The sequence below is a fragment of the Camelus ferus genome, chromosome 13 (assembly GCF_009834535.1).
Source record: "Camelus ferus isolate YT-003-E chromosome 13, BCGSAC_Cfer_1.0, whole genome shotgun sequence".
Lineage (NCBI taxonomy): Eukaryota > Metazoa > Chordata > Mammalia > Artiodactyla > Camelidae > Camelus > Camelus ferus.
In genome coordinates this window covers 33,471,946-33,736,973 of record NC_045708.1, presented here as the reverse complement: position 1 = coordinate 33,736,973, position 265,028 = coordinate 33,471,946, and the positions used below count along the sequence as shown (strand labels likewise).

The window sequence follows — 265,028 nt, the reverse complement described above, 5'->3', positions numbered from 1 at the left end:
CTACCTTCTCATATAAGACACCTGGGATGTTTCAGGCATTTTCTACACACTATTTCATTTAACCCCAAGCAAGAAGTTCATAGGTATGAGACAGGATGGAAGGGGGCAGGGCACAGCCGCACAAAGAATGACAATTTAACACCAAAATGGTGGGAGATTCAACTCCCAGTTGGCCTTAAGGATTAAGAGGTTTAACTTCTAGTAGACCTTGAGCTTCATCATATGCTCATTGTAACAGCGTAATAAATAACATGCGTACAGGTGCAATGACAGTCCCAAGGATAACCGCAAAAGGCCAAAGAATGGGCAGTGGCCCAATTCCTGGTAATCTCAGCCCCTTCCCCAGGGCAGTTGGAATGGTCCCACCTATAGGCCTGTGAAGCTACTGAGACCATAAAAACTCACACCACCATGCCTAGTGGCCTTTTTCATTCCCTCCTCTTTGGAGATGGCCCACACTCTGTCTGTGGAGTGTGTACCTACTTTTACTTTAACCTGAGCACCCAGTTCCCACACCTCTTTCCTTGCCTTTCTCTTGCCTTACACTCTATGCAGTGTGTATCTCTCTAAATAAATCTACCTATACTCAATGGTGGCTCGCACTTGAATTCTTTCCTGTGCAAAGCCAAGGACCCAACTTGGTGGAGCACGTTCCAGGGGCTCAGTCGAGACCTGGGACATCGCCCTCCTCATGCCCCACATCCGTTTTCCTGCATCGGGTACTCATTCTTTACACCCATTTTCTAGATAATGAAACTGAGGCTCAGCTTGCCTGTGCTTTCTTACAAGAAAGCTTTTATTGTCTCCTTCAACATGGACCACTGGGAGGGCTTACGTTTATGCCAGGCTACTGAAACTTTGAGTTCTTTTTTGTGAAGCACCTTCAGAGGCAAAGTTCTAGTCCCAGAAGGGAGATTCTGGGTTAGAAAAAGGCCAACTCCACCCCCAAGATTACAGTACAAACTTGAACCTGGAAGCACGATTTTCAGGGTGATAAAGAGAGATCATCCAATTCAATCCCTCCCAGACTGATGGGGTGAGCCACAGGGGCCCAGAGTGTCACAGGAAGGCAGTGGCAGCTCTCAGTTCCCCAGGCCAGGGCTCATGGAGGAATTCTAAGTGATATCCCCATAAGAGGGACAAAGAAACTGTTTGGCTTGGAGGAGAAGCAAACATCTGAGGTATTGTGGAGCAGAAACCACAAGAAGGAGCATATCAGGAAAATGGAATGTCAAGAGCAGGGTTACCATGGAGCCTGGGACAAAGGAGGAAGGATACTGAACTTTGTGATCCATGCTGCGAGCCATAGAGGGGGTGAGGAGAAAGGGTGTTCAGAGGTGAATTTCAAGAAGAACTCCCCTGTCCGTATGTGTGTGTGTGTGTGTGTGTGTGTGTGTGTGTGTGTGTGTGTGTGTGTGTGCGCGCGTGCGTATGGTGGCTCTGAGCTAGTCCAGTGTGGAAGGGACTTGGAGCCTGGGTTGCAATCAGGAAGAGGAAGTCCGAGGGAAGGACCAGCAGGACAGGATGTTGATTATGGTCTTAGAGGAGCTGCATATCTTCTCCTGCCAAAGGCAAGACCCAGCACTCACGGTCTGTTTGTCACATATCCTGTTGTCCATGCCCTGGCTGAAATCTGCCAGCTATCTACACTTCTAGAGCCAAAGATAGGTCACCATGTTGCCAGAATCAGAGACTGGAAAACAGTCAATTCTCAGGTCCTGATCCTATCAGCTACCCCTCAGGGCTACCTTGGCTGTGTGATTCTTGGGAGCCAAGATGTGCCCCCACCCTGAGCTCCCACTGGTTCTGCCCTCAAGGGCACAGTAGAAAAGGTCAATTGTAAAGAAAAGTGTAGTATGCGCAGTAAGGAGATGGAGACAACGAGACTCTGCCTTTATCCAAATGCTTTCCAATATCTCTTCTCCTCCAGAAGGCTTTCCTCCACTTCAGAAACACAAATGAGAGCCAGTCTTCTCGCTTACTCTACAATTCTTCTTGGGTTTGTTCACATTTTCCCTTGCAGCAGTTATCTTGTCTTATCTAGAATGCTTGCCTTAGCATCAAATCTCCCTATTCTGCTACAAGTCGGAGTCTTAGCTTGTCTTTTCTCTCATTTGCAGAGCTGAGCCAGGACAGACAGGACACAAGCACTCAGTGAACCCATGAGCAGGTGGATGAATGAAAGAATGGACACCCCGGAGGGTTCTGCAGGCACCAGGTTTTGCAGGGGTTGACAGAATATTGGCAAGTGTGCACCCACTACACTGCCTTGCTCTTACTCACAGTTCCATAAACCTTCAAGGAAAGCTGCGTGTCAGGGTCCTCTTTGCTTCCCCAGCACCCAGCACACAGTAGGCACTTACTAAATAATTGTGTGTTGAATGGACTTGAAGGGATTGGCTATTATAGTAGGGGATGTGTGGAAAAGAAAGTGAGAAAAGGTTGATTAGCCAATGCAAATTACGTTGGTGCCCTTCTGGACCGTGAATTTGGCACCTCCTGTGGCTGAACCTCAGTGGTTGCTGCCCAGTGGGGAGCCCAGAACTCACCACTGTCCTCAACCTGATGCTCACCTCAATTTCCCAGAGATGTCAGGCAAAGGGAGTGAGTGGTAAGTATGAATTCTTGGATCTTGATTGATTCTTTGATTTAGGTACTGGGGATTGAACCCAAGACCTTGTGCATGCTAAGCACGCACTCTACTACTAAGCTATACCCTCCCCATTTTTTAAACTTTTTATTTTTTAGGGGGTGTAATTATCTATTTATTTGTAAGTGTGAATTCTTGATAGGGGAGAGGAGGGCTCAGATTACATTCAGGGGAAGAGAAGTTGTGTCTAGAATAAAAGTCCTCCATCTTGACTGCACATTGGAATCAACTAGAGAGCTTTAGAAACATTTGATGCCCTGGACACATCCCTGTCCTGTGAGCTTGCCCACATCTGTCTCCCCTGTTCATGTGGCCCTCTTCAAGCAGTTATGGTGAGGATCCTGAGAGCATGGAAATGCTCTGAGCTCTTCAGCCAGCAAACTGGGGTCCCCCTGCTCCAGCAGCATTTATGCCCCATCCCACTTCCTCTCTGCTCACCATTTTTTCCCCAAGGGGAAACTGGCTTTTTTAAAAATGGAACTATAGTCAATTACAATGTGTCAATCTCTGGTGTACACACAATGTTCCAGTCATGCATATACATATATATATTTAGTTTCATGGGTTTTTTTTCCATTAAAGGTTATTGCAAGATATTGAACATAGTTCCCTGTGCTATACAAAAGATACTTTTTTTTAAATCTATTTTTATATATAGTGGCTAACATTTGTAAATCTCAAACTCCCAAATTTATCCCTTCCCATCCCTTTTCCCAGTAACCATAAGACTGTTTACTGTGTCTGTGAGTCTGTTTCTGTTTTGTAGATGAGTTCATAGCACTTTTTTTTTTTAAGATTCCACATATGAAGGATATCATATGGTATTTTTATTTCTCTTTCTGGCTTACTTCGCTTAGAATGACGATCTCTAGGTCCATCCATGTTGCTACAAATGGCATTATTTTATTCTTTTTTAAGGCAGAGTAGTATTCCATTGTATACATATACACAGCTTCTTTATCCAGTCATCTGTCAATGGACATTTAGGTTGCTTCCATGTCTTGGCTGTTGCATACAGTGCTGCTATGAACATTGGGGTGCATGTATATTTTTGAAAAAATGTTCCCTCTGGATATATGCCCAGAAGTGGGATTGCTGGATCATAGGGTAAGTCTATTTTTAGTGTTTTGAAGAATCTCCATACTGTTTTCCATAATGGCTTCACCAAACTACATTCCCACCAACAGTATAGGAGGGTTCTCTTTTCTCCACACCCTCTCCAACATTTATAGTTTGTGGGCTTCTGAATGATGGCCATTCTGACTGTAGTCATTGTAGTTTTAATTTGCATTTCTCTGATAATTAGCTACATTGAGCATTTTTTCACGTGCCTATTGGCCATTCATATGTCTTCATTGGAGAATTGCTTGTTTAGATCTTCTACCCATTTTTGGATTGGGTTGTTTGTTTTTTTCTTATTAAGTTATATGACCTGTTTATATATCCTGGAGATTAAGCCCTTGTCAGTCTCATCTTTTGCAAATATTTTCTCCCATTCTGTAGGTTGTCTTTTTGTTTTGCTTATGGTTTCCTTTGCTGTGCAAAAGCTTATAAGTTTAATTAGGTCCCATTTGTTTATTTTTGCTTTTATATCTATTGCTTGGGTAGACTGCCTTAGGAGAACATTGCTAAGATTTATGTCGGATAATGTTTTGCTTAAGTTTTCTTCAAAGAGGTTTAAAGTGTCTTATCTTATGTTTAAGTCTTCAAGGCATTTTGAGTTTAATTTTGTATATGGTGTGAGGGAGTATTCTAACTTCATTGACTTACATGCAGCTGTCCAGTTCTCCCAACACCATTTGCTGAAGAGACTGTCTTTACTCCATTGTATGTTCTTGCCTCCTTTGTCAAAGATTAATTGACCCAAAGGTTGTGGATTTATTTCTGGGCTCTCTATTCTTTTCCATTGATCCATATGTCTGTTTTTGTACCAATACCATGCTGTTTTGATTACTGTAGCCCTGTAGTATTGTCTGAAGTCTGGGAGGCTTATTCCTCCAGCTTCATTCTTTTTCTTCAGTAATGCTTTGGCAATTCTGGGTCTTTCGTGATTCCATATAAATTTTATCATTATTTATTTTAATCCTGTGAAAAATATGATGGATAATTTAATAGGGATTGCATTAAATCTGTAGATTGCTTTGGGTAAGATGGCCATTTCAACAATATTAATTCTTCCAATCCAAGAACATGGGATATCTTTCCATTTCTTTATGTCATCTTTAATTTCCTTAGTGGATGTTTTGTAGTTCTTCTCAGAAAAGTCTTTCATTTCTTTGGTGAGATTTAGTCCTAAATATTTTATTGTTTTGGGTGTAATTTTAAGAGGGATTGTTTCTTTACTTTCCTTTTCTGATATTTCATTGTTAGTGTAAAGAAGTGTCACTGGTTTCTGTATGTTAATCTTGTATCCTGCAACCTTGGCAAATTCTCTTATTAGCTCTAGTAGTTTTTGTGCGGAGCCTTTAGGGCTTTCTATATATAGTATCATGTCATCTGCATATAATGACAATTTTACCTCTTCTCTTCCAATTTGGATCCCTCTTATTTCTTCTTGTTGTCTAATTGCTATGGCTAGGAATTCCAATACTATATTGAGTAGAAGTGGTGAGAGTGGGCATCCTTATCTTGTTCCAGATTTTAGTAGAAAGGCTATCAGCTTTTCCCCATTACGAATTATGCTGGCTGTAGGTTTGTCATAAATAGCTTTTATTATGTTGAGATATGTTCCCTCTATACTCACTTTGGTAAGAGTTTTTATCATAAATGAGTGTTAAATTTTATCAAATGCTTTTTCTGCATCTATTGAGATGATCATGTGATTTTTGTCTCCTCTCTTGTGATGTGGTGTATCACGTTGATTGATCTGCGTATGTTGAACCATCCTTTTGTCCCTAGGATGAATCCAACTTGATCATGGTGTATAATCTTCTTTATGTGTTGTTGGATTCTGTTTGTTGAGGATTTTTGCATCTATGTTCATCAACAATGTTGGCCTATAGCTTTCTTTTTTGGTAGTGTCTTTGTCTGGCTTTGGTCTTAAGGTGACAGTGGTGTCATAGAATGAGTTTGGGAGTATTCTCTCCTCTTCAGTCTTTTGGAAGAGTTTTAGAAGGATTGGTATGAGCACTTCTTTGTATGTTTGATAGAATTCCCCAGTGAAGCCATCTGGTCCTGGACTTTTGTTTGCAGGGAGGTTTTTTATTGCTGATTCTATTTCACTTCTAGTGATTGGTCTGTTCAAGTGGTCAGTTTCTTCTTGATTCAGTCTTGGTGGGCTGTATGTTTTTAGAAACTTGTCCATTTCTTCTAAGTTGTCCAATTTATTGCCATATAGTTGTTCATAGTATTCTCTTATGATTTTTTTGTACTTCATTGGTGTTGATTGTAATCTCTCCATTTTCATTTCTTATTTTGTTTATGTGTGTGCTCTCTCTTTTCTTCTTGGTGAGCCTGGCCAGAGGTTTGTCAATTTTGTTTACTCTTTCAAAACGCCAGCTCTTGGTTTGATTGATTTTTTTCTATTTTTTTTAAACTGTATTTTATTTTTTTCTTCCCTGACCTTTATTATTTCCTTTCTTCTGCTGATTTTTGGGTTTTTTGTTCTTCTTTTTCTAATTCTTTTATGTGGTAGGTTAGGTTGTTTACTTGAGATTGCTCTTCTTTTTTGAAGGCCTGTCTTGCTATGATCTTCCCTCCTAAGACTGCTTTTCCTGCATCCCATAGATTTTGTGTGGTTGTGCTTTCATTGTCATTTGTCTCAAGATATTTTTTCATTTCTTCTTTGATTTCATCATTGACCCATTGATTTTTTAGTAGCATGATTTTAGTCTCCATGCTGTTGTTTTTTTCTCATTTGTTTTCTGTGGTTGATTTCTAGTTGCATGCCATTGTTGTCAGAGAAGATGCTTGGAATAATTTCTATCCTCTTAAATCTGTTGAGGCTTCTTTTGGGCCCTAGTATGTGGTCTATCCTAGAGAATGTTCCATGTGTACTTGAAAAGAATGTATATTCTGTTTTTTGGGGATGTAATGTCATAAAAATATCAACCAAGTCAACTGTTCTATTGTGTCATTTAGTATCTCCATTGGCTTATTGATTTTCTGTCTGGAAGATTTGTCCAATGATGTTAGTAGGGTGGTCACGTCTCCTACTATTATCATATTCTCAACAATTTCTCCCTTTATGTCTGTTAGTATTTGTTTTATATATTTAGGTGCTTCTATATTGGGTGCATATAAGTTAATAAGTGTAATATCTTTACCTTGTATTGCTCCTTTGATCATTAGATAGTGTCCTTCTTCATCTCTATGGCCTTTGTTTTAAAGACTATTTTGTCTGATATGATAATAGTATCCACCTAATAAGATTGTTTGAAGGATTAAATGAGATAATATGTATAAAGCACCCACCTCCCACATTGAGTGTTCAGTCCATTTAAGCTTAATGTCTTGTAGTTACTTTTGGGTGGTGGTGAGCAATAAAAGGAAAATGGGTAAGACAACCTCTCACCTGGATTATGGGGTTTCTTTGTCTCCCAGACAGCTTGTCCTGCTGAAACAGACTTGCCTCAGAGTAATTCCAGCTGACCTTGGTTGGTGTCCAAGCTTGGGTATGTGCAAGGTAGAGAGAGATGCCTCGAGCTGTAGGATGTGGGCAAGCCAGGGCAGAATCAGGAGGCCTGCCTGCTGGCTATGCTCCATTCAGGCACTAGCAAGGCAAGATTCTACCTCTGAACTGAGGGTCCAGAATCAGGTCCCTGGAATAAATAGTTTGGGCTGTGCTGGGCAGCCTGTTGGTCTGGGAAGCTGAATTCCAGGACAACCTCTGCCATGGACTAGCTGTGTGATCCCAGGTAAGAAGTTTCCCTCTCAGGTCTTCAGTCTGCCTATCTGTTCAACAGGAGAGTTGGACAAGGTCCCAACTCATCTAATACATTCTATTTGAAAGAATCTGGCAGCTGGAAAGAGAGCAGAGTTAGGCCAAAACTATGGGTGAGAGTCTGGAGGCAGCTGGGAGAAAAACAAAACTGGCTTTTTTTTTTCTCTCCTATAACCCCTAACCTTGCCTACCTAATTCCATGCACTCTGTACGCAATGCACTTCCTCCAGGAAGCCCTCCTGGAGCCCATCACCACCCACTACTGTGCTTGGCTGTTTGTGATTCCTTTCTTGCACTTAGAATGTTGCATTTAAGTATGTTTTTTCACAAGTCTCCCTACTCTCATCCTCCATCCCTCCCCTTCCTCAAAGGCAGAGATTCATCCAATTCACTTCTCTGATGGTCTGTGGCTCAGCACAGAACCTGGTGACCAATCATGCTGGTGTGCCCAGGACTGAGAGCTTTCCCAAGGAATGGAAATTTCCATGATAAAGTCAAGAAACTCTTGGGCACACCACAGTGGTTTGTCACTGTTGCTCCACAGTTGGATAGATAAGTGCTTATTGACTTAAATTAAAGGGGTAAGGAGAAAGGTACAGAAAATTTATCAGCAATAGGGGTGATCCATTTCTATGAATTTTAATCGCACAGAGATAGGGGCCAGAAGTTGGTTGGTCTTAATAATATGCCAAGTCTTCAACAAACACAGTCAGAACTGCAGACTTTGGAAAGATTTTCTTGAGCATAATCTCCATTGATTCTCACAAAACCAGTGTTTTATGGTGGGAATCACACAGGTGCCTTCTCATTAAAGAAGGAAACTTAATATCCATCCCACTAGTCACTGAGGTAGAGAGATAATGCATGGAGAAATATACCAAATCCATGGATGAGAAAACAATATCACAAAATGGCACTTCTTCATAAAGCAATCTGTAACTCCAATTTCAAACAAATCCCAAAAGGAATTTTCATAGTACTTAATGCTGAAGTTCTTATGGAAGAATAAAGGGCTAAGTATAGCCAGAGGAATTTGAAAAAGAATAAGAGTAGATTTACCCCCATAGGATATCAAGAACTTTAAAGCTACTGTAATATTTTTTTTTAAATATGGTACTGATACAATGGAACAGAAAGACAAAGAATGATACTGAAATATCATCTATGACAAAAGCAGCATTACGGATCAGTAGGGATAAATGAAATACTCAGTAGATGGTGTTGTGACTACTGACTGTCCCCATGGAAATGGGAAAATTAGACCTTTATCTTACGTCTTACCAAAAAAATCCAAATAGATCAAAGACCTGAGCATTAAATCTTTTGAAACTCTTTAAAACTCTTAGAAGAATATCGAATCATAAGGGTTTTATAAATAGTAAATTTGGCCGCATTAAAATTTGAAATTTGGGCATAATAAAAGATATAATAAGCTAATTTAAAAGACAAATCACAGACTGAATCAGATATTTATGAAACATGTAACTGGCAAAAAAAATTAGTTTCCCAAACATATAAATATCTAAAAATAACAAGTAAAAGACAAACATCGCAATAGGAAAATGGACAAAAGCTACGAAAAGGCATGTCACAGAAGAAGAAACATCCATGGCCAAAAGCATGGGGACAGTGTTTAACCTAACTAGAAATCAGGGAAATGAAAACTTAATCTACAGTGAGGTTCCATTTCAGCCAACAAATTAGCAAAAATCTTCAAGTTTGATAATACCATATATCAGTTAGGATGTGGAGAAATGGAAACCCTCATATATTTATAGGAAGAGTATAAATTTGAGAGCAATGTGACAATGCTTGGCAAAGTTGCAGAAGTGCAAACCTCACCACCGAGCAATTTCCACAGCTGTACCCAGAGACCACACAAGAATGTTCCTTGTAGTTCTGCTTATAATTGTTAAAAAAAAGAAAAGGAAAGACATCCCAGTTTTCCCTAGTAGGAAAATGGATATGTAAACTGAGTAATTCACAAAATGCACACCATACAGAGTTAAAATGAATCAACCAGGTCTACATATATAGATAAAGCTCAAAAACAGAGCTGGGGGTGGGGAGGACATTGCCAAGGCAGGTAGCCATTTATGTAAAATTTTAAAACACAGAAGGCAATACTGTATATCACACACATATCATGTTAAAAAGTATAAAACATGTATGGAAGCTTGCTTAAATTTCCGGTTAGACTCTGTGGAGAGAGGGAGAGAAGAGGGATGATCAGGGTAAAATTTTAGCCACATCTGGCATTTAATTGCTCTTAAAAGAGAGAGAAGCATCAGAAGCAATTATGGCAAAATATTCACATCTGTTAAATCTGGGAGGCAGGTTCATAGGTTTCTGCTATATTATTGTTTCTATTTTCAGTGTGTTTGAAATCTTGTCTCATGATTTAAAAGTTAAATTTAAAACATCTCCTCGGTAGGAGTGATGTACACGCTAGCTCGGTGGAGGGGACTGGGGTTGTGTGGCAGCAGCCTCAGACAGAACACGGTGTGGTGACACGTGTCAGTAGCAGCCATGGCAGTGCAGTGAGGAGGTCGTCTTTTGAGCCTCTGGTGGTAGTAATGGTGTCCTCTTGGTTCCAGGCGGACCAGTGTGAGCTAAACATAACCAGAAGTAGTCTTTTGACCTGAGCAAGCTCGTGGAGATTTCCTGAGATGGTCACAGAAGCAGAAACCCCAGGGAGGAGCAAAAGGCATTCCCAGGGACTGAGGAGATGGGAAATTCAGCCATTTCCCTGGAATATTAAAAAGGAATGTAAAGAAATAGTGCCGCTTCCATTTTGTATTCAGAACGGAAGTTGCTTGAAGATCCCATTCCCGGCTTCAGGGCCTCAGACTGAGAAGCACTGAGTTCTGGGTGGTTCTGACTGAGATGACCCAGTGGGTCCTGGCAGAGCTGGGAGTAGAGCTCAGAGTCCTGACTCCCAGCTGACCCACTGCTGCTGGCTCAGCCAATGCCCAGCATCCCATAGTCCCCAGCATCATGGAAGGTTCCAGTTTGGCAGTGAGATGGGATTGTTGCCTACAGTTATCAGGAACAGTGCTGAGGAATGAAGACAGCTCTCTCTGCCATGAAGTCCCTGACAGTCCTTCAGAATCTGAGATCCCTCCATGAAATTTGCTCTGTCTTCAGGAACACACAAGAAAACCTCCCCGTCCTTACCCCCGGCTCTTTGGCCACTGGTCAATTTATCAGCTTCCAGCCATTAGAACTACAGAGCTCAGAGCTGGGAACCTCTGAGGTAAGTCCTTCAGTGTATGGATGAGTCCTAGAGAAGGGAGGGGAAAGAGCTCTGAAAGAGCTGGAAAGACAACCTCAGCCTCTAGACTTGTGTCATCTCTGAGACTGAAAGTCTCTGACAGAGCCGGAAGCCCCAAGGGAGAATTCCCAGGGAAGGGAGAAGTCTGGCTAGTCAGGGGATAGGGTCCAGGGTCAGGAAAGAGTTCGCTGGCCAATGTCCCTGGCAACTGGGATAGCCAGAGGGTCCTGGGCTCTGTGGCCCAGAAGGTGGGGGTCCTAGAGACCAACTCCAGGACCTTCTCTAACCTGGGTCCAGAAGGGAAAAGTAAGCCTTCAGCTTCAACAAAGCAATGGCGAGGCAAGGACAGTGCAAAGGTGAGGACAGGGCCTGAACCAGCAAGCGTTCACATGGCCGACTCCACAAGCTGCTAAGAGGCTGTCACAGCAGAGAGTCTGGTAGGAATGCTCACAGTGGCTAGCCACTCCCTTGGCTTTATCTTTTTTTCCAGCACTAACTACATCACCCTGATGTGACGGCAGAGATGCACTTTGTATAGAGTTCCCCAGAGAGAACTCGTCTACGGCTTCTAAGTCTGGAATGCAGCCCTCCGGGAACTGCCAATCCAGCTCCTGCTCCCCCAACCAAGCTTCACTCTCTGTCTGCATCCTCCTTCCCATGCACCTGCCACCAACCTCCCTGAGGTCTCCCAGGGCACTCTGCTCCCCCTTGTCTTCAGACATTCACACGTGCTCTTCCCTCGGGCAAAAATCCTCTTTCCCCTCTCTCTGCTAAATCTTAATCATCTTTCAGCTTAAACATCACTGCCCCCAGGAATCCTTCTATGAACTTCTGCACAAAGTTGGGTGTAGCCATTCTATATATGTCCACGGGGCCTTCCACTTGTTTCTCCTAACTCTCAGCACATTTTCACTTGCCTGTTCATTGTGTGTCTTCCCAAGTGGAATTTAAGCTTCACAAAGGGAGGAACCATGAACTGCCTTCTCCCACTGGTATCTCCCCTCACTTAGTCAATAGTAGTTGAATGGAAGAGGCAACGAAGGAGAGAACTGAGTCCAGAGCCACCAAGAAATCTACCAGGATGAGAAGTAGCCTCTCTATGAAGTCAATGGTATCCAGTCCAAATTAGAGCCCCTCTTCTGGACAGAGAAGATGGAAGGAAGTCAGGGAAGATCTTTTGCCTTCATCCCTCTGCTTTGTGAAGCCATTGCTCTTACCATCCTTCACTCGGGACCTGTTCCACCCAGTTCTTCCTGATGCAAACATCACCTCAAAGCCCCTCACCCCTCTCAGACCTTATTAGCCTTCTTGAGCCCACTCTGCTCCATCCCACTGTTACCTCTGTAAATGGACCTTGCTCACTCCATCAGGACTGTGCTCTGGGGCCCACTCTTCCTTGGCCTGCTCCCCTCATGCTCATCTTTCCTGATTCCTCCATCTTCGCATTTTGGTTTCTATGCCTCTTTGATGGGCCATTATTTGGATTTAGCATCACTTCCAGGACACAACTTGAAGACTCTGACTTCCAATTCCACTTGCAACAGCTCAGGTGTAAGGGCAGCTGCCCCCACCTCAGGCCATCTGCCTCTACCAGGAATTTAATTAATTCTAAGTGTGACAAATGAAAAGGAAATTTACATCTCAGCACATCATACTGAGTCTGCAGAACAGCAGAGACAAAGGACACTCACCAATAAAGGAAGAAAATTAGATCAATGATTGCCTTATCAACAGCAAAAAATGAAACCAGAAGATAGAATAGTATCTTCAAAGTCTAAGACAAAATAACTATCAACCTAAATTTGTATACACAGAGAAATTATCTTTCAACAATGAGGAGGAAATAAAGACATTTTCAGACAAACAAAAGCTGAAAGTTTGTCACCCACAGACTTTAACTGAAGAAAAGTCTAAGGAATATACTTCAAAACTAAGGAAAGTAGATCCTGGAAGTGAAGGTCTGAGTTGAAATAGAGAGTAGAGAAAGGGGCAAATACACGCATGACTGTAAACAAACATTGACTGTATAAAACAACAGTAATAATATCTGTGGGATGTTAAATATATATATAGAGAGAGAGAGAGGCTGACAGTAACAATTTATAGGCAAAAGGAAGGGAAGATGAGCGTTAAAGTGCCCAAGGGTCCTTGAATTATTCAGGAGGGCATAAGTATTCATTTTACTCTAACTTTAAACTTTGAAATGCAAAGTACGCATGTTAGAATTTCTAGGTAGCCATTTAAGAATATAATATGTAAAACAGAATGAGAGAAAATGTTCAATCAATCCAAAAGAAAGCAAGAAAAGAGAGAATGAGAAATACAGAGAAGAAGGGGGAAGCTGCCTTTTATGGAAATAGAAAATAGCACAAAATAAAATGGAAGGAAGATGATATGACTCCATGGGGGAAGGCAGGGGGAGGGGGCAATGTTGCATCTGCTGAGACAGGGGAGAGTAGGGAAGTCTTACAGGTGCACACTGAGTGCACTCCCAGTGACCAGTGCCCGGGACGACCATGCCCCAGAAGCAATTTGGGTGTCTTAGCCCATCCCCAGCCCTCCCCCTATAATCTCCAAGAGTCTCCCACCAATATGTCCCCCAGAAATACAATTTAAGTAAAAGCAAAGCACTTGTTAGGGAAATGCAGAAATCAAGTGCTCTAGGTGTTTCCCACTCCACTCCCCAAACATACCACCCATTCCAACCAGGGTTCTTGTGACGATTAGATGTTAAGATTTAATTTGCGCATGCGTAGAAAGAAGGGACTCCCCATATGTTAGCAGAAAGCTTTCACTGGATTTCTCCTGAGCCACAAAGCAGGGCTGAGCCAATTGTAGGGACTCATAAAAAATATGACAGGCTTTTTATCAGGCCCAATGAGGGGGATAAAAACTCTTCAACATGTAGCACTGCCTGGAGACAGGGAAAAGACAAGCGGGCAGGAACCCAGTTACAGAACCCCTACCTTGGAAGACCTGGTCACATAACCAGCCCCAGCCAGGCAGGTACCTCTGAGCTATGAGACGGTGAGCTCCCTATTACTGGAAGTGAGCAAGCAGGCCTGGGGTTTAGTCAATGGGGGAAAGGAAGAGGGGCTGAATCAGTGTCCTCAGAAACTCCTTCCTCTCTAGCTCAGGGAACAGACCCCAGTCCTGCCAAAGTGGCCCGATGGTAGCCCAGCCTCCAGCAAGGACAACCAAGGATCGCTGGGGCAAGTGCAGGTCAGGCAAGGGACCAAGTTACCTGGCTCAGGTTACAGTTAATACCATCCTGCAGGTCCTACCCCTGCCCTGCGGCAGCTCAGGCAATTAAACAGTACTTAACCTTAGGACAGTTTTCAAAACCTCCAAGAGAGCTCGCTAAGTACCATTGTCTCCAGCCCTGCCCTGGGAACGGCTCCCTTCAAGTGGTCAGCAAACACTGCCTGACCCTCAGCCCTGCTGATGGGGGCTGAGAGGGTTTAGAAAAAGGGCAATGCTTAGAGAAAGAGCTGGTGGATGGAGTGCAGAGGGGATGGGGGCATTGATGGCCCAGGCCAGAGTCACATCAGGGGAACAACTCTGGACCAGAAATCAGAATGCAATTGATGGAGGAGTGAGTGGAAGGGAAAGAACATAGACAGTGAGGGTCCACAATAAACTTCTGAGCCTGACTTTAAAGAGGGTAAGCTGTTGGGGAGACTTGAGTGTTATTTAATGCTGAAGGAAAGATGCTGGTGGAGAACGCAGGACAGATGGGGGAATAAGAGATGATCCAGCTCCCAAGCAGGCAGGAGACCTAAGGACTCCGGGGCAGCATGGACTATCCCCAGGGGGTGAAGGGCATGAGACTGAGGTGGGGTGAAGGCTGGGTTCTAAGGGGACCTAGGAGGTGGCTGGATACTTCTCAGAGCCGGGAGAGCCAGGTTTCAGGCAGGGAGGCTGCCCTGAGGAAAAGGGAAGCGTAGGAAATGGTGGGCAGCCAGAAGGTCAGGAGCAGAGGAGAGACACAGACAGAGCAGGAGCTGAAGGAGGGCAGACCCACCCTGAGCAGGGTGAGCAGAGCTTGTGAGCACAGTGCTGTGACCGGGGAGGGTGGGCTCTGAGGACCTGCCCACAGGCTCGAGCTGGCTCCTCCCCAGGGGCAGCTCCTCACCCTTCAAAGCCCAGCTTGGGGACCTTCTCCTGTCCACCTCCACCCCTTCCCTCCTGAGAGCCCCCACAGGTCTCTCTTGACAATTGCAATCCCTGAAATAATGCCTGAATCACCAAGTTCTTTAGACACGTTCATTTTTTTTTCATTTAACACCCCATCTGCAGGAATTATCATCCTCCTTTTACCAAAGGGGACACTGAAGCTCAGAAAGGTAAAGATACTTGCCCAAGACAACTCAGCCAGGACTTGCTCAAGTCAGTATGACCACAAAGCCCATCCTTTCCATTTTGCCACTGCGTGAGAACAGACCCTGCATCACCAGCAGACCCCGCGTGGTACTTGAGAATATTTATTGAGAAGACAGCTCCAGATAGATCATCTGGTCTGACCCTTTCATTTTATAGAGGAGGAGAAGGGACTCACCAGGATCACACAGCAAATCGGGACTGGTGCTGGGTTAGGACACAGGTTTTCTGACTTTGAAACCAGAGCAAGGCCTGCAGAACCCAGTGTGAGGTCTGGTTCCCCTCTCTGGGGCCACATCCTCCCTTGTAGCTGCCTGATTATTTACCCACAAATCCTATTATATACTATGTGCCCTGAAACTTAAGATCTGGGGCCTGGGAACCCTGCCCATGCCACCTTCCTGCTTCTGCTGCCAAAGGAGTTCACCAGGAAACAACTCAGCCCCCTACCTGGGCAGGTCTAGGTGGGGGCTGAGCATACAGGCCAAGGGATGGGCTGGGGCTAACTTTGGGACAGTAGAGAAGACGCAGATCAGAAACATTTATGGTAAAGGGCCTGGATATGATTTGGGGAGGCAGCTACAAAGCCAAGACCTAAAGGATGAGTAAGAGGTAGCCAGACAGAGACAGGGATGGGAAGGGTATTTTAGGCGTAGGGAACTTCAAGAGCAAAGGCCTGGAGGCAGAAGAGTAAAGAGGATATTCACAGATTGCAAGTTCAGGGTCACTGTACTGAAGGTGCCATGAGATGCAGAGTTCGATGGAGAGGAAGTAAATAGGGTGCAGGGCTGAGCCAGGCCAGGAATCCTTCCCATACAAGGAAGGGAATGGCACTGAGGACCTCAAGGAGGGATAGTGGAATGAGGAAATTCCAAGAGAGAGAGCAGAGAGGAAACTATTTGAATCATGGCACTGCCCTGTCTAGAAGCTGCTTATGAGATTATACCTCTTATCCCCAGATGGAAGCCAAGTATTTTGCCACCCAGGCCTGGCACAAGTTGATTCCTGCAGGTCACCCTGGTGTCCCTTCCCCACATGCACCCTGAAGCTCCCTCCTCACCTCCTGCTCACCATGCCCAGACGAGCATCTCTGCTTGTGCTGTTAACCCACTTGGAATGCTTTTGCTAGCTCAAATGCCACTTCCTCCAGGAAGTCTTCCATGTCCCACCCTTGTAACTCATCTCTCACTACTCTCTGTCTCAAGATCCCCAGTGTTGGCCTCCACTATTGCTCTGGTGACACAGTTTTATAATTATATAACAGGAAGGGGGAAAGTGTTACTTTAAAAAATCACCTGTAGTCTGATCAATTGGCTTAAACAGAAGGTAGAATTGTTCTTAGGAAAAGAATGTTCTCTTGTTTGGAGAAATATCATAAGAAGTAAATTTTAATGAAGCTCCCCTGGCCACAGGTTAGATGTGAGCTAAAGGGAAAAAGAGATTCTAAAACACTGTGTAGGATGTTTACTTCCTGGTACTCTGCTGTCTCTATGTGCTGCTCTCCCCATCCCTTTCCCAGTGCCCACCCAGGAAGCTAGGCCTGAAGTTCTTTGTAATAGAACAAAATTCTTTTTTTTTAATTGAAATATAGTTGACTTACAATATTGTGTTAGTTTCCGGTGTACAGCATAGTGATTCAGTCATACATAAATATATTCATTTTCATTATAGGTTATTACAAGATATTGAATATTGTTCCCTATGCTATACAGTAGAACTTTGTTGCTTATCTATTTTGTATACAGTAATTTGTGTCTGCTAATCCCAAACTCCTAATTTATCCTTCCCCCACTGGTAACCATAAATTTGTTTCCTATGTCTGTGAGTCTATTTCTATTTTGTAAGTAAGTTCATTTGTATCATTTTTTAGATTCCACATATAGGTGATATCATATGTTTGTCTTTCTCTTTCTTACTTCACTCAGTGTAATAATCTCTAGGTCCATCCATGTTGCTGCAAATGGTATTTCATTCTTTTTTATTGCTGAGTAGTCATTGTGTGTGTATGTATATATATATATACACCTCATTTTTTTAATCCATTCATCTGTCAGTGGACATTTAGGTTGCTTCCTTGTCTTGGCTATTGTAAGTGGTGCTGCTATGAACATCAGGGTACATGTGTCTTTTAGAATTAGAATTTTCTGCAGATATACGCCCAGAAGCAGGTTTGCTGGATCATGTAGTAACTACAATAGTATGAAATTCTTGATTTGGGGATTCAAAAGCCAAGACATGGAGTTGCAAAACCCCAGGCTTTCTAACTTCAAAAGCCTAAGCCCTGAAGGATTTGGACATAAGTAATAGATTTACAGGAATACATGGCCAATCAGGGCCACCTTCCCACAGCTGAGACCACAACCAAACTGAATGTGGGCGGCAGGGAGAGAGAGGCAGGAGTGAAGAAGAGATGAGACACTAGTGATTCCCTGAGAAAGTCCTTGTGTTACATATGTGGGAACTCGGTGAGCAAAAAGAAGACAGGTCAAGCCCAGGGAAGCAGCAAAGCGCAGGTGGCTCTGGAAAGGTGCTGAGGGAGGGGCTGTATGGTGCTTCAAGGCTGATGGGTCTTAACAGCCTCACAGCCCAGAGCAGATGAATGTTCTGTACATCCAGGGTGGGTTCAGGGGCAGCTGGGAGGGAGCTGGACCTGGAGAGTCCTTGTGGTTGGACATGAGAAAAGACACAGTGGCCACCCTTGCAAATTAACAATAAGGGTAAGACAGAACCGTGTCCACTCAGGGCATGCGCCCGGGAACAGACAGGCCACATCCCAGGCTCACCTACTGTTGCCACGACTCCTAGAACTTGACACACACCTGGCAGAGGAGTGAGGAGACCCGGAAGTGACTGAGATATGTTCCTGCCACCTGCAGGAAAGGCACTGGAAAAAGAAATTAAGTTTAAATGTGGAGAAATAATCTTTCATTTCTTGCAGCCCTCTACTCATGGACTAAGACTCTAATGCGTGGATGGCTCTGCATATGAAAACAAGAATTAATGAAAATAAAGAGGGAGAGGAGGATTGAGGGTGGAGGGAGAAAGAGAGACCCAAGATGATGGCAGAAAGCCTTGACCCAGGGTGGACAGGACCAGCAAAAATCCCCCATGGAATGGAGAGCTTGTGAATTTTCCCTAAAGGGAGGCTAATACCGAAAATTCAAGTTCTCATTTGCCCTGGTCGTTGCTGCAGCTCCCTTCTGCAACCCCAAATCTTCAGGGTCATCCACTGCACACTTCAGCCTTGCATGAGTGATGCTCAGAGAGGATGAAGGAGGAGGGGCAATGGTGTATGTGGACCCAAGCGGCAAAGAAAGAAGATAGTACTGCCAGGATAGAGTGGTGGCAGTCAGACAGTGACAGGGGCTGGAGTCCCCTTAAAGGCTTCCTTGCTCACATTCTACTCACATGTCATCTGGAACCTCTGCTGAGGCTGTGGACCAGAACACCTGCACATGCCTCTCCATGTGGTCTGGGCTTCCTCACAGCATGGTGGCTGCGTTCCAAAAGCAAATATCCAGATAGAGAGCCTGACAGAAGCTCTATCATCTTGTACAACCTAGTCTGAGGAATCAAGCATCATCACCTTCACCTGTTTATATTTATGAGCTGCAGATCACGGTGGTCAGCCCGTAGTCAAGAGGAAGGGAATTAGACTCCTCCTCTCAGTTGGAAGAATTTGTAGCTGAGTTTAAGACCACCACAAAGTGAGGGTATAGCTCACTGGTAGATTGCATGCTTAGCATGCACCAGGTCCCAGGTTTAATCCCCAGTACCTCCATTAAAATAAATAAATAAACAAATTTAATTACCACTCCCCTACCACCACCACCCCCCAAAAAAAAGACCACCAGAAAGACCAAGAAATCACTGGGAGAAACACAAGCCCCTGAGAATCTCTGAAAATATTGATTGTGACTCATGCTGGTTTTCCCCCATCTGGAAATGCACCCCAGATGATTCTATTTGAGTAGCAAAGGGTGGCGTGACCCCAGAGGCTAGAGGATTCTGGGAAACCCATGGCAGTGCTACCAGTTTGCTTGGCTCCCCCCAGTAGACAGTAATCTCATTACCCTGCTGCCCTGGGCGTTGGACTGCATTGGTGAGTGAATAACCCAGAATAGCCGAAACTATTCAGGGTTTCTGTTTTCATAAAATGCATGTGCTTGCTTAGAACTTGACAACTGTGTAAAGTTTGTGGCACTCACTGCAAGCATTGCTACCAGAGACGACTTTTGCAGACTTGGGAATGAGTATCTGGAATTGACTTTGGGGCTGCCCAGGACTCCCAGGACACAACCAGAGGTGGGTGATAGTTCCTCCAGTGATCAAAACTCATGCACTAAACCAGACAGTTAAAATCATCACAGAGGGGTTGAAAAAATGAAACCCTCCACAACATGGTTAGTGTCTAATAATAGATTAAGCAGACCATCTGTATTGCAAACATGTCTGGGAGTGGGAGAGGACAAGATCAGGATAGAAAATGTGGATCAGGTTCTACCAAAAGAAGACAAGGGAGAAAAAAAGCCTCTGAGGACCTTCCCTGGGGAGGATCCTGGGGCTCCTGACATTAAATCATTCATCCTCTTCCCTGCAGCAAGTGGAATTATTTGAAGAGGAGGAATTAATTCTGCTTAATCAGTGCTGCCCCTTCACTGAAAAGATAAAAGCTCTAGAATATCAAGGTATAACTCACCCTCTCCAACTTCATTCTCTCCTATCTCCAACTCCACCTGCTCCCTCTCCCTCTCTCCTAATAAAAGACAAGGGATGAGTAACGCCAGAAGGCAACAGGGGAGGCCAGGTGCTGCATAGAGATTTTATAGACAGTGGGCAGACTTTCAGAGAGGGAAGTGGTTGGGGGAGAAGGGTGGAGGGAATGTGCCTCAAAGCTTGCGCCAGGGCAGGTCTCCAGGACAGGATCTCCCTCTGGCCTTGGCGGGATGTGGTGGGGATGCTCCCTAACTGTGGGAGGATGTCCGGAGGAGGGGAGAGCCTGACTAGCTGAGACACTGAGGCCAGCTCTCTCTTCACAAAACTTTGCACAGTTTTTCCATAACTTCAGAGGAGATTGGAACAGCGGGAGCCTGAAGCCATGGGCCTGAGCAGTGAAGCCATCCAAGGTCAAGTTCATGCATTCAGCAAACACTCACAAAGCTACTATTATGTCCTAGGCCCAGTACTGAGGGCCAGGGACACAGAGCCATCTCAGACATGGAGGAGCTCACAGAAGAGAGGTAGAGAAAGACATAGAACAAATTAGGGCAGACATGTTTTCTGTGCTGGAATCATAGGGAGAGGAGAGGAGGAGGAATTGGTTCCAGCTGGGGTTGAAAAAGAAGTCCAGCCTTCCCAGAACGGGGGTCACTAGAACTGAGTCTGTAAAGACAAGCAAGCATTCTCTAGCAGAGGAAGTAATGTGAATGGCCCAGGCCCCAGAAGCAGGGGACAGCCAGTCAGTTGTTGGATAACACTGGGGCGCTGGGCATGAGGCTGGGGCAGACAGAGGGAAGAGGCTGAAGAGGCAGGTCAGACCCAGATCGTGCCCAGCCTTGCATGGTGGGCGGAGGAGTTGGGGCTTTACCCTAGAGGCCATGGGGAGTGCTGAAGGTTTGAAGGGAACTGAGGCAATGCCAGCAAGGCCTCTCTGGCTATGATGTGGGGATTAATGCAGGGAGGTGGGAAGTCCTGGAGGGTCGGAGAGCAGTAAGAAGAGCGGACCAGAGACGGCAGAGGCTTCTACCAGGAGGGCAGTGGCCATTGAGGACCACCTGGATGTAACACCAGCAGCAGCAAGACCAGGACAACAGCAAGACCAGAGGCCAGAGGTCCAGTCCAGTCCAGTGTCCCAGACTCTAGTCCCAAGCTCCTGTTCCCTGTCCCAGCTTTGGATGGAAAAGAAGTATTAGAGGCAGCTTCAGAAAGAAAAGAGACAGAGGAAGACATCATGGGAGACTTTGGGCAGTGACAGAGTCGGGAGGGATATGGTAGGGAGCAGGATGAGATCCTCTGCTCCCGGGGCCACCCAAGAAGTAGGATGTCTGGGAGGAGGAGGGTGTCTGCGAGGGAGGAGGACCCTGCCTTGACTTTACTCAACAAGTTTGTTCAACAGACATTTGTCCTGGGCTTGCGGAGGGAGACACACCAATCATTTGGAACCAGCAGACCTGGTTCATATCCCAGGTATACATCTTACCAATTCCATGGCAGCAGGCAAGTGACAATTTCTGAGCCAGTTTCTCCATCCAGAAAATGAAGACGGTCATCCCTTCTACACAGTTGTTTTAAGGATTAGAAATAGTATCTATAATAACAATAGTGGTACATAGTAGGTGTTCAGTAAATAGCGGTCATTATTATTTGCCTAGCACTCTGCTGAGGCTCTGACAGTTCAAAGTGAAGGTGAACCCAAACCAGTCCTGGGCTTTAGAAAGTTCTGTGTTTCAGTGCTTCCCTCTGCTGGCCGAAAGGGCAGATTCCACTGAGGAGAGAATCACAGGAAGCTAAGGCCAGAGCTCCCCATCTCCCCACCCAGAGTAGAAATCCCCCAACATTGAACATTCCCCGCTGGGAGGGCACCAGCCTCCCTCCAGAAGCAGCAGTTGTGAAGCAGCATAAAGACCGCCAGCCACTTATCAGCAGTGTGAAGTTGGCTGCATCAGTTCGCCTCTCTGAGCCTGTTTCCTTGGCTATAAAATGGGGGGATTATCCCTCCCATGTTTCATTGTTGTGACTTTTAGAAGAAGAGATTATATCTGTGTAAAGTCTGTGGACAGATAGAATCTGAGCTACCCCACAAATTTTAATGATGAAGCACTTTCTGATGTCCCTTCCTGACTGTGCTGGGCGCTAGGGACCCCAGAAAGATGTAAAAAGCTGGATCTACCCTTGAGGACCTCCAGTCTAATGGGACAGACAGCCATGCTTCAGGCAGGTATTGATGGGGTGGGATGGGGACTGTGTGTGTCTGGAGGAGTCAAGGAAATCCCTGCTGTTCTGTGAGCCCATTCCAAGGACCCAGTTGTTCAGCCCTGAAAAGGCAGAGGATAAAGCCAAGCCCAGGATGACCTGTAGGTCTCCAATCACTGCATCTCTTGGCATAATCCTTTTTTCTGCTCCTCAAGCCCCTCTCCCCCAAAGCAATGAACAGGGAAATGTGGTAGGAGGACATCAGAGTCAACTGGCTAAAACTACGGCTGTTTCTCTGAGTAGAAACCCACCCTGTATAAAGATAAGGCTCTCAAGATCTTGCTACACTTCCCTCTCCCTGAAATTCCTGGACAAACCCTGAGGGAGTTGTCCTCACCTCCAAAGCTTTGTTTTGATGTCACCTCGCTAATCTTGTGAGATCACCATAGGTGATTTATCCTGGTTTCCACAACCTGTAGAAATTTCTGAGGACATACATATTGACAAAGAATCACAGGGACAGGGAGAGGTTCAGACAGACAGACAGGGACAAACTGTCACTGAAACATCTATTTGGCTCTTCCTTAGAATTTAGCTTCAGGAGAAAAAAAAAATTTGAAAGACAAGGAAGCACAAGGGCTGGGAGAATACAAAAGATAAATTTCAGCCCTAATAAGTGAAAAAGACTTTCAGACATAAATGGTTGGAAAAGGAGAAATAAAGCTGTCATTATGTACAGATAGTATGATTGTCCACATAAAATGAAACAAAACAAAAATCCACAAATTATTAGGAAAGCAAGGCAATTGGACATAAGGGAAATATACAAAGGACATTGCACTTCTACACATCATCAGCAAATGGTTGCCATAGAAAATATGATATTTAAAAGATTTTATCTATAATAGCAACAAAACTACAAAGCACTTAGGCGTAATTGTAACTAAAAATTAAGTAAGATCAATATGCAAATAATTATACTTTACTGAGAGATACTTCCCCAACCAAATGATCAAATCTATGTCACCAGTAATTACACAAATGATATTGTGTACCCTCAGATGTGCTACACTGAGGTGAGCATCTCGGTGATATAGTATTCCTGCCAAAAATGTTTAAACTGAAACTAATCTTGAAGAAACAATCATCCAACAATTGCTGGTGGGAGTGTATATTGGCACAACCATTTCAAATCTAAGTTGAAGGATATTTTTGCAAAACAACTAGCCTGTACTTTTAAAAATATCATAAAAGACAAAAATTCATACGGGTCAGCGACAGGCTGGAAACTGTTCTAGATTAAAGGAGAGAAGAGACAAGGCAATTAAATATGGTATGAGATCTTTGATTGGATCCTGAGTTTTTAAAATCAGCTATGAAGGACGTTAAGGGAACAACTGGAGAATTTTTAATAAGAACTTTATATTAGAAAATAATAATACATTGGTGTTAAATTTCCTGTGTACTTGGGAGTTATATTCAGAAATATTTGGGAGTACAACTTCATAATTTGAAAGGCACTGTCAAATTGTTCAGAATAAAAGGACATATTAATACTTCTATAAATATAGAGAGCTATAGGTAAACAAGCTCATACTGTATAGCACAGGGAACTATATTCGATAGCTTGTAGTAGCTTATGGTGAAAAAGAATATGAAAATGAATAAATGTATATTCACGTATGACTGAAGCATTATGCTGTACACCAAAAATTGGCACAACATTGTAAACTGACTATACTTCAACTTAAAAAAGTAAATAAATAAATAAAGCTAAAGCAAATGTTACAAGGGTATATGGGTGTTTCTTTACTATTTTTGTGGTTATTCTATACATCCCTGAAATTGTTCCAAAATTAAAAGTTGGGGGAGAAATCTTACTGAAAAATATAAAAGAAGATCTAAATAAATAGAGACAATATCTATCCCATGTCTCTAAATAGAAATACTTAATATGGTTAATTTTAGATTCAATGCAACCCCAGTCAGAATCCCCATAGAATTTTTAATTAAACCTGACAAGTTGATTGTAAATTAATATGGAAGTAGAAGGAGCCAAGAATATCCTATGTATTTCTGAAGAAGAAAAGAGAGGAAGGACTTGCCTACCAGTTATCAGAATGTATTATGAAATCGTGGTAATTGACAGTGTGATGGTACAAACTGGCCAAGAAGAATTAGAATAGACTATCCCCAAACTGACCTATTATGCATATGACAGAAATGAAAAATGTGAAATTGGACCTATACTTTGCCCCATATACAAAAAATCTGTTCAAAGTGGACTTAGGACCAAAAAAATGAAAAATATAAACCTTTAAAGTATTTGGTATAAAATACAGGTTGATATCTTTCTAAATTTGACTGGGAAATAATTTTGTAAACAATTTACCAAAAAAAGAGCTAACTCTAAAAGAAAAGGAGTAATAACTTGAACAATATTAAAATAATTATTTCTGTTCATTAAAAGACTTTTTTACAAAGATAAGCCTTAGTTTACAAACTGTGGGGGAAAAAAACATTTGCAACAGATAACCAGCAAAGGGTTTATATCAAGAACCGATAAAATATCTCAAATCATTCAGAGTAAGAAAAACAATGGAAAAATGAACTAAACTCACAGTTAGGAATTTCACAGAAAAGGAAACCATGTCTTTAATAAACATTTGCTCAATCTCATTAGTAATCAGGTAAAATAAAGACTACAATGAAGTCTCAGTTGCCCCCATTCAATTTACAAAGATTAAGAAGTCTAACAATAACAAGTGTTAGAGAGAATGTTGGTCAACTATTCTACTATACATTTGTGGGAATGTAAATTGACACAACCATTTTGAAAAGCAATTTAACATTACCTTATAAATTTAAATTCTCAGATACTCTACAACCCAGAAATTCCACTTCAAGATATGTAAGAGTATGTGTAAGCATGAGTATGTACAAGGACAGATGCACCAGGATACATGTGCAATAATATTTTTAGCAATACTGTTTGTAATAGCAAAATGGAAACAATATCATTATTATCCACTGATTGGAAAATGGAATAATAAACTGTGATATATTTGCATAAAAGAACATTTTCTATATAGCAGCAAAATTGAATGAACTATAGCCCATATTAGAATTTAGATGAATATTTATAATATTTATATTGAAAGAAAAAAGTGAGCTTCCAAAGACTGCATATAGCATGATACTCTTTTTGTAAATTTCAAAAACAACTAAAACTTTAAAAAAAAGTATGTGTTGTGTGTGTGTGTTGAAAATCAAAGAAATGACAAATACAATTTCAGGATGGTGTCTACCTGGGGATAGGGAAAGGGGGTGGACACTTAAATATAATTATTGTTTATGTTGCTTCTTGGGTTGGATTGTGTGTTCATGTGTGTGTGTTCGTGTGGAGGGGGAGTGAGGGAGGGAGGAGGGATAGGGAGAGGTAAAGGAAAGAGAAAGAAAGGGAGAAAGGAAGGGAAAAGGGAAGGAAGAAAGAAAAGAGGTCTGTGTAAGGACTAATGATGACAGTGTCATGAGCCAAGATTACAGATAAGCCAATTTGTGCAACTGGTGTCAATTAAGAAGGAGAGGAGGAAGAGGAGGAGGAGAAGGAGACACCTCTGCAACCTGAAGATCTGGGGAGGTTTTCTGAAATCAGGTATCCCTAAGCTAAACATTGAAGAGCACGTAGGATTTATCCAGATGAAGGAGGCATAAAAGGGCTCTTCAGGAAAAGTTAATATGCAAAGACAAAAGGCCAGAAATTTGGGCCTACATGCTGCTAAGGATAACTACAGGGGAAAATGGGAACTAAGCCAGTATGAGAAATAAGACTAAGGAACTGTGTGGGTCCAACAACCTCAACCATAGGGGTGGGGTGGGATGTAGGAAAGTGACTGGGTCAGGGCCCTCTGTCCCCTAGATATGAAACCTTTCTCAATCTGTCTAGCCAGCAAGACTCTATGAAAGTAGCTATGACCTGGGAGATCTGAACAGAGGTGGAGCCAGACACACAGCCTCAAAAACATCTTTTAACAGAACCCAAGGCTCTGAACCTCTGGCCATAAGTGGTTGATTCTGTGCCAGCCCTGAGAGCTGAAGTGGGAACACAGATAAGTGCCTTCAAGAGGTGGAGAGAGGAACTTACAAATCAGCACCACGGACAGAGGCATCAGCATTTCATTTCTTCTCAGGGTTCACCTCAAGCCAGGAAGACTCCGCTGGAATCGTTGGCAGATAAATCCCTGGAGACTTTGACACTCCAGGTTTGAGGAGCCCAAGGACAGGGAAATCTCAGATCAGGACACCATCAGCCCTGATCTAGCCTGACTGGATGACCTCATGACTGTTCTTGCCTCCTCCCTGGTCTTCCTGCCTGCAGTCTCAACCCACCCTAACCTCTGCTTCATCCCCTCAGTGCCATCAAAGCAATCTTTCCACATCTTGAATTTGACCATGACTCTATCTTTTTAGAAACCCTTCAGTGAGCCCACTATCTTGGCATTCAAAGTCTTTCATGACTCCCCCGCCCATATATCTGACATTATCCATCTCCTCTGTTCCTACACACCTCTGCTCCTAACAAAATTTTCCCTCTTTCTTCTCTAATGATCCCCTCTATCCCCCCAAGCTCTAAATACTGGAGGATCCACAGGATTACGTCCTTGGAATTCTTCTATTTCTACTAATCCCATTAGTAATCTCATCCAGTCCCATAGCTTCAAATATATCTCTAACCTAGACCTCTACCCTGGACTTCAGATCCACATCTTTACCTACTTGATAGCTCCATTTGGATATCTAATAGATATCTCAAACTTGCCATACCACTAACAAAATTGTTGGGAGGCAGGGATAGTGAATAATATCCTCTGGACTGAGAAGGAATTTTAAGACAAAAAAAAATGCAGTAGACAATTCCATAAAAGGCAATAATGATGTTTATTGTGGGTAACTTACATATTCAGGTAGGATCGGGCAGACTACAACCCAGAGACATTCATAGCTGCATTCCACACTGTGCCTAAAAGGGTACAGGGGGATTTAAATGAGACAAAGCTAAAAATAGAATCTGACTACCAAGTGAGAAGCAAGTCAGCACCAAAGAGAACTGAGTTTTTTTCCTCTCCTCTCGGGGTCTCATGACCATTCACCATCTGTATCAGCAAAAGGCATTCTTCTAGTTTTCATACGAGATGAAGGCAAGGATAAAAGTTGGTAGAGAACTTACCTGGTTTGGGTGCATTTCTTGTGAGCAGGCTAAATAAAGCTCAGTCATGCAGGAAAGGGAGAGGGTACAACTGTGGACCTAAGATGGAGCTGACAAAATGGAGTCAGTGTGGTTCAGGCACACAAAACACTTAATCTCATCCTTCTACCAGCTTCCCCATCTCAGTAATTGGCCGCTCTGTCATCCAGTTGCTCAGGCCTTAACTTCTCTCTTTCTTTCCTTCATTTCCCATATCCAATTCATCAGGAGATTCAGTCAGCTCTTAGATTCAAAATGTGTCCATAAACCAACCACTTCTTACCACCTCCACCTTGGTCCAAATCGCCATCACCTCTGTATTGTTGCAGTGGCCTCAAAACTGACATCCTGCTTCTGCCCTTGACCCTTTGATTCTATTCTGAACATGGCAGCCAGGGTGATCCTGTTAAAACATATAATTCCTCTTATCAAAATCCTCTAATAGCTTAACTCAGGATAAAATCCATATTCTCTTTGCATCAATCATTCTGCTGCAGCCATACTGGTATCCTCACTTTTCCTCAAATGTGCAAATGTGCTCACACCTTGGGGCAAGTCCTAGAATCAAACAGTGTAAATCTTCCAACTCTGTTCTTCTTTTTCAAAAATTTTTTACTATTCTAGGTTCTTTGCATTTTCATATGTATTTTAGGATCAGCTTGTCTGATCCTAATCTTTTATCCAAATTTTTATCCAAATAATAAAAAAGTCTGCTCGCTTTTTTCTTAAGGCTGCATTGAATCTATAGATCAATTTAGGGATAATTGATATCATAACAATATTGTCTTCCAATCCATGAACATGGTACATGTCTTCATTTATTTAGGTCTTTGGTCTTTCAGCAATATTTTATAGTTTCAGTGCACTGATTTTACACATTACTTGTTAAACTTAACTATAAATATTCCATGTTTTTAAGTCATTGTAAACAGTGCTTTCTAAATTTTATTTTCCACTTGTTTATTCTCAGTATATAAAAATTCAACTGGTTTTTGTACATTGACCTTTTATCTTGTGACTTTACTAAATTAATATACTAGTTCTAATAGCTCTTTTGTAAATTCCTTAGGACTTTTTATTTATGTGATCATGCCATTTGATCTGCATATAAAAACAATTTACTTCTTCATATCTATGTGCCTTTTTTTTTGGGGGGGGGGGGCTATGGCAGTGACTAGGACCTCAGTATAATGTTGAATAGAAATCTTTGTCTTGTTCCTAATCTAAGAACAAATGTATTCTATCCTTCAGCATTAAGTGTGCTATTAACATAGAATTTTCACAGATGCTCTTTGTCATGTTGTACTCTTAATTTTCTTAGCGCTTTTCTTATGAATAGATGGTGAATGTTACCAGTGCTTTTATTTTTGCATGTGTTATGATAAATATGTTGTTTTCCTCCTTTATTTTATAATATGATGATTTTCAAATTTTAAAACAATCCTGCATTTCTAAGATAAACACTGCATTTCTAAGGCCATGATATATGCTTTTTATATGTAGCTGGTTAAAATTTGGTAACATTTGTTAAATATTTTTGCATCTATTTTCATAAGAGAGAATGACTAATTTTCTTTGTAATGTCTTTGTTTGGTATTAATATCTATTAGGATAATGTTCATCTCAAAAAATAAGTTGGAGAAACAAAGACAAAGATAACAAAGATAAGTTGGAGAGATTTCCCTCTCCTCATATTTTTTAATGAGTTAATGTTGAATTAGTATTATTTCTTCCTTAAGTGTTTAATAAAACTCACCAGTAAAGCTATTTAGTCCTGGATTTCCTTCTCTTTAATTATTTCTTGGGAGGAGTGGGGAGAGATTTTAATTATAAATTTAATTTATTTAATAGATATAGGGTTATTCAAGACATCATTTTTTTCTTGAGTAAGCATTGGCAGTTTGTACTTTTCAAGGGATTTGTTCTTTTCATGTAAGTTGTCGAGTTTATTGGCATAAAGTTTTTCAAAATATTACCTTATTATCCTTTTCACATCTAAAGGATATGTAGTGATGTTCCTTCTTCTATTTCTGATATTGATAATTTGTATCTTCTCTCTTTTCTCTTGATCAGTCAAACTAGAGAGGTATTAATTTTATTAATATTTTCAGAGAACCAGGCTTTGGTTTAATTTTTTTCTAATTGTTTGTTATTTACTTAACTGATTTCCACTCATATCTTTATTATTTCCTTCCTTTTGCAGTTGAAAAACACTGGTTTGAACTGCCTGGGTCTACTTATACGTGGATACTTCTCAGCAGCGAATACCATGGAACTATACAGTTCATGGTTGGTTGAATCTGTGGATGCAGAGAAACCGTGGATTTGGAAGGGCCAGTATTAGTTATTCACAGGTTGACCCTCACATTGTTCAAGGGTCAACTGTGTTTGTTTTTAACTTAATTTGCTCTTTTTTCCTATTATGTTAAGGTAAATATTTATAATTACTTTTTAACCTTTGGTTTTCTTCCAACACAGGAATTTAAAATTACAGATTTCCTTTTAAGTAATTCTAGCCACTACTCTCAAATTGTGATGTCCTTTGTTCTCTTTTTTCTGTCTTCTTTTGGATAGAGTTTTTCTGTTGTTTATTTATTTGCTTGTTTTACTATTTTATATCCACCATTAGCTTATTATTAGTTGTGCATCTTTTATTCTTATTGGTTTCTCTAGGGTTCAAAACATGCATCTGTAACTTAACCACAATCTGCCTTCAAACAATATTATACCACTTCACATATATTGAAGGAAATAATAACATGCTTCCATTTCTTCTTCCTATCTTTTGTTGTCATATGTTTTACTTCTACATACATTATAAACACCACAGTATCTTATCATTACTTTGCATTAAATAGTTCATTTAAATTCTTTTTAACTGAGATGAAAGGACTCTGTATTTAACATTCCCAGTGCCTGTCGTTCCTTTGTATATGTCCAAATTTTCACCTGGTATCACTTTCGTTCAGCTTAAAAGTTTACCTTTAGCATTTCTTTTAGTGCAAAACAGTTTGTGTAAATTCCCCCCAGCTTTTGTTTGTCTGAAAATGTCTTTTCTTCCTTTGATTTTGAAGAGTATTTTAACTGCTGTATAATTCTAGTTTGATACCTCTCTCTTTCTTTCTCCCTCTCTCATTCAGCTCTTTAAAAAGTTTATTCCATTTTCTCTGGGCTTGCATTGTTCTTAGTGAGAAATCAATAATAATTCTTATTTTTATTCCCCTCTGTATAATACATAGCTTCTGTTCCATCTGCCGTGAATATTTTCTATTTATTTAGTAAATTTGTTACCATGTGCTTTGGTATTTTTTAATGTGTTTATTGTGCTAGGATTTGTTGAGCTTCATGGATCTGTTGTTTATAGTCTTCAAGTTTGGGAAAGAGAGGCTATTATTTTTTCAAATATTTTTCCACCCCTATCCTTTCTGGGACCCCAGTTACAAACATGTTAGATCACTTGTAGTGTTCCACAGGTAATGAGACTCTATTCATTTTTTTATTTTTTAAAGTCTTTTCTTTCTGTGCTACAGTTTGACTATTTTCTATTACTATGTTTTCAAATTCACTGGTGTCTTCTTCAGTATCTAATCTGCTATGAAGATATACAACATACTCTTTAGTTCAGATATTGTATTTTTAGACTCTTGAAGTTGCATTTGGCAACTTTGACTTCTTTCCTCATTATGTTCATGTTTCCATTTAAATCTCTTAATGTGTATTTAGAATAGCTGCTTTAAAGTCTATGTCTGCTAATTCCATCACCTCTATCATTTCTGGGCCTATTTCTATGGAATAATGTTTCTTCTGGTAAGAGATGATATTTTCCTGATTCTTTTCATGTCTATTCTTTTACTTGTTTTGTTTGTTTTATTAGGGGGAGGTAATTAGGTTTATTTGTTTATTTGTGTTTGGAGGAGGTGCTGGGGATTGAATCCAGGACCTTGTGCGTGCTAAGCATGCGCTCTACCACTTGAGCTATACCCTCCCCCGCATGTCTAATCTTTTTATTGGATGTTGGACATTGTGACTGATTCACTGTTGATAGTCTGAATTTTGTTTCCTCCCTTTAAAGAATGTTGAAGTTTGTTTTGTTTGGGCAGGTAATTAAGTTACTTGTGGACCAGTTCTATCATCTTTTAAGCTTTATTAAGGTAGCTCTAGAGTAGCTTTTACACTTTAATGCTACTACTGTGACCCTTTTGAGGTCTCTATTGAATGTTCCCAGTGTTCAGCAAGTTCTCTCCACTCTAGTCAGCTGGAATGTGAATGTCTCCCAGCCCAGTCTGAATTCTGGAAAGTACAACTCTCCAGTAGTTATTTGCCCAACTCATGGAGTTTCATCCTGTGCATGCACAACTTTGATTTTAGACAAGGACTCAAGGGAGACCCTTGTACAGATATCTTGAGCTCTTTTGTGAGTAGCTATCTCCTCTCTGGTACTCTTTCTCTGCAAATTCTAAGTGTCAGCCTGTCCAAACACCAATATCCTTCTCCTCAGCACAAAAAATACCGCTGTGTTCTGCCTGGGTTTCCTCTCCATGCTCTGCCAGAAAATGCCTTCAGGCATAAAACTTGGGGTAATCATTGGGCTCACCTTATTTGTATTCCTTCTCTCAGGGACCATAGTTTTATGATAACTGTTGTCTAATGTCTGAAAAGTTGTATCATATATTTGTCCAGTTTTCAAGTTATTTATGCAGGAGAGAAAGTCCAATAAAATGTACCCAATCAGGTTCAGAAGCTAAAATTTCTCTCCCTTGGGTCTTTTTCAAATTTCACTTCAAAAGTTGTAATCTCTCCAACAATACTCTCTGTCCTCCTTTCCTGCTTCATTTTTCTCCTTAGTACTCATCATCCAACACTATATATATTTACCATCTTTCTTATGAATTGTTTCCCTTCATTAGAATGTAAGTTCCATGCAGACAAGGATTTCTGTGTATTTTGTTCCCCATTACAGCTCTAGCACAAAGATTTGGGCTTGGAATACATGAAATGCTCAATAAATATATGATGGATGGATGGATGAAAGCTTAACTCCTTTCACAGTCTTTCCTTAATGCCATCCCTACCCTTTCTGCATCTTGTATCATGGTACTGATCACATTTTTATTGTTCATGTGTCTGTTTCCTTCTGTCTCTCTCTCTCTCTCTCTCTCTCTCACACACACACACACACACACACACACACACACACACACACACACACACGTAAGGAGTTCTTAAATAGCAGTAGTGTGATTTTGTCTCTATCTGTGTGTCCCATTCTCCCTACACAGGGCTGGACACAGGAGAATTACCATTTGTATTGAATGGAAATTGTCCTCATCCAAGAGCTGCAATTCTCCAAGACACCAGCAGAGGGCAGCATGAGGCCATGTATGTCTTTATTGTCTTCCTAGTGCCAGTCTTCTCAGGTAAGTAGGGACTGGAGCTGGAGCTGCAGTCTCAGCCTGACTTAGACACACAGAGCTGGTGCTATTCCCTCAGTAAAGGACTCAGGAGGGTCCAGGCAGCCTCCCCTGGTTCGTTCTCTCTCTCTCTCTCTTTCTCACACACACACACACACACACACACACACACACACACAAACACGGCCCTTCTTCAGTTACAAGAGCCCTCCCTTCACGATCCCATCACCTTCTCTCCTAGCCTGTGCTGTTTTAAGTTCCCTGCTCTAAATAGGATTTCTCAGAAGGTCTGTTTCCTGGCCTCCCTGTCCACCCAAAACACTTGGCAGTTCCCCTGAAGCCCTTTAATGCCCACCATTTAAAGTTAATCCTTACTACAGGCACTGCCAAAAGGTGTGCATTGTTAGTTCCAATTTACAAATAAGGAAACAGACTCAGAGAGGGAACAGAACTCACCTGAGATCATACAGCTTAGTGGGTGAAAAAGCTGACTCAAACCCAGACTGTACTGGTCCAGGGCTCCTTCTGGTCCATCTGCAATCCCCTCTCCAGCTCAAGCCCCTGGGGAAACAGGAAGTAGCAGGGACAGGTGGGCTGGAGGCCATAGTGCAGGTTCTTTCCTCCCAGGATTATTGTTCTCATCCTAAAATAAACCCACTCACTCCACACTTGCTTCTTCTTCTTCTTCTTCTTCTTCTTTTTTTTTTTTTTTCTCAATATAAACCCTGGGGACCACTGTCTGCTTCCAGGGAACTCTTTCAGGGCAGAGCCTGGATGTTATTGGTAGATTCCAGGGTCATACACAGGAACTTGCACGTGGTAGGGGCTCCCTTAGGGCAGGATTGTTGTATGGATGGATGGATGAATGGATAGGGTCACCAAGATGAAGAAAAATGCCTGGAAACTCTTTAGAGTCTCCTCTGCTCTTCCAATAATTTAATTCAGCAAACAGTCCCTAAGGTTCCTCCAGCACTGGACCCTGTTCTGGGTGCTAAGACACTTGTCAATAGATGGGGAAACTGAGGCTACCGCACAGTCAAGGGACAAAAGCTTGCAGCAACTCAGAGGAGGCTATGCCTGGAATAGAAGAATCCCAGTGGGGGCAGCCCTCACTCCTGCCCACAATAATGCTGGGAACCAGTGCTGCTTCCTGCTGCCTGGGACCCACTGGGAGAGAAACCATTGTTTAGCTTGGAGCTTGGCCCCTTTCCTACCACCCCCTCCCATTGTCTTTAGGCTTCTCATCAAGGTACAGGATGCAGCTGCCAGCACAGCAGCCAGAAGAATGGGGAAGGGGCTGGGGGAAGCAGATGAGGCCATCCCAGGAGAGGTAAGACACCTCCTCAGCTGATGGTTCTCTTCTCAGATGAGCTGCAGACAAAGGCCCCAGGCAGCAGACTCCACTCACATGGCTTGGGCACCAGTACAGAACTCAGGCTTCAGAGGTTCAGATCCAGATTCAAGCCCCAATATCTGCCACTGATGGGCTGTGTGTCCGTGGGCAAGCCTACTGCAATCTCTGAACATCAATTTCCTTCTCAGTTAGAGCAGAGATAAGATGCTTGCCTAGCAATGATTAGTTTATTGCAGTGATGATTAACACAAAAATGCCTAATGTCTAAATATTTTTTATCCCCATTTTACAGGCAGGACAGTTGAAGTACCAGGGCTGCCAGGTGACTTACTCAAGGTCATACCACATTTCAGGCAAGTTTTGAACAGGTAATAGGGCTACAGACACAGAGTCATAATAGAAACATCCCCAAATGAAAAGATGGGTCACAACCTTCAGGAGTCCTAGAGTGAGAGGGCACTGTGGGCTTCTCAGTGCAGGAGCCCTCAGTCCGAGAGGGTTGGCTTAATCTCTGGCCTTGAGGGTCCTAGGTCCAAGGGAGGAAGCCAGAGAGGTACCAAGAATTCCTGAGAGAAGAGAAACATCTGGCCAGCAGTTTTCAAAGGATGACTCAGCATCTCATAGGCTGTTTACTTAACACAGGAAAGGGTGTTATCTACAGATCAGTAGACAAACAGGCAGACAGAGGGATCAAATGACAGATCCAGCAGAAATATCCCCTTAGCTGTCAATTCCACTCCTCCAACCCCCCAACCCATGATCCGTCTGCTGACAGTCCTGGGGGAAGTCTCCACCTGCAGAGAGGTCAAAGTCTGGTTGATCAGACATTATTACAACTGGGTGATGCATCCTTGGTCCTGCTTCAATCTCCTGGGTTTCCTCAGCCCCTAATCCCTTGGTGAGCATGCAGCCTCTATAACACAGAAGGGCGGTGAGAACGGCCATCCTGGGCCAGGCTCCCGTCTTGTCTGAGGCTTCTCAGGACCACAGGATGTGTTTGTGAAAAGATTCCTGAAGTCAAGACCTTTTCCTATTCATCCCAGACCTTCGGTGGGGGTTCTAGTGCAGGGTTGTCCAATAAAACTTTCTATAATGATGGACATGTTCTGTTCTGTCCTGCCCAATAGGCACTGGCCCCATATGGTTATGGCCAGTAAGACTGGAGAACTAACTTAAACTTTTAATTTGATTTTAATTAAACTAAATGTAAATTTAAATTGCCATATGTGGCTAGTGGCTACCATATTGGGTAGCACAGCTCTAGAAACAAAAGGAGACAAAAACCAAAGTAAGTGCATCATGTTTAGGGCTTCAGAAGCACTTTCCCAAGCATCTTCTCATTTGTCTGTCCTGTGAAATAGATGTTAATACTCATTTTGCAGAGGGGAAAACTGAAGCTCAGAGAATTTAAATAGTTTTCATGCTCACAAAGCTAGTAAATATTAGAAACATGATTTAATCTCAGATTTCTTGATTCCAAAACTCCACTCATTCTTCTATATAACTCTGCCCACTTATGTGTGCAATGTATATAATCATTTATCTCTGGGCTAGTCACATGAAAATAAATAAGAGATGGGCCCAGACTTTGGGTGGGTATCCCTATCTATACAAAGACAGCATGGTTGCCACAATAAGAATGTGGGTATAGTTCAAAGCACTTTGCTTTAAATACCATCTACATCTGCTGACTCTCAGATGTCTATTTCAGGCCTCAACCTCTACTCAGAACTCCAAACAGATATAACCAGACAGCCCATTTAAATATTGAATTGGCTTCTCAAGCTTACCCCGAACCTGGGGTCTTCCCCATCTCAGTGTCAACAATTCCTTTTCTCCCGGCTGTTCCACACTAAGAACCTGGAGTCATCTATTATTCCTCTTTTTTTTTTTTTTTTTGCACTCCTTCTATGTAAACCATCAGCAAATATTGTTAGCTCTATCTTCAAGAAGTATCCAGAATGCTCACCATCCCCACTACTGCCATCATCTTTATTCGTCCCTCACTCTCCCCCAATTCTCTTTTCCACACGGTAGCCAGAGTGATCTTTTAAAAATCTAAGCCAGAGCTTAAAGCACCAATGGTTTCTGAGTCCACACAGTGGTCTGTAGGCCCTACAAGATCTGGGCCCTGAGGCTCGTCTGACCTGGTTTCCTACCCTCTGCTCTTGCTCGTCAGGTCCAGCCACACCAGGTCTTCTGAGTCACTCCTTCCTCGTAGCCATTGCACAACTCGTGCCCTCGCTGCCTCCCAGTCTCTAATCAAAGGTCCCCTTGTCACAGAGGCACTCCTTGTTCCCTTATCATGTTTCATTTTTCCTCATAATATTTATCACCTCCTGACATTTAATATATTGTTGCTCTCCTCCCACTCGAGTATAAGCTGCAGGAATAGGGTTGGCAGATGAAACACTGGACACCCAGTTAAATTTGAAATTCAGATTAAAAAGGATTAACTTTTCACTATGAAGATGTCTCAGATGCTGCATGGGATATACTTACCCAAAAAAAATCCTTCTTTATCTGAAATTCAAACTTTACTAGGTGTCTTGTATTTTTATTTGCTAAATCTGGCAACCCTACACAGGGAGGCGGGGACAATGATTATTTTGTTCATTGCATTTTCAGCGGTAGAACTGCTCCTGACAAGTAGTAAGTTCTCAGTAAATATTTATCGAATGAATGAACGAATAGATCATTAATCTATAACATGCCTAAATCTTTAATAAGCATTTTGCGAGTCAGAGGGTTGCGAGTCAGAGGCTGGATAAGTCCATTTCACAACTGGGGGCCCGGGCGGCTGATGAACTTCCCAAGCAGGACAAGTAGCTGGGAACTTTGCCTGGCCCATCCCTACTTCGGCAACAAAACTCGCCCCGTCTTGGGTGAGCGACTCTTCCCAGGGAGCCCTCCAGAGGGCGGGGCCTCCTCAACGGGCAGGCGGGACCCCGTCCTCGCTGAAGCCTGGGTCCTTTAACGCCCCGCCTCCCCTGGCGCCCGGGTGTGACGTCACCCGAGTGCGGCCAATGGGGGCGCGTCTTACTGACAGGCGGTGCCGGCAGCCGCTGCCAAAGGGGAAGTGAGCTGGGGCTGGAGCGATGGCCCGGGTCTGGAGTCCGCGGCAGCCGCCGCCGCCGCCGCCGCCGCCAGCAAGTCCGGAGCAGCCGCGGCCGCAGCTGGAGCGGGGGCCAGAGTCGCGGCTGGAGTGGACGCGGCGCGTGTGAGTTGCCGAGAGTCGCCCGTGGCAGAACACCTCAAACTCTGGGCCGGAGCGCTTCAGGTGGGCTGAGCCGCTGTCGCCCCTCCTCGCCGCGCCCCCAGGCCCAGACAGCAGGGCTGGGGTCTCCCCTGGCGCGGGACTGGCTCCTCTCAGGCCGAGCCCTCCGAGCAGGGCTCTGGGTCTTCCTCGGTATCTGGCTCCCTTCAAACTCAGGCCAGAGGCCGGAGGCCGGTGATCATCTCGACCCGGGCATTTCCTGTGTAGGGGTTGTAGCGTCTGGGAGACCCCTCCTGCTGCCGAATTCCCAGCTAAGGCACTCTCCCACTGTCTCGCTCTGTACCTCCTCATCTCCTCACATTCAAGAACAAGTTTCTTTTCCTTCTCCATTGGAAATCCTGCCCCGGAAGTCCAAAACACCCATCTGGGTGTCCTTCCCCAACCTCTGGAGCACCCTCAGAAATATTTTATACTTACCAGGGCTGAGAATCTCTCATTCTTGCTTTGGGAGACAAAGGCTGCCCCCACAACCCCTACACTCAACTAACTGACACCTCATGCCCAGAGCATTATCCATTTGGATCACCAGCTCCCTGGCCAACTTTATGTGACTTCCCCTACCCATCTGAGTTCCAGTTTCCTCTGGGCTCCAGTCTCCAAACCCCAGCGAATCTGGTCAGTCCCACCCCTGGGTGGGAGTGACCAGAGGGGCTCCGGCCCAGTATTCCCCACCCTGGAAGGCAGCTCCAAGGCAGCGAGAGAACTGGGTGTTGGGTACGAACCTGGCAGCTCAGGAGTGGGTGCTCCACTCACCCCACACAAGAAGATGAAAAAGCGCAAAGAGCTCAATGCATTGATCGGCTTGGCTGGGGACAGCCGGAGAAAGAAGCCCAAGAAAGGCTCAGGCCACCGCCTGCTTCGCACTGAGCCTCCGGACTCAGACTCTGAGTCCAGCTCCGAGGAGGAAGAGGAATTCGGTGTAACTGGAAGTCGCTCTCGCTTTGTCAAGTGAGTAATGCAGTACTGAGGGGTGAGATGGAGAAAAGGCACCTCCTTGCACTACCAAGGGGAGATGAAGGGGAAGGATAAGGAAGTTCTCAGGAGGAAAAAAAGCTTATGGACCTTGAAAGGCACAGAAGGAGAAAATATGTGAGAGATAGGATTGAGCTCAGGTTCTGAACGAAAGATAAGTTGGAGATCTGTCTCTAAGTGTACAAAGAAGAGCCCTTAGTCTAGGATGAAAGTGTGGACTGAAGGAATGTGCCAAGAGACCAGAGAGACCAAGGTGGGAGTAGCAAAGAAGCTAAGAATAGGGACATAGGAACAGAGAAACTTCGGGACTAGGCCTTTTTTTAAGGGTAGGAGAGACAGGAACCTTAAGACTGCAAATTATTTTTTGTACTCTTCATGACTCTGAATCTTGGTGATGGAGGAATATGGTGAGGGACACACTGTAGAAAGAATGAGCCTTGAGAGTAGTGGAGGATGGGGGACAAAAAGAAGAGGCAACTTTTCCCAAACCATTTTTAGATGGTGCAGCCACTAGACAAATCCAGTAGTGAGCACGAGGGCATTGGAAATCAGCGATTAGGGTGGGAAAGGGCTGGAGGCAACTTTGAAAGTGCCCTTAGACTGTCTCAGGGAGCACACTGAAAGAAAAGAGTATTCTGCCAAGGATGTGGAAGCAAGAGCTAAGCAGAAGGTTGGGATTCTAAAAGATATTGAATCTTTTGTCTGAGGTTGGTTTGTTTGCTTGTTAAGAATATCCTTTTATTTTGTTAAAGGAAGAGTTTTGTTTCTAGTGAGCTTTGCCAGATGAGGTAGTTCAGGGAAATCCTAGGTCTGGGTTGTGAAGATCTAATGAAGTGGAAGAGTTAACTGGAATAGTTACCCTGTTGGGTTAGTTTAGACCTTGAGTGCTGGTTGAAGTTTGGTGTGAAATCTAACCCTTTTCTATGTTTCCTTACTTCTGAGCCAATAAACTAGGGTGCACCAGGTGTCCACTTAAACCTACCATTCTAATTTTTTCATTCCATTTGTAGTAAAACTTGCTCAAAAGTTTATAAAGTTTCAGTAAACTAAAACAGGGTCCTTTAAGAAAGAGAAATAGATAAATGAATTACAGTACAGTGATGGAATAGCAGAGAAGCTCGGTCTTTACACTTTGCTAACCTGAGCTTGTTTCCAAAGACTGGGATTGATGATGATGGCCCTGAGCTACAGTGACCACAGGTGCTTCCTCTAGCTCACAGGAACTCCCTCTGTTTCACTTGAAGTTTGTAACCTTTGTCCCCAGTAGATGAACTCTTCATAGGTCATATTATTTAGTCATTTTCAACCTGCTGTTCAGATTTAAGTTCCTTGGTAAATTAACTTAGGGAAGATAATTGTGTGGTGACACGCAATGAATGCTGTTTCAAACAAAGCTGTATTCATAATCACCTTTGTACTCTGATTGAATTTGTTCTTATGATCAGGGGAGACTATTTACGATGCTGCAAGATCTGTTATCCCCTCTGTGCTTTTGTCATCCTTGCCGCCTGTGTCGTGGCCTGCGTTGGTTTGGTGTGGATGCAAGTTGCTCTGAAGGAGGATCTGGATGCCCTCAAGGAAAAATTTAGAACAAGTAAGTGGTCATCCTTTTCGGAGTATAATTTTGGACTCTTTTCCAAGTTCTAGGGCAAAGTGAACCACACTGAATTAAGAGTTTTGCCCACTCTGATGAAGCAGTTATATATTCCTTTCAGCATTTTTATACTCTTTCTTACCTGTCAGCTTGAATGCAGTAACAGTTACTGGTTTTTAAAGACACAAAGAAAAAACAGTGCTTACGCACCATGAGAACAGAGAGCATCTGAAATAATGGCATTGTAGTCAGTGCTTAGAGTGCAGAAGGGAAGGGCTAAGGTCTGGGAGTCTAGAACCTCGGTTAACCTCCACCTGTTGCCACTGTATATTTCTTAACCATAGACTGGCAATAGCAGCACTGGGCTGTTTCCTTCCTCCTCACAGAATCATTTAAGAAAGAATGTGGGAGTGTCTTTAGACAGTTTCCTCCTTAAGAAAAACCTATAGAAACATAGGACTGATAACAATAGCCAGCCTGTACGGAGTGCTTACTGTGTGCCAAGTCACAAATAAATATTTGTCTCACGAGTGAGTTTTTGAGTTCGAGACTTTTTTTTAAGTTGAGAGTTTTGTGTATTCTAAATTGTCAAGTTGTATTTTACACATCCAAAGTACTTTTCTGAAAGGTGTGTTTGCATAGTAGCTTCAACCAGTTTTAACCTAAAGATCTTTCTTTAGCAGCACTGGGATCCTTAGTTCTAGGTTTCAAGGGTTAATTTTCTAAGGTAAGGAACTAGTTGCAAGTTAATGACAAATACCCTAACTGCAGCAGCATGAACATACCAGGAAGCTGACCGCCAGGCTTTCTCAAGGTCATAAAGAAATCCGGCCCCAGAAGTAGAATTCGAGTTGTTTCCTTACTTCCTATCTTAAGCCTTAGGAGATCACAACATCGAGCTTTCCTGCACCCCAGCTTCTCTTGTTGCTTGCAGTTATTTAAGTTCCAAACCCGACCTAGGGACAGCTAAGCCTTCATTAATATGTTAATGATGTTCTGAGTGTTGTTGCTTAAAAAAAAAAAAATATTGAGATACTAACTTTGGTTTTCTTCTGATCTTCTGATTCAGGGAATGGTAGTGGGTAGGCCACAGTTCTCTGCCAGGATCACCCTGACCTGTATGTTTTATCAGCTGGTGGGATCAGAGTACAGTGTTAAGAATAAATGAGATTTGTACTCTATTTATTTTTCTTCCTTAATGAGTTGTCCTTAACCGTATTGCAAGGTGTTTTTAAGGCCAGTGTTTTCTTAGTAAGTAGTAATCCTAACTTGGGAATGAGGTTTTGAGAAGCACTGTTGAACTATAAATAACCACTGACAACACCTTCTGTGTCATCTTCTCTCTGTAACTAATTGGGCCTCCTGTGTTTGTGCTACAGCTTGTTTGTTTGGGTCACATATAGCAATTATTTATTTATACATTTCAAAACGCTGCTCAGATCTGCCTTCCAGGGATCCATTTCTCTGACTGCTCTGTGCCTGTGTTTTCAGGACACCAGTGTAATTTATACCTTAGCTGAGCTTTTCATTTTTAGGAAATTTCTTTGTTTAGAAATACATATTTGAAGTATATACATGTAATAGACCTGGCAGTCAGTCAGTCAACAAATATTTATTGAACACTTGTTAATAACAATCCCTGGAAATAGTATATTCAGGAGATGCCAGGAGTTGTACCCTGGACCGTGAGACCTGCTTTCTACCACTGAGCAGCCTTCCCCTCAGGGACTCTGACTTCATTTGTCAGCCAGCTGGACGAGGCAGCTTCAGAGTTGTCAGCCCAGCTGCTCTGTGGGCTTTGGTTTGCTACAGTAGAAACGTCAGCACCTGTAATCTGTAATGTCTAAAGCACAACATGCTGAGGAGGCTTAGAGGTTGGGGCCTGGAGCGTATGTCAGTCAGTAGACTGAACCATTATGGCCACTTAGCAAGAGTTTTTTTTGTGAAAACCGTTCTCTTGGCTAAATGAGGTTAATCTTGTTAAACTTAAATAAACTTTCTTTGAATTATGTTTCTACTTTAAATATATTTCAATAAGTTTATTTTTATTTCTTGTTTTTTCAAGAGGAGAGTGGAAATAAGACTACCTGCTGGCCTGGCTGAAATACCCTTTTGAAAAGTTCAGAGCCCCTTGTTCTTTATCTCAATAAATTTTCCAAGACACTTGTGAGGAAAGGAGGCAGGATTGCTGAAATATCTGAAACAGAAAGCAAGGCAGATAGACTTAGTATTTTCTCCTGGTGGCCAAGGAGGAACTTGATTCTTAAACTAAAAGTACTGGCTGGTCTTGAAACTCTTCACTCAGTATTCTTTTTCCAGAACCAGGTACTTCAAAAGACCTCCACAGTCATTCTAAGGAAGATTCTATTCCCATCTATCCCTCTCTATCACTCAAGGCTAGAGTGAGGGAAAAGGATTTGTTAGGAAAGGACAGTATTGATAAGTCAGACACCTCCTTTTCTGGTCACCGAGGCAGAGCAGCAGTTAAGTCATTTAGTACAGAACTTAAAAATGGTCTTGTGCTAATGAGGGCAGAGGATATAAGCATCTGTGACAGCTGACTTGTACTAGGAAGTATACTGGTTGTAGAAACAGAAGATTTGACTGTTGAATCCTGACTTGCTCATTACTAGCTATAAAACAAAGACAGGTCACTTATTCTTTCTGAGCTTTCTTTTCCCATCCATAAAACATGTATGTAGGGGTGGGTAACGTCTCAGTGGTAGACCACACGCTTAGCATGCTTGAGGTCCTAGCTTCAATCCCCAGTGCCTCTATTAAAAACAAAAAACAAAAACATGTATATATTTGTGCTACTACCACAATGTCTATCACAGGGTATAGTAATTCTGGGGCAACGCCTCACTCCCCACCATACTGAGAGCTTCAGGGTCTTTTGTTTGTACTAGTGCAAAGTACAGGGCTGGGCACACAGGGGCTCAATACAAGGTAAGTAAGTACATGAAAGTTTATTGCAAACTATAAATACATATAAAATATGACTGTGAGCATTATATATTTTATCTGAAAAGTATGTGCAGAAATCTCTATTTCCTGATCTTGAAGATTAGGAAAAGAGCTAAGTAAGTTCTTTTGAGTATTACTACACTAAATTTTAAATGAGCTGCTTTCCATGAGTTGAAAGAACATGAATTAGTAATCATAAGTTGTTTGTTTACTACACTGCCTTCCATTTATTTAATCAGAGTCCCTTTGCTTTTCTCTTCTAAAAAATCACAGATCAGGTAATGAATATAATGTCTTCTTGGCTCATACAGTCCTCAGGATCCAGACTTTTTTCAGGGCTTGTCAGATTTGTATGTTTATTAGTTAATAATTTTAATCCAACTTATCTATATGTTTGTCTTACTTCCTCTTCTAGTTACTTCTTATAGATTGCAGGAAAGAGAGACTCTCCCTCCTCCCACCCCACCTTAGGATGTTTGACCATCTGAGAATGGCAGGCATGCATAGAATAAGTTTTTCTTTATAACCTAACTGAGTATGTGTACAAAATTCAGTGAAATGCTAAGTACTACATTAATTTAGACTGGCTAGTAAAATATTCTTACTACCAGAGATAGATGAATTCTTGCAAACTGTGTGTAAATCAAATGTTACATTAAAAGCACTTAGCAAAGTCTACTATTTATTAAAAAAAAATCCTTGGCACATATTTTGGAAATGTGAATAATATATCTAATTTCTTTTAATAATTCTGAATTTTCAGATAGTGAGTTTGCTTACAGTGAGGATACCCCCCCCCCAGTTTTTATGAGGATCTTTTTGTTGTTGAATTTGTTTATTGTTGAGTTTTCTTTGTTTACCTTAATAGGATAACATTAACTCCACTCCATACCCTACAATGATTTCACTGGACAAGCAGTTGAGTGCTTCGGTGTACCTGGGACTGCTGGGCCCTGGGAATACATGACCAAATAAGACTTGGTCCTTGTCCTCAGGCAGCTGTCTGTCAGTCTGCGGAGGAGACAAACAAGTAGATAATTGCAACACAGATGTGTTATATGCTTGGCAGGATTTGGAGTGGTAAAGAGGTAATGGTGGTCCAAGTTTGGGGCCAGCTGTTTGTGCTGAATCTTGAAAGGAATTAACTAGGATAAGGCAACAGAAATGAAGAAGGGGCAAGCCAAGGGCACCTAGGCAGGAAAAAATAGTGTGTGCAAAGTCACTGAGGCTTAAAGAGGTTGGTGTGTCAGGAAAATCAGCTTAACTAGGAAGTAGTTTGAAGTGGTAGCTAAAGTGATGAGAAATACTGTTGGGAGGTAAGCAAAGGCCAGATGTATTCAGTCAGTAATACTGAGTGCCTGAAATGTGCCAGGTGTATTCTAATGCTGACCATACAGAAACGAACAGAAAAAGTCTTGGAGCTTATATTTTAGTAATTGTTTTATATCTGTCCTTTATGCAAGTTTTTGGTTTTAAAGAAGCATGTACTAGCTATCAGGCAGTCTGTGGCTTTAAAAGGAAGATGCAGGTTTTATTCTGTAGGACCAGCCATTATCAATATTTTATTTTCCATGAAAAGGAAAAAATATTCTGTGAAGAAAGAAAAGAAAGCACTCTTTCAGGCCTCTGCCTTCAGACTGGCAAATCTCTAAACCATCCAGGAGATGTTTCCCAAAAGAAAGGCCAAATAATACCCCATATTACGTGTAACATTTTCCTTTATCTTATTATTTCACTTTGAGCTTTTGGGTTGATTTAAGATTTAAGAAAACACTATTTGCTATTTATGAAAAAGATTTAAAATCTTAATTCTCATAGAAGTTCTTGAAAGGTGGTAAGAACCTGTCTTGCATTTGACCAATTTAAGATAGGAAAAAAAAGATTTCAACATTTAGAGATATAATTTACGATGTCACCTTGAGCATTAATGGAGTAAGCTTTATAAATCTTCATTGAACAATCCCAAATCTCCTGAATTGAGCTGGTCAGTACTTAACCACTTATTTATCATTTATTGTATGCCTGGCCAGCTGTGTGTAGTGCTTTGCAGCCATTTTTCACTAAAAATATACTTTGTGGGGAGGGTATATCTCAGTGGTAGAGTGCATGCTTAGCATGCACGAGGTCCTTCATTCAATCCCCAGTACCTCCATTTAAAATAAAAATTAAAATTAATAAATAAATAAACTTAATAATCTCCCCCCATTAAAGAAAAAGAAAATATACTTCACAGGAAGGTGAGAATTATCTCTGTATTACCAATGAGGAAACTGAGCTCAAAGAATTTGAGTAATTTGCTCAAGATCACAGTAAGTTACAGAGTTGAAATTCAAATCCAACTCTTCCTGCTGATGTTGTGTGTTATCATTTTCAGCCACCTGACTTTTAAAAGCTATATTGCCAGTAATAAAATAACCCCAGTTAAAATGGAGCTTTAGTGTTAAAGATCAACATTTACATAAATAAAAGAACAATAAAGTTGATAGGTATGAATTCTGTCAATATCCTCCCAGAATTATCTATTATTAATCTATCTTCTTTCCTGCTGTATGCTAATTTTTGCATCTTGGAGCCAGGAGAGAACTTAATGGCTATTGATGATTGTTCTTATTTTTGCTTTTAGTGGAATCTAATCAGAAAAGTTCATTCCAAGAAATTCCCAAACTTAATGAAGAACTACTCAGCAAACAAAAACAACTTGAGAAGATTGAATCTGGAGAGCTGGGCTTGAACAAAGTCTGGATAAACATCACGGAAATGAATAAGCAGGTAGCAAAAGTGTGATTTTTATTTCTGTGTAAGCTATAAATGTTTCATTTGGTTTAGTATACATCTGTAAATATAATGAACTCTCTTCAAATTGTTTTACTTTTTGATACAGTGTTTTGCATACTATGACCCAACACATTAAAGTCAGGTAATAGTTAGGCATTTACCAAATATTAAAATGTTAACCTGTTCTGCAAAAGAACAGAGTTTTACTAAGTAGAGCAGTTTAGAGGAAGTTAGACATTTTTGAGTCAGCTTTTTCTAAGGAGCAGTGTAGGTATTAAATTTAAAAGCAGTATCATCTAACCCCTGAGAGAATTGGATAGCTTATTTATTAGTTAATGAGAGCTTATTTTGTTTAATAGAGTTTACAAACTTAGAGACGCAGCCTTGGGGTGTAGTGCTACCTGCTATACTAAAACAAAGCTGGAAACTATCAGCAGCTAATGAAGATTATTCTAGAATGGCATAGGAAGAAGTGGCAGAGGTAGTTAAATACCTTGACCAGAAAAGCAGGCCTAGAGCCAAAACCTTCCAGTCCCTAAATTGGCCATATCTCACATTGATTCCAAAAGAGAGACTTTGCCAGAGGAAAAGAGAATATTCTAACAGTGTTGATGGAGTATCTCGTATGTATAAGGTGCTACAGTTGCCACTTGATAACTATAGCCCCATGTCCTCAGTTTCAGTGGTTTAGTTAAGAAAGACATGTGCATTGAAAAGAAAATTCAAGTACCAAGTGAATGGTACACCCACACAGTGCCTAAAAATAGATGTCACCCCTGTTGTGGCTAAGAGGATATTCTGTTCTTCAAAGTGGAGTCACAGATTCAGAGTCAGCTAGTGGCAGGGAGCTAGCAATGTGCTAGGATAAAGTGCTTGCCAGTGTTTTTGAAGCTACCCTCTCCTTTCAGCTGTAGTTTTGGGAGTAGGGGCAGTTCAGTACTTACAGAGGTCAATGGCCTGGAGCAGTGGCTTTCAGATTTTTGTCTGGAACCTACAGTAAAAAATGTTTTACATCATTACCTGGTAAACACATACATACGTGTATGTAACTGAAATAAAAGATTCTGAGAACAATCACTTGCCCTTAATATTATGCTGCTTTATGATTTTTTTTATTCATTTCTCTTTCATTTTTAAAAATTATTCATGAAATAATCGATGGGTTGCAACACCTAGTATTTACTAGTTATCATTTATCCTTAGACCCTCAGTTATAAGAGGAAAGCAGGTACTCCTTTTTTACAAGAAGAATAAAGTAAATTGTGGCCTTGCTTGTTTTCACAAAGCTGTTGAGCCGTTTGGCCAGAGTCCATCAAGTGAAAGTAAACCACTCATGAAGTACTGAGAGATAGTTAGCATCTCTCTGGGGCAAACTGTGGATTCTTTCTAGTAACCAGTCATGGAGTTTACCATTGAGGCATCAATTATGGAAGGTTATATATTGTATTCTGAGCTTTGAGCATGATGATGGTGATGACAGGCACTTAAGATAATGGCCACTCATTCAGTGCTTTCCTTATGCAGGCCTCTGTCAGATATACTGAGGATGAGATCTCCTTTTTTTATAGCTCTATGCAGTATGAGGTGCTGTCTCCATTTTACAGATAAGAAAACTGAGGCTCAGAGAGGTAAAGTAGTTTGCCAAAGGTCACACAGCTGTGTGTTAGTGCTAATAAAATATTCAGGTTGTAGGAGCCTGTTTTTTTTTCCCGTTTTCCATTCTACCTTCTGTCTTTGTGTCTTCTAAAGGATGCAATAGGTGCTTAGTAGATAAAGCTGAAAGGATGTGAAGGCAAGTCCCTACCAGGGCTCATAGTCATTCATCACTGTTGATTGTTTTAATAACTTTTTTACTTACTATTTAAAGAACTCTTAATTTTAAACCCAAAGCAACATATCAGACTTTATAGTATAAAATGGTCTAATAAGCAAATGGTCTACAGTAGCTATTTTTAATTTCGCTAATGAAAAGTCAGGTAATATGCATGGAAGTCATGACTCATCTTTTGGCTGGAGTGTGGGTTTTTTTGGGGTTTTTTTCCTTAATGGTTTGTATGTAATTTAACTTTTTAGACTGTTTGAGTTGCAATGTGTGACTTTTAGAGATAAGTTCTATAATGTGTGAATCCAATGTGATGTTCCAGAATGTGTCTAACAGAGACCAGAGCAGTCCCAGATAGCAATAATGGGAGAATGCCCCTTGTCTCTCTATTTTGGTTACACATGTAGCTTTGCTGTAGTTTTCCATAGATTTTGGCATTATTCCACTCGAGAGGAATGTTGAAAGGTCTGTAGTTCATGGGACTGTAGCTGAGTCCTGATTACCAGTGTGTGGTCTAGCTCTTATAAGTGAGTAAGAAGTCCTAGGTGTTGTTTGGTAATTGGAGAGTTAATGGTCAGCTCTCCAGAGCATACTCTTTCGGTGAGGGAGCTGATACCCTTGGCCTAGAGTGTTCAGGGCACGGGGAGAAATGGAACATCACCTCACCTTACATTGCATTGGCTTTCAGCTGCTTCTCTGGTTTTAGGTGAAACGGTAGCTGCCAGCCAGCCACACTGGCCATTTGTGAGGCCATTACCATTTTTAAGATACTATTCCTGACTAGCATCAAGTTCTGCCAGAGTCTCAGGATAATGCAGTACCTGGGAGAATAGTTTCTACCAGATCGTTCCACCCAGAACACAGCTTTTTATTCCTTTAAGATCTGACCAGTTGTCAGTGTTCCCTCAGGTGGAAAATCATATACTTGCTTATCAAGTTGGTGTAGAGTCAGTTGTGTACGTGCTTTGGGGCACTGAGTAAAACACACCTGGAAGATCCCTTCTGAGTACTTTATGATTGAGCATGTTAAGATTGTCTTGGAAGGCCCAGAGAAGAAAGGCAGCCAAGGAAGTCTGTCACACCCCTTCCAAAGTTTTGTGATTTCTTTTTCCTTTATGTATATTTCTTTCCCATCTATTTTTGGGGGGTGTGGGGATTAGGTTTATTTATTTATTTTATTTATTTTTTAATGGAGGTACTTGGGATTCAACCCAGTACCTCATGCATGCTAAGCGCGCACTCTACCACTGAGCTATGCTCTCCACCCCCTCCCATTTTTGTCTTTAAAATTTCATGAGTAGTATGTGAATGTATTCTTATATGAGATTTAAATAGTTAAATATAGAACTTTCATGAAGATACCCCTTCACCCCCATCTCTGTACGTGCTCCATCACACACAAACATACACATACACACACACATTCTCTGTCCCCTTAGTTGTTCGCTGTCAGTAGTCTGGGCTGCATTCTTCCATCCCCTTTATATTCACTTACAAAATCATAATAGCTTTTAATATGAATTAGTTTATAGGTTTGTGTGTGTGTGTGTGTGTGCGTGTGCACCTGCATGTGAGTGTAATTAAATGGAGTCACTAGGTATATATTGGTCTACAACTTTGTTCATTCAGTAGATCTATATCCTTAGTGATAGACATTTACATTGTCTCTAGCATCTTGCTATTACAAGAAAGCAGTGAGTAGTCTTGTATGCACATCTTTATGCACATGAGCAAATCATCTTTTTTAATTTTTTTCTTCCAGTTTTATTGAGATAATATACAGCACTGTATAAATTTAAAGTGTACAGCATAATAATTTTGACTTACATACATCATGAAATGATTATCACAATACATTTAGTGAGTATCCATCATTTCATATAGATATAAAATTAAAGAAATAGAAAAAATTTTTTTTTCTTGTGATGAGAACACTTAGGATTTATTCCCTCTTAACAACTTTCATATATAACATATAGCAGTGTTATTTTTATCATATTGTGCATTACATCCCTAGTACTTATTTATCTTATAATGAGAAGTTTGTACCTTTTGACTTATTTTCCTCCAGTTCCCCCTCTGCTTCCCACCTCAACCTTTGGTAACCATAAATCTAATCTCATAAGTTTGTTTGTTTGTTTTTGATGTATAATTGACCTATAGCACTTATTTCCTGTTACACAACATAGCAGTTTGATATTTCTATACATTTCAAAATGATCACCCCAGTAAGTCTCCTTACTTATGTAACCATACAAAGACATAACGTTAGTTATTGACTGTATTCCCCACATTGTACATTTCATGTCCCCTAACTCATTTATTTTGCAACTAGAAGTTTGTACCTTTTAATCTCCCTCACTTAGTTCTTTCCTTCCTTCATCTGCCTCCCCTTTGGCAACCACCTGTCTGTCCTCTATCTGTAACTCTGTTTCTATTTTGTTACGTTTATTCATTTGTTTTTTAGATTCTACACGTAAATGACATCATACAGTATTTCTCTTTCTCTGTCTGACTTAGCATAATACCCTCTGGATCCATTCTTTCTTATGGCTGAAAAATATCCCATCATGTATATGTGTACATATATATATGCACCACATCTTCTTTATCCATTCATCTATTGATGAGCACTAAGATTGCTTCCATATCTTTTCTATTGTAAATAATGCTACAATGAATGTAGGGGTGAGTATATCTTTTTAATTAGTGTTTTCATTTTCTTAAGATAAATACCCAGGAATGGAATTACTGAATTGTATGGTAGTTCTATTTTTTATTTTTTTGAGGAGTCTCCATACTGCTTTCCATAGCAGCTGCACCAGTTTACATTTCCAGCAACAGTGCACAAGGTTTCCCTTTTCTCCACATCCTCACCAGCACTTATTTGCTGTCTTCGATGATAGCCATTCTGACAGGTGTGAGGCGATAGCTCATTGCACTTTTAATTTGTATTTCCCTGATGATTAGTGATGTTGAACATCTTTTCAAAGTACCCGTCTTTGTTATAAAAAAAAAAAAGTCTGTTCAGATCCTCTGCCCATTTTTTAATTGAGTTGTTTATTTTTGAGATTTTGAGTTGTATGAGCTCTTTGCATATTTTGGATACTAACCCCTTATCAGATATATCATTTGCAAATATCTTCTTCTATTCAATAGGATCCCTTTTCATTTTGTTGATAGTTTCCTTCACTGTGTAAAAGCATTTCAGTTTGATGAAGTCCCATTTGTTTATTTTTGCTTTTGTTTCTCTTGCCTAAAGGAGACATGTCCAAAAAAATATTACTAAGACCAGTGTCAAAGAGCTTACCACCTGTGTTTTCTTGTAGAATTTTTATGGTTTTTTTATGGTCTTACATTTAAGTCTTTAATCCATTTTGAATTTATTTTTGTGCACAGTGTAAGAGAGTAGTCCAGTTTGATTCTTTTGCATGTAGTTGTCCAGTTTTCCCAGCACCATTTATTGAACAGACTGTCTTTTCCCCATTGTATATTCTTGCCTCCTTTGTCATAGCTTAATTGCCCAAATAAGTGTGGGTTCATTTCTGAGCTCTCTATTCTGTTCCATTGATATATGTGTCTGTTTTTGTACCAGTCCCGTGCTGTTTTGATTACTGTAGCTTTGTAGTGTGGTTTGAAATCAGGGACCTTAATACCTATAGTTTTGTTCTTTCTCAAGATTGTTTTGGCTATTTGGCTATTTTGTGTTTCCCTACAAATTTTAGAATTATTTGGTCTCGTTCTGTGAAAAATGCCATTGGTATTTTAATATGGATTGCATTGAATCTGTAGATTGCCTTGGGTAGTATGGTTGTTTCAACAATATTAATTCTTCCAATTTCCATCTGTGCTGTCTTCAATTTCTTTCATCAATGTCTTACAGTTTTCTGAGTACAGATCTTTTACCTCCTTAGTTAGATTTATTAGGTGTTTTAATCTTTTTAATTGAGCAAGTAATCTTTAGGATAGATTTCTAGACATGAAATTGCCAAATTAAAGAGTATAAACATTTCAAATTTTGACAGATTCTCTTAGATAACCATCTAACAAGTCTTCTCCAATTTACATTTCCATTAACAATGCATGAGAATGCCTGCTTTCTTGTGTGCTCTTCTAACCTCAATATTATTTTTTTTTTAAGGCATGGGTTAAAACCTTCTTGATGTAATTGCTACTCTTGAGAGGTTTACAGTTTGTTGGGAGTATCTCTGGGGCTGAGGTTTCTCAGTCATTTGATTTTTAAGTGGATAGAGTTGAAATGTTGATTAGTCTGAATATTTTTGAGCATTTATGGAGAATTGCATGTTTACGTGCTTATTAAATTTCATTATTAAAGAGCTAACACTTATTTGGTATTTTGTTTGTATCAGGTACTGTGCTTAGAGCTCTAGGTATGTATATCATTTAATCCTCATAGTCTGTATTAGTTATCTGTTGCTGTGTTACACTTGTCCCAAAACTTAATTTTAATGACTTAAAACAGCAAACACTTATTATCTCACAGTTTCTCTGGGTCAGAAATTTAGAAGTAGCTTAGATGAGTTGTTCTGGCTAGGATCTCTCTAAGGTTGCAACTAAGATATAGGCCAAGGCTGCATCATCTGAAGGCTTGAGTGGGACTGGAGGATCCTTACTCACATGGCTATTGACCGGAGGTCTCAGTTTGCCCCAACATAGGTTTCTCCATGGGGCTGCTTGAGTGTTTTCACAACATGGCAGCTGGCATGCCCAGAGTGAGTGGTCCAAGAGAGAACAGAAAGGAAGACATGGTGCTTTTTTATGATGTGGTTTCCAAAGTTGCCCATTGTCACTTGCACTTTATTCTGTGGACTAAAAGTGAGTCACTAAGCACAGGCCACACTAAGGGAAACAATTAATTTTCAAAATTTCTTGAAAGAAGGACTGTCGAAGAATTTGTGGACATATTTTTAAACCATCACACAGCCCTACAAGATGGTGGTGGTTATACCATTCTACCAGTGAGGAAAATGAGTTCACTACTTATATAGCCTTATTGCCTACATCCCAGCCCCTACCATCCTCTCCGCTTGGGCTAGCCTTCTCAGTGTCCCTCCCAGATACAGTGTTCATTCTTAGCTCATTCATTCTTAGTTCATTCATTCATTCCTTTGGTAAATACTTACCGAATGCCTGTCTTTGCGCCAGGCTTATGGAAAATAAACCAGACATGATCTTTGATGACATGGAGCAGACAGTTAGTGGAAGAGAGAAACCTTAATCAGAAATCAAACACATAAATAAATCATTGTCACTTTGAAAAATACTATGAAGGAAAAGTATTCCTGGGCCTATTCTTGCTGTTGTTCCCTGCCTATTCCCCGATGCCCCGCTTACCCTTCTAACCTAGAAAGAGTACCTGATTTATTTCTATATATAAAACTCTTACTTCTCTACCAGAGTCTAATTTGAGTCCTACTTCAATGAAGCCTGTCTATTTCAACCTGCACCAATAACTCTTTCTCAGAATTTTATTCAGTGTCACATTTAGTACTAGTTTCTTTAATGTTAACTATCTGCTTTTACCCCTCCACCTACCTCCCTCCTTCCTTCCTCTGTCTCTCCCTCCTCCTCCTTCACTTCCCCTCTCCCTCCCCTTTTCCTTTTTTAACTCTCATATTATGCTCCTGTCCCCAGACCTTCTGTCTATTCTTCAAATATGCCAAGCTCTTCCCCACACTGGGACCTTTGCCCTAGCAGTTCCCTCTGCCCTGAAGTGTACTTCTTTTGATCTGTCTGGTTGATTCCTTATTATTTAGATCTCAGTTTAAATTTCATCTCCTTTTCAAGGCCTTCTCTGACAGTCCAGTCTAAAGTAACTACCCAGTCACTCATCAAATTGCCTTATTTTAATTTTCTTCTAGTGCCTCCTATTTTTTTTCTCACATAAAATTGTCTGTCTCTTTGCACTAAAATGTAAGTACCAAAAGATCACTAACATCTGTACTGTTCACCACTGATGTAAACTTGGGCTCAGTAAATATTTGTTGTAGGAATGAATGAATGGCTGACTGTATAAAAGAAAATGGTCTGACTCCCCTGAACACAGCCCCCATAGAAGGAGAGGTCGAAGAGTTCCCGGGCTCCTCACTGCACTCCCTTGTTCAGAGCACGTGCCACTCACTCCAGGAGCTGTTTAAATTCTATGCATAGTACCCATTACTATCTAATACTTTTCTTCTTTGTTTTTCTCTCCACTTCCTGCTGTCATGGAAGCTCCATGAAAGCAAAATCTCACAGTCCTGTTTGCCAGTTTCTCCACAGTGCAGGCCACAGAGAAGGTGCCAAACACTTGTTGAAGAAAAGAATAGGGTATCGGCTTTACTTCATCTTATATCCGTCTGATGCCTTCCCCAGGGTTAGGTGTGTAACAAGTGCCCAGAAACTTTCGTGGTTACCCTATGAGGCCACTCTGAATATAACTGCTATTGGTAGATCTGTGTCCTCATCCTCATCCCATCCTTGGGGTGGGAAAGGAGTGTGGAACTAAGTTTGCAGCCACATTGTAGGTTGTTAGAATATGATCTCTGCAGCCTGAAATTGAGTATTATACAGGTTCCCCCAGTCCCCATTCAAGAGAGAAGTCCAGCTATTTAGAATTCTACCCCTAAAGAGCAGAAGGGAAGATACATTTTATTTTGATTCAATTCCTATTTTAATACGTTCAGTATATCAGTCAGCCAGCAAGTCAGTAGGTATTTATTGAGCCCCTTCAGGGTACAAAGTAGTGCTTTGGTTGAGCTACTGAGTTTGAAATATTAATCACATTGTTAAACCAAAACTAAATCCCCAAGTAGTTGAAAGTGCCATTCAGGTTGTCAGGGTTCAGTTCCTGTCGACTGTATTTTGTGATGATGGGCTTTTACTTTGTAATATATGTTCCCACTTGGGTAGGAACAGAAGTTCAGTAAATAACTGAGGTGGTATTTTTTACCAAAATGAAATCTTTCAGAGTTCCTTGATCATTAGCTCTCTTCCTGTTCAGTTGTTGAAGGATTGTATTGTAATCACTGCATCTTTTGGGTCATTTAAGATTTGGGGATCTTGTTGCTGCCAGGAGTGGGGTAAAGAATAATACCTGCCTTTCCCTCTTTGGCACTGCTGTTTAAATTGGGCAGGGAAAGGAGGGGTGTTAGTGCCACCTTCCAGATCTCAGGTCTATCCAGGGGACTCTGTGGCGTTCTTCTGGGCCTGGGAACTGACAGGGTGGAATGCCTGGGTCACAGGATCACACGACATCCAAATGTGCCTCAGCGTCATCACCACCTGTAGAGTGTGTGAAGGAAGCATCACTACAAATGCCGTTTTCATTGTTTGTTACTCTTTGCCTTTCAGATTTCTCTGCTGACTTCTGCAGTAAACCACCTCAAAGCCAATGTCAAGTCAGCTGCAGACCTAATTAGCCTGCCTGCCACTGTAGAGGGACTTCAGAAGGTACGTGCTGTGCACTGCGATTAACTTACTGTAATTCTAGCTTCTCACAAATTTTCTCTGAAAGCCTGGCATTTGAAATCAGCTGCTCCAGGACGATAGTCATAGAGCATATTACTGTTCTAAAGAGTTCAGAACTCTCTTTTGGTCTGGTTAGTTTTGCCTTTAATTTGCAGCAGGTGACTTTAGCTGTGGTTTACATAGGTTCACACCTTTTTATTTGTCTCTCCAAGTCTGAGAATTGCTCTGGTAGGACCCTTATGTTAACATATGTGGGTTTGCTCTTCATTACTTGCCTTCTCAGTTCATCATCGACTGTGTCTTTATGAGAGCAAACCAACTGTACATGACAGTTGCTCAGATTGCTATTATTTTCCATGGTTGAGAAAGAGGATTTTTGTTTGTTTGTTTTTACTTGTTTGGTTTGTTCTTTTAACAAAAGATAATTTGGGGAAATGCAAAAATTAGAAATTCAGGCTATGGTAAGTGTTGGCAAGGATGTGGAGCAAAGGAAACTGTCACACACTCCTGCTGAGAGTATAAATTGGTGAAAAACATTTTGGAAAACAATATATATTACTTTATAAAGGTAAGGGATACATCCTCTAAGCTGTTCACTTGTAGGTATTTACCTTAGACTGTAGAGCCTAGGCAAACAATAATTTGAAATTTCTGTTTACTTGATCCCTAGGATTCAAACCTAGAGCAGAAGACAGTGACCACCTAGATGAAAAATATTGAGGAATCTTCAGAGCTGGTGGGGGAGAGTTTATAGGGGATGGGAGGAGAAGAGGGTGCCTAATGGAAACACAAGCAGCATCATCCCATGCAGCAGGAAGTAGAAGAAGGGATTCTGGGAACCCCAAACACTGGGTATCAAATCTGGGATCTTTGACTTTTAAAAGTTAGTGTGTGATGAGTTTGATTTGATTATACTGCCAGGCTCTATAAACATATAAATTGTTTCCACAAAGGAGTGAGAAATTCCTAAGCCAGAAACAAAACTTGCTATTTTATAGCCACACCACCTGTGTGTGCTCAGTCTCAACAGTCTGCTGTTTGTCCAATATGATCATCCGCTTACAACTTTAAAAAAAAATTCTTTTTGCTGTTGTTCCCAAGGGCCAAATGAGTAAAAGGTAGGCATCTGTAACTTTTAATACAGAAGCAACTCTGGCAGGCTTGCATTTGAAAAAGAAGTTGGTTTATTCTTACATTCATTAATTCAGTAAACATTTGTGGAGCTTCCAGTATGTGCCAGGCACTCTGCAGTTGGATTTTCAGGGTTTTGCTCTAGAGTTCACATGGCTCTGTCAGCTGCTTTCTTTCAAAAAAAAAAAATCTTAAACAAGAGCTTACTATCTTCTTGCATCCTGATGGGCTCATACATCCAGCCAGTGAGGATTCTCTAACAGTAGATATCTGTGACTGTTTGTATCTTCTGTAACAACAGAGCTTGCAGAGATAACATCCCAGCTTAGAGACTTCTACCCAATGTGTCCTCTCTTTGCAAATCTGTGCGTTTATAATGTCAGTCACTACTTTCATTACAAGTGGCTCAGTTTTGAAGTGATAGGTCATCTCAGATACCTATTTTCGGTGTATCTCATGTACTTTTTTTTTTAATGTTGAAAATATTTCCTGATCTCTTAGATTATTGGCTATCAGTATAATAAAGAACACCCTTGGTTAAAAATACTAATGAGACACTATAAAATTATCATTATAGCTTATGAAAGACCAAAACCCACCAAATAGTAACACTTTTTTGGATATTCCCTTAAGACAGGCCTTTCTTAAAAGATAGTTTCTGAATTATATTCCTAAATCCCCAATCCACGTGGGCTACTTAGGCCTAACGAAAGCAAGTAAGCTATTACCCATACCTCATCTACTCAGCAGTTCTGATGGGTTTGTGAAGCAGGAGAATACATGCTGCCAAATGGAATTTTCCCTTCTTCTCTACTGTGCTGGGTTTCCCAAAACCAAAAATGCTTCCACACACTTTTACTCAAAAGTCATCATTTGCTCCTGACACAGTCCACAGTGTTAGCTCCAGCCATCTGCCTACAGGGCTTGCTAGAGGCAGTTTGTGGGAGAACTTTATCTGTGGGTCCCAGATTTATAAACTAGTAGTTTTTTTTCAGGAGAGACTTGGTTTTCCTCTGTGTGTGTGTGTGTGTATGTAGTTTCCTGTTAATTGTGTCAGTATAAGCTACATTGAATTCATAGTTAGAGGATATTTGAAGTAATCCTTCATCAGGTCAGTGTTTAATGTAAAATAAGATCACAATTATGTACCATTGCACTCCCACTAGAATGGCTAACATTGAAAAAACTGAGGATAGCAGTATTGATGAGAAGATAGAGTAACTGGAACTCTCATACACTGCTAGTGGAGATATGAAGTGATATAACCATTTTAGAACCCAGTTTGGTAGTTTTTAAAGTTAAGCATACATCTACCATATGATCAGCCATTTACCTCTTAGGTGTTGTGATGACAAGAAAGCATTTGATGAAGAGAAATGAAAGCATGTACCCTCATAAAGGCTTATACATGAATATTCATAGCAGCTTTATTTGTAATAATCAAATGCTGAAAGCAACCTAAATGCCCATCAACAGGTCAAGAGATAAACTGTGATATGTCCATACAATGGACATGCTGCACGTGCAACATTGCTGAGTAGTAGCTACAACATGAATAAATCTCAGAATAATTATGCTGAGTGGAAGAAACCATGGCAAAAAATTTATATATATACATCCTCACTGGTTCTATTTATATGAAATTCTAGAAAATGCAAACTGATATATATGTAGTGATATATAGTGACAGAAAGTATATCAGTGCTTGCCTGGGAACAGAGAGGGAAGAATTACAAAGTGGTCAGGAGGAAACTTGAGGGTGATGGATGTTTATTATCATGATTGTGGTAATGGATTCACAGGTATGTATATGTCAAAACTTATCAAGTTACATGTTTTAAATGTGTGCAGTTTATTGTATATCAGTTATTTCTTAATAAAGCTGTTAAAAATTTTTTAAAAAGGATAAAGCCCTGACCCTACTACATGTTTCTGTTCAGAGTGTAGCTTCCATTGGCAATACTTTAAACAGCGTCCATCTTGCTGTGGAGGCAATACAGAAAACTGTGGACGAACACAAGAAAACCATGGAGTTACTGCAAAGTGATGTGGTAAGGAAATCTACAAATGCTACAGAAAGTCAGCATACTTCTCCCTACCCTTTTCTGTGTAATCATGTGATGTCAACTTTTCGCTTATCTAAACAGATCCTACTATGCACCTTTTAAAAAGATACAGTAAAGCAGTGTGTATTGATTTTTCTATAGTCTGGAAACTGGAGTAGATAGGATTAAAAGCTGTCTTTTGCAAACGTACTGGAAGAGATACAGTGATGACACCATCCTGAGAGTGAAATGGGTAGGAAGGAAAATGAAAAAGAAGGAAAGGGGTGTGGGGAAGTGTCTTCGTTACTTACTGCTACATAACAAATCACCCCAGAACTTAGTGGCTTAAAACTACAGTTTATTATTTCTCACTGTTCTGTGGATTAGGAATTTGGGCATTCTGTGGAATGATTAGAGGCCAAGCAACGAGGAGCTCTAGAGGATGCAAGACCATCTTGGATGTTCCAGCTTTAGCCAGTCTCCCAGTCGAATGCAGTTGTATGCGTGTGTGACGTCAGCCTGCGGCATGTGGAACAGGAGAACACCCCATCCCGACTGAGCCCAGTCAGCCCACAGAGTCATGAGAAACAATAAATTGTTGCTTTCAGCCACTGAGTTTTGGGATGATTTGTTATGCAGCAACAGATTTCTGAGACAGAAGCAAACCCCTGCAGTGCTCAGGAATTGTTTTCAGTCGTCTCTTAATGCTGTGCAAATGTAAGCTGTCTGTAGTCATTCAGAGGCCTTAATTAATCTCCTAATGTGTACTCAGCTCCATGGAAGATTTATGAAGGGTGAAAAAGGATGGCACAGCTCTCACTGTCTTGCTGAGGAGATAAGTTACATGTACATGAAATCAGGACTATTCAAAGTACACAAAAGTTCCCTAGCTTCTCCACTAATTTCTAGATCTGCCCCACATGCTCTTTTCAAGCTATGGAGTTTCCAGTTTAAACTGGGCAGTTTGTACCATGTAAGAGGGCTAGAGAGAGGGTTTTTCATTTTCTTCAGAACAAGTACGCCTAACTTTTATTTAGCGGGGCTGACCCAGAGGAAAAGGCATTGATCTAGGTATCCAGACACCCTGGATTCCAATTCCAGCTCTACCACTAAGTAACTGTGTGGTCCATAATAATAAAGATGAATCTAACTCAATAATTCTTTTATTATCATTATATCATCATCATTGTTATCACTGTTTTAATATCTTGAGGATTTTCTCAGAGTAATTATTTTCTAAAATACTTTTTGCTAATTCAAAAATTCATACTTTATAGAACCATGGGGGGTTTTTTTCTTTTTTTTCCTCCTCCTTCTTTTCTCCTTATTGTTACCTTTTGTTTCTTATAAAAGCAGGGCTGACCTGACCTGTCTAGGCTTTCAAATTTCAAGGAAAATAATTTATTTTCATCAATTACATATTCTATTATCATTAAATCCGTCTCTTTTAAACTTCCATGGTTGCCAATGGTAATCCTCCTACTGGCACACTTTATACTGAATAGGTCATAGTTAGGGGCTCTGAAAGATTAAGCCATATAGAGGTTTTCCACTGGAGGGAAAAAGTGTATGTAAGCACGTTATACTTTATTCTCTGCAAAGAGAGACTTGAGCAGTGGGAAGGGAATGGAAGAGGAAAGGCAACCCTGAGACATAAATCCTGGCACGTGCTGTACAAAATGAAAAACTAATCACGTGCATGGTGGTTGTGCTCAATGCCCAAAGCCAGTGGTTCCATAACCAGCTCTTCTTTGAATGTACAAATCTGTTTAGTCTTGGGGAAATGATGACACTATGTTCAGACTGAATTGGTCCTAGAAGGGACAGTGATTCTGTAGTTTCTCTGGGAGTACAGGTAACAGGGAGAGGAGGGCTGGTTTCTAGGGAGTACATTCCACTCAGAGACTAAGGATCTCAGTTCTCTGATGTAGTCTGGGTGCTGCTGGTCCAGTCTAGGCTTCAGACTGGGCATCCCCAAAATTATCTGGTACCCTCGGGCCTAGCACAGGACTGGTTACACTGTAGGCTCCTGGAAAATAATTGTTGATTAATCAGTGGATGCCCCCTACAAGAAGCTGGAATGTTCTGGGACCATCCCAATTGGTTAAGTAGACCTAGTTATTACTTATTACCTATACTAACCTCTATTCCTGTTGACAGAATCAGCATGCCTTGAAGGAGATCAGTGGAAGCAGCGAGATCATTCCATCACCTTCGGCTACATCCGAACTTGACAATAAAAGCCACAGTGAGAATTTTAAACAGGTACTTTTACTTCTGGCTTAACTCCCTGTGACCACAGTGGACTCTGGAGGTGGCCTGAGCAGTGTGGGCCCAGTGTTGTGGTGCCTCAGCAGACACCATGTGCATATATTTGCCTGCCTGAGAGCTGAGCAGAGAGGAGTGTGTATGGCTCTGTCAGGGACCCAAGACTGCCCTGTCTCTCCTTTGGCACTCTGCCTTCTCTCCCTGCATGATGGTCAGTACAATCTGTTCCTTTTCACAGCTTGAGAGGCTTAGAATGACCAGATTATCCTGAAACTATCTATGAAAAATAGCAATCTGGGCAAGGTAAAGATGGATGGACAGCAGATTAATTCAGAGTGATGGCTATTTTGAGCCACAGTAAATACTAAGAACATTAGAAAGCATATCCTTGAAAATCAAGATTTTTTAAAGACTAAAGCCAAGAGGAGGAAAAAGGATTTTGAGTTCAGAAACACATTAAAGGGAATAAAAGAAATCTTCACTAAGAATTCCTGTCCTTAGTTTAATGCCCTTTAAAATCTATAATCATCATTCCTTTTTAAGTAGCAATCAGTTCTAGAGGATGTCAATAAAAATAATTGAATCTTGTACTGAATGATGCACTACTTGTTATGGTTTTGCTACATGAGCCGATTCAGTAATTGGTATTGTTCCTAAGGTAGTTTTGTTCTGATAAATTAGGTTAATGAGCATTTCAGTTAATAACCCAGCGAGCTTTCCCACCAGCTGGTGAGGTAAACATCGGAAAATCAATTCTCAAGCTCTCAGCTCTCTGGGACCAGAGAGTGAATCATGGTGGTCATCTCTTCCCTCTTTCCCCCTCCTGTCTAACTGAGGTCAGACAATTCCAGAGGGAGTAAACTGGGAGCAATTCACAGTAGAGGGACAAAGCAGAGTCGGGAGATCGATGGTCTAAAGCAGGAAAAGGAGTTTACTTCAGTAACTTGACATAATAATGGTTGTTCAGTGCTGCTGGCCTGTTTGTCCAGTACATGTCTTTAGCCGGATTCCACAGCTTGATTTATTTCCACTCCAGGATATCCAGTATACCTCCACAACTTTTTAGAGGAAGTAAACAGTGCCCTGGTGGGGTACCAGAGACAGAATGACCTTAAACTCGAGGGGATGAATGAGACAGTCAGTAATCTTACCCAGAGAGTCAACTTGATAGAAAGAGATCTGGTTGTTCTGAGCAAGGTAGACAAGTGAGCAAACCTGTCCTTCAGCTTGGTAAGCCTCTTCACATCCTCTGTGACATGTTCTGTGTTGCAGCGTGTTTTGTCTGTACATGGATGACATTCCGCAATTCCTTCTGAGACACTGCCTTCTGGCGTATTTGAGAGGTTACGTATTTGTATGGTGCTTAATCCTCAACTCCTTTAATCCTTACACTAGCTCTGTGATGTGCATGGCACGGGCAATGTCAGTCCTGATTTGGAAGGGAGATGTAGAGAGGTTCGTTTGCTTGCCAAGGCCTCACCACAAGTTGTTGGCAGAGATGACAAGCCTCCTTTTATGTTACCAGTGACTCATCCAGTAGGGGAGCTCTGGCACATATTTCCAAGTGAGGTCTTCTTGATCTTGCCTTTTTTAAGTTATTAAGGGTGAGGGTAATGACAATGACAATAACTAGAGAGTCTTTTGTCATTTTTTTAAGCCCAAACTAGACTTTCAGATTTATTCCCTTTCATCTGCATTTGAGGGGGAGTCCCCTTGCAGATTATCTCAAGAAAGCTATTTAAAATAGATCAGGTCAAAAAATTGACACAACATTATAAACTGACTATACTTCAATTTTAAAAACTTAATTAATTTAAAAATAAAATAAAGCAGATCAGGGCAGACCAGCTCCTCACCTTAAGAGATCATTGAGTCCTTCTTCTCATTTTACATGGAGGAACCTGAATGACATCCTAAATCACCGATGCCAACGGACAGTAGGTTTACTGGTTTTCACGTTATCTCGAATAAAATGTGGTGGTTATTTATTTTTTTTTAGTCACCTTTTATGTATACATTGTGCTAGGATCCTTATGGATTATTTTTTAATAGCTAGAAGCTATTAAAAGATGTCACGCATCAAAGACACGGGCATATATAGAAATGGAAACCAAATACAGGAAATTGTCCCATAAATCAAGCAACTGCCAAAGCTGGAAGCAAGCCCATGCATAAAGTCAAGCTCTGGCACAAAGACAGCAGTGTTTGAACTGGCTCAGTTGAACAGTCTTGGCAAGTTGCCTGGACTTGGCTTTGAGGGTGAAGTAAGAAGTCCTGTCCCTCCTCCTACTTTACAGGGGCATGTAATTTACTGCTAAGCTGTGAAGATTAAAGGCGCCCTATTTTTAAAAGTCCCTTTGAACTTAGCTAAACTAAGTACAGTAGAAGCGAGGAATTTTGGATGATTTGATGAGAATTAGGCTTGAAGTTTGGTTTTCAAGGCTTATTGTGAAAACATACCAGCCCCCAAACTCCCCATACTGTCCCTCCCATTCCCACTTTTATTTTTACTCCAGAAGAGGAAATTGTTAATAGTACCATCTATCCTACTGTTCCTTCCAACAGCATCATACCCAGCCTGGTTCTGCTTCTGGGTAAAAGTTCTCTCGCCTTTTATACTTTAGCGTTTTACAGTATCTGTTGGAAACAACCAGAAGCACCAGTTTCAGCTTTGTCTCTCTGGGGCCTCTCTCCCTCTCTCCTCTCATTCTCCTGCTGGTATTTCTGTTGAAAGTGTTGAGACCCTTTAAATAAGTTTGGCCAATTTGCTTAAAAAGTGCTAGATGTTGTTTAAGTGTTGATGTTTGCCTTTAATCCTCTCTTGTTTTGTTCATTTTACCCTTTAAGATGAATGATAGAGCTGCCACTTTGAAAAGGGAGTCTTTGCATCAAGTGACCAACAGAACAGATTCAGTAAAATCCCAGAGCGTAAAGGTAAATAATAGGAGGCTTACTCTGGAGTAAGTGCTTCTGCTTCTTTCTCAAAGGATACACTCCAGTCTTTTTTGCTGAAACTGTAAGACAATGTAATTAGTGTATTAGTGAATAAGTAAATACCTTATCAAGCACCTGCCCTGTGCCCAGTGCGCAGGATAGACACGTGACACCTATTCTGGTGGAGTTCAAAGTCCATCAGTCAGAAAATCATTAATACGTAATTTTTAGTTTTTTTTAATTTTTTAATTTTAGTTTTAATTTTTAATTTTAGTTGAAGAGATAATCACGAGCATGATAGGTGCTACAGAGGAAAGGTATAGGGCATAACAGAGCATTGATAGAGAACAGGAAGGCTTCCCTAAGGAAGTGACTTTTAAGCTAAAACAGAAAGTTATCTGTGCTCACGATGGGGAACAGAGGCATAGATAACCTAAAAATGGTGTCTAAACTAAAAATTATTTCTTATTTTTAAGATTGTGGTCTCCTGGGGGATGGAGGGGAGATTGCAGTCTCAATACATACACAGTGCCTTTCAACTTCAGCCAGTTCCCTTCACCTTATACCTCCCCGTTTTTTGTTCTTCCCAGATACATTGTTACAGGAACACAAGCAATCTGTGATACTCTTTGATATCCCAGGAAAGAAAGTTTGCAGCATTTTCTGTGACTAGAGTGTTGTTTAATATTATAAGACCAGGAAAAGCCAGGAAGATTGTGACTCAGTGACTAAAGTATTTCAGACGCACATTGCATCTGAGTTCCAGGATATGAGGTTCACAGGAAATGAACTTGGAAATGAACCATAGTACAGGCAGTTTTCAGTGTAGTGCTTTCCATCTGTATTTGTTCTTCCTTAACAGTTTTGTGTTGTCTAGATAAAAGTCACATATACAATATTTTAATGCTTTATAAGCTAGGCTTTTGTTGAGTTTTCTAACTGCTTCTGCAAAAAAAAAAAAATTTAACTTCACTTAGAGAATGGCAGGAAAAATTTAAGATCCAGATAAAAATGTTGAGCACAAAAAAAGCAACAGGTGGTTACTGTTGGAAAATAGTAGTGATTTCAGCAACAGTTCAGATTTTGACAGTAAATATCAGCATAAAATAGAGCTAGTACACATTTTTACCTGAATTTTTTGGCATTACTTTCAGACACTTTGTGTTTCTAACTGTTATCCCAGTGTATTAGTCCCTTTGTCCTTCCTCATCTAAGCATCCTAACCAAATGTAATTTCTCCTTGTCGTAAATTATTCAAGCATTTAGTACCTAGTTTTAGCTGTTTTAGCTCCCTAAATAAACTGTGTGGTCTACTGTACAGTAACTGTTAGGGTAGAATAAGGATAGAAGAGAAATGAGTAAATACATATTGACTAAAAGAGACATGTAGTGGTCAGTATTCTAATGAAACATAGAATCAGGGTCTTTCACACTAGCCTAAGCAGTTAGATACTGACCTCACTGAAACCAGACTTTTCTCTTTGTATAATTAATTGTATTTTTTTATATGCCACTAGATTATCCTCGGAATGAGGAAGGTATGGGGGGAAATTTTTTTTAAGATATAAGTAAGGCCTTGAATTGGAAATATATCGTTCCTTCATGTTCCTAACAATTCCTGCCACCAGTTGAATCATTACCATGGTGGGGTACAAAGGAAGATCAGGAGAACACTTGTGGTTTGGTCGCTTTTTTTTTTTTTTTTAAGGTGGTAAGAGCATAAAACTCTGCCTAAAGTGATCTCATCACAAGGGGTGCAGTAAGATATTCAGGGAAATTATTCAGTTGCTGTGAAATAGTTCCTAGGAAACAATTTCCTACTCATTTAGGAAATGAGTGTCACATCGGCACCTGAGAAAGCGTACATTTCCTTTACTGCTAACACATGCACGCCTTCCCCGTCAGCCGACTGCACACAGAGAATCAGATCATCTGCCACATAATGTTCCCTTAATGGTCTGGGCTCAAATCCAGCCAGACCCTCATTGACACTGAGCACTGAAGATTCTCCAGTCATTGTTGATTCGTCCCTTCATTGCTCTTAGAGGCGGCCTGCTGGGGGTCAAGCACTACAGGCTGAACAGGCTCTGGGAGTGTCATGGAGAATCAGATGTGTCTTCCTTCCACCTTCAACCATTTGTGATCTTTGTTTTGGGCAGAAAGAAGATAGTTCAGATTCTCAAGTATCCAAGCTCAGAGAGAAACTGCAGCTGATCAGTGCGCTCACAAACAAACCTGAGAGCAGCAGGCCTCCGGAGACTGCTGGTGAAGGTGAGATACTCAGGGTTGGCTTTTGAATATTTCACGCAGGCTTGGGCAGCTTGCCTCCCGCACAAGGAGCGGGGAAAGGTGTTACAGCAAGACTGATCGAACTGAGTGAATGATGCCTGAGCGCACCGAGATGAAGCTGCTGCACTTTGCTTTCATTTAGAAAAAGCCCATTTTGCACATGATTTGTACTCCAGTCTATTAAGGGAAGAATGGGTAATGTTTAGCTGGAAATAGACTTTTCCATGCTGTCTGCATCCAATTATAGGCAAAAATGTTACTGTCATAGTGTATATTAAACCAGCCCTAAATGTCAGTTAGGGGAGTCTTCATTTCTGTAAGTGCATAAAATTTACTTAAAAATAAGTATTAGTCCTTCTGAAAAACTATTAACAAATAATGATGGGATCATTGGGTTGGAGGAGCCCTTGGCTTTAGGTAGGGACGTACCTAGTTAATAGTAGCAGATGCATCAACCTCTATGGTATAAGCTCTATCCAGGGCACTGGATTATGTTGGTTTGGACCCCTACCCACCCACAAGTATTTTTCATTTTGGGGAAAGCAGTGCAACTTCTCTTATTCTCTTTTAAGTGAGAGGTAAACTACAATGGGAGGCCTTGTCCTAACATTGTGCTACATAATGGTATAGCAGTACACGCTCTGCACCTGCTGGTCTGATGGCACATGCCCCCAGATGGGGCTTATAGCACGGCTCCTAGGATGCCAGATATCCAATGCTTTTGTCACTTGCAGCTAAAACTCTTAAACATGCATAATGCTAACTTATACTATAAGAGCATCCACTGAGACCACAAACCTGAATGTTACATAGTACTGATTGATTTTTCACTTACCCACAGAACATCTCAATCCATGCCTTTAACTTCACATAGTCACTGTGTTACTTAATTCTCAGCTATTTCTCTTACGTACATAATAAAATTGCCCTAAAAGATGACCTTCAATACTGGTTTAATTTGGTGTCAGATTAGGAAATACTAAAACCGTATATTGTTTCTTACAGAGCAAGTACAGAATTTCACATCAAAGCCATCAGCATTGCCAAAATTCTCACGCTCTCTTGGAGGCCAGACTGAGAGAGCTGCCCAGCTAAGACCTATCTCCCTACCAGGAATTTCTAACATCAAAGGTAAACTTTATATTATGGAATAATACGAGAAATGCTCAAAGTTACAGCTTTCTAATTTTTTTAACTTGTGTAAGATAAAGAATTATATCTTAACATTGATTGAGCACTCCTATGGGCCAAATGCCTGATATGCAGTATACCATATAATCCTGGTAACAGTCCTGGAAACATAAATATTCATGTATTATACCCATTTTACTGATAGGAAAACTGCCTAAGTCCACACAGCAATTAGTGACTGAGGCAGAATTCATACCAAGGCAGTCTGACACCGAAGTCTGCACTCTTATCCATTGCACTGTATTATCTCTCTGAATGTGTGTGTGTTTTTGTTTGGTAGGGGGAGGTAATTAGGTTGATTTATTATTTATTTATTCTTAGAGGAGGCACCAGGGATTGAACCCAGAACCTCATGCATGCTAAACATGCACTCTACCACTTGAACTATACCCTCCCCCTCTAAATGTTTTTTAGTCTTCAGCCAGTAAGTGCATAGATAGACCTACTATAAGCAGTGAGAATACAGTATAAGATACAGTCTCACTTTCCTTATGGCTGTAACAGTCTAGTGGAGAAGACAAGCAAACACAATACTATGAGATTAGCAAAATAAAGTAGGAGTTGACCCTCTTGTCAGAGCCCTCCAAAATAAGGGGTCCTTTGGCTGAAAAACAGCAAGATAAACATTAGCAGAAAGGATATGATTCACAAAAAAAAAGTGTTTGCCTTGCTTCCAACGGTGTGTGTTCCAGTTCTCATTGTGATATTTAGTCTCCTGATTTTACATTTGCTAACTGCCAGAAAAATCACCCATTCCTGTCATCCTACCTTTGCCTGGCTCTTCACCTCAGTTTAGATACCTTTCCACCAAGAAACATTGTCTTACCCTCCAGTACTAGATTAGATTCCTCCTGTGTATGCACTCAAACTATCTTGTGTTTGCATCTGTTTAGCACATGTCACTCGGTTGCAATTTCCTGGGGAGATACAAAATTTAACTTCACTCCCAGCCCCAGCCTAGTGCCTAGCATACATGAATATTTGTTAAGTGAATGCGTTATATGCAGGCTACAATTAATGATTAAAGCATAGAAGACTTAAATTTGTATTGCCATTTAAATCCAATTACTTTTTCCCCCCATCCCCAATTTTTTTTCTTTCTGTTTTCTGGGGAGATAGGGGAGTGTTAAGTGTTTATTGGCACACAAGTTGCCTCCTCCTGCTCTTTGTTATTACATCAAGAATTGATGAGAATAAATGAACTGTTAGAGCAAATAAAGAAATAGCCATCTTAACATTTATACTTTAATCTCTAACATAGGCCTTACACACTTTTGATTGACTACATTTTTTAAATGACTTGAGGCAGCAATGAGATTTTTATTTGAATATTGCTACAAGTGCATAGCACATTCTATAAACCCATACCCCATATACACACACAAAAACATTTTCCAGCTAGCCATTTGGTGGCAGGCATTGGGAACAACTGTCTCACTGCTTTTCTGGCTTTCAGAGAGCTTTTCAGGCTTTCCTTAGCTGCATTGCTGGGGCTCTCTCGGGACTGAGAGTAGGGACTGTTCAAAAGCTTGTCTGCAAAACTGCTTGATGGACTGAATCTTGCACTGTGACTGTTTCCCCTCCCTGATTCAGGTCATTTCCATTCTTCCTAAGTACCAAACAGCAGGAAGCCTATTGAATCTAGATGTGGAGTTGAATGAGTGAAAAAAGGAAAGGAATTTAGGAAGATCCTTTAGCTTCATTGACTGTCCTCTGGTATTAGAGACTGAATCTACTAGGTCACTCAGTCAATCAAGCCTTTTTTAAATGTTACATAGATAATTGGCCCTCCTAGGTGTTCATTATGGGGCCCTCTCTTAGCTGGGGATGGGATGGGGCACAGAGAGAGAACAGTCACACCCGATTATCCCCTATCCCCATCCCTGACAACCACTTATCTCTCAACCACTATCTCTTTAGATTTGCCTATTCTGGGTATTTCATATAAATGGAACCAAACAATACATAGCCTTTTGTATGCTTCTTTCTTTCAATATGCTCCTTTCATTTGGCATGATGTTTTCAAGGTTTATCCATGTTGTAGCATGTAGCAATATTTCATTCCTTTTTATGACTGAATAGTATTCCATTGTGTGGATATACTACATGTTATTATCCATTCATTAGTTGATAGACATTTGGGTTTGTTTCCAGTTTTTGGCCATTAGGAACAATGAAGCTCTGAACATTTGTATACAAGTTTTTGTGTTGACACATGTTTCCATTTCTCTTGAGCATATACTAGGAATGAAATTGCTGGGTCATTAATTGTTCAACCAACAACCTGCCATAGTCTGTTTTAGAGGCTCAGCTACTATCAGTTCATTCTTTAGGCCTCTGCAGTCCTTTTCACCCTTTCAACATAAGAATAAAATCTGGAAAATCTGAAAGGAAGGCCCTGGACAGAGAATAAGCCAGTCCATTCGTTTATCCTGTGATTATCTGTCACTGCTTCCATTTTGGGAGGGTAGTGTCCTACAGTATTCTTCTCATTCTTAAAAGATCAAGAACTTGTCTTTCTGATTTAGTGAGATCGTAAACTTTACTTTTTGGAAGAAGAGTCTGTGAAGTAGCTTTTCTTTTAATGCTTCAAATTCAGTTGAGACTACTTTTTTTTTTAATTGAAATATGATTGATTTAGAATGTTAGTTTCTGGTGTATAGCATAGTGATGCAGTTATATATATGTGTGTGTATGTGTATTTTTTTTTCATTATAGGTTATTACAAGATATTGAATATAGTTCCCTTTGCTGTACAGTAGGACTTTATTTATCTGTTTTATATACAGTAATTTGTGTCTGCTAATCCCAAACTCCTGATTTATCTCCCTCCTTCCCCCTCGGCTTTAGTAACCATAGTTTCTTTTCTGTGTCTATGGGTCTGTTTCTGTTTTGTAAATAAGTTTATTTGTATCATTTTTAAGATTCCGCATATAAGTGATATCATATGATATTTGTCTTCACTTAGTTTGATCATCTCTAGGTCCATCCATGTTGCTGTGAATGACATTTCCTTTTTATGGCTGAATAGTATTCTATTGTATGTGTACCATAACTTCTTTATCCAGTCATTTGTCAGTGGACATTTAAGTTTGCTTCTATGTCTTGGCTGTTCTAAATACTGCTGCTGTGAACACTGAGGTGCATGTATATTTTCGGATTAGAGTCTTCTCCAGATATATGCCTAGGATTGGGATTGCTGGATCATATAGTAACTCTTATTTTTAGTTTTTTAAGGAATCTCCATACTGTTTTCCATAGTGGCTGCACCAGATTATATTCCCACCAACAATGTAAGAAGGTCCCTTTTTTCCACACCCTCTCCAGCATTTATCATTTGTGGACATTTTAATGATGGCTATTCTGACTGGTGTGAGGTGATACCTCATTGTAGTTTTGATTTGCATTTCTCTGAAAATTAGCAATATTGAGCATCCTTTCCTGTACCTGTTGGCTATATGTGTGTCTTCTTTGGAGAAATGTCTGTTTAGGCCTTCTGCCCATTTTTTGAATGGGTTGTTTGGTTTTTTGTTATTAAGTTTTATGAGCTGTTGATATATTCTGGAAGTTAAGCCCTTGTCAGTCACATCGTTTGCAGATATTTTCTCCCAGTCTGTAGGTTGTCTTTTCATTTTGTTTATGGTTTCATTTGCTGTGCAAAGGTTTGTAAGTTTGATTGGGTTCCTTTTTGTTTGTTTGTTTCTTTTTGCTTTTATTTCTATTGCCTTGGGAGACTGACCTAGGAAAACATTGCTGCCATTTGTGCCAGAGAATGTTTTGCCTATGTTCTCTTCTAGGAGATTTATGATGTTCTGTCTTATGTTTAAGTCTTTAAGCCATTTTGAATTCAATTTTGTGTATGGTATGAGGGAGTGTTCTAATTTCATTGATTTACATGTGGTCCAGGTTTCCCAACACAGCTTGTCGGAGAGACTGTCTTTTCTCCATTGTATCTCTTGCCTCTTTTGTTGAAGATTAATTGACCATAGGTGTGTGGGCTCTCTGTTCTGTTCCATTGATCCATATGTCTGCTTTTGTGCCAGTACCTCACTGTTTGATTATTGTAGCTCTGCAGTATTGTCGGAAGTCGGGGAGAGTTATGCCCGGATCCAGTGTGGTTCTTTTTCCTCAGTATTGCTTTGGCAATTCTGGGTCTTCTGTGATTTCATATAAATTTTAGGATTATTTCTTCTAATTATGTGAAAAACGTGAGACTACTTTTTAAATTGTTAACTAAATTTAGCTCTACATAGACATATACATTTTTTATAACTCCTTTTTAACAGATCTTCAGGATTTATTCCACCAGACTGGCCAGGACGTGGATGGGAAGCTGACCTACCAGGAAATCTGGAACTCCTTAGGTTCTGCTGTGCCAGATCCAGAGCGTCTGAGAGAGTTTGATTCTGATGGAGATGGAAGATACTCATTCCTGGAGCTAAGAGTAGCTTTAGGTGTCTAGCCTCATCAGGCTTACTTTAGAAATGGATATATACCTTGGACTACCTAATATCTACTTACCTAACAGAAACAACCCTTTTACCTACCCATCAGTCCTCCAGTCCTCCAAACTACTGTAGCAGACACATTGCCACCTTTTGACTTGTTTGAAAAAGCTATATAATAGTTATTTTTTTAAAAAAGAAGACCATTTTACTTATAATGTAATATTCAGAAATCTATGATTCCCTGAAACCAGTAAGATCTTAATTTTAAAATTGCCAGGAAAAAAAGTCAAGCCCTCTTTTTTTCTCTTTCCTTTTTTTGAGGGGAGGAGACCTTAGCTTTTTAAAACTGGAAAATGTGTATATAGAGAGAATAAGCCACCTTTTATATTTCACATAAATTTGCCTTAAATTAGCTGCACTTTATACAGACTCAGAAAATGTCTTTTCTTTAACAGATAGACCTTTTCTGTTTGTAAATACTTAAAGAGCTGCGCATAGTTTGTGGGAAGTAGGAAGAATGGTTTGAAACAGGATGTGAACAAATGACTTGTTATTAAAAATTGCTAATCTGATCTGATAGCAGCTGAAGCTATGTCCACATCTCCTTAAGACATCTTCTTTAGGTGCTGCCGTGGGGTTTGGCCTGGTGCTGGGGGAACAGACTTGGGACGTAGACACTGTGGAGACAGTGCTCCCTCCAGGCTCAGGAAGTAAGATTTGGACTCTTTGTTCCTGTCCTCTCAGCTCATCCCAACCTGTGAACCAGAGAAGTCTTGTTGAGGATTTTCTTGTTTTTAATCCTCTTTCAGGGTTTATGAGCATAAAAAGGTATCCAGTGGGAGCTACATTTTCCCCTCTAAGTGAACTAGATTATCTTCCCCCACCCACCCACTCAGGTCTACCTTTAAGTTGTAACTGACTTCCACCTCTGATACTGTCTCCATTCTGAACGGCAGGGCTGAAGTTCCTTGGCCGCTGTCTCAGCCTGGCTACCCAGGAGCTTTAGAGGAGAGCTGTGCCTCTCATTTTGATCCAGGAAATTTCTTAAGATTTTACCTAGGGGCTAAGCAAGAACCTAACGGGGCTAAGGCCAAAAGGATGTGAAACAAAACACCTGAAATCATATTAGGTTTCCTTACAATTATATTTCAGAAGTAGCTAGCGGCTCTCTGTCCAGAGGATGGCAAACATCAGGCAGGCCCGGAGCAGGGGGCTTCATGTGGTGGCAGCAAGTTTTTTTCAAATCTGATACAAGCAAGTGCAATACTTCTCCCTTTTAAGTACTTCTGAGGGCCTAGTACTAAAGGTCCCTGGACTAGAAGGAATTATTCCTCCATGTCACCTGTGTGTGTGTTGTGTTGATCTTAGAAGCAATCTTCAGGCAACACAAAAGGAAAACTCTCTGCAAAACTTAACTGGTCTGTAGGCCAAGTCAGGGAGAAACTCAAGAAGCTTTCAGGGCATAGACTTTAATAGAGCTTGCTTCCATTTTAACTTTGTCCAAGTTGCCCTGTTAGCCATGGATGCAGTTGAGCACCCTTAAATATTTAAGGGCTGAGTTTTTTCTTTATATGTTGTTTAGCTTGGTATTGACTAACCTTGATTTTTTTCTAGAAATATTAAAATTTAGTTAAAGCGGGATGAAGTCTCTCCCCATGAATGTGTCTGCTTACCTCATTATGGCTCATGCTTCTCTCTCCCTCTCGAACATTTCCTTTACCTATCCGAGCTATTTTACTTTCTTGGAAAGGTTTAAATATAGTACAAAATTAGCCTGGCACTTTAGGTAACTTGAAGATGACTTAGATGACTTACTCTTCTGGCTGCCTTTCATGCCCCCCTCCCTTTTTTTAATATATATGCCCTTGCAGATTTTGTAACAACCAAATAAAATTCTAGCAATAAATTGAATTATACTGCTATATTTGTATATACTGTACCGTAAATAGTATGACTACCTGGAAGGTATTTTTTTGAGAACCGATTTATATGAAATATACTTGAGGGTAATGTAGCTTGTCCTTTTTCGTTTCAAATTCTTATTCATAGGCAGATACTTTGAGGGCACCTTAACTCTTTGTATGTACTCTTCTTTTGCATCTGATGGCTATACATGGAGAAGACAGTTGTGTTTTGTCATTTATCCTCTGTTACTCCCACCTCAAGCTTGTCTGCCTGCCGCCATCCCTGGACCAGGTGGATAGTACCATCCTCTCTCCTACCAAATTTGGCAGAGGTGTTCCTCTGCACTCGCAGACCTGTGTGACCCTCTCACACCACCGGGGACAGTGCCATGTCTCTCAGGAGAAACTGGGACATCTTAAACTTCCTTGTCCTAAGTTGAGCACACTCGTGGCTTAAAAAAAGAATTCCCATAAACCTATTATTTGGTATGAATTTGGGGTTTTTACTTAAAAATTGTCTTAACTTACCCAGCCTGTGATTTGTGTTGATCTATAATCAAGCCTCACCTGCCACATCTCAGCCCCGAGAGGAAGGCTGGGTAGTGGTGGTGAGTTTGATATTGGTTTTTGTTTCAGATGCTTTTACCTTCACCTTTTCAGCCTGGCAGCTCCTACTGCTGCTTTCCTAAGTTACTGAAATCACTGCTTCTTGGCCCTCTTTTTCTTCTGCTTTCTATCTGGTATAATGTTCACCTTGAAAGCCTCCCTTTGTAAATCAGAGAGGCAAGAAGGTATCACAGGAAGAGAAGAACCGAAAGGAAGAGAGAGCTTGGCTTAGGGATGACTGTAGTGCTGTCTTTAGGGCAGGGGCCTGGCACTTAGGATTGTGTCTGATACAGCAAAGCTGAAGATTGGACACCCTTCACCTGCTGCCGGCTACTTTCCCTCCCACTGCCGTGCCCTCTTTACGTTGCTGGATGCCACCCCATCTGCCCCGCCCCACTCCGCTGGTCTTGGCCTTGCCGGTCACAGTTGAAGATTTTGACTGTGATGGGCTCATACTTACAATGGCCTGCTGTTGAGTTGTTTTTAGTGACAGCTTTTGTTTGCTACACACCTCATTGACTTGCTTACCAGCACCAGCTAGATGTGGCCCCTTCTTTCATATCCAAACCAGAACACATTTGGGTGTTCCTGAGACTTTATAGAGCGTGTATTGTTTGTTATACGAACCTAACCTACCTTGTTGTTTTCTCATATTAAGAAATGTAAATCTACTTTGCTTTAGTGGAGCTATTTTGGTAATGTTTAAGCAATTTTGGTTCTGTTTAGGGAGTGAATTCAAGGTTTCCTTAACTTGATTTGGGCTTTGCTTATTTCACATCAGTAATATAACCATTTTAATTTATCTAAATAAAACATTTCTTTTTTCTCCCACTGCGTCTATTATTAAAGATTTCTTCCCCCACAGCCCCTATTACTTAAGAAAAAAAAATCTGCTTTGATCCCTATTTTTATGGACTCCTTCCTTCTTTTGAACACAAAGCCTAACAGATGGTGGACATAAAGTCATGCTGAAGAATTTGCCTGAAGAACTGCTGAATTCGGCCTGAAGAAGTGAAGTCTTCTCCTTTGACTCCTGCAGGATGGGAAGGGGCAAGATGAGGGAAGAGTAAGCGCCTGCCTCTGTATCAACCAGAAAAGTTCACATATGTCTATTTTTAATTTTGAGATTCAGTATAAGAGCATGTTTACAGGAAATGTTCCAATGTCTTTTAAAAAGAAAGAGAAAGAAAGAAACAAACAAACTTGAAATCCATTGCAAGATAAGGGTCATATAGGAAGGGATTGGAGCTTTTTTCACACACACAAAAAAAAAATTACATATTAGCTCTGCATGGTTGCTAGATTCTGAGATTACACGCACGCACGCACACAATCTGGGTAGCCTTTCCCCACAGGAAAGACTACATAAAGCTTTGCTCATTTACAAATGTGGTAAGGTGATTTCCTCATTTCCAAATGAAAGGGAAATTTTTGTATCCAGCAGAGCTGGGTTTTCTTACATTAAACTGGGACCAAATAGCCAGTATTATCTTTGTCTCTCCTTTAGGATAGTTTCCAGAAGGTACAAAAATAATATTTCCATACTGTGGATCTTAACTTTTGGAGGGGCCGTGAATCTCTTTGAGAAAGTTTAAAGAAAAAATAAACTATGGTTACATTTGTATGATTAATTAGGGGGTTCACGGACCAGCCCTTCCCCCAAGCCAATCCATGAACTAAATTAAGTGCATCCTACACACACTATAAATCATTTTCTAAATGTTTTCAAACAAGACATCATTAGGGAAGGGACACCATGGTGTACTGTGGGAAGGGCAGGAACTTTGCTGCCAGGCAGACAAATTTGAGAACTTGCTCTGCAGCATGAAAACAACATAGCAAATGCCCTCAGAAACTCTCTTCATCTATAAGAAGAGGGTCATGATATCCATTTGGCACAGTTCTTGTGTTAGAAATAATGGAGAGACAACTACATAACGCGGTACATCACAGACGTTAACAAAGAATGCAATTTGAGCAGCAGTGCAGTGTGGCTCACGGATTTCACACCAACTTGTTTTGCCCACAACATGGCCACTACGAATCACCACTCATGCATCCTTAGTGGCTATCACTCTTGTCACAACTGTGCTTAACGTCCCATAGAATGGCAGTGCCTTTGGGTACCTAGCCCAGGGTCTGGCACACGTTTTTGGTCTTAAATAGTGGATAGAGGGATGTTGAGCCCATCAGAAGTACTTGTTCAGTGTGTCTCCCCACAGCCAACCCACAGTTCCCATTGGTGTTGGTGAGACTCGGTGACCTGCAGCTTGCCCCCATCAGACACTATCCTCCTAACCATAAGTGAAACACAAGGGAGCCTTGGACTTTTTTAATCTTTTATTATGTGACATCCAGATGGGCCCTGGCCTCTTTGTCAATACCACCTTCCTGAGGTCAGCTCCGTTTCCTGCTCTGCCCCCCGATACCTCCAGCTCCCATCCTCAGTGAGAGGAGGCTACAATTCTGAAGTAAACGACCTGGTATTTAAGCAGTGGTCTCCCTGGGCCAGCATGGGGAGAGACTGGAAGTGGATGTTCCTTTCAGGACAGGTGGCCAAAGGGTAGGAGACCGAGTGGTTGAGTATCGGGGGTAGGTTACACAGGGAGAGGGCAAAGGGCACCTCCTGAAAGGTGGGAATTGGGAGTGGGGAGCAGCTGGCCTGGGTCTGTGGCATTGGGGAAGTTAGGGGCTGCTGTGGGACCAGCTGCACTTCAGGTAGTGAGGGGATGGGGGCCTCCACCTTGGGGCTACTGTCTTGGGCAGCATGGTTCCTGTTCTCAGGGGTGTCCAACTCCCACGGATGGTCTGGATTCTGAGCGTCAGTCCCAGTCTTGGTGGCAGCAGGGGGAGGGCCCGTGTTGATGGCCGCGTCCATGCCATAGTGCCGTCGCTTGTTAATCCAGTACAGCAGCGGGCTGTAGGTGAACGTAGCAGCTCTCATCACCTCCACCCACTCCTGGGCACGCTCTTCCCGCCGCAGGTTCTTCCTCCAATGCAGGAAGAGAATGCAGCTGCCGGCTACCAAAGAACACAGCCCCAGGAATCCAAAGTACAGTGACACCCACGCTAAGGAAGGCAAGGAGAAAGAAGAAAGAAGAAAGCAAGCTGGCTGATAGCTCTAGCTTGGGACCTGTGCTCTTTCTCATTCCCCTCCTAACCCGTTCATCAATCGTTCCATCCACTTAGCCACTCTCTCCATTCCTTCCTTTTCTACTCATTGACTAGCCTCACCATTCTTTTATTCAGTCAAAGCAGGATTTCCAGGGAGCTTAAGAGGCCACCTCTAGCCCTTCACAGAAAGGAAAGCTAGGTCCAGAGAGGCACGACCTGCCCAGGCTTAGTCAAGCCTCTGGCTCCCAACCCTGGACGTATCCAATCCATCAGACTGAGAAGCCTCTCTAAAGGCAAAGACCATCGAGAAAGTAAGTTTACCAGTTGACCAGTGTCCCACCCCATTCCACCACACTTCTGGCTGTTCACTATGATGGTCCTGGGGGATTCATAGTACCCACCTTGGGTGAGCAGAGAGACATGGCCTCTGCCCTCAAGAAATCCGTAGTTTTCGAGAGGAACCCATGCCCTAAGTCTTAGCACTCCTCCATGCAGGCAGCCATCACGCCATCCGTGCAAAAGATCTTCCCTGCGTGTCTGCCCTCAAGCCTAAGAGCACAAAGCAAGGGGTGGGGATTAGGGGGGCATTTACCATCAGAGAGGCTGAGGTCCTCCTGTTGGGAATCCATAAAGTCAAGCCTTGGTACCCGGCCAATGGCTCTGGGGAGAGGAAGCTCACCTACCCATCTGTCTGGCCAATAGGAGTCCCCAGAATGCCCAGTCCCCATTGTTCCCTAAAGGCAGGTCACTGAGTTCTGAGCACTGAGCATCCAGGGGAAGCACTTGGGAAGGTTAATGGAAAGAAGGGACTCCATCAGTGGTATCTCCTGAGCACAGTGCATCTCTGCTGCTTCTACCAGGGACTGACTCACCCTCTGAACTGTCAGCCCCCTACCCCTGACCCACAGAGCAGCCCCCAGTAAAGGGCTTCTCATGTCACTTGGCTTTAAGGGACAGTTAATGGATACCTGTCCCCGTTGGGGACTGGGGTAGGGAGCACCTCAAGTCATCTATGACCAAGTTATCAGGAGTCAACCCACTCAAGGGAACTATGTGGTCAATGCCTCCTTCCTTGGCTCTTACAATCTCTCTTCTGTTTCGTTACCTTCCTTCAACCAGTGTTAGCAAGTGCTTCCCAGGCATCAGGCCCTACGGGAGCTCCCCACCATCTGGCCCTACATCTCTTTCCAGCCTCACCTTCCTCCCCATCCTTCACACACCTTTCCCATCTGACCAGGCCAGATTCCCTTACAGACCCTGCTTATTCACATCTCTGCGCTTTTGCTCACATTGTTCTGCCACCTAGGAGTGCCTCCCCAACTGTTCCCCGCACTGAACACGTGCTTATCCTTCAAGGCTCAGCTCAGCCCCCTCTACTCTGTGACAAACAGTTGTTTCAGCTGGCTTCCCAGAATCACACCATCTCCAGTTGGAAGGCACTTGTCTAGTCGAAATCCTGTCAGATGCTTGAGCCCTCGAGGTGGCTCTCCCTTAACCAGCACTAATCCCCGGAGACTCGCTCACACCTCCCAAGGCAGCTTGCTCCGTTTATGGGCAGCTCAGTTAGAAAGCCCTTCCCTAATTAAGCCCAAATCAGCCTCCCTGTAGGTTGTACCACTAGGGCTAACTCAGCTTGTTGGCATCATTTACTTACTTCCCTCTTTAAGCCCCCAGCATGTGGCTCAGGGCATTGTTTAGCACAGATTTCTCTCCAATTGCACTTACGCTGGGCTCTCCTCACTGGGTCTGCCTCACTGCCTCCTGCTTTTCAGTCTCCTTTGCTAGTTTCTCCTCTTCCCTGACCTCTAAATGTCAGGTGCCCTACGGCTCAGTCCTTGGCCCCTATCTACTTTCCATCCCTCAGTGATCTCACCCAGACTCGTGGCTTCAAATATGTACACTGACAACTGTCAGCTTTACCTACAGCCCAGACTGTTCCTCAGAACTTGAGGCTCATACACCCACAAAGCCTGGTTGATGCCCCTCCTTGCCAGTCTATTAAGTTATCTCGAACTACCACATCCAAAACCAAACTGATCATCCATCTTCCAAAACCTATTCCAGCCTTTTCCTCCTCTCTGTACATGGCAACTCTCCTGCCACCTGTTCAGGCCAAAAAGCTGACAGTCATCCTTGACGCCCTTCATTCTCTCACTCCCACATTTACTCCATCAGCACAACCTTTAGGCTTTGCTTTCAAAACATTCCCAGAATCTGACCACTTTTCCATCATTGCCATTTTAGTCCAAGTACCACCGTCTCTCACTTGGTCTCCCTGTAGAGTGACCAAGCATGCCCGTTTGCCTGGGACTGAGGGGGTTTCCAGGACACAGGACTTTCGATGCTAAAACCAGGAAAGTCCCACATGAACCAGGACAAATTAATCACCCTTGGGAGAATTTCCATCCTTGTTCCCCATGTCCTATCTTCCACCAGCAGTCAGAATGAGTCTTTTTTAAAGTGGCACTTCTCTAAATTGACTATACTTCAACTATATATATACACACACACAGAGTACGCACATACATACATACATACATACATACATACATACATACATAGTGGCACTTCTCTACTCAAAACCTACAGGGACTCCCCATCTCACTCAGATTTAAAACCGAAGTCCTTCATTGTGCTATATACCAGAGATTGACACATTGTAATTGACTGTACTTCAATTTAAAATTTTTAAAAATAAAAAGTAAAACCAAAGTCCTTAACCAAAGCTTCCAAAGACGTGAGCCATCTAACTCCCCTCCCCATGCCTTCTTGGCACAATAACTTCCTTCCTGTTCCACAAGCAGGGCAAGCAATATCCCTCTGTCTGGAAGGCTCTTCCCCCAGATATCCATACACACCATTTCCTTCAGGTCTCTACTCAAGTGTCCCCTTCTCTCTGTGTTTCTTAGCTCACTTTATTTTCTGCACAACATGTTATCAAACCTAACATTTTATATGTGTATATATATATATTTATATATAAATATATATATATTATATAAATATATATATTTCTTTATTTGTGTTTCACCCCACTAGTGTAAGTGCCATGAATTAATGTAAACAAGGAAATAAATATCTAAGAAGTTCAGATAGTCACAGCTGCTATGAAGAAAATAAAATAAGGTAGTTAGATAAAGAATATAGAGGGAGGGGGCATGCATCAAGAAAAGTACCTTTGGGGAGGGTATAGCTCAGTGGTAGAGTGCATGTTTAGCATGAATGAGGTCCTGGATTTAGTCCCCAACACCTCCCTAAGAAAGGAAGAAAAGGGAGGGAGGGAGAGAGAAAGAGGAAGAAAGGAGGGAAAGAAGAAAGGGAAGGAAGGAAGGAAGGAAGGAAGGAAGGAAGGAAGGAAGGAAGGAAGGAAGGAAGGAGGGAGGGAGGGAGGGAAGGAAGGAAAGAAGAAAGGAAAAGTCCCTTTGAGGTGCTGACTTGTGAACTGAGCCCTAAATGATGAGCAGACAGTGTGCAAAGGAATCAGCCAGTACAATGATGCTAAGGCAGATACAGGCTGGCATACTTAAAAGACTTACTAGTCTTAGAGCTCACCACACTACTCCCAGCACAGGGCCTAAGGCCATCTCCCTAACTGTAGGTTGGACTGAGCAGAGTTGAAGGCTCTGTCCTTGCCTCTGAGAGGTCCATCATTCAAGAGGAGTTTCTATCAGGTAAGACCCAGATAGGAAGACTTTCATGAAGGCAGACTGATCAGTGCCATCACAGAGAGCCTGCTCCAGGGTGGCCCTGTGCTGGGAGCAGATGAGGTACAGATGTTGACGTCACTGTCCTTGACCCCAGGAGCTCACTCACACCTGGCTCGGAGGGTGAAGAAGATGGTAGCATCGGGTGGAGAGGGAGAGAGAGCATTCCAGGTGCTTTATCCCAAACAAAGACTTGTCAAGGACTAATCCAGGTGTCTCTTTGGAGAGAAGAGTAGTTCAGTTTGGCTGGAATTCAAGGTGGATGTCAGGAAGCAGAGGAAAACAAAGCTTCGAAGACAGCTGGCATCTTGAAAAGAATTCAGCCCTTGGACAAGTCTCTTAATGACTCTCAGCCTCAGTTTCCTCTTCTCTAACATGAGGATAAAAACCGGCCTCACATGGAATGAAGCAGATGCTGTCCTGTAAGTTAAAAAGGGTCAGGAAAGAGAAGCTGCTGCTGTAGAGTACAGCTGATGAAGCCTGCTGAAGGACTATTACTTGAGCGAGTGCTTAGAGAATTTAAAAGGAAGCAAACTCGGTGAGGACGAGCAGGACCAGGCAACTTTCAGGAGGAGACCAGGCGCACAGAGGCCGCTGGTCCAGGGCTGGGGAGCGTGAATGCGGGCAGGCTCCGGGAGCAGGCAGGCGGGGGCGCTAGAGCCGCAGAGCACGCGGGGCGGGAGCCGGGGGCGGGGCGGGAGCGGCGAGCCCCTGCTCGGCACCTCGCCCTTCCCCGGAGCCCGGAACCTTGGGCGCACGGAACCTCGCTGCTACAGCGCGGGCGCGGCGGACCCGGAGGGCGATGGAGCGTGCGCGCGAGCCACCGGCCGAGGCCGACTCGCCCGGGGAGGGGGAGGGGGAGGCGGGGGCGGCCATGGCTGCGGTGGTGGCTGCAGCGGGTGGCGCGGGCCCCGCCGTCCTACAGGTGGCCGGCCTCTACCGGGGCCTGTGCGCGGTGCGCAGCCGCGCCCTGGGCCTGGGGCTCGTGTCACCTGCGCAGCTGCGCGTGTTCCCGGTGCGCCGCGGCTCTGGCCGGCCCACGGGGGGCGCCGACGACATTGGGGTTGGGGCCGAGCTCGAGGCCAACCCCTTCTACGACCGCTACCGCGACAAGATTCAGCAGCTGCGCAGGTGCGGGCCCAGCCGGTGGCGGCGGGCGGGGAGGAGGGGCGGTGCGCGGCCCGCGCTTCTGGTGTATCTGCATCTGGCGCTTTCACTCCTTCCAGCAGCCCTCTCAGAGGACCACTGTTTCTGTCCCCATTCTACAGATGGGTATCTAGGCTCAGAGAGGCATGGTCACCTGCCTAAGATCACACAGCTAGTGTGAGAGCCAGGAGTCTCTGCGAAGCTTCAGTTTTTCTTTCTGCTTTAGTTTTCAAAACGCTGAGGTCGACTCTTACGGCAGCCCTTAAGAGGCAGGCAGCTCAGAGAGACCTGTTCTCATTATGGAAATAGGAAAATGAAGCCTTCCAGAGAAAGGACTTGACTTGCTTAAGGTCACATATTGAGTCAGCTGAGGCCTGTCCTGGAACTCGGGTTCCCAGGCTCCTAGGAAAGGAGATTGGGGTGGGAGCAGGGCATCAAAGGTTAATAGTGTCACGGTTGGCTCGCAATTGAACCCTATTATTAAGATGAGGAAACTGAGGATCAGAGAGCATAAGAGACCTGCCAAAGATCACATCGCTGGTTGGGATTTGTCTGACTTGGAATCCAGGATTCCTGACACTACCCTTCACCTTCCAGAGGGAGGGACTTGGAGATTAGAGGGGGTTGAGGTGGGTATTGGGGGCCTTATTTGATCTGAAGAGTTTAAGTGGGAAGAGCTGAAGGAGTTAAAACGGGAAAATTAAAGGGAGAGAATCAGGCAGGGTGGGCAGGCAGTTGTCTTATGAAAGGAAACCTAAGACTGAGGGCTGTAACTTCTTGGGGTTCTATCCCATCTCTACTGCCACAGCCTTAATTTACTCCATCATCTTCACCTAGACTATTGCAATCATTCTCTAACTAGTCTTCCTCACTTCCAGTCTTGGACCTCTCCATCCCCAATCCATCTCACTACTAGTATAGTGATCTTTCTTCGAAAGAATGATAAACTAAATGAATATTTTTGCTCTCCTTATGACAGCATTCAGTTATACTCAAGTATTTGTCATCTTAAAAACCTTTTCTTGACCTACCTTCTCCTCCAGCCTTTTCTCATTGACCCCTTTCATAGACAAGCATCTCAGAAGAGTGGTCCACTCATACTCTGAATACTTCCCAGCTCCTGTTCATTCTTACTCACGAGCAAATGAAAGACTGGTTTCATTTTCCTCCCCAACTAGATCATTTCTGTCAACGTTTACACATACTCCTTCTCCTGAAAAGTGGCTTTCCAAGGCACCCCAGACCTCTGGGTGATGTCCACATCCTTAGTGTTGCATACAAGGCCCTCATGCTCTAGTCCCTGCCAGTCTCCCTTGCTTTATCTAATATCAAAACTTTCTTTGAGTTCTGTGGTCTAGCATGAAGGAATAAAGGACTGATATTGGAGGATGATGTTCCAGGTAAGAGGAGCAACAGCATAAACAGAGGTACAGAGGCATGAAATCATCTCAGCCATTTGGGAATATTTGAGCAGATTTTCACCATAATACCTGTAGCACTCTAATGTACTTGTTTGCATGTCTTTCTGTCCCACCAGATGATAAGCTCCTTGAAGTAGGGACATTTTTCTGATTTATTTCTGTATCCCCTGAGCCCAGCAAGTTAACCAACAGCTAAGAGATAACAAGTAAATTTTGTTGAATGAGTGAAAAGGACAGAGGAAGGGATAAGTCCTAGAGGAAGCTGAATGAGATGGGAGGGAAAACTGTGTGGCTACAAAAAAGAAAACAGGAGGCAGAAGAAAAGGGAGAGATGAAATGAAAGCAGGACCAAAAAAAAAGGGTCAGTAGAACCTAGGCCAAGTTAAGGGAAGAGGCAAGACAGAGCCTGGCCATGGGGCCCAGGACCAAACAAGACAGGATATCATGAGATGTTTTAAAAGGAATTACAGTCCTGTCTGGTGAGTGATGGGGCACACTCACTGAAACCTGGGCTCTTGGAGCACTAGCCACAAGCTCAGTGTGAGCCAACAGCAGGACAAGGCTGTGTGCCCTGCTGCCCCATTACAGTCCAGTATCTGAGTTTTTGCCTCACACACTGCACTGGTGAGTTGGGAGGATTTGATCTAGCTTTAGGCCCACTGTATCCAGACTGTGCACAAACAAGGTAGTCCACAGTAAGGAAAGGTTTACAAATCACATATGTGAAGAAGGACCAAAAAAACTGAGGAAATTTAACCTAGAGAAGAGAAACTCAGGAGGTGACGTAAGTGCAGTTTTCAGATACTCTAATAAAAAGAATTAGACATTTTCTCTTGTTCCTTGAGGGGTGAAAGATACAGATAGAGAGACTTAGACTTGAAACATTTTAATAATAAAAGATGTCCAAGGTGGGAGTACACGGGATTCTGCTGCCTAGGCCACCCTTGCTGTCTGCGTCTGCTCATGTGGCAGGCCCAGGAGCCGTCGTTGCTGCTGGCAGCACTAACCTTGGTCCTGGACTTGGTCCTGGTACTTAGAGCCCTGGCCAAGGAGGCGCTACACCCTGCCAAGTGGGATGCAATTCTTCATCAAGGAGCTGCCCCACAATGGAGGGGAGGAAGATCTGCCCAAGTACGTGGCAGTGAAGTAAGTAGTGTTTGATGTCACCTCTAGAAAGGAGTTGTATGGCAAAGGAGTGCCCTACCCTGCCTTGACCAGGAAGGACTCCATGAGAGGGTTGACCAAGATGGTCTTGGATCCTGCAGAGCTCACCCATGACACTATAGGTCTCATGGCCCAGGAGCTGGAGTCCCTGGATGATGTCTTCACCAAAGTGTAGCAGCCAAATACTGTCAGCTACACAGCCTGGAGCAATCTTAACAGGTGGCAGCCCCAACCTGGACTTCAGGCCTGAAGACCCACCCCCATTTTGACATAAAGAGTAAATTCTGGTGTTGCATCTGCAGGAGCAAGTTCTTTGGAAGGAGGGCCAGGAAGAACTCAGGTGCTAAATCTTCTGCAAAATAGGCTGCCTGAAGCCTCTGAATCGCCCCGATCTGAATGAACAGATTTACCCTGGTCAGGGAGGGAGGGGAGATGTCTTCGAACTAGATGTGTTCCAGTACAAGCTTGACACCCAGGATTCCTGCCTAAGGAGGTGACCCAGCAAGATGACTAGAGTGCCCTTCCCATTTTAAGGATTCAATTTCCAAGTACCCAGAATCGAAGTACCTGAGGGACCAAGCCCTGTGTCATCCTAGGGAATATCCTGCAGGAGAAGAATGTTACACAGGCCCCTTGAAGATTAACAATATTTGAATAAGTGGATTTCTTGTTCTGCTTTCTTGGTTTGTATGCCTGTCCTCAGGCCTAAATGAAGACAAATCCTTCAGCCTCTGAATGCCTGTGTCCTCTCTCTGTGGAAGTAAAACATGGTACTTTGTTATTTCAACATCCAAAATGGCCCTGGTGGCTTAACCTTTGGTTTACGTTTGCTCAGGTCTGATCCAGCTGCTTTTGAGTCCCGACTAGAAAAGCGCAGTGAGTTTCGGAAGCAGCCTGTGGGGCACTCCAAGCAAGGTGATTTTATCAAATGTGTGGAACAGAAGGTAAGACCCCCTTTTTGTGCTGTTGGCTCACCAGTGATCTGCATCTCCACCCCTGACCCTTATCCAGGGAGTAGGCTCATTGAGGGGTCAGCTGGATAAACTGAACATGGACTGTCTCTACTCAGCTCAGTCTCTACCCATAAATGGTATTCTGCTCTTCCTGGCAAGGTACTGTGGTCATGGTGGGGATATAAGGGGATGAAAAGGGTAGTCTCTGCTCCCAGGGGTACAGTCGAGTGGTCAAGGCAAGGCACACATGACAGTGGGCGGTAGGAGCCAGGGAGCAAAAAGTGCTTAATACATATTAGCGCTTATTCTCCTTAAGCAAGAATCAGCTGGGGAAAGGCACGTTGCAAACTGTACAGTCAGCCCTCCCTATCTGCAGAATCCGCATCCACAGATTCTGCATCTGGATTCAGCCAACCTCGGATAGAAAATTTTCAGGGAATAAAAACTCTAGAAATTTCCAAAAAGCAAAATTTGAGTTTGCCACTGGCAGGCACCTATTTACATAGCATTTATTGTACTTACAACTATTTACATAGCATTTACATCATATTAGGTATCATAAATAATCTAGAAATGATTTAAAGTGTCTGGAAAGATGTACATAGGTTATATGCAAACACCACACCATTTTATATAAGGGACTTAAGCATCCAGATTCTGGTATAGTCAGGGGTCCTAGAACCAATGCCTCACTGATACCAAGGGACAACTGTATAGGAAAATTAATCTAATGCAGTGCCTCTCAAACTGTTTGACCATGACCCACATTAAGAAATATCTTTTATATTATAATTCATTACACACATTCGTATATGATTATAACTGAAACAAAATTTTTACAGAACAATGCTTACTTTTACTACATGCAGTGCAGTCTTATTATTTTCATTTTTTAAAAGACTTTGGTCACAATCCACTAAATTGATTTCACAACCTGTGAGTTCACCTATATGTGAAATCACGATGATTACATAAGCAGCAAATGCTAACTGGTACAGGGATGTTGTGTTGGTAATTATAAAAACTCCCAAACTGTAAGCGGTGTTGTTGTCCTGGACCCTCATGAGATTACACAATGTACAGTCTCCTCTCAAGTTATATAGTAGTTGTATTTCTGAAAAATTTAGTATTTATTAAAACTGTTTTTAAAAGGAGGAAGAAAGAAAGCAAGGCAAAACAGAATTGGATTCTAGGCCCAATTATAATGAGCTTTTTCCCCTACAAGGATGTCTAGCTAGACATTAAAAAGTTGTACAGGATGAGGGAAAATTCTTCACTGTGTAGAATTCATCTACAAAATTTCAGCTCATTTGGTACCACTGGCCCTCCCATAACTTCTAGTGTAACCATCCAGTCAATTGTTGTGATAACAAAAAACAAACAAGTCCCCACAGATTTCCACAGCATCTGTACTAGAGCAGTAAAGTATCCATTTAAATATTTTATTAATTACTCTTGAGACTTTTGGCACATAGTTTCAACTATAATTTTAAATATTTTTCAGTTGTTCTAAAAGCCCACTTTTTTTTTTACATTTCAACATCTCTGAAGTTGTTTTCAAATTGATGTGATATCAAAGTATTGTGTTATCATTTAATTGGCATCACCTTCCAATACATAAAATAATGGTGCTTCTTAAGATCGTGATATCTTAGGTAAAATGCAATAAAGCTTATACTTGAAGCTTAAATTTTTTTATTTCTGTAAGTAAAAACGGAAATGAAGAATGGATAGGAGAGACATTGTGGAAAAAGAATACACTGGGCTTAGTGACTGACATGTTGAAGGCAGTGCAAATGGAGGGCTTTGCTTGTTTTGTTCTTTTTTCACATAGCACCTGAAGGTGAATGTATAAAAATGAAGTCAGTTCTTTTGAGGGGCCGTTTTCTTATGAAACGAAGACTGCGTTAGGATTTTGCCAATGTATAGGGATGTAACCAAAAAGACCAGGGTATATCCAGTAGGTTTTTCTATACCAGGCTTTTGTCTAATTTGTGGGTACTGGTTCTATGGACATCATTTATGAAAGGTTTGGATTCATTAAAGCATAGAGTAATGAAAAACAGAGCTTTATGCAGAAAGTGTTTTTCAGCTTCAGAATCCCAGCTATAGATTGTTGTCTCTGCAAGGCATAGTTGTGAGCTGAGAAACTGAAAATGGAAGACTCAGAACAGCCCATCCCTACTGTCAGAAATAACTTAAAATAAGACTTCCTGGCCATGGCCTTTATCTGAGAGTGGGCTAGGAGAGAAAATATTCACTTTTAGTTGTTCTTGGCCTGTTCTGAGAGGGAGTCTAATTTGAGGAAGGGAATATCAAGACTGAGTACTAGAAAAGACCCAATAGTCTGTTGAGGATGCCTGCCTTCAGAAGTGCTGCCACGGATAAGAAGCAGCTTGGGAAATACATCCTTCCATTTCTTACCTCCTCTGTGGCTCACTGGGGAGCAAAGCACAGAAATCTAAGCAGGCTCATTCTGGGAAGGAACCCATCCACAGTGACAGGGATGGAAAGGACTCTCGGTACTAGTAGATGGGGGTTACTCATAAGGAACTCCTTTCTCATCTCTGTATTTCAGAACCAGTCAAAGAAAAGTTGTCTCACAAACAATAACTTGTAAAACAGTGTGTACATTTGCTGTATTGAGTGGAGAGAATTGAGTTTTTAAGTGCAGCATCACTAAATGAGATATTGAGCACTTCACCTAGCTGGGTGGTCTTTTGCTTAAGAATTCAAGTAGAGATTAATATCCTGTGCCATCATGTATTTCAGACAGACACATTGGGGAAACAGCCTATGAGCAGAGGATTCACTAAGGACAAGGTAGGTTTCTAATTAAATATCCAAGTCTGAAGTCATATGGAACAAGAGGCTGCAAATTTGAACATATTTACTGTGACTCAGTGATTTTGTGACTGTGGAAATGGGAAATAGTTCTATGAATTTTTGTTATGACTTTGTTTTGTTTTTGTTATGACTTTGATATGACTCTTAGCATGTGTGAGTCCTGGGGGTGCTAGAGAAGATGTGCAGGAAAGGTAGTGATACCCTTCCTTTCTGTAGGACATAATTTTAAAAAATCAAATAAAAACATGTTTACTCTGTCATTTAATTTGCAAATGAGCCACTCACTCCTGGTAGAATAGCAGTTAAAGGTAACAACCAGACTGTCTCCTCTTACCAGCTACAAAGTGTTGCAGTGCTCATTTCTGAGCCTGAAGCATTTGGAATGTACCTGTAGGTACTCCCTGGAAAAAGAACTGTGAAAACCTGCCTGGGCTTGAGGGCTGCCTTCTCTGCGCATGCGGGTTTTCTTGTACTCATTCTCCATTTATTGAAGATCTGCTTTACTGTCCTGCAGGTTGCCTCCAGCAACACTTACAGATAGAGTTAAGCTGTTTTATTTTTTTTAATTACGGTTGTTAATTGCCTTTTATTTTCTCTTTCAGACTCTCAGTTCAATCTTTAACATTGAGAAGGTAAAAGACAAAACTGCAGAAGAAATAAAACAGGTAGTGAATGAAAATGAGTTGGTATACTTTATGAAAATAATGTATGCTCCGTGAACCAAATCTGAGAGTAGAAAGAAGCATACATTTCCTGACATCTCTTTCTAGCCAAAATGAAAGGCAGTCATTGAAAGCAAAAGTGGTGTATTACATGAAAGATAGTGCATAAGAAAACTTGTTCTTCGGGGACTCACTCCTGTATATCTAATCAACTTAATTTCCCCTTTCTTTGTCATTCCTCTTGTCCACATCTTTATTTAAAATTATCACTACTCTATACCTGGATGACTGTACTACCTTTCTAAATAGGTTTCCTTGCTCTCATTTCCCCCCTCCCAATCTCCCTATCATATTCTACCCAGTTGAATCTTCCTAAAGTTCTGCTTCGCATAGTGTGTTTGTTAGGAACACAGAGTCTAGTACCAAACTGCCAGTTTTAAGTCCTAGCTCTGTCTCCTTAGCTGAATGACTTTGATAAGTTAGTTGACCTCTCTGGGCCTCAGTTTCCCTATCTGTAAAGTGGATATAACAATAGTACTTACCTCATGGAGTTATTTGGGGGAATTGAACAAGTTCATATTTGTTAAGTACTTGTAACAGTGCCTGGCACAGAGTAAGTGCTATATTTATGTTTTTAAATAAATGAATAAAAATAAATACTTCGTTAGTAGCATGCTGTTAAATGTTTTGTGACTTCCATATTCCTTTGCCTGACATTCAGAGTCTTCCATTATTATAGGACATTCTGTAGGAAGCTTCCTGGACACCTTCCTTCCAAGCACTTATGATCTTGTTTGGTTATTCTGTATATCTTGATTTACATTGCCATTTACATTTTCACATCTGATCCTTTTCTCTCTAATTAGACTATAATAAGCTATTTATTGATATTCCTTATAGTTCCATGAATTGTATTTTTGTTATATTGAGAGAATCAAAATAACAATAAAGATAGTGTACTGTGTGTCAGGTACTGTGCTTAATGCTTTATGTGCATTATTTCATTATATTCTCATAACCCCCTTGTAAAGTTGGTGCTATTATTCCTAATTTACACTGAGGAAACTGTAACCTAGAGGTTAAGTAACTCAGTGGTCGAGCTAGGACTCAAAACCATGTTTGTTTGACTCTGCATCACATTCCCTTACATGAAGTTGTGCCAATTGCTGTGGGTTTCCTTTGGGTGCTGTGTCATTCATTTCACATTTATTGAATTTATTTATTACATTTGTTGAACACCTATTAAATGTCAGCCTCTGTGCCAGACATAGAAATAAATGAGAGAATCTCTTACTCTCAGGGAGTTTTAGCCTAGTGGAAAGACAGACACAAATCAAAAAGAGAATAGCGCAGAGGTCTAACTTCTGTTAATAGAGGCTTAATGCAAAGTCTCAAGGAGACCTCAAACTACATTTGGGAAGAAATGCCTATAGACAGTGGACACCAAGTATGTGCTTTAGGGGAAAGAGAAGTTAGGCCTAGGAGACTTGATCATCATATGACAAATGTCATTTAGACCTATATTTTTATACACAAATTTGTGTTCATTAAATAGTTTTTAAACAAATATATGTATGTTTATGTGTGACTGAAGCATTATGCTGTACACCAGAAATTAACACAGCATTGTAAACTGACTATATTTCAATAAAAAATATATATATATAAAATAGTTTTGTGTAACCAAGGTCAGCTATGTTAGGAAAAAAAATCTATCAGTCTCATAAATTTCAGTATTGATATACTAATATAAATTGAATAAAAACAAGCAGGGTGTGCTCTCCTTAAAATGAGGAGAGTATTTGACATGTTAAAAAAAAAAGGGCAGAGCAACCTTAGGCTGCATTGATAAAGTGATTTGCCCAGGTCCTAGGAAGTAATAGTCATTTTGTGCTTTGTGTTGGTGAGATCCCACTTTGATTAGTATCTTCCCATTTTAACGGGAATGTTGACAGTAGAGCAGCTCTAAAGGAGGGTGACCCATTCTTCAACACCAGCTCACTCAGGTGTCACCTTGGCAATGATGCCTTCCCCACCTTCTGTGCCTCTGCTAATGCTGTCATTCTCTGCTTAGAGTGTGTCTCTTCTCTTCTGTCCTACCTGTTTATCTTCCCAGACTCCCCGTTCACCTGGCTAACTCCTCATCATTCTTTAGGATACAGCTTAAAGCTTCCCTTCCTATGGTGCTTGTTCCCTAACATGAGTTTAGTGCCTCTTTGTTGCCCTCAGAGCACCTTGGCTCTGGTTTGCATTGTAATTCTGTTGTGCTAAGCACAAACATTATTGTAACTAGTTTCCACAATAATCCTATGAGGTTGATATTATTGTTATTTTATTGATGATTATATTGATGTTACTGCACTCTGTAATTTGCCGAAAGTAGCATAGCCAGCAAAAGATAGGAGCTGGGATTTGCATCCAGATCTGCCTGACTTCAGACCCTGGGTTCTGAGTGACTGATGTCCTGACTCTGAGAAAGCCCACAGCTGGCTGGGCAGTATGGGTTTTGGGAGAGAAGAGAGAAAATATGAAAAAAAGAGCTTGTCTGTTATACACAAGGCACATCTTAGGAGAAATGATTAACAATTTCCTAAAATCCATTTCTCTGACAGGAATTTGTTATTAAGAGTTACAGTTTAATCATCTAGAAGAGTAGATGATATTAAATCTCTTTTGTAATCATGTACTAGTAATAAAAACATTATGTTGGGTTTTTCTCCCTTTTGTCAAATGGCATATTACTCTGAGCAATGAAAGCTGTCACCACTTCTTGGTGCAGGTTGAAAAGATTACCCACATGTCACGACACCCTCTCTTTTTTGTACAGATCTGGCAGCAGTATTTTGCAGCAAAAGATACAGTCTACGCAGTTATTCCTGTAAGTAGTTTGGAGGGGAAAATCAAAGTGTTATAGCATGAAGGTCAGGGCTCTAACCTTAGCAGGCAGTTGCCTTTACTTTCCCTATGTTTATTGCCTCTCGAGAACTTACATTTATAGCTCTGAGGTTTTTTATTATGCCCTGAGCACCAAAGATTGGAAGCTCCATATGGTATATTTATGGTTCTTGTTTTTCCTCTTTCTGGTTTAGAAATGTCTCTTTGAGTCAAGTCTCTGACAAGGGAGCATGGTACAAGTTTATGTTGCTGAGCAATCCCAAATGTCTTTTATTTCTTTTTGGTATTTTCCAGCCAGGCTGTTGTAATTGAGGACAGGGCCTCTGGCCTAGCTTTCTTCCCTTTTTGTCTATAAGTGACCTATACCTGAGCTGACTTGGAGCCTTCTCCTAGTCTTTTTCTGGCATTTCCCCTTAGCAAGAGGCATTGTCTTGTTTTTTTCTCTTCTCAAAAGTGCTGTCTTGGAGATAGTCACAGGCCACTGCTTGACCATTAAGATTTGTGACTGGGAAGGAATGCTGCTGACTTCTTCTGGTTTAATGTCCTGCTGACTTCTACCAGAAGAACACATTTGGTGTAATGGGTTATCAGCTGGTTATTTTAATTGTTCTTCTCTGAAGAGGAAATAGCTTAGGTTAAGTTCATATCAAGTACACAAATATATACTGAACTTACATGTGTAAGTTTAAGGAGGAAAACTTATAGATGGAAAAATAAAGCCAGGCCTTTTGGTTGTTGTGAGAGCATTGCTATCTTTTTTTTCCCCCTCCCTCTTATAAATATATACTTTTGCCTTTCATGAGTTCAACAGCCAAACGTATCATGATATTTTAGATCTCTAATGCTGACTCATTGTTTGAACAGGCCTTCTTAGCTCTCCCTTGGACAGACTTAATGACCTGATGTCTCTGACACTTGGCAGAGTCCCCTAAAATGTTTGGAACATTTGGAGTATCCATTCTTCACACGTAATTCTGATATTGAATAGGAAATCCTCTCTGTCATAAGAGAGATTTATAAATGATGGAACTTGAGATTGTTTTAGTTGTATTTTAGTTCAGTCTTTGTGAATTTAAATGTGATTGTGGCCTCTTATGTTTTCTTGTTTTTGAATTTTTTTCTTTTCTAACCTACAGAAAGAGAAGTTTGACTTGATCTGGAACCGGGCTCAGTCTTGTCCAACAGTAAGTTTCTGGTGACCATATGAGGATTGCTTATTAGTAGTGCCAAACAAGGATGTTTTGCAACCACCTTTTCATACTCCATAGTATCTTACCATGTTATAATGCTCTGTTATTTAACAAAGATGCTCACATGTTGATTGTACTAATAAATGAGATTTTCAGCCTTATGAAATTATGTGGGTTTGGCCCATTAAGTCTCTGGCTTTTTTGTTCTCTGAAACATCTCAGCCCTTTCTGATGTTGATCCTAATCTATCAGTATAAGTGAATATTAGAGAGAATACCTGAGACCTTAATCTTTTCAACCTCCTTTAAGTTTCTGTTTAATTGGCAGTTTCTTTTCAGTTTGGGCCCTGCTTTCTGGATTATATATGCCTAAAAGGAGTTACGAAGTTTTTGCTGAAGTAATGGGCTGCCAGAGACCTAAGAGAAAGGGAATAGGTGAGGTGGATCAGCTAACTTGGTGTCTGTAATAATTTCTGGGATTCTCAGAAGTTTTTTTGAAACATTGCTGAGAGAATATTAAAAACATCTAAGTAAATGGAGAGATATACCATGTTCATGGATTAGATGACTCAATATTACTGTCATTTCTCTCTGAATTGATCTCTAGATAAAATGTAATCCCAATCAGGCTTTTGTTTGTTTTGTTTTGTTTTGAGAAATTGACAAACTGAAAAATTTATTTAGATAAAATTTATTTGGACCTAGAATAACAAAACACTTTTTAAAAAGAAAAACAAAGTTAGAGGACTTACATTATATGATGACTGTGATTTCATAAAGCTACATTAATGAAGACAGTATGGTAATAGCATAAAGCTAGACAAATAGATCAATGGAACAGAATATAGAATTCAGAAATAAACCAACATATGCCTGGTCAATTGTTTTTCAACAGAGGTGCCAAAGTAATTAAATGGGGAAAGGATAATCTTTTCAACAAATGTTCAACAAATCATGGAAACAGTTTGGATATCCATATACAAAAAAAGAATCTCTACTCTTACCTCACACTGTATCCAAAAATTAACTCATGATAGATCAAAGATGTAAATGTAACTTCTAGAAAAAATGATCTTAGATTGAATCTTAGTGATCTTGGTTTGGCAAAGATTTCTTAAGTATGTCACCAAAAGCACAAACTATAAAAGAAAAAAAAATTAGATTTCATCAAAATTAAAATTTTCTATTTGTATGCCCGTGTTCATAGCAGCAGTAGTCACAGTAGCCAAAAGGTAGAAGCAACCCAAGTGTCTGCTGATAGGTAAGTAGATAAACAAAATGTGCTACTTACATGCAATAGAATATTATTCAGCCATATAAAGGAACGAAGTTCTGACATTCAGCATTCATGAACCTTAAAGACATTATGCTAAGTGAAATAAACCAGTCACAAAAGGACAAATACTGTATAATTCCACTTATATGAGGTATCTAGAGTAGTCAAATTCATAGACAAACTCATAGACAGAAAGTAGAACAGTGGTTGCCAGGGAATGCGGGGAAGGTGGGGTGGGGAGTTACTGTTTAATGATTGTGGAGTTTCAGTTTGGAAAGATGAAAAAAGTTCCAGAGATGAATGGTGTTAATGGTTTCACAACAGTATGAATGTACTTAATGCCACTGAACTGTGCATTAAAAAATGGTTAATTTACTGTAATGTTTTATATATTTTACCACAATAAAAAATTCTTAATTTCTACTTTTCAAAAGACATTGCTATGAAAATGGAAAGATAAGCCACACACTAGGAGAAAATATTTGCAAGACATATATTAACAAGTGACTTGTATCTAGAATATTCTAAAAACTGTTACAACTTATTACGAGGACAAGCAACTAAATTAAAAAATGAAGCAAAAGATTCAAACAGTTCATCAATGAAGTGGAATGGAAGATAAGCACCTGAAAAGATGTTCAACATCTTAGTCATAAATGGGAATACAAATTAAAACTACAGTAAGATACCACTTAAATGACTAAAGTTAAAAAGACTGACCATACCAAGTGTTAGTAAGGGTACAGAGCAACTGGAACTCTCATATACTGCTGGTAATAATGTAAAAGGTACAGCCACTTTAGAAAAGAGTCTAGCAGTTTCTTTAAAAGTTAATCTTAAAAAAAAGAAAAGGTTAATCTACCTCCCATACTGCCCAGCCATTCTACTCCTGGTTATTTTCCCAAGAGAACAGAAAGCATATATTCGTACAGTAACTGGTACACAAATGTTCATAGTAGCTTTTTTTGTAATAACCAAATACTGAAAAAATCCAAATCTGTCACAGGTGGATAAATAAATAAATTGTGTGTGTGTGTGTGTGTGTGTACATATATATATATAACGGAATAAGATTCAACAATAAGGAGGAATGAACTATTGATATATGCACCAACATAGAAAGATCACAAAACAATTATGCTGAGTGAAAGAAGCCAAACCAAAAATTATAGATTCTGTGGTTCCCTTTATACAAAACTCTAGAAAATGCAGACTGATCGGTAGTGACAGAAACCAAATCAGTGGTTGCTTAGGAACAACTGGGGAGAGAAAGGTAAGAATTACAAAAGGATTTTTGGAGAAACTTTTGGAGATAATAGATCTGTTCATTATGCTGATTTTGGCAGTGGTTCACAGTATACATAATTAAAACCATTCTAATTATACACTTTAAATAAATGTAACTTGTTGTTTTTCAAATATACTTCAATAAAGCTTTTTTACATTTTTCCCCATTAGGTTGACACCAAGGTTATCTCATCTAATAATAATAAAACAGAGCCTGAGTGGTTGGCAGTAAGGAGACGATTCCATGACTAATGCATATTGGGCTGATTATACTTTGTTTTGTTCTGGCACCATTCTATTCTCCAGCACTGCTCCCCACCTCATCTTGAGCATGAAACTAATTATAAACTAAGAGCCTTGCTTCAGAATCAACCTCAGATGATAAAACATGAATTGATTATAATAATTGTAACAAAAATTAATGTAGCAGCATTAGAAAGTTTAGAAATTGAAAAAGACCCAAAAGTTTATCTATAGAAGAATCAATAAAATTGTGGTAAATTTCTAGAGTCGAATTCCATAGGACAGTGAAAACAATGAATTAAGAGTTATATTTATCAACATGAATAAATCTCAGAAATATGATGTGAAGTTAAAAAAGTGAGTTGCAAAAGTATACATACAGTTTGATAAGATTTAAGTTTTTAAACATGGAAACAGTACTGTTACTTGTTTATGGATATATACCTATACATTATAAAACTCTGAAAGGGAATGACAGACACCAAATGCAGGTTAGCTGTTACTCTGAAATGAATTAGAATGGGTTTACAGAGAGAGTTTCAACTGAATGTCTGATGCTTTATTTCTTAGGTGGTTTGGGAAGTGTATGAGTATTTGTTATCACATATGAATTTCATAATTTAAAAAAGTTTTAAAAACCAAACACTGAAGAAATGGTGTGAATGACACAGGTGATTGGACATAGAGCAAATGATTTTATTTGTTCATCTGTCTCCTTTTGTATTTGTTTCCCACAGTTTCTGTGTGCACTACCAAGAAGGGAAGGTTATGAGTTTTTTGTCGGACAGTGGACAGGTACTGAACTCCACTTCACTGCACTTATAAATATTCAGGTAGGTGGCTTGTGCCCATCCCCTAGATGAAAGAGGCCTACTCCTTTGTGGGACTATGAGCCCTTGCTGAGGCTTGAGGACACAGAATAAGTACTAACTCCCAGCAATATTTGCTGTAGCATTGATTGATTGTCATACTTTGTACATTGGGCTAGCTTTTTAGGCCCTACTCAATACCTAGAAATTAGAAAGACCCCAAAACATGTTCTCTAACTATTTCTGGCTCTCTCCTCACTCTTCTCTAGACATCTATAGCAAAGCATTTGAAGCTTTTAAAATAAAAATATTTTAAATAATGGGGGGTAGGATATAACTTAAGTGGTAGAATGCATGCTGGTCCTGGGTTCAATCCCCAGTACCTCCATTTAAAAAAAAAACCTAATAATAAATAAATAGACCTAATGACCTCCCCCCTCCAAAAAAAATAATTCATTTTAAATGAGGTCATCATTAGGATTGACATACTATATTTGGAGGCCAAATCTGACAAAAGCAGGAATGTATTATAACGGCTTTGAAGTTGGGGTAAAGGGAGCACAAAATAGAATGAGGATTTGCTCATGACTATCCCTTATGATTGCATCCAAAAATTATATGATTCGTTTAAGAAAAAAAAAAAGAACAAGAATAAGGGGGTAGCTTTCACTTTACTACTATAATTCAATAACCATTTATTGGGCATATACTATAATAACCAACATTTGATGTACTTACTATGTGCCAAATGTTTTATATACATTATGTCATTTAATCCTCACACATATCTCGAGATAGTTACTAATATTATTTCTGTTTACACACAAGAAGTGGGGTTAGAGAAGTTAGTTCACACTGCTGATAAGTGGTAGAGCTGGGTTTCATTGATTCCAGGTTATTGACTCCGAAGTCTCTGAACTTAACCATTATGCTCTTGTGTTGGAAACTGTGTTAGGGCTTGGGGATCTATGAGACAAGGTCCCTGCCCTCATGAAGCTCATATACAAGTATAGTAAAAAGATCCAGAAACATAATTATGATCAAAATGATGGTATATTTGAAGTATGTTCGGCAGAACTGAGAGGCTGAACTACTAAGAGTACCCTAGCAATAGTTAGGTATTGATAATTAAAAGGACTTCTGCTGAAATTTTAAAGATGAAACCCAGAACTCTGTTGAATGTATAGTTGTTTCCTCGTACACTATGTGAGGGCTTTAGCTTTGAACCCAGTCTCTCTTCCTAGTCTGGACTGAGGTCTAGTAACCACTGCCCTGTCCATTCTTCATGAAATTATGATGTTCCCATTCTTCTTTCCCCACTACCTCCCACTCAGATTATATTTTAAAACTGAACATTACAAATCTGGCCCATGTGCAAACTCTCCAGCTGTTTGCTACAGCTTAAAAGAGCTCAGTCTTCAGAGCCAGCCAAGGGGAGTAGATTTCAACTGTGAAATGCACTAGTCCATAAAAGTGGCAATTACACAGGCATATTGCTTTCTTTAGAACTTGATTTGGTAGCTACTTGTGCCGTTTTGTTTTTAAATATATGGCCGTGATGAAGGATTCACTGCCTACTGTAAACATTTTCTGGGAAAAAAGCCAAACCTTTTTCAATTGAAGACACAAATAACACTGTGCAAACTGTCAGTTTCGCTGTGCCTTGGCAGACCTGAGCACCCCCACATACAAGTCCTCCAACTCACTAGCCACCCAAGGGGCTGTTAAGAGGCAGAATTTCTTCCAGACTCTCTATTGCTCTGAAATTGCAGTTTTGTTGTGGTGGTACCTTATTGAGCCTTGATAAGTGTTCCTTCTTTCAGACCCGAGGGGAAGCTGCAGCCAGCCAGCTGGTTTTATATCATTACCCTGAACTTAAGGAAGAAAAGGGCATAGTGCTGATGACAGCAGAAATGGATTCCACATTTCTGGTAAGAATCAACTTTTACCTTTTTGGAATTACCTGATGGCCCTGAAAGTATTATTCTTCTGCCAAAACTCACGAGAGGTGTAATTCCAGAGACCTACATTATTTACCTGTTTCTTATTTAAGCTGATAATAATCTTGTCTTGCTCAAGCTCTTCCAAATTGAAATTAGTACAAGTTCTCATTTATTTATTCACAGTTTGAAAGTCCAAAACTCTGACAGCAAAGTTTTTTCGTAATTCCTTTGGTCACAAAACCTTATCTGATTTGAACTTATTTGATAGCTAAATCTTCACTTAAACTGATGTGAGGCTGCTTATAGTCCTTACTAATCCTCCTTGGTGTGAAATATTGATGTATTTTACTAGAGAAGTATTAATGTATTTGATTATGGGGAGTTATATAATAAGCTTGTATGGTATCTGCACTTACTACCTTTCTAAAATCCAACAAATGACTCCAAGACACATCTGACCCTAGGGGTTTCAGTGAAGAGACCGTGGACAAGTAAATGGTTTCTTAGGGAAGAGTTCAAAGTCTAGAATAGTTCTTAATCTTTTATCTTCCACCACACTATTCACATGTACAGCATTCATCATACATAGTGATTTTCATTCTTCCTTTTCCCATTTCCTGGAATAGAGCTTTGACCATATGCCCCCTGGTAATGATGTCCATTGTGTTTGTTCTCTGCTTATGCAGGGCCAGGAGCAGTTTTATGATTACCATTCAGCCCGTTTGTCTAGTTTTCGCTCATTCAGTGTCATTTATCTGGCAGGGTTTAAGTTCAGGATGTCCTCAAGATAGTGGGCACTTTAGTGCCTCTCCCTCCTGAGGTTTTTTTATCACAACACCTACTTATTTTTCCTCTCTCTCTCTTACCAGCTACATACAAAGAAGGGATAAGTGATGGTACTCAGCTAGTATCTCATACTAGCAGTAAGCCCCCAAACCTAGGACTTGATTGAGACTCTACTTCCCTGTCTATTATTCCTATAAATGTTCAGTCCCATTTCTCGCATTCTTCCTTTTACCCATCACATTCAACTGGAAGTCACCCAAAGTTCTCTCCAGAAGAACGGAGTTGCCATTAACTGAGACAGACAAGACTGCAGGAGGAATAGGTTTGGAAGGAAGATCAGGAGCTCAATTTTGTGCACATTAAATCTGAGATGCCTATTAGATATCCAAGGAAAGTTAGGTTTATGAGCCTGGAGTTCAGGGGAGAGGTCCCAGCTGAAGAGATAAATATGGGAATTGTCAGCATACAGATTGTTATTTAAAGCCATGAGACCGAATGAAATGACCAAGGGAGTTAATAAAGATAGAAAAGAGAAGAGGTCTAAGAACTGAGCCCTGGAGAGATGAGGAATCATTAGCAAAGAAGATTAAAAAGGAAGAGTCAGTGAGGTAGGAGGAAAACTAAGATGTTAGGATGCCCTGGAAGCTAAGATAAAATGTTTCAAGGAATAGGAGTGTTCAACTAACCAAATCTCGCTTGCTGATCGGGTAAATGATATGAGGACTGAGAATTTACTAGAGTTCACAACATGGAAGTCATTTGGGGACCTTTAGGGGAGTTTCAAAGGAGTGGTAGGATAAATGTATGATTGGTGCACATTTAAGAGAGGATGGGAAGAGAAATTAGAAAGAGTAAGCATAAACACATCTTTCAAGGGATGTTTCTGTGAAGGGAAAGAGAATTGGTATAAGAAGTGGGGTTAAGAATGTTTTGTTTTAAATGAGAGAAACAACATGATACTATATCTATGCCAGTGGAAAGATCCAGGAGCAGGAGTTTAGCAGGGTAAAGCAGGGAGGGGAATGTTCCAGACAATGGGAATAGAATGCGTAATTGCCAGGAGGCATAAAATGAATTGGGGTATTACAGTTTGCTGTCACTTGTATATTAAAAAAGAATGTTTGGTGTGTTGTATTTAGAGGATTGGCTTTATCCTGAAAGCACAAAAGGATCATTAGAGGGTTTTGAATGGGGATTGACCCATAAAGAATTGGATTTTGAGACCATTAATCTTAATTATTTGCTTCCTAAATATTTTTTCAGTGCGACCATTTAGAACAGTTTCAACAGTCTGGGCAAGAGGTAGTAAAGACCTAAACTAGAGCAGTGGTAGGAGGGATGGAGGAGAATGACCTCAGAAATACATATGGAATAAAATGGCCAAGACTTGGTAATTTGATTTTAGCTATGAAGATTGAAAAGAGGGAGGAATCAGGTTTGTTAATATACCTCCTTGCTGAGCAACATAGGGAATTATTAATGTTTTTCTTCTTGGGTCTTGAAAGGGAAAGAGATGATGTGTCATGTTGAGAGTTAAGAGAATAAAAGTCAGGAGGCGAATAAGTGGGCGGAAGTGGGGGGTGCAGGGGAGCTTTCCATAACCCTCCATGAGAGACACTGGCACATATCTCCATGTCTTAACTCTCCACCCACCATTCTAGTGCTCTTCAAACCAGTGGTCAGAGCCCTTTATCCAAATAAAATCTTGTTACATAAATCCCTAGGACATAACAGCTGAGAGAAAGGTGAGGGGACCTGCGGCACCTCCACAGAGCCCCTGGGACTCTGCAGTTTGTTCTAGAATGAACACAAGTGAAATTACCCTTACCTCCACCATCCTAAGCCACAAATAAAAGTTGACTGTCAGAGGCTGTATGGTTCAGGGCCTCAGAGAGTGGGGATACCTGCCTCAGATGACACCCTTGCTTTAGAAACAGTTTGTTCTTGAGGAATGTCTGAATATAAGGAAGGTAAAATTGATGAAGTAGAGTTATCAACCTTGATCGATCTTAATTATTTTGCCCCACCAGAAATAGTATAAAGGTGAAGTGGAGGAAGTACCAGCCTGGGAGTCCAGAGTTCGGGTCCTGTCTCCGCCACTTGTTAGTCACGTGACCTTGGGCCCATCCCTGACCCCTCTGCTCTAGTTTTCCTGGTCCAGCAAATGAGGACTGGGTGATCTCTGAGGCCCCTTCCAGCTCTAAAATTCTATTAATTCAAAATATCCAGCATTTTGGAAAATGGCTTTTGATTGAAGATCCAGTCTCAGAGGTTAGTCCCTGCTTGTGAGAAATGACCTGAAAGGCCCATGGGAGAGAATGGAGGTGAAGCAGCCTGTGGTATTTATAAACCTGTATTCATCACTCTGTAGCTAGACATAGCACACTTTTTTGACAGTTTTAGTAGGAATTTTCCATTACTTTTTGGGGTTGGGTTTTGGCTGTGTGAACGTCGTAATTGTGAATAAAGTGCCTCTGATCAGCTAGACCTAGAGAATGTACAGGAAACAAAAGTAAGAGTTTTTGAGGTAATTCTTTTGTAAGGTTTCAAGAGTGTAGCCTGTGTTCTGACCCCACTTCTGTTACGTAGAGTGGTCTGGTCTGCTACTAGGCTTTGGAGATGGTGGCCCCTGGGTCTTTGCTGGTGGATTAGTTAGAAATGACTGTATAGCAGATTACTACTCCAAAACTTAGTGGCTTAAAACAACAAGTATTTATTACTTCACAGTTTCTATGTGTCAGGAGTTCAGGAGCAGCACAGCTGGGTGCTTCTGCCTCAGAGTCTGTCATGAAGTTGCTGTCAAGATGTTAGCTAGGGCTCCCGTTGTTTGAAGATTGATTGGGCTTGACCATCCACCTCTGGCCCCACTCGCATGGCTGTTGGCAGGAGGCCTCATTCCCTTGCCACACAGGCTTCTCTGTAGGCTGCTTGAATGTCCTCATGACATGGCAGCTGACTTTCCCCACAGCAAGTGAGTCAAGAGAGATAGCAGGACAGAAGCTGCAATGTCTTCTGTGATGAACCAGCAGAAGTCATTTTCATCATTCCACCATAGTCCATTTGTTAGAAGCAAGTCACTAAGTGTAGCCAACACTCAAGAAAAGAGAGACAAGGCTCCATCCCAGGGAAGAAAGAGTGTCACAGAATTTGTGGACAAATTGTAAAACTACTCGGCTGGCTTTGGCACTAGTTTTCTTACTGAGGTGGTATCAGGAACAGGTGTTTTTGGGGAGTATGTCTGGTTAGTCAAAAACTTAGTCACAAACTGGTTCTTGGAGCTGGGTAACTATTGCTCTTTTTTTCCCCTTGAGATGTACTTAACAGTTACTAAGGAACAGGATGAAGAGGGAAATTTTTAACCTATGCATTAATTTGTTAGCAAACATTCACCAGATTTCACTATGTGCAGGGATGTAAAACAAGCACATACTTTGAGGAATTCATACAAGGGAAGATAGACAGAAAAGAAAAAGAGGGAAAAAAGGATAGATACAATACAGTATGATACATACTATGTTATAGGAAGCATAGGGCAACTTGGGTACGCAGAGAAGGGGCACCTCACCTAGACTTGGGATGTCAGGGAGTCAGAGAATCTCTGGAAGCAGTGACTCCTGGGTGAGGGCTCCCACCCGCCACAGGACTCAGACACAGAGCTTTGTGGCCCTGGGCCGGAAAGGACCTCACTGTTCTTTTTACCTTTCAGAATGTTGTTGAGGCACGGTGCATTGCCAACCAAGTCCAGCTCTTCTATGCCACTGATCGGAAAGAGACCTATGGGTTAGTGGAGACCTTTAACTTCAGACCAAATGAGTTCAAATATATGTCTGTCATCGCGGAATTGGAGCAAAGCGGACTTGGAGCAGAACTGAAATGTGCTCAAAACCAGGATAAGACTTAAGCTGCACAGTTGGCTTACAGAGTCTTCTCAGCCCTGGACAGTCCTGAGCCCACCCACCCCTTGAACTCTCAGGAGCTCAGCATCTATAGTGAGCAGTCTCTAGTGAGCTGCCCTGTGTGCTTATTGCAAGAAGTAACATGGAGTTGAGCCCTATTACTTGATATTCAGGAACGAAGGTACCCAAACATTCTGATAATTATCTCCCAGCATCCTTTTTAGGTGTTTGAGGTCATAAGCAGAGACCACCAAGGATCCGCAAGGTGGTTGACTTGATTTTACACAGTGTGATAGTACATTTGTATTCTGGCCATTTTGACTGCATAGCTCCCAAGTGATTGGTTCCTCATCTTTATAAACTGTGACGGGATAAGAAGCTTAAAGGCCTGCTGTAGTTAGATGTGGGCGTTACATACTCGTTCCATTTGGCTGGCCAAAGTTATAACCCAGATAGCCTGTTTAAACTCTGGAACAACCAGGTATTGCGATCAGGATTAAGGCTTCATCCAGATGCGCCCAGACTTGCCTTCAGTGTAGTTTGGAGCATTAGTAGATTTCGGGTATAGTTAAACACATGTGTACAGTGCCTGCATGTTTTTAAACCATAGTTTGTGGCACCTGCTTCTCTAACTCTGCCTGTTGCAAGCTGTATATCTAGAGGTGCTGAATCAGTGCAGTGTAAATAAATCAACACTTTTGTAAAGAGAGGATCAATCCAGATTTGCATTTTTTTTTAAACTCTAAACCATGCCAGTATTATAGAAAAAGTGGGTGCAAGCAAATGTTCCCATATTGGGTGTGGGGAAAATGTAGCAATAAAATAGTGTCTGACTTACACTCTTTGTTATACTAAATAGTGAAGTCTAAGCTCTGTGCTGTCCATAGTGTCAGTGCTGTGGGCTGATGTCATCAAAATTCATCTGCAGTTTCTTGAAATGCCAAAAATAAGAACGAAGCTCTCCAGTGCTGGAAACTCAGATTTGGTTTGTCACGTCTCTGCGACTCCAGGCTGAGTGATAGAAGAGGGCGGTGGTTACACACCAGCCTTCTGAACTTGAGGCCCAGAGCCCCCCAGTGTTGTTGTAGACCACCTTTACTGTAACGCCTTCCCTTTTCTCCATCTGCTTGCTCCCCTTTGCACTCCTGCCTATGACCTGGCGAATGACACTAAGTACGGTGAGTGGAATCTAACCAGGATTTGTGGTTTGTGTGTGTGTTTTCATTATTACAGGAAACCTTTTATAGATTGGGCTTGGCAGATTCTTTCAACGGCATTGAACTTCCCATTATTTTCTGAGCTGTGTCTGTTTTGTTGTACTTCTGAGTCTGTGTAGAGAGAGACAGATAGTGTTTGTTTAAACTGGAAAAGTTGCTGGTCTTCCACAATTTCTCTAAAGATTGGGCTGTTTCCTAAGGCAGACTCATGCCCCTGGTCCTGATGGCTCATTTTTTTAAGAAACTTGAGTCTGGGTGTTTTGAGGCCCAGGAATCTTTGACATCAGGTAGAGTTACTTTCGTGGATATGTTTGCTTTCCCCTCCAGATGGACCCAGTCTTTAGCCATAGTACATTTCATAACACCTACACCAGCAGATGAGAATATGATAGGTAAGGAAATCAGAACTGGCTCCTCATTTTATTGTTCCTCTCAGGTTTGCTCTAAATCCCCACCAGCCAGAGAAGGATGTGTTCATGAACAGTCACACTGGACATGATCAGAGTACTATCTGGCTGTTCTTTATATTTACTTAGCAAGATCTGGCAAAGAAAAAAAGAAAATTTAACATCAGTCCCCTGGCGCAACAACGTGTCATAGAAAGTGGACAGGCTGTAGAGATCAGTGAATCTGGGTTCAGTGTTGGAATTCATTAGCTCTATAATGTTAAACAGATTATTTAAACTCTCTAATTCTGTTTCTTCATCTATAAAATGAGGAATGTATCTACCTCATAGGATTGTTATGAGAATTAAATCAGCTTATATATAGACTATGTTAGAGCTTAGTAAATGTCAGCTCCCTTCCTCTTCTCTACTTCCCCTGCCGCTAACTTAAAGGCCAGCACAGATAAGCATTTCAGATGTGCAGATCATTTTTCCTTCCAGTTTAAGAGCAAACCTTATCTCACAGGTTCTCTAACTTTCAGTTGCAGTAGAATTACCAAGAGCACTTGAAAATGCAGACTCCCAGGTCTCAAACCACAGCCTACTGAATCATAATCTTTGCAGAAGATGCTGGGAACCTACATTTTAATATGTGCTCCAGATGATTCTGATGTAGGTAATTAGCCCGCCACACTTTAAGAACCAATGCCTTATCTATTCTTCACCAAACTTAGCTGCTAGCCAGGTCTCTTCCCTGTGGACATTAACCATAAAGCACCTTCCTGTGCTCTTTGCCTCCCATAGTGGTCCCCTCTACATACTCTACATTCTACTTATTTATTTCTGTATCTTTTGTCCCCACTAAACTGTGAGCTCCTTGAGGGCCAGGGTTTATCTCCATTCCCAGCACCAAGGAACACAGCTAGAATATAGAAGATACTCAGTTTTTTTTGTTGAATAAATAAATGACATGGATTTTAGCCAAAACATTATCTTGTTGTATGTGTGTCTATCTTTAAATAGTTTAAATTTAAGAGACTCTCTTAACACGCACATAGATTGAAAACTTACTGAGTAGGAATATTTGCAAACCAAGATAGCAAGTTAAACACAAATTATCTGTATCTCAGCCAATCTACACTTTCTGGTGGGCTGTCTGCTCAGTGCAATTCAACAGCCACTCACAGAGCACCTGCTCTACAGCTGCCAAGTTAGGTGCTGACATAGGAAGATGAGTAGGATGATCCCTGCACTCAAGCTCTGTTCCAGCCACCACCTGTGTCTCTGGCCGCTGGTTCTGTGCCTCACATCTAGCGCCTGCTCATAGTTTGCCTTGCCTTTGCATTTGGGAAGCAGGAGCCACATGCTGTGTTTTTTGCAGTCTCTGCAGTACTGACCTGTTGTTCAGTCTTGGAGGAGAGGTACAAATGCCCACTCCCCCAGTCATCTGACTTAGAATTGATTGAGCATTCATAATATTTATCTAGGTCCTATTATATGCCAAGCACACTTACGGGGAACTGAGGAATACAGCAATGAAGAGGACAAATAAGGCCCCTGTTCTCATGGTACTTTTAGTCTGGTGGAGAAGACAAATAATAAATCAGTAAGATTCTTTCAAATAATGGTAGTTTTATGAAAGTTTTAAAATGTTATTGTGGGGGAGGGGATAGTTCAGTGGTAGAGCACATGCTTAGCATACATGAGGTCCCGGGTTCAATCCCCAGTACCTCCATTAAAATAAATAAATAAACCTAATTATCTCCTCCCCCCACCAAGAAAAAAGCAAAACAACAAAAAAAATTTAATTAAAAAAAATGTGATAGAACATGAAGAGGAGGCAGTAACTTAATGGTCAGGAGCACCACCTCTGCAGAGGTGACAGCTGATGCTTGAGCTGGGGGAAAGTATCAGGTAGAACAGCGAGTGCTGAGGCCTTGAGGCAGGGCCAGGCTTAAGCATGCTCATTTCTGGGCACAGATTTAAAGGCTCAGTCATGTCCTTGAGGAGCTCACAGTTCAGCGAGGCGAGACACTGACTTGACTGCTAATTATAATCCAAGGCCTCTCAGAAGAGGGACAAGGAGGGTTAGAGAACACTACGAGCTGCTGTGGGGAATGCAGATCTTGCCAGAAGCACCTATGGTTTAATAGGGAGTAAAAGGAAGACAACTTGAAAGTCTCAAAGAATATGTGTTCCATGCAAGAGTCAGGCAGCCCTGTGAGTTCATAGTTGGTCTCAAAATATACACACATTAACAACAGCACTAACATTTATTACTGGGGACTTTCCGTGTGCCAGGCACTGTGCTAAGCCCTTGGATTGTCTCAGTCCTTCCAACAACCCAGTGAGGTAAGCAGGAAGCTGCTGGTTGGAGAGATGTGCGCTGCTCTTGCGCCCCTCCCCTCCCCTCCCCCATCCCCAGCGCAGAATAGAGGGAAACTTGGCAACCACCCCTAACCTCAGCCAACCCAGGCCTTAAGAAGTCATGGGTAGCTCTAGAACCAGCCCTTGCGCTGAGAAACACGTGTGCTAACTTTCCTGCCAACAACTGAAGGACAAAATGCACTCACTATACGTTTCTGATCCCTCCAAACTTTCTTTCAAAAGACATCACGTTCTACCTGAAGGAGGACTTTCTTGTGCTCTGTTGTATACCACATGGAGCGCTTTGGTCTTGGCAGTTCTCTTAATGTGGCAGGTGGGTGGCAGCACTTTTTTCCCTGTCCTGCTAAAGGAGAAACTCGGTGCATGAAAAGGCGGGAGATAACTTGAAGGTCACTGCATCAGGAACTGAGCCAGGAATAGGAGGTGACGGTCCATGCTCCAGACTTAATGGTACTTGTAACATCCACTGAGCAAGCTCATTCCTCACATTCACAGGGCTCCTGCGCTCTCTGGGCCTCAGGAACTGGAAGAGCGAGAAGAAAAATTGGTTCATACCGCTTATGATTCCTCCCAAGCTGCCCAGAGCTTTCAGAACAAAGTCCCTCTGGATCATCTCACAAGAGCTTTAGGAACTGGTTGCTGGTGACTTCTCCAGGCTCATCTCTTGCTAGGCCCCTCCCACTCCCTTAGCACCAATCAACCTGGATGACTGGCAGTTCCCCAAATACACTGAGCTTGCTCTTCTTGCCTCTGTTCTGATCTTTGCCTGCCTCAAATGTGCATTCCCCCTTCATCAAGTTAATTCTTATTTGTCTTTCAAAGTCCCACTGAAGCATCTCTACCAGAACCTTCCCTGACATCCCCATCTATGCCGTCCCCGCCCATCATGTGCCCTGTCTTGTGCCTCCCCAGCATTTTGTGCTCTGCCTCCAAAAGGCTGTCTCTCCCATAGATGGGACACTCCTCAGAGACACAGTTCATATCTCACTGGACATTGTATCCCCAGCGTCCAGCATGAAGCCCAGCACAAAGATAAGATACCGCTGAATGTTGAATAAATTCCTCCTGGATGACTGCTCAACTCAAACCACCTGTGTCCACAAACATCCCTTGGACAGTGAGACCCAGCCCTGACAAACATGCTGTGATTATGGTCCAGCCCCAGGCAGCAGCCATCTTGCTTGCTTTTATTGCAGAGGCTGCATGTGAAAATAAAGCCAAGGGGCCATCCCCTTGCAAGAGGAGACAGCTGGTCCAGGGTTTGTCAGAAAGAAGTGAGACAGTGAACAGACTTGTGGAGCAAGGCAATTATTTTAAAGTACCAGCCTGGCATATTCAAGCTCCTGTCTTGGCTTACCAAGTTTTAGGGTTAAAAAGAATGGGGGTGGGAGTCAGGGGGAGGTTATAGCTCAGTGGTAGACCACATGCTTAGAATGCATGAGGTCCTGGGTTCAATCCCCAGTACCTCCTCTAAAAAAAGACCAAAAAACAAACAAACAAACAAAAAACCCTAGACACTGTCTAGTCACTAGTTTTCAACTGTGCTTCAAGACATCCCAACAGTTCCTTAGAGGTGGGGAGCCTGGGAGCCTAGTCTTTGTCCCCAGTTCAACCAGAGAAGCAGTGTTTTATTTACTGGGCTTCCCATAATCTGTCATTTGAAGAAGCAGTTTCCAAGAAAGACTGAGAAAACTCTGGTTTAATTTAACCTCCCACCCACCTCAGCAGCCCTGGCCACAGCATCTCCAAGACATTAGGCCACTGTTTGAAAACTTCTGGGAGCCCTCTACCCTGCTGGCTGACCTGTGCCCTGCAGAGACAGCCCTGTGTGATTGCGTGATCCCCACCCTGCACTGAAATCCAACCACCTCTCCCTCCCCTTCCTGGGCTTTGCTTGGCCCGTCATAGCTGGAGCCTCCGAAAATAGTTTTGTTCATTTTTCTGCCTCATAGCTTCTCCTGCTGATGTGTGAAGTTAGCTCTCAATGTGCCTTAGAGTCTTTTCAGCAGATAAAACAATCTTCTGTCTTTCTTTATATGAACCAGCACCCCCACCTGCTTCTGGACAAACTCAGCAGTGTCCACCTCATGGTTGGGGTCTGGATTTGAGCCCCAGATGGCCTTGTGGGATGACCAGAGTGGATTTAGGACAGCAGTCCTTTGGGAGTTGGCCTGGCCCACCCAGCAGTCTCCTCTCCACATTGCCACTTATCACTTATCATATTGACTTATCACTCGGTGATAAGGTCACCTTACCGACGCCACCTTGTCCTTTCTTCACCCTTGTTCCCTACTCCCATCCTCAGCTCTCTTCACAATCTGCTGTTAAACATGGCTTTTCCTACTGGAAAAAGTAAGCAACTCTTGACTTTTGGGTCTCTACACATATTTCATTTCATCTGGCTGATCTGAGCCCAGTATTGCCATCACATCTTGACTTGAATCTTGACTCTGTTGCCCAGAACCCATGTCCCTCCCAAAAGATGTGATACTCAGTTTTCCTCAGTCTTTTTCTACATCTGCCATGGCAGTGGTATCCCCTCAAGCATTTCACTTACTCGCTCTGACCTCCACTCCCTCCTCCCACCCAAAATCCTTGCCTTGGTTTGAAACATCACTACAGGGTCGTTTGACTTTTGGTCCACTATGATCCCCAGATCCTTTTTGTTGTGATTGTTATTATTCGTACATTCGTGATTTGGCATGAATCCCCACCCTGCATTTTTATTTCTTCAGCCCACATTTATTTTCCCGTTTTGGCCTTGCCTCCAGTCAGCTGAGATCTTGTATTTTGGCACGGATTTTGCAGGGGAAGGGAGGAAGCAGAGAGGTGTTTTCCTGAGCTCACTTGGTGCTTGACTCCCACCCGACTCAGAGATGTTTGCTTCCACTACCTAAGTCTCTTCTATTTGATCTTTTTCAACGATACTGAGGAACATTACTCCCATTTTACAAATGAGGACACTGGAAGTCAGCATCGTAGATGTTAAGAGTAAGGGCTAAATTAGAATCTTATCTCTGGGGAGAGGGTATAGCTCAGTGGTAGAACACATGTTTAGAATGTATGAGGTCCTGGGTTCAACCCCCAGCACCTGCATTAAAAAAATAAATAAATAAGTAAACCTAATTACCCCCCCCCAAAAGAGTAAATAATGATAGTAATTTTTTAAAAAATAGGATCTCACCTCTGCCTTTGGACAAGTTACTCAATTTCTCTGAGCCTTTGTGTTCTCACCTGTAAATTAAAAAAAAAATAGTCCTAGCTCAAAAGTCTAGAAAAAGATTAAATGATATATATAGAGTACTTAGCACTGGACTTCACATAACAAAAGTGAAGAATAGTAGTGTAAAAGTGTAGATGAAGTGCTTCACCTTTTCAAGGCACACGTCTCCTATATAGAGGAGGTGGGACCTTCTGCTTCTGGAATGTAAATCCTCTAGAACACAAGTTTCTGTGGTGCTATTTTTCCTGCACGATGTTGCCATTGTCAGAAATTCTCTTCCCAAAATTTAAAGAGGCTTGAGCTCTAGTAATCATGCCAGAGAGCATGATGCCAGGAGTTCAAGATTCTCAAGGCTGGATTCACAAGCTGCGGGAGTAGGAGCAAGGAGGGGAAGGCTGGGTTAAGCCCAAACCAGAGTGTACAGGTTGGAGTGACCACCATTTCTCTCTCTTTAGTCACCAGCTGGGTAGACCCAGTGCCCACACCTGGGCAAAGGAAGGGAGGAATGAAGGCAGGACCCAGAGCCTGGGAATTGACGTCCAGGTCAGGAGCCAATAGCGCTTGAAGTTCTAGGCCAAGGTGCAGGGCCTGCCAGATTATCTATGGATGGCTTAGCAGACCAAGTTACTCCTTATTACAAACCTCTACTTTTTAATTCCTTGTCAACTCACTAGACATAACAGTTTAGAGCTTAAATAGATGAAAGCCTGTAATTTACCCACCTGGCTGGGCATCGGAAGCACCTGAAGAACTTGCCAAAGATGTTAATTCTCAGGCCCCACCACTGACATATGGATATTTTTGGTCTGGGTGGAGTCGGGGAAACTTTTTTTTAAATCTCTAAGTAATTCTGAGGCTCAGCCTGGTCTGGGAACCCCTGCAATAAATTAGTGATTTTATAGCCGAGGGAAAAGGCACCAGACCAGGTGAAGTGACTTCCCCTGCATCATACAGAGTATTGGTAGCTGCATTCCTTCCATCTCTTTGTTCCAAATTTTCTCTGCACTTTGGTCCCAGGCAACACAACTAGAAAATATCTGAAAAATAAGGATTTGATTATTGTCTGCTTCTAGCGAAGATTTCTGGGAAGAGGCTAGCTGTTCCTAGCATGCTTTGGGTGTGGATCTTGAGAGAAAACAGAGGAAAGCAGAGGCCTTCTGAGACTCTTGAAGTCCAGATGGTTTCCTCATTTGATTGTGAGAGCTGAGAATTCCCCAGGAACACGACCCCTGGAGCCAAATGCTGGATTATCTGTTGCACTGGATGATTGTGCCTGGCCCCTGCAGCTGCACTGAGAACTGTGGGCTGCCTGTGGTAGGCTGAAGCTCTCCATCTATCGTGTGTACATTGGCTCTTGCCTGTGATAAGGGAGCAGAGAGGGCTGATGTATGGAGAGCTGGGCAGGCAGCAATGATGGAGAATGGATGGGAACTTGGCTGCAAAGCTCGGCTGGGAGACTCACACCCCATTGGAGCTGGGATTGATTGTCTAGAACTGTCTTGCCCTTCTCAGTTTGTCTCAGAGCCAACAGCCTGCACTGTGTCCTCTGAGTGCCCCCATGGAGATGAAATCGCTATGAAGGTCAGGAGAGCTCTGGGGACCTCAGTGGTGGCCTTCCTCCCAGAGGCAGGCGACCCTCCAATCTAGAAATCAAGTGATCCTCAGGTAGCCTTCTGTTTTCTGAATCCCTTCTCTTTGTTCTTGGTCTCCTTCCATCTCCTTCCCCTTTTCTACTTGCGGCTCACACTAAATCTTTTTTGGGTGCTATCTGTGTAGCCTATGACCTGTCCCAGCAGATTCTGTGAGGGTATCAAAAGAGTACACAAGAAATCTAAGGTGGTATCAAGGTTACCGAGGATGGTGGATGATCTTAATGCTGTTAATTGCTTTAACATGGATCCAGGTACAAATGTCTATGTTCACCTACTTTCCCAGGAGAACATTTTTAGGAAAGTGTCCAGCCCCCTTTCACATTTGTTCTCCTTTCCCTAATTACTGGGTCATCTGTTAAGCACTCAGGCAGTGTAGGGCAAGCAGGGGACCGTGAGTGGAGCTGGGAGGCCTGGGTTTGAGCCCCAACTCTGCCACTTTCAGGCTGTGCCTCTTGGCCAAGCCGTTTTGCCTTTTGCTGCCAGTACTCACCTCCCAGGTGTGCTGCAGGACTCAAAAATGTCCAGAGTGGTGAATGCACTTTATAAACCAGAAAATTCCTTACAAATGTCCATTGTTGCTATAGTGTTCCATGGGAGAAGGCAAAATATAAGAACCCACTTTCCAGGGTTTACAATCCAAAGGGGAGACAGAATCTCACGGGCTTAACCAAGGAGTCCATCTGCAAAGCACTAAGAACTGTCTGTGCCAAGGGCTCCCCCCGGAGAGTTGGTTCCAGGCAGGCAGCCGGTGTTATGGGGGAAGAATTCCTGGCAGGGAAGAGCACACACCCTTAGTTCCCTTAGCCTTGGGCGATGCTATGCTCCTAGAGCTGCTTCTTGGAAAAGGCCCCAGTGCACCCATGACCAACTGGATAACAACTGAGGGAAGTCACGGGTTGTACGTGCCATGGAATTCAGACTCCACGGTTGCAATATGGGTCTCCACCAAGAAGTAGTTCCCACCCACTGGCTGAATTGCTGCTTCCTGGCTGTGGGGGACACAATTTTCCTACCTCCAGGAAAAGAAGCCAAGATGGCACCTAGGGGTTCTCCCAGACAGAACTGCAGGGAAGAGTTTGGGTGTCATGCTAACATGTCCAGTGCTTTCTTCCCCCTTAGGGGAATTGTCTTTCTCTCTTTCCTGCCCCTCTATCCCTCCCTCTTGAGGGGAAAGACAACTTAATAGCCACAGAGAGACAAACGTCCCTCCCTTCCAGGGTTGAGGAGGGGAAGAAGTGAGAAAATGCATCTCCGTGCTTCTCAAGGTACAGAGAACCTTCACTGAATGGCTTTTATCATCATTTTTTTATCTTCAGGCTGATACCTTTTGCTCCTTGTGCTTCAGTTCTCCCATGTGCTCTGTGGAAATTAGACTAAGTGATAGCCAAGCACCTCTCCCCTTTAAGAGCCCCTGTCTCTGACCTTCTGCTTGCTAATGATCTTCTGCAGCCTCAGTCTTATGAGCTATGAAGTGGGACACATGGGCCTGGATCTCAGAGGACTGAGGCTTTGTCATCACCCACAAAGAAAGGACAAGGTCTATACCTGGTCCCAATACAGTGCCTGCCACCTAATAAGCCCTCAGTAAGTACTTATTGAATAAATGAAAGAATGAACAAATGAATGAGACAGACGTACTGTTTCTACCCCACCATGCTGTCTCTGTAAGATGTTAAAACTATACTAATTTACCACTATTATTACCAGAATATATCACCCTAGCTCCTCTTGGAGGTCCCCCCTTTTTACCCCACCCCGTAAGTAATACAGGGGACAGGAAGAGATTATCTTAGTTCACCCAGGCTGCTCTAACAGAATCCCATAGACTGGGTGGCTTATAAACAAGAGACATTTATTCTTCACAGTGCTGTTGGCTGGGATGTCCAAGATGAAAACATCCAGAGATTCAGTGTCTGGTGAGGATCTGCTTCCTGGGTCATAAACAGCTGTCATCTCACTGTGTCCTCACATGGTGGAAGGGGCAAGGGAGGTCTCTGGGGTCTCTTTTACATGGGCACTAATCCCATTCATGAGGGCTCCACCCTCATGACCTTATTACCTTCCAAAGGCCCCATCTCCAAATACCATCACATTGGGGTTAGGTTTCAACATATGAATTTGGGGGGTTGCAAGCATTCAGTCCACAGCAGAGGTTCTCAGACCTTAGTCTTCTGTATAAACATCATTGGGGAGCTTGCTAAGTGGCAGATTCGTGAGACCGCCCCAGAGACACTGAAACAAAATCTCTATGAGAAGAGGCCCAGAAATCTGCCCTTAGTGTGATTCCTTTTTTAAACACTTTATTGTTGAAATGTTCAAACATAGAGCCAAGAGTATAATGAACCCAAGTGCCTATGACTCCACATTAAAAAATTTCAACACATGACAATCTGGTTTCATTTATACCCCCACCCACTTTCCCTCCAAATCCTGGACATCATATTGTTTCATCCATACATACTTCTGTTTATATTTCTAAAAGACAAGTACTTTTTAAAAAATTCCTAAAATAAATAACAGTAATTCCTTAATATTATCAAAAGTGTAGTCATATTCACATTTTCCCAAATGCCTCATAACTTTTCTTTTTACAGTTGGCTTGTTCAAATTAGTATCCAAATAAGATCCATACCTTGCAATTGGGTATGTCTTTTGTACCATTTTTACAACAAAATCCCTGTGTCCCCTTCACTCAGCTTCCTCCAGTGATAACATCTTACACAATCATAGTAGAATTGTCAAAACCAGGAAACTGGCATTAGTACAAGTGTGTTAAAATCACAGACTATTTCAATTTCACCAGTTTTTATATGTACTCATTTTTCATTTTTTTTCCTTTTGTATATAAATCTATGAAATTTTTCACATGTATAGATAGGTGTGTGGAACCCCAGTCAGGATACAGAACTGTCACCCAGAGAAAGTCCTTCATGCTAGATTGTTATGGTCACCCCGACTCTAACTCCTGGAAACTGCTGATCTGTTCTCCATCAATATGTCATTTTGAGAATTTGTATAAATTAAATCATGTAGCATGTTACCTTCTAAGATTGAATGTTTTCACTCAGCATAATGCCCTTGAAATCCTTCCAAGCTGTTACAAGTATCACTAGTTGGTTTGTTTTTATTGCTGAGCAGTATGCCATATTAAGTCACTTTTAATTAATAGGTTTCCCCTCATCTCTTGTTTTCTTGCTATTTATTTGAGAATCTGTCCCATAGAATTTTCCTTATTCTAGACTTTGATGATTTCATCCCCATAGTGTCATTTCACCTGTTGCTCTATTCCCAGTCCTTCCTGTAACTGACAGTTAGAATTCTAGGCCTAGTCAGAATCAGATGGTTCTCTGTAAGGAACCCTCATCCCCACTGGCACCTCTGAGGTAGGTGTAACTGAACACATTTGGAGAAAGGATGCTGTGGAGGAAGGAGGAGAGCGCCATGGGGACTAGGGTAGTCTGAGGAAGCTCTCGTGTAGGAGAGGGGCTTTGAGCGGGGATGGTGCTCAAGGCAGGCGGCCAGAGGCTGAATGTGAGGCAGGCACCACAGTGGCAGAGGAAGGGGTAGGGTTGGACAGAACTTCTCTTGCAGGCCTCATGGTGGGTTCCGCAGAAGGCTGAGCCTGGGACATTGATGAGCTGGGAACTAACCCAAGTGGTTGCAGGATGTGCTTGTGGGGGAGCGGACCATGTCGAGGTCAGGCCAGCAGGGCTGTGGAATTGTCCCAGGGCCCTTATGCATCCCAGACCTCCACCACAGCCTCTAGGGGTCTCCTTCCCAAGATGGAGGACCTGAAATCCGGAGAGGTGAGGCCAATGCCTCCAACTCAAGGGGTGGATAAGGAACGGGAGGGAGGAGGACTTCGGAGTTGAGGTTCTTGGGGTCAAGAGGGCCCTCCTGCTCTTCAAAGGGATTAAAACTCCCCTGAAGCCCGCAGCACAGGGGGCTGCGCCACTTTGCTTGCACACTTCCCTCCAGAGAAGTGAGTATACCACCCAGGCTACAGGGTCAGAGGGTTCTGATGTGCCAAGTGTCTCCCCATGTTGTCCTGGGTCCCTGTCCCTTGCCCTCCAGGGCCACAGAAACAAATATAATCCCTCGTCTACACAAAAGCCTGCAGGGTACTTGAAAGCAGCACCCTAGAAGCCTACTGTTTACGGGGACTGTCACCTCTGATCCCCACAACTCTTTCAGGAGGTGGATATTATTATTGTTGTTGTTGTTGTTCCTATATTCCAGAAGGGGAAATAGATTCAGAGAGGTCACCCAGAATTTTAATGTACATGCTTCTCAACCTTGTCTTCCCGATCACATTCCCTTCAACCCTGTCTTCTTCAAGCTAAATGAAGTCCAACCTCAATTCCTCTTACTGCCATGAGGGTGCTCGTTGCTTCTTCCTCAATGTGCCAGGATGGAATGCCCAAGATGGGCCCTGCCTCTGGGTAGGGAAGGGAAGAAGCTGAAATAGAAACCATTTCTTAGCAGAATGAGAAGGTGGGCCACACAGGGCTACAGGAGCAAGCAGATGCTTGGTGGGGTGAGCTGGGGGTACTGCAGCTCATTCTGGGAGGATTGTGGGAATGGGAGGCCTTTCCTGGCATGGGAGGGGCTGGGGAGTCCCCAGGGAGAGGTCACTCTGTATCAGTGGAGTCACTGAGTACAGACAGACCCACAGAGGCAGGAGCAGGAAGCTGGTCCTGATAAGGCACTTGGAATAACATGGCTGGAAGATGCTTTTGTGGTCCAGATGGAGAAACTTGAGGCAGAGAGGGGCAGAGGCTTTCCCAGAGACACACAGCAGGGCGGGAGCCCAGGTCTAGACAGCACTGTATTGCCATTTGGCTTTCCCATCAAGGAGCCTGGCCTGTGCAGTGAAGCAGGGTACACATCCCCAACTAGGTCCTCAATAACTCCTGCCAAGCTTCAGAGACAGGGCCTTATGTGAGCACTGAACATATTCAGGAAATAGTTTCAGGGAACAGTGCCTGACCCATGTAGATATACAGGGCTGTGGTGTCACAGCATGCCATCAGAGAGGGCAGGACTAACCCAAGGTCACATAGCAAATACATGGTAAAGCCAGGACCTTGTTCTCCAAGTTCTGGGTCTTCTCAGCCTCAGCAGAGCCTCCTGGAAGAACACCGTCTCTCTAGCCCAGACTGAAAGCCACAGGAAGGGGGTACAGGTGTCTGAGGGATCTGGGCTATCTCTGGCTTCTCCCACCCCTTCCACCTGCCTCCCATCCCACATGCCAGCCTGTCGGCTTGTATTGAGGCAGACACCTGGGGGCCCTGTGGATGAGCTAGGAATTTCTTAAGTTCCTTCAAAATGGACCATCTATAGTTCCCACAGTGTAAGATTCTGTGCTTTTCACTCTTCACTCTTCACCAAGCAAATTCCTGCCTGTCTTATAAAACCCAGCTCAGAGGGACAGCAAATGACCATGTACAAAGCCACAGAGGGAGACACATCACATTCCAAAGAATCTTACAGACCATGATCTGTGACCACAATGAAATATAATTAGAAGTCAACAAGAAAAATATAAACCTCCCATACGTTGAGAAACTAAAGAGCACACTTCTAAATCATCCACGAGTTAAAGAGGAAATGACAGTGAACTTATGAAATATTTAGAACTGAATGATAAGGAAAGCACGAGCAGTTTCTATTTCCTTTGTGAAGTCAAAGTCCCTGGGCCCTCGTGCCGAGTATCTTCCATTGCCCTTCAGATACACCCTCTTGCCTCCTCCTCCAGCTCTAGGCCCCAGAGCTGCATCAAGCTCCCTTGTCCTTAGCTTCCATCCAGTAGGATTTGGCCAATGGGAAAACCTGGCCAGAAATCAGAGGGAGGGATTGAGGCCTCTTTTTACCCCTGCCCCGTCGCGGTATGATTGCTGTGGGCTGGGTATGCCCCTCCAGGAGCTTAGGCTACAGCTCTGGTCAGGAGTGCCATTTTCAAAGCTCCCACTTTGACCCTTGCCTCCTAGCACCCCTCCAGCCTAGGCCAGACGGCAAAGGGCTGCTATTCCTTTGGTGATGCACTATCCCTGTGGTTTCCCTACACCCCAACTGCTCCTCTAAATACTGCCTTCTTTAAACTCTTCTCAAAGTGCCCACTTTGGGTATTCCATGTGTCTCCTGCAGATAACCCCACTCTTACAAAGTGCTCACTGTCAGCCCATAACCGTGTTCTTACATCCGGATGACTGAGCTCTGACCTTGTGTCATCTCTGTGTGTTGTCCCTCCCCCACTGACCTGTCAGCACCTGAGGTCAGCGACTGGGTCAGCTCCATCACCTGACCCCTGCTCTCAGTGCACAGTCATGCTCAATAAAGGATATTGATCAGGATATCAAACAAATATCTAGAAGGACAAGATTTGAATTCCTTCTGCATACACTAGAGCATGCAAATATTTGCTTATAGAGGATTTAGGGCAGAGTTAAGACTCAGACATCAAAAAAGAGAGAGCTTTAGACTAGGGCAAAAACAGGTGTTCAACAAAAGAATGAATCCTCAGTTTTGTGGACTGGGAGTTTTAAGGACCCAGTGTAGTCTCACATCATCCAGTAAGAGAAGATCCAGACATGAGGGGAGCCCAGCGGGGCATCTGAGCCACATAAACTCCTGTCTCCTGCCTCCAGCTCTCCCCTACCCTGCCTGCTCACCTCCCATACCCTCCCGGGTGACTTCTGCAGCCCATCTGTCTGCTTCAGTCCTCCTACCCGAGAAGGCCTCCCTCCAGTCTTTCCTCTCATCCCAGGACAGAGCAGCCAACTGATCCCTGGGCTTGGGCCCACCGTGTGCATTGCTGCGAGAATCTGCCTGCCCTCAGAGAGGGACCCAAGTAGAAAAGTAGGGAAAGCAGATCAGGTCTTGAAGTGTTTGGATTTGGTTGGAAGAAAAGAAGTTTTTCCAAACTGGGAACAGCTGGAAAAAAGGTCTGGTGGGGGGAAATGGGGTGGCTTCGGACAGAGTGAGGAGAATCTGCCTGGCCTAAGCCAAGCCCCCAGCCCTGGTCAGGGAGGTGAAAGTCTGCTATTTGAGCAGAACAGTCCTTTGGGGCCAATCTTTTCAGTGCTGGGGTGAAGGGCTCAGCTCAAGATTTCTGATGCATACATGCATTCATTCACTCACTCAGCAATGGGTATTGCCATGCCTGCTATATGCCAGGCATTATGCCAGGAGCTGAGGGTATGGGAGTGGACAGGCCAGATCTGATCCTTACTGCGCTCAGGGACAAGTGAGACACAGATGATTCTAGGAGGGCAAGGAAACTACCATTATCTAGCACCTCCTTTGTTTCGGCTCCAGACAGAAGCAGGGCTTGTCCCCATTTTACAGTCGAGGAAACTGAGGCTGCCTCCTGAGAAGGCCAGCTGCTCAGTTAGTTCCTTTGCCGGCGGAAGCTGGGAGCACTGTATGGACTTTCCGGAAAGGCGGGGGTATTGGGAGGGGGGTCCCCTTTCCACGCCCCTTTCCCCCGCCCCTTTCCCCGCCCCGTGGCTGCAGCGTGGCTGGGCCGGGAGGGCCGGGGCGGAGTCGGCGTCGCCTTAGGGGCGGGAGGGCGACCGAGGGCCCAGCAGGGCAGGCAGGCTGACGGGCGAGAGGGCCGGTAGAAGGAGGCGACCACGCGATGGGGATGTGACCTGCGGCCAGACGAGGACTCGCGCTGACCCACCCGGCGGACCCCGTGAGTGAGCGCCGCGGCCCCCGCGGCCCCTGCGCTCACGGCCCAGGCTCGCTTCCACTTTCATTTCGTCAGCTGTCCTGGCGTGGCACCGTCCGGGGGCGACCTGCGCCCGGAGGCAGGCTGGCCACACTCTTTGGTCTGGGGTCCGGGACTAGGAGCTAGAAAGTCGGGGATGGGTTGGGGGCGCTTTGGTTGAGGAGGGCGTGTCTTCGGAGGCGGAAATTTCAGGCCGCTCCTCTGGGTCCTACGACCGGTCTATCCTGTAAGTTGGGCTGGGAAGAGAGGGGCATCGGGGACCCAGGGGGAGGCCGAGGGGTCGGCGTGGGTGGCTGAGCACCGCTGGGAAAAGCTGAGAGTCCTCGCCTCTACTTTTCTCTTGGTTCTCTGCCCTCAGCCGTCCCGCCCACCCCACCCATCCCACCACGCACACACATCGCACAACTCTAGGCTGGATTCTCCGTTCAAACTGGGGCCAGTCCCTGGCTGAGGTCCTGGGCCAGGCTTAGGGGAGTGGCAGGTGTGACCCTGGCAGGGGGCTGAGGGTCAGAGGCAGGCAGGGCCACTCTGGTCTTCATTTGGGAAATCCAGATGCCCACCCTGGGGGCCAGCCATCAATGGCCACTTCAGGAATAAAAGGACACCCAGATGGAAACAGGAGCTAAGAGAGGGAATGGCCATGGTTCAGGGAGGGGACTGAAATACTGTGAGAGATAGAAACTCAGAGCATGGGAGTGGGAAGTGAAGACACGAGTGGCATGGATAGAAGAGCACCTATCTGTCCCCCACCCCAAGCTTTCATTTTCCTGGGGAAGGACCCAAGCCTTGAAATTCTACAGCAAGAAGGTGGGACTCTGGCTCACTGGTCAGGACAGGCAAGTTGCTGTGGGGTGAGGGGGAGGCTCAGTGTGCAGAGGGAACAGGATTTAGGTCCATCTAGTTGGTGGGAAGATGCTTCCTCTTTCCCTCCATTTCCCTTTTTCCCCTTATCTCCACCAGACCAGCAATCAGCCAGGGCAGGAAAATGGTCCTTTACTCGTTGTCACGCCCCTCCTTATCCCAGTGTCCAGTTCTGCCACTGGAGATCCCCTGCCTATGACTTGCTACGTGAACACAGGCTCCTGAAGTCTCCTTACTGAGCCTCAGTTTCCCCATCTGTAAAAGAAATGGGTTGGGCCAGTTGATTTCTCAGAGTTGTTTCAATCCTACGATTCTTGATTCAGAGCTTTCCTTAAAGCCTGAGCATTGACTATGTGCCAGACCCTGACCTAGGCTGGGGGGTGGGGCAGGTGGGGGACAGCAGTGGCCAAAGAGCAGCCTCCACCCAAGGACAAAGAGGTCTGGGTTCAGTAGAGAGGGCTGTGGGAGGAGGTAGCATTCAACCTGATCATGTGTAGTCAGGCCAAGGGCCGGTGTAAGAAAATACACAGGGGCAAGAGAATGAGGGGCGTGTTTAGGGGGTCAGGAAGAAGGCCAGGGTGGTAGGTTTAGGGAAGTGGAGCAGGAAAGCTAGGGTGAGGTGTTGAATACCAGGGTGAGGGTCTGCTGGTAGCTGTTGGTAAGGGGGTCTGTGCAAAGGTAGAGATCCCAGGGACCCTACAGAATTGCAGTGTCAGTGATTCCGGAAGCACCTGCCCCAAGCAGAGTTTAGCATGCAGGAGGCAAGTGAAGTGTGGAACTCTTCTCTTGGATCAGGAAGCTCAGGTCTCACACTGGGGACTTGTTTGGACAAGAAGTCGAGGGGCTGGGGATGTATGAGGTGACCCGCCATATCTTTGAGGTTTTTTTCTCAGGAGGACAAGGTCCTGCTGGGAGGCCTGCCTCTACTCTCCAAACTTCTCTCATTTTGCTTAACTTCACCCTCCTGGCCTGCATGTTATATGTACAAGGAAGAACCCTTGTTCCAGACTTCTCCTCCACTAGCTTGACTTGTTGTCTGACATGACTATCCACATGTGCTGTGCCTTTGGTTACAACACCCAGTTGTCACCTTGTTCCCACCCTCCATTCCCCAAACCTGTCCCAGTGTTACTAGAGATGTGAGAAAGGAAAATACCCCAGTGTCAGCTCTGAGGTCAAGGCCAGGCTTTGTGTCTGTATTTAAGTCTCAGTAAGGGTTAGAGTCCAGGGCTCAAATGGACCAGGGTCATGACCGTGTCAGAGTTCACCCTAGAGCCAAAGCTCAGTGCTCAGTCTGGGGTCAGGGGCAGTACTTGGCTAAATTCCAGTGGGTACCTGGGTCTGTATTTCCCAAGAGCTCACATACTCACAGGGGGAATTAGATGACTACCCTGGAAGTCCCAAAAACTTGGCCTATAAGTGACCCAGGAAGTTGCATGGGCCAAATCCATGCCTGCTCCAGGGGTCACCCAGCGGCCATGGATGAGACTAGAACCCAGGTCTCCTGCCTCTAAGCCTGGGGCTCTTATCACTGTCCCCAAAGTCTGTTCTGAATCTGAGATCCTTCAGTTATGAGAGGCAAAGCAAATTCTTCTGAATTCTGGATGGGCCCAGCTGGGTGATGTGACTGCATTTTCCCATCTCCCAGTGCCAGGCACATAGAGGTGTTCTAAGAATATCTACTGAATATCAGGTGCATTGGGAGGGGCCAGTAGCTTGTTCAGGTTTGGTGTTTGGGTTTGGGTTTTAGGCTGGAGGAGGCTGGCTTGGAAGGCAGGATCTCTAGTCATTGCTGGAGGAAGTGGTGCCGTTCTAGACCTGCCATCCTCTCCCTCTCCTCCAGCGCCTGTAGCCACACTCAGAGGTCACCCAGCTGACCATATGAGGGCTCTTTCCCTTTTCAGAGTAATACAAGGAAAGGACATTTTTGGTAGAAAAGTCCCTCCTGCTCCCTGGGAATCCCCTGTGGCCGGATGGACTACGGGATATCCCAGAGGAAGCCACAGGCAGGGGGGCCCTTCCCTTCCCCCAGCACAATGCAGCCAGGCTCTCCCACGCTGCACCAGCTGGCCCATGGGACTCCCCCCAGAGGTCACCTCGTCCAGACCCTAGCCTCCTGGCAGGCCTACAGGAAGTCTCTGCCCCCTCCCTTAATGGTCCACAGCATGTCTGAGGAGCACTTGCTTGGAGCCCAGGCCCAGCCCTCTCTGAGACACAATGAAAGTGGAAAGGAAACAAAACAAGATGGAAGGGCTCTGGAGCTCGGCAGGGGGAGCTATGGCAGCCTGGAAATGGGGCCAGGCACTGGGCAGAGGGTGAGGAGGATTTAGCTTCCAGGCGGAGGCTGCAGAGGTTGGCCAAAAGCTGACAGGTGAGAGGGAAAAGATGTGCTGGGAAGTGAGGCTACTTGGTAAGGAGCTGACCACTGTGCTCCCCCATGCCCTTGGCCCTGGCAGGGCATCTGCAGGTCCTGCCCCCAGACATCTGGCGCTGAACCCTGGCTGGCCATGGCGCTATGCCTGAAGCAGGTGTTCGCCAAGGACAAGACGTTCAGGCCGCGGAAGCGCTTCGAGCCGGGCACACAGCGCTTTGAGCTGTACAAGAAGGCGCAGGCTTCGCTCAAGTCGGGCCTGGACCTGCGCAGTGTGGTCAGGCTGCCGCCGGGCGAGAACATTGATGACTGGATCGCCGTGCATGTGGTGGACTTCTTCAACCGCATCAACCTCATCTACGGCACCATGGCCGAGCGCTGCAGCGAGAGCAGCTGCCCGGTCATGGCCGGAGGGCCCCGCTACGAGTACCGCTGGCAGGACGAGCGCCAGTACCGGCGGCCGGCCAAGCTCTCGGCGCCACGCTACATGGCGTTGCTCATGGACTGGATTGAGGGCCTCATCAACGACGAGGAGGTCTTTCCCACCCGCGTGGGTGAGTGCCGCCTGGCGGGCAGGGCGGGCCTGGCCGCTGAGGGAGGGGGCCAGCTGAGCCCATTGCACCGGTGAGGCGTTTGGTATGATACAGGAGTGTTGTAGAAGAGGAAACGGAGGCTCAGAGGGATTAAGTGCTCAAAATCAGGCATCTTGAGCAAGCACTGCCTGAATCCCAGTTTGGGACCTCTTTTTGTCTGAAGCTTGAATGTCCCTCTAGAGACCACTCTGGCAAGAGCAGGGTTCTGATTCTCAGAACCTTATAGAACGAGTGCATCAAGGTGCTGCTAGCAGATCACCCTCCTTGGGCTGATCTGACTTGCAGTCTCCTGGGAGTCCCCTCTGACTCCTTGCCCCAGGAAAGGGAAGGGGGTAAGGATTGGGGGGCTGGATGGTATTTCTACCTCAAGCGGCCCAGAAGGCAGAATTTTCCCTTGTCAGGCACAAGCCATGGGCCTTTTCTTACCTCAGCTGGGCAGCCTGGGCAGGTGTGGAAGGGAGGTGAGTGATGTCACCCTGGCCCTGCTTCCCCACCCAAGGGCAGTGAGAAGGGATGTCAGCTCAGGTGCTGAGCTGAGCAGGCTGTTCATCACAGCAGCCTCACCCACCTGGCCTTCTGTTCCTCTGTATTAAGACTATGGGAATCAGAGATGGGTGGGGCAGGGTGGTCAGGCCCAAAGAAGAGAAGTCTGAATGCTGAGGGCTTTGAGTCACAATTCTTTGCCCACACCCCTCCCCAGCTGGTACATTTCCTGCACTCTCATGCCCAACATGGGTATCTTCATTTCACATGGGAGGAAACTGAGGCCAAGAGAGGGACGGTACACTGAATCAGGAGGGACTCAGAACCGCAGCTCAGGTCTCTTGGGGCCCGTAGCCCCAAGTCTAAATGGGCAGGACAAGTCTCAGGGACCCCAGCTGGGCCTGGAAGGGCTCACCAGGAGACAGGTCTCAGCCCCACCCAAGAGCAGTGAGGAAGGAGAAGTGTGCAAGCGTGCAAGCCAATGTGGGCCTGATCTGGGTTCTTGTTCCCTTCTAGACTTAACCCCCAAGCCTGGTGAGGTCCCAGGTGTCTGTGTCTTAATCCTGGTTGGCTCTGCCACAGCAGAGAAGAGGGTGTAGCCACCAAGATCTCCACCGTGAGCGTGGAGGACTATGCAGAAATTGTGCCTTTTTCACAGGTCCTGGACCTTCTCTCTGGCAGGATATGTGGTATTTATCTCTGAGGGGTGCTGCAGTGTGATGCAAAGAGGGTTTGAATCCTGCCTCCAGTCTGCACTAATTAATAGTTATGTGGCCTTGGACAAGTGGTTCTGCCTTTATGCACCTCCATTTTATCATATCTAGACTGGCTGTCCTACCCGTTACCACACCAGGCCAAAGGTGCAAGGGACCCAGCACAGGGCCTGGCTCACAGATGGAACGTTCTTGTAAGTGTTACTGACTCTTTGAAGGACAGAGATACCTGAACTAGTTTTTTTTTTTTTTTTAATTGAAGTATCATCAGTTACAATGTGTCAGTTTTTGGTGTACAGCACAATGTCCCAGTCATGCATATACATACATATATACGTTTTCATATGAACTAGTTCTTGAAGAGTTAGTAATTCTCAAGATTAGGGTCTGGAGCCTACTGTGTGAATGTTGCGAAGGGGAAGGAGTCAGGCGGGGCTGGAGAGGGAGGTCAGAATTAGGTCCTGAAAGGCCTTGAACAGGTGCCATGATGGGAAGTTAGGATTCAGTCTTGAAGGCCCATATTTTTAAAATGGACCCCAGAGGTTGACAAACTCCCCTTGGAATTGCATCCAAGGGTGTGGTATGAGAGCACCTGCAGATGCACATATTCCTGGGGAGAGTTTTGGTATAACTTCCATTATAGTCTATGAAACAACAAGTTTGCAGAGTCCTGTCCAGGGTGGTGGGAAAATCTGGAAGAGGATTTGTATTTCAGTAGAGGAGAGACACAGTGAGATTTGTGCTTTATTAAAAAGGGAAGTATGGGAGAAAGCGAACTACGATCTCGGGGAAAGTACTAGGGAAGAGGCCATCCTGGGTACAGGCTGCCTGTGTGTGGGAGGCCAGGGTTGGGCAGAATTTCACCACCAGGATGCTGATGCCCCACTTCTGCCCATCCCACCCCCTAGGAGTTCCCTTCCCCAAGAACTTCCAGCAGGTCTGCACCAAGATCCTGACCCGCCTCTTCCGCGTCTTTGTACACGTCTACATCCACCACTTCGACAGCATCCTCAGCATGGGGGCCGAGGCACATGTCAACACCTGCTACAAGCACTTCTACTACTTCATCCGCGAGTTCAGCCTGGTGGACCAGCGGGAGCTGGAACCACTGGTGAGGCCAAGCCCCTACTGCCCTTCCCGAGCAGGGCTAGCCTCTGTGACTTTTCAGATCCAAAGGCTACGTGCTTTAAGAAAATCCAGTACCCAAGAGGATATATTAGGGAGCTGCAATCCATTTAACAATGGATTCTATACTTGAATAGCATATTCATCCAAGTGTCAGTTTACAAACCCAGATCTGCAACCTGGAGTTCAGGTAGGGGACAGGAAGGGACCAAACTCAGGCAGAAGAATAGCCATGTCCTGTGGTTTGGGAAGGGGCTGCCTGGAAGGTTGAGCTCTGACTGACCCATCCCAACCTTGTGTTTCTGCAGAGGGAGATGACAGAGCGGATCTGTCACTGAGCCCAGGCCTGGACTTGTTGCCCATGAGATGGACCATCTGAACAGAGTGGCCAGGGGAGGAGACCCTCAGGAGTCTGGTAGCAGAGGAACCTGAAGGCGTGGGACCCTTCCACAGACCCAAAGCCCCTGGACTTCTGGTTCTCAGGAGTCTGCCCACACGTCCCCCTGACTGCTTGTGAGTGGGGAAGGGGAGAGTGTAAAGGTGGGCAGACAGGAGGAAAGAAGGAGCTAAACCCCTGGCGTGAAGTCTAGAGGGTTTCTGCTCTGATACTTGACCCTTCCACGGTGGTTCCCAAGCCTGTTTGGGGAATGTGGATGTGGCTGAGGTGGTGGCCAGAAAGGTACAAGAGTGTGAGCCACCTGTGTGTGAGTGGACACAGATGATGTGTGTGTATCTGTGGCTATGCGTGTGATTTTGACCATGGGGTGTGTCTGTGAGAGCTAGCTGCCTTAGACCCTTCCTGGCACATACTAGGCCCTCCATAAATATTAGGTAAGTTGATAGATGGAAGGAAGTAGGGATTAGGGCCATCAGATCATGACCACTGTAGGAGTGATGACAAGTCAGTGTCCCCATTTGGTGTGTCTGACCATGAGTGTAAGTGCACAGAATGTGGTTGTAGATGTAGCTCCATGTTTGAACCTTCCAGGCTACCGTCTTCCATCAGCATGAGTTCTGGGGAGTAGGGGGAGGTAGGAAGGGGGACTCTGCCCTGAGTACCTTAAGCCCTGGCCCATCTCAGGCACAGGTTCTGATTTGCTCAGCCAGAGATGCCCATGAACTGTCATTTCACTCATCCGTCTGCCTCCAGGAAGGCCTGGTTAAAGACAGTCTCCTGGGTATTGGGGGTGATCTCTCATGTCCACAAAGGTCCCCAGTCCTTAAATCAGTAATCATATACTCCAGTCTAGCTCCCTTAATCTCCAGATGTAGTTGCGAGAATCTGAAGCCCAGCACAAGATAATCCTCCAACCCATGGAGCTAGTGAACTTGCATTGGGAAACTCTGGAGCCTTGTCTCCCATCTGGGGCATTGAGGACCACATAGCTACTGAATGGACTCTTCCAGGCTTAGAGAGCCCCTGTCCTGCAACTACCTGCCTCCCTCCCAACCATCCCTAAGACATTCCAGCTGGTTGGATCTCAGAGAAGATCTATCCGCAGAGAAACTGGAATGTTGATTCAGGGCTCCATTACTCAGCGCCTGCATGCCCAGCCCTGTGCCCAGACCCATAGGTGGGGAAACTGAGGCAGGGACAGGGCTCTCCCCTCCCAGAGGCTCCATGCTGGGAGATCAGGATGGAGAGCCAGAAGGGACCTGAGGATCATCCAGTCTCACTCACAGAATCATTCATGTGCCTAGAAGGAAAGTGAAGCTAGGAGGAGAGGGAAGAGAGACTGTTCAGCGCCTCCCAGCAAGGCTTTTGTGGAGGTGGAGTAGAAACCAAGGGGTTCTGACTCCCACCCGCAGCCTGTGGATTACTGCACAGGGAGATGAGAGGCACGTGGACAGAGGGGTTGACTGCCCTTCTCCCGGATACAGCTGTTCCTGCTTTCAACAAGGATTTCTAGCTTCATGCCAGAGTGCCCACCACCCCCTCAGGTCTGCTGGGGTTGTCTGCTGAGCCAAGCTTCCAAAATCATGCCCCTCTCCATGGCCCAGCAGCTGCCAGCTCTCTGGGGAAGCAGATGGGGCTCCTGGGGCCAGCCAGCTGGACCTGGGACAGCTGCCTCCAGAGAAGCTCCCAGAAGAAACACTGGCCTGACAGCTTTGCCAGAAGCTCTGACATGAAGGGGGGTCATAGCTTCCCCCAAGGAGGACTGCGGATTGGAAAATGGATTCTAGACTATGGCCAGTGCCGACCATTGAGGTGGGTGGGATGGGGGGTGGGGGTGGGGGGAATCTATTTTTGTGAAACAGAGGGAAATTTTATTGTTGTTATTTTTGGTAAAATAAAGGAGGCAAACTAAAAGCCCTGGTGGGAATCTGTGGTCTGGGTGCCACATGTGTCTTAGGCAGGCTGTGGAAGGAACTGGGCCAAAGTGGGGCAGGGAGGCTTTTGTCTTGAGATCCTGGGCCATGTGGAGGGGCTGGCTGGTGTGGTCATGTCTGGCCCAGCTCTACGGGGTGGAGACACCAAGGTTTTCCCAGGGCTCTAAGAACTCAAGACCCAGAATTCCTGGGCTAGGCTAGGACCCTCGGAGTGGGGAGGGCTGGTGCTGAGTGGGGAAATCAGTCTCTTGGGAGAGTCTTTCCTTGTTCTAGCTCAGGTCACCTGGCACTAGCTATTCTCACCCCACCCCCTTAATCTGGGTGCTTTATTGAGGCTAATGGGTTAAAGTCCAGGGCAGAAATAAGAGTCCTAACCCTAATCATAGCAGAGGAAGCCCTTCTCAAAAGTAGGCCATTTGTTGGGTGCTGGCTAGAGCTCCAAGTTGGGGTGGCAGGACATGGGGCTGTCTCCTGAGCTCATTCCCCAGGAGAAGCTGGTGGCTCCGAGCTCAGGTCTTGCTGTCATTCCACTGCCCCTTACCCTCTAGCTGCCCAGACAAGAGCTGAAAAATAGCTTGATTCTTAAGAGTTAGGAAAGGCCCACCAAGAGCTCTTCCTTCTACCTGGCTTTGTGTAGCTGCTCTTCTGGGAGATAGAGACCAGGGTTCCAGTCCCAGCCCAGCTGCCATGGTACCCTGGCAGGCCCCTTTCCCCTCTAGACCCCCATCTACTTCATGACCAGGTGTGGGAGTGAGGGACTCATTGATCTCTAAGCTCCTTCATTATTCACAGTCTGTGGATCATTCACAATAATAATAATTAATACTCTCTGTTAGGTACAGCTCTAAATGCTTGACATTTAATAGCTTGTTGAATCACATTTGTCTTTGGTGAGCTGCCTGGCTTCCTTCCTGGCACCCAGTCTCCCTCCTTTCACTGCTTTAGGATCTGTAGGACCCTCCACTCTGCTGCCTCTTCTTCTGGCTTATCAGAGGAGGCCCCAGTCCAGAATCCTAAAAGGTGGTTCTACTTGCACATTTCCTATGACAGGTCAGTCACTACCTCCTCAATTACTGGACATCTCAGAAACTGAAGGCTCTGGGTTCATACAGAATATGCCATGTGAGGGTAGATTTATCTCAGAACTGTGTGGCCAAGGCCTGCATCTCACATGGGAATGTCTGAATACATCAGGAAGCCCTCACAAAACTGCTTTGAGAAATTCAGAGAGGGATGCTTGGAGAAGACTAAACAGAGAAAGGAGGAGATAGAAGAGAGAGCCGAGGCCTCAGTGACACAGAGAAAAGAGACCTCCACAGGGCAAAACTTGGCAGGAGAGGATTCTGGGAGAGGCAATGTATTGAGGGTAGAGGGATAATTTCGTTGAGCAGCCAGGATGCAAAAGGCTTTGTTTTCCTGCTGGTTCAAGATCCATAAAAATATTTGGAGCAGGGAACAGGGAAGCAAGCCATTCTCCCCACCTTGGGACAGAGCATTCACCTGAGTAAAGGATGCCCCACTACCCTCGGCCCCCATGAACACTGCAGCCTCTTTGAGGTTTCCCGCTGCCACTCCCTAGAAGCTGTGGGAAGTGTGTGCTGAAGGGAGTCACAGGGATGGTTAAAGCTCCATCTGATCTGGGGAGACTTTCCTTAAGCCCTTCCTCCTCTGAGATCCCCCAGAGCCTTCATCTCTGGTTGCCATGTGGGGGAAATAGCCATGTTGAGAACCTAGGTTGGAACATAGGCCTGAGTGACTCAGAATCATCTGGCTATTGGACATTCAGGGAACAGAGATGAGAACAGGCCAGCATGGCCTCTGAGCTGAAGCTTGGATGGACCTGAAAGGTGATGGTGGGAGAGGTCAACATGTACAGGGGCCTTCAAGTTAGAATGAAGAGATTCTGGAATGACTGAATACAGACGCTTGGGAGAAGCTTCCCCCCCCCCCCCCACGCTCTTCAGCTTTCATCCAGATTGGGAAATCTAGCAAATCCCTGAAATGTCCCCCAATGTTCCAAACCTCCTTCCATCATACAGATGAGAAAACTGAGCCCAGAAGGGGAAAGGGAACAAACGTTTGTCAGGTGCCTGATGCGAAGGGAGTTCAAGAGGCTCTTTAATTAGCATTGCTCACCAGACCCTCACAGCAACCCTGACACAGGCAGGGAAGGGATGTTTACTTCCATTTCACAACGGAGGAAGCACACTCAGAGTCAGGACCTGTCTTAACCCCAAGTCAGCACTCTCATTCCCTCATCATACTTGCAGCCTGGGGGAGGGACTGGCGGCTGGTTGAAACGTTAATTTATTTGCAGTTGATTTTCTCCAAGAAATGAACTTTTACGTTTTTTATTTTGAACTACTGGGGGTAATGCTTTACTCAGGAAGAAATTCTCATGGTGAAAGTACAGCTAAATCTTTTAAGAAGTTTTACAGAATTAGTTCTCGTTTTAAAAGAGACTGGCGGCATTTCCCCATACAGAAAGGGGATTTTTAAAAAATTCCTTCCTGGGATGGACTCTCGGTAAATAAAATTACACCTGCCCTGCTCGGCCTCCCCTACCCGGCGCTTCCCGACCTGCATTCCTAAAATACATGCGTCGGAAGGCGCTGAGCCCCGCCCCCTACTCCGGCAACCGCCCCTCCCCCTCTCCTACCACGCCTGCGCAAAACTTAGCTCGTCTCCACCCTCTCCCTGGGTTATCCATAGGACGCAGGCGCAGCCCCGCCCCCTCACGCCCCTCTTAGGTCGGGCCCGCCCCTCGAGCCTAGTACCGCCTCTTCCGCGTTCTCGGTGGAGCGATCTGCAGGTAGGGGTGCGCGCGACCAGCCCCGCGGGGAGTCAACTGAGGAGAAGACCGGACAGCGAGGTACCCCTGCCAGTGAAATGGGGCGGGGGGACCTGTGAATGAATCGCGTGCCCGGGACAAAGCAGTTAGGGCCTTCAGAACGGCCCGAGGTCACGACCCGTTTCTGCTGTGGGGGGTGGACAGCCAAAGCGGACGCTTCTTTAGGGCTCTTCTTAGGGCTCGGTCTGAGACCTAGCAGGGCGCCGTCTCTGATGAGCTGTGGGCGCAGCATGCGTGTCCGGTCCGGGCTTAGCCAGTGCCTGGGGTCGGGGCTTGGTTTGTGACAGGTGTCGGAGGTCGGAACTCAGCCTGGGGCCAATTTTCGAGACTCAGTCTCTATCAGGCTGTATGGCTGGACTCAGGCAGTCCAACATCATGAATAGTTTTTCATGTGAGGAATATATCATTTCTGTATACTACCCTGTTTTAAAGTTAACTATTTTCACTGAAAAGTTACTGACATATGCGGGTTGCTGTACAGTGGGGAGAGAAAATTGTATCAGGTGTGGTCTCTCTCCTTAGGGAGTTTCCAGGCTGCCTGTCAGATGGGCAGTAGCAGATCAGAGGCCAGCAAGGGGAACAGGATAGAAGTGTTGGAAGTGCTTGACTTTGGGTCAGGCAGTCTTGGGTTCAGATCTCACCTCTGCCACGTCCTAGCTGTGTGTCCTTGGGCAAGTCATTTCTCCTCTCATAGCTTCAATTTCTCCTATATAAAAAGGGCATAGGATGGTCATTGTGAAGGTTGAATAGGATTACATGAGTCACCTAGTATGGCACCTGTCATGAAATGGGTGCTGAATACTTGATGTGTGAAACAGGTGTGATTTCTAAGAATTAAGTCATTTTGGATTGCGGTACTTTAGAGAGGCCCTGGGAGAAGAGCTAAGGTGACCTAGGTCTTGAAGCTTCAGTGGGATTTATAGGTGGAACTGACCTTGCAGGCTGGGTCAGTGCTTATTGACCATTGCCCATGTGCCCAGCATGGTTCGTGCATATCGGTTCACGGGATCCTCAGCCATTGACCAAGTGCTTTCAGCCCCTCTAAATAGGGCTTGGCTGGAAGTGATGTAAAGAGGAGGATCTAGGGTTGGTTTTTTATGTGGAGCTGGGCCAGCTGGTGCCCCTCCCCAACTTCTCCCACATCAGCTCTTCCCTTTCTGTGATCCGTAGGGTTAATTGTGTTCTCGACTTTGGGAAGCCTGTTATGCTAGCTGATTTTGATGGTTAGAGGGCCTGGCAAAGGAACACCTCTTAAACTCAGATTGCATGAAAGTGAACCATGGCAGAGAGAAGCACTGTGAACAGGAGCTGTTGGATTCCAGCACATGCTTATAAAACACGTGTAGTCTCCTGTTACATGATCCCATAGTAATCTAGTAATTTGATTTCTCTTGCATCCTTTTCATGGGTGCCCATGTGATCTTCCTGAGATGTATTGTATTATCTCTGCTCAGAAGCCTTGGTGGGCCTCATTGTCTATTACATAGAGTTTGAACTCCTCAACCTCATGGGCCGGTCCCTCTATAATCTAGTCTTCTGCCCTGTTTCCCTTTGTTCTCCCAAACCTGCACCCTGTGCCCCAGGCAAAATAACCTAGCTTTTTTTCCCTTCAGACACTCCCTTTGTTCCCCATGTTCCTTTGCCTATATTCCCTCTTCCTAGAGTTCCGCCTCCTCATCTTTCAAGGCCTGTGTCTCATGTGACCTGTTAGTGAAACTTCTCTGATTGCCCTGCTGGATTAATTGCCCCCCTTCCATCTTCTGTAACAGAGGCTGCACCTCGAATGTAGCTCTGATCACAGTCTGCCTTGGGATATGTCACCCCATGTGTACTCTTGAGTACATTGGTGGAAAGGGACCGTGTTGTTTCATCCCTCCTCTGCCTGGCACATAGTAGGCCTCTGCAGTGTTTGTGGTTGAATGAGTCAGTCTCATTTTTTATTTACTCGCTTTAGTCTTTGTTTTATGAGCTTTCAGGTTCAGAGTGGGCCTGTGTGTTCTTCCTTTTCTTTGTGCCTAAGGAGAACCCTAGTTTAGATCTGCGATGCTCTAATTACAGACATCAAAGGCAAGAAAGTGCAGGAATTCTGCACAAGGCAGGATTCTTTGTTGCTACTATTGTTTTCAGACTCTTGTCTTGCCTTTGCTGTGAGTTTTGTTGGAAGGAGGTAGTGCTCTGTTCAGGAACCTGCACTGAATGTGATATAGTTCACAGGGGAAAGTGCACAGGTGGTTTACTAATCAGTTGTCCTGCCCTTGGCCTTGGCCTTGGCCTTTGCCTTGGCCTCTCTCCTCTGGGAACCAGCAGCTACAATTTTTCCTTGCCAATAGCTTCAGCATCTGGAACAGAAGACTCTGTTGATCATAGAAAAATATACCCAGTTGAAGGTAAAAGGGGCTTGGGAACCATCTGGTTCTACTTCTTCAATTTTACAGATGGGGGAAGGCCTGCAGAGGGGAAAGGACTTGATCAAGATTGGACAAGACATCAGTCAGTGGTGGAGATAGTACTAGAAGTGAAAAGTCTTGATTCTTTTTCCAGGCTAGTACATTGTTAATATAATATCTAACATGTATTGAGCACGCACTTTGTGGCAGATACTGTTTTAAGTGCTTTGTATGTAACATCTCAAAACTCTATTTTGTAGACTTGGGAACTGAGGCAGCTAGAAATCATTCAGATCTACTTTTGGATTCCACAACTCTGCTTTTTTATATGATTTTAATGGCTGTCATCTCCTAACCAGTGGAGTGGAACAATTCTCCAAAGAGCTTACTTCCAGATAACCCTACCTCTATGAATGAGAGATGTCCTGCCGGCCATGTCTGCCTGCATCCTGAAGAGATACCTCGAGAGGAATCAGAGTGTGTTGAAAGAATGGATGAAGGAATGAAGCAAACCAATCTATTAGTGGCCCTTAGTTTAGGAATACTAGTATACTTTAAAAATTGCATATTTATCAAGTCAGGCAATAAAAGCAGAGTTTTAGAATAAACTCAGTCCAGGATCTTTCTGTAAAGATCCCCAGTCAATGGTGGCAAAGATTCAATTCAATACACACATATTGAGCTCTTGCTATGTACAAGACCCTGGTATTGAGAAATACACACAGAGGAGAACAGCACATTTCCTGCCCACCTATAAGTAATTGTCTTCTCAGAGCCTTCTCCCTCCAGTGTAGTTGGGAAGATAGATAAGTACATAAATAACTGAAATCAGACTGACTATAGTAAATGTAGTAAAGAATGTAAACAAAGTAGGAGTTTGGGAAGAGGAGAAATCAATCCCAACATGACCAAAGAGGGTCTAGGAAGGATTCCTGAAGGTGGAAGATTTATGCTGGGCCTTGGAGGAAGTGAGAAGGAGCCATTTGAGCGGGGGTCTGGAGAGAGATAAAGAGAGAGAGAGAGAGAGAGAGAGAGAGAGAGAGAGAGAGAGAGTGAGTGTGTGTGTGTGTTGCAGGAGAGGAATGGAGATGGTGAGGAAGGGAAATAAGCTGAAATGGTGGATTGTGGCCAAAATGGAGAGAGGGGTATGGGAAGAAAAACACTGACATTTATCCAGTCTCTACTCTGCTTTGTGGCTAACAGTATGTTAGATGCATTACACACTAATTTATTTAATCCTCACAATCCTGTAATATGGAGATATTTAGACCCAATTTAAAGATGAAGAAACCAGACCTCAGAATGATTAAAGTGATTTACCCAAGATCAGGTAACTAGTGAGTGACAGAGCTTGGTCCAGACCTGTGAGTGTTAGATTCAGAGACCCATGTTCTTTTCCTTATGCTGCAAGGCTCCAAAGGCCAGCATTAGGGATATATTTACTCTGGCTACAGAATGGAGGCTAGTCTGGAGCAAAGAGTGTCTGAGAATGGGGTCATCAACGAGGAAGCTGTTGGAATAGTACAGTCCAGGCTTAAACTGTGGACTACTGATCTTGTATGGAAGCTACCTGGTCTAAGACTGCTTGATTGGTTTAATATATGAGCATTTTGGCAGCTCCTGTAGTACCATTAAACAGTGCGTTGCCATCTTAAGTAACAGAATCTTAGAATCAGTCTACAGAGGCTGCTGGCACCCTGATAGTTCAGGCACAGACTCTGATGTGAGATTAGCAATTCATTATAACAGTATCTGGGGAGGAAGCCTATTTGGCACATACTGTTCCTTCATTTTCTCACCCTCACATTCAACAAGAATCTATAATGGAGGAAAGAGGACTACACTTGCAGTCAAGAGGCTGGCATTCAAGTCCTTGTTCTGTTCGTCATAATCCATGAGTCTTTGACCTTAGCTTCATTCTTTGGAATATGGGAGTGTTTTTGGTTCACGTCTGAGGTCTCTTCTCTTGCTAATGTCTTGTGTTGCTTTACTCTTCCTGGCTGGGGGCAGTATAAGGAAATAGCTGAGAATATGAACCTGGACTCAGAAAGTATAGGGTTTAAATTGCAGCCTCTCATCCTTCTTAAAAGGAGACAGTAGTTAGGTGTAGACTCTAGAGTTGAACTGCGTGGTTTTGAGTCCTGGCTCTGTCACTTGCTAGCTGTGTGACTTGGGCAAATTATTTTACCTTCCTGGGTCTTAATTTCTTCACCTGTGAAATAGGGATACAGATATTACCTACCTTTTGAGATTGTTATAAGGATTAAGATAGCTTATGTTAAACACTTAGCACAATGCTTAGCACATAGTAAGTGCTCAATGAGTGGTAGCTTTAATAGTAATAATATGAACAATTATTATCAATATCCAGTTAGGTATTGTTTTTGTGGAATGTATATTTCTTAGGGCCATTTTCCCTACTGTCTTATTCTAACATTGTTGCCTTCTTTTTCTTTCCACTGTCCCATCAGGAAAATTTGAAATACAGCCATACCTCGTTTTATTGCACTTTCCAGATGTTGTGTTTCTTACACATTAAAAATTTTTTGGCAACCCAGTGTTGTCAGACGATGGCTAGCATTTTTTAGCAATAAAAAATTTTTAAATAAAGTATGTACTTTTTTTTAGACATAATGCTATTGCATACGTACCAGACTACTGTATAGTGTAGGCATAACTTTTATATGCACTGAGAAACCAAAAAATTTGTGTGACTTGCTTTATTACGATATTCACTTTATTGCCATAATCTGGAACTGAACCCGCAATATCGCCAAAGTATGCCTGTACTAGATTGTTCCATCACTGGATTGCTAAGTGTGATATGACAGAGTGTGCCCGCAGGAAGAGGGGGCAATGAAAAGTCAGTGGCTCATTAGAAAATCTTACCCAACTTGTATTTTCACCCACCTGTTCTCCACAACAAACAGGAACAGGGCAGCATATTCATTTCCTTTTGCACAGCCTTCGACAAAAGTGCTCATCAAAACCCTTCCAATTCACTTGCCAAAAAGTACAGTAACAGTATCTCTGGAAAAGTGGTGCCTAACTTGGTTCTTCTTTCTCTCCAGCTTAAGCCGCTCTGGCCTTAACGTAAGCCACTTTTTCTTGTTCCATTTTCCATGAATATGGAAAAGTTCCTTCTGATTATAAAGGGAGGGTGAGAGCAAGACTTTCTCATGAAACCTTTTGTATACCTAAAGCCAGAATTGAGTTAGGTCTCCTCTTCTCTTCTCCAGGCTAAACAGCCTTGGTTTCTTTTACTTCGCTCTTAAAACCTATTTTCCGTTGCTTGGATCACATTGGTCGTGCTTCTTTTCTTTCTCTTAGGTCTTTCTGCTTCTTGGCAGTGACCCAGACTGTGCTTAGTCAGCTAATAAAGAGTCCAACTAAAACAGTTTAAGGGCAGAATAACTTCAGCTATTTCCATTCACTCATGAATATTTATTAAGTGTTTGGCCCATGTCAGACACTGTGCTAGGTGTAGGGGACCCAGAGGTAGATCAGACAGAGTGTCTGCCCTGTCCCTAGCTCACAGTCTAGGGGGAGATATATAATAAAATGTTTCAGGTGCTGGGATTGAATTATGCACACATGTGGGAAGCTGGAGATTGTTCAGGGCAGTTATGTAGAAACTATCCATTTCACCTCGGTTGTAGGTCAGGACTTCTGTAGAGGAGGGTAAGATATAATGCAGGAGGGGTGCCCTGGGCAGGAGTGCAGAAGCCCTGAGTGACAGCATATGAGCTTGGTTATTCCAGAGACAGTGGATATCCAGCAGAGGTGTTGGAGCAAGGAAGTGCCAGGCTCAAATCTGGCCTTTTGGACCAAAGAGAGAGGTGTCACAAGCTTCTCTCTCCCCCACTGATGGCTTCTGTCTTAAAAGTGGTATGATGGACCCCTTCTTTTTATACTTGGTTTTTTGCTCTAAAACTTCTGTAGAGAGACTAATTCTTGAGCTCTGGAAAAATTCCATTTCCTATACAGCAGGAAATTCATGAATAATTGTGAGGGAGTTGGGTGCCTGGGTGATATAAGACCTAAGTGACAGGCTAGTCTGTGTAGACTTGGTCTGGCCACATTCACCCTTTCCCATTCCTCTACCAGGAGGTGGTATACGAATGAGGAGAACATTCCAGGGCTCATCTGGGTATTAGGTAAGGAATGCTGAGAAGATACAGGCAGTGTGAGAGTCAGAAGTTCTTTCTGAGGAGGAGGAGGAGGAGAGGCCCAGCGGAATTTGGAATGGCGTTGGAAGGAATCAGGGCCAACCAGGCACTTAGAATTCTGGGGCCTGTCTGAAAACCTCCAAATTCTATCTCTCTGCCTTTGTTCTTTGCTCTCAGTCTTTTCCCTCCTGTTGCTCAGTTGTGGTTTACAGAGTAGCTGGATTGCTTTCCAGGGCCACAGCTGATCTGGGGAAGCCATATCCCAAGCTAGAATAATAATTACAATTTATTGAGTGCCTACTTATCTAAGCCAGACATTGTACCATGAACTTGGTTTGCATTAGCTCATCTAGTTCTCACAAAATCCCTGTGATGTAGGTGTTATTGCTCCCATTTTATAGATCATGACAGTGAAGCACAGAGAGGTTAAGTATTATGTCCAGTGCTACCCCATTGGTACATGGTAAGGCCAGACTCTGAATCTAGGCCCTAATGGCTCAAAAGCTCATGTACTTTCTACCTCTCCAGCCCTGGAGTGGCCCCAAGCAGCAGAATAACACAGAGTCCATAGAGGAATTCTGAAGGTTGTTTTTTGCTGTAGGCCTCCTAGAGGTAGAAATGAACAGAGAGGGTGTGTATGTGTTTGTGCACACGTGCACATGTAGAGGAATGGAGCTGGTGAGGAGAGGAAATAAGCGGGGTTGGCTCTAGGGCCTGCAGGCCATATCTGGCTCACCACCTGTTTTTGTATGGACTGCAAGCCAAGAATACTTTTTACATTTTTAAATGGCTGGGGGAAAAGTTCAATAGAAAATTAATATTTTGTGACATGAAAATTATATGAAATTAAAATTTCAGCCTCCAGGAATTAAGGTTTTTTTTTTAAATATAGTCACAATCACTCATTTATGTATCATCTCTGGCTGCTTTCACTCTGCAAAGGCAATATATTGAGTAGTTGTGACAGAGACCATATGACACACAAAAGTCTAAAATATTGACTGTCTGGCCCTTTACAGGAAAAAATTAGCCACCCCCTACTATAGGCAGCAAGAAGGGACCAAGGAGTTTCAACCTGTAGCAAGACTGAAGACAAGGAGTTAAAAGTCAGGGTGTTCAGGGTTGTCCCTGGAAGCACCATGGCCATAGGAGAAGGAGTGTAACTGGAGCTTCTTTGGGCCCTGGAGATGGTTCCACTGGGCCATAAAGGTTTGTTTGAGAATGAAAAGCACAATAGGAAGGATTATTCTATGTGTTAACATTCTCTGTTGAACAATAAAGAAATATTTTGTGGGTGAGTAATTCATTCACATATTTACTGGAGCCCCCTCTTTTTGGTGCTGGAAGTGCAAAGTTGAATAAGATTTGTCCTTGCCCTTGAGGAGTGTATGGCCTCATGGGAGAGCCACATGTGCATGTGTACTGCCAGCTCTGAGTATTATAATGGTAGATGTGGTTTCAATTAAAATGCTGGACAAAGGAGAAAAAAGAGTCAGGGACTATTCCTGTAATTTGTGGGACTGCTTTCAGTAATTTATGATGGGCCTGGAAGGATGAATAGGTGTTATTTTTCAAGGAGCTACATACCAGGCTGAGGGAAAAGCCTGACAGTGGGAATATTTGGAGCTTATGGGGTTGGAGGAAAAAGAGACATTAGAAATGATTTAAAGATTCTGTGGCTGGGTGACTGGCAGGATGATATAATCTGATGGAGAAGAAGAGAAAGGAGAAAGAAGGGGGTAGATAGGGATTGGGGCAAGTCCAGTTTGGGACATGTGATTTGAGGAAATGGTGAAACACATCCGGCTTCCAGTCAGAAAGCCATTTTAGAAATTTTGGCACGAGAGCCCAGAATTCAGATTTAAACTGCATTTTCAGAGCTTTTCCATTGGGATAAGGGGAAGTACATACTCATTTCGTAGAGACATTGGCGAATCAACTTTGACATGTGATAACTAGAACCATGAGATTAAAAATAGCAGTAAACATACAGAAAATGAAGCCATCAAGCGAAAAACTAGCAGTAGTTAAGCATTTGGCATAAAACCTTGTTCCTGTTCATGCCACCTGCTGCTCTCAGCATCTGCTTTACCTTTCTGACTCTGCTGCCTCCTGCCTGTGAGACTTGGAACGCACCACTAAGAGATGGAGCCAGAGCTCATTCATCTCTAAAAAACACGGACAACAGAGAAGTGGCAGCTTTTACCTTCCACGTGAGGCTCTTCAGTGAACAGAGGTGTCCATATCTGTCATCCAGGTCCAGTTATGCCTTTTTGGGTCTGGAATCCCACAACAGAAGCATAGTCTGAAACCTTTTACTCAGACCCTTGTTAAATCTTCAAATGGTTTGTGTCAGCATTTGAAATGCTCCAATGTCTGAATTTAAAGACTGGGGAAACCTGTGATTGCCTCTTCTTACTGGTGTGACATGTAGATTTGAGAAACATAGGTTGATCTTTATCTTCTCTGGTCATTTTTTTTTTTTTTTGAGTCAGCATTTTTACATCCTTTCTCTTTCTGCTTTCCCAAGGTTTTCATGCCAGGTATGATGAAGCAGAGGCCATTGGAGAGCTGAAAAATGTCTGCTACGTACAGAGGCCGCTGAAGCACTTCCTGTAGCTGAAGACCGCAGCCCCCTGGCAGGAGCATTATTGCATTTGGAATTTCAGGTTTACAGAGGATTCACTTTGCAAAGTTGGGCAGACCTATAGGTACGACTGGCTGCACATTTCACTGAACCTTTTAGATTGCGTCAGGTTGAAATTGCAGGTTCCCACGCTATCCGAAAATAGAAAGCCTTCTTAAGCTGAAGTGGTGTAAAGCAATTACCTTAGGACCCATCTTACTAATGGATGCACAAAGTAAGTGGAGATCAAGCACAGATGCTCACAGTCACAGTTCAAAGCCCTGGCAGCTTGACGCTGAGTGTAGTTCCTCTCACTGCTCGGGCGTGGCTGCCTCTAGAATGTTTGCTGCAAAGCAAATGCTGCACCCTATTTCACTGCCTGCCCTTTTTCATAAAAATGAAAATCTTCATATTTCTTGAAAACAGGTTCATACTAACATAGGTCTTTTGTAAAAGCAAAGTTGTATAAAATGAACTTTCCAAAAATGAGGGAGACCTGTATCTGATATTTCCAGAGGAAGGGGCAGGTGGGAGAATCTAATATTCAGTTGGGCAGCTAGGATTAGCTGGGCTGCCTGGCAGTTACTGGGTAGGAAGGAGCACATTTCTACCAGAATAAATGGCAGAGAGGGTCGTAAGGAACACCGTGCAGTAAGTAAAACATACTTACTCCCTTTTATTTAAAATATAAAGGTAAAACTATATCATAACAAAACAAAATCAAATACAGGGGAAGTATAAGAAGTGAAATTCTGTACCCACCCCAATTTCGTTCTCCCAAAGTAACTGTTGTTAATAGTGGCTTGAGATGTATCTTTTCAAGTTTTTCATTTGTTTTTTTGTTTTTGTTTAGTATATGTGACATATATGAGGACATCTTGAAGTGTTCTGTATGACACACTAACCTGAGGTTTCATCACGCCTGGCAGGGTATAAACAATGCCTCGTTTGTAGATTGCTTCGGATGAGGACTGGGTGGGAATGATCTGTGATTTTTCATACCTTGCTGCTTTATCACCTTCCTTCATCTGACGCTTCCCAGTGGCACAGACTTTCCCTGCTCTCCAACCCAACCAGCTTCCCTTCCTGAATTCTCCCCCTTCTTTGATGGTACTGCTTCTCTTCTGGTTACCTGACTTTGGTTAATAAACATACAGTGAGATCCCTCTCTGTGCCTGGCTCCATACGAGGCAGTTGGGATAGAGAGAAACTAGACCTCGTGCCTTCCTTCCACGAGGATAGTGGTCTTTGGCTCCTCCATCATCTCCAGTCATTTCGCAAGACCAGGACCAGCTTTACCTCTGTGGCTTCATTCCTTCTCTCCGTAACACCCCTCGCCTCTTTCTGTTCCTTTCTATCCCTGCCTCAGTGACACGCCTTCCTTTCTTCCTCCCCATTGTTGCCACAGCCTCACTTCCCTCCAGTCCCTCTCCTGCCTCCAGTTTGTTCTGTCATCACAGCTAGTTTGATGGCCCTAAAGCACAGCTCCAGTCCTGCCCAGTCCCTCCCCATTGCCTGGCACAGTGGTTCTCTGCAGACCCTGGGAGCCCTTGAAACCCTTTCAGGGTATCTTCAAGGTCAAAATTATTTTCATAATAGTGCCAAGATGCTGTTTGTCATTGCAAAGCAACAGTGGGCAAAACTGCTGGTGCCTTCACGTGAATCCAGGGAGTGGCACTAAACTGGGCTAGTCGTTGTGTTCTTCATCATGTGATTGCAGTTTTTTTTTTTTTTAAATGCCATTTTCACTTAAAAGTATCCCGGATGAAGCAATAAAAATTACTAATTTAATCTCAACCCTTGAGTACGTATTGTTTTAATATTCTGCATGGCACTGTGGAAATGTTTGTAAAGCCCTTCTGCTGCACACAAAGGACCACGCTTGTCTCGAGGAAAAGCACCTGTGAGATTGTTTAACATGAATGCTGAACTAGCCACTATTTTCATTTTTCCCTGAAAAAGTGACTGACTGACGGTGAGCTGGAAAGTAGACAGGCACCAAATGTTGGAGGGCCTTGTAGGCCATAATAATAAGCTTGGGTGAAGTAACTTCAGCCTGCCTTTTTCAGCTGTTTATACTATCCTGCTCACACAAATCCTGTCCTTTACTCCTGCCTGCTATTTCTTTCTTTTTCTTTTTCTTTTTAATTGAGGTACAGTTGACATACAATATTATATTAGTTTCAGATGTACAACATAATGATTTGATGTTTGTGAGATGATCATCACAGTAAGTCTCCTTAACATCCATCACCATACATAGTTACAGAATTTGTGTGCGTGATGAGAACTTTTAAGATCTACCCTCTTAGCAACTTTCAAATATACAACACAGTATTATTAACTCCAGTTGCCATGCCGTACACTACATCCCATGACTTATTTTATAACTTTTGACCCCTTTCACCCCCTATTTCTCCCACCCCAGCACCTGCCACCACTGGCAATCACCAGTCTGTTCTCTATCTATGAGCTTTTTTTTCCCTTAAGATTCTACATGTAAGTGAAATCCTGTGGATCGATCATACAATATTTGTCTTTCTCTGACTTATTTCACTGATCCTAATACCCTCAGGGACCATTCATGTTGTTGCAAATGGCAAGATGTAATTCTTTTTTATGTCTGATTAATATTCCATTTGTGTGTGTGTGTGTGTGTGTGTGTGTGTGTATCTCACATTCTTTATCTGCTCATCCATCAGTGGATACTTGGATTATTTCTGTATCTTTGCTATTATAAATAATGTTGCAGTGGACATGGGAGAGCAGATATCTTTTGGGGTTAATGTTTTCATTTTCTTCAGAAAAATACCCAGATGTAGAATTACTGGATCAGATGGTAATTCTGTTTTCATGCTTGCTGTTTCTTAAGCACACACTTCCTTTACCCGCTCCACCTTTCCTCTTCTCATTCCTTCCACCAGGAGATGCAGCGGCAACTCTGAAGGCTGCTTATGGTCCCAGGATCATAAAAGGGGAAAAAGATGGGCCTGAATCTAGAACTTTTGCCTCTGGAAATATTACCATCCCAGCCCTGTTTGAGGCCTGTTGTGAATCACCACCCCGCTGGCACCTTAGCAGGCCTCATACTGCTTTCACTGTGGCTGAGTGAGACACTGCAATCTATAGAATGCCGCCCAGCCCCACTACACACTAGACTCTGGGGCAGACCTGTGAAATACGTTAGCCCCTTGGAGTCACACTCACAGACTGTCCGTTGATCAGGACGAGCTGATTTCACAGGTGGCTCCTTTCATCCATCATGCATTAAATTTGACTAGCTTCTGTCCTTTCCTTGACCTTGTCACCTCCATAGTAATGATGCCATCAGAAACAAAATCAGCCATCTCATAGGTCAGGCTACTAATGTAGCCTTGTACCTGATACGAAAACTGCCATGAAATAACGTGGTTGGCCTGGCAGGTAGCTCATCCTACGTAACAGTCCAGAACACAAAATACAGAGCCATCTCAGAGCCAAGAGGAGAAACTTCTGATAAATTAGATTTTGGATTAGTATAATAATGGTAATGTGGTAGTAATTCCCTTGTATTTACATACGCTGGAGCAGTGCTGCTCAGTCCTTCTGACATCATAGCACACAGAGAAAATGACATTGTTCAGCCTGATGAGAGGATTGGTATCTCACAGAACATCAGTGGGGAAGCTCTGTGCTAGGGTTTCCAAATTAAAAAGCATTCTTACAGGTGCCTGGCTAACTCTGACTGGCTGTCCCCTTCTGCCTGTCAGCATGAATGTTTAAATATACTGTGATGGTTAAAAGCTTGAATTCTGAGCCAGACTGTCTAGATTTAAATCCCAGCTCTGCCACTAAACTAGCTATGTGATCATGGGCAAATTACTTAATCTCCTTGTACCCAATTTCTTCATCTGTAAAATGTGGACAGTAATTATACTTACCTCATACAGTTGTGAAGATTAAATAAGTTAGGCTATGTAAAATGTGGCATTTGCAAAATGCTTAGAACATTGCCTGGCATGCGGTCAGCACCGTGTAAGTGAGTATGTACCAGAACCCCTAAGGACTACTGCTTCAGGGAAGTGAATGTCCTGGGCCAGTCTCCCCAGGTCCCTCCTCACTTTCTCCTCCTCTGCCTCAGATTTCTTAGTCTTGGTCTCTTCCTTAGGAGTGTCCATCCCCCTCTCTTTCATTTCCTCAGTCTCCTTTCATTTTCTCGGTTCTCCATTTGTTGGGTTGCTCAGTCAGCCGCTGACTGAGAAGGCAGCTGAACTGGTAACTATCCTCATCAGCTTACCATCACTACTCTTCCTTCTCTAGAAAGCACTAGTGACCGAGGGAACAAACTCTCACGGGCTGGAAAGTGAATCACCAACCTTGAAAAGAACTCGAGGATGGTTGGGAGAGGAGCATGAACTAAGTTTGCCAAGCTGAGTTAGCCAGCAAAGTCATGTTCCTGGGGAAGAATGATCATCATTGATATCACATACCAGACGTAGGAGCTGGTACATTCTCTATAGGCTTTACTGAAAGAAGGAGAACAGACCTGGTGCCTCTGAGGGTAATGTGGCTCATGCGACTTCATGGGGAAATGGCCTAGTTCTTTGAGAAGGCAGGCTTTGGGGTCACCTTGTGGGGTAAACAGTGGATCAGTACTTGCATGTCAGGAATACCTGTGGCTGTTGTAGTCCCACCAGGAGAGGCCCCTCGGCCCCGCCTCATCTTCTCTGCAAGTCCTCCGGGCCCTCTCCCCAGGCAGGAGCCAGGTCGTGGCTGGATCTGTGTCTTTAACTCCTACTGCACTTCCAGCACAATCAATACCTGTTGACTAACAGGTTTTACAAAGAAAGGAGAACATGCTTCCCTACCCTTATTTGAATGGAGGAAACAGGATAAACTTATGCCTAGGAATGGAAACACATGTATTGATGATGATGATGACACTGTGGTGAGGAGACTGCACAGATCTGCCCCTGCTCACTCCTTCGCTGAGTGAGACACTGCGATCTGTGTAATGCCGCCCAGCCCCACTACACACTGGACTCTGGGGCAGACCTGTGAAATGCGTTCACTTATGCCAAGCCTACAAGCCTTCCCCGTCAGCCGTGAGCTTCCTCTCCGGGTCCACCTCTGCTGATACACAAGTGGCGGGCCCCCAAGCCTTGCCCAAGAGGCAGGCAAGAGCTGGAGGCAGTGGACGTGCTGGGAGTCTCCATGCCAGCTGGGGTCTATCTGAAAACATGAAAGAAGTGCCCCCTCCCTCCTCTGAAATAGCAGACACATGGCCCAGTCCTGTGTCAAAGACCTGGCTTCTTGCTAAAAAGTTAAGAACCTTTTGGGTCCTAGGGCTTTTTTGAGAGGGAGTTTATCAGGAAATTTATAGGCTGAATAGTTTTACTGTACGTTGCCTGCAGGGCAAAAGTGTCCACATTTCTTTCAGTGTGTGCACTTGGTATTTAGAGGGCCTGGGTGACAGGCCTGCAGCTAACACCGAGCATGCGCGTCCTTTCATAGCATTTTGTTTCAGTGCATGTTTTCTGATGCCTGATACATGCCTGACATGCGCCATAACTTACAGGAGATGCAGAGGTGGCTGGACAACAGTCCTGGCCTTTAGGACACTGGGGAGAGCTCAAGGCCAAATGAAACCAGTGCTCTAGTACAGCTGCTGGCAGGGCGCTTGGAGCACCAGCTTCTAGTTCTGTACAGCAACACCACATAGATTTGCATAGATTCCCGAAGTGTTTGCACAAACCTTAACTCATTCTAAGGCGAGAGGTCTGGGGTACTTTTGAGATGGACCCTGATGCCTGAAAGCAGTTCTTAGGCTGAGGGAAGGAGGTGAGCCAAGGACAAGCTTGACTGTGGAGACTTGCTCCCTGAGGAAGCCTTTATCAAATGATTGCACGTCTAATAAGCGAAGGTCTCACAGACCCTGCTAGTGGACAGTCGGTGATGAAATAGAGTGTAAGGACAGGCTACAGACAGAGAGCTCTCAACCCGTTGGTAAGATTATTACACATCTCCATCCCCCTACCCCATGTAAACAAGGATGTTAAGCATGTTTTTTTCACGTCACTGTCTTCCTACATTTTTTCTTCCTAGTTTCAAAAACAACTCTCCTACAACAAGTTTGATTTCCAAGGAAAGTGCTAACCATTTGTCCCTTCTGGCGCGCCCTCTTCCCTTGAAATCCATGCAGAATAGACCAGGTACTCCATCTTTTTGTGTGCGAAGCCATAAAATCTAATGCTGTGTGTGTAGCAGTGCTCAGAGGTCTGCCGCTTCCACAAGAGGCTCCCTCGGCCTTGTTGCGGTGAAGACCGAGTATAAATTGCAGCTAACAGGGCTTTTGAGCTCAAGTCGTAAGTGTGTCTGAGCATCCCCCGTGAACGGTACGCTGCTGGCTCTCCTGCTGCTCCTCTCCATTGCTGCCTTTGGGCTGTTTTGCTTGTCCTTTGGCCCTCCTTCAGAGTGTGGGCAGGGGAAGGGAAAAGAGAAGTGAATCCCAAATCCATCCACTCTGCACTTGGCCCGCAGTGCCCACGAGAAGACAGATGTGGCAGGGTTGCCACTGAACTGCACACAAGGGCAGAGCTAGAGGGAAAGTGGTCCCTCCTTCTCAGCCTGCTGTCCCAATGGCCAGTACCCTCTTCCTGGGCTCCTGAAGATGAGTGGCCCTGTGTTTTATCTCTGTAGAATTTCTTACTGTGTGGGGCGGCTTTTTTCCTTTTAATTTCCCTTGGTGAAGTTGGACCCTTGGGTGTTGATGTTGAAGTTCAATCTTTGAATTCATAGTGTGTTGCAGTCCCCAGATATGTCTTGTGCTTGAAGCTGTTGGCTACAGTAATATCTTGAGATCCTCTGTGTTTTCCTTTTATCCACGTGTTTATCTGTTTTCTGAAGTGTAAATGAAAGTCTGCTGTCATCAGATCCTAAAAATGGAAGGAAGCAGGCACCTCAATTGAGCTGTCAGACACTTGGCTGTTTAGCCAGGCTTTCTGGACTGTGGTGTCGAAACGTGCCATTGTTCTGTGTGCTTTCTCCTAATGGCTGTGTGTACTTGCTTCTGAGAACAGCGTACAGTAGACACACCAGCTCTAATCAATCTTCCTGAGCAGACTTGCCATTTCTCTGATCGTGTTCAGCCAAGGTCCTTGGAGAAGAGAGAGGGCCTTTCCCCTCAGCGGGCAAAGAGCCAGCTTCCATTTCCAAATCTCTCAGAAAAAAAAAATCCAGCAACCTGGAGCCAGTGTTTATTGAAGGTTGGTCTAAAAGTATCTCACATCGTATGCCCCATCAGCGCTCGAGCGCCTCTATTTTAGAAGGATGTAAAGGTTTAATCACCCTGGTGGGGATTTAGACCCAGAGACTTCAGAGAAATCTTATTATTTCTAACTGCAGGCAAAGAGTATTAAGGCTCCTCTCTGGATCAAGGGCATGACATGTTCTGTGAGTAATTTATCTTTAACAGGGGAAGGCCCTTACCAGAGTGTCTTAGAAACAGAACTATGATTGGGCGCTGGTTCATTATTCCTCCTTTTCTCTTTCCCCCTCTCAGTCTCCTGCTTATTATTTCTGTCCCTACCCTTCCTGCCCAATCTGCTCAATGTCTGAATGTCTGCCTCACAAATCCTCCCTTTAACATGGGGAGCCAGGTGCTTGCCAGCGAGAGATAATAATGTTTTTGCAGTAAATGACCACAGCCGGCAGCCTGGGGTAGGCCCGTTAACTACAGGCTTCCGAATAGACCCTACCTGCATCCTCTCAAACAAGGAGCTGCAGAAGGAGAGTATGCTCTGGGACTTACAGGCACTTAAGTCTGTGCCCTTGGACATGAAGTAATTTAGGACCATCCTCTTTAGGAACCAAACCCACTTCCTGCCCTGTTGTACCTTCACAGAGGCAATCTCCACTAAAGGCCTTTTGAATCACTATGAACGCCCACAGGGACGTTACTGAGCATGTGATCTCATTTGCATGGACATCCCCACCACCACCATGTCCCAGATCCCCCACCACCACTGCTGTACCAGACCCACCTCCCATCTTGCTTAGCTCCCTGGGTCCAGCCTTTCTGGTGCTGAGGCTGGAGGATGTCACAGGTGGGATTCTGTGAATGGATTCATTCTTCTGTTTGGGGACTACAGTTTGATGGCAGATCTAAATCCATGTGCTAATGAGCTTGGTTACAGCAGGCTTCTGCTATCCTCTTTTAATCTAGCCCGTCTGTCTGAGTTCCTTTCCACAGTTAATGACCTCCTATAATGGTTTTGCCTTTAGTTTTGCCTCCTGGGTCAAAACAGATCAATAGTCCTCACAGATATTTAAAAACCATCAGTATAAAACTCCTGGGTATCCCCCCACCTTTTTTCCTTCTGGGTGAGCTTATAGCTTGATCCGTACAGTGATATTTCCCTCACGTCTCCTCTTTTCTCCCAGAGATGGGCAGCAGTGAACCCGTTACCATTGCAGAAAGTGACAAGCGGAAGAAGAAGAAGCGGAGGGCCCGGGCCACTGACTCCCTACCAGGGAAGTTTGAAGGTTGGTACCCTCTTAGGTCTCTTAGCTCCAGTCTGTGGCTCCCCAGGCATGGGAGGAGCATCCTGGTGGCCCATGGGTGTAGGTCATATGATGCATCATCTTAGAACCACCTTCCTAGTTATCTGTGTGACGTACATGAGAAATAGGGGTGAGAGAATTTATAGAAGAGAGAGAGCATGCAGAGATGGGAAAACCCTCAGATGTTGCACAGGCCTCCTCTGAATGGTCTGAGCACTTCATCAGGGGACAGAAAGACCAACCTTCAGAGTCACACATGAAGCAAGATCACCTGGTGTGTTTCAGCCCCTTTTCAGTTGTGATCTTTCCCTCAGCTGTTCCTGGAGGGGCTACTGAGGGGTAGAACAACCATGTAAGAGGAAGAGAGAATACCAAGGGCCATGGCTGCAAATGAAACTTAAATCTTCTGTAGGCAGAGAACTGACTCCTGGAGACTGCAGCGACTTACGCTGTATGAGTTTGGCTCCACCTTAAGACTGCATGTTGTGTTCAGGGGTTATGATGTTGGGTTATCAAACATTTTGAACCCTCTGTGTGAGGCACCAGCTCAGTGCTGGTCCTGTTATCACTGGGCACGTGATGGGATGAAGTGACTCCCTGGACACTTCTGCGAAGGACTGCAAGGATCAGTAGCTACTCCTAGGAGTGACTGAGCCTCCATCTTTTTGTTTCTTTCACTGTGAGACCTGAAATAGCTTCCGCTTACTGCCCCCCTTTCCAACATTGCAGGCACACTAGTGAATTGACTATTTTGTAGAGTGGTCCTAATAAAAAGCCCTTTGTGAGTCAGGGATATTGAACCTCCAGCCACCAACCTGTCCTGACATGTGCAAAGGCCAGTACCTAAGTGTTCATTGTGAAAGAAGCATGTCATTTAAAATACTTAAAAACAACAGCATGCTTTCTAAAAAGCAACTGTGAGACCAAACTATGATGGAACCAAGAAGTTGCTTAGTGTAGGGTTTTGTCTGTTTGTCTGTCTTTAACTCAAATAGTAGATGTGTGTGTATGGCAGCAGGGGTCGGGAGAAGGGGAAGGGACAAAAGTCCCAAGGTTTTTAGAATAGTTTCCAAGTCAGCAAGTCTTTCTCTTTCAATGAACATGAGAGTATTTCCTGTTATTGAAGGATGGCTTGTGAAATTATAGGACATCTCATTACTAAAAGTGATAAAGTCTAATTTCATGGTTAAAAAGTGTTCTGTTCAGTCTGTGGGTTTAAACACTAGGCTGCCTTGAGAGGGAAAAACCGAAGGCCAAGGGAGGCAGCAGCCATGGTGGAGCAGTGGCTTCCTCTGGAAGCGAGTTACAGAGTTTGTGCTGTTTGTGAGCTTGGGGATGTCACATAAATGATCTTTCAACCCAGGCCCTGTTGCTATGTTAGAACCCCTCTGACTCAGCACCCCAAAAACCTCAAGGCATCCATTTGCATCCTACTTCTGTGTCCTGTTTCCTGTGGGTGACTTCTAGAAACCTCTCAGAATCCTCCAGTGACTTCTACTGTGTGACTTCCACTGTGTGTGGTATAAAATAAAACAATGCTTATTCCCCTTTGTATCATCAGTGCCTGGCACACAGCTGGGCACATAGTAGGGGCTCGACAAATGAGTAAACGAATGAATGGTGTTCATTCATATCACACCCCCTCTGTGAGGATTCCCCAGATTCCCTGAATAGATTTAACCTTTCTCTCCCCCCGGCTCCTTTTCACTTGTCCCTCTCTGATAGTACTTACCACTCCCTGGTTTATTCTGGGGTCACTTGTGTACAAGTTTGTCTTCCCCACTGGATTGTGACTCTCAAAGTGTGGGGACTATGCTTTATTCCTTACTGTGTCCCTACTATGAGTCTAATATGCCACCTGGCACATAGTAGGTGCTTGGGAAGAATGCAGTCAAATTGAACCCTTTCACCAACCTCATCTCTAAAAAGGAACAGGATCCTTCAGCGTGGCTTGGTTGTTGTGAAGCTGGGTCCCAGGCAGCTGGAAGCACTAACAGCTTCCCTCTCGTCACTGAGTGCCTCGGAGTGGTCATGCACCCATACCGCCAGGCCGGGGAAGCCAAGTGACAGGGCTCTTTTTTCCATCTTATCTTACAAAGGGGTGACATCTCATTTTCCCTCTAACCTATTTCACCTCCAGATATGTACAAGCTGACCTCTGAACTGCTTGGAGAGGGAGCCTATGCCAAAGTTCAAGGTGCTGTGAGCCTGCAGAGCGGCAAGGAGTATGCTGTCAAAGTGAGTGTCTCCCCTGGATGCCAGGCTTTACTTTGCAGATAGTCAGTCCTCGCTTGTCCTAAACCAGGTAAATTGTATATTCCGCAGTATGGTGGCTCAATAAGAATGGAAGCTGTAGTCACTGGATTTTAGTTTATGTTTCTCTACTTACGTGCTGTGTAACATTGGACAAATTACTTAACCTCTCTCTCCTTCAGTTTCCTCATCTATATAATGAGTGTAATAATAGAACCTATATAATATTGTTGTGAGGATTAAGTAAGTTAATATATGTAAAGTGCTTAAAACAATGTCTCTAATGAGTGAAGTTAACTTCGGGGAACAGTCAGATCTGGAATTAGAAGGCCTATCTGAGTCTCCGTTTTGACAAACTACTACTGTTTGACTTGGGACAAGTGACTGAACCTCTTTGAACCTCAGTTCCCACATCTCTAGAATGAAGGTAATAACCCCTGCCCTTCCTGTCTCATGGAATCGTTATGAAGATGAAGATAAAAATGAACTGGTAGAAGCAGAAGCACTTTACAGATGACAAAGTGCTACGCAAGTGATGTACAGTAGCTGGAAATGAGGATGGGCACTCAGCTTTGGGGCAGGAGAGGTGGCTTCCAGCTGCATGACCTTGGAGTGGTTCACTTCGCCCCTCTGTGCTTCCATTTGCTGACTCTTCATGGAAGAAGAGATGGATCTAGAGCAGTGCTTCTCAAAGTATGGTCCCTGCCCCAGCAGTGCTGATGCAGGCCTAGGACCTTGTTAGAGGTACAGATCACCCGGCCCTATCTCAGAGCTGCTGAATCAGAAACTAGAGGTCAGCACTTGCAACATAAAGAAGACTTGCCCGCAGGCTCTACTCTGTAAATTTGAACAAGCTGTCCAGGTGATTCTGGTACCCACCAAAGTTTTCAAATCATCTACCTGAGCCACCAGGTCTAAGCACTGCCTCATCTGAGCAAACTCAGCCAAACTGGCTCCTGAAAGAATTGTTTCTTCTTTTAACTACCTGGTCATAGTCCCAGCTGGATTTATAAAGGAGAACACTTCTGCTAAGCCACGTTCCTTTTTGCTGGGGTGCTGCTTCATATGGTAGCAAGAGCACCAGCTTGATTCCTTTTTGGAAACAGGTTAATAAAAATTATAAGTAATTTTTTAAAATAATGCCTCAGTGTGGTAAAAACCACAAATGTAAATCAACATTCAAAGGTTTGAATGCATTTATGGATGACAGACAGATTTCTTCAAAGTTGCCTCTCCTCCAGGCTCCGTTATCTTTGGTCAAACTCTGGACCCTGGCTTGGCAATTCTTTGGTTTCAGCAGCTCTGCCCATGTCTCTTGTCACTCTTGTCTCTCCTGTTCTTTGAAAACTCCCTAGAGATGGGCTACTTCCCTAGACTGGCCCCACAATACTTGGTTTTATTAGGACTTTCTCTACAAGCAACCGATTGATGAATCCTAGAGTCTCAGGGTGGGTATGGAGTTTCAGGGTGATCTGGTCCTGAACCTCCTCTGTAACTCCTTACTTAGTTTTCCATGTTCTGCCCCACCCCCAATCTCTGGTAGCAGGAGCTCATTTCCTCCTCTGAGAAAAATTTGCCATTGCTGGATAGTTGCCAGCTAGAAAGTTCTGCCTGACTTTGATCTGACCTACTTGGTGAACGAACAAGTTGAATAACTTCTGTGCCCCAGCATCGCACTTCTCTGCTCAGAAAATAGGTCCAGTGGTTACTAATAGATGTGGACTTATTTGGAAAGTTACACTTGGTTGTGGATGTTTGTGCTGCTGGATATTGGAGAAGTCTGAAATGTTCTTCGCAGCAGTCCTGGAATGGAGGAACCAGATGTCTTCCCACTCTGCACATGGGACTGTAAGGCAGAGACAGCTCTGCAGGAGATGTGCTCACAGGCTCTGCTTGCAACAGTCTGGGCTCTGGATGGGTCTATAGAGATGTTCAGAGTCAGCCAGTCCCTGCACAAACCACCTGCTCATCAGTTGGCTCACCATTCCTTCAGTCAGTACTCACCAGCATCTCCAGCGATAGGAAGCAGCCCACACCATCATAGGAGAGACAAAGCCTCTAGGTTCTCCAAGAAAAGCTGCGTAGGCTATAAGCAAGTAGAGGATAGTGAGGGCTTTGGAGGCAGCTCTGGGCTTGAATTTCAGCCCTGCCACTTATCAGAGCTGTGGGCAAAATGTTTTACTTCTGCCTGTCTTTCAGAATTGTGTTATAAGGATTGACTGAGATTATGTAACTCAATGACTTAATACAGTGCCCGCCAGAGGGTAAGTTCTCAGGAGAATTGCAGAAGTGGCATCTGAGCTGGGCCTGGGAGCTTTGGCTCCTCTTCACTGTACCCTTTATTGCCCTTGCTCCTCCGCCAACACTAGAAGATCCATCAGTAGAGCTGGTAAATTCTTACCCTTAAGGCAAAGAGAGATGCCTTCAGGTAGGAGCTGGGTAGAGCTAGCTCTTTGTCTTGCTGGCTGCCTCAGTTTCCTCAGGGCAGCCGGGCAGCAGCCTCATGGGCTCTGGTGGTAATGTACTTGGCCAGAGCCCATCTGGCTGGAAAGCCCTTGGGCCAGTCTGTTGCTTTGCTGACTGACGGAGCCACAGTCCCTGTGTCCCCAAGGCCTGCTCCACCCTGTGCTTGAAACTGGATTTGGTCTGATTTTGGCCTTGTGCTCTCCCAGAGGGCACCTGCTGAGGAGTGTTTTGACCAGGTAGGTGTATATGACAGATTTTATTTTTCACACAGATCATCGAAAAACAAGCAGGGCACAGTCGAAGTAGGGTATTTCGAGAGGTGGAGACGCTCTATCAGTGTCAAGGAAACAAGTGAGTATGGTGTTGGGTTACTCACTGCTTCTCTGGGGGGATGCTTGGCCACAGAAAAGGTTATTTCGTACCATCTCCTGACCCCAGCAGTCAGATCGCACTCGGCTACCCCAACGGCATATAATTCCTTATATCTTTCAATGTTGAAGAGAGAGAGAGAGAGACGAGAAGCAGCTGCAGAAGCAAGGAAGCTAGCTTCGGTTTAGGCTGAAATACTGAAATAGCAGGAATTCAGGCAAGTGAGCAATCTGAATCAGGGCCTGCTTGGGAAAAAGTGGGGGTTTAGTTCTTTCAAGTGCCTGTGGAAAGCAGGCTGACTGAGTGTTGCCTAGTAGAAATCTGTAGGACCTGCTCTAGTTAATAGACGAGGATGATGAGAACTATTAAGACTGCACCCTTTTCTGTCCCTGGCATCATTACGTACGTGCAGCTACTGCTAAGGGTCCTGAAACCTTGTTTAACACTCTTTGCTTGATAACTGGGCCAAGGTGGTCTCTAGCCTGGTCTTAGTCTGCTCACCACCAGCTCCAAATGAGTGGCTCTCCCAATGTGGCTTTAAATCAGGGTCACCTCTAAGACTTCGCTTCCCCCACCCTCCCTCCACAGCAGGGTCAGCAGGGAGCCAGTGGCTGATATTGATGGCTTTGTCATTAAGCTTGGAGGATGGGGGCTGCTGTTGATTTAACTCCAGGCACTGCCTCTACAATCTTCTCTCAAATTAGGCCATTTTGACCATCTTATTTGGACGCCTTCTCGATAGTAAAAGCCTAGTGTCTCCCAAAGTGGTCAGCATTTTTTTATGAGGGACAGATTTTTATTTTCAGCCCTGCAGGTTCTGAGTTCAGCATTACAGAGTCTACTTGGTTTATTTCGTTCTTTAAAAGAAAAAAAGCCCCCAACTCCTCCAATATCCAGGCTGGTGGCTTCCCTACTGAGTTACAAGACGACCTTGTTGGCAGAGCACAGTAATGCTCAGGCAGACAGAGAGTGCTCACCGGGGAAGGCCACAAGTGCTACGGTGGCCGGGAACGCGGCCGTTTCATTAAGCAGCGCTTAGCAGTTAGGGTCTAGCGGTGCCCACGTTAGGCCCCAAGTCTATTTGACAGATGTTTCCATTTTCTCCAGGCAATGTAAATACTGCCCCGTGATTTATGGGCAAGAGGGAGGGCAAGTAATTATTTGCTGCTTGCCTCCAGGACACACACCTACTATTCAGTGTTATTAGCCGCAATTGCTTCCAGTCGGCTGCAGATTTTATTCAGTTTAATGTGACCGGGACCTTTTTTTATAACTCTACCTAGCGGGTTTTAGGGATGGGGTTTGACAGCACAGACTTGGTGAAAACACCAGAGACTAAACATTATGGAAAGATAAGGTGACCTGAATCTTGCTAACACCTTTGGCTGCTTCTCAAACATGGGTCTTTAATAAGCATTCCGATTTCAAGTTGATTTCTGCCCTTTTACAGGGCACTGGGTTTTTTTTTTTTTTTCTCATTGTATATTTGTAAGTAGGCTTCAATATATAATACCATTTTCCCTTTCTTCCTATTTTTCCCTATTTAAGGAACATTTTGGAGCTGATTGAGTTCTTTGAAGATGACACAAGATTTTACTTGGTCTTTGAGAAACTACAAGGAGGTACTTACTGTTGAGTATGTGTTTGGACTTCCGATTATGACCCAGGGTGGTGATCATCCATCATGAATCCCAGAGACTTCTAAAATGAGTCAAGCTAATAAAAAGGATGAAGGACTTAAAACTGCCCTTGATTTGGGAGAAGGAAGGCCGCAGGGAAGGATGATAATTAGCATTTTGCAGAGCTTAGAATGTCACCTGTGTGGGCATTCTATAAATGCCTTCTCATTATAATAGGACTCATATACAGATACATTTAGTCATCAATTTATCAATCCATTGTTTTGACACATTTGCTGTTAAATGAAATTAATTATGAGATGGAAGTTCTTGCATACATTGTGAAGTCCAGAAAGGCTCAGCAGAGGAGAGGAGGGTCCCATTGCTTAGGACACAGACCAGGATAGAGAGGAGGGATACAAGGGGCCATCCTTCAGATGGAAGATGCCGTTCTTGACCATCTCCACTACTGCCATTACCCACACACAACCACCGGTATAAGTATTTAAGTTGCTTTTCTGACACGCAGAAGCCTTTTCCCTCCCCATCACTCACCCAATCCTAGGACACATTTGCAAGGTGAAGGTTAGGGATGATGTCTGGAGCTGAGTGGAGGGCTACACGGAGGGGCTTGGGATTTAAAGGAGCTCCATCACTTACCAGCTGTGAGACCTTGAGCAAGCCACATAACCTTTCCAAACAGTATTCTCATCTGTAAATAGGGATAATGACAGCACCCACCTCATTGGAACGCTGTGCAAGATTAAATGAGATAATTCATATTGAAATGCTCAGCTCAGTGCCCAGTAGGCACTAGGGGTTCAATAGATGTCAGCTGTTAATGTTATTAAAACAAGTGGGTGTGCTGGGGGCTGTCTTAGAAGTGTCTCAGAAGTGCTTAGAATGTTATTCTCCACCTTCCCTTTTAACAAGTTTGGAAACAAGAGACTCGCTATAGTAGAGCAAGCCTGAGACCAAGCCAGGAGCCAGTTTTCTCAGAATGTTCCACAGCACGTTGGGATCCTTTGATTGTTTAATCTGGCAAGTGAAATATTTTTCATCCCCTCCCCATGCCAAAAACCAGAGATAATAAGCAAACGTGCCATTTTTAGGACACAGAGATGACACCTTTGGCTCAGAAATACTGGCTTCCAATGGTGAGCACAGACCACATGGAGCCAAGCCATATGTTCATGCCTGTGTCTGCCCTGCCCCACCCAATGACACCAGCACTGTGAGTTATATGTCTAAGATGCTTGATGCAGCTGAAATTATCTGTAACCACATCGCTCAGAGTGCAGGCCAGATTCAGCAGGTGAAGGGAGCGTTTAGTTGGCTCAAGGCAACCCATCCCTCCAGCAGTCGGACCACAAGTCCTGCTGAGGGGACGCCTGCACAGGCTCTGAGGCCAGGCTTACGGGGTTGAACTCCTGATGATACCACCACATACTACTGGTATGTGATCTTGACTTAACCATTCTTGGCTTCAGGTTCCCCATCTATAACTACACAATGGGGATAACTATATTTGGTACATTTTGTACAGCTGCAGTGAGGATAAAATAGTCTGTTTAAAGAGTATCACATAATGCTTGGTATGTAGTAACTGCTCAATAAATGTTAACCATTGCCAACAAAATGTTGATAATAATAACAACAGTAACAATAATAAACGGGAAAGTTCAGGGGGGAAAGCAGTTTTTTCCCTTTTTCTAGACCTTTCCATATCCAGTGAAGGTGTGGCATTTCCATTTGAAAGCATGTGCTCTTGTTTGGATCTGAGATCAGAGGCAGAGGAAGAAAAGTTTCTACAGAGAGGCCCCCATTCCATGTGGACTCACTTTTAGTTCTTTTTGATTTCAGAAGCTAAATCTGCCTCAGTGGCATTTATATTTTTCGGTCACTTAAATAGTTGTTCTCTCTCCATTCTGTGCTCATCACAGACAGGGACAGAAGATAGCCATCCAATGTTGTTTAGTCCAGTTTTGTGCTGGTACCTGCTCTGTGCCAGGTACCACACTTGGTGCTGGACATTTAGTGAGGAATAAGCCTATGTTCCCATCCCAAACTTGTGAAAACTTGGCCTGTGAAAAGTTATACTTACTAGAGCCTGAAAAGGCATCCCTCTGTATCCCCTCCCACCAGGCTCCATCCTGGCTCACATCCAGAAGCAGAAGCACTTCAACGAGCGAGAAGCCAGCCGAGTGGTGCGGGATGTTGCCGCCGCCCTTGATTTTCTGCACACCAAAGGTGAGCTGGGCCCTTGCCTTGGTGGGTGGGTTGGGCTGGTCGCCTCTGAGGACAAGGGAGATGGGCAGGCCAGGTAGAAGGCTGGTCCAGGAGCTTGGTGCAGCTGGCAGGCCACCTAGGAGGGTGAAGCGGCAGGCCAGGATGGCTCCTAGGCTTCTCAGATGGACGGTGGGTAGATGTGGGGTTATTAAGCAGGATAGGGAGACGAGAAAGAACAAGGTGGAAAAATAAATAAATTTCATGTTGAACAAGGTATGTGTGAGTGGTGTGTATGTGGATGTTCTTTTCCTTTCCTGATTCCAAAATTCATGCATAGTATGACCTAGATTCTAGAGTAAATATTTGGGTGTTATTCAGACTAATTTTTAAAAATATATTACCTGTATCTCTCTTTTTCAAATCTGGCATATATGTAGTTTGGGGGGAGAGTATAGCTCAGTGGTAGATTACGTGCTTAGCATGCACGAGGTCCTGAGTTCAATCCCCAACACCTCCATTAAATAAACAAACAAACCTAATTACCTCCCCCCCAAAATAGTATATATGTAGGTTTATAACTTGTTCACAATAAATGGAAAATGCATTTTTCTATTACCATGGTAAGTTTGAGGTATCTGTTGAACATCATGATGGTAAATAGCTATTGTTTGAATTACACCTCAGTTTACAATCCCTTACCTAGAACTTTTGTAGTAAATTAAATCTTTTTGCAAATTAAATGTTTTTGCATTTCTATAATTATGTTTGACTATTACACACATTTTAAAAATTTGCCTAACAGCATTGCCATGGCAAAAATAAATTCTGGCTTCAACTTTTTACCAACTATGTGCTCCCTCAGTAGTAACACCTGCCTCCTAGAGCTACGGTGAGAATGAAGAGAGACGAATAACATCATGCAGGGGCTAACACTTATATAGCACCTGTTATGTGCCAGGCACTGTTCCAGGCCTTTTGCATGTATTAATTCGCTTACATAATTGCATGTCTCTTATGTATGTGTTGTATACATATAACACAGTGGGGCATAGTGCCTGGCACAGTTCTCCAGTAATGTTATTTTCTCCACGCTCCTCCCCGACCAGGCAGAAGGCATTTTTACTCCTCATATTAATCCCCTTTAAGTAAAGCATCCTGCCTGGTGGGGTGGAGGCGGAGCTCATGCTTTGAGGCTTACCTCTGCTCCCTTCAGTTTTGTGGACGTTGGCCGGCCAGGCATGCTGCTCACGCATCCCACTCTGTGCCAGGGATCCCATGCAGACTGGTGAGGTGTGCACGGGAGGGGACGTTCACCGAACTGCTGGCTTCCTCCTGTGGCTGAGGAGAGCGCTCCATGCTGACGGCGCCCACGCTGGGGACATGATTTGCACATGGGATGAAAATTCCTAGAAGGAGGTGTCTGTACCTTGCACAGCGTGATGAATAGCAGTAGTTCTGTTTCTGAAAGCTGGGATGCATGTAGGTAACACCTGCCTGACAGAGATTTACAACTGTTCCCCAAGCTGCCTCTGTAGAGTGCAAAACTGGGTCATGTTTTTTACAAGATGCATACCTTGGAGTGGGGTAAAGGCGGTTTTATTTTTTATTTATTTAATTTTTTTTTTTACAAGAACGCACTACAGGGAACAGAGGCTGGAGGTGTCTTAGGAGTTCTGAAGTGCTGGTTAACATCTCGCTGGCCAGCTGCCCATGTGACTAGAAGTTGGAGGGGATGAAAAACGATTTGCAGCTGAACTTGGCTGTTTTCTAAATAACTTCACACTGGAAAGATGAATTGAGCAAGAATGGGTCAGCCTGAAACAAGTTCCATACTTTTAAATACTGGACACACTGCCGCTCAGCCTCTGGGAAATGACCTGGAGCAGCTCACAATGGCTGGTTGTGCTCACCGAGGCAGGCCCATTATTATGGCCCAGCTCTCAGCTCTCAGACCGGGGCACAACGGGGCCATCGGCACCTATTTGGAGAGTGAGGCTCCACGTGTGGCTCGTGATCCTTCAGTGGGAGCACTTGCTGTAATGGAAAATATCTTTCACTTTTAGTGCAGCAAGCTGCAGCCCGGCTCAATTTGTGCAGCCCGGACCAAGCCGCTCTGGGTTCTCATTCAATTAGGTGACTGATGAAGTTGCTCAGCCTGCTGGCGCTCAGGTTCTTCCTCCCTCATGAATAGCCTCCAGCGGGCCGGCCTCTGCCTCCTGCCAGGGAGTTGGAGGACTGTCCAAGAAGCTGAAGCCAATCAGCCAGCAAGCGATAGTGAAGCAGATTCTGCTTTTCCCTGTTAGCCCGCGAATCCCCTGCTGCTTTCCGGTCCTTCCAAACAGTGGCTGTTTAGCTTTTGCTCAGCCTTCCAGCCCTTCTGTCTCTGTGCCGCCGTACACTCTGCAGGAGGATAGCGGAAAGGGACGTTCCTGTGTCCGCTGCTTGAGCACCGCGGTCGAGTTGGTTCTTCGTCCCTGTTTGAAGGTGGTTTGCCCCCAGGTGCCTTCTTGGCCAGGTCAGCAGCTTTTAATGCCCCGCAGAGTAAGGTGCTGTCTGCAGTCTCCTTCAAGGAGGTCTGGCCAAAATCCAGGAGAGGTTTCTCTTGAGAACAGCACCCTAGGGCCACGGCAGTCCTTGCTGTGCTTCTGGCAGGACTGTCTTGGACACAGAGCACAGGTGAGAAGGGAGTTGGACAAGCTTTGGGAGATTTGTTAACTAACACTTGACCCTCTGAACATTCAGGGAGTCCCACTGAAGGAGTCCTTTTTTTCTTTTCTTTTTTTTAATTGACCACACAAGAAGAAATGAGGTAGAGCAGTCTCAGCCCCCTGAGATGCTCTTAAACAAGGCACTGATTATTTCTGCATTGCTGTTCCAAGCACAGCCATTTGCAGAGCTCTTTGCTCTGCTTCATATCAGGCTTATTCCTAGTTGTCAGTGCAGTGCTGAAAGGGAGGCTGGCTGGGATGCATTTGGCCCTGCTTATCCCAACCAGATTTCTACAGCTCCTGCTTCAAAAGGACTTGCAGAATCAACTGTGCTTTTGGTTTGTGTCTCTGGTTACTTCTGCCTCCTGCAGCTCGTTGATTTTTTAATGTACCATAATTGGGAATTAATCTGTGAACAACAGCATTTGGAAAAAATTAATTGTGTATGGAATGTTTGGTAATTATGTGCATATGTTAACCATTACTTTGCTCTTTGTCATTTCAGGCATCGCTCACCGTGATCTGAAGCCAGAAAATATATTGTGTGAATCTCCAGAAAAGGTATGTGGGGCCTGATTTGGGATGTCACAGTTGAAGCCACCCTTAGACTTTCTCTGTAGATCATTAGCAGCTCTCTCAGCCTCAGGTACCAAGTTGAACTGATTATTATAGACACGTGGGTATGTTATACCTAATGTGTAGTGTTTTTACATCCCAAGTAGGGCTTAATCCTGGGCCCTTTCTTGTTCTTTATCAGCAGTGTGATTGGCTTAAGCCTGAGAGTTTGTAAAATATATGAAACCTACACAAAAGCAGTGTTTTTTAGTCCGGTGCACCTACCTTTAGAGCAGTAGATGTGCGTCAGAAACAATAACTCAGTCTTATGTGAAGCAGATCTCTGCCTATAAAAGATGTTTGTGTTGTGGTATATATGCCAGTTGGCACCCACCACTAGAAGTACCAATTAGGAAGCAAGTTCTTGGAAAGGGTTTCTGCTTCCATTTTTATTTCCAAAGGCGCCCATTAAAAAGAAAACGTTTATACTTGGTGTTGAACATATACAACCTATTTTAAACTTTATTCTAACTCAGTCTACTAGTAAGTGGAAGTGTTTGCATTTCCATAAGCATGTGTGAATTTGACAGACTCTTTGTTAGGCGAGGTTTAGGCCCTGGTGGTTTTGATGGCCCACAGTCATAGCTGCATGTGTGTACATGTGCATATGCATGACACACGTGTCTTGGTCTGGATTAGGGGATAAGGAGTGGCTGGGAGCGAACATTTGAGTCAGCCTGCTACTTACAGCCCTTTTGTGGGGAATACTAATGTAGTTGCTCAAATAAGACCTTGTGACTTCCTGTCAGTGGCTCTGGCATAGAAGCTTTTAATTTATCATCATCATCATTCTGGTTATTAGTAATCATTATGGTTAACATTTCTTGAGCACTTATTTACTATTTATAAAAGTCTCATGAGGTAGATACTACTATTATCTTCATTTGATGGATGAGGATACTGAAGCTTAGATAAAGAAACTGGCCCAAAGTCACTCAGCTGATAAGTAAGTAGAGATTAAAACCAAGGTAGTCTGACCTCAGAGTCCACTGGTGCAATGAACCACTCTGTCGTAGTGCGTCTGGTTTACAGTGTACTTTCATGTCTTTTGTTTCATTTGATCTTCATGGCACAGGTTTGTTGCCACTTTTTATGGTTGAAAAACTAAAATTAAGAGAGACTGAGCGTCAAAGGACATTATCAAGAAAGATGAAGGAAAAAATAAACCCACAGAAATGAGAGAAAATATTTGCAAATCATATCTTATAAGGGTTAATACCCCAAATATATAAAGAACTTCTAAAACTTAAAATCAGAAAGACAACTTAATTAAAAAATGGGAAAAGGACTTGAATAGACATTTCTTCCAAAGAAGTATACAGATGGCCAGTAAGAACATGAAAAGATACTCAACATCCTTCATCATCAGGGGATCAAAACCACAATGAGATACCACGTCACACCAACTAGGATGGTTATAATTTAAAAAATAGAAAATAAAAAGTGTTGATGAGGATGTGGAAAAATTATAACTCTTGCACATCGCTGGTGGGAATATAGAATGGTACAGCCACTATGAAAAATAGTTTGGCAGCGCCTCAAAAAGCTAAACACAGCATCACCATAGCATTCAGCAGTTCCACACCTGTGAATATATGCAAAAGAGTTGAAAATAGAGACTTAATACCAATGTTCATAGCAGCGCTAGTACCAGTAGCCAAAGCTGGAAACAACCCAAGTGTCCATCAACAGATGAATGGGTGAACAAAATGTGATATATCCATATAGTGGAATACTGTTCAGCCATAAAACAGAATGAAGTTCTGACTCGTGCTACGACATGGATGAACCTTGAAACCAGTGTGCTGAATGAAATAAGCCAGACACAAAAGGACAAAGTTTGTGTGATTCCACTTATATAAAATACCTGGAATAGGTAAATCCATAGAGCCAGAAAGTAGATTAGATGTTACTGAGGCTGGGGAGGTGGGAATGGGAAGTTACTGCTTAATGGGTGCTGAGTTTCTGAGATGATGTAACGGTTTTGGAAACAGAAACTAGTAATTGTTGCACAAAAGTGTGTATGTAATCGATGCTACTGAATTGTACACTTAAAAACGGTTAAAATGGCATACTTATATATATTTTACCACCAAAAAATGGGGAGCTAAGTGAAAAAAGAAGGAAGAGTGTAAGGGAGAGAAAAGGGAGGGAGGAAAGAGCTCCCCCAGCAGGTAAGGGCCTGAGCGGGGACTCGCCAAACCAGCACTTCGAGTCGCGCTCTGTGCTGCTTCGACCACGTGCGGGTCGTCCCCACGCATGCGCACAGCGGCCCCCTGGCTGGCTCCAGAGGTGGCGCGTGCTGTCTGCGGTCTCAGGTGCAGCATCCAGCTCTTGTGGGCGGGGCAGCTATGTTGATGCCGCCTAGAGTGGCCAGCCATCCCGGTCTGCTCCGGCCTGAGGGGTTTCTGGAAAACAAGACTTTCGGCGCTTAACCCACAAAGGCCCAAACAGGCAAAAACAAGCCAGTCACCCTGAGCCACCTGAGGTGGCCAAGGGCTTTGCGCAAAACTCCTTTGCGCTCCCCTGAATGGGCTCCAAGGAGTCTTTCGGGAATACATACTAACTTCTCTAACTTCTGAGTTGCAACATCCACCATTGGCAAGAGTTCCATAGGCTTGCTCCTTGTTTTATACCAAGTTCACAACAGTCTGACACCATGTAGCGCACACATTTTCTCCTAGTTGGGAAATAAGGAAAGAGCATGGACAAGAGGACACCTTGGGATGAATCTTCAGGTGACTTCTAGTTGACTCAAAGAGAGGAAACATGACCTCCAGATAAAGCTGGGCTTCGGTGTGGCCACCACTTGACTAGGCATATAGTCACCCTGTCCCCTCATGTGCTTTGGTTGCTCCTGTTTGTAACCTTTGCTTCCTGCTTTCCTTTTCAGGTGTCTCCGGTGAAAATCTGTGACTTTGACTTGGGCAGTGGGGTGAAATTGAACAACTCCTGCTCACCCATAACCACACCAGAGCTGACCACTCCAGTAAGTATGGCTGGGCACCTGTGCCCCCTCCAGACCTCCTGTCTCCAAAGCTCTGGAGACCAGAACAGAGGGCTAAGGAAGGAAAACCGAGTGTATCTACCCCACTTCCTGCTGCCTAAGTTGCTGTATGTCCTCACTTCTTGTCTTGATAACCACACCCCTGCTTAACTGCTAATGAAAACAAATTGTATCTATAAGAACAGGCCAAGCCCTGACTCCTGGCCCAGGTGGAGACAGACACTACTCCCAGGCCCACACTTTCACATATGAGCGTGTGGACAGCGCCCATTACCACTGGGGAGTCAGGGCGCATCCACCTTGTGGTGGAGGATGGACTGTGTGGTCTCTGTGGCAAGAACTAAGAGGTCCAGGCTCTCTACGTGGGAGCGCCTGGCTAAGTTACCCTGTGCTTCTCTCACTTCCCATTTCTTGCCCAGATGGTGCTGCTGGGAGCTATTTCTTCCTAAGACATCTCTTATACATACTGGATATACTATAATTATTATAATTCTTTTGAGATTTACATGCTTCATAAGTGAGTTTTCCTAATAACCTTTTTTTAAGACATGCATTTAAATATGCCCATATCTCATTCTAAGCAATATTATTAGAAATGTTTCTGTATTTCTGTATTAGCTTCTCCTATACTGAGCTACCTTGTTCTCAAAGTCATTAACTCTCATTGCCAAATAACAAAGAAAATGTCCTTTCTCCACTCACCATCCTTCTATGAAGTTAGTTATGTGTGTTGGGGGAGGTTTGTCTCTTGGTGAGCCTGAAATAATGAAGAGGGTAGCAAAAAGAATTTGTTTTGTTTTTATCAGCAGTTTTCTATCCAAGGATGGGAGGAAGGAATCCTGGATTCTTGCCCTGGGTTTGCCCCTGATGTACTTGGACAGATCGCTGTCCCGTTCTCATCCTTGGTTTTCCCAACCATAAAGGGGAGAAGTGGGGAGACTGGCTTTGTTCTAAGAGCTCTCCTAGCTTTGATAGTCTCTTAATTCTAAATTGTTATACTTCCATGCTCTAAGCTAGCAGGGAAGCTTGGCAGGACCTCACTTTGAGAAATCCTTGCTTTATGGAATTAGATCTTCCTCCCAGAGCTGCGTTTCTGGTGCACTGAGTGGCCATTTACAGAGAGCCAAGGCAGGGAGAGATTCCTGGAGTTCTTGACCAAGGGTCTCCACCTACTGGAGAGGGACCTGAGAAGATAAGAAGAGAATCCTGGAACTGGTCACGTGGATCACGGGGAATGATAAGACTTGGTTTACAGATGTCCAGTGGCCCAGGTTTTCTAAGTGCGTTGGGGGCATCAGGCAAGCTCCCTGGCTGGCGTTCCTGACAGCTTCTTGCTCTGCAGCTCCATCCTCTTGCTTGTGTCTCATCTGCTCTTTGCCATCCCCATTTCCTGTAACTAATCCTCTCTCTTCTTTGCTGTTTCCCCCTCCCAACCCTGGCCCCCACAGTGTGGCTCTGCAGAATACATGGCCCCTGAGGTTGTGGAGGTCTTCACGGATGAGGCCACTTTTTATGACAAGCGCTGTGACCTGTGGAGCCTGGGCGTGGTCCTCTACATCATGCTGAGTGGCTACCCACCCTTCGTGGGTCACTGCGGGGCCGACTGTGGCTGGGACCGGGGAGAGGTCTGCACGGTGTGCCAGGTGAGCAGAGGGCCTGCTGAGAGGGGGTCAGAAAGTTGTGGGAGACCACGCAGGACTGGGCTTGGTGATTGAGCCTGATCTGGAAGGTAGTGTAGCATGCCCCTTCCTGCTCTGTCCAAGGGCAGCCACCGGGTGAGATAGTGATGATCAGGCGCTCAGCCCAGCGAGGAGTTCAGGGGAGGATTGTTAGATAAGATCATCTCTGAGCTGAGTGATCATCCAGGGGAGGAGTCTTGCCCCAGGGGAGGAGAGGCAAGAAATACAAGTAGAAGGAACAGCACAAGCAAAGACAGGGAGGTTAGAAACAGCTGCATCTGATGAGGGAGGAAGAGGACAGATGAGGATGATGGTGGTGGGAGATGAGCCCGGTCATGTTGGGCCCTGGATCCTACTCGTCGCCCACCTGGCCCTCCAAGTAGCAGTGCCATCCCAACCCGCCCAGGGCCTTCTGTGCGGTTGGATGATTTAGGGGAGAGTAGTGGTTGGGGAAGGGGCACTGGTCTGGGAAATACCTAGGCCACCAGCTGCAGCTGAGGTCGATTGGGCCCAGGTGATTTGAGCATGACAGGCACCCCTGCCCATCCCCTGGCTGGTGTGGCCTCAGGAGGAATCATCTTTACCTAGAACAAGCTCTTTGAGAGCATCCAGGAAGGCAAGTATGAGTTTCCTGACAAGGACTGGGCACACATCTCCAATGAGGCCAAAGACCTCATCTCCAAGCTCCTGGTTCGAGACGCGAAGCAGAGACTGAGTGCCGCCCAAGTTCTGCAGCACCCATGGGTGCAGGGGGTAAGTGCCCGGGGGTGGGGGTGCCCTCTTCAGGCCTGCAGCATGGCCATGAGGAAGCTCTCACACCCTGGTGGCTGACCTCAGCTGGAGGGAGCCATGTAGCAGCTTCAGTCCCCATGCACGTAGAGTGAACTGACTCCTGACCTAACCCCTCACTGAGCCCCTTACCGATACCACTGACGTGGCTCTAACCTTAGCCACAAACCAAGCCCCTAGGTGACGCACACCTCTCTGGAATGGACAGAGGCCTCTGGGAGATTCACACCATGCATCCCACTATTGGCAGAGGCACACAGCCCAGGGAGCAGCCCAGATAGAGGCACCATCCCCTCATATAGAAATGTCATTACTGAGAGCACACAGAAGAAAGGCCTTGCCACCTGCTTGCCGTGTGGCTGCACTGCAGGCACATAGGTCCTGCTCGTAGTGCTGAGGTCTGGGTGCAGCCTGCCTGAAAGGCAAATAGTGATGTTTTCCCCAAAAGAAGGATCCAAGTCTTCACTTGAAAACATTTTTAACTGTCCTCCTCGATTAGTCACAATACCCGACCTCTGTCCCTTCAAGGAGTCTGCCAGACCTCCTGTGATTTACTGTGTCTCCTTAGTCTACTAGGCCCTAGCCAGCCTCAGTGGCCCTGACAGTGGAAGGAAGCAAGCGTTGCTGGCCCCAGTTATAGGTGGGGACCCAGTCCGAGGGTCTCTGAATGGCTCATTCCCAGCTACCTGAGAGTTGTCTTTACTGAGCACCTACCACATGCCAGACACCAGCAGTAGTGGAAGGAGTGAGACCCAGTCCATCTTTGTGTTCTGATGGGGGAAGGAGACAAAGAAGTAAATGACAGGGTAGTGTAACAAATGCTTCTCAAAAGTGCTCAGGGCACCAAAGGACAAGGACCCACCTCTGCCTGGGACAGGGGCTGGGGGTTGGCAGGGAAGGGGGAATGTCTCACAGAGGACATGACCCTAGAGCTGGGTCTTGGAGGGTGATTAGGACTCCACCAGGAAGGGAGGGCTCTCCATGCAGAGGCAGCTGGGGGGGTGCTGTACCTTGCTTGCTCTCTCCTTGGAAGGTCTGGCCCCGCAGGCAGGCGTGGCCTGTCCCTGTGCTGGGCCAGAGCCTGCAGTAACCTGCCCACTCTGTGGCTTGGGTCGGGGCAGCTCTTGGAAGAGGGAGCAGCGCTTACCCACACATCTGTCCTTCCCATTCTAGCAAGCTCCAGAAAGGGGACTCCCCACGCCGCAAGTCCTCCAGAGGTAAATGCTCCTGTCACACCCGATGCCCATCCTTACTTGGCCTTGACTTTCCCCATTCTCTCAGACACAGCGGGGCTGAGGTGAGGGACAGGGAGCTCACCTCTAGGCTCAGGTGTCCAGTTCCTGAAGGGGCTCCTGGCCTCCTCCCCCTCCCCACTCCTCTTCCTCTCCTCCCTCTATAGTAGGTCTAGCTCCCTCTCCTCTCTTTTTCCACATGGATGGCTTCCCCTGCCCTCCAGCATCTTTAAGATCCCACCTCATACCGTTTGCAGGAGAAAAACCTGTTTTGCAGACCCACATGAATCCTAACTGGAAATCACTACTTACAACCCAAACCAAGGTTTCCTTCTACTACTGGCAGTTGGTGAAAATAGCGGGAATCTGGGGCCCTGTAAGGCAGCAGGACCAAGGGTCATGTACAGTACTAGACAGACAGTAATAATGGCCACTGTATAGGAAGCACGTACCACCCACCAGGTCTGGTGCTAAGGGCTTTACATATGTTATATCCATAAGCTTTATAATAAACTTATAGATGAGAAAACTGAGGAATAGAAAGATCAAGTTAACTTACTCAAGGCTACACAGTAGCCTTGGGAGTTGGACTTGGAACCCAGGTTTGCCTGACTCTTGTGCCTTTTAACACTGAATCATGTTCCTAGTGAGCACTGCCCTATTCCCAAAGGGCCAGGGCTAAAGCCTTGTGGAAAACCCTCTGGAATCCTACCTCCTGGCAAGTTTCTAGGAGTTACACAGTTGAGCCCAGTTTGGGTTCCTCTCTTATTCTCTGGAGCTGCATCCAGATGCCTTGAGGCTCCAAACCTCAGGTCCACCTTCAAAGACTGATTCAGCAAACCCATGGTGCCCGTTGCATGCTGGCCTTGAGCTGGGTCCTGGGGACACAGACATAAAGGCACAGCCCCTGGATCCCCTGCCCTGACCAGGGAGAGGGATGGACATGGGTGAGTTTCAATGTGCCGTGGCCCTTCCTCTGGTAGAGCTGTGTGCAGAGCCCTGGGAGCTCAGAGGAGGGGGCTCTGAATAGAAAGGAGCATTTGTCTCAACTACTAAGTCCAGAGGCTATCCTTGAAGCTCAAAGCCTTTCCAGCCCCAGTAAAGTCATATTCCAAATCCATGCAAGAACTTCTTCAGAGCATCCTGGGCTGGCGCAGAAAAATCCAGTAGGAGCGTAGAACCACAGCAACGGGGTAGGGGGGTTGTTGAGCTGGCTGGTAGACCCCACTGAGCCCTGTCTCCCTCTCTTCTGTGCTCCCCACCACCAATCCCTGCAGAAACAGCAGCACAATGGACCTGACACTCTTCGCAGCCGAGGCAATCGCCCTGAACCGCCAGCTGTCTCAGCATGAGGAGAATGAACTGGTCAAGGAGTCGGAGGCGCTGGCTGAGGGCCTCTGCTCTGTGAAGCTTTCCCCTCCCTCCAAGTCACGCCTGGCCCGCCGGAGGGCGCTGACCCAGGCAGACCGCAGTGGAGCCGTGGAATCCTGCCCGACACCCACAGCACTCTGACCGGCTCCAGGCCCCAGGCCTACCCAGGCCTCACCCTGCTAGAAACCTGTGAGGGGCCTGCTCTGCTGCTCCATCCAGGCCTTTTCATCCACAAAGGCTCTAAGGTCCCATCTAGCCCTCCTCCCCATTTCCCCAGAGTCCTCAAGGAAAAAGCTTTTTCCAAAGGGGGTGTCTTTGAAAAGGAAAGCAATCACTTGTCACTTTGCATAATCGCCTGCGGCAGGGACATCTCTTTGCTGGGCTCCTGCCCACCTGCTCACCCGCCTGCCTGCGGATCCAGGATCCAGCCCACTCTCACAGGCAGGCAGCGGTGGCGGCTAGGGCTGTGGCCTTCAGGGAACCAGTCTTGAGAAGCGTCAGATGACAGAGGCTCTTCCCTCTCTGTGCGCTGTCACCCCCGCTGGCAGTGCTTCCACCTTCCTCTGTCCTCCGGATGTCCTCCCCCTTGGCTGAGTGAAGCCATCCCCCTCAATTCAGGGAAGGGCAGGGAGCCTTCTGCATTCAGGAAGCCAGATCAGTCTTCCAGTTGGTAGCACGGAAAAGCACGTAATCTTTCTTTGCCATGACCAAAATGTGTCCCTCATTTATCATCCTCTTCTTTCTTTGGGATTGCTGCAGAAGTCAGTATTATTTTGTTTTTTAATATGTTTATTTTTTCAACCATGCTCTTCCAGCAAAGGTGGGACTTTATAAACTCCCACTGGGAGCCGATGGACTTTCCAGAGCTCTTATGGCTCACTCTTCTGAGTATCTATGCATTTTAAAGGTGTTAATCAGCTATTTCCTATTACTCTAACTGGTTTTAAGCTGTTCAGATGATGACTGACTTAGAGACTGGGTGTCTGCCGCTTCCTCCGTCGGGCCTGGTGTGGAGGACGGCACAGATCTGGGGCAGTGAGAAGGAGCTCTGTGCCTGATGTGGAGCTGGACTAGGGGCTGGCCGGCCTCCCTGGTCTGAGCCGTGTGGTGCTTACTGCCGGGGAGCATGAAGGCACATCCAGCATCAGACAAGCTGAGCTGCTTAGTTACCTAAGAAAATCAATTTGCATATGTCAGACGTTTATACAATGTAAGGATGGTATTATACATTGCGCTTATTTTAATAAAACTATTTTAAATTCTCGCGGCCTTCCTGGTGCTCCTTTCTTCACCTGCAGGCCTGAGGAGGAGATGGGCCTTCTGGAGAAGGGCTGAGTCCAGCTTGGAAGGGAAGGGGTGTTGCCTCTTGTCAAGACCTCTAACTATTAGTACCTCATTGGATCTATAACACCAAGTGAAGGAGAGATCATTGCTCCTCTTTTTTAGGTGAGGAAGTGAAGTTCATCAAACATTTGTCAATCTCCTCTTCTGTGCCAGGACCTGGAGATAAGTAAGAAAGCCTCTGCCTTCTAGGATCTCCCCATCAAGGGGAAGAGGCCGTGTCCACAACTATCACACGAGGCGGCTTCAAAAGCACTTTAACACGTGTGCCCTGGACCCAGCCCAGTCCTCCCACCCAAGCAGAACAGAGTCCCCTCTGTCTGAAGCAGCACTAAGCCTTTCTTGAGGCTCCGTTGTGTGCCCGGGACTATGCTTTTCCAGCCAGAGTTGGCAACAAAGAAACATAGTGTCTCGCATCCACAGCCCTCGTGTTTCACCAAGCAGAGGGCTTTTGAGAGCTTTGCCCCAGTAATCCTCAGAACCAGACTCAGAGGGCTGCGTGGGGAGGGCCTTTATCAATTCCCAAGGAGGTGGAAGAGGGAGGTCTGAGTGTCAGGGCAGTAGACTGGGTGCTACTGGTTTCTCCCTGGGATATCAGAGAGCCGAGATGGGATCAGGGGCTTTTGGCTGTGGGGGCGGGTCATGGGCCTGGGCCAGCCATCCTGCCCCACGAATCCTCCCTGTTGATGAGGACGTACTTCCTGTTGACAGTCTTCCCTTTGCAGTAACCCTTACCATCCTCACACCCCTTCTTCACCTCCCCAGAGTAGGAGGGGCTGGAAAAACAGGGCTGCAGAATCTGAGCCCTTTGGCCCAAAGTCTCTCTGTCCCTGGGGACTTGGAACCAAGGTGGGAGTTTTGTCTCTGGACTCCAGCCCCACCCTAGTCAGTCCTGCAGGTTGTCCCAGCAGGGATGTGACTTACAGGGGCCTCCTGGACCAAGCACTCCCTCTGCCTACCCCGTCAGGTCCACCTGGCAAGACCTCTCTCATTCTCCACGGCTCTGCTTAAACAATGCTATGCCTACTTTGGTTTTGCTGGCATTACTGTGCACTTACTAAACTTTCTGAGAAGTTTACAGGCATTATCTCATTTAATTCTCACAGCAGTCAGTTAAGGTAAGGTACTGTTTTACCCCACTTAACATAAAAAAACCAAGCAGAGAAAGTCGGGGGGAAAATAGCTTGCCCACAGCTCTACAGCTAGGAGGACAGAACCGGAGCTCTTCCCAGAGACAGCTGACATCCAGAGCTATGTTGCCTGCGTTCAAATCCCAGCTCTGCCACTTACTGGCCTTGGGCCTTGGGTAAGTTATTTAACCTCTGAGGGTCTCAGTTTCTTACACCAGAAACTAGAGAGACTAGTGCTTACCTCAGGGTGCTGTTGTGAAAGTTACAAATCAATAAATGCGAAGTGTTTAGAGCACTATGTAGTAAGTGCTGACTAAATATTAGCTGTGATGGCTGGGGTTATTTTTATTGTTGTCTCCTGGGGCAGAATTGCTCAACTGGGCCCCCGTGGTGGAGGTGAGGAAACTCCTCCCTTGGCTTGTGTGGGTGGAGATGGGTCTGGGCTTTCTACACGGGCCTGGCCTCTGGCCCTTTGTGGGATCCTCCTGCTGACAGGCGGCTCTGCCCCTCTGGGCTGGGGTCCCTGTCCCCAAGGGAAGGGCCAGGTTGGGGGCCAGGGGCCCCAAGTTCTAGTCCTTCCTCTGCCACTGTTCAGTAGGTGAGCTTGGGAAGTCCCTTGCCCTTTCTGAGGACCAGGCCATGTGCCTGGCTCTACTGGGCAGAGGTGGATATAGCAGACATGCTGGAGGCGGCTCCGGGACCTGGGGCTGTGGCAGTTAGTACCTCAGCTCTAGGGCTCATGCTTGAGCCCTTAGGAGAGGGCTGATCCCAGCCAGCGGGAATGTCCCTGTCAAGGGGACACTGAGGACTGTCTGAGCTCTGTCTGGGGGCCTGGGCAGAGGGATTGAGTCTTTCTTCCTCTGGGTGTCCACCTGCCTGAGCTCTGAGGGCTCCTCCTCCCTCCTGGCCAACTGCCCCTCACTGGATCCAGCTCCGCCAACAGCAGTGCCCTGGTCCCATGCCAACTGCTCCAGCTGCTGAGGTCTGGAGGGGAGCAGCGAGAAGCATGGTCCCCCACGGCTGGCACTCTTGTTGCCATGGTAGCAGTTGCCTTGGAAGCCACTTCCCCGACTTCAGCTTCCGAACAGTCTGGGAAAGCTGCCCATCCCTCAGGGGATCAGTGAATTAATCACCCTCTTTTCCAGGGTCCTCACCCCTCAAGGAAAATAAACAGAACTAAACCAAGCTGAGGCCTTTCACCCACTCTTCCTCCCGCACCATGCCACCCTTGGACTTGGTGCTTCCAGGAAGGAAAGAACATAGGCAGGCACCCTCCAGCCCTGGCCCCCACAATGAGACAGAGATTTTGTGACAGAATTCAGTGGTGACCCATGGCCCAGCCACACTGGGTCTAGGGACCTGGAGGACCCAGGCTTCAGCGAGGAAGGCTCTGATGCTTGTGGGGTAGGGAAAGGTGGGGTGGTCGAGCTCTAGAGCCCTGGGTTCCCATCTCATTTACCTGTTAGAGCTGGTGCATCATCCAAGGACAAGCCTGCACTTTATTTTTCAGAGATGACATGACTGATATTGAGGAAAGAATTGGCAAGTCTCCGTAATCAACAGAGGAGCAGGCGTCACAAGTTTCCAGTAGCCTTTAGTGACACTCCTGTCATGAAGGAAAGACACAGGCCTTAATTGATTCTTCAGAACACAGTGTCTCCCCCTGATGGTGGGGTTGCCAGTTCCTCCCACTTCAAGTAAGACTGCTAGAGTACTTCCCAGCTGAGCAGGGACTCTGGACACTGGGTTCCATTCAGGGCTCTGGGGCAGTCATCCCACTTCCCATGCTCGGTTTCCCCATCTGTTCTGGAAAGGAGCTGGGAAGTTCTGTGGTTCTATGAATTTGTAACTGATCATAGCTTAATGTGTCTCTCCTCCACATTTTCTGCTGTGCCTTTGTGCCCTGAGGGATTTACAATGTCAAAGAAAAACTCTAATTTAGAATTTGTCTCCAATTTTTAGAGGGCAGTGTGTTCTGGAATCTGAAACTCATGATGCACAGGCACCCCTGACTCCAGCCCCAGCCATCCCCATCCCCATTCACCAGGTGAGCGAAGTGAGGCCCACAGTGCGAGGTTCTCACCTCAGAGACGTGGCCGAGAGCCTCCATCTTGCTGATGGGGTGGGAGTGCCCTCAGCCTTACAGCAGGAGAGGAGCAGGCACAGGACCTGCCCTAGCCAGAGGATGCAGACACTTACTGGGGGCCAGGGGCACTGAGGAGGGTGTTCCAATTCCCAAAGCTTGCCGTCTCAGGAACACATTTTCATGGACAATTATTTTGATGGCTCCTTCTAAAACTAGTCAGTGGGGGATCAATTATGTGTGACAGTGAGACGGACGGTCATTTGATGCCTAATTAGAGGAATAATCAGACCTCATCCTTCGGAAAGGCACAGAGGATGCTGGCAGTGGTGGCCGTGGCTGGGGATGCCCACCTCAGGGCCTTCCTCTTAGGGGGCCCATCGGTGCTCTGCAGTCATCCTTCCTCTCTCCACACCTTTGAGTTCACACCTGTCCCCACCCAGGCCTCACTCCAGCTTCCTGGCAGTGCCTTCGTCCAGCTGAAGTTCAGTCAGGTGACCCTGGCCTTCCCAGGCCCCCGGCCCCACCCAAGGAAAGCCTCTCATGAGAGACAGAGGTCCCGTGGTACCTACAGCCCTCCTCTTTGCCAACCTGAGGTGGTTATGCAGGCCCTCCCTGAGCTCTGTCTTGTGTGGAACTCACTCCCTGAACCTGACTGAGCAGCTCATCTCCAGGGGAGACAGAACAGGGACAGGCAGCAGCACTCTGGTGTGGGGACATGGCCGCTCAGGTGCCATTAGGAACTGCAGAGTTAGAGCTGCCTGACCAGGGTCCTGCAAGATGAGGGCTCAACAGATGGCCGGGGCCAGGCACACACACCGCAGAAGGGCCGCGGACTAGAAGAGGGGGGTAGGCACAGCGGGCAGCCATGGGGGCAGGTAGAGTCAGAAGGCCTCGGGCCTGGCTGTGTCAGACAGCAGACGTAGAGGGAGAGGCAGGAGATCCGCGGAGAGGTCCAGTGGAGCTGGTGATGGGGTGCTGGGAACTGTGCTGACCCATACAAGGCAGAGAAGGCAACGAGTGACAGGGGCTGGGACTGTGGTGCGGGATGGGGCTGGGCTGGGCTGGGCTGGGTTACCACTGCCCAGCCTTGAGTTGGTGGAGCCTGTAAGTAGGTCACATGGGCTGGGCAGAGCTCAGACCGGAGGTCAGGAGGTGCCAGCCATGTCCCAGCCTCCTGGGCCCAGCTGCTGACACCCAGGCCCTGCCAATTCCTCTTCCCAACTCTAGCCCCCTACCTGTAAGTGTTTTCTCCTACCCCTGCCCACCCCCACCACTGCTATTCCCTTTTAGCCTCCCACCAGGGGTCCCAGGGTTGCGAGAAGGGCTCACCTCTCAGTGCACTGGCAGCTAAAAGGGGGGTGGGTACCAAGCCTACCTGAGAAGAAGAGGATCACCTGAGATCATCCTCAAACTAGGACCCCTCGGTCCTGCCTGGGAACCCAGAGGTTGATGGGACAGGGAGAGGGGGAGAGAGAGGCAGGTTAGAGAGGGGACTTAGAAGGACACCTCCCCCCTCCTCCTCCTGTCCCAGTCGCTCTTCCTGTCTCTTGAGCCTCGTCCAAGTCTCCGTCCATGCCTCTGCCTCCGTGTCCTCAAGCAGAGGTCCCAGGTGCACCTCCGACTGAAGGAACAGCAGAGTGGGTCCTGAGCACATGGCCAGGGAGGCTCCTCACACCTCTGGCTGCCAAACCCCATGTGAAGCCGCCAGTTCATCCTGCCCACCCCACTGCAGGACCAACAGTGGAACCTGGGCTGACGGCCCTAGTGGGCCTCTGGGACCCAGGCAGCAGCTCACATTGCAACCTCATGAATAACTCAGTACCTCCCGCTGCCTACATCTCTAAGGAAGCTGTGTCCTCTGGACCAACCTCCCCCATTGCTTTAAACTTTAATAGGCTAAGGCTCAGTGGCAGCAGAGCAGGCTCCAAGGAGCTGGGGCAAGATGTCCCGGGCAGGGGAGCTCGGGCTGAGAGGAGGCTGGCAGGGTTGGACCCCAGGAGGGCAGGCCCAGCTCTCCAGAACTCTGGCAGCCAAGGCAGGATGTGGCCAGGCAGGAGTCCCAAGAGTGGCTCCCAGCTTCAGGGGCCTTTAGGGGAGGAAGAGTAAGCTGCGGTGACTTGGCAGGGATCCTAGGTCAAGGTAGGGCAGGGGGCCCCTAAGACAGCTCTGGGATAGGGTTGCAGATAAATCCCAGGGTTACCAGCCTGGGATCTTACTGCCCAGAAACTCCCTCACCGCAGGTGGAGCTCCAACAAGGAGACATCCAAGAGGACAGAGACCTTCAGGGCTTTTCTGGAGACAGGCTCCGCTGGCTGGAGTCAGTGCCTGGGGAGACCTGCATGGACATACCCATCAACAGCAGAGACTTCCACTGCCTGCAGCTGGCCTGTGTGGCCCTCAGCCTGGTGGCCGGCAGCATCATCATTGGTGTCTCCGTGTCCAAAGCTGCAGCTGCCATGGGTGGTATCTTTATTGGCGCCGCCAGTCTGGGTGAGCAGCTGCTGGGCTTGGAGAGGGAGTCAGGGCCGTGGTCTGGTGAATAAGAAAAAGAGGGAAGAGCTGGGTCAACAGGAATTGATTGAGGGGATGGAAGCTGGAGATGTGAGCAAGGCAGCCATCGGGGTACAGCAAGCAAGAGACAGCTTGTAGTGAGAGTCCTGCACTGACTGCAGGGGTGAGGGGTTGTGGAGGAGGGAGATGGCAACCACTCCTCTTGGGCTACTCCAGCTCTGCCTCTCAGAGGCAGTCCCAAGCCCTGGGCTCTTGGGTTAGTGATGAGACTCATAAGCCTGTTGGGGCCAAATTGATGGGGAGGCAGGTAGAGGAGGACAGAGTTCCCTGTGGGGCCCTCCTTGAACCAAGACAGGATCCAGCTCAGACAAGGGGTTTCCTTTTCTTTCCCTGCATGTCTCAGCAGCAGATCTGTCTAGGCATCTGTCCATCTGTCTTTCAGGGCCAGTCCCACTGATATCCCCACAGTGGTGCTGAGTACCATCCCTCACCCCACTCCACCACCCCGGGCCACAAGCAGAACCAGAAGCACAAGGCTGGTGGGCTCTGGGCATCTACCTGTGAACTGAGGCCAAGGGCCACAGACCCCTGGGAGTGAGCAGGGCAGGACCTGCTCTTCTAGGTGAAAAGGAACATGCTAAGGAGCTCCCTAGACCTGACCTGGGGGCCCTAGGGGATGGTGGGGCAATGGAGAGTTGATTGGGGGTGTCAGTGGGCCTGTTTCCAGCCAGCTGAGAAGGAAGAAAGTCAACCTGCTCATCACCCGGGCAGGGTGGAGCCAGGAGCCTGGGCCTTCACAGCCTATGGCCCTTTCCCCAAAGGCACTGCTCCCGCCCCTTCCTGGGGCTGGGTGTGAGGTAACTGCCCCATGCACACACCCACAGCCCCAACCCTGCCCACTCATGCTCCTCCTGTGCACACCCAGGCTCACGCAGCTGAAACTAAACAGGCCCCCTCCCCATCACAGAACCCCTCTGGGTCTCTCTTCTCAGGGCTCCTCATCTTGGCCTACCCCTTCCTGAAAGGCTTGGTTCAACCTGGACCACATCCTACCTACAACAGGTGAGTCCTCTCTCCAGACCCCAGCACATCCCTCTGCCAAGGACTGTGTGAGACACTGTGTTTAAGTCTGAGGCCCACTGTGCAGTGCTGCCCAGCCCACGTCTGTGACTGGTCCTGGCTGTGTGCTAGAGTTGCTGGGTGTTGGGGTGGGGGGGGTGAAGGCATTGCCATGACTGCAGTACAGCAGATTCCAGCCTGCCACAAAAGTGCCTGAACCAACTCAGAGCACCTGAACTCCCATCTCCCCTGACAGATTCCCCATCTCCCTCAAAGGTTCCGAGATCTCCAGATAACCCAACTTCATCCCTGAACCCCCATAAAGACCCTCTACTTCCCCTAAGACCTTAGAACCCTTGTATAACTCCCACCTCATCTCAGCTCCCCACATCGATGCTCCTATTTCCATCAATCCTGTGGGGCTACATATCCCTAGTTCTCCCCAAGACCCCCACTTCCTTGAAAAATCTGCCATCTTCTCCTTCATCCCTCCCTCCTCAAATCAGCCCAGATCATACGGGAGACTTAAAGGAACTGCACTGGAGCAAAGACAGCATCAGGGATGGAGATTAGACAACAGGAAGGACTTCCTTTCCCAAAGCTGGACTTGGTTTGAGAATGACTTGGTAACCAGGGACCTTGGGGTGGTCTCATCCTACAGGGAGCCTGAGAATCCATCCCCAGCCAGGGCCAGACCATGGGGAGGGAATATCCAGCACCAACAGCAATAAAGAGGGTAAGTTCCAGACATTCCCAGGTCCATCTTCCATCTTCCTTCTGGGTGAGCAGCTCTGTGGGACCCAGAAACAGCCTTGGGGGATATGCAGAAGGGACTCCCCCAGTCACAGGGAGGCAGCAGAGCTGGGTAGTTCTTCCATGAGCTTAGTCAAAGCCCTTTGTGCTCCCAGATGAGCTGTTCCTCCTGTCCGCAGGATCCCTCTGCTGGGCCCGGCACAGACACTGGGAGCGCACAGCACTGCCCCTGCCCTCGGTCCTACACTGAGTTCTTTCCTCACTCTCCTCTCCCACTGTGGAATCCACCTCTCAGAGCTGGTGCCTGAAATTGGGCATCTCCCTCCTCCTCCATCCCACACGCTAGAAAATTCCAGAGCAAGAGTTTCTCAAAGATGGTCCCAAGTCCCCGGTGTCTGTGCCAGAGGTAGGATGCCTGATACTCAGCAAAAGATCCCATTATTCCAGACAATGTTCCAAGCACTTTATATATGTTAGTTTGTTCCATTCTCAGAACAACCCTGTGAGGCAGGGACTATAATTAGCCCCACTTTATATATGGGACAACTGAGGCACAAGAAGATTAAGTAACACAGCTAGGAAATAGTGGGGCCAGAATCCAGGCCTTCAGCCCGAGCCCTGCCTCTAACCCCACACCACGCTGCTGTCCTCTTGAAGGGCCATTTTGACCAGCCATGCCTCTTTCAACTGGGCTGGAACTGCCCCCCGAGACGCTCTCTCCCATTCTATCCCGCTCTGCCCCCGGGTCCTTCTGAGTGGCTCTTACCCAGGATCTGTCTACTCAGGCAGCCCTGTCCTGGTCTCTCCCCCAGGAGCCCGCAGCAGCCTGTCCACCGTGAGCCGAACCCTGGAGAAGCTGAAACCAGGGAGCCGGGGGGCTGGCGAGGGCTGAGATGGGGCTGAGGGGCTGCCCCCTGCCCTGGCCTCTCTTCCCACCCGCCACTCCAATCTCAGAGCCCTCCTGGGTCCAAACCGGAGATGAACCAGGCCCGGAGATGCCAGACCTGCATTCACCAAGGTCATTGGTAACATATTCCATATGGCGGGGTAGGGCCTGGAACGAGATGTTTCTGGTTTCAGGCCCTTGACCTGGATTTCCTCTCTGGACTGCAGCTCAATTTCCTTCCCTTTTTGATCAACTGACTGGACTCTGGAATTTGGGGCCCAGTGATACTTCAGTACCTTGCTCCAGCTTCACCAGGGAAGTGAACCCCAGGCCCACAGGAACCACACACAGGGTCTGAGCCCCTCAGTCCTCAAGGTCTGGCCCTGGACCTCAAGAGCTCACTGGCTGGACAGAGGGGCTGGGCCAGATCCTTTTCTGAACATCGAAAGCCCCAGGCAACTTCTCACGGACAGGCCATGAACAAGAGCAAATCAGACAGGGGCAGAACCGAGACAAACAAAATGGTCACTGCCACGACAGGAGCCCAGATGAGACTCAGGTCTGAAGGCTTCCAGGAGGAGGTGGCTCTGAGCTGAGCCCTGCACTGAGGCTCAGGGCTTGACTCCACTCTTCAAGGCTTTTCAGGATCTGACTCCAGACAAAAATCTCCAGGCTTCTTCTCCCCACCCCCTCACTGCTCCTGAACAAACTAAACACGTTCCAACCTCCAAGCCTTGGCTTGTGCTCTCCTGGATGCCCCCTCCCCACTCCTCTCTATCAAAACCCCCACCTTTAAAGGCCCTTTTACCTACAACACCCTCCTCGTCTTCTTCCACCAGCCTCTCTCAACACTCTCCAAGCATGTTGAAGTCTTCTTTTTCCCAAAACAATTATTGATCCTGTTTAAACCTACTGTATATCACCCTTTTCCAGTTACGATCAGGGCACACAATAAGTGCTCAATAAATGTTAATGGCTTAAATTTAATGAAAAAACAATTCCCTAGGCTTTCCCTGGAAAGCCCCTTCAAGGTCCCACATACGTACAGGGTTTGGAGCAAGGCAGCAAGCAGCTGTGGAGGCAGGTGGAGTGTGTGTGGCTGCGCAGGAAACACTGCTCCCCCCTCTACCCTGCTCCTCATACATCTGAGCCCACAGTGAAGCAGAGCTGCTTGACCTCTACGGCAACATCTACTCTATGTGCCCTCTGGCCTGGTTCGGTGAGCAGAAGACAAACTAAGAAGAGTCTCATTCTTCAAAGGTCAGTGCGGAAGACACCTCTTCTTGGAAGCCTCCCCTGACTTCACTGTGTTCCCATAGCCCCAGGGCTTCCCTCCATCACAAATGACATCACTCTTGAGTGGCTTCTGTCTGTTTCCTCCTCGCAAGAAGAGGGCCAGAGGGCTAGGCACACAGAAGGTACTCACTGGATATTGGAAAACCAAACCAAAAGTGGGAGAGTCAATCCCATGGTACAGATAGGAAAGCTGAGGCTCTGCCTCAGCTCAAAGGACTCATTGAGTCTTGCAGTGAGAGGTTGTGGAGCCAGACCTTGCATCCAGGCCTCCTCTCTCTCCCTATCCAAGGCTCTACCCTCTGCCACCCTCCGCACAGGCCACAGGGACCAACTCCCTGACCACAGTGGGACAGACCTCCATGAAGGGAATCAGCTTGACAAATGCCGATGGGTTGGGGAGTCTTTGTTTCCTCCAGCCCTGGGAAAGACAGCTTCCCCCTCCTTGCATTTCCCTCCTCTCCACCTCCCTCCTGCCTGCTCCCTGCACCTTCTCCTTTCCCTCAACATCACCATCAACAATAACGTGGGACAAGACAGGTCATTGGACCAGCTCCTTCAGCAGTCTGTTCAGTTCTGTACAATAGCCCTGTTCTGACCTCAGCTGCAGTGTGCCTGGCCAGCCTCAGGCTGGGTGGGGAGTGCTTGGTTCAGGCAGCCCCCTGAAAGTCATATCCCCACTGGGCCAACCTGGCAGGCTGACCAGGCTGGAACTGGAGCCTGGGGATAAGACACATCCTGGTTCTTCCCTCCGGGGGCTGGGCAAGAGACTGTGGAGACTTGAGCCTCGAGCCTCAGTTTCTTCATCTGTAGATGGAGGATGAGTGGTCTCTCCCAGGGCCACTGTCAGGATGAAGGTTGCCTGGCACGTGGTTCACATCTGGGAAGGTTTATGAATGGTCAAGTGAATGAATGAAGAAGGAGGTTGGAGGAGATGCTCCTCCAGCTGAACTCCTTCAGGTCCTGGAAAGTCAGCACCTCAGACTCCCACCTGCTCCTCTCCACCACAGTCCAGCCTGGAGGTGAGCCACATGTCCAGCGCTCCCTCCCCACATTCCACCCACAAATAAACCCTTGCAAGTCCCACCAAATCCCACCAGGAGCTGTATAAGGGGCTCATGGCCACACCTCTTTCGAAGGTACAGGATTGGTGAAGGGTGATTGGAGAAAGGGTGCTGGAAACAAGCCCAGTCCCTGGAAAATTTTTCCTGCCCCCACAGCTCTGCCCATCCCTCCAGGGTGGGGAATCCGCTAGAGACTAAGGGCAGAGCCAGTGCGACTAACCCCGCACACCCCGCCCCAACTCAAGAGCGAGTGGCAATGTATCCATCCCGGACTCACGAAGTCCAGCCTGGAGAGCGTGTGGGCGGCTGGGAGTTCATTGCCAGGTGCTTGAAAAGCGCGAAATCTAGAGGCGCGGAGGGGAGAAGGGCGGTGCGGAGCCAGAACCAGAGAGAAGAGATTTGGAAACGCCTCTCCTCCTGGGGTCAAAGAAGAGCCGAGGGGCCGCAACGACGCTGGGAGTGGCGCCCCGAACCGGCGCAGCTAGCCGCAGTCCCCTCCTGGGGGCTGCTCCCTTGCACCCCCGCGCCCCCGCCCACCCGCCAAGCCTGGGATCTCCAAGCCACCACCTGGGTGAGTGAGGGGGACCAGCGGCCGCCCCGCCTCCCCACCCAGCCCCGCCGGCTGCCAGGGTCTCCAGGGATCCTGCTCCCACTGGGGGCAGGACGGGCAGAGAAGTGTCCGCTGGACCGGCTCAGGCAAGCGCAAGCTCAGGCAAGCGCAAGCTACACGAGAGGAGGAGGCTGGAGGAGGGCAAGGGGATGAAACCAGAGGGGAGAGAATGGGGAGGGTAGCTTTAAGATGGGAGGAGATACTCCATCCAGCCCTAAACCCCAGAGGAACGGAGTAGTGCCCAGACAACAGGTCCGGAGCCTGTAGCCTTAAGCATAGTTCTCTGAAAAGAGATGAGAACCACAGAGAGGGGACACACAGCATGGAGCACGGAGAGGCTGCCTTGGGCCCCTCTGCTCTACTCTGATCCCTCCCCTTTCTTTAACTCAGTAAGAATGTGCCCTAGACTCCACCTCCAGTCCCCACCAGCTGCCCATCACACCATCCCAAGGCCCAAGGTGAGGAGGGAATCAGAGAGAAGTGGGCACAGAGCGACTTCAAAACCAAGAGGCAGATGCAGGCAGGAAGGCCAGAGACCCGTCGGCGGCCCCTCTGACCTGAACCATTGGGTTAGCCAATATTCCCTGGGCACCTGGGGAGACTCAGGCAACAAGCAGGGTGGTCCTGGTCCTCAGGGTAGACCAGTGGGGGAATGCAGACCTGGACACAGGAGTTACCAATCACCGAGGGAAAAGGAAGGCTTCCTGAACGAAGTGACATGCCAGCTGCGCTCTGACGGTTGAGCCAAGAGTAGTCAGGTGAAGGTAAAGGTAACAGGAGCAGCATGGTCACCCGACCACACCTGGTGAGTTCAGCTCCACTCTAGCAAACTGGAGAGCTCAGGAGAGGTTTCAGTAGGGAGAGCTGGAGGAGGGGAGTGGACTGGGGTAGCAGTGAGACTAGAGAAGAGGGGGTGGGTTCTAGAGACAGCAGGAGGGAAGAATCTGCAGGGCCTGGTGACTGGAAATGTGGGGAGGAAAGCCTGAGGGAGGAGGAGGAGCAAGGATGGAGCCCCGGTGTCTGGCTGGAAGTCTGGGCTCTGTGGGAGAAGATGAAGTTTAAGGAGCCTGTTTCTAAGAGGAAGAGAATGTTTCCCAGTGGAGGGTTCAGTGGGGCCAAAGTTGTGGAGAGGTCAGGTTCACTAAGGACTGGACGGTCTTCATGGAATTTAGCAAGAGGAGGCGGCTGGTGGCCTTGGAGCGAGCAGAGGAGCAGAGTCGGAGTGTGGTGCAGAATCCGGATGGGAGTGGATTGACCTTTGAAGAGGAGGTAAAGTAGGGAGTGTAGATAGCGCTCTCAAGAAGTGGGGAGGTTAAATGGACGCAGGTGTGAGGGAGATGAGGGTTTGTTTTGTTGTAAGGAGAGGCTTGAGTGCCTCCAGGAAGAGGTGCAGGCACAGTGATGGGGGTGATGAGCACTGACTAGGAAGGGGGAGGTGGTCCAGGAGCACTGAGCAACCGAGTCACACCAGAGACAGGGATGCACAGATGGCCCGTGCTGCCCAGCTGGTGATTTTCTTTTCACCTACGAGGCTTAGCGGTTTGGGCGCAAACATGGAGGAGGCAGAAAGCTGGACTAATGCAAGGTTGAGGAATTGCTGGGAGCTTTGGCAGAAGAACAAAGGGACAAGTTGCAAGAGGGTAAGTGAAGTAAGGCAGTGCGGGTTCCCAGGTGGAGGCGGTAAGAAGCAAAGGCAAGAGGTTCATGGAGAAAACGTAAAGTTCCAGGATTGCGTTAGGTCAGAGAACAGTTACAGAGAGAGGCACTGTGGAGCTGTGGTGATGGCACAGATTGAGAAGACACACAGCCCAGGTTTGAATCCTAGCTCTACCACCTGTTATCACCATGTCCGTGACCTTGGGCAAGTGATTCAACCTCTCTGAGCCCCCGTGTCCCCATCCAAAAATTAGAGATGGCAATAGTATCTACCTATAGGGTTATAGGGCTTAAGTTTGGGGGGGGGTTTTGCTTGTTTTTTTTTTTTGGAGGGGGTAATTAGGTTTATTTTTTTTTTAAATGGAGGTACTAGGGATTGAACTCAGGACCCCGTGCATGCTAAGCATGCACGCTACCACTGAGCTATACCCTCCCCCCTTAAATGAGGTTATAACATAAAGAGCTTAGGACAGTGTTTGGCACATAGCAGGTGCTGTACAAGTGTTTCTCTAGTGGTAGCAATGGGATTTAGTCAAGAGTAGAATGTCTGGGTTTCTCAAAGGTGGAATAGTTCAGGGTGATGACAAGGGTGATGAGGTACTTGGGGTGACGAGGAAGAGAGTATCTGGTGTGGAATGGAGGAATTGGGCACTGGAGGTGAGGAGTCGAGGAGCTAGGAGCGCACAGGGTGGGGCAGTTGTGCAGAGGATGCTGAAGTCTCTCAGGGGACTTGGACTGGAGGAGAAACAGCCCATCCCAAATCCTTGGAAGGAGGCGGGCAGGAAGGGCAGTTCTGCTGCAGCCAGTCTGCAGTCCACCTCCACACTCCCAGGCAAAGAGAAGTCTCCAGAGGTACCTCCGCGGAGCAGCAGCTTCTTTCCAACAGATAGGCAGGCAACTGAGAGTGTGTCCGGCTGCCTAGCTGCATGTTAGCCTGTGTCTACAACTCTCAGCATGTAATGCATCTGTGTTTGTGTTTCCGGGTATGTCTGGTCACTGAGTGCACATGGGTGATGTGTTGTGCACATGCACTCAGGGATGAGGGTCATGGGGCCCAGGTGTCAGATGCAGGAGCTGCGAAGCCACAGCTCCAGACTGCATTCTCTTCATTCTCTTGTTACCAGCCTGGGGAATCCGTGTGAGCGCGTGTGGGGGTGGGGAGGATTTGTGGGATTGGCTAGGTTTGGGGTATTAGCAGCTCTTTGGGGCTCCCAGGAGGCAGCATTCAGTTGGTAGAGAGCTTCCAGGGTAGTGAATAAGCCAGCAATGAGTAATGGTGATGTGGGAGGTTCCCTGAGGATGGGGGTTTAGCTGGGGGAGGGGGAGGCCAGGAGAGGAGGCTGACTTTCTTGGACTGAAGGGGAATAGAACGGCTGAGGTTCAACAGAGGGGTTCACAGTGGGGTAAAGAGCTCAGACTGAGCAAATGAGGCACTCAGTCTCACATGGAGGACACGGAACCAGTGCCTGATGTTTGAAGCGAAGCCCCAGCCCCTCACCCAGAGGCTGTTGGGCCCTTGGAACAAGAACCTGGGGCCAGGTGGCCTGGCAGCAGCCCCTGGTCAAGCAACTGCTCTTGAAAAACACAGACATCCCAGATCCAGGGACTGGGCTAGGGCAGGCTGAACCGAAGGGGCTTCAGACAGAAATCCCCTCTCTAGGAGCTCTGTCTCCACCTACTGAGGGCCACCCTCCTTAGACCCCAAGCGTATTGATGATTAGCTGGATAGTAATAATCAATAACTAATTTTTTAAATAATCAACATCTCTATACCTTCCAGTAAGCAGAAATTCTGGTGTAGCAGAAATAACACAGCTTTTCAATCCAACAGAACTAGTTCAAATCCCAGCTTTACCTGTTATAACTACGTAAACCAGGGCACCATCTTCATCTCTCCAAGACTGTTTGCTCACTGTGAACTGGACTGCAACAGCTCACGGGGTCATAGTAAAGATTAAATGTGTCAGTGCAGGGAAAGTGAGTGCCCCTCCGCCCAAACCAGAACACACACACACACACCAAGCAGCAGGGCAGGGTGGGGGTAATAACTTAATTCCAGCCCACAGCCAAGAACAGCCATATTACAGATAAATGTGCCACTTTTTGAGATCTTTTGATATACTGGCAGTAATTTCTGAAATCGGTTTCCACGTCCACCTTTACAAACCACGGGCAGCAGGATGACAGATTCGGAGATGCTAACCTGGTTAAACCATTCCCTTTACATTCAGACAACTGAGGCCCAGAGAGGGGCCCCTGCCGTTCCAAGTTGCCCAGCCAGACCAACGTCAAGAACCCAGGTCATCTAAGGCCCCGCCCCTAGTGGCCATCTCTGCCCCAAACTGCTTATGGCCTGGACTCCCAAATAGAGACCACAAGATCCCCTGGCCGAGGCAGGGCAGGGGAGAGACTGGCTGCATGACCAGGGTCATGGGCAGCTGAATGGCAGTGGTCAGAGCCCTGGCTGTGTGGGGAAAGGCCTGGTTCTGGTTAGGCTTGGCCACAGACTCCCTCCATGACCTTCCTCACTCCAAGCCTCAGTTTTCCCCATCTGGAGATGAAGAAACTGAACGAGGTGACCTCTAAGGCTCATGGAGTGCTCACTGAAGAGAAAGTGCAAATCCTAAAACACAAGATTCAGAGCAAAGACCTTCCCTCCTGCTCAGGCAATGGGGTTGAGGATCAGGCTTGGATAAAGTAGAAAGTGTTTGAAAAATTTGGGATAGCAATCTCAGAGGGTCCTGCTTCCGAAATTAAATACTCCATCCTGGAAGTGACAAATGTCACAACTCACTGGCCAAAAGTAGTCACACAGCCCCACCTAATGACAAATTGGCTAGCAAGTGCAATCATAACCTGTGTTCAGAAGAGGGGAGCAGCAAAAAGATTTAGTGGACAGCACCAATGGCACCCACTGCGGAGCAAGCCAAAGTACCCACAACAAAACAGCACCCAACAGCCCCAGCTAGGGGGCCACAGTCCTCAGATGGGACTGGTGGTACAGACTGAATTGCAACAGCTGAACGACCTCAACACCTCACCTCTGCGCACCCCTCATCCCAATTAACCAGGGTGGAGATAACTTCAGAAATAAGGCATCTGCCCTTAGCCTATTCCCTGCCTAGGGTGGAGACTCCGGGAGTAGTCTGTCTTCCAGAGTCAGCTCTGCCTCCCAGAAGCAGATAAAAATCATTTGTTGGCAATTAGGCCCTTGGAAACTTACCCCTGGACAGGTATTTGCTTTAGTTGAACTGAGTGTGCCAAGCCAAGGAAGGAGCAAAGTGAGTTTACCTTCCTTAAGAGACACAAAACACACCCTGTCCTCTGCTGTTGATATTTGAGCAGTGTAAGTGCTAATTACAGGAGCTTACCTACAGGGCCTTGGAGGACAGTCTGTGCCCTGGGCTTCAGTCATTCACCAAGCACTTAGCAAACCTAAACTGTACTGGGTTGAGAGCTCAGGGTTTGGGGTCAGCACACGAGGTTTCAAATCCTGGCACCACAACTGCCAGTCAGTGGTCTTGGGAGACTTGAAGTTTTCTGTGCCTCAATATCCTCATCTATAAAATGGGGATATAACAGTAATACATAATCTCCTATTGTGAAAATTAAATTAGATGGTATTGCAAAGTGCTCAGCATAACAGAATTTAGCAGCCTGAAAGTGCTAATTTCAGATTCTCATCCAGACTTGTTTCCAGCTATGATAGACTAGCTTGTATCAGACCAACTCACTCATTGAGGATAACTAAAAAGGCTGGATTAAACGTTTAAGAAATCTGTTTAAAGGCACTGGAGAGCTACCAAGGCAGTAAGAATTCAGTGGGCCAAGATCTTGGAGAGAAGAGAAGTAACATGTGATTTCACTTTTTCCCTTAAGGCATTTTCCAGTTTGTAGGGGTTAGTGGCCAGGGAAGTCAAAATAGGAATTTAGGGCTTAAAAGGGGGACAGGCCCTGTTGAACACCTCTAGCTTTTTTGGGGAGCCCACAGGGCTGTCCTCTGGTAGTACTGGTTAACCACAGATATAGACCAGACTCAGGAAACCTGAAATACAGCTCCCAGTCAATGCAGTCCCAGAATGGTTTAAGGCAGCCTGTCCCTTGTTTAGCTGCCTGTCAGAAGCAAAAATAAATTTTCTCTGAAGGAAGATAACATCATTCAGAGCCTCATGCTATCTCTACAGTGTTGGGCATTTAATAAAAAATTATCTGGCTTTCCAGAAGATAAGACTTAATGACCCAAAACCAAGAGCAATAAAACAGACAATAGAAACAAGAGAGCCAGATGTTGGAGTTTTCAAACATGGGGTTAAAACGGTTTAATGTGTTCAAGAAAAAAACATAAAGGGAGTTTTTCAGTAGAAAACTGGAATCTATGAAAAAGAATCAATTGGCAATTCTAGAACTGAAAAGTTATAACTGAAATTAAAAACTGAATAGATGGGTTTTACAGAAGAGAAGACGCAGGTGAAGAGATTAGTAACCTGGATGACAGATTAGTAGAAAAATAACCAGACAGAACCAGATAGAGGGGAGAAAAAGGCTAGAAAATACAGAACAGAGTGTAAGAGACATGTGGGATGATGTCAAATGGTTGAACACGTATGCAATTTGGGTCCCAGAAGGAGAAGAGAAAGAGAATGGGGGAAAAAAATAATGGCTGAAAATTTTCAAAAACCAGGGGTGGAAATCAAGCCACAGATTATAGAAGCACCAAGAAAGAGAAATACAAAGAAAATCTCACCTTGGCACATCATAGTAAAACTGCTGAAATCCAAAGATAGTCTTCTCTATATGCGAAAAGAAAGGAGAGCCTTGGACCCTCCAGCCACCAGGGCCTCCTCCATCCTTGTCCAATATCAGCTTTCAAGAGTCCTCTGTGAGGTGAGGTGAAGGGGCAGAGTCCATCCCCTCTATCAGGGCTCCCTCCATCAGCCTCTCTGTCCCTTCTCGCTGGCCATCTAAAACCTCAGGAGCTCCTCACTCACTCCAGGGCCTCATCTGACATTCGGGAAAGTTAACGTCATTGCTATGCTTACCAGAGCCCAGAGTAGGGATGCTCAGGCCAGGCAGCAGGTCATGAGGTCCTGGTCCCAGATGTTGGGTAAATTACTAGATCTCTCTGAGCTTCAGTTTCTTCTTCTGGACAAGCTGGGGATAGACCAAATGATTTCTAGGGCCTTTACCACTCAGGGGAGGAAGCTGTCTAAATCCCAAGAGCTTCCACCTGCCCTCTAATTAGGAGTACTGATAATGATTATCACTTAATGAGCACCTAGGCACCGTGCTGAGCTCTTTACAGCTATTTACTCAATTAGCCCAAGAAGACTTCCTGGAGGAGAGGAGGTGGAAGGCCTGTGTGTGTCTGGAGGACAAGAGAAAGTAGGGAGGAAGGGAGGATGGCAAGATCCTAGAGGCAGAAACAGGGGCTGGCCAAGATGACGTGACCTCTGACCTCTGCACTCCCAGGCACTGAACATAGCCACAAAACTACTGTGGGGCTGGAAGCCCAGATGGCCTTCCGACGTCTCCCTTTCTCTCTGTACCCACAGGACGACTGTAACGTGTGGGCTGGTCCGGGCGGCAGCAGGAGGGAGCTTGATGAGTGCGGGGCGACCCCAGGTCGATGCCGACCCCGGAGAAGAGCCAGGGACCCCCGGCACGGGCGCCGGCAGGCCGCGCTCAGGCCCGGCTGCCCGGCCCTCCAGCTCAGGCGCTGTTGTGCGCCTGCGGTCTGTGCGTGCTGTTGGCGGGCGTGAACGTGACGCTGGTGGGCGCCTTCGCCTCCTTCCTGCCCGGGCACAACGCGCCGCTCTTAGTGGGGCCGGCGCTGCTGGTGCTGGCGCTCGGCTTCTTCGCCGCCTGCTGCGCGTGTAGCCGCCGCGGCCCCGCGCCCAGTTCGCGCTCGGCGGCGGCCGCGGGTCCCGGCCGGGGCGGCGCCGGGCGGGTGGCGCTGGAGTTGGAGAGCAGCGAGCGCACCGCGCAGGACACCACGGCCGTGCAGCTCAGCCCCGCCGCCTCGGCCGCGTCCTCCGGCCGCTCCAGTCCCGGCCCCGGCCCCTTTGCTCTGGACGCCCCCGCGCCTGCGGCCGTCTACGCGCCACGCACCGACGGGGTCCGGCTCGACCTGCCCCGGGAGCGCGTCGCCCCCTAGCGGACCGGGTTCCCGGCCGCCCCGTCTTACCTGTTCCGGTTCCCTCCCATCAGTGCCATTTAAGAACAAGAGAGGGAAGAGTATAAAAAGACAAGAAAAAGAACTTTTCATACGGGTCCGGTGCTGCGCACAGGAGGCCTCGTCTGTCCCATCTCTGGAACTTCCAGGGGTGGGGTGGGGATGTGGTGAGGGTGTCCAGGCACACCCCCTAAAGGAGGGACTAGTGCCTTGACTCTTCACGTGGGGTCTGCTGGACCCTAGTTTACCTCACTCCCCAGACTTAATGAAACTGGGCTCCTGGACCGTCCCTCCTGACCACCACCACCACCCATGGCATTTGGCACTGTGAGCAGAGCAACTAAGAGAGGGCTAACTCTCAGCAAGGCCGGTGCCCCCGGAGGAGGAGGAAGAGAGGGAGGTGAAGAACGTCATTCTAGGCTGTCTCCTGCCCCTGCCTGTTGTGAAAGGCTGCCAGGTCCCCTTCTACCCCTCCCAACCCTCCTTGTCTCAACCCCAACATGACCTTTTGGGATTAATGGGGGGAGGGATCTGATTTGAGCCTGGATCATCCCTAAGGCAGAGCTGGGTTGAGCACACTCCGCCCTTTCTGCCTGACTAGAGCAGGGGGAGCTGAGCTGGGCCCCCACAGGAAGGAGTGGCAAGCAGTCTCCTCTGGCCCTGAAGGTCTCCTGTGTGAACTTCCCTGTGCATTCCCACTGTGCCTCGCACCTCAATAAAGCAACTTTGGAGTCAAGCTGTCTGCCATCCTTCAGTGCAGGAGGAGGGAGGGACTGACTATGGGGGCTCTGACCAGACACCCTGGATTCTGGGGTCCTCCCAGCCCATGGCCCAGTGCTTCATCATCCCAGCACCAGCCGCCAAGGACCTTTTTTTTAAACTAATTAATTCAACAAGTAAGTACTGAGCCCTCCTATGTACCCAGCCCTGGAAATACAGTAGGGCAGAGAAGTGTGTGACTGTGAACAAAACACTGTCTGAGACAGTGGGTGCTTCTGAATGCCTGTGGGAACAGGGTGTCAGATGGGGGGCTGGATGAATACACTAGTGTGAATGTGGGTGAGATTGCTTGGCTTCGTGTATAAGATGGGGAGTGTAGGAGTATTTTGGGTGACGCTGCCATCACACATGCGTGTGGGGGAGAGTGTGTGTGTGTGTGTTGGTGGTTGAGGGCTGGGTCACCCGGTAGGAATGGTGAGGAGAGAAGGGCTTTCCCAGGTCTTGCAAAGCCTACACTTTTCTTCTGGCCTGGCTGGGCTTGCAGAGTCTGGGCTCAACCTGTCTTCTGTCCAGGTGGGCAAGGGTGTTTGATAGAGGAATGGGGGCTGTCTTGCAAGAAGAAACAAGGGGGCTAGGGGGAAGACACTGCAACCTGGGGCCAGCCCCTCCTCTCACTGCAGGGACACAGGCAGGCAGTGCCCAATGATGGTGGCACACACTGGCCCACCATCCCTGGCTGGCTATGACTCCCTGCCCACCAGCCCTTGGCTTCAGCAGCCTCCCTTCTTCTTTTCAGGCTGGGCTCTGCTGCTCTTCTGCCCCAGCCCAGACACTTCCCACCAGTGCTGGGGCTCTGCCTCCCTTGCTCTGACCCCCTTTCAGCCTCTGCCTCTCCTGCTGTCTCTCCTCCCACTGACCTCCCTCTCTGTGGGTACTTAGCAGGTCATCTCTATTAATTAGCATAAGTCAATGGCCCTAACCTTTGAAGCATCTAGCCCTAGGAGCTGACAATCACTTCTCAGAGAACTTCCGCAGCCCCACCTGTGTGTGTGTGTGTGTGTGTGTGTGTGTGTGTGTGTGTACACCACCTCCTCAGGCTCCAGGCCCGTCTCTTCTGGTTCACTGGTCTGCAGCCTCAGACACCACCTGCTGCCTTTGTAGAGCAGAAGGTGAGAGGGAGCCACTGTCGATGCCACCTTGGGGTGTGGTCCGGACCACCCTTCTCCCACCAGCATCTTAGGAAGAGGCACCCCAGGTTCTAGCCCTGAAATGCCAGGCCCAGCCCTAACTCCTCTTCCACCTGCTGGCAGAGGCCTGAAATTGCACCATCTTCTACAGGAAGACTTCAGATCCTGTCAGGGAGCCTGGCTGCCAGGGAGGATGAGTGAGCATGTGAGAGTTCAAGGCCATGAGCCACAGATGGAAAGTGTGAGTGAAGGGAATGGGAGCAGTGTGGCAGTGGAGGGGGTGTGTTGGGCATAGCTCCTTGGAGTTTTCTTCCCATTGCCAACCCCAGCTGATGGTCATCATTTGTCCCATGTGTCCCCTCCCTCTCCCCGGGCACACCAGGAGATATTTCTATACCCCAGGGCCCACTTTCCAATCAGCCCCATATACCTCCAGGCCTGCACACAGAGGGACTCCTCCCCCACAGTCCTTCAGGTGCCTCTAGGGCAGTCTGTCCGCTGAGAAGGCGGCAAGGCCCCAGAGCAGCCCCACTCTCCTCACACAAGGGGCTGGAGGGTTGCCTGTCCCCACACCTCTGCAGACCCCATCCAAGCAGATTCCAGACCCTAAGCACAGATCTGGGGCTTCAGGAAGACAGGTTTCTGTGGAAGGTAAGGACACAATTCTGACAGCACAGAGGCTGCAAGCTCCCTGACCTTGAGGAATCTGAGTGGGAACCAGCGGTCCCACAGAGACACTGCTGAGGGGTCCTGGGATGAGGGCTAAACCCTCCCTCTCTCACTCCTGGCCCTGAGGCTCAGAACTGAGGCACCAGGGTCTGTCCTCAGAGGTCCAGGGGCTGCAGTGGAGGACACATAGCCAGTCCTTTGAAAAGGAGGGGTGCTGGGTAGGGCCTGGGGGAGCTCAGGGGTGGCACAGTGAGCCCTGCCTCCCAGAGGGAACCACCGATGGTCTGGCCAAGGGAGCCCACTATGGGGCCGGGAACTCGGATCCCTTCCTTCTCTTCCCACTGGAAGAAAGGAGGCCAGCCACCTAGGACCTTTTTTTTTTTTTAACTAATTCAACAAGTAAGTACTGAGCCCTCCTATGTACCCAGCCCTGGGAATACAGTAGCAAACAAGCTCTGGGGGAACTTACGTTCTACTTGGGGGAGAATTAAAGAATTAAATAGGTAAGCAAACAGGACAAAAAGTATTAGCTAGTGGATAGTGCTATGCAGAAAATCACAGTAGGCAGGTGCGACAGAGGGACTTGGATGGCTGAGGAGGTCTTCTCTGAGAGGTGACATTTAAGCTGAACTCTAACTGACAAGAGTCAGTCACGCAAAGGTCTAGAGCAAGAACATCTCAAACTCATGAAACAGCCAGTGCAAAAGTCCTAAGTGAGAATGAACTTGGCCTTCGTGTGTCAGGCCAAGAAAGAAGGGCTATAGAGACAGGGGTGGGAAATGAAGTGGGAGAGGGCAGGGAGGGGATGTATCGCTCAGCTCACGTAAAGCTTGGTAAGCCAGGGCGAGGAGTTGGAATTTTATTCTTCATGAGATGGGATCCACTGGAGGGTTTTAAGCAGGGAAGTGACACGATCTGATTTATGATTGTACAGCTCGCTCTGCCTACAGTGTGAAAAATAGTGTTGAGGGACATGAGGGAAAAGAGGGGCGGGGTTAAGGGGTCATGGCAGTGAGAAGTGCTTAGGGCTGGGACTGGAGTGGTGGCTGTGAGCTGGACAGATTCTACACCCATTTTTGAGGCCTCCCTGTTGGGGGAGTTTAAGGGAATGAAAGAGAGGAATGTGGGAGGAAGTTCTAGAATGTTGGTTTGAGCAGCTGGGCGTGTGGTGGAGGAAAAGCAAGGGCTGTGGTCAGATGAAAGTTCTGTTCACCCGGTGGAGCTGTCCTGTCGGCACTGGAGCCGCAGCCCTGAGTTCTGGAGGGAGAGCACTGGGGAGGCAGATTTAGAAGCCACTGACCTATGGGTGGCGGTTAAGCCATGAGTCCAAGTGAGGCGTATGAGGAGAGATGAAGACAGAGAACCAGGACCCAGAATAGTCTAACCTCTGAATCTAGGGGAGAGAAGGGACCCAGAGTTGCCTGGTTCTGAATCTTGCCCAACCTTCTGCTGATGCCAGTGCCGTTCTGATGAGGTCGGTGGACTTGGAGGTGGGGATCAGGGAGAAGTGAGTGGAACAGGAGATTCAAGAGGTCGGGACTTCCAGCTTATTCAGTGCTATGCTCTCAGTGCCTACCTGGCACAAGGTAGGTGCCCAATAAATAGCTACTGAATGACTGAATGAGTAAAAGGTGTGAATTTTATCACACAGCTAATATTCCAGGTCTCCCACAGTAGGAATTATCAAGATGTCTGATTCTGGACAGGAAGGGAGAAAAGCTCCTTATGTGTGTGGGTGTTTCCCTGGCCAATTCCTGTTTTCTAATGTGTGAGAAGGTAGGGTAGATGGGCATTGATGGATTCGCCTGATGGCCAGGCTCCCCAAAGTAGAAAGTGGCCAGATAGATAGGCTGACTAAGGAAATCGGCATTGCTAGGGAGTGCCACCAGAGGGCACCCTGGGCACATGACAGGGGACAGAAGCGACTCAGACCACAGACTGCACAACTTTGCCTTTTCCTCTTCTGAGGGTCCAGAGCCTGAGGAATGGGAAGTGGGGATCGAGTGTACATAGAGGGGGTGAGTGTTAAAGTCACCCAAATTTACCAAGTGACCCAACCCGGGAACCTGAGCTTATCACAGAAGGAAGCCTGATGCTGGACACAGACTTAGCCTTTATCAAGGTCACAGGTAAGTCCTGGTTCTGGTCACAAACTGAGCCCTCACCCCTGTCCATACTGAGTCCTGACCGAGCTTGATCCTGACCACATTCTGAGCCTTGACCCTGCCTGGTCCATAAGCTGAACCCGGATCTTGATTTTAGACTGAGTTCTGGCTGGAACTCTGACCTGGGCACAGACTAAGCCTTGATCATGGACAAACATTAAGCCCTTATTCTCATCACAGACTGAGCCCTGACCCTGATCCATGCACTGTGCCCTGATTCTAATAACAGGCTGAGCCTGACCCTGGTCCCAGAGCCCTGAATCTGGTCTCACCTGAACTCTGACCCTGATCCCTACATTAAACGCTGAACCTGGACTGAGACTGAGCATTCGTCATGGTCACAGGCTGAGCCTTGATCCCTGAGACTTGCTCCCAAACACCCCATTGACTTAAGGACCTTCCAGATGAGGTTCTCAGGCCAGGCTTCACCTCCAGAAGGAAGTAACTTCTGGATCTCTGAATGTTGCATCCCTGAGAGGCTCGACAGAGAAAGGCTGGCTCTAGGCTGTCCGGAACACGACTGAGGAAGGACAGCTGGGCCTTCCCCAGATATCCCTAGAGCTCCAGGTGGGGCGTTCCCAGCCTGCCTGTGCGTCTGGAAGCCTGCAGCCTCGGTGCCTCTTCCATCTGCACTCCTGACTGTGGAAACATGAGTAAGTCCCTTCTGCTGTGCTTCACCCCATTATCCTTCAGGGAAAATCTGGGGAGAAGGTGACTAGGCCAGGACTGAGGGCCCCGTGTCCCTACCCTGTGCCCTGGCAGGAAAAGAAGCCTTGACTCTGGCCGGTCATGACAAATAGGCAAGAAAAAGGGTCATGGCCAAGGTGGCACTGGCCAGGCCTCAGCCTCAGGTAGGCAGCGGCGGGTGAGACAAGAGCTTGGAGGCGTTAAGTAGGAGTCCCAGAGGTCCCGGTGCATTCCAGGGGTCTGGTGTACGCGAGGGGAGGGAGGTCTGCACGGGACCACGCGGCCCCTCCCCAGGGCACACTGCCCAGGTCGGGGCTGGCCCCAGGGTCTTGCCCCTGCGGGGCCAAGCCGGCCTCTGCCAGGCCCTCTGCCTGGCTCACCTTGGATGGCACTGGGGCGGGGGTGGGGGCCGAGCCCGGCGGGAGCCCTGGCGGGGGAGGGGGCGGCTCGAGTCAAAAAACGCTGACGCCGAAGACAATGAGCTCTCCGAGGCTGAGGCAACTCATTTCGTCCCGGCCACGCTTTATTAAATTCTCATAAACCTGTCAGAGGGGACAGGGCTCGCTTCAGTTTACCTCATTAGCCCGACACAATGACAGTGGGAGGGGGCAGGGGGAGGGGGCGGCCAGGGGAGGCCCTCGCTCAGCGCTGAGAACCGAGCCAGCCGGGAAGATAATTGAATTAAGTGGCTTTTGTTAATGGTTTTTAAGACTCCGAAGTGTAAATAACATTTAGGGGCTTCCTTTTAATGGGACTGGGATTTTAGAGATCAGGGGAGCTTAGGGGAGGCCCAGGCCCAGTCCCTGCCCCACCGCCCCACCGCCCCACCGCCCCACCGCCCCACCTCAGGGGAGCTCCGGAGGGGAGAAGCTCCGGGAAGCGGTGAAGTTAGGTGGGAGGAGCGAGGGGAGGGGCCAAAGAAGGTGAGACAACTTCCTGGTGGGTCTTTGAACAGAGACCGGGAGAGAGGGGGTATGGGGCCAAGCGAGGCCGGGGTTGACTCTGGGGACCTGTCCAGACAGACGGTGCTGCTGTTGGACAAAATGGCCAGGGGTAGCTCTAGGGTGTCACTGAGGCAATGGGTTGTGGGTGTCAGGGGACCTGGCCTGCTGCGGAGCCAGTGTTCACTCCTCAACGAGAGGTCAGTGGGACTAGGAGGTTATGGCTGTATTGCTTATTGAATTGCCAGTGGGTGAGGGCCCCTGGGAGACTGTGAACCAGGCCCTTCACAGGACATGTGGGAAGGTGGGGGTGGTGGGTGGACTTGACCCCAGGCTTCCTGAAGGAGCCTGGACTTGAATTGAGCTATGAGAGAACCTGCAGATAGGGGTGGGGAGCTCACTTCTCTAGGGGCACAAGGCCTGGGGAGCTGCATGCAAGGAAACAAGGCCATGGACAAGCTGCTTCGGAATTCATCCCTTGGTTTTCCTCAGTTACAGCTTCTCCCTCCCTGTAGACATGACCAGGTCTGGGAGCTGGCGGGCTGGGGCTGGAGGTGAAGGGCTCAGGGCTAAGTCCCAAGGGGCTGGAGGTGTGGTGGGGCGGGGCTGGCCCTGGGCCAGCCGACAAAGGGTTAAGGCGTTAATCGCCCTGCATGCGACAAAGGGAAGTGAGTTTTCTGATCCAGAAAGGATCAGTCCCTGGGACGCCCCATCAGGCCCTTCAGCGTGAAATTACACCCCAGCGGGGGTGCTCCCCTCCCCCACCACAACCCGCCTAGTCCTGGCATAGGATTAGGGCCTGGAGTCATCAGTTTAATAGACCACCACCTCCCCTCCCTACCCCTTCACCCTAAGAGCCTTGACTCCTGCCTCCAGGCCTGCGCTAACCTTTTTCCTTGCCAGCGGTCCACCTGGCTGTGGATCTGATCTGTCGGGTCCTCTCTGGCCTCATTCTCAGTCTGCTCATTCCATTTGTCTCCTCTACTGCACCCTGACCCCACTCCTTATTTCAGTTTCTTCCTAACCTTTAATCAGCGCCCCAAACATATTTGTTTCGGTGCTTATCAATTTATGATTTGTCTCCCCACTAGCACTGAGTGCCCTGGGAGCAGGGACTGTCTCATTCAGCACTGCATCTCCAGCTCCTGGCCTGTGTCTAGCACATAGATGGTGTTCAATAGACATTAGTTGACTGAGGCCCCTCCCATCTACCTCACAAAGACTCAGGGGTGGTCCCTAAAGTCTAGACACTAGTTAGTACTCAAGACCGAGAGGAGGGAGCTGAAGCGCGTGCCAAGACAGGGCCTTGTTCTCAGGAAGAGACAGGGGCCCGGGCTGCAGCCTAGGCCTCAGGCCCAGCCTCACCTCTAAAGGAAAAGGGCGAGCCCCTGAATGGCCAGAGGGTGCTCACTCATCCTTGGGCACCATCCCTGGAGACCCCTTCACCCCACTTCCTTGCAGCTGCTGGGCCTTGGCTACACAAGCACCTCCAAGCTCCATCTGCGCCCACAGCTGGGCATGTAGTCCAGCATGGGAAGAGATCCTGGATAGAACAACTGAGGAAACCAAAGAGTGAATCACACAGAAGGGAAAACTCAGCAGGCCATTCAGAAACAAAGGCAGGCGCCTGTGTAGACTCTAGACCCCCCTCTAACCTCTACACAAGAAACAGAGGCCCAAAAAAGGGCTTGCCTAAGGCCACACAGTGAGGCCAGACAGGAACTGGGCTCCCAAGGACCCAGGCAGAGCCTGTCCCTCACGCTGCTCCTCCCGTTCTGTTTGACAAGTGCAGTCTTGGTTCCAAACCAGCTCTGAGCCCAGCTCTGTCGTGCTAAGTCCTGCTCAGCGGGTTCCATCTGGGTGTGGATAAGGACTGTACCTGGTAGCCCAGAGGGGTCAAGAGAGAGAGGGCTTCCCTGGACTCCCGGCCCAGAGTGATCAGGCAAGGCTCTCTGGAGAGGGTGCATGTGGGTGGATTCTGCATAGTGAAAAGACTTTCCCTAGAAGGATAGATGGCGGGAAAGGGCACAGTGAGTATATGAGGTACCACACGGTCCACTTTGGTTGGATGTCCTAGAGCAGCGAATAGATGTGTTCTGCATGCCCCACCCTCAACCCCCAGGCCAGGACTGATGAGAAGGAGGCAGGTTTCAGCCCAAATGAGGAAGAACTTCCCACAGTCAGACCTGAAGCAGGCTGCCCTGCAAGGTAATGAGCTCCCCGTCCCTGCAAATTTGTGAGCAGGGGCTGGGTGTTAGTGACTCCTGCCTGAGTGAGGACTGAGCTGGAGGACCCCTGAGGATGTCTGTTCTGAGAAACCATAGCAGGACTCCCCAGACCCACAAGCCTGACCCTCCAGTAGACAACCCCCACCCAGCCCTTGTCCATTTGCTTGGCCTTGGCAGGATCCTGGTGGCTGGAATGGGGGAGAGGGGGATGAGAAGGCAGATAGAAAGACTCCTTTTGCAGTTCCTGCTACTCAGGGTGCTGCCTGTACACCTGTAGCTTCTACCCAGTCCAGTCTGAGAGGCTTAATTCCAAGCCTGACTTAAACATAGGGACTGAGGCCCAGAGAGGGACTTCTCCCATATCCCACAGTTGGAGAGGCAGGCTGGGGCTTGCTAGCCAAACGGTCTTTCTCCAGGTGGCTTATCAAGAGCAGACTAAAGGCAAGTCTGAATGAGGCAAGCCTTTCAGGCGTCGTGTCAGCCTGGTCTCCAGAGGGGCTTTGTATACTGGGGAGGGACCCCAGGGCCAAGGATACCCTGCACCTTCTAAAAGAACCAAGATTCCCTTTCATCTTTCCCATGTTGTCAAGCATCCACGTCAGCCTAACCTGCATTCTTCCTGAGGCGCTGGGGCTCCTCCTGTTTCCTGGAGTTCTCTCCTCCGGGGAAATCTTAAGGTAAAAAGAAAAGAGTTCCCGCCCTCCTGGCTGCCCAGCACCTTTGCATGGAGGCAGGGGAATGGATGGAGTGACCTCGGCAGGACCCAGGCTTCCAGGCCTGCAGCTTGCTCATGTGGGAATGGCAACAAAGAGCAGCTTTGTGAGCACATGCTCACACTCACACACACCCGCACACGCCCCACACAAGCTCTTTCCAAGAATGGTTCTTCAAGCCTGGTTGCCAAGATAAAGGAGCCACTGGGCGGTCAGCCCCTAGGAGGAAATACTGCTCCTGTGGCCTTTGTTGTTCAAAGGGCTTTGTGAAATCTCCAGACTCCTCTTGGAAAGGAGCCCAGGCTGGGGTGGCAGTTTCCCCACAGCTGGGGACGTGGGTGAGGATGGCATGGCCTCCCCAGCCTGGCACAGGAAGGAGCACCCCAGGGGGCCTGGCTTGCAATTATTAGCAGCCGTGGCAGCAGTTTAATCCTTCACTTCCAATATTAGCTCACTTGATTCCCACAAGCCTGGGGGTAGGCAGAGATCTTCCCATTTTACAGATGAGAAAACAGAGGTTCACAGAAGCCTAACCACTCATTAAATGGCCTCACAGTAAGTTAATGCTAGAAATGAAACTAACTTGGTACCAGTCACAGACTTAACTCAGCCTTACCCTAAATTGAGCTCTGCACTGGCCCCATTTTGAGCCCCAACTCTGAGAGCTAATTGAGCTGTGATTTTCCTTAGACTGAGCCCCAAATGATCCCTGATCCCAGCCTCACACAAAGCTTTGACCCCGGCCCCATTCTGAGCTCCAAATCTGGCCCCTAACCAGCGTGCCCCAGGCTGATCCCTGACTCTACCCTCAGACTTATCCCTGCCCCTGTTCCGGACCGATCCCTGATCCTTGCCTCAGACTGCCTCTCCTGTTAGCTGTAAGCCCAGGAGGTCAGAGACCTGTGCTCCTCGTGCTGCTACTGCACACTTATGTACGTGTGATTATTTGAGTAATCTCTGTTTTACCCTCTAGACCACATATAGGGCCAGGGAGCCTAAGTTTAGTTTTGTTCGCCAGCACTTATAATAGTGCAATTATAGCAATAATTACAAGCCTTTATTGAGTATTTACTAACTGCCAGCCTTTATGCTAAGTGTTTTACAGATGTTATCTCATTTAAGCCTCACAAAGAACCCTGAAGTCGGTGTTATCATTAGCCCATTTTACAGGTAAGGACACTGAGCCCCAAGATCAGACTGGGAGGGGGTGTGTAGAAGTATAGCATGCTCTTAATAGTGCCCTCCACCCAGCACACTCAGCTTCCTGTGGAGGGATGGAGGGGGGACGGGGAAGGCACAGCTGTAAGAGGAAGCAGAGGCATTTGGGCATGTGGGAGAAGTTGAAGGCTTTCTGGGGACCCTGAGTTTCTGAAGCCATAGAAGGGCCGGGTGAGTCAGACCCAGGGAGATTGTGATGGGGAAGTGGGAGCAGCTATGTAAGTGGCAGAGTCCAGGGCAAAATGAAGGTGCAGGGTCCTTGGTTTAAAAATTAAGGATATTGAGATGTAGACATCAGAAGAATCGAGGGCTTGAGCCAAGGGGCCTGTGTGACTACACAGTTCACACACCTAAGAAGGTGTCCCCAAGAGGGAAGAAGGTGTGTGAGGATGGAGGTATGTATGGGTCAGGGGACATGGCTGTTAAAGTGGCAGCTCAGGCAGGGTCTGACTCTTGTGTGGGTATTTGGCCAGTGTCTTCGGCCGACACAGGGCAGCAGTCTTGGGCAGCCAGGCCCCCAGATGGCAGTGTGGCTAGGAGGCCTATGTGTAGAGGGAGTTGGAGTCATATCCCAGTGTTGTGGGGGCAGTGCTGTCTGGAGCATAAGCCAGGAAGAATGCACGTGTGGGGGTGGGGCAAGTGCGGAGCCTCCAGGTGACAGGCTGTGTGTCTGAGGGCTTGTATGGGGGCGTGTTCACATGAGTAGGAGAGACAGACAGACAGACACCCTGAGATTGTGTGGGGCAATGCAAAAGTTAGCATGTCCTGTGTGTATCACAGAAAGGGTATGTGTGTGTGTGGTTGTGAGTGGAGGATATGTGTGTCCTTGGGAGTGTGTGTGTGGGACTGGGCTAATAATGTATGCAGAGCCCCACCTGCCCCCCCGGGTGCTGGCCCTGTCCCTGTTGTGAGGGCCTCCCAGGTGGCGATGACCCTAGCTTGCCCCTGCCCAGCCCCCAGGCCTTGGAGAGACCAGGTCCCCTGTCAGAGACATTCCTGCCAGCCATAGTATGGGCAGAGCCACAGAGTGGCCTCCTAGGCTGCTGGGGTGATTCTGGGCCAGTGGTGTCAGGTTCCTGGTGCCGGGCCCTCCTTCTGCAGCCCTCTGAGGGCCTTTGTTGGAAGTTCAGACAAACTTGTCAGGGGGGCGGGCAGGAGGCCGCCTCCTAATCGGCTTTCCCAGAAGGGAGAGGAGAATGAGAGATGGAGGGGGGCTCCAGCCCCCGCAGCTCTGTGGGAAAGGGGGGAGGGGCGGGCCCACGCTAAAGGGGTCCATTCCCCAGGACCTTCTCTAATGGTGCCCCTTCCACAGGGCCCCCGAGGAACCAGACCCCTGGACTGAAGGAAAACAGGGGCCAAGGTCTAGGGAAAGGAAGGTTCAGGGAGCTGCTTCAGGGAGTACCCCTTACCTTTCTCATATCACCCACCTCGGGCTGTCTGAGCACCCACTGCTTGCCAGGCACAGGCCCTCAGCCCCTCGGCCTCCTCCAGACCCTTCTCTTTATCTCACCCTAGCCTCCCAGGAAGCCAGCTGGACTTGGCTAATGATTTCCAGTCAACAGAAGGAGACTGAGGACCAGAGAGGGGCAGTTATTTGCCCACAGTCAACAGCAAGCTGAGAGCAGCTTGTCCCAGCTCCATAACAGACTCTTCTGTGCTTTGTTAATGGGTCAGTGTTTCCCTGAGGTCCCAATCTCAGGATCCCCTGTGTGATCTCACTTAGTGACGTGGCTTCATTCTCCATGTCTCTGTTGACAGCCACCAAGGTGGAGCACATGGATTCTGAGGTTAGCCAGTTTCATACGTTGGTTGGTCCATTACTAGCTGTGCGATCATAGGCAAGTTATTTAACTTCTCTGTGCCTCAATTTCCTTATCTGTTAAATGGGGATAATAATAGGGCCTATCACATAGCGTTATATGGGGATTAAGTGACTTAATATCTGTGAGGTGCCAGGCACAGAGGAAATGCTATGTAATTACTTATTAAATAAATGAAAATCTAAGCCGCCCAGGCAGACCCTTCTCTTGCATCTCAATCCAGGACATCCCAACATCTTCCCCTGAATAATTTGAAGGCATCTCAAAGACCAGCCTGAACTCTGTCTCACTCCCCTTACACCCCAGCCCAAGGGTCCCAATCCACCATGTGGCCAGGCCAGAGACTTGGGTGCACCTTGACTTCTCCCAAGCCTCCAGTCACCAAAGTTATTCTACTTCCTACGTCTCTCATCAGTCTGACCTCTTCCTCCACTCTTCCTCCCCAAATCCACATGGATGCCACCCTCCTCTCACCAGGACATGACAATGGCCTCCTCTCTGGTCTCCCTGCCTCCTAGGGAACCACCAAGCAGCAAAGGTATTGGGAGGGGCGGGACTTACTAAAATGCACATGTGATCACCCCACTCCTCCACCGGAAATAGCTCCCAATGCCCCCGACAGCCCTTGGGCTTGAGTCCAAATTCCCAGCTTCCTTTTCCCTGCTCAGCCCCTGACACTACCCCACACTGTTCTCAGGCCCTGGCCAGACAGGTGCTTGCTCCCCCAGGGCCTGTGGCTCACTGGCCGACTGGCCAGTCCTGCAGCTCTGTGTGTGCTGTGCCCCCCAGGACACCCTTCTCTCTTACCCTCCTGGTGAACACTGGACCTGTGGGACTCAGCTCAAGTCTCCCTCCCAAGGGGCTGTCCTGACCTCCCCAGGCTGAGCTAGGGACCCCTCTTCTGTACTCCCACAGTTCTCTATTTTTTGAACACCAACGCACCCTGTTTTGTACTGCTTTGTTTTCTTCACTTGTTTCTGTGTACCTAGCACCCAGCACAGAGCCAGGCATACAGCAGGTGCTCAGTAAGTGCTGAGTGGATGAGTGATTTGAACAGCAGGGTTACCAAGGTGCCCCTCCACCAGGGAAGGTGTGAACCTGGGGCTGAAGTATGTAGGGGTAGGTGGGGGACTTGAGGTCCTGGAGGGGCAGTGGGAGATTTGAGGCAGACATTTGATCCGCCAGCCCCTCCCATGAAGGTGAGAAAGCAAGATGAGGGATGTGCTCCCCGCCCTAATCCTCTATCCCACTGGGGAGAGAGGAATGCGCTTCCTAGGTCCTGCAACTGCCTGGGAAATGGGGAGGTCAGGGCCCCACAGGTCCCTGTGGCCTGAGGTGCCTGCCCAGGAAGCGCAGCAGGCAGCTCCCTGCACACCATTTTGACCTGCTGGGGCCCTCCTACCAGGAAACACCCAGAGGGGTCCTCTCACCCCCAAACCCCACCTCCGAGCTTGCACCACCCCTTCTGACTCAGGGGTCCTATGCAGACACTCTAGAACCCCAGGGAAGGCTGAGTAGAGGAGCTCACCATTCATCTTTTTCTTGAAAAGAAGGCCCTTCGTAAATCTCCAAACCATGCAGCCACACAGCAGTCCCTTTTCATCCTTTGCTTGCTCACCTCGGAGGACAAAGAGCTCCCTCCTCCATATGCTGCCCATCTCACTGGAGAGCAGCTCTGGCTTTAGATTCACTATCCCTTCCTGTCATCATTCCACAGAACCCCTGCCCGTCTCCGTCCTACAGACCCATCCCCCAGACTACCCTGAATACCCCCAGGTGGCTCTGCCCCCAGCTGCCCTGCCACACATGCTTGGGTGAGGACCAAGCAGCCCAGAAAAGGTGGACTCCTTCCACATCTTGGTCTCTCTACTCCCTGTGGCCCAGCACAGACTGGCCGGACTGGCCGTGAGCAGACCTTGAGACAGATGCCACCCGCTCAGCCCACCGCGCGGGCATCTCTGGGAATGAACCTGGCCCAAGGGCTGTGCTGCCAGATTCTCTTTATTAGCCAAGTAGGACAAAAAACAGGTCACAATGTCACAGGAAGTCAGACAGACAGACAGAGGGATACACAGGACAAAGTGTCATGCTGCACTACGCAGGGGGCGGGGCAGGAGAGGGGGCATTTGAGTCTTGTTTTCCAACTAACAGAATAAATAAATACAGTACACAGTGGTTTTGCCACAGGCTGGCATGACCTCTAAGCACAAAAGGTCACAAAACAGCTGGTTTGGAAAGCAGTCTGTACAGCCCGCTGCCGCGGAGTAGGGATGGGGGCCCAGGCCCCTGGACTACGCTCTGGGGAGGTGAGGAAGCAGGGAAATGGAGATCGCAAACAGGAGGGAGAGGAGAGGGATGAGGCCTTCCTGGAAATGACAGGCAGAGCCTCGGGCTCTCAGCCGCGAGGTGACCAGGCCAACCTGGGAGAGGCTTCCGCCTCGGTCTCAGGTGCGTTGGGCATACCCCACACTCATAGGAGATGCAGGGTACAGCTTACAAGTATGATCCCCTCTTATTTTCTAACTGCGTTCAGTCACTGAGGCTGGTCTCCTCAACTAGGTTGAGACCAGTCCAGGGAAGGGGACCACATACACTCTCCTTGCCTTCTCTAGGCTGATGGAATTCGGTCAATTGAATAAGGAAATATTGTCAAAGCCGGTCTAAGCCTGAGGTGGGCCTGGCTCTGCCATGACAGAATGTGACTCCAGGGTGGACCTATTCCTTGGAAAGTCAGGGGAGGCTTCCTGGAGGAGGTGGTGATGTCTAGAGCTTTTGGATGCCAAGACCCAGTGACAGTCATCTGCCTCCAGGGACAGGCAAAAAGCTTCCATCCTCAGACCTGGGCTAGATGAGATCGTTTTCGTTTCAGAAACAAAACTTCCTGGAGCTGATCCCAGAGGATAAACCAGAAATCCCTAGAGGCTCTGCCACCCTCCTGTACCCCTGCCCAAGTCTCTCCTCTCATCTCCTGTGGCTACTGGATTCACCTTCCAAATCCCATATACCCAATCCTGGCTCAACTGATCCCCCTTCCAGAAGTCCTCACCTGCTGTCTTGGTCCTTGCTACACTGAGATGAGGTCTTTAGCCTGGATTCAAGACCCTCAGCCCCACCTCTTATGAAGCTAGCCACCCTTTTATCCATTTAGTCTCACCCCATTGCTTTGTTCAAACAGCTTTCCTGGCCCAAGCTACCGTCCTCTTCACTTTTTTCCCATCCAAAGCCTTCTCCAACTGCCCCAGGACAATTGGGCTCCCCAAGGATCATGGACATGGACTACTCTGAAAATCAGTCCTATTGAGGCATCGATAGACCATCCTCTCCACTGAGAGAGGAGACAAGCCTTAGGAATCTTTATTCCAGTTTTTAGACGCCGCTTCTCTAAGCAGGAGGTGGCAGCTTCAGTGGTGAGCCACAAAGGGTTGAGGGTCATGACCCAGATCTGTGCAAGCCATTTCCCTCCCCTTGCCCTGAGCTCCTGAGATCATGTGAAGGCTTGGAGATGGGGTGACCACAGAGGCTGGACTGAAACTCAAGAAAAGCAGGATCAAATCCAGATTGTCTCAACTCAAAAGGACCCATCATATTTACTAAGGAAACTGAGACCCAGAGACTGTGGCTTTACCCATAGAGAGGCTTGTGAGTGCAACACCCATTGCTCCACAGCCAGGCAACAGTCTTCTGATTCATACCCTGTGCTTCGAGAGCCTTTTTGTGGTTGTTGTTAGTTTAACTGAAAACTTCTGCCCCGCAGGGTTGTGAGCACAGCCGTGAGGAATGTTAGAGCTGGACAGGACATTACAGGCCATCTAATCCAGGTGGGGACACAGGCCCAGAGAAGCTATGGGCTGAATGCAAGGTCACACCGCTTTGAAAGGGAGTTTGCTGAGCTGGGTTCCTGACCATAAATGGGAACACACCTTTCCACACCACTGACTAGCTGGACAGAAGCCCTAACTTCGACAGTGGCTCTGGGACAGGACGCCAACAGAAGCCTGAGACTCCGCACTGCCACATGATTTGCCTTTACTGTGATCAGGAGCTTGAGTCCGACCTTCCCTCCTATGTCAGCTGCACCCCTGCCCTGGACAGGCCTGGGGCGCAGGACCGCATTCCTCTGAAGACACATCTCTGAGGGTACCCCTTCTCTGCTGCCTCCCTCCAACCAGGGAAGTCTCACCAAAGAGAGGTCTAGAGCCCTGTGGTCAGGCCTGGATGGACCCTGGCAGCAGGCCTCAGCCCTGTGGTCAGGACTGGATGCTGCCATTCTATTGCCCGCCCCTGTCTGACTCCTGCCTCTGCTCCCTCCTCAATCTGGGGAACAGGGGCCTCAAAGCTAGAAAAGAGAAAGAAGAGAACATGCCCTTCCAGACTCCAGGCCCGGGGGTGGGGTGTGGGGCGAGGTGTGGGAGCTAGGGCCCCCTCCTGCCTGCAGCTCCAGTAGCTAAGGGATCTTTAGTGAGGGTCTTATCACCTCTATTGGGGATGGACAGGAACAGGGCCTCAGGAGGGTGCTGGCGGGGAGGAGATAGGCAGGCAAGGAAGAAGCAAAAGGGGAGGAACAGGAAGAAGAAAAGTACTAAAACTAAAGCTAAAGCAAACATAGCTTGGGAATTGACAACACCAACTCAGCCAGCAAAAAAGAAAAAGAGCAGGGGCAGGGAGAAGAGATGTGGAGGGGTGATCCAGAGAGAGATGTGGGGCAGAAACTGGACAGAGGCAGGGAGAGGGAGCTCAGGGAAGAAGGAAAGGGGAGAGGGAGAGGGAGAGATGGGAAGGCCAGAGTGAGACGCGGAGGGGAGGCGGGGGGGTGGGGGGGGGCGCGGCAGTGGAGAAAAGATTGGAGGGGGGCAGGGGGCCTGGGGCAGGCAGATGCCTGAAAATATAGCTTTATATATTTATATTTATATCTCACATTCCACACACCAACTTACTCAGGGCAGAAGGGGAGGGAGGGACGGAGGGAAGGGAGGAGGCGACAGTGAAGTGGGGATCTAGCCAGCGATCTAGCCAGTCCTACTACCAGCCTCTCACTCCCCCGTGGAAAGCTGGGGGCAGCAGCCTCTCACCTCCTCCCCATTCAGCCTCCGTGGGGTCCAAGCAGGGCCATGCAGTGGGCTTCACCTAGGGCTGGAGCTCTGGGGGACGGGGACAGGAAGCAGGACTCCAAGTGAACTCCTTGAGAGCTGTATTGGGATAATCCTGGGGCTGGGCTGGGGGCACCCAAGAGCCCTGGCTGAGGGGGAGGCCAGCAGTCAGTTGGGCAGCGTATCAAGTCCCAGGGAGGCCGCGTGCTGCTTGGCCCGAAGCCGCAGGTTCTCGATGCTTGTGGTTTTACTGTTCAGGGCAGCCGAGGCCGGTGCCAGGCCTCCAGGGGGCGCGGGCAGCAGTGGGGACCCCCATACGCCCTGGTGGGCAGCGGCAGCTGCTGACAGGGACTGGTAGTAGGACTGGCAGTGCAGCGAGCCCAGGGGGGCCATGTTGACACCCAGGTAGGGCACAGCGGCAGCAGCCGCGGCGGCAGCAGCGGGGGCCGGGCCCCCCACTTCGAAGGATGAGTAGTGCACCAGGTTGTTGGTGGCGGCCATGTGCTGGCGGAATTGCTCCTGCAGACGGAAGAGGCTCAGCGGGGATGAGGAGTAGGAGTGGGAGGGGCCCAGGAGGCCACCCCCAGGCGCTGCAGGAGCCAAGGCCAGGCTGCCCGGGGAATCTGCAAGCAGAGGACCAAGAACCGAAGACTCAGGACAAGGGCAGTGGTCTGCTGGGAGGGGCTCCCTTGGCCTTGCCACCCCCTTGGTGCTGCAGACAAGACAGGCTTTGGTTGAAACCATATCCACCCAGCTCAGCCAGGGCATTCCCTGAAGCATCCCCCTGAATCCTGGGAGGGAGGGACTCAAGCTTTCTAGGGGAGCACCAGGGACTCTACCAAGGCCCTCATGTCTGACTTCTTTGGGAGACTCCTTTTCTTTTCAAGGGTGGTCAGCTCCCCTTCCCCCAATCCTGTCTGTGGCTCCCACCCCCCTCCAGCTCTTAGCTCACAACTCCACCCCCTCCCTGCCTGGGCCCAGGGTTTATGTCTGAGCTATGCCTCTTGCTAGATTTCTGTTCCTTCAAAATCACAGCTCTCTGCTGCATGTGGGACTCTAGAGTACCCATGTGGTACTCACCCAGTATGCACTGGTACATCTGTACTGATGGTTAAAATACTGGAATATTTCTGTAATGGTTGATAAACAGCTTTTGCCCTGAGCTTCCCAAGTACCCCTCCCTGGGACACAGCCCCTCCCCCAGAACTCCCTTGACCACCTGGCACAGGCCTGCTGTGGCCAAATCCTTTCTATGGGTCAGGCTGGGTGTCATGTGCCAAAGGCTGACCCTACCCCTGGTCTGACCCACCTCGCCTACCCAAGCCCCTGTGCGGCTAGACCTGGTTGTTCACCTGGGCTGGGACCCAGCCCACCCACAGCCCCTGCCGAGCCTCACCTGCCTTGGGGCTGCCCCTCTTGCAGCCCAGCCCCTTGCTCTCAGCCCCAGGGCTCTTCTCAGTTTTGGGATCCTCAGTCCCTGACCGAGGGTCTTCCTCCCGGTCAGGCTGGTCTTCAGGGGCTGACTCACTGGCCGATTGCTCAGAGAGGCTCAGGTGGAGCTCAGCAGGGGGATCGCCACTGGGCAGGCTGGGGGGCTGGTCAGTCTCCAGCTGGGTGTCTGTGGTTGGGGCCTCGGTCTTGCCTTCCCCGTGGGAGCCCTCAGCCTCCTTTTGCTTCTGGAGCTGCTCTTTCTGCAGGCTGCGCAGCTTCTTCCGGAACTTGGCTCTGCGGTTCTTGAACCACACCTGGGGGCAGGGAGAGAAGCAACAGGAGTGGCAGGGGAAGAAGTGGAGTTGTGGAGTAGGGTGCTATGTACGTGTGTTGGGACGGGGGTGGATAACATTGCTCCTTGCCCTGTAGGAAACCCACACCCTCAATCCCTTCCAAAACTCCCTCCCATCACAGAAGGCATTCTTGGAGATGCCAGATGCATTTCGGCACCGAGGTCTGAAATGCTGGCTCCCAGACAGTGAGAAGCTAGATTAATGGGCAAGTGCTTGTCTGCAAGGTCTAGTTAGACGAACTGGCCCTACCTGCACCCGGGCCTCAGGCAGGTTGGTGCACATGGCCAGCCTCTCACGCATCACCACATCTGGGTAGTGAGTCTTCTGGAAGGTCTTTTCCAGGGCCTCAAGCTGCTGAGCTGTGAACGCCGTGCGGCTGCGACGCTGTTTGCGGTGCTGGGAGCCATAGCGGGCCTCCAAGATGATGTCTTGAAATGTACAGCCGTTGGAGGGCAAGGAGAGGGGGCCCATTTAATTATGGGAAATAGGTTTTGAATCTTACCCTGCTCTGACTCACTGTGGTCCTGCCAGAGCTGGGCCCTGGTCCTTTCCCCTTGGAAATCACCCATCTCCTCTTCATGTGTTTGGATCTTCAAGATTGCTCCACCCCATGGTTCACTATCAGGACCACAGAGGCCAAACTCATCTCTGTGAATGGCTATCAGGAATGTGATTGAGGGAGATCTTCCTTATTTGGTTTGGGTTGGGTAGATAGATGAGTGAACATTTCCCTAAAATCCTTAAAGTCCCAGGATACTATAGGTATAATATTCTGGGAGTACATGATGCTAATAATTTGGATGTCCATGTCACAAAGGTTCTAATTTCCTATGACTCTTAGATTCTGGATACCAACAGAATACTGGCCCCTGACCATGAGAAGCCAGGCTGTGAACCTGGGACTTATCTGCAAGGTCTAGTTGGGGTAGGTCTGGCTGAGTACACAGAATTCACTGGTACTTGATTCTCTGTCCTCTGGGTAGAAATCTCATCATCCCAGTTGGCCTTTGAGTCTCTCATGGCAAGACCTGAGGCTCCTGCTCTTACATCCCCTCATCAGAAAGCCTGGTTCTGGCAGGGCCCTCAGGACACAAGAAAGGCTTGCTGCATGCAGTCTTAACCCTTCTGGCTGCTTCCTCAAGGAGAGATGGACAAAAAGAGTAAGTACTAATCACCACAGGCTTGGAGGGGAGACAAGGCTGGCGGACCATAGATTTCACAGTCCTGCCCACATGCTGGGAATATGAACCACCCAGCATAGATGTCTGCCTACGGTTGCTGTCTAGCCTCCAGCTCTTCTGCTTGACTAGTGCCTGGAAGATGGACAGTAAACCTCTCTCTCCCTGCCTCCCATCACCCACAGGTGGATCCTGGACTATCTATGCTGAGGGAACCTGAGCTGTGTCAGCCTCTGCACAGGGCTGTGGAGACCTTCCCCTGCACTCCAGGGACTGGGGAATCATCGCAACACTCTAAATGAGGAAGGAGGCAACTGGGGATCCAGGAAGCCTCTGACTTTGGGCTGCTCCTTCTTCAGTATAAAGAGGGAGCCCTGAACCCCTCACAAACCAGCACTAATCCCAGGTAGGGACCACTCTTAGCAGAACCCTGTGTGGGGAAGCAAAAGCTGAAGATCCTACTGCAGGCTCCAGGGACGGTGGGACGGGGAGTTGGGGGTAGTCACAGCTTGGGAAGCCAGACTGTCTGTACCATCAGCAATAATCTCCTACTGGAAGGCGAGGCCTCTGTACAAAGGCCAACCTGAAGCTCATGTCCCGCCTTGAGATCAGAGAATTGGTGGGAGTGCTGAATACTCCACTTCCTCTGTCCCCACCAGCAGAGGAGAACCTCTGTCCCTGACTCCTCCTCTCTGGGCCCTGGAACATGGGCAGGAGCTAATGTCACCACCTGGTTGGGCACAGGGAATTCACTCCAAACCAGAGAAGCAGCCACAGCCTGGGCAGGATAACACTCACATGCTAAGCACACACTCTACCATTGAGCTATACCCCCTACCCACCGAGGGCTCACGTTCATCCACTGAGCCCTTCCCAGAGGCCAGCCAAGTCTAAAGGAGTAGGAAGGGTTGCCCTACCCTCCCTTCTAGGCCAGAACCTCTACCCAAGCAGGTTCCTCATATCCCATCCCACTTCTTTCACTCACACTAGTCCCCCCTCCTGGCCCTTTTAAGGCTTGGCTCCTGCTCCAGAAAGCCCTCCCTGACTACCCCAGCTGAGCATGCTGCTCTGATCCACCCCACTATTTGACCCTGGCCACATTCTACCTGCCGTGCCCTCTCATGGGCCTGTGGGCAACTGGTCTCCCTGAGAGTGCCCTAAAGCCCTCTAAGGACCACCTGGTACAGGGCCAGAGCAGTTCACCAGCTGCTTGAGGTTTGCTTGGGACAGGATAGGATGGGTGGCATCCCCTCCCAAGAAATCACGTTCCCTACCTCTGCCATCAGATCCTTCCCATGCCCACTGAGAGGCTGTCAGGGCCAGGCAACAATCAGACGAACCAGGAGTGGGGGGAACAAAGTCACAGCTCCCTCATGGGCACTTGCCTTAGGACTGGGGTAATAATTACCTCTGAGCACTTACCAGCCCCTGCTAAATAATTTGCATACGTTTATCACAAGTAACTTTCCAACCATCCTGTGGGATGAGCCCTGCTTATAAAGGGGGGGGGGATGTTCCCTGTTTATAAAGGGGGAAACTGAGGCTCAGAGAAGTGATTGGGTAGACCATACAGTAATTACTAGTCTGTGATTTCAAAGCTCATATTTGCAGCCATAATGTCACATTCTAATCTCCTACCCCTGCCTAGATTTAGCCTCTGAGCCTCACTTTCCTTGCCCATAAAATAGAGATAATAACCTCCCTTTACTGAGGTTGAATGGTTTAATGTACAGAGAGAGAGCCTCACACAGTGCCTGGCACACAGTCGGTGTTCAAAACATGGGAGCCGTTACACTGATCTGACTCCCCGGGCATGCCAGCCACTTCCTAGCTGCAATGCTCTGGGCTAGTCCCTTACCACCTACCTCAGTCTCTCCATCTGTGACATAGGCTAATGAATCCCTCCCTCACAGGGTTGTTAAGGGAATTGGAAGGCATAGGGCAGCTCCAGGGCCCAGCACAAGGAGTGCTCACTCATATGCAGATTTTAAATCGACAGCTCTGTGATGCTGAGTGACCTGGGTCTTCCTGAGTCTCCCAGAGTAAATGTTCCCAGGGATCCCTCCTATCTTCACCTTCCAGAGCCTCTTCCCACAGACCTCTCCTCCACCCCTGGCCCCGGTAATCCTGTCCCCAAGGTCCCATCCCCACAAGCGGCCCTTACCAGCCAGGCGCTCGGCCAGCGTCAGCGCGTGCACCGATGGCCGGTAGTCAGGCGCGTGCTGGGCCTGCTGGGCCGCCTGCTGGTGCAGGTTGTACATGGCGCTGAGTGAGTTCATGGCGTGCAGCGAGTAGCCGTTCACCCCGTAGTGCTGCATGGCGGCATGTGCCTGAGGACAGGGCAGCGGGAGAGGGGACGTGAGGCCATGCTGTCACACTCTACCGCGGGGGAGACACTGGCCCTCGCCCAGACCTTGCATGCCCCCTCACCCCGAGAGCTTGTGCCTCCAGGTCAGAAAGCATCCTGCCTTGCCCACAGCTAAGAGCGTGAGGGCTCCTGCCTCTGCTTATTCATCCAAGTGGCAGGACTTGTGTAGGGGTTAATGCTCTGGGCTCTGGAGTCAGACTACCAGGGCTGGGATCTCCACACCGCCACCCAGGAGATCTGTAGCTTTGGCTAAGTCACTTAACGTCTCTGACCTTCGGTTTCTCCATCTGCAAAATGAGGTTTATAATAGTACTTATCTCATGGGATCATTGCAAGGATTAAGAGAAGCCTTAACAATAGGGTCTGGCACATAGCATGTGCTCCAAAATGTTAGTCATTGTGATTTATCAATCCGTTTGCTGCTTTATGCAGTCATCTCTTCATTTAATCACCCAGGCACTTACTTATTTGTACATCATATATTCATTTACACACTTGTTATTTAACAAACAGACACTGAGGTCCACAAGGGGCCAAGTCTAGAGCTGGACTGGGACCACTGAGGCATTTGCTCTGATGAGATAGTGGATTAAAACCCTCATGTGCTACACAGACATGAGAACATTGTTACTGCTGCTATACACACAAGACCATTGCCTCCCTCTGTTCTCACCATATTCCCAAGAAGCCAGCAGACCAAGAGCAATAAACCCACTTTACAGATGAGTCCACTGAGGCTTAGAGAAAGAGCAGTCACATACTGAGGTCACACTGCCTGTCCAGGGTCTGCTCTGCCCCACATGGCTTCAGCTTCATTCTTTGGTGGCTAACGCATCAGAGAATACATCCTTTTCTGCTGAGATGGCTCAGATCAGCACAAAGCCGCCAGGGTCCCACCAGCCCAGGTCTCCTCCAGATCCTCACAGCCCTTGGCTGAGCACCCACCACATACTGGCCTGAAATATCATTTTTGGAAAGTTGTCCATTTGATAAGAGGATGGATATGTCCAGGTGTCTCAGCTCCCCACTGTCATTGAAGTGGACATATAACCAAACATTCACAGCCCACATGCACACACACACACACACACGTTCTATGCACAAACACACACAGGTAGACATTCTCAACAGTCATTCACACACAAACTCATCAACATTCACAAACTCAACGCCATCATTCCCACAGCTGCACACACAGACGTCTTCACAGACACCTACCCCTGCAGCAGATGTGTCTGCACACAAACACGACCCTCACACACAGTCACACCCTCACATACTCACTCAACTGTTGTTCATCATGCACCCACCTACTAAGCACCGAAGTCCTTGCCTTCATGGAATTTACCCTCCGGCGGGGAGAGCTATAAAACAACAAATAAACTGACGTAATAATATCAGACAGGAATAAGTAAGTACTTGGAAGATAAATAAGGCAGAGGAGGAGCCTAACAAGAGGAAAGGGGAGGCCTGTTTAGAACACGTGGTCAGGAAAGGGTGCTCTGATGTTCAAAATAAGCCACGTGAATCTGGGGGGAGGGTTTCCAGGCAGAAGGGACAGCAAGGACAAAGACCCTGAGGCATGAGCAAGTTTGGTGCGTGTGTGAAACAGCAAGGAAACGAGGGTAGCTGGAGACAGAGAGGGAGAGGAGGGGGCCAGACCCCAGAGGGAGTCACCGTCCATTGTAAGGAGTTTGGATTCTCTCCTGAGTGTGACGGGAAGCTCCTGGAGGGTCTCAAATAGGTGAGTAACACGATGATTTGTTGTTAGAAGCTCACTTTGGCTGCTGTATGGAGAACAGACTGCAGAGAGTCAAGAAGAGAAGTGCAGAGACCAGGCCACTGCAGAAGTCCAGGCCAGTGACTGGCGGGCCTTCCGCTAGGGTGGTAAGGGTGGACGTGGGGGGAAGTGGTCAGATAGACTTAACATGACTGTTGATAGGTTAGTTATAAGACGTCAGGAAAAGAGGGCAAAAAGGATGACCTGAGTTTTGGGCCTGAGCCACAGTGTAAAAATGGGTCTCTTTCTGAATCGGGAGCACTAGGGGAGAAATGGGTCTGGGAAGTGGGAGAGAATGGAAATCGAGGCTTTTCTGGGACATGGTAAGTGTGAAATATGGATCTGACTTCCTAATAAGAATGTTGAGTTGGCAGTTGGATATACAAGTTGGGAGCTGAAGGTTGGATTGACAGATTTCTGAGTCGACACTCACACATGACACCTACCAACAACATTTACTTACAGAATCTTACTCTTGCACCATAAACACAACCCCAAAGGCAGAGCTCTAAGAGAAAAGAATGATAGACATGGCAACAAAAAGTGTTTAAGCATTTGTATAACAGAATGTACCATAAACAAAGCCAAAAAGCAAACAACAAACCTAGGGAAACATTTACTGTACATGACATAGCAAAACTGATAACAATAAATAGCACAAATAAAAATAAAAGAGAATATCCATAATATACAAAGAGCTCTTACATAGAAACAAAAAGATGATGGATGACCTTAATAAAAGATGGGCTAAGTAAAAGAAGAGACAGCTTATTAAGGAAGAAACACAAATAGCCAGATGACATGGGGCAAAAAGTTCAGCCTTTCCTTGTAATCAAAGAAAGAAAAATAGAAACAATAAAATAAAAATTTCACCAATCAGATTAGCAAATATGAAGAAAAGCTATTACCCAGTGTTATCTGGGGGAGTAGGAAATGGTCTTTCTCCTACCTCACTGACAAAAGAGTCCTTTTGTCCCTGCATCCAAAACCTTTAGTGAAAGCATCACTTGACTCCACAATTCCATTTGCAGAAGTGTATCCTTCAAGTATGCAGAGATATGTATACACAGGAATATTTATCACAGCTGTGCTTATGACGGCAAACAACTGGAAACCTCACTGCTCATCGAGAGAGGATTAGTTCAGTACATGAGGGGAGAGTCATGCCCACGATGGAAGATGCTGCCACAGTTTAAAGCCATGCTAGTGTATCTGTATGTGCTGGTGCTCATGATATATTGTTGACTGGAAGACATAGGTAACAGTACACATGATGGGATCCCATTTTTGTAATGCATGTATAAATATGCATGGAAAAAAGTCTGAAAGGTTATACCCCAAAATGTTAACAGAAGTTATCTCTGGGAGTTAGCAGGTGGGATTACAGATGATTATATTCTTTCTTTCCTTTTTTGACGGTGGGAATGGAGGGAGGGTTAGCTTTGTGTTCCAATGGATATGGGGATGGAGCCAGGCTCCAAAAGGTGTCACAAGTGCCACGTGGGAAAGAGGGAATAGAGTTTAGAAGTAATTTTATCCATCTCCCTCCCCCTCCGCCCCCACTGCTGGGCTGACATGCCCCTCCCCCACCAAACTCAGGGGCTTTGTTGCCTTAAAACTCACTGCTGTTAATGTGGTAAGTGACATTTTAATTGACTTAATTACTGCTGATCTCACAGTTTTTGATGCACGACAAGTCTTTATTAACTGAAGCCAGGAGCCGTGCCTCTCTTGGCTCCATGAGTGCCCCAGTACACTGGCCTCTGAAGGCCTCCAGAACTGCCCCAGTCTGGCTGGTGTCTGCCCCCTCATCCCTCCAGCCTGATGCCCTCCGCTTCCCTGGCACCCAGCAATCCCAAACTAACTGCCACTCCTACTTGTCACCTCCCTGCCTTTGCCCCTGCTGGGCCTCCACATGAAACAGCACTGCCCTTCATCCCCCTCACCCGACAAGGCCAGACTCAACTGAAACCTCCTCAGAAGCGGGGCCCTCCCCACCCAGCCCTGGGAGGGCACCTCTCCCCTCAGGCTCCTCATGAATAAACTCAGGTCACAGAAGTGATGGCAAAAACAAGAATAAGAACAGCTCCCATTTACTGAACACGCTGAACCAGGCACCACACAAAGCACCGGGCATGGATTTTCTTCATTCGAGCCCTGGATCAGAGTGTGTGATGACACTTCTATCTCCCCCCTAGACTGAGCCCCTGGAGGGCAGAACGTGTATCCCACGCATCTCTGGATTCCCCATCCAATCCCAAATCACAGGGGCTGGCATGGAGGCAGGGCTCCAGAGATGAGGACCGGATGAATGAATTAATAATAACAACTATTTATTAAATGCCTCAGATACATCAGACATCCCCATCAATCCTCTCAGTGCCCTAGGAGGTAGGGACTGTTATTACCCCCACCTCACAGATGTGGAAACGGAAGGTGAGAATGACTGGCTAATTTGTTAAAGGCCATGCAGTTAGGAAGTGGTGGAACAGGTTTCCACAGGTGAGGAGAGGTTCTTCCCACCAGCTAGTGTTTCCTAACCTGTCACACAGGCTCCTCCTCCAGCATGTTCCATTCCCTGACTTCTAGCATCTCTGGTTTGATCCAAGGCAACAGGACGACAGCAGAGAAAAGGCGCATTCCACTGGAGTGTGTGTTCATACACGCACATGCGTGCACAGGTGAGTTTGTGTGTATGTCTTGCGATGAGGCTGTGAGAGCCCAAGTCTTCCCAGCTGAGCTCCTCTCGCCAGCAGCCTCACACTTTCTTCCTTCTCCAGGTGGACGTCAGGGCCCCAAGTCTCCTCTGAGGCCACAGAGGGGCTCTTGGCTGTGGATGCTGCTTACCATCCAACCTGCACACACGTGGTACCACCCACTCACAGGTCTGCAGCTCATCTCAGCCATCATGCGTGGACATGTGTGTACACAGCTGATTGTGATCAGGCACACGACCGTGTGTGCATCTGTGTTTATGCAGACGTCTGGGGTTATCTACATGTCTCTATGGGTGGGCACATCTGTGGGCCAATGTGTGTGAATGTTTGTGTGCATGTGTGAGCAGAGGAACATACGCTAAATGGTACCCTCAGAAGTCATGTGGCCCTGTACAGGATGTGAGAGTGAACAAGAGAGAAATAAAAAAAAGAAAGAAAGGGGGAAAAAAGTGGAGGGATAGAGTGGATGCAGAGAGACAGACAGGGCAACACAGAGAAAATTAATAAATTTGTTTTACCCATTTTGGGTTTCTGCAACACCTAGCACAGAGCCTGGTACACAGCCAGTGCTTAGTAAAGAATAAATGTTGCATGGATGAGAGACACACAGGCTAAGAGATGGCACGGGAGGTAGGGCCATCACAGCCCAGTATGATCCTCGGGGCCGTGGTCCCACCACCTCCTCAGCACCCAGGACTATAAGCCTGGTTCTAGAGGGCTACCCTGCCCAGTGAGTGACTTTCCAGCAATGGGGAAGCCCAGACCTGCCCCCTGGTGGCCTCAGCCAGGCCCTGCCGCTGGAACCCCATGTACCCCAGTTGTGAGTGCTGTTGGTCTTAGAGGGAGGCTAAGAGCAGCCCAGGGCTGGAGTCCTGCAGGGCCAATGGGAGCCTCTAAACAGGGCACTGCACTCTCGGCCCCAGGCCGGGCCCTGCGTGGGCTCAGCCCACTGCACACTCCAAACAGAATCAATTATATATTTAAAAGGTGCCGCCCTGCAATTCCTGGCGAGCCAGGAGAGCCATCCATCATGGCGCGGCCGTGTTTCACAAGCTGTCGAATTGTGCTTACATTGGTTAAAAGAATCTTTATATTTCATTAAGCAAGCAGATCGGCGGATCTCCCGCCACAGGCGCCATATAGATGGCTTTAATTTTCCAAATCTGCAAATGCATCCGTTATGTCCCTGCGTCGCTGCTGGCTGCAGCCTAATGCCCAGCCAATCGAAGAATCAAGCAGAATTTTATTAGGGGGCATTTTTTATAAATTAACAGCAGCACTGCTAGGAAACCACATGTAAGGCGTCTTTGATTAGAAGGAAAGTGGACCCTTCCTTCAGTCACACCCGGCTCAGCCAGCCAGCAGGCCCGCTCCATCTCTCTTTGCCTCTTCCTCTCCTTTTCTGAACTTTCAATCCGCCCCCACATTTCTTCTCATGCCCACACACAGCGAAGAACAAGGCAGAACAACTTTTTTAAAGGAAAGGAAAGAAAGCAGGAGGGGAGGATCCAGGAATCTCTGAGTGACTTGCCTCCTCGGGTCCCGGCGTGGTCAGACCCTTTACCTCCTTACCAATGACAGCTACCTTCTATCCAACACTTAGCAGGAGCCAAGCCCTCTTCTACTCATTTTCACAAATCTCAACACAGCCCCACCAGGCAGAAATCATTGTTTCCACTATGTGAATAACACAATTCAGGGAGGTCAAGTCACCCTCCCAAGGTCCCACAGTTAATAAGGGGTAGAGGCAGGCTAGGAATCTCAGGTGGCTAAGGATCTACCTGGTATTTGTTTCCGGAACGTGGCCAAGAGCTAGGCTCTGGTGAGGACTAGCCCTGGGTGCCAATCGCAGCGGGAGGGACCTTAAGGAGACTGCTGCCCTGGACGTCCTGCCCAGAAATGCCACTGTCCCTTCAGCCCTGGAGATGACCTGTGACCCTCTGGGGGAAGAGGCTCCTGCCGCCGTCCCTCCTACCGAGTAGTGTGGAGACCAAAAAGACTTTCACTTAGCAGGTAAAAGTACATGAATATAAAAACCGGGGAGCTCCAGGCCAAGGCTCCCACCCCAACCCCAGGCGGCTGGGTGACCTTGACTAGGGCCCTATCACCCTGACCTCTTCTGCTACAACACTGACTCAGTGGCTACCCCAGGAGGGAAAGGAATCTTGGTTGGGAGAGGTGTGTAACCCAGGGCTGGCCAACCACCTGAGGAGGCTGAGGAGGAGAGACTCCTTCGTGTGTGTGCATGTGTGTGCACATGGATGTGGGGGGGGGAGGGGTGGGGGAGGAGCAGACCAAGATGACCTAGAAATCTTCCAGCTCTGAGCTAGCGGGTCCAGGATTTTAAGAGAAGCTCTGTGCCCAGAACATGCCAGATACTCAATAGCAATAACATCATTGATTTCTTACCCCAGCTCTGCGAGGGAGACAGTATTATTATTTCCACTTTACAGATGAAAAATGGAGGCTCCAGGGAGGTGAGTCACCCTTGGACTGACCTGTTTGGGAGCTGGAAAGGCTGAGCCCCCATCCCAATAACACCCCTATTCCCACATTCTAGCCTTACTCCTGAGTTGCCAGGAATGAGCAACAGGAGCATATGATGTAAGGGGACATGGAGATCCCTGCCCTGCCCTGACTAAGGACCCTGCAGGTGCCAGGCTTCAGGGCAGACTTGAGATGGGGATATCCCCAGCTGTTCCTCAGCTGCTGTTTATTTTCCAAATCCATTCTCAGGTCACAGCCAAACCCTCCAAGCTCCCCCAATCTCCACTGTCAGTATCAGGCACATAAAGGGGCAGAAATACCAGGAACCAGCCTCTTTTTCCCCTTGCCAGGGGCCAGATCCGCCCCCCAGCCATGCCCCTCTTCCTAGGAGAGTAAGCTAGGGCACCAACAATTCCATGATTCGATCCGGCCAGCAAGACTACAGGGAACAGCCAAGGACACTTTATAGAAACACATATATTCATCATTTCCACTTCCCCCACTCTTGTGCCCTCCTAACCCACTGCACCGCCACCCTCCTGCCCATTGAGACACAGCTCTCTAAAGTCACCATGTTGCTGCCTCCTCCTCTGGGAACACTGTCCCTCCACCAGCTTTACCTGGAAGACTCCTGACCCCTCACACTAGGCTTAGGCACCCCCCTCTCCAGGAAGCCTCCCCTGATACCCCCAGGCAGGTGGCTTCTTTGAACTCCTATCATAGCATTACCTCACCAAACTCTGGTTGCCCATTTGCCTGCCCTTCACCCAAGATATAATCATAACTATTTATTACCAGCCTGAGAGAGACTTGACAGGCAGCATCTCATTCAATCCTCACAACAATGTCATCCCATTTGACTAAAAAGGAAGCTGAGACCCAGAGAGATAAAGTCACTTGCCAAAAGCCACACAGCTAAGCAGCTTAGCCAGGATGGAATCCAAGGAGTCTAACCTCAAAGTGTGAACTCAGTGTTCACCAAGAGCCCTTAACCTCACCAATCTGAGGCTCCTACAGGGCAAGGTCTGGCTCCAGAGCTAGTACTCAGTACCCAGCACAGGAGACATTAGACATTCATTCCACATGTAAAGACAAGAGACACTGTTTGTCAGGCAGTCGACTCTGGGGTAATGTAATGAGTTGCAGCTCCAGGGGCTCAAATTCTAGCAGAATGGTCAGATGGTCAAATGCCCTGGATGAGGGGAGACCAGCTCTGGGAGATGTGAGAAGGGCAGCAGAGCCCAGAATGGAGTGAGCCAAGGCTCAGGGTCTCCTCCTCGCCTGCCTGCCGGCCCCTACCCCGCAGGGAAAACCCTATGTCTCCAGCAGAAGCCAAGCCACCCTCTGGCCATAGCTGCGGCCTTGACTTTGCCAGACTGAGCCCTTCCCCTGTCCCACACCAAGCCCTGGCCACTGCTCTCGTCTTGGCCACGCCCCATCCACCAGTGGCATTTGATACAGGCACCATGCTCCCCACATTGCTACCATTAACCCCATGCTGCTTGATCCATGTGCTGAGGGGATAGGCTATTGAGGTCCAAAATCTCCAGCACACTTCTTCCAATTCAACTGGGGCCCCCAAAGTGGTCCTAGAGTTGGAACCAAGGACCTCAGACAATGGGCTTCAGGGTGTGTGGCTTTGCAAGGGTCAAATCAGATAGGCACCTAAACCTCGACAGTTTCTCAAAGGAGAGTCTCACCTACCCTCCTGGTTTAGGGATGGGGCCAGAGGAGGGAGGGGGAGGAGCGCCAGCGGAAAGAGCTTGAGGGTTGGGGTGGGTCTCAGGACAGACCCCGCCCCTGCCGCCCTCAGGAAGAGCCCAAGTGCTTAGTTCCCTACACAAACTGTTATCCATTAACATCCAATTATCCCTCGGTCCGAGCCATTAATTATAAATCAGCCGCTAATTGGGGTAATTAGCCCCCCGCAGGCTAATGGGCCGAGACCGAGGGAGGTTCCTCCGCCTACTGTTTGTTCTCTGGTTTTCTGAGGTGCTTAATGTTGGAGGGTGCAAAGAAATCAGGCGCCTGGCGTTAATTTTTTTTTTTTTTAAGGCAGTGAAATGCTGCAGGGCAAAGAAGAGAAGATGAGAAAGGCCAATTGTTGTTGTGTCTCGAATCCCTTCCAGAGTCTGCTCTGTCGAGGACAGACTGACCCGGAGGGAGGACTGACCGCAAGCTCTGGGACTTGAACTTTGGGATGATTACTTGATTCTCCGCTTCCTTTCCAGTATAGATGCAGCTAGAGCTCCAGAGAAGACCGAGGAGACTTGGACGGAGCCGGAGTGGCGCGGGGGACGGGTTGGCCACCAGCATGTTTCCGCCTCTTAACTGCGCGGAGGAGGCGGCCTCACTTGCTGGGTTCGCCCCGGCCAGGAGTCTACAGGGAAGAGCTGGGCCGCTCCAGGATCCTCAGGGCCCGGAAACCGGGCTGCAGAGTCCCTGTGGAGCCATGGCTCCAGGCCCAGGTCTGGGCCTCGGGCTGCTGGAGGGGTGTGCGGTGCTGGCTCCGAGACCCCGGCTTCCGCAGTGCGCGCGCGGACAGACGTACAGATAGAGACCCGCGCGGCCGCGGAGACGCAAACAAACCCTGGTGCGTAGAGCTGTAGGGGCTGAAAGGGGCCGCTAGACCCAGTAGGCTCCAGCGACCTTGGGACACACTGAAGCAGCGCCGGTAACGGCAGTAGACTGGGAGCAAGGGGTGAGCCCATCTGGGAAATGCTCTCTGGCCTGGTGACCGTGGATCCAGGGGACTCTTCCCTTTGCCGCTGCCGGAAACCCGGCTAAAGTTGGAAGAACAGGCAGGGCCAGAGCTGAGACCGTAGATCTGTGTGAGCTAGGGCATCCACCCCTCCAGCAGCACTGGGCCGAGTCAAATAAGTTGTCCGAAGAACAGATAGGTGACTAAGCGGAAGGAGAGATGGCTGGATGACGGAATGGCAGGACACCATCACGGAGAGCTCAGCTCAGTGCCTCTCTTATCCAAGGGGAAACTGAGGCGCAGGGAAGAGCAATGACTCACCCAAGGTCAGAGATGTAGGGTACTCAGTATAGGACGAAGGTCCAGACCAGACCACATGCTTGGCTCGCCGCTCACCACCCCCTCAGCACCCCTCCCTAACCCGCTCGCCTGCTCGGTAATGGGCTTTGGCGGGCGGCGGGCAGCGTCGCCCGGGGCCTTGATTAGATATTTATTGCTGTCATTTACATGGGCACCGCGGGGCGGCTGAGCGGGACTGGGGAGGGGTAGGGTGGAGAGGGAGGGGGAGAGGAATGGGAACATGGGGGAGGTGGAGGCTGGATCCTCGAGGACCAGAGACCTGGCAAGGGGAGTGAGCAGCGATGTGAGCAGCGAGGGCCTGGATGGACCGAGGGAATCAGGAGCGCAGAGGCCGAGTGGAAGTTGTGGACACGGGGCCCTTGGGCTGCGGCGGGTGAAGGGGAGAAGTGGGACTGTCACGCCTCCAAGAGGTTCCCTGGGGGTGTCTGCGTGTGATACCCATGAGTGTCCAAGTGAATTTAACCTGTGTGTATACAACGGTGTCTGAGGGTTTTTGTGAGTGTATGTACAGCAGATCTGCCTGTGTGCCCTTATGAGTGTGTTTCTCCACCTGGGAGAAATGTGACTTCTCACCTAGGTGTGTCTGAGTGAACCACCCATAGCCCAGGTGACTCTAACCCATGTCTCTGACTCTGTGTAGTGGTCAGCATGTGTGTGAGTGTGTGTGTGTGTGTGTGTGTGTATCCCTGTGTGTCTGTCAATCTGAGTGACCCCAAAAATCTGTGTGTGTGCAGGACTAGCTCAGAGATTGGGGAGGGAGGGGCAAGTTACAGGTGGTTTGGTTTGGGTACTCTAATCGCCAGACTCAATCGAGCATTCCCCAGAACCCAGGCTTTGGGCAGCAGACTTAGAGGGCTGATTCCCCATTCCAGTCCTACAGGGCCAGAGTACTGACAGCCTAGGGTCCTCCTCTGGACTTCTGTTTCCTACTCAAGATCCACTAGGCAGTGTGTGAGGAGGTCTGTGGTGGCTGGGGCCTCAGGGCAAGTTATGTTTGCACTGGAGTAGAGAAATGGCTCCAAATTCGTGGCTACACAGGATCCCACATGTGAAGGTGGTGGGAATGGGTGCAGGGGTCCTCCAGACACTCACCCATCGCTCTTGAAGCTGACCTGTGAGCCCACCATCAGGCAGAGCCCATCCGGAGGCCCAGGTGCTTGCCTCCGAGGTTGCCTTCGCCCAGGGCGGGTTTCCACTCCTCTGCACCTTTGCCCTTCTGTTCCGCTTTCCATGAGGAGTATGTACGACCACAGCCAGGTTCCCGCTTCCCAGCAGGAGTCAGTGCCCATAAGGTCTGAGGGGGTAGAGGAAGCTGTTTACCCCCATCCAGAGTAGTAATTCCCTTCATCTTGTCCAAAGACTGTATCTACCCCAGACACAGAGGAGAGAGATTTGAGCCAATTATTCAGATAATTTCCTCTCACTGGGCAGCAAATTCGATTTTTTTCTGACCACCTACACACATATTAGCATAGCTGGTTTGCAGACAGAGGAGATAGGGACTAAGTTCATCAATCCTTTGGTCAGACTGCCTTCTCCTTTTCCGGAGGACTGGGGATACAGAGAAATGAAACTCGAACTTGGAAAAATTGAAAACAACTCTCACTACACCCCATCTAAAACTAATAGGTGATAAGGACCTCCTAGGAAGATGCTGGGCCCGGCCAACCCGCCTGCAGCGCACGGGATCATGAGCTCCAGTGAGAAAGAAACCGGTCACCTCGCCATGGCAGCGACAACCTGGAAACTTGCACAATTTCTGAGGAAGCATCGCGAACAGCCTCCGTGATTCCAACAGCCTTTTACCCGGGGCAAGGCCCATCGAGGCAGTAAAGCCCCCTCTTCCCTCGATGTCCTTAAACTGGAGCCGCCTCAGAAAACCTGCACCAGACCAGTTGGCTCCGTGCCTCTGCTGACTTCTAAAACGAAAAAGATCGTCCCGTGCCCCCGGTGGACTGGCCCTGAGGCTGCACTCCAGGCTCCATGGGTTCCCTGCTTTGGGGGATGCCAAACACCGAAAGAGGCAGAAGAGGCCGCGGACCCCGGTCTCCTCGCACCCACCAATCCTGTACGCTCTCATCGGACAAATCGCAAGCCTGAGGAGCACTACACACACACACACACACACACACACACACACACACACACACACACACACACACACACACACACACACAGAATCAGAGAAACTTCGGGCCCCAAATCCGGGGCGAATTTGCAGATGTTCCGCTCGAGATCCCTATGCGCACCACCAGGGCTGCCGCGGCCCCTGCGCAGAGCCCGGAAACTTGTGACTGGAGAGAAAGTTCCGCCGGCGGAGTACTGGTCACCGCCTGTCTCCCTCCAGAACCGGATCACAGCAACCCGGGATAGGAGACCCAGAGAACAGAGACCCTGGCAGTGCCCCTAGCCCCTTGACCGCTCCTCCCGATTCACCACGAAGCGGCTCCAGGGGCTGGCCCCAGCCTGCGGTTCCGCGCCACAGCTCACCCGACCCACGCCAGCCGAGGCCGCGGGAGGCAAAACGAATTCCAGGGAACTAGGCCCGCTGCGCCCCAAACACCTACCTGGGGGACCCTAGCCCGAGGCTGCATTTACGAGGACAGAAGCTGGCTGAGCGCTGAAACACCCCAAACCGGAGAATTCGTGAAGAATCGCAATCCCGAGAGAAAAGGCGCATTCGGCGGCGGTGGAGTTTGAGCCGGAGCCGCACGGGCCGGACCAGTGTCGGATCCCGGGTAATGCCCGGGGCACCGCAGGGTTCGAGAGGCTGCGTGGACGCAGAAGCTGGGGAGGCGTGGGCGGCCCCTGCGCTCCCCGGGCGGGGACCTGGGCTGCCGGCCGCGCCCCCTCCCCAACCTCGGCCCCGGGCTCCGCGAAGCCTGGGGCAGCATCTGCTCTGCATTACCCCAGCCACCTCCTCCCCGCCCCCTCCAAACTGAGAAGGATTTGTCTCCGCTTAATAGCCAAACCTTTTTTGTATTTATTTTTTTTCAGGGGCGAAGTAATATCTTCCAAATGAGGCAAAACCGTGACGGATCCAAAGCGTTCTCTGCGGGTGCCTGCGTCTCCGCGGGCCGAGGCTTCCGTCTCTGCCTCGCCGCGTTTCTGCCCGCGGCTCTCTCTTCTCTCTTTACGCCTCGAAATTTCGAGTTCTTTGCTCTTTCTGGCTCCTTGGGCTGATCGCGCTCTCTGACTCCGTTGTCAGCACTGGGTATCGCTCCCGCCGTCTCACCCTGCGTGTCTTCCGATCTCTCCCTGACTGTCTGCCTGGCCTTCCCCTCCGATTCCTCTGTCCCTGCGCAATCTGGCTGTCTCCAAGTCCCTGGCCCCAAGCAAACTTTCCGGTCCTCCTGGCTGATCCGGCACTGCAGGACCACTAGATGGGTGGCGGTCCCCAGAGCTCTCTGCCCGAGTCCTCCCCTGCCCGGCTCCCCTCCCGACTCTGCCCCGCCATCCTCGCCCGCTCGCACCTGGTCTCTCCGGCCCGCTCCGCCGCCGCCGCTGCCATCTACGCGCGCCTGGGCCGGAGCTGGAGTTTTAAACAGCGTTTCCCGGGCGCCCGGCGCGAGCCCACGCGCTCCCTAATGGCCCCGGTGGCTGCCAATCACGCGCCACTCCCGCCCCCGCCCCGCCCCGCGGGTGCTGCAGAGAGGCTCTCGGCCTAGGTTGCCCAGGTCCGACCATCAGTGGGTCTGCGGGCCGGGCCAGCGTCCGTCACCTCCTCCGAATCTCTGTGCCTCGGACTCCGGGTCCCGGGATCTCTGACTCTCTCGGGTCTTCAGGAGCCTCAGGCCAATCCTTAGGGAGAGGAGGGGTCTTAAGAAACCGTCCCCTCCCGAGGCCTCACTCAAAACTGGGGGCTTAGCACTAGAGGCAGCAGCGATGGCGTAGGGGTGCCCTGACTTCCACGCCCACCGTCCCTCCGAGATTGGTCCCGAGCTGCGCGCTCACAAGCACACAGATACACACAGTATCCCTATCAGTCCCATACCACCCGCAGCCCTGTCAACCCAGTGGCACCACATCACCCACAACCCGCAATCAGAACTCATCGCCCACACAGTCCATACACAGGATGGCGCTCCTGGCAGCCTGTTACCTGCCTGGCATCCGGAGGCCTCTTGGAGAGGCTGCTGGCCTGGGACTCAGCTCCACACAAAACACACGCACCTGTCTCAAGGAGGACAGACACAGAGCCAGGTCCAAGTGGGCAAAATCCTGGGCCTGGGATCCTCCATTCCTGCCAGGGCCCCACTCCCTCCAGGCAGGATCGGTTCACAGGAAGATATGTTCAGGAGCTGGCTCTGGGGCCAGGCAGTGATGAAGGCGGGCCTCCTGAAAGGTGTGTCTGAAGTGTGTGCCGGAGGGGCAGGTTAACACCCACACTGCTGCCAGTGCTGGGGTGGCAAGTGACTGTACAGAGGCTCTATGTGTGTGGCTGTGTGGAGGTGACTAGAGAGGGGCTTAGCCAACTGTGGGCAGGGTGTGGGGTGCATATGGTATGTGTCCCTGTATGGCTGGAATTCTGTGTGGCCTGCCTTTGGGCACAGTGGTAGGGACTGTGAGTCATATGTGGAGTGTGTCCTTGTGAACTGTGCTCCCATGACCACAAACCCACGTGTGACTGTGGAGCCTCATATGGCCGTAAGTCCCTTTTGTGTGTATTACCAATCCTTCTGCCATTGTGCATTCAAGTGTGGTGGCGAATCCAGGTGGCTGAGTGCAGGATGGACACAGGGCAGGTACATGGTGTCACACTTGGGGTGGGGCAGCTTGATGCTGGTTCTGGCGTTCTCTCTGGTCTGTAAGTGATGCTTCTGGGTCTAGCTGCTGGGAGCTGGCTGTTTCCTTAGGGGCTAAGCCATGGAGAGACAGAAGGTATTGGCTGGCTGATGCTGCCGGTACATTTTAGAGTCCTGGCCTGGGTCAAGGAGGTCAGGAATTTTGGCCTGGGTGGGCCAGAAGGGGCCACGGACAGATTTGAGGGTCGATCCCCAGGCAGAGTTAGGGGCTGAGTGCCTCAGAGCAGGGCGGGGAGCCGTGGGCCTCAGAAGGGAGGGAGAGGAGGGGGCGGTAAGAGGATTAGGCCGCTTAGACCCTTCTCTCCCACCAGGATCCCCCACCCCCACCCCCAAGCTCCAGAAAAGATTTCTTCTGCCAAAGCAAAACCGTTTAGGCTCCATTTAAAGGGACAAGAAAGGTGGAAGCGGGGGCTTTAAATAACCTTTTAATTTCCCTTCAGGGATCTGGCCCTGTAAGGGAGGGGAGAGGAGAAGAGGGAAGGGAAGGGAAAGGAAGGAGAGCAAAGACTGACTCTGGCTTAGACCATCGGGATAGCAGCTGGGCGCACCACACGCTGGAGAAATGTAGTAAACGACACTGCGCCCCCACCTGGCTGCCCTTTGTGCACAAACACACACAGATCATCCTGGAGAAAACTGTCACCCACTATGCACACATAGTCATTTAGTCCCACACAGAGACCTGGATACAGATGCACATGTAGAGGGTCACATTTAAAGACATACAAACAAAGGGGGCTCACCAAAGTCCCTCCCATGGTAGCACAGATGTGGAGTCCCTTCCTGCCCATAGCCATCCCTGCTTGGTGGTGCTAGGAGGGTTGGCTGAGGTTACTCCCCATAAGAGGAGCCCCGGCTTCAATTGGGCCTCCCCTTCCAGCAAGAGGGAACATCACCTTTCCCTGCCCAGGGACCCAACTCCAACCCATCCCTCCCTAGTAGCCACCTCAAATAGGACAGGGGCTGCTGGGCAGACTGGGGGGACCCCAACCTCACCTGGGCCTGACTTAGGGGGGCAGGCTGTAGGAGATAGCGCAGGTTCTGCTGGTGAGCTGAGGATTCCTGAGGGCTCCAGGCCTTGGGTCACAGGACCCAAATAGGCACCCGCTCTTTAAGGAGACTTGTCTGCTACACAGATTCTGAGCCCAGCTGGGGAAACCCTTGCTTGTCTCCTACCCCAGGTCCTCGTCTGTGCCAGCTGTCCCAGTCCTGGAGGTGGTGGCTGGGTGGCCAGCAGGCCTAGAGTCTCAGGGTACACACTAATCTTCCACACGAGGGGACACTGTGGGCAGAGAGAGCACCGTCACTCAGTCACACTCCTGCCCCAGTGCACTTCCATAGACATTGCAGCACAGTGCTGGGCTCTAAGTTGACTGTGGATTCTTATGGGGAGTGGAGTGCAAAATCCATGGCATGTGCTGGGACAGAAAGAGAGGAAAACAGGATAGGAGGGCAAAGGGGAAGGTGTCCTTTAGGGAGGCCTGGGGTGATGGGGAGCTTGGCATGCCACAATGTGGGTGGGTTTTACTGATTTAACAGAATGATTCTGAAGGTGCTACCGTCTAGACAGGAGCTAAAAAGTGGAAATGATTCAGGGCCTCCCTCCCTAGCTTGTTCCTGGAGCCTCCCCACCCACCCGCCCCAGGGCTGTGGCTGACACCTTCAGAGGACTTCAGACTGGCTGGGGACCCGCCCCCGATAGATAGACTTTCCTGGGCTGCTGGGGCTGGGAGTGGAGGCAGTGGTGCATTTCAGGATGTGCTTGCAAGTTTGTGTGCCTTCATTATCTTGTGAGTTGTGTGAATATTAGTTACATGTATATACTCCTATATTTGTGTGTAACTTACAAGTGTACGCGTTTAAATATGTAATACACGGATGTAGACTGTGCTTTGTGAGCTGTGTGCATGGTTGTCTGGGGAGATGTTTTTAAATTGGACCAAGGCGGTAGGTATGGGTTAACTTGAGAACTTTGGGAAAGGGGGTGCTCAGGGCGCTTCAGGCAGGCCTGGAAACAGACCACCGGGTCCCAGCCGTCTGTGTAAAAAAATCTGGAAAGTGAGAATCCAAGGTTCCCTTAAAGTCCCAGGGCACGCTCCAGTCCTGCCATTTCTGGGCTCGGTTTAGAGTAGCAATGCCAAACCCAAACCCCCTAATTCCCCTCACAGACACACATTCTGAAAGACAACCCTCCACTCCCAGCCCCAGAAGAGGCGGGGGCGCAGATGCCCGGATGGGGCCACTCTCTAGGTGCCCCAGGTGGTCAGGGGATACCCTCCAATTTTGAGAACACCGGGCTGCGATGGAAGAGGCTCGCTGGGGAGACGAGCCCGTGCAGCCCCGCGCGCGCGCTCCTTCTGGGAGACCCACTCTTCTCTGCGTCCCGACCAGCCGGGAGTCCGAGGCCTGATCCAGGCTCAGGGTCGGGGGGGGGGGGGGGGGGGGGCGCCGGTCCCAGTCCCCGTCCCGGTCTTGCTCCCGCCTTCACGGCTGGCATTCCCGGGGGCAGTGGCTAGGTGGTGGGCGGCTTAGAGCTAATTCGAGAGATGATGGCGGCGGCCCTGCCCCCCGCGGCCCCCTCCACCCCAGCCCCACCCCCACCCTCAGCCCCGGGCAGGGCCGCGGGCCGCCCGCATCTGCGCGGTCCGCGGCGATTCATCATCTTGATCCATGGCGCGCGCTGACGGCGGCCCTGGCCGCGCTGACAAGACTAACAAAGCAATTTGCCACGAGCCATCTCCTGGACAGGTTATTAGCGCAGCCGCCGCTTAAAGAGCCCTCCCCTCCAACCCCAGCGCGGGGCAGCTACCTGCTCTGTCCCCTCCCTCCGACCTGCTACTGCCCCTCACTGCTCAAAGATACCCCCGTGCATTCCTGGCCCTCTCCCACCACTCCGGATTGCCCCCTCTTGGTTGCCCCGCAAGTTCCTTCCCCCCTAGCGGGGGTCTGTGCCTGCTAGGGCCCCATCCCTCCCAGCAGTTCCTGCCCCTGACCTCCCCAAATCCCCCACATGCTCCTGGCCCCTTCCCACCACCTCTCAGCCTTTCCCTCAATACTAAGTGACGTATCCCTTCACCTCACTCGCAGAGGACCCCCTCTACTCTCCACCCTCCTCACCTTCTCTACCCACCCCTTTGCCATCAGAGATTGGAAAACCCTATTTCCCAGCTTTGAGGGGAGGAGTTCTCCTGCTGTGCCTTTGAGTTTCCTCTGACCAGTTTTGCTCCCAGGTAATCTTACTGGGGGGGGGGGGGGGGGAGCAAGGCCAGCTGGGTGGCTTTAGAGGTGGGAGGACACTCTGGCTTCTCCAAGGGTACCCTGACCACAGCCGTGGTGAGTCTAGTGGACTTTCTCTGAGGGGAGGCCATGAATGTCAGGGGAAAATGTTGGGCCCCATCCAGACAGAGGCTCAGAGAGATGCAGAGGCTTGTTGAGGGCCACGCAGCAGGTCAGGGCAGAAGGACTGGAACCAGTGGGTGGCCTCCCAGGCCCGGGCTTCATCTCTGGCTGCAGCGCTCTGGAAAGTAAAAGAGCCTGAGAGACCAGGGTACCTTCAGTAAGCAACTCCTCTCCCACCTGCAGAGACAGGTAGGGAGAGATATGTGCCAGTCGGGGTGAGTTTGGCCAAATTTATCTATACACAACATAGATAATGAGGAGAGTAAGTCACACATTCAGATTCCCAAAAGCAAAGTAACTATTTGGTCATTTCAGACTGCAGTCTATTTTTTTAAATAATTCTCCAGGTAGAGTGGATGTTGTCTGGGTCTTTAGATACATGGCAGGTCTGTGGGGGCAGAGGACTGGATGCGCAGGAGGTGAGCTCCTGGGTGTAGGTGCATGGATAAAGCTAAGTGTAGGTGTGTGTACTTGCACAGGTTGGGGGTGGTTCTGTCAAGTGTGACCTTCTGAGTATATGGAGGGTTTCTCTGTGTATGTGTACACTTGGGACTGTGTCCTTTTGTGTGTACATGGGGGCCTGGGAGGGGCCAGCATGCGGAACCTATGTGAACACATCAGGGTAGCCGGGCCTCAAACCAGGAAGGCGCCCTCACCCCCTCGTTCCCTCTGCTCTCAGATCCAGCCCCAGCATTCCCAAACTGTCAGCCTCTGCAGCTGGTCAGTGGGGAGAGAGCCGGCCCTGCTCTGAGAGCCTTGGGGAGCTGCTCCTGAGGGATCTGAGTCGGGGGGTGGGGGTGGGGGTTCTGTATCTGCAGGGCGGGTGGACTGGAACCGCCACGCCACCGCCACACCACCGGGACCCAGGTTGGTGCTGAGCGCTGAGGGTGGGCCAGGGGAATGGACCCTGTGCCGGGAACCTGGCTTTTTTCTTTTCCTCTGGCTGACCAGGCCATGTCTTCACCCACAGGGAGGCCCAGCTCTGTCACTGCCTGCGCCACCACTGCGTCCCTGACGTGAAATATGGGGGGCGCAGGCCACGCTGGGGAGATTTGTCATCTGTGCTCAGCGGGTGACTCTATCTGCAGACTATTAGAGTATAAAATATATTTTACAAGAGTTTTAGCTACAGGTGACTTGCTCTTTATTACTAGATGTGGGCAAAATCAATACTTCTGTAACTAAAAGATCATTTATTTTGCTTTTTGAAACATTTTTCAACAGGGGCACTGGCTAAGCTAGCAAAGCTATGATTAAGAGTTATGGCGGTGCCTGTTTCCCTTAACCCTTGAAGGACCGCAGCCCAGGCGCTCCTAGTGCTGTTACCTGCCTGTGGAAAGCCAGACACACAGACACACATCCCAACTGCAGCAAATACAGGCACACAGACTGAAGTGCACAGGCCCCCGACTCTGATAAAGCCATCAGGCAGATACACAGATTCTCATACATGTAACATAAACTCCCCCAGGTCCACGCAGAAATACAGCAGCATACACACTCCTTCCCACCCAGAAACCCACAAATCAAATGCACACGTGCACAAATGCATGCTTCAGGAGAGCCACCAGCACCACTCTTACACACAAATATCTCCCATCCCATGCCCTCACACACTCACAAGTACACACCATGACACTAAGATGTGCACAGTCACATTGTGCTAATCTTGACTCTGAGTCAATGGCCAGCTAAGGGTGGGGACTCTGAAATGGGGGTTGAAAGATGCAGAGGGGATCTCATGAATGCAGCTCTGGCCCCTATTAGGCAAGGAATGGAGACAGCCCAGGAATGTCAGGGCCTAAAGTTGGGATCTATGAATCCTGGGCCTGACTCCTATCAGAGCCCAGCTTTCTTCAAGCCCTCATCCCCATGACAGCCCTGCCCCTTTGCTGTCAACTAAAACAGGGGGTGGTTTTTCTGGAAGCCACCATGTAGGAGAGCTGTGAAGTCATACAGATCTGTCAAAACTGCTCATTGATGACTACCTCTGGCCTGGGTGGGTTCAGAATGACTAAGTGGCCACAAACCATTCCCAGAATGGAACCCCTAAACAGATTGCAGGTGTCTGCTAGCCGTTTTCTGAATCAGCAAATCATCGTCAGTCAGTTGTTATTTATCTCAGGGTTAGGGAAAGACATGGAGGAGATCGTGACTTAACCCACCACAGGAGAAGATCTAACGGTGAGATTCCAGACAGTGAGGTGGGCCAGGTGTATCAGTTATTTATTGCTGCATAACAAATTACCACTAAACTTAACTGGCTTGAAAAAACATTGATCATATCGGTTTCTAGGGGTCAGGAATCCAGGAGCAGCTTAGCTGGGTGGTTCTGGCCTGGGATCTCTCTTGGGTTGCAGTTACATTGGTTAGGACTACATCATCTGAAGTCTTGTTGTGGCTGGAGGGTCCTCTTTTAAGAAGGCTCATTCTTAGGGCTGGTGGTTAGTGCCTCAGTTCTTCTCCATGTGGTCTCTTCAGCAGGATAGCCTGGACTTCTTAGATGGTGGCTGGGATCCAAAAGAGAGAGAGAGAGAGAGAAAGGTCAAAATAGAAGCTGTAGTCTTTTGTAACCCAATTTTAAAAGTGACATCTCATCACTTCTGCTAAGTTCTAGCTATTATAAGCAAGTCACAAAATCCAGCTCATACTCAAAGAGAGGAGAATTAAGCTCCACCACTCAAAGGAGGAAGTGCCAAAGAATTTGTGGGCCTATTTTTTAAACTAACACAACTACTCAAGGGAACATTTCCTTTCTACCCAGTGTCTACAAATGATAAGCACCTCTTAATGGCTCCAAACCTCAGAAAAACCATGGAGCATCCTGAAGTAGGGAGGGCATAGCGAGGTGATGGTGGGGACTCAGAGGTAACCTTTGCTCAGGACCACGGTACAACAGTAGATCATGCACAGTAATTAAGTGCATGGACCCTGGGTTCAAATCCAGCCTTGACCACTGACTAGCTGTGTGACCTTGGGCAGGTCACTTAACCTCCATGCCTCAGTCTTCTCTTTTGTAAAATGGGGGAAATAATATATTTAACCTCTAGGATTGCTGTAAGGATTGAGTCAACTTTAGCCTAGTACCTGGTATGTGGTAAACGCTACACAAATGTCACCTAACACTGTCACTTCCTACCTCTCGTTGGCAGCCTGTGGGCACTTACTCACAAGGGATTTATTGAGCACCTTCGAGGTTCCTGGGGCTGACCTCATATACCCACCACCACCATCCCAGTTACCCTGGGCCCTGACAGGGCACTCAGCAGGGGGCTGGGCTCCGTGAGCTGCATTTGACCCTGCCAGCCCAACACTGCCTTTTGTGGCCTCTCTGGGAATGTTGTGCAATATGTTGGCCACAAACATTTTATGAGCAAGAGGACAGGAAGAAATTTTCCTCTATCGACCCGCAGTCAGGCCTGCTCCCTCCCCCTTCTCTTGATATGTCTCCTTGGCTGTGAGGGGGACAAGGCAGGTCTGCTCTCTCAGCAGACCCCCTGAGGAACAGAGGAACAGCCGATCCCAGGGCCTCTTCCCCCAACATCCCCAGGGCCAGACCCGAAACAACTACCACCCAACCCACCCCTGGCCTGGAGGCGGGGCAGACCTGGATCTAGGAAACCTGGATACACAGGACCTAAGATCCTCAGCCCCCTGGGGCAGGCACTCCCTTCCCTCTGAGATCACCTGGTCTAGGAGTCCCAAGAAATTTCACCCAAACATCAAGAAAAGAGAAAAATAAGGTTGTTGTAGGAAATTGTTCCTGAAGCTACATCTATTCAACATCAAGCTCTATCCTTTCTATTTGGAATTATGTCTTTTCAACTTTTTTGACACTGAAAATATCCTTTCTTTTATGAAGTGGTGCTGACACCAGTTGGTAGTTTTCCATCAGTGCCCTTATATGGTCAAATTAATAGCTGGCAACTTTCTGCTGGAACCCACATCTTAAAAATATTACTCTCTTCCATTCAGGAAACCCAAAACCATCCCCACCTCATCAAGAAGGCCACTAGCCCAGGCTCAGACACAGGTGAAAGGGGGTGCTCACCACGTTCCTGCCCCAGCTCGGCCAGCAACATGGTGTGACCCAGGACAAGTCCCTTCCCCTCCCCAGCCAGGTTGGTCTCCCCATTCGCTCGATGAGTGGGTTGGACAGATGTCCTTTCTCAGTCCATGATCTAGACCTGCTCTGGCATCTACCCTCGGTGTCCCCAGCTCCGCCCCCCACCCTGAGATGACCACAAGTGGAAGCTGATACGCTGGGGGAGACAGGCAAGGCCTGCAGTCACTTCTAACTGCCCTGAAATGCCCTCCCCCAGGCTCCATTGGAGATGCGGTCTTTGAGCTGGGGGCAGGGAGACGGGACAGATCTTCGGCCTTTGGCCAGGGAGACCTTCGTGATGCGCCAGGGAGGCAGAGAAGGATTTGTCTCAGGGTCCCGGTCTGCACTGAGTTCTTGGGACCCCCCTCCCCTCCCTGCCCCCAAGGCTTGGCTGGAGCACAAGGGCCCCCTTTGTGGGGCCTAATCTCAAAGCACTGCGGGCTTTAGCGACCTTCAGGGATGAAAGCGCCAGGAGCTGGCGGCTGGGAGGTGGTGTGGGGGCAGCCCCACTAATCCCTGCGCTTTTGCCAAACAAAGCTGCCAGGAGGGGCTGGCTCCCAGGAGATGATCCAGAGAACCAATTCCTGGAGCCTAACCCGCTCTGACAGCCCGAAAAGGAGAGGCCTGCTGCCCGCCCCAGTGGCCCCAGCTCGGCCTTAGAGGCTGAAGGGGGCCTGGCCTGGAACCTTTGCCACCTCCTCCCATCCAGCCATGGACACCTCTCTGTGTCCGTGAGGATGTTTCTCTACTTCCTTCCTCTCCACGTTCAGCTGCAGGGGCCCCTAATTCCTCAGCCCCAAATACCTCAACCTCTTTTCAGGCCCTGATATCTAGTCCCCCAACACCCCAGTTCTTAACCTTCAGCCCCTAAATTCCCCAAGATCTCAAATCCCCACCACGCCCATATCCCAACCCTCAGTATCCCAGACTTGAATCCTTTAGTTCCCAATCTTTTGACTCCTAATTTCTCAACCCCTGTCCCAACCCCCGACTCCCAACCTCTCAGCTTCCCAATCTCCACTCTCTGGACCCTTAGCCCCCAATCCTTACCGTGCCAGTCTCCCAGTGCTCCAGTTTAATGCCCATTCCCCACCTCCCACCTACTGTTCCCTGGGATACATCCGCTGTCTCTGCCCCATTCCACTCCGCCTGACCAGGCTTCCTGCACCCCTTGTGCCCAGGCCAGTGCTCAGCTCCTCGTGGAGAAGACTGAGGAGGGAAATAATTCTGACTCAACCCTGATTAAACACGTGCCTCCCACCAGACGCTCCCTGCAGCTGTGACCATCCTGAATCCTGATGCCTCATCCCAGCCTCACAGGTGAGCACATCATCCTGACCAGAGAAAGGGGCCGGGGTCCCTGCTGGGCTCAGTGGTCTGAGGAGAGCAGCCCAGAGGAGGGGGAGGGGTGTCAGCAGGGCTGGGCATCTGCTGCCCCATCTCTCCCCTGGGCTGAGACCAAGGATGCAGAAATCTCCACCGGACCCAGAGAGAGCCAGGTGCCAGGTAGGGTCACCCAGGCCAGCAGAGGCCACTGAACAGCCAGGATGGCTTTGGGGCCCACAGGGGAGGGGGTGGGCAGGGCAAGAGGGCTGGATTCCCAGGAGAGGGGTGGGGGCCAGACTAGCCCAGAGCATTTTCCCACCATAGCCTCTGCGGTCTCCACTCACTAATCTGATTACAATATTTACCAACCTCCCATGGCCTGCTTGGGGCTGAGGGGGGTGTTACACTGAGGATCTCAGTTCCAGTTCCCAGCAAAATGGGAGGCCCAGAAAGGTGTTTATGAGCCTGAAGAGACTGCCCCAGACACTCCCTCCCTGCCTGCCCCAGGTCACAGGACTGTCTGACAGACCCCTTCTGATGAAGTTTAGCCTTCTGATGCCGTCACCCTCTGTCTCCACACCACTTCTGGGCCCCTCATGCTGTCCCATCCCAGAGCCATAACTGTTACGACATTATGCAAGTCTGGGACAGAACCTTCCTTCCTAAGGATCAAAGCTTTAGTGGTGAGCTTTTAGGCACTGAGGACAAAGAAGGTGGTAGCAGGTCCCCAGGGGCTGTTCCATCTAGTTGGCATCAATGTCACACACTTGCTTTGACCTCACACCCAGGCTCAGCCCCTTCCTGAAGTGTGTGTGTATGCGTGTGTTGGGGGGAGGGGGTGTGCTGTAGCACCTGTCTCAGGTTTTGCTGAGAAAAGAACGGTACAAACCATGTTTTTTTTCTCTCTCTCTCTCTCACACACACGCGTGCACACACATGCACACACTTTATTAATGTGTCACAGACACAGCCACACTGTCACACAGGGAAGTCTCACCCCTCCCCGCCCCCTCCCTCTCCTAAGTAACACTGGGCACCACACAGGTATGTGGGGGACGGGGACGCGGGGGCTCGGCTTGGGCATGCTCCCTCCCCAGCTGGTGTAGGTGAGTCCAGTGGAGGGAGGACACTGCCTGTAGGCGGAAGGAAGCACTCTTAGAGGGGCTGGAGGGGAGACTTTTACTCCTCATCTCCCCCAAATGGGACAATTTAAGAGGTGGGATGCCAGTCTCCCTGAGGGCTGAGGACAGTGGGGGTGGCTTCTCCCCAGAGGAATGACAGCGCCTTTTCCACCTCCCTCTCTGCCCCAAAGTTTCTAAGGCCCAACACTCAGTCATCCCTTGTAGAATTTCAAATAGTGAAGTTATTCTGGGAAACAGATAAGAATTTCTTTAAAAAGGGAACAAGGCCAAATTCTGACTGAGACACAACTCACCCTCTCCTGAGGGCCCTCTAGGTTTCCAACGCACAATGTACTCAACACCTTACCCCAGTGGGCAATTCCAGCTATGAGGTTCTGAGACTAGAGAAAGGATTGCGCGCCCCCTGCTGTCTGAGCTCCAGAATTGCGCCTTCTCCCTAGGGTGTCGCAGCCAGGTGACCAACCACCCCTCCCCATCACACAAGGCCTCCTCCACTCAGCTCCACCTCCAGATGCTCTTGGTTGGGTCAAAGAACTTATCCTGCCTTGGGGATAGCTTGGCCGATGTAGGGGCAGTTTTTGGGGAGATGGAATTTCACAGGCTGAATCTTGGCTTTTTAGACCCTAAAGGGCAGAGGAGTAGGAGGAAAGACTAGAACAAGAAACTGTCTAAGAGAAGGGAAGACTGTGACCCAGAGACTAGGGAGAAGACAGGGGAGGGGACTCTGATGAGGGAGGAGAGAGGAGACAGTGCAGAGTGGTAAAGGTGAGAGGACGTAGTGAACAGGACAGGTGAGATGGACACAGGTGATCTTGAGAAGAGCACAGGGGGCAGGGAAGGTGCAGAGTAAATGGAGGCCACCAAGGAGCTCATGAGCAGGAGTCAGTGCCCCCTGCCGCCTGCTGTCCACTGGTGCACAGCCAGCCCTGAGTGTCCAGCCAGCCCTGTGACTGATGGCCAGGCCCCCGCTGGGGCACTGAGGGCAGGCACACAGCGGAGGCAAACAGCTTAGATGTCTGTGGCCTCTGGACTATGGGGCATGGTGGGGGCAGTGGGCAGAACAGATTGAGTTCAGTGCTGTGGTCAGACGTCCAGATCTGGGGGGTGGGGGTGGGGCTCTGGTTGTGAGCCAAGCCCCACGGGTCCTTGCGCAGGCAGGCCCAGCCCCCCCTCCACCACCGTCCTGTTGCAAAGCCCAGAAGGGAGCCCTGTCCAGCTGGGCTGGAGTCCAGAGTGCTCAGCCTGCCAGGTGCCCTTCAGGGCAAGACAGAGCCTTGTGTTCCATACCCGCATGATGTGTCCCAGCACGGACAGCCAGGCCCAAGGAAGGGAAGGGGCAGGCTCACTCTCTACTGTTAGCCCCCTCCTCCTCCACCCTCAATGGGTGGTGTATATATGTGAGGGAAGGTGTTGTTAATTAGACCATACTTTCAGATTGTCCCACCCCAAATTCATGATTTCTGCCTACCAAAGCACTCACCTGCCCTGGGGAAGAAAAGCCAGCTTCATTATCTTCCTTTCTCAGCAAAGCCTTTTGGAGGGGGAGAGGGAGGCAAGCTAGGGTGGGCAGGGGGTAATTCTCCCATGTCACCCAGCAGGCCAGCCCAGCTAGGACCTGAGTGTCCTGCACTTACCCAGGGCTCTGCCCACTCTCCAGGGCCCTGTGGTGGGCCCATCCATCTGCCCCCTAGCCTCTTAGAACCTTTCCACACACAGGCCAGAAGACCTGGGACCACAAAAAGGGGTGAGGGCCCAGGTAAGCAGACTTGAGACCCACCTTCTGTCTCCAAATCCTGTGAAGTTGTCTTGGTTGTGGGGTGAGTGCCCCTAGGGGTCTCAGGGCCCTGGTACCAAGAAAGGCCACTCAGGACTCCGAATGAGGAAACACTATACAATGAAACAGGTGGCCAGGGAGGTGCTGAGCTTCCCGTACCAGAGAGAGTTCAAGAAGAGGCTAGAGAAGCAGGCTGGTTGGGGCTCCTTCCAGACCTGGAGCCTAGAGCAATCGCAGATAGGAAGGGGAAAAGTCATGCACCCTCAGTAGGGACCCTTTACTCGCTACTCCTCTTCCTCCCCAGACACAGGGTCAGAAGGAAGTCTGAGTGGCCTCATTTCTCCAGCTTCCCTCCTCAGACCCCCAGGTTCCCCAAAGGAGCCTGGTGTCGGGGCTTAAAGATGGTCCACCCCACCCCCACCCCCACCCCCGCAGCCCCCTCCCCAAGTGCCCCCCCACCGGGCCTCTTGCCACGCCTGGCTGAGCAGGGACAGGAACTCCAAGGGGCTGGGGAGGGCTCATCAGTGGCTGCGTTGCCGCTAACAGACCATCCTCAGCCGCATCCTGTTACTGCACAGCCCCTCCTCAGCCCCCAGCCTGGCCAGCCTGCACCTCTTGCGGCCCCGGGGACCAGGCATCAGATTGGAGTCAAGATTCTGAGAGTGTCATTTGCCGTCATTGATGGTGCTGATAATAGGGACAGGCTGGCAGGCGGGAGCGGCGGCGCAGAGGCGGATTCTCTATTAAGGCTTCCCCCCTCAGCACAGCAGCAAGCGGGAGGCACTGGGCAGGCAAGGCCAGGAGAGATCCGTGATGGGCTAGGCAGCTTGCCTCTGCCGCTGTCTGCTCTGTCAGTACAGGACAAGGCAGTGATGGGCTCAGAGATGCCAAATCCCAGGAAGAGGGTAGAGGACAAATTGGAAGCCCCAGTCCATGGCTTAGCCACACAGTGCCTGGAGAGTCTGCCTGTTTCCACCCCATTTCACTGCCTCGGACCCAAAGCCCCCTAGTCCTGAACAGAAAGGTGGGTCCTGGCTATCCTATGTCCTCCCTGCTTTCACAGAGGAACCATACAAAAGGCCAGTGACCTTTGCCTCTTCCCCACCCAGGGAAACCTAGCAGAGCCTCCTGTCAGCAGCCAAAAGCCCTGCTGGGAGCTTGGGTAGCGGGTGTTCTCACAGGGGACTTCACTGGCCCTGAACCTCCTCCAGGACTGCTGCCACTGCCCAGGCCCCCTCTATTGCCATCCTCCACAGTACACAGCACTCCCCGTTGCCGTCCCCAACTCCATCCTGTTTACCACTCAGCAGATGGTTAAGTGCACGGGCTCTGGAGCTCTCCCAGTTTCTAGCTGTGTTATCTTCATCTTTAAAATGGGAATAATATTAGCTATCTCATAGGGTTAAAATGATTAAACAAGTTGCTGTATACAAAGAGCTTAGAACAGTGCAGGACACACAGTTAGTACTCCGTAAATTGTATCATTGTTATTATAATCCCTCTTCTCACCACCGTCAATTTCAAATTACCATCGCCTCGCCCTCACCGTCACCACCTCCACTGCCTTCCTTAACAGCAGCAGCAGGCCATCGCCCTTTTCTCTTCCTCCTCTTTGGAGACGGCTGGCACTCTGTCTATGGAGTGTGTACCTACTTTTACTTTAGCCTGACCATCCAACCCCCACACCTTGTGGCCTTTCTTTTGTCTTCTGAAACAGCCTATACTCTATGCACTATGTATCTCTCTAAATAAATCTACCTTTACTCAAAAAAAAAAAAAAAAAAAGGAACAGCAGCTATCACTTACACACTGTTCACCATGTGCCAGGCACTCTTCTAAGCATTTTACACATATTAACTCATTTAACCCTTATGACAACTCTATGAGGTAGGCACTATTATTAGCCCTATTTTACAGATGAAGAAACTGAGGTACAGAAAACTTTTAAAAATTTGTCCAAGGGCACACAGCTAGCAAATGTCAGAACCTGAAGTCAAACCCAGGCTGAGTTCTTATCTAATATGCCAAACTATCTTCCATTAGGGCCTACTTCTTTGCCTACAGTGTTGCCACATTTTGACTATTGCCCTCGCTTCTCCATCACCTCAACCTATATCAACACCCCAGCTCTCTCCCCTCCTCCATTTGCACATTTAGCACCACTACCACCTCCATGGCTATCTCTGTCTCCATAATCATCATCCCCATGCCAATCTAACCACCATCAGATTCTCAGCACTTGACTCACAGCCTACCCAGAACACAGTATTGCTTCTGCCCTTCCTAGGCCCTATGCCATGAGAAGTGTGAATATTTCCAGTGATACAGACCTGTTCTTGTGGCCAGACCTGGAAAGGATGTACAGAGAAATTTAAATTGCTACAAAGCTATTCAGGTGCCAGCTAGAATTTAAGGTCGGCTGGAGCCTGCAAGATGTGCTTTGCAAAGCTGACTTCTCAGTTCCCCCAGGAGGCCCAGTATGGTTTAAACACCCTTTTAGCATTCTGAGAGCCTCTGATGTAGAAAGACACCTTCTACCTCACAAATAGCTGGGCTAAGAACAGATATGTCAACACAGACACATCCCTCCATTTGGCTACTTAAGTCTGTCTTCTCAGAGGGTGGGTATAGCTCAGTGGTAGAGTGCATGCATAGCATGCACGAGATCCTAGGTTCAATACCCAGTACCTCCATTAAAAAAGAAAAAATTTTAAAGTTTGTCTTCTCAACCTACTGAAATCGTAGAGGGTGGGGACACAGCCTCATTCCTCTCCTGGTCCCATTTCTTTTCTAGTATATCCTTCTCCTCCCTCCTCTACTCCACAACACACACCCAACACTACTGAATGAATGGACAGATGAACTCTACTTGGGGCTGGAAGGAGAGGAAGGATCTTGCTGTCCATGGTACTGAGGCAGCCTTGGTCTTTAGAGATACACAGGTCCCCTCTCATGCTTTACAGATAAGAATTAGTCTCTAATTTTTTTCCCAGGCCCAGGGCCCATCATAACTTTCCACTCCCATCACTGTTTGCAAAGCCCATTACCATTTGCAGAGCCTGTCTTTATTGACATTATTTTTTGCAGAGCCTATCACTGTTTGCAGAGCCTTAATTATATGCCAAGCTCATCAGTGTTTGCAGAGCTCATTACCATCTACAGAGCACATACCATCACTGATTTCTAAGCCTGTCCTGTTACAGATCTCATCACAATTTGCAGTGTATGTTAGTATTTTCAGAGCCCAAGACTTCCCGAAGACCATCCCTATTTACAGAGCCAGACCCCACATTTAGATGCCATGGTTTACAGAGCCTGTCACCATGTGCAGAGCCAAGATCAAGGCTGAGTCCACAGAGAGTGCTCAAACAGCTCTTATGAGCCATCTTCTCCCAGCATAGAGATAAAGACAGAAAGAAATGGAGCCAGAAGCAAAGAAAGGAAATGAACAACAGAGAAATTTATATTCACTTAACAAAACTCCTATGGGCCTTGGTCTGTGTTGGGCTCTGTAAACAAATAAATGAGGAGATGCAATAAAAATGACTTCCACTTCTTGAGTCAGGCTCTGTGCTAAGTGATTTAGTCATGATCTCATTTTATCTTCACTACAATCCAGAGAGATAGGGACTGTTCCTATTCCCATTCGACAGATGAGGAGGATGACCCTGTCTAGGAGGGATCAGATAACTTACCCATTATCCTAGAGCTTGTTAATAGCCAGTCCAGAACTTGAACCTTGGTTTGTTTGACTTCAAAAACCATCTCTATTGCTTCTCAGGGGGTAAAAATGGAGGATAAAGAAGGTGGGAGAGGTCAGACAGGTTGGCTACCTGCCTGTGAAACACAGGACACAAAGCCCTGCCTGTGAAACAGTCTAAAGGGGGAGGTAAACCTTTGAAAGCTTTCCAGGTTCCATCCCTAGCCTGATACAGACTGAGTCCAAATGCAGACTCTGGAGGATAAAGCCCCCCAGAGGGGACACCGAGCATCTAGGACACCCTGTCTCCCAGCCTCGGGACAGGCCAGCTTCCCCTCTCCACTCAACTCTGGAGCTACCATGGACATCAAGCCTGAACACAAAGACTTCATAGAGCCACATAGAGGCTTGTCCAGAGTAAGAGACAAGCCTGGAGATAGAGACAGAGAGACACCGACTGAGAAATTCAGAGACAAAGAGAGACATACAAGAGCTAGAGACAGAGTCACAGAGACAGAAAGGCAGAGTCAGACAGAGACAGAGATACAGATTCACAGGCCCATAGAGAGACAGAGTTAGACATGGGGAGACATTGAGAGACAGAAAGAGAGACACAGAGAGACCAAGAGAAGCAGAAGTAGGGGATGGAGCTGGGCGGGCACGAGTTGGAAGAAGACTCCATGGCATCAGTCTGGAGGAGCACCTGTTCAGGCCCAACTCAGAGGGTCCGTAGCAACTGGCAAAGGTGAGGAAGGTCTTAATGAAGTGGCAAAAGAGGCTCCTCCCAGGATGCTCCAGAAGCGGATATGAAAGAATCGACTGGACACAACCCCATTCCTGGATAAAAATGTCACATAGCCCAAGCCCACAGTTTAAGCCTATCTCTGTGCCTCTTTACCCACCTTGAGGTTGACTCAAGAGATTGCCACATTGAGCTTGGGTGGGTTCTGGGCATGGAATTCGGTAGACGAATGCTTCCCTGGGCTTGAATTTTAGCCCTCTCTTCGATCACCAGCACCGTGAGCCACCCCAAACAAGCAAGCAATCTTCATAAAACAGCACACTTGCTGTGCAAACCCAACAGGCAGGGTCTTGAGTACCCTCCTTCCCTCCTGTCGGCCACCCCTGCACCCCCCTATATGGAAATCCTCTGATTTCTGCTGCCAAGTTTTATCCCCCCAGGCTGGATAATTGGATGACTTTCTTGAAAAGATCCCTGCTGGTTTCCAGCTGTGTTGAGAGTACAGAGTAAACAGGAGATGCTTGGGGGCCTAGCACACAGTAGGTGCAATCAGTTATGGAGGTGCTGTGGGCAGGGACCCCTTCCTCTTTGCTGGCCCCCACCCTCACCCCCAGGGCAGTTTGGAACATGTCCAAATTGGAGAAGAGTAGGTTGGACTTTGCCTCTTCCCCTGGTCAGAGAGGAAAAAGGACAGTAAGGAGGCCCCAGGCAGACCTGGGGTCTCCCTCCAATCTTCGCCCTGTTTGCCCTGACCCCAGCCCCAGATGGGCCATGGACTTTTCTCTCCAGGAAGGTAATGGCTTCTGGCCTGAAACAACTGAGCCGCTGAGCCACTTCAGATGGGCCTCCCTCTCCCCACCCACTCCTCATAGGCACGGACTTGGGACTGGGGGAAGGGGGGTTCAGGATCCCCTTCCCTCAGGGCAGACTGCCCAGACTGGCTTCCTGTCCCCTCTGTGCTCTCCTAGGTAATAAACCTGAATGGGGGAGGGGAAATTGTAGTGGATCCCAAGAGTCTCCCTTCTCCCCAGCCTCCCTCCTTTGGGGGAGAGAGTATCAGATTTCATTGGCTATTGGCTTTTTTCTGTGGCCTGCCTCTTCCAAATTAATAATAATAGTAGCAATAATAGAAGTGCCCACAGCTTGAGCACTTACCATCTGCTAGCCGCTCTGCTACATGTTTACATTTCCTTTATGTAGCTCCTATGAGCAAGGGATTATTTTATTCCCATTTTAAAGCATACAGAAGTGAAGTACCTCACCCAAGGATGAGGTACCAAGGATATCCAGCAACTGGTGCAGCAGGATTTGGACCAGGGCAGGCTGGGGGAAGGAGAGCCCAGCCCAGCTCAGGACCACTGACATGCCACTGATCCCCCACCTGGAGGCCCCCTGGGTGTGTGTAGAGGATGCTTTTTGCCATCCTTGTTCCCTCCAGTCCTGCCGACCTACCCCTGGATCCCCCTGAGGCAGTCTTCTGCCCAGGCAGCCCCTCCTCACAGCCTGCCTGCTGATTAATTGTAACCCAACCCTCCCTGCAACCAACTAATCAGATCTGCCCCATTGGCAGCCAGAGGACTCCTTCCTGAGCATGAAATCAGGACTGACTGCCCCATGGGGGGGCCAGGCACCTCTATGGTGGCGAGGGGCCAGGCCAAATGGCAGGTCCCATCCAGTAGGTAGAGGATGCCTCAGATCATTTCTCCTTGAGGGTCTGATTCCTCCAAAGGATCCAGGACCAGAAAGGCTGGCGCAGGAAAGGCCAATGAGAGAACCAAGCCCAGGCATCAGGGCTTGGCCTTGGTTACACAGGGAGGGGACTGTTCCCCTCCCATGCCCAGCAGCCTGAGACACCAGAGCACATCTTTTCCCACTGTGGAAACCCCTCCCCCATTGATCAGGGTCCAGGGGTCAGCCCCGACTACCTTAAGACAGATCCCAGATTCTGAGAATAACTTCCCCCCTTTCTCTTTCTCTTTTTCTTTCTCTCTTTCCCTTGCTCTCTCCCTCTCTCTCTCTTCTCTCTCTCTCTCTCTCTCTCTCTCTCTCTCTCTCTCTCTCTCACACACACACACACACACAAATACCCTCTTCCCAGTGACAACGGTGGATGTGATAGACACAGGAACATACAGGCACACAGCACAGGGCTGGAGGCAGCACTAGTGCCCTGCTTACTAAAGACTCATTAACCCCAACCCCTCTTCCCCACTGACTGAGTCAGCCACTGGGTCACTCTATCACTGCCCAAGGCACGGCGTGAGGTGTCCTCCATGCCACAGTAGTTGCCCTCTACCACCTTGGCAGCAGCTGTGGGGACTGAGGAGCTGACTCAATTTAGTGCCCACTGTCTGTCCCTGCAAAAGATTGGCCTCTCTCAGAGGCTTGGGGTGGGGGGTGTTCTAAGAGTGTGTGTCCATGGTCATTTAATGTGTCCAGGATGAGTGCCTGTCTGTGGTCAGTGTGCCTACAGTCATTATGTATGGCTGTGATGTTTGTGTGAGGGGTGTGAGGGTAGGGTTATACATACTCGTGACCACAAAAGCACACCTATTACCATGGACATTACACCAAGCAGGTATGTTCCCTGGGCGTGCGCTAGTCATACACACTGAACATTTTACAGATGAAAAGAGGCTAAGACTTTCCTGACATCCTGCCTTGGGTTGTCTTGAAGCTGGGTTCTGAGCTCTTTCCCAGTTGGATAAGGGGAAGCTACTGCCCTCTTTCCCCATCCTCCTTCCTGACCACCCCTCAGGGAAGCAGCAGGCCCAGAGGACCTGGTAAGGCAAGTATTGGGCCCCCAACTCTGCAGAGAAGACCCACAGCCAGAGTCACCAAGGGGATTCAGCCTATTTCCCAGCCCAGTGTCACACCTCAGTCCCTCCCACCTGCCCTGAGAAGGTCCCCTTGGAGAAGCCCAAGAGTAGGCTCAGGCTCCAGAGATCTGGGCCATCCTGGCAGGCTCACAGATGGGCACACGCTTGTCCTCAGGGTCCTTCCAGGGGAGAGGGGCAGGGAGGTCTGTGAGAGAGTGCAGGTGGGGCCTGTGCACCTCACCATACGTCTGCATGGGCTTTGTGTGGCTGACATCACAGACGTGTGTTGATGGGGGTTTCTGCCGGGGCCACAGGGAGGCACCACATCTGAATGTAGGGTGGTGTGACTGTGAGCGGTAGAGGGCTTGCCCGGTCTGTGTGTGTATGTGCACGCTCGTGTGACAGTGAGCCAGTGTTGCATGAGTGTGTGAGCGACCGCAGGCCTGGCGTACGTGTGATGCTGAGCCTGGGTGTGCGTGTGTGCACCCTCCTGTGTGTTCTAAGGAAGGGTTTTTGAGGTTGGGAGGGTGACGGCGAGCCAGTGTGTGTGTGTGTGTACGTAGGGTTATTGTGTGTAACTATGCGTTTCTGTGTGCGTGTGAGTGTGTGAGCGTGTGCCTGAAAAGGTGCGGCTGTGTCGGCGTCTCATCGCGCGCGCCCCACCTCGGGCTCCTGTGCGGCCCGCCGGCCTCCATCCGCGCGTCTGGGAGCGGTGGGCCGCCTGTCGGGGGAGTCCCCGCCCCCTCCGCCCGAGTAAACTTTTCCCAAATCCCCGAGCCGCTTAGGGCGAAGCCGCCCCCGCGGCCTAATCCGCGCCCCCCGCGGATCTGCATAATCGGGTTAGCGGCCGCGCTCCCTCCCGCTCCCGCCGCCGCCGCCGCCGCCGCGCGCGATTCTCTCGCTGTCACTTAGGGAGGCTCAGCGCGATTTGCGGCCTAATCCCCCGGGATCGCTCGGCCGCCGCTCCCCGAGGGGCCGCCAGATTGTTCCCTTCATAATTGATTGACTCTATTTGCCGGATTGGGACTTCAAAGCGCCGGCGGCGCGGGGGCGCCTGGGAAGGAGCGGGGCCCGCGGCGGGTCGGCCGGCCTGGCCGCTCGAGGCCCCTGACCCGGCGGGCGCCTTCTACTCCGCGGCTGGGCCGGGCCGGGGTGGGGGCGGGAAATTCGCCCGTGATGATGATGGTGGCGACGCCGACGAGGATGACCATGTCGTGACCGCCATCACTGGCGAGGTCTGGGCCGGGCATGGTAGAATCCGGGCTCTAAATCCTCCTCACGACCTGAGATCCTGCAGAGTGTGAATATCCCCTATTTGACAGGTGAGGAAACAGGTTCAGAGCTCTCTTCCTTCTGGGAACACCTCCTATGGCAGCACTGTGCTAGGTTCTGGGGATCCAGCTGTGAGCCAGACTGACCCGGCTCTGCCTCCATATGGAAAGAGCGCTATACTAGTGCAGGTGGCAGGTGGGCACACCAGAAACAAGAAGTATGTGAACAGAAAATAAGGCAAAGTGATGTGACAGTGACTAGGGGGTGGGGAGGCAAGTTAGACTGAGTGGTCAAGGAAAGCTTCTTGAGGAGGTGATATGTAGCTGCAACCTGAATGCTAGGGAGGAACCTGCTCCATAAAGAGCCAGGCACAGGCCTTGGGGCAGAGCAGGTAGTAAAGCTGAGAGTGCAACTCAGGCTGCTTGACCCCAAAGCCCAGAGGCTGAAGCCCCACCTTTCCTCTTCCACCTGCCCAGCTTTCCCTGAGCCCCAACCTCAACCGGCTGGCCCCTTAACAGAAGTGTCCAGGCCCACTCGCACAGACACCTGTCCAGCTCTACACAGCCCACCCCACTGCTGGCTCCTGGATTGGTCTGTTGGTGCTGACCCCAGTGTGGTTCCATATCCCACTGATCAGAGACTGCCTAGTGGGCAGCCCTGCACCCAGAGCCTTTCTGGAGTTGGGGCCTGCTGCTTCCTCTACACCTGAGGAGGCAGGGGCAAGGCAGGCGAGAAGCTGGAGGGGCCCCACACCGTGCCCAGCCATAGCCAAGCTCCCAGGAATCCCTGGCCCAGACTCAGGAATTCCCAGAAACGCTTAATTAATTCTTGATTACCCACTGTCTCTGCAGCTGCCATTAACCACCTCCCCAGCCTGGGCCTGGTTAGGCCACGTAATTAAATTAGCACAGGGAGAACACTTCCAGGCAGGAGCAAGGTACTCTAGCTAGGCCTCTTAGATGTTCTGGAGGACTAATAAGAAAAGGCTCAGAGACACCAAGGGAGCATCCAGGGTCACACAGCAGAGCTAGAACTGAGGCTCAAGTGTAACTTCCCCAAATCAGTTCTGGCCTCCTCATCTCACTTCTCTTGAGACCTCTACTCTCAGTGCATATTATAAACCTTTACATGTCTTTATAATGACACGAGATTTGCTGCTATCCCTAATTAAATTTATGCCAACTCACTGAGCTTTTGGAAGGATGGGTTTGGGACAGGCGAGGGGAGACCAGGATTTCCGTGGGGTAGGAAGCAGGACACAGAGACCAGGGGGTGCAGCATGGAGGCCTTTCCCACCTTCAGGACCAGAGAGGGGCAGAGGGATGTGGTTGCAGCAAGGTGCTAGCAGAGGAGGGAGAAGAGGGGGGACAATGGAGGGCTGAGACTGTCCACAAGAGCTCCCTTGGGGGAAGATGGGGAATCACTTTCCTTCTCCTAAAAGAAACCAGAGAATATAGCCTAAAAGAACACACTGTGGGAGGAAGTATATGCACCATAAGCCAAGGAAGAAGGGTCTGGAGGATTTGGGCCTAGAGAGTGAGGAGGCTCTAGCTGGAGTCTCTACTGCCGCATCCCATGAGCCAGGCCTCCCTCCCTGCATCTTCCCTCCCTCAATCCCAGGAGGATGCTGGCTGACAGCCCTCCCTCCCCCAAACCCAGCTCCTTGTCACTTCAGAAAATCAGAAATAAGCCTTAGTGATTAGAGGGAGACGCGAGTGAGATGGGGCTTAGAGGCCCAGGCTCAGGGAGGTGTTAAGAGGCGAGTGGGACTCAGAGTATTAGGGGGGCAGAGCTAATAGCTTACCTCGGAATGCCCCTCCCCCCAGGACTGTAGGACCCAGGGGAGGAGGGAGAAGGAGAGGGGGAGGTGTAGGGATGAGAAGATGTGTGGAAGAGAGTGGAACTAAGGTGGGGAAGGGGAGAAGGAGGGGAGGAAAGAGAGGAGCTGGTGGGGGTAGGGGAGAGAGATGAGGGAGAAAGGCAGGAGAGATGAGATTGAGGAAGAAGAGAGAGTGAGACATGGAAGTAAAGGAGATGTGAAGGGAGAAAGCAGATGGGCAGAAGAGAAGTACAAATTCAATAACAAAATATCAGTTTCCCTATTTGGTTGAAAAAAATAATTTTAAAAAGAGATAATACCCAGTGTCGATGAGAGCAGAGGATATGGAGACTTGAGACTACAAACTGGCATAAACTTGCAGGTTCTAGGGGTGGAGGGCATTTTGGCAATAATTATCAACATTTTAAATATGCATCCCCTGAGGCCAAATAATTCCACTTCTTGGCATCTGTCCCACAGCAACACTGGCCTCTGTGCACAGCCATGTAAGGCTAGAGGTGGTCTCTGCAATGATGCTTGTCACTGCCAGACACTGGAAACAAGTTAATGTCCATCAAGGAAGAACTGATCAAATATATCATGGAGCAGCCTCACCACGGAATACTATGTACCCAGGAAGAAGGACGAGCTGTGGACGTGGAGAGATGCAACTGACACATCATTCAGGGACTAAAGTAAGTCATTAAACAATATGAATAGTAGGGTCCCGATCTGAAATGTTTAAAAAAAAATCCTTAAAACTACTGTGTGTGTGTGTGTGTAAATGTATAGAATCAAATGTCTGAAAAGAAAGAGAACCCCCCATTTCTGACTGTAGGATTTATGGAGTGGGAGGTGGGGTGGGGATTTAGCTTTTCACTTTGTATTCTTTTGCATTATGTTTTTACAATGAGTTCTTTTCAAACCCTGTATTAGTTATGTACTAATCATATTTAAGAATACTCCTTTTTTAAAGAGGGATGTGGAAGGAGGGGAGGGCAGGAGGGAACGTGATGGAAGCAGGAGAAGGGTGACGGGGAGCAGGCTGGCGGGGACAGGAGTAGCAGTGCATGGCGGGGAGCGGGGGGAGGTAGCCCAAGGGAAGGGGGCTACCACCAAGCGGTGCCCCAAAGTGCCCACATTCCTTACCCCTGTCCCCATCACAGAAAATCTAGCTGAGGCCTGAGTAATTGAAGGCTAATTGGGTTTTAGGCTTGTTAATGCTCCTGCGAATGTTTGCACGGAGGAGAGCCAGTCGATCCGGATAAATGACTCCCCGTGGGACTCCAGGGTGGGAAGAGACACAGAGGAGGAAGGGCCTTATGGCTGATGAGCAGGAACGCAGAGGTTCTGAGCCCACTCTCAGGAGGGGGTAGTGTGCATGAGAAAGTGGAAGAGTCCTCGAACTTCTGTGGGGTTGGGGAAGTGGAAGGGAGAGGCAGGTTCAGGCAGGATCTGGGGCAAAGCCTTAGTTGGGGCAGGACTCTGGCAGGCAGCAGAGAGGACACCAGGCAGGAGGCCAGAACTGGTGACCCCAGCCCGGACCCTACAAACTGCAGGGTGGGGGTCTGCTCTCCAAAGGGAGTGAGGAGATAATGTGGCCACCAGTGATAGGTGATGGGGAAGGGGGGCCCCCAGAGCCTCTGCCCATACCCAGGACAGGTTATTTGGCTCACAAAGGGATGGGGTCCCTTTTGGAGCTATTTTCTGGGCTGAAATGTGCCTTATGGCCCAGGCCCTTCAGACTCACTGGAGCATCCTCCCCCTCCAGGCCCCGGTCACAGCCCTCCCTCCCAAATTCCCCACCACTGAGTCCAGCAAAGAGGCAGCTTGCCAACTGGGCTAGAGGGTCTCAGGCTCCCCATTCTCTACCCAGTGGGCGTTGTTGGCTTCTGACTGGAAGCTTAGGGAGGCTGTGTGACTCTGGCATAGACGTATTGGCAGCAAGTCAGGGGCCAGAGGAAGGATGGACTCTCCAGTTCTCCCTAAAAGAGATCAGCTGATGCCAGAGGAGGCACACTGAAGGGAAGTCAGGCCCAGGCAGCTAAGGAGGAGAGAGGGAGACTCTTAGAGAACATGGAAAGGTTTTGTTTTGCAGAGTTGCTGCTTAGGGAGCTCCATGTGTTATAGGAGATGGAAATCCTAACTCCCAAGGAGCCCACGGTGGGGCCCTTCGGTGGGTAGTCCCCACCCTCCGTAATCCCCTCTCTTCTCCAGGGGTCAGGAATACAGGATGTGCTTTTAAAGGATCAGCTGCACATTTGTTTCCTTCTCCTCCTCCTCCTCAGGCCTGACTCGGGGACTCGGGCCCCTGTGACAAGGCAGGGAAACATTTAATGAGTTTGTATTCCCCGAGAGCACGGTGACTGACAGCCGCCCCGGGGGTCACCACTGTTCTTGTCCTAGAAGAGGATGCAGCAGCTGCTGGGCTCTGTGTGTGCGTGTGCATGCACGCCTGTGCCCCGTGGATGCACACCTGGGGCTGGGCTGGAGAGGGACTGGCCTGGAACACCCTTCCCATGAACAGAGACACTGCAAGTGTCTAGGAAAGGGAGAAGGACATTAGGACAGCTGTCCCTCCTGGGGGTTCCTCTAGCCACACTCACCACCCTCCACCTGGTCTCCTCAGGTCACCCTCCACACTCAGCCGGGGCCAGCATGGTGGGAGGGAGGCCTGAGGCTGCCCACAGTGGGGTTTGAAGGAATCGGGGGGCATGGTCGATGTGGAGGCCTGCGTCTGCATGGGTAATGAGGCCAGGGACTGGCTTGTCAATAGCATTTAAGTACTTTTCTCCCATTTTCAAGCCAGACTGAATTATTTATTCGTTTCTGGTCAATCGCTGGTAATGTCATTAGCATTTGTCCATCAAAGGTAGGGAACAGAGTGGGAGTGGTCCCCCTCAACAGACCCCCTGCATCCCAAACTGACTCTCAAAAGTCAATCTGTCCGGTCCCCTACCCCTGCTGTCAAGTTACCTGAGGACCAGAATTTCTCAGGCCTTGCATCCAGGATGTTCTCTGAGGCCACAAGCCACAGCCTCCAGCCTAACGGAGCTAAGGACCAAGTAGTGGGCATCCCTCCTGTTCCTCTCACGCACTCCCCCATCATTAACTTAGAAACCCAGTCCTCCCATATGCAGTCATCATGCTGACTGGCTGACCCCTCCAGAGAGTGAGGCAAGCCTGAAGGGAGGACCTGGATGGGTGGTGGGGTGGAGGGACCCGGCATAGACAGGTCTGCTTCTTCCCTTGGTCCAGAGCCTGGTCTGCTTCCTCAGACTCAGCTCCTAAGGTAAGGTCCTTCCTTCCCCCTCAGACGAGGCTCCCAAAGCAGAGTTCTCTCCTCGCTCAGTCCACAGAACAGCCTACACCACCGAAAGCAAATGGGCCAAGGATTAATCCCCAGGGAAGCAACTGCAGGTCCTCACCCGGCTGGGCTGCAAGCATCTAGGTCAGGAGCTCCTGAATCCAGGCCCTGCACTGATCAACCTAATCGTCTCTCCCCCGACCTTGAGACTTGAAAAGGAAAGTGAAGGGTGAGACTTCTCAAGATGAGGGAGGGAGAGGGCAGGGGTCTCATGGGGAGTGCCCCTGGGGACAATGCCCATGAAGCAGTGGCGAGGGGGCAGGAATGGGCAAAGGAGAGGAACTGTGACGCAGATGCTACAGCGGCTTCAGCCAACCCCACAGGAAGGTCTGGGGCTGCAATGGCCTTTCAGAGTCATCCCAGATGGAGGTAAGGGAGCCAGACCATTGTCCTCCTGCACGGACCAGTCATCCTAGGGATTGCCCGAAGGGAGAGGGCATAACGTTGGGGGAGGTGGCTGAGGGCAATACCCCAGGGAAGACCATGAGCCATCAGCAGCCAACATTCCAGCGGCTGCAAGAATGAGTGCCTCTGCCCTTGAGGAGGGTCTGGGCAGCACCGCAGCATCCACTCTGGGCTCTCTGAGCAGTGCAGATGGGTAGGGCACTGGGAGTCTCAGTGGGATGGCTCAGTTTATGGAGATTCGGAGAGTTATGAAAATTGGGAAGCATGGCTAGACAGGGCAGTTTGGGTGCACACAGCTAGATGAGAAGGTTTCGGGTCACATGGAGGGCTGGGGCAATGTTGGGGACAAGGCAGAGATGGTCTGGGGGGACTCCGGTGGACCAAAAGTTTGGAGGACAGAGGGGAGGGTGGATCTTCTGCCTGCTGCTCTGGCCTGAGCCCAGGTCAGAGCCTGGTGGGCCTGGCAGCTCTGAGCAGCCTGAGTAGATGGGAAGAAGGCCCCCTCCAGCACTGCCTTCTCCTCAGTCGCTAAGCAGGATTAGCCTCCTCTTCCTCAGGAGGAGGGGCTCTGCTTCTGCATCAGCCACCAGCTCTGGCCCTAATCCCCCTCGCTTTCTAATCCACCCACGACTTTCTTAGGCATTAACGTTGGGCTCTCAGCTCCCTAAGCACCACCCTGAAGATGGGAGCCAGGCTCTGAAGGGAATTAGGCCAGCCTCAGAGGACGGCTCTGCGGACGACTGGAGGGAGGCCGAGAACCAACCCCCATCCCACACCTCTCCTCCTCTGCAGCCCACCCCACCCCTGACAGGGCCCTGGGTCTCCCAGGGGTCTCCCAGCTCACTGCTAGAGCCAGGCGAGGAGGAGGCACGGAGACGGGTGAAGAGGGAGGGGATCCCCTAGGGGTAGGCGTGGAGTCTGGAGGTGAGGCAGACAGGGATATGAGGGTAATTCACAGCCTCGCAGAGTCAAGGAGACAGGAGAGCTCAGGACACTCTGTGTGCCATGCAAGAGACTGGAAGGGTAAACTGAGACCAGATTGTGTGGGGCCTTGAATTCCTCCAGCTGAGGAATTTGGACTTTACCTTGAGACTAGTAAGGAGTCGTGGTGGGAAAGTGGTAGTATTCAAAGCAACCGCTTTGGTGCCTGTGAAGGACTTGGGGAGGTGGGCAGAGACTGGGGCTGAGAAGTGCTCTGGCAATGTCAGCGACAAGCAATGAGACCCGAAGAGGACGCTCGCCCAAAGTCACCCAGCACTGGCTCCTAGTGCGGTGGGGCAGCACAGCGCCCCGAGTGATGGCAGGGGCAGGCGCAGCCCCAGCCGGGTTCATGGGCTTGTAGAATACCTGTGAAGAAGAGCTGGGGGTGCCCTGCAGAGCCCAGGTGGAGCGACAGCCCATTGGCTGTCTGCGGCTTCCCTACCAGGCCAGTAATTGTCGGCCATTCCAGCTATTCAAAACAGCCTGGCTGCAGCACAAGACAGAGGAAGTGACCCGGTGAACAGGACGTTCACCTGCCCCAGGATACCTCCCTCCTGTGGTGGGGGGAGACCGGTCAACGCCACTCCAAGCTTGTGAACAGACTTCTTTCCTCTGAGAAGGCTCCAGGTAGGGCTGAGAAGGCAGGACTGGGTGCGAGTCCAGGGGTGCCCAGGTCCTGGAAGCCAGGAGGGGCTCACGTCTGCTCATGAGCTGCTCCCCTGGGAAAACCTAGATTCTTTATTTCCCCTTCATACCTGCCTTCCCCCCCACCCCATCCCAGGCTAAACTGTCTGCAGATATTTCTTGGGTGGTTATTAGTACTCATTAAACCAAGTACTTACTAAAATTCTCCTTATCGTATCCCTGGGGCTGAAAGGCTGTTGTTTGCCCATTTTTCACAGATGAGAAAAATGAGGTTCAAAGGGAAGTCACTTTTTCTAGACCCACACAGCTAGTGACAGCACAGAAGCCAGGGAAGCAGAGAGGAGAGGACCACCATGTACAATCCAGGAGACAGAGCAGTGCAGGGTTTCAAGTGGGACTGTTGGAGTCTGATGGATTGGTGGTCAAATCCAAGTTCTGCCTATTTCTAGCTGGGACTCAAGTTTCTTATTTGTAAATGAGTTAAAAATGCCAACTCACAGCATGCCCCCACCCCCAGTAAGGGCCCTGGAGAATAGACATACAGTGTCCTAGTGGGAACCCTGGTCGGGGAGTGGGGGAAGGCACACAATTGCTGTTGTCACTACTCAAGGCCACCGAGTGGACAGGCAGAGGGGCAGAGGCTGGTTCCCAGCCCTGTCTACTACCAAAGCTCTTGGATGCACCTTCCCAAAGGTGGTGGCAGGCGGCCAGGGTCCCCAGACTCCTTGAAGGGGGTGGGCGATAGGGCCAGGGAGTCAGGGTATTGAGTGGGTGGTGGGGTGTTGAAAGGCTGGAGGTTCATCACAGCGGGTTCGTTAGGCCATCCTGGTAGGCCCCTCTCATTGGGCTCTGCTAATGAGCTTCCACTGGATTATCCGCTCCCACCTCCGCTCGGTTTACTCTGTCAAATCGAGTTTGCATTTTAAATGGGAATTTGACAAGACGGGCAATTTGTCTGCTGATGAGGTTAATGGGTGTTAGCCCTGCGGACTGAGGAGGGAGAACCCCTGCCCCTGCACAGCTTGGCCTCTGCCCAGATCAATGACCCCGGCTGCTGCTCCTCCCTCCACTGCAGCCATTTTGGGCCTCCCAGTGCCCAGAGGTTGTCCCTGAGTCTGGCTCTCTGCCTCCAGGGAGTCTTCCCCAAGGCACCTGCCCTGGGCCACAGTCTACTGCTCAGGCTGGGTAACATCCCTGTCACCTAGACTCAGGCAGAGGTCCTCAAGGCTGGGCCACGTCACCCCTCTCAGACTAGGAGCCTCCCCTCTCAGATCCAGATCCCCAGGACAGGACCAGCTTTCCCCTCAGAGTTGGACTTCCAAGAGCTGGGCAATGTCCCCTCCCTCCTGCCTCCCTCCCACCTCCCTCTCCCATATGGGACTTGAAATGGAGCCAGGAGCGCTGGCATTGCCACATCCTAAGTTTCAGTGCTGCAATATGGCTGGGATGGTTTCAAAGCCATCACCTCCAAGCTGGGGCCCCCATCTAGACCAAGCCACAATGCCTAATGTTGGGGCTTACAAGGGAGCAGGGGAACCCTTCTGAGTCTTCCTGATGGGGCCTGAGTTGATCTCCTCCATGTGGGGTCCTTCCTCGAGCCACCCCCTCTAAGCCTGAGCAAGAACTCGGGTTTCTGGGACCCCAGCCCAAGCCCAGGACGGCACCAGGCCAGGATGGACTCAGGCTGTGGAAGATGCCTCAGCCTCCCCTCTTCCTGGGGGCCCAGCGCCCTTCCTCGCCCCGGCTAATGTGCCACAATTACCTCCTAAGTGCCCAAACAAATGTGGCTGCTGGGGAAAGTGACACGGGCTCCAGGTGATGGATTCGTGCCATCGGGGAGCCGGGCGGAGCGGGCCCCGAGCGGGGGGGGGCAACACTAATATTGTATCAGCGCCGGCGCCGGCGCCACGAGCCGGTGATGAATATGTGTCACTTTACACAGCGCACACTCGGGGGCCTGGCTGCGCAGGCATGGAAAATAGAGTGTCTGGGATTAATGATATTGAAAATGATAGAGAGCAGATTGGAAATGGCTTCGCCCGCCCGACCCGCAGAGATGGAAACGTACCTCACAGCTATCTGACCGGCCCGGCCCCCACCTGCCCCCCCACCCTCCACCAGCTGCAGAGGCCCACGCATGACGAGGACCCAGTGTCTCGCTCCCGCTAGCAGCTCCTTGGACTGGCATGTATTGGGGGTACACCTGTGTGCAGAGACCCGGGGCATCAAAGAAATCTCAACCCCTGACTGACCTTTGACCTTGATCCCAGATAAGCCTGACCCTAGTCACCCAGTGAACCTTGACCTTGGCCCCGGACCAAGCCCTGACCCTAGTTTCAGCTGAGCTCTGCCTCTGGCCAGTGACCGAGTCTGCTGGAGCCTCACCCTCTGGCAGGACCATGAGGGCTGGGGCAGTGGAGCAGGGGGAGGTGCGGGAATGAGGCAGAAGAGCGTGAATTACTCAGCATAGTCCATCCCCTGCAGGAGGGCAGCTTGGAGCCCAGTTCGCTCCTCCAGGCTCCTACAAAGCCTGGACTCCTGAGTCAGAAAGCAAGTGAACAGGTGTCTTCCCCAATTGGTGTCATTTTTAGTGTTTAATTATGTTGTTTTTATGACTGTGTCTGCACACATAAGTATATATTTGTAGGTATGTGTGTATATGTGTATACCTGTCACAAATACACCTGTGGGATTGTGATTGGCATGTATAGGAATGTGGGTACTGAGCTTGTCCCTCTGCGTGCCTTGGTGTGTACAGGCATCTACAGGGACTCTGTGAATGCATATGAGTGTTTTATCTTAGGCCACTTTGTGCAGGGGTATGAGTATGCCTGTGGTGAGTGTGTGTGTGTATGTTTGTCTGTAAGGGTGTATGTGCTCACCCACAGATGGAGGAACTCCCATATGTGGGCTTTAGTCAAGGAAAACTCTTTTATGAGGCCTGATCCTAATCACAGGCTAAATTCCCAACATCAGAGCAAGATGTCTTTTCTTGTTGGAATGGAGTCTATCCCACTGGGATTCCAAATTTGCCAGATGGACAGCAACCCTGAGACCATCAGCCCAGACTCAACATCTATCCCAACATCAGTTCCAGTCCAAGCCAAGATGAGGATGATTCACCTACATCAACATCATTCATTCATTCATTCAGTCAATCATTCAACAAAAAATTTCTTGAGGGTTCATGATGTGGCAGTTACCGTCTTTGATGAACAGGGCAAACATGGTTCTGACTTAGTGGAAGGTACAATCCATCAGAAAAGACAGACACTAAACAAGTTAACAGATAAGTAAACAAACAATGACAGAATGTAAAAAGTGCCACAAAATAACTACTCAGAAGGCCACGGCAGAGTTAAGGGGGTGATCCATCATTAGATGGGGTGGTCAGGGTTGGCTCTCCATCAAGGTGTCATTTGAGCTGAGAGTGAGCAGCCAGCACTGCTGAAAGAGGAGGAGAGTAAGTGCAAAGGCCCTGGGCACATTCTAGACCCCACCAGGAGAGACAGGTCAGGGGAGAGGTGAGGGGGGTGCAGTGGACCAGAATGGACTAGGCATAGGAAGCCAAAGTAAGTCTAGGTCTTATTTTCAGTGGGATGTGGAGCCATTGCAGGGGTGAACCAAGAGCAGTATGATCATATCTGCATTCTAGAAGAAACCGGGGGTGTTGAGAGTACAAACAGGACATCTTTCAGGAGATTCTGATGTCAGCACCAGGCCCAGGGGCCATGTCCTCCCGGCACTGCCAGCAGCTCCCACACATGCAGTTGTTAATACCAGCAGCTGGTGCTTCACTGGGTCCCTCCTGGCAGCATCTTGGGACCTTGGGACCCCACACTCTCCCCACTCCACCCCTGCCTGGACACCTCCTATGAGGTCTCCTGGAAATAGTCTCTCCCCAAGACCACCTGAGTCTTCCCAGCCCTGCTCTCTTCTGAAAACCAGTCCTGAGAAAACTAAGCGCTCCTGTGAAGAGAGTAGGAGGGAGGGGGGAGCGTCACAGTGGTTGTGAGAAGCCAGGGTCTGAGAGCACCTGCAATTCTGAAGGTGAGGCACAGCACCCAGGCAGCCTGCTGTCAACTGTGGGAACTCTGAAGGCCACCCCCATCCACAAGTGCCCCCCCGGGGGTCCTAGCACATTTGTTTAACAGGGGGGCTCACCTCCCTGTCTGTCTGTCTTTCCCCTAGACTGTGAGCCGCTGAAAAGAGGGGTACCAGTTGTCTGACTCCCAATAGCACAGCGCTGGCACACGGAGGCCCCTGGGAAGTGCGAGAGGAGGGGAAGGACTTGCGGCACACCCAACAGGGTGGGGGCGGCGAGCAGAGCTGGGTAGCCTGACTCAGCACCCCCTCTCCTGCCCGGGGCCTGGAGGCTCCCCTCACACCCCTCACTGGCAGGCTCCCCGTTGGCAGTTGGCAGAGACTTTTGTATTTGGAGGAGGCAGGAAGAGGGGGCTGAGGTCTCTCCAGGGCTGTTTCTCTCTCCTTGCTTCAGTCTCTTGGCATCTGCTCACTTGCTTTCTCTCTCAATCTCTCTCAATCTCTCCGGGTGTCTCTCTGCTCCTTTCTCTCCCTCCTTCCCTGCCTCTCTCTCCCTGAGTCATTTGCAGATGGAGATGGCCTAGCCCATCTGGGAGCGAGAGCGCGGCCGGTGACGGAGGCGCAGGTAATAGCCGAGTGGAGGAGAGAGACGTGGAAATTTATGACATTGAAAATGACTGAGAGAGAGAGTGTGTGTGTGAGTGTGGAGGAAGGAGAGCGGGGAGGGGGGCGGGAAGGGAGAGAGGCAGCGCTTGTGCACACACACACACACACACACACACTCACGCTCACACTCCTGGCCCTACCCCTCCCTCCAACCTTGCAGAGAGGAGAGGACATACAGGAGAGGACTGCCAGCCCAGAGAGAGAAAGACAGACAGACAGACAGTTGGTAGGGGTAGGACAAAGAGGGCAAAAGGAGGGGGAAGAAGAGCAGGTGAAACCAGGAGACTGAGGCTGAGGACCTCTGCGAGAGAGACAAACAGTGTCTGACTGTGGTGCCTGCTGGTCTGTCCTGGTCCCCTCTTCAGGAGCTCCCATCTGAGGGCAAGGATGTCCCCACGGCATATGGCAGCTTGGAGTCTGGAATCTGAGCTGGAGAGTGTCTAGGGATGAGGCTCAGAAAGGGCCAGAACATGCTCCCGGATGCCCAGCAGGTCTCCCTTCTCCTAGCTAGGCTGTGTCTCCACTGGTGCTGAGGTGAGGAGAACCAGAATATAGATGGATTAGATATTTGACCACCCCCTACAGCTCCTCCCTCCTGACCACAGACCACAGGAAGCAGGGGAATGGTCAGGATGACCTGCCCACACCCTCTTGAAGTCAGAGGAGGATCTGTCTCCTTGGGTTGTTAAGCCCAACTCCCCTCTGCCCTCACCACTCCTAGACGAGCAGGGATGGCGTTGCTGGAGACAGGAGTAATTTAGCTAGGCTTCAGAGAACTGAGCTCCTCACCCCGTGGCCACCCAGATCCAGCAGACTGCACTCCGGTCCCATCCTCAACTCCACTCTGTGCCTTCCTGGCTCTAATGCTGCTGAGTCCCCTCTCAGTCACCAGGTCTTAACCCAGGGCTCAGCTCTCTGCTCAGATTCTTTCCCACTCTGGACTGAAGTTTCCTCATCTGTAAGAGGGGGATAATAACATCTCCCTATGCTCATCCTCCTTGGGCCAGAGAAGCAGTGCTAGGGCTCAGGGTTGACTTGGTCTACCTGAGTCTAGAGAGTCTTCTCCACTGGAGACAGTGGGTCATCTTAACCCCAGAGGCGCTCTCAGCAGTTCTGACTGATTGTGGGGGCAAAGGTGGAGGAAACAGGACTCCCAGGCATCCTCCCACCCCACACACAGAGCCACCTCCCAGGGAAGGTGATATTTCAGGGATCAAAGGGCAGAACCCTCCATGCCCAGGTGCAGACAGAGGGCTGAGGGCACACAGCTGAGAAGGGCTGGGCCAGGCTCTGTCTACTAGCCCAGGCCATGTACCAGGCCCCTTGTCCTGCCTGATGTGGGCAGAACAGGAGCCTTAGGGCTCTGAGAGAACTTGCCACCCATCTCCAGCAGCTTGGGACCTGACTCTGAACATGTGTCCAAGTTTCCTCAAAGTGAAGTTCACTCCCTACTCCAAAGCCCTGCCTCCTTCTCCCCTCCAGCCTCCCACCAAGGTCCTGGGCTCTCTTCCCCTTCCCCCCCTGCTCTGTAGCTCCCTCTGCTGGAAAACTTTCTTAGATTAACCCCTCCTAGCCCAGGGCATCTGAAGAGGTGGTAGAGTGCAGTGGTTGAAAGCACACCTTTAGGGCCAAAAAGTCCCCAAATCACTGCTCTGCCCTTTGGCTGCATGACCTTGGGCTTTTCATTTAATGTCTCTGAGCCTTATTTCCTCATCTAGCAAAGGGAGCTCTAAATGTCTGGCCCTAGATTGTGGTGACTATCACATGAAATCATGGATGTAAAGTGACTGGAACAGAGGAGGTACTTGGCAAATGCCAGCCGGCACCTGGCCCCCAGTAACACATCAAACTGTGTCTTAGATTTCTGCTGCATTTAGAAGGAGGAGGGGGTGAGCTGAGGATGGGGAGAGGAGGAGGAGTAGCAGCAGCAGCTTCAGAAGACTCCTGCTCATTTAGAAAAGATGAAACCAGAGCTACAGTGGGAGAGACTCAGGTTAGCCCCAAGAGGGACTTCCCCATTCTGAGACCCAGGAGGAGGCCACATTTCAAAGGGCCTGCCTGGTCCAGTCTGTTCCTAGGCCCGTGCTCTCTTCCTCAAGGCAGCTCCAAGGCAACAGCCGGTGCTCTGTCTGGGGAGCAGTGGGGGAGGTGAAGAGTTCACTGGGCCCATGGGCTGCAGGCCGAGGGCCTCCCACCCAGCCCCCGTGCCCTGGCCCAGCCCATTGTGGCCGCATAAAAGGTGACGGATGGTTAATGGGGGAGATAACGGGATTCATAAGGGAAATTTATCGGTCACTCTGGTGGTATAAATATGTTTATAGCGGACCAAGGGGAAATGAAGAAGCCCCAATAAATCACTGTGAAGCCACCAGCCATTAATAGGCGAGCGGCCGCAGGAACCCCAGCATTGGCGCTGGCCGACACCCCCTCTGGCTGCCCGCTAATGGCATGGCGGGGCTGCAGTCAGGCTGGAAGCCAGCTTGGGCATGCAGTGGTGAGAACAAGACCCAGGGGCCACCTCTGCAGGACCTAAGCTGTTTTGCCCACCTTGCTGTGGTCCCCTGTCCTATAGATCTGGGCTCAGTCTGACTGGAAGTAACAGGACAAGGGGTACGCAGGTCAAGTCTGGGGGTTAAGGACGCTCTGGAGCCAGACCTGACTTCAAAACTTGATGTTGCCACTCCCCAGCTGCTGCTTTTCTTTGAGTTTCCTTGTCTGCAAAGCGACTTCATAACCTCAGAAAGCTGTCAGGAGGAAGAGAAAGATAACCCACTAGTCGCATTGCTAGTCACCTGTAAGCCTTTATAAATGGCAGGGTCTTTCCTGCTAGGGGCAAGTGCTGTGCAGATGTCAGAAAACTCGTGTAAAAGTGGGTTGCGCTGTCCCCATTTTATGGGTAAAGAACCTGAGGCCCAGAAGTTAAGATGCCAACAGAGGCCACACAGCACAAAGAGAGGCTCAGCTTGATTCCCAAGCCTTACTGTTCCCTCTGCCCCAGTTTAGACCCTGCTCCTTCTTCCTTCCTGGGGGTTTCCTGTCCTCAGCCTCCCGCAGGAAGAAGGGGTCCTGAAGCACTAAGGGCAGAGCTCTGGGGGCTCCGGCAGCAACTTGCTGGTGCTGGTGAGCCAGGCCTCATCCTCCCCATCCCTACCCTCCCCACTTCTGCTTCTGCCCTCCTCTCCCTCACCCTCTGCAGAGCAAGGTCTGGACTCAGTTACTGTGAACTCACCCCAGCACCGAGGTTGCTTGAAGCCTTCCATGTGATCTGCACAGAGTGCTTTCCACTTGGCCTTTCTCTTCAAATTTTGGGCCTTGGTCACAGCCTCAGTCCAGGCCAAGGTCCCCTCTCACCCAGTTCCCTCCTACATTCATTCGTTCAGCAAATACTTACGTCACTCCCTCCACAGGGCACAAGACTAACCAAGGCCTTGCCCTTATGGGCCTTACTGATCTCCTGGAAAAGTCAGCCTGGATCACAGAATAGAATGGGGTGTGTGCTGAGGCTAAGGCAGGCAGAGCAGCTGGGGAAACCCGGAGTCAAAGAATGAGTAGGAGCTCAGCAGGAAAAGCATTTCCAGAGAGGGAACCTCTTGGCTGAGAGCCTGGGGGGCAGACAGGACTTCCTGAGCCCACTGGGGTTGGTTTTGCCTCTTCTCTCTCATTGCTAACAGGCCACACAGACGCCCCCGCATCAGGTTCTGCCCTCACTTTGTCTCTGTTCTTCACCTACTCCTCCCCGTCACATGACAACACCGCAGCCTGCTCCCCAGTTTCTTGGCAGGACAGGCCCCTCTGCAAACTGTGCTCCCCATGCGACCACTCTCTGAGGCCCAGAGATAGCCCCAGTGCCCCTGACAGGAGTCCAGCCTCCTCGAGCCCTGGAGGCTAGGGTCCCACACGGACCCTGGGGGAGGGGAACACGGCTTCTGAGGTCCTAGGGCTCCACGTCCGTCCCCCGTCCCCCCATTTCTGGGGAGAAGGAAACAGGCTGCATTTGCCCTCTGATTCTCTGCCTGTTTTCTAGATCTCCCTCTCTCGGCCTCTCCCTCCCGTCCCAGTTTCTCTCTCCCCATCTCTGCGGGTCTCTGGCTCCCTTTCTCCCAGTCTCTCTCCCCGCCGCTGCTCTCTCCCTCCCGATCTCGGGCTCCGTCTCTCCCGTCTGTCCCTCTCGAGGCCGGGCGGGGGAAATCGCTCCGTAAATAGGCGGATGGCCCCGGGCGCTCCGGGCGCAGACACTCGTTTTTAGAGCCGGTAATTGACTCCTTTCAGTTGATAATTCATGGCTTGCATATGCGCTTTAATGCGGGCGCCCGGGGAGGGCGGCGGGCGGGGCGGCCCATGCGCGGAGCTGCGAGCGGGGAGCGGCCAGGGACCGAGCGGACTCCGGGCGGGTTGCGTCCGGCCGTCTGTCCATCAGTGTGCGTGCGGGGAGGGCGCCTCGGCCGGGTTTGTCTGGCCCGCCCATCGGAGTCCGGGCGCTGAGACGAAATCCCGGTGCGATGCGTGGGGTGGAGAGGCCCGGATAGATTCTGGACCGCTGGGTGGCGATGCGGCGCTGACTGGCAGGGCCTTCGGAATAAATGGGAGCGGGGAGCGGGAGAGATGGGGGAGATGGACACTCCTTCCCTATGCAGCCAAAGGGGAAACTGAGGCCCAGAAAGGGCCTAAACAAGACCAGAACGCAAGACGCCCCCTTTCCAAAGGGTCCTAGTCAGAAGCCTCAGTCCTAGCCTTTGTAGAACAGCCCCAGCCCCCGCGAAATTTCCTGTTTCTGAGCTAAACTCCTCCCCAAGAATGATCCACCCTAATGCTCTCAGACTGGCTCCCCCATGAGGGGCTGGCTCTTCCCTGTGAATTCTGGACACAGACTCCCAGACCTGAACTGGCCTCTCTCCCCATAGCGACTCCCAGGCTGAGGAGGAGCAGCTCAAGTCCTCTCCCACCAGCCCTTCATTTTCTGTGGATCTGTCTCATCCTGGGGCTGTTGCAGATGTAATCATTATTTCCATCTTACGGAAGAAACTGAGGCTTGGAGAAGCTGGGAGACTTGCCCAAGGCCATAGAGGAGGCAGAACCAGAACCTGGACCCAAGTGCAACCAGATCAAACTGTTCACGAGGGAAGTAATAGGAGTGGGAAGGGGAGAAGGAGGCGATGCCCTGTCCCTGAAGGTCCCACATGCACTCATGCAGGCTTCAGAGAAGCTCTTGTAAAGAGGGGCTCTGAGGAAGCCAGTGACCTGCCCACAGTCACACAGACCAGGGAGAGGTTTCAGCTGGAAACAGTGCTTGCAGGCAGTGAGAGGTAAGAGGTCAGCGCTTGAGCTGGAGCTGGGGCTGGGGAGGAAGGCAGTTGTTGACCCCAAACATCAGCTCCAGAGAAACGAGCAAAAGCCAGCCTGGAGGGAAGTCTGGCCCAGGAAGGGGTTTCCATCTACTCTCCCTGCTGGGCTAGTATCTGCCACTCCCTCTCCCTGGGCTAGTTTCCACCAAAAAATGGGATTCTGCCCCATCTCCTAAAATCTG

At 47.8% G+C, this 265,028-nt stretch overlaps 8 protein-coding genes, 2 long non-coding RNA genes and 1 other non-coding gene across 20 annotated transcripts; 7 read left to right on the top strand and 4 right to left on the bottom strand.

The window, feature by feature from the left end:
• Positions 1 to 37,179: 37,179 nt before the first annotated feature.
• EFCAB14 (EF-hand calcium binding domain 14) lies at positions 37,180 to 74,632 on the top strand. 2 transcript variants are annotated; one of them, XM_014553947.2, is made up of 10 exons: positions 37,180 to 38,333; positions 39,803 to 39,951; positions 45,542 to 45,687; positions 54,869 to 54,967; positions 58,057 to 58,167; positions 60,322 to 60,426; positions 63,277 to 63,363; positions 65,523 to 65,634; positions 66,658 to 66,783; positions 71,130 to 74,632. In XM_014553947.2, exons 1-10 carry the CDS (start codon positions 38,152 to 38,154, stop codon positions 71,303 to 71,305), a joined length of 1,293 nt encoding a protein of 430 aa, XP_014409433.1. In that variant the 5' UTR covers positions 37,180 to 38,151; the 3' UTR covers positions 71,306 to 74,632. The 2 variants fall into 2 exon arrangements, with proteins under 2 accessions (XP_014409433.1, XP_032350080.1); XM_032494189.1 differs by lacking the exon at positions 63,277 to 63,363 and having other exon boundaries at positions 37,185 to 38,333.
• Positions 74,633 to 76,126: 1,494 nt separating this feature from the next.
• On the bottom strand, positions 76,127 to 77,458 carry TEX38 (testis expressed 38). The gene is made up of 2 exons (XM_032494192.1): positions 77,317 to 77,458; positions 76,127 to 76,870 (listed from the first exon to the last, which is right to left on the bottom strand). Exon 2 carries the CDS (start codon positions 76,743 to 76,745, stop codon positions 76,260 to 76,262), a length of 486 nt encoding a protein of 161 aa, XP_032350083.1. The 5' UTR covers positions 76,746 to 76,870; positions 77,317 to 77,458; the 3' UTR covers positions 76,127 to 76,259.
• Positions 77,459 to 81,406: 3,948 nt separating this feature from the next.
• ATPAF1 (ATP synthase mitochondrial F1 complex assembly factor 1) lies at positions 81,407 to 105,731 on the top strand. Of its 2 annotated transcripts, none has more exons than XM_032494191.1 (9): positions 81,407 to 81,750; positions 85,186 to 85,294; positions 88,076 to 88,126; positions 88,753 to 88,782; positions 91,640 to 91,690; positions 92,844 to 92,891; positions 96,440 to 96,535; positions 98,335 to 98,442; positions 102,947 to 105,731. In XM_032494191.1, exons 1-9 carry the CDS (start codon positions 81,422 to 81,424, stop codon positions 103,139 to 103,141), a joined length of 1,017 nt encoding a protein of 338 aa, XP_032350082.1. In that variant the 5' UTR covers positions 81,407 to 81,421; the 3' UTR covers positions 103,142 to 105,731. The 2 variants fall into 2 exon arrangements, with proteins under 2 accessions (XP_032350082.1, XP_032350081.1); XM_032494190.1 differs by having other exon boundaries at positions 88,753 to 88,815.
• Positions 85,550 to 107,661, bottom strand: LOC116667986. Its single transcript, XR_004324994.1, has 3 exons — positions 107,652 to 107,661; positions 102,806 to 102,810; positions 85,550 to 85,629 (listed from the first exon to the last, which is right to left on the bottom strand). It is a non-coding gene; the product is annotated as an uncharacterized LOC116667986 (long non-coding RNA).
• Positions 107,662 to 108,524: 863 nt separating this feature from the next.
• TRNAS-AGA lies at positions 108,525 to 108,597 on the top strand. The gene has a single exon. It is a non-coding gene; the product is annotated as a tRNA-Ser (tRNA).
• A 10,932-nt stretch (positions 108,598 to 119,529) lies between these two features.
• MOB3C (MOB kinase activator 3C) lies at positions 119,530 to 126,642 on the top strand. 5 transcript variants are annotated; one of them, XM_032494187.1, is made up of 4 exons: positions 119,530 to 119,813; positions 123,052 to 123,520; positions 125,664 to 125,866; positions 126,189 to 126,642. In XM_032494187.1, exons 2-4 carry the CDS (start codon positions 123,103 to 123,105, stop codon positions 126,216 to 126,218), a joined length of 651 nt encoding a protein of 216 aa, XP_032350078.1. In that variant the 5' UTR covers positions 119,530 to 119,813; positions 123,052 to 123,102; the 3' UTR covers positions 126,219 to 126,642. The 5 variants fall into 5 exon arrangements, with proteins under 5 accessions (XP_032350078.1, XP_032350077.1, XP_032350079.1 ...); XM_032494186.1 differs by having other exon boundaries at positions 119,531 to 119,698; XM_032494188.1 differs by lacking the exon at positions 119,530 to 119,813 and adding an exon at positions 119,820 to 119,960.
• A 4,319-nt stretch (positions 126,643 to 130,961) lies between these two features.
• MKNK1 (MAPK interacting serine/threonine kinase 1) lies at positions 130,962 to 170,386 on the top strand. 4 transcript variants are annotated; one of them, XM_032494182.1, is made up of 14 exons: positions 130,962 to 131,023; positions 140,149 to 140,329; positions 146,329 to 146,435; positions 148,666 to 148,767; positions 150,926 to 151,023; positions 153,776 to 153,855; positions 155,422 to 155,495; positions 157,638 to 157,742; positions 160,935 to 160,990; positions 163,938 to 164,033; positions 165,500 to 165,694; positions 166,319 to 166,483; positions 167,693 to 167,736; positions 169,029 to 170,386. In XM_032494182.1, exons 3-14 carry the CDS (start codon positions 146,420 to 146,422, stop codon positions 169,261 to 169,263), a joined length of 1,266 nt encoding a protein of 421 aa, XP_032350073.1. In that variant the 5' UTR covers positions 130,962 to 131,023; positions 140,149 to 140,329; positions 146,329 to 146,419; the 3' UTR covers positions 169,264 to 170,386. The 4 variants fall into 4 exon arrangements, with proteins under 4 accessions (XP_032350073.1, XP_032350072.1, XP_014409435.1 ...); XM_032494181.1 differs by having other exon boundaries at positions 130,964 to 131,083; XM_014553949.2 differs by lacking the exon at positions 146,329 to 146,435 and having other exon boundaries at positions 130,964 to 131,083.
• Positions 170,387 to 173,054: 2,668 nt separating this feature from the next.
• On the bottom strand, positions 173,055 to 188,817 carry LOC116667984. Its single transcript, XR_004324993.1, has 3 exons — positions 188,256 to 188,817; positions 176,029 to 176,211; positions 173,055 to 173,199 (listed from the first exon to the last, which is right to left on the bottom strand). It is a non-coding gene; the product is annotated as an uncharacterized LOC116667984 (long non-coding RNA).
• Positions 175,664 to 178,894, top strand: KNCN (kinocilin). The gene is made up of 3 exons (XM_006178407.2): positions 175,664 to 176,169; positions 177,911 to 177,985; positions 178,815 to 178,894. Exons 1-3 carry the CDS (start codon positions 176,019 to 176,021, stop codon positions 178,892 to 178,894), a joined length of 306 nt encoding a protein of 101 aa, XP_006178469.1. The 5' UTR covers positions 175,664 to 176,018.
• Positions 181,683 to 189,707, top strand: TMEM275 (transmembrane protein 275). The gene is made up of 2 exons (XM_032494184.1): positions 181,683 to 181,816; positions 189,064 to 189,707. Exon 2 carries the CDS (start codon positions 189,138 to 189,140, stop codon positions 189,663 to 189,665), a length of 528 nt encoding a protein of 175 aa, XP_032350075.1. The 5' UTR covers positions 181,683 to 181,816; positions 189,064 to 189,137; the 3' UTR covers positions 189,666 to 189,707.
• A 14,321-nt stretch (positions 189,708 to 204,028) lies between these two features.
• DMBX1 (diencephalon/mesencephalon homeobox 1) lies at positions 204,029 to 225,988 on the bottom strand. The gene is made up of 5 exons (XM_032494180.1): positions 225,967 to 225,988; positions 212,245 to 212,410; positions 209,152 to 209,330; positions 208,515 to 208,863; positions 204,029 to 207,741 (listed from the first exon to the last, which is right to left on the bottom strand). The coding sequence occupies exons 2-5, from the start codon at positions 212,396 to 212,398 to the stop codon at positions 207,287 to 207,289; spliced, it is 1,137 nt and encodes a 378-aa protein (XP_032350071.1). The 5' UTR covers positions 212,399 to 212,410; positions 225,967 to 225,988; the 3' UTR covers positions 204,029 to 207,286.
• Positions 225,989 to 265,028: the final 39,040 nt, after the last annotated feature.

Excerpts from the sequence above, each read along its gene's own strand:
- ATPAF1 (XM_032494190.1), top strand. The coding sequence starts at position 81,422 with ATGGAGCGTGCGCGCGAGCCACCGGCCGAGGCCGACTCGCCCGGGGAG. Across the intron at positions 88,127-88,752 it reads GAGGATTCACTAAGGACAAG|ACTCTCAGTTCAATCTTTAA; the intron begins GTAGGTTTCTAA and ends TTTCTCTTTCAG. Across the intron at positions 88,816-91,639 it reads CTGCAGAAGAAATAAAACAG|ATCTGGCAGCAGTATTTTGC; the intron begins GTAGTGAATGAA and ends TTTTTTGTACAG.
- MKNK1 (XM_032494182.1), top strand. Across the intron at positions 160,991-163,937 it reads TGTGTGAATCTCCAGAAAAG|GTGTCTCCGGTGAAAATCTG; the intron begins GTATGTGGGGCC and ends TTTCCTTTTCAG. Across the intron at positions 166,484-167,692 it reads AGCACCCATGGGTGCAGGGG|CAAGCTCCAGAAAGGGGACT; the intron begins GTAAGTGCCCGG and ends TTCCCATTCTAG.
- EFCAB14 (XM_014553947.2), top strand. The coding sequence starts at position 38,152 with ATGAAAAAGCGCAAAGAGCTCAATGCATTGATCGGCTTGGCTGGGGAC. Across the intron at positions 39,952-45,541 it reads CAAGGAAAAATTTAGAACAA|TGGAATCTAATCAGAAAAGT; the intron begins GTAAGTGGTCAT and ends TTTTGCTTTTAG. Across the intron at positions 63,364-65,522 it reads TAAAATCCCAGAGCGTAAAG|AAAGAAGATAGTTCAGATTC; the intron begins GTAAATAATAGG and ends TGTTTTGGGCAG.
- DMBX1 (XM_032494180.1), bottom strand. The coding sequence starts at position 212,398 with ATGCAGCACTACGGGGTGAACGGCTACTCGCTGCACGCCATGAACTCA. Across the intron at positions 209,331-212,244 it reads GCTGGCCGAGCGCCTGGCTG|ACATCATCTTGGAGGCCCGC; the intron begins GTAAGGGCCGCT and ends GTACATTTCAAG. Across the intron at positions 207,742-208,514 it reads GAGGGGCAGCCCCAAGGCAG|ATTCCCCGGGCAGCCTGGCC; the intron begins GTGAGGCTCGGC and ends CTCTGCTTGCAG.
- TEX38 (XM_032494192.1), bottom strand. The coding sequence starts at position 76,745 with ATGAGAGCTGCTACGTTCACCTACAGCCCGCTGCTGTACTGGATTAAC.
- KNCN (XM_006178407.2), top strand. The coding sequence starts at position 176,019 with ATGGACATACCCATCAACAGCAGAGACTTCCACTGCCTGCAGCTGGCC. Across the intron at positions 176,170-177,910 it reads TATTGGCGCCGCCAGTCTGG|GGAGCCTGAGAATCCATCCC; the intron begins GTGAGCAGCTGC and ends CTCATCCTACAG. Across the intron at positions 177,986-178,814 it reads CACCAACAGCAATAAAGAGG|GAGCCCGCAGCAGCCTGTCC; the intron begins GTAAGTTCCAGA and ends TCTCTCCCCCAG.
- TMEM275 (XM_032494184.1), top strand. The coding sequence starts at position 189,138 with ATGCCGACCCCGGAGAAGAGCCAGGGACCCCCGGCACGGGCGCCGGCA.
- MOB3C (XM_032494185.1), top strand. The coding sequence starts at position 120,424 with ATGGGAGTGGGAAGTGAAGACACGAGTGGCATGGATAGAAGAGCACCT. Across the intron at positions 123,521-125,663 it reads GGTCTTTCCCACCCGCGTGG|GAGTTCCCTTCCCCAAGAAC; the intron begins GTGAGTGCCGCC and ends CCCACCCCCTAG. Across the intron at positions 125,867-126,188 it reads AGCGGGAGCTGGAACCACTG|AGGGAGATGACAGAGCGGAT; the intron begins GTGAGGCCAAGC and ends GTGTTTCTGCAG.